Source organism: Schistocerca cancellata, chromosome 4, assembly GCF_023864275.1.
Source record: "Schistocerca cancellata isolate TAMUIC-IGC-003103 chromosome 4, iqSchCanc2.1, whole genome shotgun sequence".
Lineage (NCBI taxonomy): Eukaryota > Metazoa > Arthropoda > Insecta > Orthoptera > Acrididae > Schistocerca > Schistocerca cancellata.
In genome coordinates, this window is record NC_064629.1 from 119,031,517 (window position 1) to 119,319,874 (window position 288,358).

At 41.8% G+C, this 288,358-nt stretch overlaps 1 protein-coding gene across 2 annotated transcripts; it reads left to right on the plus strand.

Moving 5' to 3' along the window:
* The first annotated feature begins 47,388 nt into the window (after positions 1-47,388).
* Positions 47,389-238,095, plus strand: LOC126184615 (galactose-1-phosphate uridylyltransferase). 2 transcript variants are annotated; one of them, XM_049927072.1, is made up of 8 exons: positions 47,389-47,516; positions 47,596-47,757; positions 76,270-76,439; positions 129,063-129,268; positions 174,501-174,729; positions 196,552-196,768; positions 237,639-237,744; positions 237,817-238,095. In XM_049927072.1, exons 2-8 carry the CDS (start codon positions 47,739-47,741, stop codon positions 237,911-237,913), a joined length of 1,044 nt encoding a protein of 347 aa, XP_049783029.1. In that variant the 5' UTR covers positions 47,389-47,516; positions 47,596-47,738; the 3' UTR covers positions 237,914-238,095. The 2 variants fall into 2 exon arrangements, with proteins under 2 accessions (XP_049783029.1, XP_049783028.1); XM_049927071.1 differs by having other exon boundaries at positions 47,484-47,757.
* The last annotated feature ends 50,263 nt before the right edge of the window (positions 238,096-288,358 follow it).

Consider the following 288,358-nt stretch of genomic DNA (forward strand, 5'->3'; position numbering starts at 1 on the left):
TGTTAGAGCTGTTGTGTTGCCCTTTTCACCATCAATGGATGCCCTGGTGATTGGGGCAGCCATTGTCGCCCATTCATCTTCTCGATGTCCATCTGGGGTGAAGCAATAATAAGAGGAAGGTCATACCTTATTGACATAGGCTGGCTACTGGTTTAACTTGTCAGACATCTCCTCTGAAATAAACATACTTTTAAGCACTCAAATGAACCCATCTCCTTGCACCCATTCTAAAAAATTATAAAAATGTGTGATCATCTTTTTATCTTTGCATAAGGTCCATTGTTTGGAGCACTAAATGCAGGTGGATGGAGTCATCTTACATTCAAACATTAGTAGTGGTGAATAGATCTCTGATAGTGAACACTGGTTTGCCACCATGAAGTCTAGGTGCAGTCGGCCTCTGCAGACAGTCATGCAGAATAGCTATCCTATCTCATAAATACTCATCGCTGGTGGAATATGTGTGGTTTTATCAATAATAAGGTAAGTGGGCAGTCTCAAGTTTTTTCCATAGACCAAATGGGCCCCTATGTGTCCTATATCTTCTTTCGGAGCTGTCCTTAAACCCAGCCAGACCAAAGACAAGGTGTCTATCCACTTTTCATCTCTGCACATCAATGCCACTTTCAAGGTATGGCGCAGGCACTCCACCATCCCAGTACTAGCGGGATGCTAATTGGTGGTGCAGTTGTGTGAGCAAAGACATAGTCGAAGCAACTCCTTGATCAGTGGTGTTCATGCTCCTGCCCGGTGCTGAAAGTCTTAAGTTCCTCATTGGGATAAGACACTACAGATTTTTTTATCTAGTTTACTGAACATATATATCTTTCTGCTGGTTTAATTGTCCTTTGTAATTTGTAATAATTGCTGCCACAACAGTGTCATGATAACTGAAACCAGTTTCGATGTGGACATTCTCAAAGAGGTTTAGTCTATTGGTGGCCATTAGGTTCAATATATTTTCATCATGGGTGGGCTCCCCAATTATCTGTTCTAGGTAGTTTTCAGAGAAGGCATTTAGTAATGTTTCACACGATGTCTTATCAGGCCAACCACTAACAACACAGTAATTTTCCCAGTTGATTGTTGGATGATTGGAGCCTCCACCAATGATTACAGTATGGTTGGGGAACTTATGAACAAGTGAACTGAGGTTCTCACTAAAGTTTTCAGGCACATCAGAAGATAAGTATGGTGGGTGATAGAGGGATTCAATTATCATTTGATGCTGACACCTGATAATGAGTCTTGCCCAAACAGTCTCACATGCATCATCAACTTGTATCTCAGTGGATTTGAGTTTCATATCTACTGCCACAAATACACCACCTATATTTCCTGTTTGCCTATCGTTTCTATTTACACTCAATTTTTTCCCAAAAGTCTCACTGCTGTCAATTTCAGGTTTCACTGAGCTTTCCATACCCAGTATTATGTGAGCTTCACTGCTTTTTAGCAGCGCTTGAAACTTTGGCACTTTGTTCAGATGTGTGTGAAATCTTATGGGACTTAACTGCTAAAGTCATCAGTCCCTAAGCTTACACACTACTTAACCTAAATTATCCTAAGGACAAACACACATACCCATGCCCTAGGGAGGACTCAAACCTCTGCCGGGATCAGCCATACAGGCGCTTTGTTGACAATGCTTTGGCACTTAAACATTAGGATTTTAATGCTCTCGCCTGTGGGAGGTAATTTGTTCAACTTTACACCGATACTTCTGTGTATCCTACAGCTGTCGCTATCTGGACTGGATGGATAGTCGCCTAATCTAAAAACCACTTGTGTTCACCCCACACATAGTCAACTGCCTGAGTAGCACCCTCTGACATGTAGTGCACACATGACCCAATTAGAGACCTCCTACAGTTCTCAACCCTTTGACACAAGTCCAAGAAGACGCAGCCTAGATTGTCAGTGAACCTTTGAAGTCTCTGATTCATTCCTTCCACTCCACTCAGAGCCAGTGGACACTACCACAATTAATGAGCTTCGTTGAAACTCCAAGCACAAGGCTGGTCTCCTCAACCTTCTCTGCTAGTCTCTAGAATGAACCAAGTATGACCTCAGAGTCCAAATAAAAGCTATCTTTTGTTCCAACATGCCCCACAATCTGCAGTTGATTGCACCCTATCCCCTCAACAGCTGCTAGAATAGCCTCCTCAACCTGTTGAATGAGAGCTCAGGCATATACGCTGAGGGCACATAGTGTCCTTTTCTAACCCTTGCTGCCATTTCTCTAAGGGGTACCATCATTCACTCTATGTTTGAACTGTTGATGATTAATAGGCCCCTACCTGTTTGCATTTGCTTCCTCTTTACACTGGACAAAATGGGTTTCCCCAAAACAGGTGAAGTGAGTCCCACTGGCTCAGTTTCAGTCTCAATGGAAAACGATGCCTTAAACGTGTTGGTTAGGAGGATTTGTATAAGATCCTGAGTCCTTCCTGGCCCCCATCCACCCTCTAGAGGAAGCCTATATCTACCATTGACACACCACTCACAGTCAAGTGGACGACTAATGACAGATCTCATACTTTCTGCAGAGGAGACAGGATTCACAAGAGAAGATAGTACTTAGAGTACCTCTGGTACTGGTAACACAGGCATATGTCTCTCGGGAGCTCTTCCAACATGCCGATTTGCAGCAGCTGCCAATCGTTTGCCAATAATCTGGGTGATTTCCAGCTGTTTGCAACCGTCAACCAACTTAGCTCATGCTCGAGAACAGTATTCAAAGAGGGGCTGCATTTTGGCTGGTGCAACGTATTAGGGGCCAGTGAACGATTAACTTTAAATTAAACTAGCTGATATTCTTTCAATCTGTTGAGCTAAACAGTTGTTAATTCCATATTAACAGCGATCGTGTGAAACCCAACTCGCTTTATTTGTTCATGAGACCCAGAAAATATTAGATACAGGCTCCCAGGTAGATGCCATTTTCCTTGACTTCCGGAAGGCGTTCGATACAGTTCCGCACTGTCGCCTGATAAACAAAGTAAGAGCCTACGGAATATCAGACCAGCTGTGTGGCTGGATTGAAGAGTTTTTAGCAAACAGAACACAGCATGTTGTTCTCAATGGAGAGACATCTACAGACGTTAAAGTAACCTCTGGCGTGCCACAGGGGAGTGTTATGGGACCATTGCTTTTCACAATATATATAAATGACCTAGTAGATAGTGTCGGAAGTTCCATGCGGCTTTTCGCGGATGATGCTGTAGTATACAGAGAAGTTGCAGCATTAGAAAATTGTAGCGAAATGCAGGAAGATCTGCAGCGGATAGGCACTTGGTGCAGGGAGTGGCAACTGACCCTTAACATAGACAAATGTAATGTATTGCGAATACATAGAAAGAAGGATTCTTTATTGTATGATTATATGATAGCGGAACAAACACTGGTAGCAGTTACTTCTGTAAAATATCTGGGAGTATGCGTGCGGAACGATTTGAAGTGGAATGATCATATAAAATTAATTGTTGGTAAGGCGGGTACCAGGTTGAGATTCATTGGGAGAGTCCTTAGAAAATGTAGTCCATCAACAAAGGAGGTGGCTTACAAAACACTCGTTCGACCTATACTTGAGTATTGCTCATCAGTGTGGGATCCGTACCAGATCGGGTTGACGGAGGAGATAGAGAAGATCCAAAGAAGAGCGGCGCGTTTCGTCACAGGGTTATTTGGTAACCGTGATAGCGTTACGGAGATGTTTAACAAACTCAAGTGGCAGACTCTGCAAGAGAGGCGCTCTGCATCGCGGTGTAGCTTGCTCGCCAGGTTTCGAGAGGGTGCGTTTCTGGATGAGGTATCGAATATATTGCTTCCCCCTACTTATACCTCCCGAGGAGATCACGAATGTAAAATTAGAGAGATTAGAGCGCGCACAGAGGCTTTCAGACAGTCGTTCTTCCCGCGAACCATACGCGACTGGAACAGGAAAGGGAGATAATGACAGTGGCACGTAAAGTGCCCTCCGCCACACACCGTTGGGTGGCTTGCGGAGTATAAATGTAGATGTAGATGTAGATAAGAATTGAAGAAAATATACAAAACGAGTTTTCTATCAAGACAACAGAAAGATCTTTGGTAAAAATTACTTGTTTCCTGATATGTTTTGAGGTTAATTGAAGTTATTAGCAAACTCAAAAACAGAATTAGTTTACAATTAATGTAGATAATATATATGGCTACTTTTCTTTAAGGGAAAACTAGATGTAATACAATATTTTAGAATGTCTGCTACAGCAACTAAATCACAAATGCCGATTTACAACAAATTTCTCTTAGATTCTGCAATGGGCAAAAGGTACCTTCGAAAATTCTCAAAAATACACTGTTATTTGACTTGATACACAATAAATTCAGGGGTGATGTACTTCTTGGTTGCAACTGTGAACAATAAACGCTGATTTGCTACGAAATAAGCTAAATGTCCAAAACACTAGTATCAGTAACTTACAAGAATATAGCTTTGTAAGCGTCCAGTAATTCTCAAAAATATCCTATTTCAACGGAACTGTAGAATGAAATTAGAGACCGATTGTTTCGAACAAGGACAGGCTGTGCATAGGGAAATGGAGCGGGTGTCAAATAATGGTGTAGACAGTGAAACAGGTAGTGAACAGGGAAGCGTTATCGATCGATCGGTCGGCAACAGCTCGCCTCAGGAATCGGGAATGACAGAACACAATATTGCAAATACTGTAGACTCAGGTTTTGGGTTCTCACCGTTTTCTCAAATGCGTCAAGACACATTTTCCGCTTGTCAAAATGTGAATATTGCCGGTGCAAATTCACTGCTGAAAAGTACTGAGGAACATGTTTCAGACACCAGTGCATTGTTATTACAATTAATGCAACAAATAGGACAAAAGCTTCAAAAGTTAGACACAATGGAACAAAATCAGAGACAAACACAGCAACAGTTAGACACAATGGAACAAAATCTTCACACCACACTTGAACAAACACGTGAAGATTTAACTTCTGAGTTACATAACATTGAATCGAAATGTCAAAAAGTCTGTAATGACGTAAAAACACAAATTTGTGAGCATTTCCAACCTATTTTTTCGTGGCATGAAAATGCATTACAGAATCACGAAGCAGCCACAAAAGAACTGCAAACTATTGTTCATGAAACTCATGAGGCTTTGCAAGCTAAAATTGACTCAGTTGCATCTACCGATTCGGTTACGCAACTTGCAAAAACTCAAGAAAACTTAAAGGACACAGCAGATACTCTGAAAATTGGTTCAGAAAGAAACATGGAGGAAATTAGTTCATTATCAGAGAAAGTAGTTGAACTTTCGGAACAGCTAAATAATTTATCTACAAAGGTAGATGATGATGGAAGAGTATGCACAAATTAGAAAATTCAAACAAAATCAAAATCAAATCAATACACTGTACAAAAGAGAAATCCGGGAAGTACAAGATCAGTTGGCACAAGTAATACAAGAATTACGTATTTCAGAGGACACTTGCGCTCCAGTATGGGAAGAGGGACATAGAAATACGGAACAACCACAAAATAATAACACAGGACACTTCGGAAATTATGAAACAAATTGGCAAGGTACATCGAATTTTGAGATGGAACCGCCGAAACGACGTAACAATGACCGACATGCGACTCGCCGACATGATGATTTTGACTATAAGCTGTTCATTACTACACGTAAATTCAAAACATTTAAGAATTCTGGCAACGACATTCATCCACAAGCGTGGCTTCATCAATTCTCTCATTGTTTTCCTCCCAACTGGTCATTAGAACACAGATTAGAATTTATGTGTGGCTGCTTAGAGAATGAACCAGCTGTAAGAATGCGATCGGTCATTCACGATTGCCACAGTGAAGGAGAATTTTACCATGCCTTCCTCTCAGCATATTGGTATCATGCCACACAAGACGGAGTAAAACATGGCATCATACTGATGAAACATTTCGAACAATCTGAATTTTCCATCTTGTGAAATACACTCCTGGAAATTGAAATAAGAACACCGTGAATTCATTGTCCCAGGAAGGGGAAACTTTATTGACACATTCCTGGGGTCAGATACATCACATGATCACACTGACAGAACCACAGGCACATAGACACAGGCAACAGAGCATGCACAATGTCGGCACTAGTACAGTGTATATCCACCTTTCGCAGCAATGCAGGCTGCTATTCTCCCATGGAGACGATCGTAGAGATGCTGGATGTAGTCCTGTGGAACGGCTTGCCATGCCATTTCCACCTGGCGCCTCAGTTGGACCAGCGTTCGTGCTGGACGTGCAGACCGCGTGAGACGACGCTTCATCCAGTCCCAAACATGCTCAATGGGGGACAGATCCGGAGATCTTGCTGGCCAGGGTAGTTGACTTACACCTTCTAGAGCACGTTGGGTGGCACGGGATACATGCGGACGTGCATTGTCCTGTTGGAACAGCAAGTTCCCTTGCCGGTCTAGGAATGGTAGAACGATGGGTTCGATGACGGTTTGGATGTACCGTGCACTATTCAGTGTCCCCTCGACGATCACCAGTGGTGTACGGCCAGTGTAGGAGATCGCTCCCCACACCATGATGCCGGGTGTTGGCCCTGTGTGCCTCGGTCGTATGCAGTCCTGATTGTGGCGCTCACCTGCACGGCGCCAAACACGCATACGACCATCATTGGCACCAAGGCAGAAGCGAATCTCATCGCTGAAGACGACACGTCTCCATTCGTCCCTCCATTCACGCCTGTCGCGACACCACTGGAGGCGGGCTGCACGATGTTGGGGCGTGAGCGGAAGACGGCCTAACGGTGTGCGGGACGGTAGCCCAGCTTCATGGAGACGGTTGCGAATGGTCCTCGCCGATACCCCAGGAGCAACAGTGTCCCTAATTTTCTGGGAAGTGGCGGTGCGGTCCCCTACGGCACTGCGTAGGATCCTACGGTCTTGGCGTGCATCCGTGCGTCGCTGCGGTCCGGTCCCAGGTCGACGGGCACGTGCACCTTCCGCCGACCACTGGCGACAACATCGATGTACTGTGGAGACCTCACGCCCCACGTGTTGTGCAATTCGGCGGTACGTCCACCCGGCCTCCCGCATGCCCACTATACGCCCTCGCTCAAAGTCCGTCAACTGCACATACGGTTCACGTCCACGCTGTCGCGGCATGCTACCAGTGTTAAAGACTGCGATGGAGCTCCGTATGCCACGGCAAACTGGCTGACACTGACGGCGGCGGTGCACAAATGCTGCGCAGCTAGCGCCATTCGACGGCCAACACCGCGGTTCCTGGTGTGTCCGCTGTGCCGTGCGTGTGATCATTGCTTGTACAGCCCTCTCGCAGTGTCCGGAGCAAGTATGGTGGGTCTGACACACCAGTGTCAATGTGTTCTTTTTTCCATTTCCAGGAGTGTATTTTGAAGACATGTTGCACAAGAATCAGCACCTGTCAAACTCATACAGCCCCTCAGAACTCATCCGCGTTTGCTTAATCAAATTGCCTGAACATTTACGACATATTATTTTGGAAGGACGTTGAAAAGACGACATTGAAGCTTTTCAGGGACTCTTACAAGAATAGAAATTGACACTGACAATCGCGGATCGTGAAAACAGGAACACAACAATTACAGGTCACATCCGTCGCAATTCCGCGATGAAAGAAATAATAACTGGACGCGACAAGGCTATTCTCACAACACAAATCGTGACCAAAATAGACACCACCCGTATGACAACCGTTGGCAGAATAATAGTTACAGAGAAAGATCGCTTTTCCATAGTAATGAATGTGACAGAGACAACCATAGAAACAGACAATATGGGATCCAAAATAATTATTATCAAGGGAGACAGAATAACTTCAGACGCAACGTTCCACCATGCAGTTACGATTCCGGGAGAAATTCTCCACCACATGACCGACAAACAAGAAACTATGTAAACTACCGACAAAACGACAGGCCTGAATTCCATCAGAACTGGCGAGATTCTAACAAGGCTGGGCCCTCTCGGCAAGGCGAATTTGTAGAAGTTAGGTCTCCTAATCCCAGGAACGACGCGCGCCAACAAAGAAACAGACAGTGACTCGCACCGCAGGCAGCCATGTGCGCCGGCTGGCTCAGAGAAAAATAACATAGACGCTCACTTTGAGCAAATTTTAGCATTCCTTACCGATGTATACAACATGATAATTGCTTTGAAGTTGAAACTCTGCCTACTAGGAAGAGTAAATGTTTACACCACATTTCACATGTAAAACCGTTTGTTGAGAGATAATCTGCTTTTTAACTTTGTCTTTGCCATATAACTTTTCACTTTACATTGCTAGTATGCTTTGTCGGACTTAGAATCTGTTAATATGCAACAATGTTTGAAGTTAAATATCCAGTCAAGAACCAAGAGAACTTATTTAAACAGAAATTATGAATGCATTGTTATAGTGAACAGACGACACAATGTTGTTATTTGTACATTCTTGCTTGTTAGTTGCACGATTACATAACGACTATAAGGCTCACATACTTAGAACAATTACCAGTACTACTAATGAGATTTTAATGCAACATTTTGCTTTACTTGAAAATACATTCTGGATTTAAAGTACTTTCTGTGAGATACCAGATGACACAGTAGTTAGTTTATGTGACAGCTGCACGATTTTATCATGACGCTACTAATGAGTGACAATTTACAATGTTGCTTTTGCAGTGTATCTGTTTTATATCTGCACAGTTTTTCTGAATTCTTCTGTAAAGTAAAACATGTTTTAGTAGTAACTTTAGTGCTATAGCTACAAGGAGCCAGCCTTTTCCGTAGGACAACAATACGTTACAACACAGTACTTTCCTCATCACGGCAATAAGCGTAATAACTAAGATATCTATATGCAAAGCATTTCACTTTTGTTTATCATGAGGTAAGTACATTGACTTCTGTAGAACTTAGCTTTCAGAGGATGATAACTACGAGACATCCACAGAGATTATCTTACAACATGACGCACAGTTTAGCGCTACAGTACACATATTTCAGTGATTAATTTTGTGCTTAAAACATTTATTTTTAAAGATATTTGAAGTACAATGATACAAAGGTTTTCCATGATACATTTAATTCCATTGCTGTTATCTGTAACACCTGAGGGTATAATTACATTAATCCTCAGGGGGGTACACGCTTACTTTGTGTACCATGTGTTTGGCAAGCACACGGAGCCCTAGCTAATATGGTATTTGCTTATACAACTTTACACATCAGTACCATATTTCTCTAACACACAATTTACAAAGCTATCTGATTATTTAACTGAGAGAGACAAACATTTATTTTACTACATCAGTGACAAATGTTTACGCAATTACACCGTTGGATAACTTCACACTTACGAAATTGTATTTTGTCTGTACTTTGTGAACTGTTCATATTTTTTTTTGCAACCATTGTGATACTACAAGAGCTTTGAATGATGTATTTGGTATGGGATCATGATTTTTAAAGAACATTTGAGGCAGATGACACTTTTGACATGAGCAGAGAATTTTTTTTAATTATTGGAGGAAGCTACGACGATTTTGAGAGTTGACTCAGGTGTTATGATGTTATTTTTACGATGACTATGTGTATTATGCTGTTGCAGTATGTTTATGATCAATAAGCTGATGCTATATGAGTTATTTGATTATGCTACGTATCTGTTATGATGAAATATTGAAGAAGTGTCGACGAATAAGGTAAGGAATAATGAGTAGTGTTTAGGGACTCTGGTTTGCGAAAAAGGTTGTTGGAAACCAAGAATCGTACTTTAAGAGTTATGAAATGTACGTAAATACGTGAATGTATTACAATGCCGACGAAAATTTTTTGGACACTGTTATATCAATAGGATTTTGTTTCTACAGATTTGTAACGCAAATTCTTGACCTGTGAAATATTTTTATATGAGACTGTCACTGTAGTGGAAACTGCTGTCGTAAATATTTCCGTAAGAAAGATAAGTGACCACCTGCACATAATGCGTCGTGGGCACCCAGCTGTGTCAGACGCCTGGAGAAAAAGCCATTAGTGTGTGCCTTTTCAGAGGCACAGGTAAAAAAAAAGGGAGGCCATTATCCTCGCTATTGACATTCCTTTGTAGAAAGCATCGCAAATACGACACGCTCAAACTTGAAAACATATGATTACACTGTGGAGATCTTAATTTATGGTATTTACTAAAATGCCTAATGAAATGATGAGAAACATTTTACATTTATTGTCTTTCTAGTTGAGAGATCCTTTTGCCTTTGGAGACGACATTTGCCCAGTGAATGACGTTTCATGCATTGCTCTATACAGGCTATATACCGTAGATTTGCTCATTTCGCTTAATATCTAGTTTCTAGCTGCACTGCAGAATTGGTTATTATAAAATTTAATAGATGTACTAATATCACTATTTTCTGTCTACAGACCCAGGAAAGAATACATTTATGATGTACTTTCTTAGAAAAGAGAGCACAAATAGACATATCCCTTCACAGGAACTGCATAAATAATTTTTTAAACGATTTGGTAACTTGTCTACTACAGTAACTTATCGTGATGCATCACTCTAGTATTAAGATGTTACATAGGTATTAGACATGGCCATCTTTAGTGTAATATTTTTTTGCTTGAGCTTTGTCATGTTTAGATATAAGTTATTACATTTGCTGCTACTGTGTGCCAGGCATAGTGCTACTAAATTTCACTTTGTATTACTCTGTTAAGCTAGTTTTACTACTGATTTATTTTTCTTGTTGCTGCACATTGGCTCATATTAGTTGTAATGTTGCATTGCTTGGTAATTTAGATTTATTGCAGCTTGCTTTGACAATTTCCATTTTTTTCATTGCTGTTTGTATTAATTGTTTTATGCTGCTACATTGCCTTGTCCCTTAGTTTAGAATCTGAGCTCAGTAGATTTAAGTTAGCTTAAGATGGGGTAGGCTGTATAAGTGAACGAGTTGTGATGAATTGGAAGAAATGCATTGAGAAGCTACACTCCTGGAAATTGAAATAAGAACACCGTGAATTCATTGTCCCAGGAAGGGGAAACTTTATTGACACATTCCTGGTGTCAGATACATCACATGATCACACTGACAGAACCACAGGCACATAGACACAGGCAACAGAGCATGCACAATGTCGGCACTAGTACAGTGTATATCCACCTTTCGCAGCAATGCAGGCTGCTATTCTCCCATGGAGACGATCGTAGAGATGCTGGATGTAGTCCTGTGGAACGGCTTGCCATGCCATTTCCACCTGGCGCCTCAGTTGGACCAGCGTTCGTGCTGGACGTGCAGACCGCGTGAGACGACGCTTCATCCAGTCCCAAACATGCTCAATGGGGGACAGATCCGGAGATCTTGCTGGCCAGGGTAGTTGACTTACACCTTCTAGAGCACGTTGGGTGGCACGGGATACATGCGGACGTGCATTGTCCTGTTGGAACAGCAAGTTCCCTTGCCGGTCTAGGAATGGTAGAACGATGGGTTCGATGACGGTTTGGATGTACCGTGCACTATTCAGTGTCCCCTCGACGATCACCAGTGGTGTACGGCCAGTGTAGGAGATCGCTCCCCACACCATGATGCCGGGTGTTGGCCCTGTGTGCCTCGGTCGTATGCAGTCCTGATTGTGGCGCTCACCTGCACGGCGCCAAACACGCATACGACCATCATTGGCACCAAGGCAGAAGCGACTCTCATCACTGAAGACGACACGTCTCCATTCGTCCCTCCATTCACGCCTGTCGCGACACCACTGGAGGCGGGCTGCACGATGTTGGGGCGTGAGCGGAAGACGGCCTAACGGTGTGCGGGACCGTAGCCCAGCTTCATGGAGACGGTTGCGAATGGTCCTCGCCGATACCCCAGGAGCAACAGTGTCCCTAATTTGCTGGGAAGTGGTGGTGCGGTCCCCTACGGCACTGCGTAGGATCCTACGGTCTTGGCGTGCATCCGTGCGTCGCTGCGGTCCGGTCCCAGGTCGACGGGCACGTGCACCTTCCGCCGACCACTGGCGACAACATCGATGTACTGTGGAGACCTCACGCCCCACGTGTTGAGCAATTCGGCGGTACGTCCACCCGGCCTCCCGCATGCCCACTATACGCCCTCGCTCAAAGTCCGTCAACTGCACATACGGTTCACGTCCACACTGTCGCGGCATGCTACCAGTGTTAAAGACTGCGATGGAGCTCCGTATGCCACGGCAAACTGGCTGACACTGATGGCGGCGGTGCACAAATGCTGCGCAGCTAGCGCCATTCGACGGCCAACACCGCGGTTCCTGGTGTGTCCGCTGTGCCGTGCGTGTGATCATTGCTTGTACAGCCCTCTCGCAGTGTCCGGAGCAAGTATGGTGGGTCTGACACACCGGTGTCAATGTGTTCTTTTTTCCATTTCCAGGAGTGTATAAGAAAATGGTTTGGCCAAAAAAGTATTTTGAAAGAGGATATGAACAAAAAAAGTAGGGTTTAGGGACAACAGGTTTAGGTAGGATTTTCTTGGAAATAAATAATGAGGTAAGAAATATGTGAAATAAATACAGAAAGCATGCTTGGATAGAATTTTTGGTGGAAGCAAAGGTTGAAATAAGATGAAAGATCTATGGAATGAAGTTTTGGGTTGGACTGCAGTACCAAATGTTACACTGAAAACGAACCCTGTCCTTTCCTTTTGTGTTATCCCACTATGTGTTTGTGTACCCTTGTGTATTTACGTTCTTCCTGTCTTTATATGTTTATCTGATAAGACTTATGTTGTAGAATTTTTCTAATACTCAGCTACATGAACTATGATGAGGAATACTGTTATTGTCAAATATAATTTGCATTAATAATATGTTATTTACTTTGGAAAGATGTTAGACATTATTAATTCTGTTCTGTTTTAATGCTCATGTGTGAAGTTGATGTTTCAATAATTATTCTGATCTTTTATGTATTTACTTATCTCATAATTCCTGTAACACTGATGTATATGTCTATTTCTATTCTTTTGTAAAGCCTATATTACTACAAATGTTATCTGTATTGTTATGTTTTTAATGATGTATTTTGTACCTTTGTTATTGTATTCTTATGTTATAAAATTGTAATTGACACCAGTTCATCAAATTAAGTAACTTGTAAGTTACATTTCACTGCACACGTTTCTGTTGGTCATAGTATATGGACAATATGTGAGAAGTAGGGACTGTTAGTGTTTGCACGTGTGTTAATAATTCAGCAAGGGACTGGATAACAGCATTGCTGGTTCTAAGGACAATTCCAAAAACTTTGTGAGTGCACAAGTGGTGGTTATGGACTTGCTATATTATCTACGAGACTCTTCAATGGTGATTGTGCACCTGCACAGTCACAACAGATGGCTGCTGGCCATCTCTACAAGGACTGCAGTGGGTCTGCATCTTTGATGACTCACCAATACCATTATTTCTACAAGGATTGCAGTGGGTCTGCACCTCTGGTGGCCCACCAATACCATACTCTCTACCAGGACTACAGTGGATCTGCTCTGTGATGACATACCTACCAATATTCTTGGACTGACTCTGCTGTGGGTTTGCTCTGTTGTGGCCCATTACCTGTCTGCATGTCAAGAGTCAGCACTGTCTTTCCGCTGGAAGGACAACACTACTTGTTCAAGACTGCATGGAAATCCACTACTTCCGTGTGCATTTTCTTTTACTGCTCAGACTTAAAAAAAAAAAAAAAACACTGAAATTTTACTGTGATGGATGAGCAAGACTGTCTTTATGGACTGTGAGAAAATTTTAGCTTTTGACCAACATTGTATCAATAAGTGTGTGCATTTGATTTCTTTGTTATTGTAATTATGAAAAATTTTATCAGATCATTATTGGCCACTGCCCAAAACAATTTGTAAAATTTTTTGCGGGGAGCATGGGGGCTATGTAAGTAGGCTGTTTATGTTTTCTTATTGGCAACGTTACGTAGCGCTCTGTATGAAAATCACTGGATGTGCTGTGTGCAGTCTGTGGCTAGTTTGCATTGTTGTCTGCCATTGTAGCGTTGGGCAGTTGGCTGTTAACAGCACGTAGCGTTGCGCAGTAGGAGGTGAACCGCCAGCAGTGGTGGATGTGGGGAGAGAAATGGCGGAATTTTGAAATTTGTAAGACTGGATGTCATGAACTGCTGTATATATTATGAGTTTTGATGACTATTAAGGTAAATACATTGTTTGTTCTCTATTAAAATCTTTCATTTGCTAACTATGCCTATCAGTAGTTAGTGCCTTCCGTAGTTTGAATCTGTTATTTAGCTGGCAGTAGTGGCACTCGCTGTATTGCTGTAGCTTGAGTAACGAAGATTTTTGTGAGGTAAGTGATTTGTGAAAGGTATAGGTTAATGTTAGTCAGGGCCATTCTTTTGTAGGGATTTTTGAAAGTCAGATTGCGTTGCGCTAAAAAAATATTGTGTGTCACTTTAGTGAATGTTTGAGTACGTTCAGTTTTGCTCAGCTGTTTGAAAAGCAAATAATGTAAGAGGTTTATCAGCACAGTAATTCTGAAATTGTTCTAAGGGGACGTCTCAAGGTCTTCCGCCACGGGGTTCGTATGCTATCCGAAAGAAGGGAGAATGTAGTGGCCAGCGATGGGCAATACTATGAATCACAATTTTTGGTAAGTTTTTCACAATAAAGCCCCGAACTTCGAGAAAAAACGGCGGAAGGAAAGTTGTAGACCTAGTAAAAGTGGCAGGAAACATCAGCTTGCCACAAATAGAATAACACAAACAGGACATATGAAGCCCATTTGACAAGTATCTGACACTTTTTTTTCTGTGGACACTTGATGGATTTGAAACTTGGTGAGATGACATTGTACCTTTGAGCTCACGCATGAATTTGTTCCGCCTGTTGATAGCATCAGTTTCTGGCAAGCAGCAGTTGAGTGACGTAGTATGTAGTTTTCTTGTGGGTTTTTCATTACAAGGGAAATCACGGAACGACTGGTGCAGCGCTACTGCATCAGATTTTGCCAGAAACTGGGCGACAGCCAGGTGGAAGCCACTCAGAAGATTTAGATGGCTTTTGGTGACGATGCTATGCGCATCACACAGATTAAAGAGTGGTGCAACCAGTTTAAAGACGGCTACACACGGTGGAAAGCGAGCCACGCTCTGGTCGCCGATCAACATGCCGAAATGACAAGGTCATTGGCAAACTGAATGCTGTGCTGATGTGGGACCGTCGTGAGTATCAGAGAAATTGTGGAAGAGGTGGGCATCAGCAAGCACCTTTTCGGTACATTCCATTGAGACTGAAGATCTGACAATGAGGAGAGTGTCAGCGAAATTCGTGTTGAAGCTGCTGATGGCAGAGCAAAAACAACTTTGTGTTCAAGTCTCACAGGACATGCTGGACTCCACAAACAGTCACCTTGACGTAGTGAACAGCATAATCACTGGCGAAGAGTCCTGGGTGTATGGGTATGGCCCAGAAACCAAATCCCAGTCGTCACAATGGAAGCAATCCCTTTCACCAAGACCAAAGATGGCCCACCAAGTGTGCAGCAATGTCAAAGTGATGCTGCACAAGAGACAGCACTCATGGTCAACAGGAAATTATTGCCTCCATCACGACAATGATCCAGCACATTCCTTGTACTTAATTCAGACTTTTTTGGCGAAAAACCAGATTCCTGTTCATCAACAGGCTCCTTATGTTGAGTCTTCGAGCATAGGAATGAAGGAAGAGGATGTTGTTTGGTGGCCGGTATTCTCTTTCTACAACACAACTGCTTATATGTATTAACAGAGTTCTTTATTTACTTAAACAGATAGCTCCTACGTAACTTTAACAGCGTCCATGTGTTGTGGTACTGTAGCATCGCAGCTATTACGCAACTGCAGATTTTTGCAGTAAGTTTTGTTACGTTATGGCAAGCTTTTTTTGGAAGCCTGCAGTATAGTAGCATTCGTCGGCGGCCGACTTGGGGCTTGCCGTATCCGTATCCGTCGCTAAAGCGGACCGTGAGAATGCTCACCGTGGTGCGTACTAAAATCGCTTATTCACCTCACATAAGAAACTAAATAACTATGTTAAATATTATCTGTTTTATTCAAAATTTGGTACATGACCTTTTGTTATTCAGATGAACTTTGCGTCAAAATTTGATACCGCTACCTATAATAGTTTCAGAGATATAAAAAACCCATTAAAAAGTACTTAACCGGCACTTAAGAAAGTAAATTCAGATAGGAACAATAATAGTTTATATTTCTTTTGTTATTTGAAAACATTAATAGCACTCTCATTGTGCTGATTTAGTTTATAAAGATTTTCAACTGTAAACTTTCGATAATTTTTCTTTCGCAAATAAAATAACAGTTTAAAAGTTAATATTTATATTTTGTGTTAGGGTGAGAGTAAATGAGAGTGAATGTGAGTGTGTATATGCGACATACGTCAAATTTTAATTCTATATTGTATTACACCTTAGGTAACTAGCGCCACCAGGGTGTTATGAAAACTGTAAATCCCCCTAACTGACGGATGACGTATTACCAGAAAGGTAATAAGAGGATAATTAGTTCTAAATTATATTTCAAGCATAGTTTTCCCTTAGTTTTCGTTTGGTTTGGTTTGGTGGAACATTTTTTTAATATTTGCAGCATGAAATGACGTAAATGCATCTGTGAATGTTGATTGCAGTAAAGCAGTTTAAGCGCGAATATGATTTTGAAAGATTGATTGATTGGCTGTTCGTTTTGATCAACCAGTCAGAGTAAAGTCTTTCCCGCGCATTGGAATGCTCTGAAAGCAACGGCATTCAGACACTCATGGACTAGCTGCCGGACGAGAAGGTCACGTTAGACGTGTCCGAAAAAGTTATTTGTAAAATGAGGAAGTGACTGTTATTTCGCGTTCGGTTTGTATCACCGTGCAAGCAGACGCATTTACGGACAGTTCTGTGAAGTTTGGGAAATTTTTGAGTGTTTGTTGTAGAGATAACCGAGTGTGAAACTATCGGCCTTCGTGAAAAATTCTGCGTTGCGTGGCTTGTTCAGTATGCATTTACAGAAAATTTTTTTTGGCGAGCATCTTCCTTTGAAGAATCCACTGAAAAGGACCGTGTGTGAAACTCATTTCGTAGCAGAGTATTGACTGTATTAATCTCGTAATATTTCGGGTTGGACTTAGTACATTTCTGGCTGTCTTGCGTGTGATATAAGCTGCATGAACCAGTAGTAGACGTGCTATCGACATAAATGTGGGCTTGTTGACACCATAACTAAAAGACAATAAACAACATTAGTATCGGGAAGCAGACATTTTCAATGAGGGAAGCAAGCATCAACTTTTGCCTGTTATTTCTAGAGGTTTACAGGTTTATTTTGTTACCTGAGTTACGCGGATTATGCACTCGTAAGTATGAACGATGGTTTTCTTCAGCGCTACTTTTAACATCGTCTACATAGCACCTACGAATGCAGAGCTACGGATGGTGAACTAACGCTGTACTGAGGTAGGTGTACATTAATTTGCAGCTTGCTTCACTCAGTGCTAGCGAACATTTTTTCATCCGCCACGCCGCAATTGGTGCTTTATCGGTATGGTATTCATACAAGATCCATACCGTACAGCAACTTGCACCACAGAACGCACAACAATGTGTTGACTTCGCTCTCCACTTTCTCGCAAGGATTGAAGTTGATGAGTGCTGGCCCTGGACCATCCTACACACAGACAAATCTAAATGTTCTCTGATTGGTGAGATGAACACACAGAATTGCCAAGTATGGGGACCTTCACCTCCAGTAACTGTGCAACTGTGGATGAAGTTCCTCCTTATGGTGATTGTGACACTGTATGGTGTGGTTTCACGGTTATGTTCATCATTGGCTTTTTTTTGTGAACAGGCTGGCTCTCAAGGACCAAAGATGTGCAGTGGCAGTGTGACGGGAAAGCATGAGAGGTGGCAGAAGCCCCCTCTCATATTTCTGTCTTACTCTGAGAAATTCGATTTTCCTCTCTAATTGCATGCGGTGAAAAGTTGCTATTCCTTCACATGCGGACTTCCCACGCAGCGTCTCTCGTCACCCGGGTGGTCCGGTGACAGGCGGCCTCTGCTGATCTTGAAAGGGTTAAGCCGACGGGTGTGAGGGAGTCGAGTGAATGCTTTCCAGACGCCGACATTCTCATAATAGCGGCGGAGACACGCCCGCAGGGGCCTGAAGGAGCGACTGGGCTAGAGATTCCGTTACTTTGCAGAAACTTAGCGAAAACACATTCTGGCGGGCTACCAGCGAGGCGTGGGAATGACTTGTTTTCCCAGGCAGTCTGGGCGGGCGAATTCCCGCGTTCTCTGCAAAATCGTAAGTGTGATTGACTTGCTCAGGGCATAGCTCCGTGACGTAGCAAAATCGGCGCAGAAATTGGCGTCAAGAATCTCCATTGGTGGAATGGTAGTGCTTCGGCAATAGAGTGGAATTCTCCGCCGGTTTTCGAGTTGCTGATTGGAACGTTTAACCACAGCCACTGTCGTGGGTGCGGGAATGTTCTGTGTTCGGCTTGTAAGGGTGCTCTTGAGAGCGTCGGCTCTCACCTGTCGGTCGGAGTAGGTTACAAGACTGAGCTCTCGCTGCTCTGGACAGCCTGCCTTCCATTGGCTGTCTAATGTACTTTTATTTAATTGTAACAGTTTGACGAAGTTGCTGAAGTTTCGACTTCAACGTAACTTTCCGAGTATAGTTGGCAATTGATCGTTCTGCGTACAAACGGCCTATGTTGTCTGTCTTGAGCAGTTTTGGCTACAGTTGACTGTATCGGAGTTACTGTATGACTTTGCTTGTTAAAATCAATCACTGTTCCATCAGTGATTGTGTGGCAAGCCTTTTCGTCTCCCTCAGAGGCGCATTTGTGTTGATAGGAAGTCTTTAGTCTGGAACAACCAGACCAGGATAATTTGTTTCGGGCTATACTCGTGACATTATCATCACCACGACGGGATGTCGAACCAACCAGCCATCGCTTCTGGTACGTCTGATCGTGTTCTTGCAGTTAAGAAGACAGCTTGGTAATGTATGTCCGCAGCACCGGCAGCTTAGGGAATTTTGCTAGGTGATAATCAGAGCTCAGCAGAGCGCGCCTGTTCGTCTTTTCTAACTTTGTTCTATCTTTGGTGTTCATTGTCTGAGTTCTCACTACTGTAGCAGCAATTAATGTTGGGTTGACTGTGTGTTTCTCTTAAGATTTGAGTTGCAAGGAATTGGCTCCACATACCACTTCGTCATAAATATCACAATCTAGTTTATGGACAACTTCACCTTCACAGCATTTATTTGAGTATCCAATTTGATATTATTTGATGTATTGTAAATGTTTCATGGGTTTTGTTTATTATTTTGAGTTTTGTCATAATAAATCAAATTGTTATTTTGGACAGAACTTTAATTCTGTTAATCGGTAGAGCAGACCTTTCATTTCTCACTACATTAATGAAACTTTCCTTTATTTAATTAATTTCTAACAAATTACATTATTGCAGGTGCCAAACTCTTTTCTACTCCACTTGCAGGGTCGATTACAGTCAGTTCCCGTTTCTTCTTAATCCATGTGCAACAGCAAAAGTCGGAGTTAGAATAAGGTGGGGGCTTAGAGCATCATTTACATATGAGAATTCTACAAGAATTTAGTGTTAAATACACTGCTAACCCAGGCACCTCGCAAGCATTACTGCGATATGCTTCGCCAGCATGTTATACTCGCCCTAATGGACAGAGACGCACTGAACTCAACAGTTTTCATGCAAGATGGAGCCCAACCGCACATCGCTCGTGAAGTTCACCTGCTTCTCTGAAACACATTTGGAAATGATCGAGTTATCAGCTGATCAGTTCCAAATGCTTGGCCAGAATGATTACCTGATCTCACTCCCTGTGATTTCTGGATGTGGGGCTACCTGAAGGACAGGGTGTGCCTGAAAAACAAGAAACATCCAGAAATGTCCTGATCTGAAATGCAGCACATCAAGAGAAGTAGCCAGCATACCTATGGATATGCTTCGCTCTGCTGTGCAGAGTGCAATCCTGCGCTTTCAGAATCTTCTGGGGACTGATGGGCGCCATATTGAGCCCCTTTTGTAGCAGTAATGATACCGATATGTAATGGTATGATGTACCGTAGCAGCTCATTAAAAGTGTTTCAATTGAACTGATTCTGATTTATTTCTCTTCCTCATGTCCTTGGCATTAATGTTACCAAGTTTGGTACTCGTACTGTAATTGGTTTCCTTGTTATAACATGTCAAATAGGGAAAGTTTAATTGTAACCACCTGGTATATCAAGTTAATACGTTTTTGTGATTGATGCTGAATATCTCTTGTCGTAATTTTTGGTTTATCCCAAAATATAATGCACTTGGGAACCACATGGTAGCACTTTCGTTAATAGTTAATTTTACTTCCCATATACTAAAACTTCCGGCACTGGTAAATTATATCCAGTTATTTAGTGTTTTATATCTTCTATTAAAAACACGCTTCCTTGGCACTGCATAATTGAGGTGGCACAATCGATAACAAATAAATGAAATGACTGGACTGCACATGCACGCACTGATAAGCTGAGGTGATACGTCAGATCACGTTCCACAAGCAAATTTGTTCCCATGTCGGCATGGGTTACAGTGCTTTGATCGCAACAAAGTTTTGAACAGTCATGTTATAGAGTCATTCAAATAATACTGAATGGTGACCAGTCAAAATTGTTGAAGTCGGAAAATAAGGGTCACCCTAACGTACATATACAAAGCAATAATTTTATAAATCAAAGGCAGTAGACTACTAGAAAAAAAGCAAATGTTCATTCAAATGACACACAAAATGAAGGCCAGGTGAGAAGTATACATAACAGACCAAGAGCTGCTAAAAAAGAGAGCAGAATAGGCTATTTTTCTAGGTCAAAAATATGGTTTGGATTGTTCTTATCCTGATTGATTATACCATTTAAATAGCATTTACAGTCAATATTCCCACAAGATATCTGTTATTTTTATGTAATTAAAGCTTAAAAATCATTAAATATCAAGATCTGGTCACGTGATCAAAAACGCTGTTATTGACTGATCCTTTGGTGACGTCACAGACTAGGTGTAACACAAACGTATATTTGTGTTATAGGAGTGTTAGCTGAAGTTACAGGGTTTTTATGTACTTTTTCTGCAAACAGTTTGGCTATTTAGTTATGGAAAGCCAATGACAATTTTAAATAATAATAGAAACGAATTTTGTGAATGCTGATAGTGGAAGCCTTGCAAAAGTTGATGCGTTTATGGTCCACCCATTTAGAGTGGCGATATGTTGAACAACGGACATTCTTTTTCGCTGTTCCTTGCAACATCATTAAACTCGCTCAAAACTAAGGAACTGTAAAACTTTTGCAAATGGGTCAATACATTGTAACTAGATTGTCGACTGCCAGTCATGAGCTACGACCCAAACCGCAATAAAACAATAAAACTATTCTTGGCAAAACTTAGGTCTGTTTCCTTTCTAGAAGATACTCAGTAGAGCTTCTGCCTCCATATGACAACCGGTGGCGCAATGGATAGTGCCTTCGTCTGCAGATGAAAGGGTCATATGTTTGAATCGTGGAGGGTCATATATTTTTAATAATTTTACACGAAAAACGAAAATAGTGTTAGCAAGAAATGGTTGTGGCAGCTGTTTCGATTGTGGGATGTATTATATATAGCTACACATCAGTATTTGTTTGAGAAATGAACAAGAGAGCGTAAATGTATTTGCTATGCCAACAAACAATTCACTTTTTTGGAAAGCATTGCTAGTAATGGTGATTATCACCATACGCCCACAGTACAATGAGGTGCAGGACGATGAAGTTATACGGAGAGATATAAAGCGTGTACAAAATGCAAGTGACAGAAATGTTAGGACTGTGATGTTTGTGAGTGTAAAGTAACATTAGACTTACTTCATCTTTATGTAAGATGATGAAACTGCAAAAATTTAAACGATAAGGATCCTAACTGGATAGAGCGAAGATAAAAACACCGTTTCTAATAAAGTGAAAAGTGTGTGGTCACATTAACTAGAAAATATCTTTTTGAATGCGAGGCGTGTGAACACCGCTTGTAAAACGTAAACAGCAAGGAAACACAATAATATAGTGTTTCTGGTCGATGTGGTTAAGTTTTATAATTGTGATTTAGTTTTCATATGAGGGGACTGTCTAGTCGTTTTGCAAATAAGTTAAAATGTTCCTTAGAGTTAGATTCGAAAGAGTGATCTGTGGACATCATTTTCGAAATTCAGCAGTTGACCACTCTAACAACTAAGCTACCAAATAATTAAGGTGTAGTTGGGTAAAACGATAATTTTCATTAAGAGCTCAATTTTGTTGAATGACGCTTTCCTTCGTTGTTACAGTGGGAGAACATATCTCGGAGGTAAGTTGATGTTAACTTCACAGTGTAACACATTCTTAATTAAATTAGTGAACTTGTGTGTCGAAGAGGTGGCAATTTGCCAGTACACTGCTAACACATTTTACGCATCTTCTCATTTTCTGCAACATTCGAAAACAACCGTTTAGGAGCTTTTATAGATGTATTTGTATGGAACCACACACTATTTGTAACACATTTTTCGAAACTTAAATTCCAGAACAAGACGTCACTGTGAATTAGCATTATGAAAGTAGAACCAGCGACCTAGCCAGTGATGTCACAGGTATCATATGACTCGAATGAAGAGCTTTAGAGATCTTTCAAATTATTTGAATGTCATTTCCGATTTGATAAAAGAATAATGAAATTCAAAATAAAGAAAAGCATGTTAGTAGCATAAAATAACATAATAACCATGTTGACAGTTTCCAGAAAACAGTCAAATACCCTATTGAGGAGCGTTTTTTCAAAAGTCGATAAATGTTTAATTTTTTCAAAAATCCAGATTTTTGTAGTTACAAATCAAGCTTCTTGCCATGCATGACTTATTGAAATTTGATCAAAATCCGATATTTGCTGTTGTTACAGGGTGTTGGAAACTACCAGATTTTGCAAAACTCGGCATTTGCTCTCAGCCAGTTAAAGCAAAAATCTATGAACGCAAACTATACTTTGCTCCTGTGGGACCTGAATCAACAATAACAATGTAGGTCTTCTGTGACAGTGTAGGACAATAACAATGTAGGATGTGATTGTCAATGATAATGTAAGAGACTTTTCTGCAAAAAAAGGAACATAAACAGTAGGCAAGCAGTGCTACCGGAATCAGCAATAGAAATTATTGGTTTATACAACAATCTTAACTCCTGATTATTGCTCAGTTCAAGCGAGCTTTGTGAGAGAGAAAAAATTGTTCAAATGGCTCTGAGCACTATGGAACTCAACATCTTAGGTCATAAGTCCCCTAGTACTTAGAGCTACTTAAACCTAACTAACCTAAGGACACCACACACACCCATGCCCGAGGCAGGATTCGAACCTGCGACCGCAGCAGTCCCGCGGTTCCGGACTGCAGCGCCAGAACCGCTAGACCACCGCGGCCGGCTGTGAGAGAGACAAAATACATGGTAACCACATCACTAAAATGCAGTGGTGTCATGAAACAAGCAAAGAGGAAAAACAGTATTTCGACAAAGTACAATGCAAGGAAAAAAGGTGGTTCACACATCAGGTATATCGAAAGAAAGACTCCCAAATTTGATCAATAAATTTCATGTAACAGGGTAGTTACTGAGTAAAACCCGAGTGGAAAATTGCAGCACTAGTAAATATAAGAACGTTACACCAGATATAAAGAGTGATATCAGAAAATATAGGTGTAGAGCGACCCACTATTCAAGGAAAAAACCCAAAAGTGGAAGACAACCAAAACGCGGAAACATTTCTGTAAAAAAAAGAAACATCAGGCCTTCCTACTTGTTCTTTATCAAAGTAAAAGATATTTAATATCACTGATTTAATCACTGCCCTTACATACACAGCCGGCCGGAGTGCCGAGCAGTTCTACGTGCTACAGTCTGGAACCGCGCGACCGCTACGGTCGCAGGTTCGAATCCTGCCTCAGGCATGGATGTGTGTGATGTCCTTAGGTTAGTTAGATTTAAATAGTTCTAAGTTCTAGGGGACTGATGATCTCAGAAGTTAAGTCCCTTAGTGCTCAGAGCCATTTGAACCTTACATACACATGCTCAAAGTGGAATTAAAAAAGGAAATAAATCTGGAAAAAAAAGAATTAACTAGCAACAAGCAATAGGTTGCAGAAACTTGGTGCAAAAACGTTCAGTGCATTATTGAAGGAGGGAAATCCAAATGTGGTTAAAATTTGTTTTGATATACAGGAGAATCAGCTAACACCAAAAGTCTCTGCAGGTGCAGTATTCTATTCAAGACAAGTTTGACTACACAATTTGCGCTATAAGACTCATTCCCAAGCACAGACAAAGGGAAGGATTGCTTTTTATGATTGACTTCAAACAGTGGGAACAAAAGGATGCAAAAAAGTAGTCTGTGCTTTATTGGATTTTGTCAGAAATCTTTAGGCATCTCAGCCAGAAAATTCTCAAAATGAAATTCATTTATTTAATGACTTCCGTACCATTCAAAATATAAATAATGTAATGATGTGCACACTAATGTCCTTCATGGAAGAAAGTGGAAAATTTAATCTGCTGGTACATTATTTCCCTGTTCATAGTCACAGCTATAGGCCTCCTAACAGTGTTTGGTAAAGTACACTACTGGCCATTAAAATTGCTACACCACGAATATGACGAGCTACAGACGCGACAGGAAGAAGATGCTATGATATGCAAATGATTAACTTTTCAGGGCATTCACACAAGATTGGCGTCGGTGGCGTCACCTAAAACGTGCTGACATGAGGAAAGTTTCCAACCGATTTCTCATATACAAACAGCAGTTCACCGGCGTTGCCTGGTGGAACGTTGTTATGATGCCTCGTGTAAGGAGGAGAAATGCGAACCATCACGTTTCCGACTTTGATAAAGGTCGGATTGTAGCCTATCGCGATTGCGGTTTATGATATCGCGAGATCGCGAGATCAAATGACTGTTAGCAAAATATGGAATCGGTGGGTTCAGGAGGGTAATACGGAACGCTGTGCTGGATCCCAACGGCCTCGTATCACTAGCAGTCGAGATGACAGGCATCTTATCCGCACGGCTGTAACGGATCGTGCAGCCACGTCTCGATCCCTAAGTCAACAGATGGGGACGTTTGCAAGACAACAACCATCTGCACGAACAGTTGGACGACGTTTGCAGCAGCATGGACTGTCAGCTCGGAGACCGTGGCTGCGGTTACCCTTGACGCTGAATCACAGACAGGAGCGCCTGCGATGGTGTACTCAACGACGAACCTGGGTGCACGAATGGCAAAACGTCATTTTCTCGGATGAATTCAGGTTCTGTTTACAGCATCATGATGGTAGCATCCGTGTTTGACGACATCACGGTGAACGCACATTGGAAGCGTGTATTCGTCATCGCCATACTGGCGTATCACCTGGCATGATGGTATGGGGTGCCACTGGTTACACATCTCGGTCACCTCTCGTTCGCATTGATGGCACTTTGAACAGTGGACGTTACACTTCAGATGTGTTCCGACCTGTACCGAGCGAGGTGGCACAGTGGTTAGCACACTGGACTCGCATTCGGGAGGACGACGGTTCAATCCCGTCTCCGGCCATCCTGATTTAGGTTTTCCGTGATTTCCCTAAATCGCTTCAGGCAAATGCTGGGATGGTTCCTTTGAAAGGGCACGGCCGATTTCCTTCCCCATCCTTCCCTCACCCGAGCTTGCGCTCCGTCTCTAATGACCTCGTTGTCGACGGGACGTGAAACACTTATCTCCTCCTCCTGTTCCGACCTGTGGCTCTACCCTTCATTCGATCACTACAAAACCCTACATTTCAGCAGGATAAAGCACGACCGCATGTTGCAGGTCATGTATGGGCCTTTCTGGATACAGAAAATGTTCGAATGCTGCCCTGGCCAGCACGTTCTCCAGATCTCTCACCAATTGAAAACGTCTGGTCAATGATGGCCGAGCAACTGGCTTGTCACAGTACCCCAGTCACTACTCTTGATGAACTGTGGTATTCTGTTGATACTGCATGGGCAGCCGTACCTGTACACGCCACCCAAGCTTTGTTTGACTGAATGCCCAGGCGTATCAAGGCCGTTATTACGGCCATAGGTGGTTGTTCAGGGTACTGATGTCTCAGGATCTTTGCACCCAAATTGCGTGAAAATGCAATCACATGTCAGTTCTAGTATAATATATTTGTCCAATGAATATGCCTTTATCATCTGTATTTCTTCTTGTAGCAATTTTAATGGCCATTTGTGTAGAAAAAGAGCGCCGAAAAAAGGAAGATATTCTTTCACCCACTTTCACTGTTGGAACAACATGGCTTCGTCAACATACTAAATAAACATAGGAAAACAAAGGATTTCAAGTGCAGTGCACTAAAAGCCCTACAATGTAAGATGCCTTACAAAGTAACTGCTTAGCGAGCGATGGTTTACAAAAAGTCTAAGATGAAGGTATTCTTGTCAGTATCAGATACTTATAATGAAAGTGTGTGGTGGTTAAGGTAGAAAAATGCAGAAACTACACAGCCATTAGGTGAGGAATGCAGCCAAGCCGGCCTAAGAGGCCGAGCGGTTCTAGGCGCAACAGTCTGAAACCGCGCGACTGCTACGATCGCAGATTCGAATCCTGCCTCGGGCGTGGATGTGTGTGATGTCCTTAGGTTAGTTAGGTTTAAGTAGTTCTAAGTTCTAGGGGACTGATGACCTCAGAAGTCAAGTCCCATAGTGCTCAGAGCCATTTGAACCATTTCGAGGAATGCAGCCACCTTGGAAAAGAACATGGTCGATAAGGGAAAAAAAGTCTTACAACTAATGAGGCATTTTAAAGTACCAGAAGGATGAGAAGAGTTTTATAAGGGCATTGTTGAAAGTGATCAATAGATTTCCAGTTTAGTGTTGTTGTAACCAGTATTTTGTGTAGTATTTCAATGTTTGCTGCTATTTTTCACTTTGGCGTATCATAATTTATGGAAATGAATGATACTAATGGTTTATATTATTGTATAGTATTGTATTTCTATGCAAAATGAACAATAAAGTAACTTCCTTTGTAATTAAATATAAAAAAGAAACATAAAACATCACTTTGAATGTGTATATTAATAACATTTTTAACTTATACCTGTGCATTTATTGACTTTGGAAAAACTTTGTCCTTCTACTCTGATATAAAAAAAGGGAAATTTTAGAAAAATCAAACACACAATTATAATCATTTTTAAAATCATTGTAAATGCTAAATTATCTCGTTTATATAATTAGTATCTCAGTATGACGTATAAAAATGCGTTTCCTAAATTTTTTTGTGTTTATTGACTTTTAAAGACACACTCTTCAGTTTGCAAAGCATCTTCCTAGAAGTCTACAGTACAGTATAAGTGAAAAGACATTGCAAAACCTGCTAATGGATTACTTAATAGAAAAAGAATTTTGTAGGTTAGTGGAATATAGGTGTAAATAATGAGGTATGTTGTTATTACTTGTGTGTATGTACTGCAGTCAGTTCAGAATACTGTAGTGTGATATATGTTGTAGGCATAGAGTTTTATAGCACAGTATAAAAGATGCCATAAAAGAACACAAGGAAAACTACATGAAAGATATATCACATTTCTCTGTTGCAGCCACTTCTTATTTGTCGATCGCTAGCTGCCACAAATGCCCCCTTGTTCCTTTTTCCTTTTTTTTTTTTTTTTAATCAAAGAAACCTGGAGCGCCAGGAATATGTGGGTACTGGCGTCTGACCATGCTTCCAGCTAATATTGTTGGTGGCAATTCCTGTGTATCTGTCTGCCGAATCCCAGGTCCAATGTTCAAGCTGCTGTCACTCACATTGACTTTCAGTTTAGTGCAGACTACGAGAAGAACTTGTGCCTGAGGTGAGGGGGTGGGAACTGCCATGTCCCGTCTCCATGTCCAAATGAGACGGTTTAAGTAGTTCTACAGACAAGATTTCCATTCCAGCGAATCTAAAATGTGTAGGGGGCTCCATTGCACCACTTTGAATGGTTCTGTGTAAAGAGACGATAGAGGGGGGTTGAACAAAGTTGTCCTGAGGCGACATGTGTGGTGAGCTGAACAGGTCATTGTGGATGAACTTGGGTTTGTCTCCTTGAGGCTTGGGATAGGTTAGTCAAAAGAGGTCCACAGTCTTACAGAACAGCCCGTCAAACTCCAAAATAGAATGTGTCAACACGATGTCTGCCAGCTTCTCTGCCATCCTAACAAAACCATCGGTTAAGCCTCTGTCCATATAATTTCCTTACACATCAGCACCACCTTCAGGGTGCTGTGGAATCTTTCTAGCATCCCGTTGCTGGATGGGTGGTAACTCATTGGATGAATGTGGTTCTGGCCACACAAGCAAAGAAATTCCTGGAATAATGTGGCCTCCAGTTGTTGCTCCTGCCAGTAACTACTGTTTGGGACATACTGAATCTTGCAATACATCCGCTGAGTAGTGTCTTGTCATGGGTGTGGCAGTGATGGCCGGCCTGGGTGGCCGAGCAGTTCTAGGCGCTACAGTCTGGAACCACGCGACCGCTGCAGTCGCAGGTTCGAATCCTGCCTCAGGCATGGATATGTGTGATGTTCTTAGGTTAGTTAGGTTTAAGTAGTTCTAAGTTCTGGGGGACTGATGAACTCAGAAGTTAAGTCCCATAGTGCTCAGAGGCATTTGAACCTTTTTTTTTGGCAGTGATGTCAACAACTGGAATATCCTCATGGCACCCTGTGAAATGGTCTACAATGGTAAGCAAATAACAGTAGCTGTTGGAGTATGGGAGTGGCCCAACCAGATCCATGTGGATATGTCCAAACCCTGCTGTAGGTGTTATGATGGATTCTATCTGTCCAGAGAAATACCTTCCCATTTTGCATTCTAGCAGCAGTTGCACAGCTGTTCCCATTTACAGCAGTCTTTGTTGATTCTAGGCCACTACACCTGTTTAGTCAATGGCTGTATGGTAAGCCCATATCCCTGGATGTGCCAGGATGTAGAACCCCTCAGATATGCCATGGCAAAAAGCCTGGTATGAAAACTTGTGTCATTTCATGTGCAACATTGCACTAGAAGGTTAAATTATCTGACAATATCTTGACTTGCATCAGGTTCAAACCGGATTGACCCTGCTCCTTCTGCAGTCTTATCTCTTTGTTGAGTGATTGTGGTTGTGCAATTTATCCCATTATACAGTCTTCACACTTGAGCAAAATCTTTTTTTTTTAACCCAATTTCATGTACCAGTATTCAAATAACCTGAAGGGTGTGGTGGTTTCTGACTTATCTACATCGGATGGTGTCACCAGAATTGGAGAGTATGCACGTGTGCAATCGATAAAGAGAGAAGACTGTAGTACCTACCATTGAACTATTTACAACCATAACATGTGGTATAGGACACCAGTCCAGGATCATATCCAGAAATTGCTGCACAGCATCCATGTGCTCTCATATTTCTGCACCATGTGCAATGGTGAAGCCTATTGGGTTTCCAAAGGCCTAATCACTCCCTGATTGATATGCTTGTGCATGTCTTCCTTTGCTACTGCAAACTTCTCAGGGGTAAGGCAGCAGAGCTCAACCACCAGTGGTTGACCTGGCATGATGTGTATGAAATGCTGTGTGTTGTACTGAATCATCGTCTTAGGCTCTACCATAGAATAAATGCCTGGAAATTCCTTGAGAATACAGTGACATTCTTCATCATGGCTAGTTATCGCTATTGTTGCCTTTTGTTGACGCCCACAATGAAGACGGAATAGTGCAAAAAAATCTGCCCCCAGGATGGGCTCAGGGATCTTCACAACCAGAAAAGTCCATGTTAAGTATTCGTGTACGCCAAGATCTGACGCCATCTTCTTGTTGCTATATCCTTCTATTGTAGAATTATTCGTGATGGTTAAATGGAGAGGCGCTGCTGTACCATCTGGACCAAACAAGTCTCTCAGCAACAAACTAATAACAGACTGTGTGTCAACCAAAAAGTCCTCTATGACCGTCTATAAATCATAGTCGTTCTGTAATGTTTGTAAACAAAACTCTCAGATGTTGCTCTTGTGTTCGGAGTTATCCTTTGCTGGATTTCAGCCTAGAATTAGTACTCTTCAAAATTTAAATTCTCATATCCAGACTCAGCTATAATACAGTATCGCCATGTGTGCACCAACTCCATGCCCAGGATACGTTCCAACTTATGATGCTGATTGTGTGTCGAATACTGTGTGTTAAATATTCTCCTACGTCTGGTATTTTCCTCTGTTGTTGTTGTTGTCACTAACTTCAAGGACATGTGCCCATTTGAACGGTTACACGTGAAGAAAGGACGACGATTTGACATCTCTGCTATGCACACCTTCTTGTGTTGCATGTCTGGGTGTGCAAAGCAGGAAATACCGTCTCCTAATGACTCCTATGAATCTCATGTAGTAGCCAAGGTAATAGAGGATAGAACAGGGCGACTGAGAAATCTTGTTTGATGATCTGCTGTGCTCATTAGAGGTCGTCAAAGGAGTTTGGGTAGTGACACGGAGCCATGCAGTTACGTGCCTTATTTCTAAATCTCTGACGAAATTAGCACCAGTGATTTTTATCCTTTTAAAGCCTGTCATCATACTGTCTATTACCTTGCCATTGTCAACTGATAGATTTTGCATCTGACGCATGGTCCATGTTCAGCAGTGCTGGCACTTGAGCTGCTAGAGCTTGAATGCTTTCTGCTAGCTGCTTGGTATCAGACAGTGGTGCTTGCCCCTCAATGTTTGCTCTTGGGTCACTGTGCGCACCCGTTTCCGAAATGCTCGGTTCAGGGCCTCTACCTAAAGTGAGGCAGTCGACAGTGCTCCCAACTTTCAATTATAAGCCTGGCGCCATAACCTTACCCTTTTCTGAGGACACTTGATAGGGGAGATCTTCGTCTGCAGCAAAAATTGTTCTCATATTTCTGGCAGCGCCTTATGCCAAAATATGCATAAGGATGGCTCTGGCAACAAATCCAGTCCTGCTAGCGAAAGAAGATTGGGATGAAGTTGATAAAGTGAATTGTCCTGAAATTTTCGGCAGCCATTAACCTGTTTCGTTTGTTTTCCGGTGTTGGGATGGATATTAATATAGCACATATTAAGCAACATGTAGCTGCAAGAATGTAAAACCTTCCCAAATTTCGGGTCTGGATGCCCAGAACGCTGGCAATTTAATGTGCTGTGCAGTCCTACCTTGTGCTGTTGACCATTGCAGTCGTGGTTGCAGGCCTTCAGAAGTACCTTGTCTGGCAGCTTGAAGCGGGAGCTGAACGTTGACATGTCCTCCAGTTTTACCCCATCGTTGCTTTGTGAAGACGTTATTTTCTGTTGAAAGGTGGGTCGCCACTGTAGGAATGCTCCTTATGAAAGTAGATGCAGTAAGAAGACACAAGCTGTTACAAACACTCCTTTAGTGATCATAAAGACGTACAATACAGTTTCACCCTACAGTGCAAGAGACGCCATAAAATAATACAAAGAAAACTACATGAAAAATATATCATACTTCACTGTTGCAGTTACTTTTTATTTGTCGTTCACTAGTCATAGCAACGTAAAGACCAGTTTGAACTGGCCATCACAGCACCATCACACCACAGTACCACCATGTCACGGTGTACTCATACTGTCCATAATGTCACAGCACATCCAGTCAATTCAAGTAACACAATCTCAACCCACATGGTTGCCCTCAACTGTTTTCAGCAATAACTACGATCTTTGCAAGCTGATTTTCTACTGTTTTTACACACTTCCCTGAATTCTGAGGGGTTCGTACAACAGGCTTAAGTGCCTAGCGGAACGACTGACGCCGGTCAAGTTTGATCTATTGTATTCAGGGCAAAACGAACTGTGATGTTGAGTGTTACTTAAGGGGAGCCGGAGGTGCCTATGCTGCCCATGTTAAAATCACTACGTTTGAGGAACATTTATGAATAAACTACCAAATAGAAAAATTTGAATTTTTTTTACATATAGAGTGGTTTAGTATTGCAGTTATGACAGAGGGATTTTGGAGTATCTTTTCTAGTTTCCTTTCAATTATTTTTTTTATTAATGACCCAAATTTTTTTTACAAATAATTGCTTTATAATTAAACTGAAGTGAAACTACTGAACATATTGCCAAATGACTGTGTTACAATGTAAGTTTGACCACTAGGAGTGCTGTATAAAAATTTCATCTCTCTAGCTTGAGTGGATTTTGAGAAAATGTTCCTTATATTCGAAAAATTCTAATTTACAGGAAATGGCTATCAAAGTTTCTCAATACATTCCTGCACTATAGGATGGATTATCAGGGTCTTCGTCTTCATCCTCCAAAAGCTTCCTCTTCTGTCTTCTTTTCTGGCCTGTTGTTCCATCATACTTCATATGCATTTCTCTTCTTTCTGCTCCTCTTATCCTTTCTCTGTCAATATTTCTTAGTGCTCGTACAGTGTTCACCCCAGCTGTAAATCCTAATGCCTTCAGAACTTCACACTTCACACTGTTCCCTTGGTTGTAGGTTGCTATTGCATCATAAATGCCAAAGTGCGGTGTTTTTATGCTTACAAACACCCTTTTAGGAATCACTTTCCAAATCAAATTGTTTACGCTCTCATTAGGATTCTGTGTCTTTCCGTGTAGACATTTGTGTAACAATTCTGGCTGTGCTAAGTCATGAAAAATATCATCACTGTCACTAACATATTCACGAAATCTGTCACTTCCAGCAGTCAGCTTCTTGCTAGAAGATGTCACAGGGCTATGGCCAGCCATGTGTTGCTTAGCAGAAGAACGCACTGTTTCAGTAATTGTAGTAGCGCAACTTGGTATTAGTATTAATTTTCTTTTACCTACGTTCTTCCTCTTCTGATATACACGGTTACTAAAACGTGGCATCGTAACCAGAACAACGCTTTACACAAGAAGTATAATACTACCAACAACAAGCGCAACACTGAACTAATTCGAAAGGGTAAACAGCAAAGAGACGATGTTCTGCGCTCTTAGCGCTTCATTTGTCACAAAAAAACAATGTAGCCAACCCTTGCACACTCGCTGTATGCGTAACATAAGGCGCTGTATGCGTAACAGGGCGAGTAAATCCGAAGCAGTCCGCCAGGAAGTCACGAGAGGGTGTTAGATGCATTCAGCGCCCGCCCACTTCCTCTGCAGGCGTGGGGCAAAATGGTAATAACTCCACTTCCAGGGTGAGTAGAACAATAATTCAAAGTATACATTAAAGAGGAATGTTCCAATTAATTTTTGGTAGCAAAAAAAAAAAAATCGTAATTCTTTGGATTTGACCACCTCCGGGTCCCCTTAAGATAGGTATATAAATTAGGGAAATCAATGTGAAATGAAGTAGAGATTAGAAAATAAATGAAAAATTTAGTTAAGTTTAACACTGGCAAACAGTGGGCAGAGCAGCAGAGGCAATGACTGTGAAGTCAGCACATTCAGGAGAAGCCATCGCCCTCCCCACATAAGCGGAAGCTGTCGATTCAGCCGTCAGGGCATCGCCCGACCGGCTCACATGTTTCTCAGTTGTCACATGTGATCAAAGGCCCTCGCCTACATTCCAAGAGCCAATGACCGACGTTAAGAAGATTCTTCGAGAAGCTTTTCAGCGTGACAGAAGAGGCAATGACCATGAAGTCGTTCACCTCCAGTGAACTGAAGTGAATAAATACGCGAGATGCAGTGGGCTCAACAGGAGTAGTTTTCAGTCCAGTTTCGGTGCTGAAGACCATCATGCAGGAAGAGACTACTTCGTACACAGAAGCACCAACTCCGCCACTGTAATGGAATAGCAAGCAGCAGCCTCGCCGCCAGAAGACAGAAGTCAGAAGGTATTTGAAGACTGATTTTTACATACCCAGGTGACTCGTGAGGAGGGGAAGGAAACGGCCTCACATCAGCAGTCACCTGTGAGCTGGTGATGAAGATATGACAGCCGAAGACTGGCAAGATGGAGTCCATTGTTCGAGTCCGGAACGACACTGGCCTTCCCCCGCCACGCCGCTCCGCTGGCCGACGCACAACACTGTCACACGCAGCCTCATAGAGAAGAGAAACACGGGGATGCCACATCCAAGGTATCACCATCCGATTCACGACTTAGTTCTCAATAATTAAACGGGCCACATCGCGATGCGCGTCTCCAGTCAACTGGGCGAGACGGCGACATGAGATACACACTGCCAGGCGTATTCAGACGCCGTCGCTCACGCAGCAAAAGGCTTCGCAAACGACACAGCTGCCGCTCTCCCAGCCAGAACCATCCAGTAAGGAAACCATTGTACAAAACTTTCAATAAAAGTTATCTTATGAAAAAATGCTGTTTCGTTCTACCTCATACCAGAGCCAAGGAAGAACCCACCCTGCTCACATGTTGTTAAGAGAGAAAAAGTAATTTATTTAGTGTTTTTCACCCTGACATAATACTTTAGAATCAAATGCCCTTTGCAGTAACGCTCATCCTGACAATTGACTAGCATCAACTGAGGTTACCCAGTTATAGTGAGACGTCTGAGTGTCGCCGCAGTTTATGTGTTTACCGTTCCGCCGGCCGTTGTGGCCGAGCGGTTCTAGGCGCTACAGTCTGGAACCGCACGACCACTACGGTCGCAGGTTCGAATCCTGCCTCGGGCATGGATGTGTGTGATGTCCTTAGGTTAGTTAGGTTTAAGTAGTTCTAAGTTCTAGGGGACTGATGACCTGAGAAGTTAAGTCCCATAGTGCTCAGAGCCATTTGAACTTTTTTTTGTTTACCGTTCCGGCGCGTCAGGAACGAAGATTCCTGGCACCGACTGACTGCATTGTCCTCATGATTCTGAGAATACTTGTGGACTGTGCCATGCTGGGTGCGACTGTCTGGCACCGGATGGCTGGTGGTCTAGGCAGGTTGTTTTCGTAGCCGGTCAAACGGCAAGTTCAGTGCCCTCAGCTGAATAGCAGAGGCATGATTGGTCAACTTAAACTGAGGCTAGTTGACGTCATAAAGCCCTGCTCGAAATTGGAGGGAATGGTCGCTATTGGCGTGAATGATGTTCTCAGACAGTGTGGGAGAATTTTGGAATCAGAACTGAATGCTGATTCGCGGTTTTCGAGGAGAGTAGGGAGTTGAGCAATGCTGGCTTCATTTTTGCATCGCATCACAGAGAGGATTTGGTATATGATCTTCCTCGGAGTCGGACGGTCTTGAGACTTGGTTTCTCGTTTTCGGAAGAACTTAGAATTCTCGGACAGCCTTCGCGGCCAGGGGTTGACACATAGTTGCTGCACTGCCGAAGTCGGCGCCTATATCATCAGGACTATGCCTACCGCCCAAGTGCTGCAGATTTCAGTACTGGTACAGTATTTTGCAACTCCAGCATTATAGGGCCTTATCAATTTTATACGGAATCCCTCAGCAGCACGCGCGTTTGCTTTGCTACAAGTCCACCTTGCTTGTTTCTCCATGTGATCCCATTTGAGCTCTCACTACTAATTGCAATACTGCTATATAGTAGGAAGATTAATATTTGATTCATTAGGGCCTCCATCCATTATCGTCAATCGTTTGCAACACAGAGAGTAGGAGCCCCTTGTTCTCGAGCCAACTCTTATTCTCATAATATTTCAGTATACCCTGTCCTTTAACCCACTGTTTGCGTCGATAATCATGTACATTTATGTTGTGATGTATAATAAATCTCATTGGGATATTTAATCCGCATATCACTTCTTAGATATATGCAGAATCCCATTTAATGTTGTTTATTATGATAAAGTTCTCTTTTTTTCTGAGTGGATTAGGATTTTTGTTGAATTATTGTGAGTGTGCACTCCTTATTTTACCAACTAGCAGGGTCCACGATTATTTTCTTCCGTTACTGTTGCACACATAATCAATTAGGTGGTATGTAAGGAGTGTGTCGAGTGCATGTCTAGTTCTCATGCTAAATTCATCTGAATTAAAAAGGTACAAACTCACCCTGGCACCTCGCAATGTCACAAATACCTGACAACTTATAAATAAATTCCACTTACTAATCAATCTGATTCTACCCACACTTTTTCTTTCACTTGAAGTTGCAGCCATATTGCAATCCTTATCTTGTAAAATATTAAATACGATACTGGTATGTACAAAAATGCATTTTATCCATGTAGCAAAGGGCAAGTGATTTAGTACGCTAGAATCATACAATCCAGATTGCCTCACTACCTCAACTAATCTTTCGTCATTTATTATAAAATTATAACTTTTAACATAAGAAATAGCGAAACGAAACAATTTATGACAAATAACTAACAACAAACAACAGATATGAACCATGAAAAACCATGAAGAAACGAAATATGGAGATGTGCACATGACCATGTATATGGCAGAAATGGGTGAGACTTATTGCACGCTGGTAATGTCTACTTTTGTGATAGTTTGAGACACTAAATTATATCCTCAACTGGAATATTCACTACAATTTTGGAAGCTATTGATGTGTTTATTTTATTTGAAAATGTGAACCCACAAATTTTGGGGAAAAAAAGGATCAAGTGTCAATTGAGTAATGTTAACAGAACTTTGCATTTCACTGATTTCAAGATCATTTGGAAACATTGTCAGCGCATTACAGCCACTCCAGACTGGCATTTGAGAAAAAAGCTCCTTGATCACCTATTACCAGGAACAATGATGCAGCTATCATGCACACAAAAACTAAATGAGAAATTAAATTTAGCATTAGGTATGATTAATGACCTCCCTGATGTCCCACAGCAAGTAAGTAAACTGGCGCCAGTCTCTCTCCCTGGTGAGATTGAAAATCTCGAAAGTGTGTTTGGAGGTCAGAACCAATAATCCTTGCTAACAAACTTCAGACAGACTGATGCAGTTCTTCAATGACATTTGTAAATGCTTGACAATATGGAGGATATATTCTGGCATTAGTTATTCCAGTCTTTAATTTTGATAATTGAATTATTTATGAAGGTAATTCCCTACTTCCAACTAGTTTAATGTGGACTCTGTACCAGGCTGCACACTGGTACTTGGAGGCAATTTTCACATTTAAACAAAATTTTACTCCATGAACTTTCGAATATAGGACCTCCTTCATGGCATAATTTCCTTTGGGCCTATTATACAATCTACAGTTAAATTCAGGGTAAGCTAATCGAGGAATAGGCTAACCATGGGTTATCTTGGAGCTCTCGTTGTATGACACCATTTTATTCCCCAGTTAGTTATTCCTGGAATAGCGTTTCCATCCAGTTAAGTTGGCGACAACTTAAAATCACACTGGGTATTTTCGCATATGTCATTTCATATTTATTTTAGTCGTTGTCTGCAGAAATAGCGTGTCTAACGTGAGCTATAAGCGTACCACTTCGCAAAATTGTTCGCCTGAGACTATTTTGAGGCTGGTAAATACTGTACATTAGTTCAAGAGTGTAGCAGAAAACACGAAAACTTATGCTGTCTCATTCAGTGAAAACTTTTTGTGCAAAACATTTAACTAAATTTGTAGGGTACTTACATGTCTAACAATATAACGATCTATCGTAAAATTAGTTAAAAGTTCAGATATTTGTTGTTTGAGCAGTAAGAGAACTCTCTAGATTTCCGAATAAAGTACGTGAAAAAATGTGCAATAGTTTCCATTCTTGAACAGCTGCACACAGATCGATAGAGCAGCCCCCCCACCAACACCACCAGAAGGAAATATGTAAATATCATGTCTAGAAAAGGTAGCAGAGGCTGCACAGACTGGACGCGCACTATACATTAAATGTTAAGTTCCAAGTTGTGTTCAATGAAATTTACATCTTGAAAAAATTGTCATTGGAAGGACGCAACAGTTCAGGTAGGGACATAATATAAAAGCAACTGTGAAATTCAGTCTGCTTTGTGAAATAGTTGGTCTTTTCATAGTCTCTAACTGTAACAACACAGACATAATTGAGATTGATTTAACTGACAATACTGAGAGGTGTTACTGTTGTATTTATGTCTTAGAATGATTAATTGATTACAGCAGCAAGGGGTGTCTACAGAAACTACATTTGCTGAATTACTGAACAGTGTGCATTCACTTTTGCAGTTATTTGGCGTATATAAATCTTGTTTATAAGGTATGATTATTAATAATTATATTGAGCATATATGTTAAGAATAAGATGCCAACATTTGCAATAAACAGCTGTAATCTTCTTTATAATCCTAGGGTAGAAATGTACCTATACCACATATCCAAGCTGGAAGCTGTTATTGTATCTCACCCTAAATGTTTGGGGAATAGTAACTATTTAATAAATAATTTTGGCTTCTGCAATCATCTTGAGCACCTGTATGTAATCTGTGAGGGAAGTGAAAGTAATTAGAGGTGTAACGCCTTCACTGCATTCTTCCTTTTCTTGTCACATTAGTTTTAAATTATCAGTTCAATTTTTAGAATAAAAACACCTGTTCTCAAATGTGGAAGAATCATCAGAGATACAGATGGTGCTGCTTTGAAAGTAGCATGACAAGAAACAGAAAAGGGAGGAAGAACTGTATTGTTTAAAAAAAGAGCATAAAGTTCAAACTTATGACCAGAAAATACAAATTAAACAAATGATTTCAGAATAAAAGTCCATTATTCCATATACAAGTGTTTATTTTATTTTCATGTAATTACATCAGAGAACTGGAATAATCACCAAAACTGTCTCTTGTATATGTGGTCCAGTGTCATACACATCCTTTCAATAACTCTGCTGCTTGTCCTCTTGCCAATACCAATGAAGGTCTAACAAACAGAAAAAATCACCAGAGGCAAAGTATTTGAGTGTTAATAGTAGCTGCTTCATTGGTGGAACAGTCATTTCTGAATGAAAGAAAAACAATGACATTAGACAATTTGTTTGACAGTTCCAGAGAAATTTAAAAATATAACTTGCAAGTTACTCCTTCCGCTGTTATGATTATGTTAATTGAATAAGTAAGGATTCCATGTTAGCAGAATTACAAGTATATATATTCTTATAATACACAAATAACAATTACTTTATGATGAATATGGATATGGTTATGCAGATAATACTACCAACTAAGAAACACAACAGCCATATCCTATAGCTTTCTTAAAAATACTGATTTTCCTGTTAATTTTTGCCAGCCAGAATGGCCAAGCAGTTCTAGGCGGTACAGTCTGGAACTGCGCAACCACTACGGTTGCAGGTTCGAATCCTGCCTCGGGTATGGATGTGTGTGATGTCCTATGGTTAGTTAGGTTTAAGTAGTTCTAAGGTCTAGGGGACTGATGACCAAAGAAGTTAAGTCCCATAGTGCTCAGAGCCGTTTGTTAATTTTGAGTAAGCACAAATAATTTATATGTTTATAGGAATAATTCTAGGTGGTGTATAATTATTTTTGCTCTTAAGCATTCGCTAAAAGATAGAAAGTTGTTCTCCCAGTGGGGGATAAGAATGAACAATGTTTTCTGCTATAGTTGTGGCTGAGTGAACTCAGGATATTAGGTTAAATTAGATTAGATTAGATTCAGTTTTCTTTCCATAAATCCAAAAATTAGATTATTCTCATGGGTGTGCAACATATCAGAAAGAATAACATTAAAAAATAAAACACTTGAATATAATACTCATTTGTGAGGACATAGAAAAAATAGATGAATACATTACAGTAAAGTGAAACCGCTAATATTTACAGAGTTAATACATAGTGTGCACTTTTAATAAATTTATCATACACAAAATACCTAATCTTGAGGGTTGTGACCAAGTGCTGTCAAAACTGAAATCCAATAAACATTTTTAGTTAAGCTGTTCTAACAGTGCCTGTTAAGATATTCATCTGTAGAGTAGAAGGAGTTGCCTATCAAAGTGTCTTTCAAACTCTGTTTAAATTGTGCTTTATCTGAAACCAAGTTTGTATTGGTTGCTGGCAATTTATTGAAAATGTGTGTTCCTGAGTATTGGACGCCTTTTTGAACCAAGGTTTGTGATTTTAGTTCTTTATGTAGATTGTTCTTATTCCTAGTATTGATACCATGTATTGAGCTATTGGTTGGAAATGGAGATATATTACTTACAACACATTTATTCTGAGAAGCATTAGCTAGAATACAAAGGTCTTTGAACAGGTATCTACATGATGTTCTTGAATTTACACCACTAATGATTCTTATTACACACTTTTGCATGCTAAAAACATTTGCTCGGTTTGATGATTTACCCCAGCATATGATCCCAATGACATAATAGAAAGCAAAGTATGCAAGTTTTTTATATTTATATCTCCTACATCTGACACCATTCTCACTGCAAATATAGACTTGTTTAGACACTTCACCAAATCACACAAATTTAACACTGTCAACCTCTTCAATCTGTGTATCTTCACACATTATACACATGGTGGAAGGAAATCTCTTACAGGTTCTGAACTGCATATAGTCGGTCTTTTCAAAGCTTAATGATAGTGAATTAGCTTTCAATCATTTATCAATATCAGTGAAAATTTGATTAGCAGCCATTTCTAAATCTGTACTTGACTTACTACTTTTTGTCATGTTTGTATCACCTGCAAACAAAACAAACTTGGAATCTGGCAATGTAAAAAACGAAAGGTCATTAATGTACACAAGAAAAAGCAATGGGGCCAAAATGGAATCATGAGAAACACCACATGTAGTTAATTCCCAATCAGATGAAGACTGATTGCTTACTACACAGGTATTTTGCAACGACACCCTTTGTCACCTGTTAGTTAGATAAGACTCAAACCGTTTCTCCACACTGCTGATGACACCACAATATTCTAATTTATTTAAGAGAATGCTGTGATTCACACAGCCAAAGGCTTTTGGCAGGTCCCAGAAAACTCCAGTAGACTGTCTCTGTGTTCTCTATATTCCAGGCAGTTTTGTTGCCTGATGTAATAATCTTTTTCTCATATTGAAAGCTGTTTAGATTTCTGGATTACTTGTTCCAATATTTTGCAGTATTCTTCATAATGCATAACAATGCTGACATCAGAGCTGTTCCCATGTAGTTGATACACTCTCCTTTTTGTCCCAAATGATATCTGTTTTCCTTTTGTAGCCCATGGTTTATTTTCAGACTTCTGTTTCATCTGAGTTACATTTAGCGAAAAAAAATTTTCAAAGCATTACGTAACTTTATTAATGAATACTTTGTATTTTCCATTTGAGTCAGAACTATTGAAAACATTTATCCAGTTCATGTCAATGAGCAATCTCCTAAAATTCTCAATTTTTTACTGATTTATTACCCTCCTGTCCTCACATTTAATATTTATTTTATCCTGGTAAGTGTCAACATTTAACACAAGATGCTGCACGTCATGATCAGATAGATCATTTACTATTTGTTTTGTGATATGACTTTTTTCCTAGATTTGTCTACAAAGATATTATGAATACCAGTATCAGAGCATTTACATACCCTAGTTACAAAGTTCACAGTAGGCATTAAATTGAATGACAGTGTTACTGATTGCAATAATTGTTCACTGGCAGAGCTTTTCAATAAATCCACATGAAAATCACCAGCAATCACTGTTTCCTTCTTTTTTACTGTGAGATGGTTTCCAGATTTTTTATGAAGAGGTTAAAGGTCACTGAAGGTGCTCTGTATATACTTACTTTTTGTAAACCCTCGTCGCCAGTTTTGTAATGGTCTCATCGCTACTGCTGTGGAGGACGAGTTTGGAGTTCGTGAAATGGCTTCTCGTGCAGTACACTGCTATGACAATTTCTCCCTACCACAATTACACAACAATGCCGTACAGTCAGGTAACAGAGTAGGAGAACATAGGTTCCACAACACTCCAACAAATTAATAACAAAGTCACACAACTGAGTTTAAAAGGTTTACTTAGTTTTGTGACTCGTCGAAAAATGCAGTCTGCAACACCTAATTGCAAATAATCGTAGGTAGACTTCACAGTACATAGCAAATACAAATTACAACAACTGTCTCTTAATTTCTAAGAGTCCACTAAATGAGGTTCCCTGTCTGAGTCAGTCCTGGACGATGATCTGTCTTTCGAGTAGACTTCTGACCATTGTCGTTTGGTCATTGGTGGATTGTACTCAGCCGACAATTGGCCAAGTCGAAGTCGATATATTCATCCTCAGCGCCGTCTGGCGTGGGCCTGTGATTCTTTTGACCTGGCTGTGTCTTGTTCTGACGACACAGCATTACTATTATAGAGGACTTAGTATGAAATACTACTTCTGCTGCACAAGCGTCTAAGTGCTGATCTGAGCGAAATTTATTAATATCAATATCATTGGAATCAAAACAGTTTCTGACAAATGTGGCAATTCCTTCTTTCTACATATTAATTAGTTCACTATCAGACTATTTGTTACATTAAACAATCATAATAAGCCATTAATCTCAGGAAAATGGCACTTAGCAGAAGTGAAATTAAGATACTTCAGTTTAAGTTAGCTTCAGCTAGTTACAACCTGAAATAAAGGGGGACACTGAAAATAACTTGATACTCAAAGAAAGATAAAAACATAGAATTCCAGGCACTCCTTCCACATACTACAACTGTGTCGATACTTTTTCTAGATTCCTGTCTGCTCGTATTATACGGGGTGTCCCACTCATACCTTCCTGATTTCAAAGACCCAGGAAAAAAAGAAACCCACATTAGATACAACAATGAAAAATGCACCACATTGTAGAGCATCTCATAGAATTTATTTATTATCATCAATATACCTCTACATGTGAACCATTTGTAGCATGAAGAATATCGAGTCTACATTCAATTTCTTGCCAAGTTGTTTGTAACATTTCCTCCATTATTGTTGTAATCACATTAGTGATATGATGTCGCAGTGTAGCAATATCATTCACTTTGGTCGCATACAGGCCGTCCTTCACGAATCCCCACATGAAGACCTCAAACAGCGTAATGTCGAGTGAATGTGGTGATCAGGCAATGGGTCCTCTGAGTCTGATCCAATGATTGGGAAATTTCCTATCTTGGAACTTGCGAACAGTCGTTGACCAATGTGGAGGAGCTCCATCTTGTTGAAAAATGATGTTGGGTTAAAAGTCTTGTATCTGAGGGTACACAAGCTGCTCCAACATGTCCAGATGCACTGACCCATTCACCGTTTGTTCCACAAAGAAGGATGGACCAACAATCCTTTCATGCATTACTCCACACCAAATATTTAGTTTAGGGCTATCATGAACATGTTCAATGACAATATGCGGATTTTACGAACCCCAAATCTGAACATTAGGCCTATTAACCATTCCTGATAGATGAAAGGTTGCCTCATCTGAGAATAAACTTCTTTCCAGGAAGCTGGCATCCATATCAATACACTGCAGCATATCTGCAGCAAATTGCTGTCAGTTTGGTTTGTCGTTTGGCGTCAGATGTTGCAGAATTTGCACTTTGTAAGCACACATACGAAGACGATGGTGAACGACACGGTGCAATGTTAATCAAGATTCATCAAGTTGCCTAGATGCTTGACGAGTTGACTTACGTGGGCTTCTGAGAAACGTTTGTCTGATGTCCTCCACTGTCTCTTCTGAAACTCTGTAATGTGCATCGTCAGAATGTTTCAGAACACTTCCAGTTGCCAGAAACTTCCTATACCACACCTTAATTGTTTTCACATCAGGTAGATCTCATTCATACACACGAAGATAATTTCTTTGCACAGTAATCAGCGATTTTGTTTCTGCAAACCACACTACTGCTCGTGTGCACTGCTGTGGAGTCGCCATTTTGTGACCATGCTGCACTCCAGCGACGATACTTGGCACTTCTAACATGGGAATATAAATTCTTTGAGATGCTCTACAATGTAGTGCATTTTTCATATCGTACCTACTGTGGTTTTTCTCTCCTAGGTCCTTGAAATCAGGGAGGTTTGAGTGGGACACCATGTCTCTCTCTCTCTCTCTCTCTCTCTCTCTCTCTCTCTCTATATATATATATATATATATATATATATATATATATATATACAACAACTATGTTCTGTAGCTGAGCAGCCATCACCGTTTTAGTTTTAAATACTGACTTTCAAATGGTTCAAATGGCTCTGAGCACTATGGGACTTAACTTCTGAGGTCATCATTCCCCTAGAACTTAGAACTACTTGAACCTAACTAACCTAAGGACATCGCACACATCCATGCCCGAGGCAGGATTCGAAACCTGTGACCATAGCCATCGCGCAGTTCCAGACTGTAGCGCCTAGAACTGCTCGGCCACCACAGCTGGCTACTGAATTTCCTTTTACTCTTACTGTGTTAGACTTAGCTTGAGGAAGCACAGATAGTTCACAGGCTTCAGTGAATAATAGTAGTGTTTTAGGGCGCACAATTCAGTGAATAATAGTAGGAGGTAATAGTGTCGTTGCTCTGAAGCATTAATGGGCCCATAATCCTAATATTTTCACTGAAAGGCGAAAGTTGTTGTAACTCTGATGTGATGTTCACAAAAAGAGTCATTCCTAAGGGAAAACAGAGTGGAAGATAATTTTCTGCTATTGAAGTAATGTGGCTGGATGAAGCTTGAACACTACCGTTTTATCAAAACGTTTGACTGTATGAAAAATCAATGTTTTTATCTCAAACTGAAACAGCTGTTAATGCAAATAGTACCTATAACTGGTGTGGTTGTTCGATCTGGTTAAGTCTATTAAGGTACTGCTAAATAAAACGAAACAATCTTTTCCACTACCGCAAGAATTGTAACACACATCAGATAAATAAGACTGTTTTGGCATAATTCGTCATCTTCATGTGCCTGATTTGCGTAAATATCATGAAGGACTGAAATAAAACGCATACTACTACAAATAAACAATACTATTTTAGAAAACAGATAAATAGTCTCACCTGTCCGCCATATGCTCCAGTTTCTCACATACAACATTGAAAAGAAAAGTACGACTTCCTTTGATAAGTGAAATCTGGGTATAAATTCGGAATCGGCGTCGTCTCACTAGTTTCTCCTTCCTTATTCTCATGAGAAGTTCACATAAAACCTCGTCCTTGCTGTCTACAACTCCATGTGACACTATTCCTCCCATCTTGAAAACTTATTCCCCAGTTATCTCACAGAATACATACTAAATGCCAGCTCCTTCCTGTATGCCAACGACACAAATATCCTGATAACTAGTAGAGGTGACAGATTGCAAGATGCAGTCAGTTAAACTACTTGTCAATTACAATTTTGGTCTGAAGCAAATAGACTACTCATAAATACTCAAAGAACTATAAATATGAACTTCCACACTAGAGAAAATCTTACTACCTTCACTGCAGTGATAGTTATTGGAAAAGATGAAATTACAAACACGCAGGGCACCAAATTTCTTGGATTTACCATCAGCAACACTCTAAATTGGAAACCACATACTGACGCACTGTCATAAAAGCTTAATAAAACCTATTATCTATTAAGATCATCAAAAGACACAGCCAGTGTAGATACCTTGAAGCTGGTGTAGCATGCCCTGTTTGACTGTGGCCTAATCTTCTGGGGATATAGCTCTGATTCTCTCATAATTTTCAAGTTACAAAAACTAGTTGTAAGAATAATGAAATTAAAAAAAAGAACTGAACACTGTAAACTACTGGTTCAACAGTTAAAAATCCTGTCATAGCCATGCCTCTATATGATGGAACTAGTTTGTTTTACAGTACAGCACTTGGAATCCCTCCACAGAAATGCAGACCGCCATACCCATGACACCAGGAAGAAAACCCAATTACAAATTATAGCTCACAACACAAAATTATATGCGAATAGAGTTCAGTATATGGTCATTCAAATATACATCCACCTCCCAACAGATATAAAAACAAGCAAAAACCCAAAAATAATGAGACTTAAATTAAAGGAATTACCACTAAATCACTGTTTCTATTCTATATGCGAATTTATTGAAACAAAATTTTAATTACTTGTAATAAGCAGTTTATTCACTTGTAGATAGTTGTACTTAGTTAGATAATTTAATTATTGTACCTTATTTATATTCAGTCTGTATTTCATACATGTATTCTGCTATGTGAAGTATGTACCACAAAATTTTAATTATTTGTAATAAGCTGTCTATTCACTTGTCGGTATTTCTACTTAGTAAGATAATTTAATTATTGCATGTTATTCATATTCTGTCTGTATCTATTATATGTATTAATTACTTTATGTTATTCGAATTCTGTCTGTATCTTTTATATGTGGTCTGCTATGTGCAGTATGTACCACCACTGTCATCTCTCATCACACACCACCTTTTTTATATTTTGTCTATATATCCTATGTATTCTGCTATGTGAGTAATGTATCACTACTATCATCTCTCATCATACACCATCTTAACATAATTTTCAAATTGACTTGTCCTATATCATCATGGGCTTTGCTGTACAAATTGTATGACATACAGGAGCAATAATAAATAAATAAATAAAAAGGCTACAATAAACTCACACCGTGGAAATGAGCTTCGGAGTCACGTGATCAACAACGAATGTGGCCGTCTTTCTCGACGACGAACGGATGATATCAGCCGTAAAAACTTCCTTCCCGAGAAACATGGATGGTGCCTTGACGTGACGTGACATGACGTGCCGTGACGTGACGGACAGTGTGAATTGGCCTTAAATTCCACTCATTCAGCAACCTGATTCTACCGAAAGTACTTTTTTCACTTAGAAATGCAGTCATATTGCAATCCATTTCATTGTAAAATATTAAATGCGGTACTGGTGGTATAAAAGACCACTTCATAGATGTAGTAGAGGAAAAGTAATTTAGTAAGCTCATGTCCTACAATCAGACTACTGTCTCACTGCTTCAGTTAATCTTTCGTCAGTTATTATAAATTTTAACAAAAGAAATTACGAAACGTAACAATTTCTAGGAAATGATGATCAACAAGCAACTGATATCAACAACGACTAAATCTTTCTTCCCACGGAACCTTGACGGTACCTTGACGTGACGTGATGGGACGGGACGGTCAGTGTGGATGCCGTCGTTTGAAATGCAGTGCAGAATGTTTTGATGGGACGTGCCGTGCCTTCGAATGGCGACCAGTTTGAATAGGCTTTTAATCATTTGTAGAATGTTGTTTAATATTGTAATATGGAGGCAAAATATTTCATAATATTAATTATGTTGACGTGTCCTATATTACAAATTGACACTCTGCACATAACGTAATCAAAAGAGATGAAATAAAAATCAATCAGTTGATCTATAGAGTCTTAGAACCTACAAATCGTTAAGCTTGAACTATCGATATTGTAGATCGACACTTAGTTGCGCGGGAGGTGGAAGTTTGAAATGGTGAGACGGACGCTAATTTTTACTAAATGGTATAATACGCGCAAGTGTCAACAATGAAAATGTATTTTTTACATTTCAGCGTAGTATGTTGGTTGCTGCTGGACTGTTTAGGGTTATAGTTGTACGTGGTACTAACGAAGGGTTGTGGTTATCTGTGGCGTGAGAAGTAATCTTGATAGCCAAGATAATTTTTTTCAGATTTTGTTTGGCTTTATCTGGAGAATGGAGTTCAATGCAGAGGGTAAGTTTCGTATTATTTTGCGTTTCATTGAACGGTAATGCTACAGTGTAAAGCTACAGAGAAGACATTGTGTTTGATATTATTTGTGTAGAGTTAAAGCTAAAGAGTCTGCACACAGTGTCCTACAAATCGTAGTTGTTGGAGATCCTCAATTATGTGTGTCCTGTTTTTGTTTAATTACTTGCAGGACTCATTTGCAAAGTGTGTAGCGTTGCTTTCTTGTGGATAGTGACGAAGGATATGGAAACATTGAAATAATTAAACTATTTTTGATCACGTTGAGCACCGACGTTCTATTTATAAGATACTCCTCCTTGGAGAAGGAATCTGGAATTGTTTAGAGCACTCCAGAGACACCAGAAAGGTGAAAAGGAAAAGTTGTCAGCAGCCAATAGCACGTAAACATCATTGTTAGGGCCGAGAACAGTTCAGAGAAAAATTGTATCTGATTTAGCATATCATAGTGTTGTAAAAACCTACGATGGTCTCACATTCTAATTAGCATAAAAACGTGGCAATTTATAAAGTTGAATGATCTATTGTGAAAAAAATCACATACACGAAAATTTTACTTGACAATTGATACCATGACAAATGACGCATCAGTAACGTTAGTTAATAATATACTAGTAATCGTCATATTCTGTAGTTTCCTGTTGCTGCAGACATACTTTAGATGTCACCATATCCTAAAGGATCCGTTCTACCACCTTTCTTTGTCAATTTTGCATTTACAGTTGATGTATTCTCCTTGAAAAATTATGTGCAGATGTCAGCTGCCTAAATTCATACCTAAAAACATTTTCATGGGTATAGGCTGCTATATAACCAACAGTACTGTGCTTTGCCTTAGTCTGGAGAATGAGTAACTGGTACATGATAATTGTCACAACATAGGCCTGTCATGTCCATGCAAAATATCTGATGTTAATTTTTTTACTGAAATAACCCATTTAGAATGAGGTACAAATTTCTCTCAGTGTAGAAATTCAGTCAAATTGTGTATTTGTCACATTTGTGTATTAAAATAGTGTTATCGAGTGTCATACTGGATCCCTTGTAACCTTGATTGTGGTGACAGACTGTCAGTAGTGTAGCCAAAGGTCTGGGTTAGAGTGGAGTTTCATAATTTGGATGCGACTTGGTGAAGCCAACAAATGTGGATGCCAAGTAGTTTGTAGCAAAAGATGATCTGTAGCTTAGCCCAGTGTTTACATTTGCTCTATATTTACCACACTTTGCGATGTTTAATGCATCTTCCGCCATAAGAACTAAAACTGATAGTTAAATTCAAAAACCTTGGAGTAGATAATCAAAAGGTGTAAGGGTATTATTGTGTATCGATATTATATCTATATATATGTTTGAGCATGATGGTCAAACAATGAAAAACAGGGGGCCCACCACCTCACTTTTAGCATTAAATAGTAATGGAGTCTGAAGTTGAGGCAAGGGGCACAGCAGAATCTTTTAAGATTATTATTAAAATAGTCCAGGAGTCATCGGTACGTGTCTTAGTGTGTGACAGTGATAAGCGGACCTATGTTTAATGTTGCGAGTAACAAGAAACAGTCCAGAAGTCATCAAGAGTTGTCCTCAGTGACTTTGGCAATGAAGAATGAAACTGCTTTATATTGCAAGTTACACAAAACGAATTGTGTGTTTGTGAAGGAATGTTATACAATAGGGATTTACCACGAGGCAGTGCCACTTTTAAGACACTGACCTCATATTTGGAATACTGGAGTTGCTCTGTCTGACCATCCTGATTTTGATTTTCTGTGGGTTTCCTAGATTGCTAAGGCAAATGTCGGGATGAATCACAAATCAAGGCCATGTCCTATCCCAGTAAGCTCCCTGTCCTATCCTCATAAAGCATTATGTGTATGCTGTGTGTTGTATATTTTTGCCAATTGATTTGCATTGTATTACCTTGACAAATCCTGAATCATTGTGAGATGATCCTTAGATGAATGAAGATAAATAAATAAAATAATGAATGAATACATGAAGCACATTGTAGAAGTGTGGTGTGGCAGCCAACTGATGACCACTGTGAGCTATGTCTTGTGATGGAGCGTGTGAACTGTTTTCTGGTGATTAGGATTAGATTAGATCAGAACATTTATGCTGTTTGTCTCATTTATTCATACTCTGGAGAGCACCAAGGATTTAGTATGTGCAGTAAACGAGCATACACAATACATATATACGGTAAAACAGCTATGGTAATGTTCCTTTAACAGATTTTAAGTTAAATGGTCCACAAGTATGTGGAATAACTCAAAAAATCTGAAACATATTCTCATTTAAGAGTTGTTAAATTTGTCACAAAACATGCAAGTGAATAGTTCTCTGAGTGCTTGTGATTATTCTTTAGCTGTGGTTGCCATAGATCATGGAACAGAAAATCAATTTACAACACTTAATTGACATTGATCAGATTATTACACTGAAGTTGTGCAGAAGTTAGATTTTACGCAACACATTATTTGAAGGTGTGATGTTGAATATATCCAGCATTTCATTTGTGCAACTTTTAATGGAAAACTTGCTGTTTGTGCTTGTGAAAAGTAAATGATATTTCAGCGGGCAGTCTGCCATTCATTCATTATTATGATTTAGGAAACACTGCTCTCAACATAAAGCTTGGTATGAACACCACAGTATTTCCCTAGCATGCTTTAGTGTCTGATATGCCATTGCCATTCTCCCATCTTCCAACTGACTTAGTCAGTTACAGGAGGACATGAATTTCAACATGGACTGGGAACCATAGTGTAGCTGGGCATTTTTTTGTGCTAACAAATTATTGTCAGAGTCTAGAGAAGTGATAAGTGACAGAATAAATTCTTTTGAGGGACTGGGGAGTGAACCCCAGGATTTGTAGTCTGGCACTTACCCACTGAGCCAGATTGTATAAGTATATTAAACTGCTGCATGCAGATGCCTTGGCTTAGGTTTCTCTATCACTGTTTTCACATGACAGCTTTCCATTTTGTGTGTGTGTTGTAGGTTTGATCTTAATAATGCTGTTCAGTATGATTTGCAGGAAGTAAAGTCTTAATTATCTGTATTTTTTGTATCTCGGACTCTAAATTTCGTAATTTTTTCTATCAAATTCTTCAGGATTTGATCCCAAACTCCAAATTAGGAGGAGGGGGGGGGGGGGGGATGGGTCTCTGTAAAATCAATGACTAATTCACATGGCAAACAGTGGAAAATCCAGGATGGAATAATGAGAAATAATGACAATATTATGGAAGTCCAGCTGATTTTTTGTGTGTGGGATGGATGTCTACCTTAGGAAAAGGTCTTTTGGCTAGAAGGTCACATGTTTAGCAGTGTTTCTGTTGTGCCTGTCTGCAACTCAGTGTCCTCCTACTAGGTGTCTCCATCTTGGTACGGGGACACATTACCAACATCTACTCTATATCACAAACAAGCTACGCAATTTGTCATTCAGCACTGGATGACCTCTTCATTCTGTAATTTGTTAGAAGAGGTCTCGGTCTTACTCAAATTACCAATCAGTTTTTTTTTTCCTCCAAGTATTAAATATTGTTTATCAGCTACACCAAATCCATGTGTGGGGCTTGAGGGCACCTACTTATGTGATTGAGATACTTGTTTACAGAACATTTCTTCCAGTGTAGGCTGGGAGATAATTTTTTAAACCATGTTCTCCAAGATAATGATGCCACCTCAACTGGGTGTTTTAAGTGTGAGATTGTTTGTAGATGACAGGTAAAATGATACAGTCCAGCACATTGGGGACAGTGCCTCATTATACAAATGATGTAAGTTTTCAGTAGAGTATTGTCGAACCATCACTATTCTTTAAGGTAGGTAATTTCAGTTGGGAGAGTTGTTTTGGGCTGGAACTAGACACTAATCTCCCATTCCACAGTGCTAGAAAATAAAAACCAATTGAATAGCAAATTTGATAAAGTGAGTGACCTTAAGAATTTTTTTTCCCCTACAACTTTGTCTCAGTATAATATTTTATGCAGTTGTTCCATGTTACACATAAGGACATTAAATCCATGATGATGATGATGATGATGATCTGCAAACTCATGGAGAGCCAGAACAGGCTCAAGGGAAAATCACATGAGGCTCTCTGTCTACAAAAAGTACTTCAATTTTAATGTGTAAGGCTCTTAGGTGTACAGTAAAACAATCAGTTTTACAACAGAAGCTCTGATACTGTGAAAATGAAGTATGATCTCTTTGTCAAATTTCATTCAGATGCTTCAGTATGAAAAATGGTACATCAGAAAGTAAAACACAGGACAGAAACATCAACAAAGTTCAGTCTAATGAGAACTACCAGGGGGAAAATAACTTTGAGGAAATAATCCAACATGTTAAAGAAGTTATTGGCATGTCACATGGCTCTTAATTATAATTTATCGCTGTGATGTAGAGTGATTCAGTTTTACAATTATGGTGGTGCGTATGCCTGAGAGTGAAACACCGCTCTCAAGATAAAGCTTGGTATGACTGACTCTGGCTGCAGAAGCCTACACAGTTATATCCTTGCATCTTGGTTGTAATACTTGCATCATCAGCAAAGAGAACTATTTCTGCTTTTTGGGTATATGATGGAAGAACAAGAGGGGAACCAATATCAACCACTTTTGTACAGCTGTAGTGATTTTTCCACATTGTGAAGATGCAGTTTCTTTTGGTAAACTCCTTGAGTTTCTTAATGTTACACACACACAAAATTGCCGCCGCTGCTGCTTATGTAGATATGAATTCAGTTTGTGTTTGAAGCTTATTTTATTCTCTGGTCAATTTTTTACATTGCTGCAAAGGTGCTCAAACATTTAAAGATTTTTGTAGCTGAACATTTCACTCCTTTCAAAGCCACACAGCTTGAGTGATGGACAGTGCCTATCAATGCTCTTTCTAGTATTCTCTTCAGGAATTTTACTGTTATTCACAAACTGTAATTGATTGTTGGCATAAAGCTCCATGTACCGTGAGATAGTTATCAGTATGCCCAACTGCTTAAAGAGCTGTGTACAAGAGGTTCTAGAGTAGACACGCCCTCCACCCTCACACACATATTAACCTTATTACTTGCTTCAATGCAACTAATACTTTCTTCCACAAAGACAAGTTACTCCAAGATGTGATTCCATAAGATATTAGTTAATGAATGTAGTAAAAGTAAGCCAACTTCTTGACTTTTCCTTTCCCACATACTGATATTGTATCAGATGCAAAAGTTGCAGAGGTCAGACATTCGTGGCTTCCAGTTCATGTAGTTGCAGGTATAAGCATCTAAGAATTTAGAATATTCTGTTTCATTTATTGTTTTACCCTCATTCATTATTTCTAATGGTATGAACAGGATTTGTGCAACACTGGATTGCATATATTGTGTTATACCAAAGTTTGGTGACAATCCATTTGCAGAGAACCAGTCAATAATTTTCAAGAAAGTTTTCTGGGTATGGTAATGCGTCATATTGTATAAAACAACTGCTGGAGAAAACCAACATTTCGGGCACAGTTGCAGCGGACTTCTTCGGGCTCTGGCTAAAACGCTGGTGTTTCTCCAGCAGTAGTTCTATACAGTCTGACATGGTACCATACCCAGAAAACTTGTATGTCGACTGAATCTGGCTGCGGAAACCTATCCTTGCATCTTGGTTGTAATACTTGCGTCATCAGCAAAGAGAACTATTTCTGCTTTTTGGGTATATGATGGAAGAACAAGAGTGGAACCAATATCAATCACTTTCGTACAGCTGTAGTGATTTTTCCACATTGTGAAGATGCAGTTGGTAAACTCCTTGAGTTTCTTAATGTTACTCTCTGCCTCCGTTCAGTTGACATCATCATGGTGCATCAAAAACAGATGATTCAGTATCAGTGTGCTAAAGCATTAATGCTGGCGACAATTGTAAAATGTGGTCTCCATTCAACAAAAATTACAAACTGCAACAGCAACAAACCAGCAGGTACCTTTTACTCCCTGTCCCTCCAAAGTTATTGATAGTTGGGAGATCCTTGCCATCCCAGCCAACATCCTGGAAAGCGCTGGACCAGACAGTCATGTACAATGCAGGCAAAATGAGGTGGTGCTCCGTCTTGCTGAAACAGTATATCCACAACATTGCCCCATCGTGATATCAGTGGCCACACACATTCATTCAGCATTTGGCAATACTGGTCGCTGTTCATGGTGTTTTGCAATATTGATGGATCAATGAGACAGACTGTCAAATTTGTTTGACTTGGTGATTTTTCAGTTGTCATTTTAGGATTTGTTGTGCCCAATGACATTTGTTTCAACTGGTGAATCCTCCAAAGTGAAATACCCCCTCATCACTCCAAATAATGTTCTTCAACAAATCTGACCAATGGTGATGCCATGATGGCATAATTTCCTCATATTCCATCTGCCTGTTACAATCCTCCAACTGTAACTCCTGAACATAATGGGGTTTACAGGGTTTCCAGATCGGGTCTGTCTTTAACGCAACCCACAAAATGTGCTTGCTGATTCCACTCTCATGAGATGTCTGGTGTGTTGATTTACCAGGCTTGCTCATGAAGACATCTGTCACTGACACTACATTTTCTGGAGATTGTGCCACTGAAGGTTGTCCTCGTGGTTTATCCACAACTGACCCAGTTATCATTAGTGTGGTGTGACAATTGCTAATGGTTTTAGCATCAAGTGTGGCATGTGGGCCATCTCTGAATGAGGGGTGCACATAGCTACACTTCAAACCGCAAAGCGACCTGGGTGCGCTCTTGTAAACACTTTCCTACCATCTTGTCATTCACCATAACAAGATGCTGTGGATGGTGAAGGTATTCTCAGGGACCGTGTAACAAAACACAACAATGTTTATTACCAATCCCCCTCTGGCTTTCCATTGGATGGTCTTCTTGGTGCTGATTCTGCTTGGATTTATTTTTTGGTTTTTGACACTCAGGTTTCCTGAGCTTTGGGCCGAAGGATGTCACCAGTCCCTTGTAACTGGAAGCCCTGGGCTTGCTTCAGTAACCACTGTGTGGTGTAGGGTTGGAACGTGGGGTTTCACAGGCAATGGGGATCTTGGCTTAGCCATCTGAATCGCAAGAGTGGTAAAAACCTCTGTGAAAAATTTCTTAATCTCAAGATGTGCTGTCCACAGTCATTAGCAGGCTGTCTGTGGGGAATCTGTCACATGTCTGTTGTATAAGGCTTACCCAGGCAAGTGGGGCTTTGTCTGGGTGGACATTTTAGCCCTAACAGCTAGTGGGAATACCATGAAGCAACTCAGACTTTCTTTCACTAATGGCTGCAAGGCCCCAGCAGTCTCTTCAGACTAAAAAGATTATTAGGATGCAGATAAATAGGACCCTAAAACATTTCCTTCTCTGCCAGCTCTGTGGGGAGAGGGACAAGCTGGACATTTAGGCGCGAAACACTTCACCCAATACTTGGTATGTACTCAGACTGATGGGGATACTGTTACTGCAGCAAAGGCATTATTTTTTTGAAAACATTTAAGACAAATTTGGTAACATTGAGTCTCTGGGAAAGATGCGGAATGGTTTGTTATTAATTTAAACTTCCTGTGGTGCCCAATCTACAGCTCTTCAGGCATGTGATTGTCTAGATGATAATTTTTCCCACACAAAAGTTGAACATGGTCCAAGGAATTGTCTTCCATAGTGACCTTACTCTCCAAAGAGATGGGGAAGTCCGGGCTCACCTCCAGTGCTGAGGTACATGTGCCTTTGTCTTAACCTCTGAAGGGAATGTCCTCCTGGAGAGAGTTAAGGCCATGGTGTACTGGTGTGATGTGAAGCTGTATGTCTCACCATCTATGCTGCACTTCAGACGTTTAAGCTTAGGACACATCATCCTGCTGCACGGCAGACCCAGAATGTGGCAACTCCACAAGAATAGTCCTCTTGAACATCAACCTTTGTGTGCCAACTACATGGAAAATGATCCTCCGTATTCACCAGTTTGTCCAGATTTCAAGAAAGAACAGAAGATCCAGGAATATAAATCTCTTGACTGCCTGTGTACACTGAGGCATGGAAGAAACATGAATGCCTACATCCTGTGGACATGACAATCAATTACACAAAAATCATTACCATTGTCACCACATACCTCAACCTTCCCCAAACTAGATGTCCCACCACTCTCCTCTCCTGTACTTTTCATGGTACCTTCTTCAGGAATCGCTTCCCACAACTGACCAATGTCTCGACAGTTACTGGCCAATTAGCCTGACCAAGACTGTTGTCAAGCTTCATGAAAGGGTGGTTGCCTGCAGATTACGTGGGGTTTTTGAATCTTGGCACCTATTGTCCCCCTATCAGTGTGGTTTCCAGTAGGGATGATCCACAACTGATAATTTGCATAGGTTGGAATCAGCAAATAGACAGGCTTTTTCTGAATCCCAACACCCTGTTGCCATTTTTTATACCTACTTATGTATGACACCAGCTGTCATTATCCCAATTTACTTACTCTCCATGAGTGGGGCTTTCGAGGCTTGCAACTGATTTTTATTCAACAGTTTTTATCTCACCAGTTATGCTCCAGGTTAGAGTGCACATCACTCAGCTCCCCATGGATCCAAGAGAACAGCACCCCACAGGGCTCTGTGTTGGGAGTCACTCCCTTTGTCGTAGCCATCTATGAGCTAGTGACTTCTGTTGGGCCGCTGGTCACCCCTGTGTTTTATGCTGTTGATTTTTCCATTTGGTACAGCTATCCACTCGGTAGCCTCTGGGGAACAGTAGTTTCCAATCTCCCTTAAAAAAAAAAAAAAAAAAAAAAAAAAAAAAAAGTGTGTGGTGCATTTCTGTCGTAGTACCATTGTCCATCCTAATCTGGAACTCTGCTAAGGTACCTAGCACCTGGGCATTGTAGCACAGTCGTGTTTGTTGGGCCTCCTTTCCGGTAAAAAGCTGACTTGGCTGCCAAACATTTGTCAGCTGAAGACTAGGTGCATGTCAAAACTTACCGCTCTCCGCTTCCTTGCGCACACATCTTGGGGTGTGGATCATGTCCCTCTTATTCGTATTTACTAGGCCATGCTTTCATCCCGACTGAGCTTCGGTTGCCAAGTTTACGGCTCAGCGGCTCTTCCAGCTATGAAACTGTTACAACCAATCCATTATCTTGGTGTGCGTCTGGTTACTAGTGCCTTCTGGACTAGTCCCGTAGACAGTTTTCCTGGAAAAGCAGAGATGTTCCTCGTTCATATTCTATGGTACCAGCTCTTGGTTGCTTATGCAATTGCCATTCAACAATTCCCTGATAATCCCCTGTATCCAATTCTCTTTGCATGCGAGGAGTGTCGTCGTCATCCTGATATGTGGCCTACCCAGTAGCAGAGCCTTCCATTTTATAAAACAGCCTTCCCGTGACCATGTTTCAATATGTAATGACTCAATGAGCTGTCGCCAGGCTATTGACAGATGGTATTCTTGCCACCCTTTGGTCTCTACTATTCATGACCTTCTCACTGACCTTCATCATGCTTTCTACTCAGTTGTCTTTCCCAGTGCCCCAAGTCATTGGGGTATACTGGGGAATGAACCAGTTGATTGTTTGGGTAGAGGAGCCATTACTCACTCTCCATTCACTCTGACAATTCCAGGTGCGGATCTGCAGGTGCACATAAGCTCTACTTGCTGAGAAATGGAATGACATCTGGTGGGCTACTTCCCCCTCAAATAAATACTACGCAATCAAGATGATTACTACAACATGATATTCTTCTTTCCACTTTTTCTGGAAAGAATCCACAGTCTATTTCCGTCTCCATATCGGTCATACTAATTAATCCAGTTTCGTTTTATGTAATGAGCCACCCCCACATTGTGGTTGTGGAGGTATAGTTTATGTCTTGTTAGAATGTCCCGTCCTTTTGGCCTTCATTGGTATGTATGGACTTCCATACTCATTGTGTTTAGTATTGGTGGACAATTCATGGAGGTTTCCATTCTAGGTGTCACACACTGGTGAATAACGGGCACTCTTGACTGTAATGGATCAGGGCTAGGACAGCTGTGAGTGGTTCGTTGTGCTAAACACAGAAGAAGATGAAGATGAAGAAATAAAAATCAACTTTTTTGTGACTAAAACAGTTACATAATTTAACATAGACTGAGGTGATAAAGGATGTGGGGTAGTGATATGCACGTATACAGGTGGCAGTGGCATCCCATACACGAGATATAAAAGTGCAGTTTGTTGGCAGAGCTGTCATTTGTACACAAGTGATTCATGTGAAAAGGTTTGATGTGATTATGGCCACATGACAGAAATGAACAGACTTGGAACGCGGACTGACATGTGGGAGCTAGACACATGGGATGTTCCCTTTCCAAAGTTATTAAGGAATTCAATATTTCGTGATCCACAGTGTTTACATCTACTTCATTACTCTGCTGTTCACAATAAAGTGCCTGGCGGAGGTTTCAATGAACCACCTTCAATCTCTCTCTCTATGTTCCACTCTTGAATAGTGCGCGGGAAAAACAAGCACATTAATTTTTCTGTGCGAGCTTTGATTTCTCTTATTTTATCGTGATGACGGGTGCCAGCAGAATGTTTTCGCAATCAGAGGAGGAAACTGGTGATTGAAATTTCATGAGCAGATCCCATCCCAATGAAAAACACCTTTGTTTTAATGATTGCCATTCCAATTCACGTATCATGTCTGTGGCACTATCTCCCCTATTTTACAATAATACAAAACAAGCTGCCCTTTTATTTAGTTTTTCAAAGTCATCTGTCAGTCACACCTGATGCGAATCCCACACCGCACAATAATACTCCAGAATAGGGCGGACAAGTGTGGTGTAAGCAGTCTCTTTAGTAGACCTGTTGAACCTTCTAAGTGTTCTGCCAATGAATTGCAGCCTTTGGTTTGCTCTGCCCACAACATTGTCTATGTGATTGTTCCAGTTTAGGGTATTTGTAAATGTAACCCCTAAGTATTTAGTTGAATTTACAGCCTTCAGATTTGTGTGACTTATCGTGTAATTGAAATTTTTCTTGTAGTACTCGTGTGAATAACTTCACACTTTTTTCTTTTTTTTTTAGTCAGGGTCAATTGCCACTTTTTGCAACATATAGATATCTTTTCTAAATCATTTTGCAATTCATTTTGATCATCTGATGACTGTACAAGGCGCCAAATGACAGCATCATCTGCAGACAGTCTCTACGACGTCTACTGAGATTGTCTCCAATGTCGTTAATATAGATAGGGAACAATAGAGGGCGTGTAACATTTCATTGGGGAATGCCGGATGTTACTTCTGTTTTACTCAAAGACTTTCCATCTGTTACTATGAACTGTGACCTTTCTGACACGAAATCACGAATCCAGTCACACAACTGAGGGAGTATTCCATAGGCACACAGTTTGGTTAGAGGATGCTTATGAGGAATGGTGTGAAAAGCCTTCTGGAAAACTAAAAATATGGAATCAATTTGACATACCCTGTTGATACCACTCATTACTTCATGAGTATAAAGAGCTAGTTGTGTTTCACAACAACGATATTTTCTGAATCCGTGCTATGTGTCAATAAATTGTTTTCTTTGAGGTACTTCGCAATGTTAGAATACAGTATATGTTCCCAAACTCTACTGCAATTTGACATTAGTGATATGGGCCTGTAATTCAGTACTGCAATTTGACATTAGTGATATGGGCCTGTAATTCAATGGATTACTCTTACTTCCCTTTTTGGGTGTTGGTGTGACTTCAGCAATTTTTCAATCTTTAGCTATGGATCTTTCTGTGGTTGAGTGGTTGTATATAATAAATATGGAGCTATTGTATCAGCATACTCGGAGAGGAACCTGACTGGTATACAATCTTGATCAGAGGCCTTGCCTTTATTAAGTGATTTAAGCTGCTTTGCGACACTGAGAATATCTACTTCAATGTTTTTCATCTTGGCAGTTGTTCTTTATTGGAATTCAGGAATATTTACTTCGTCATCTTTGGTGAAGGAGTTTCGGAAAACAGTGTTTAATAAGTTTAGTGGCACTGTCATTAGTGACTTCACCGTTGTTCTTGCACAGTGAAAGTATTGATTGTGTCTTGCTGCTGGTGTGCTATATGATTGACCAGAATCTCTTTGGGTTTTCTGCCAGATTTCAAGATAGCGTTTCATTGTGGAACTTATTGAAAGCATCTCGCATTGAAGAACGCACTATATTTTGAACTTCCGCAAAACTTTCCCAGTTTTGGAGATTTTGCATTCTTTTAAATTTGGCATTTGTTTTTCACTGCTTCTGCAACAGTGATCTCACCCATTTTGTATACCATGGGGGATCAGTACTATCACTTATTAATTTATGTGATATATATCTCTCAATTGCTGTTGGTACTCTCTCTTTGAAATCATTCCACAACTTTTCTATGCTTGCATGATCAGATCAGAAGGGGTGAAGACTGTCTCTTAAAATGGCATTAAGAGCATTTTTATCAGCTTTTTAAATAGATATACATTACATTTCTTTTTGATGATTGTAGGTGTTACGGTATTCAGCCTAGCAGCAACTGCCTTGTGGTCACTAATCTCTGTATTCGTCACTAGACTCACTATTTGTCCAAGATTATTTGTTGCTAAGAGGTTAAGTATGCTTTCACAACCATTTACGCTTAAAGTGGGCACGTGAACTAATTGTTCAAAGTAATTTTCTGAGAAACCATTCAGTACAATTTCGGATGACATTTTGTGCCTGCCGTTGGCATTAAATGTATAATTTTTCCTGCATATTTAGGGTAGTTTGAATTGTATGGGTGGGGTACCTCTTTGAAATGAGGCTTAGCCATTGTTTCAACTGGTCAGCAACTATATCTTCTGAGTCGGGGGTCAGTAAAACGATCCAATTAATAGTTCAGTCCGATTGTCAAGTATAATGTCTACCCATACTATTTCGCAGGAACTATCTGCTCAATTTCGCTACAAGGCAAACTACTTCAGACAGCAATAAATACTCCACCAGCAACTGTATTTAAACTATCCTTTCTACATCTACATCCATACTCCGCAAGCCACCTGACGGTGTGTGGCGGAGGGTACCTTGAGTACCTCTATCGGTTCTCCCTTCTATTCCAGTCTCGTATTGTTCGTGGAAAGAAGGATTGTCGGTATGCCTCTGTGTGGGCTCTAATCTCTCTGATTTTATCCTCATGGTCTCTTCGCGAGACATACATAGGAGGGAGCAATATACTGCTTGACTCTTCGGTGAAGGTATGTTCTCGAAACTTTGACAAAAGCCCGTAGCGAGCTACTGAGCGTCTCTCCTGCAGAGTCTTCCACTGGAGTTTATGTATCATCTCAGTAACGCTTTCGTGATTACTAAATGATCCTGTAACGAAGCGCGCTGCTCTCCGTTGGATCTTCTTTATATCTTCTATCAACCCTATCTGGTACGGATCCCACACTGCTGAGCAGTATTCAAGCAGTGGGCGAACAAGTGTACTGTAACCTACTTCCTTTGTTTTCGGATTGCATTTCCTTAGGATTCTTCCAATGAATCTCAGTCTGGCATCTGCTTTACCGACGAGCAACATTATATGATCATTCCATTTTAAATCACTCCTAATGCGTACTCCCAGATAATTTATGGTATTAACTGCTTCCAGTTGCTGACCTGCTATTTTGTAGCTAAATGATAAAGGATCTATCTTTCTGTGTGTTCGCAGCACATTACACTTGTCTACATTGAGATTCAATTGCCATTCCCTGCACCATGCGTCAATTCGCTACAGATCCTCCTGCATTTCAGTACAATTTTTCATTGTTACAACCTCTCGATACACCACAGCATCATCTGCAAAAATCATCAGTGAACTTCCGATGTCATCCACAAGGTCATTTATGTATATTGTGAATAGCAACGGTCGTATGACACTTCCCTGCGGCACACCTGAAATCACTCCTACTTCGGAAGAGTTCACTCCATTGAGAATGACATGCTACGTCCTGTTACCTAGGAACTCCTCAATCCAATCACACAATTGGTCTGATAGTCCATATGCTCTTACTTTGTTTATTAAACGACTGTGGGGAACTGTATCGAACGCCTTGCGGAAGTCAAGAAACACGGCATCTACCTGTTAACCCGTGTCTATGGCCCTCTCTGAGTCTCGTGGACGAATAGCGCGAGCTGGGTTTCACATGACCGTCTTTTTCGAAACCCATGCTGATTCCTACAGAGTAGATTTCTAGTCTCCAGAAAAGTCATTATACTCGAACACATTACGTGTTCCAAAATTCTACAACTGATTGACGTTAGAGATATAGGTCTATAGTTCTGCACATCTGTTCGACGTCCCTTCTTGAAAACGGGGATGACCTGTGCCCTTTTCCAATCCTTTGGAATGTTATGCTCTTCTAGAGACCTACGGTACACCGCTGCAAGAAGGGGGGCAAGTTCCTTCGTGTACTCTGTGTAAAATTGAACTGGTATCCCATCAGGTCCAGAGGCCTTTCCTCTTTTGAGCGATTTTAATTGTTTCTCTATCCCTCTGTCGTCTATTTCGATATCTACCATTTTGTCATCTGTGCGACAATCTAGAGAAGGAACTACAGTGCAATCTTCCTCTGTGAAACAACTTTGGAAAAAGACATTTAGTATTTCGGCCTTTAGTCTGTCATCCTCTGTTTCAGTACCATTTTGGTCACAGAGTGTCTGGACATTTTGTTTTGATCCACCTACCGCTTTGACATAAGATCAAAATTTCTTAGGATTTTCTGCCAAGTCAGTACATAGAACTTTACTTTCGAATTCATTGAACGCCTCTCGCATAGCCCTCCTCACACTACATTTCGCTTCGCGTAATTTTTGTTTGTCTGCAAGGCTTTGGCTATGTTTATGTTTGCTGTGAAGTTCCCTTTGCTTCCGCAGCAGTTTTCAAACTCGGTTGTTGTACCACGGTGGCTCTTTTCCATCTCTTACGATCTTGCTTGGCACATACTCATCTAACGCATTATTTACGATGGTTTTGAACTTTGTCCACTGATCCTCAACACTATCTGTACTTGAGACAAAACTTTTGTGTTGAGCCAACAGGTACTCTGAAATCTGCTTTTTGTCACTTTTTCTAAACAGAAAAATCTTCCTACCCCTTTTTAATATTCCTATTTACGGCTGAAATCATCGATGCCGTAACCGCTTTATGATCGCTGATTCCCTGTTCTGCGTCAACTGTTTCAAATAGTTCGGGTCTGTTTGTCACCAGAAGTTCTAATATGTTATCGCCACGAGTCGGTTCTCTGTGTAACTGCTCAAGGTAGTTTTCAGATAAAGCACTTAAAAAGATTTCACTGGATTCTTTGTCCCTGTAACCCGTTATGAACGTCTGAGTCTCCCAGACTATATCCGGCAAATTAAAATCTCCACATAGAACTATAACATGGTGGGGAAATCTACTCGAAATATTTTCCAAATTATCCTTTAGGTGCTCAGCCACAACAGCTGCTGAGCCAGGGGGCCTATAGAGACATCCAATTACCATGTCTGAGCCTGCTTTAACCGTGACCTTCACCCAAATCATTTCACATTTCGGATCTTTGTCAATTTCCTTCGATACTATTGCACTTCTTATCGCTATAAACACGCCTCCCCCTTCACTGTCCAGCCTTTCTCTGTGGTATACATTCCAATCTGAGTTTAGGATTTCATTACTGTTTACGTCTGGTTTCAGCCAACTTTGTGTCCCTAGTACTATATGAGCGTTGTGACCGTTATTAATGAGAGCAGTTCTGGGACCTTTCTGTAGACGCTCCTGCAGTTTACTATTAGCACATTAATATTGTTATTCCCTGTTGCATTTTGCCTACTCCTACCTTGCCGCGTCTCAGGAGGCGTCTTGTCGGGCCTAGGGAGGGGATTCTCTAACCTAAAAACCCCCATGTGCACTCCACACGTACTCCGCTACCCTTGTAGCCGCTTCCGGCGTGTAGTGCACGCCTGACCTATTCAGGGGGAACCTACATTTCTCCACCCGATAGCGGAGGTTGAGAAATTTGCACCCCAGATCTCCGCAGAATCGTCTGAGCCTCTGGTTTAAGCCTTCCACTCGGCTCCAAACCAGAGGACCGCGATCGGTTCTGGGAACGATACTACAAATAGTTAGCTCTGATTTCACCCCGCGAGCGAGGCTTTCCGCCTTCACCAATTCCGCCAACCGCCTGTACGAACTGAGGATTACCTCTGAACCCAGACGGCAGGAGTCATTGGTGCCGACATAAACTACAATTTGCAGTCGGGTGCACCCAGTGCTCTCTATCGCCGCCGGTAGGGCCTCCTCCACATCTCGGATGAGACCCCCCGGCAAGCAGAGTGAGTGAACACTGGCCTTCTTCCCCAACCTTCCCGCTATTTCCCTAAGGGGCTCCATCACCCGCCTAACGTTGGAGCTCCCAATAACTAATAAACCCCTCCCCCCGTGTGCCTGCTCGGACCTTGCTGAAGGAGCAGCCACACGTCCACTCACAGGCAGAGCGGGCGATGCCACACGGCCAGCCTCCACATTGACCCTCCGCCTCGTGCGTCGCGAACGCCGCTGAACCCGCCACTCCCCTTGGGGAGATGGTGGCCCAACCGCGCCCAGTACACGCGAAGATGTCTCGACAGCAGGGACAGTGGGTGAAGCATGTAACACCTGGGGTGTACCTTGCGACGTACCAGACTCCCCACTGCCACTACACTCCGAGGCAGCAGCCTGAAGACGGCTGACCGCGGCCATCAACACGCTCAGCTGTTCGCGAACAGTGGCCAGCTCCTCCTGCGTCCGTACACAGCAGTCACACATCCTATCCATCCTAAGGAATCAATTTACTGAAGAGAGTTAATCAACCTTTAACTAGACTGCTAATTCAGTAAAGGCGGCTGCTAGTTGACTAAACTGTGGTTGCTAGCCACTTCTTGTAGAAAACAATGAAAATAGCGCTACCTGTCTCTGGACTGTATTGAAAACAAACACTAGCACTACTGGCACTATGGTTGACTAAAGGGACTCTCTGACTGTATTCAAAACAAACACGAAATCTATGGAACACTATTAATAGCACCCGACAATTAAAGCTTCCTAAAAGCAAATACACATGGAAGAAGAAGTGACAAGTAAGAAAAATACAGTTAATACTTAAATTAAAGGTAGCTCGCTGCACAGCAGACGTGAAGCAGACGGCAGTTACGATGACACTGACTCTACTGGCACTATGGCTGACTAAAGGGACTCTCTCTGACTGTATTCAAAACAAACACGAAATCTATGGAACTATTAATAGCACTCCTTTCTGAACACTGTTAGTTTGTCTGGAAATATTTCGGCTGAAAATATTTCCAGCTTTAGCCAGCTTTCTGTACCTATAACTATTTGAGCTTCAGTGCTTTCTATTAGGGCTTGGAGCTCTGGTCCTTTCCCAGCACAGCTACGAAAATTTACAACTACTATACTGATCGTTTCTACAACTAACTTGCTGTGTTTTACCTGCCCCTTTTAGACAGATGCCCTTTCTGTGGTTCCCTGAAACCCTCTAACTTAAAAATCCCGCCCAGTCCCTTCCACACAGCCCCCACTACCCATGTAGTCGCTTCCTGTGTGTAGTGGACATGTGACCTATTAAGTGGAACCCATAAACCCACAACCCGTTGGTGCAAGTCAAGGAATCTGCAGCCTACACGGTCACAGAACTGTCTGAGCCTCTCATTCAGACCCTCCACTCGGTTCTGCACCAAAGGACTACAGTTGGTTCTATCGACGATGCTGCATATAGTGAGCTATGCCTTAATCTTGCAAGCAAGGCTGGCAGTCTTCACCATTTCCCCTAGCCGCCAGAAACCAGAGAGAATCTCCTCCGATCCAAAGTAACACACATCATTGGTACCGACATGAGCCACCACGTGCAATTGGCTTCACTCTGTGCTCTTCATGGCATCTGGAAGCAGCCTTCCTACATCTGCAATGATGCCCCTGACACCCCAACCCCCCCCCCCCCCCACACCCCTCCCCCCCTCTCCCCCATTATGTACACGGAGTGCACACTGGCTTCCTTCCTCTCCTCGGCAGCCATGTTCCTAAGGGGCCCCATTATGCCCCTAATGTTGGAGCTCCCAACTACCAGCAAACCCACCCTCTGTGAATGCCCAGACCTTGTTCCTCTGGAATAGGGTGGATGACTGCTTAGAGAAATCATTAGCCACAGATAACACCTGAAACCTGTTCATCAAACGAACCAGGGAGGCCCTATATTTGGCTCCTCAGAAAGTTTTTCGCTGCCTGCCAGACTTTGGAATGATTCCTACTTGACCGCGGGTGAGGGGTCAACCTCAGTGAAGGTAGTACCCAGGGTGGCCACAGCAGTGGACCGATCGAGGGATACGTGGGATGTGCTTGACGTCCCTCGCATCCCCGCGTCTGATCCCCACAGTGATGCCCCTTGGCAGTGGCCTCAATCTGTGTGATAGAAGCCAACACAGCCTGGAGCTGTGAGTGAAGGGTCAGCTCGCATCTGTAGACAGCAATCACAGTTCCTATCCATTACTACAGTTGCTCCTGTTTGAAGCTAGTAAAAATATGTAACAAATGAATGGTGTACTCGACTTATTAGCAACAGTAATTCAAAGTGCTCTTTCACTAACAGCCTAAACGACACTGAGCTACACTAACCAATACAAACAAAAGCCTATACAATATGAGGGTTGATAAAAATAGTGGTCCTGTATGCTATGCTGTTATTAAAAAAAAAAAAAAAAAAAGGTTGTGCCTAGTAAGCACTCGAACACGCAAGAAATTACAAAAATAATCTAGTAACTACATAGGTACCTGTAAATAAGTCGCTCTTGTTGGAAGCTCGTAAAAATATATAGCAATATGTAACATAACAAACGAATGGTGTACTTGTCTTATTAGCAGCACGAACACGAGGTGCCAGGAGTATTACACTTCAGGCATTACCTCTCACCATGGACAGTGCAGTGGTCAATGGCTGTCACTTAATGACTAGCAGCAATGGCATTTGCATAAAGTTCTCAGTGCTAACAGACAAGCAATACTGCCTGAGATAACTGCAGAAATAAATGTGGGATGTCCAATGAACATATCCATTAGGACAGTGCAGCAAAATTTGACATTGAGTATGGCAGCAGACGATAGGTGCAATAGCCTTTGCTAAAAGTACATCAGCTGCAGCAATTCTCCCAAGTTCATGACCATATCGGTTGGGTCGTAGATGGCTGGAAAACTTTGGCCTGGTCAGATGAGTCCCTGTTTCTGTTGGTAAGAGGCGATGGTAAGTTTAGAGTGTGCTGCATGACACACAAAGCTGTGGACCCAAGTTTTCAACAAGGCACTGTGTGACCTGGTGATGGCTCTATAATGGTACGGGTTGTGTTTAAATGGAATGGACAGGATCCTCTGATCCAACCGAACCAGTAATTGATGGGAAATGGTTTTGTTCGGCTACTTGGGAGACCATTTGCAGCCATTCGTGGAAAATATATTCCCAAACAACTTGGAATTAGTATAGATAACAATGTGCCATGTCACTGGGTCACGGTTGTTAGCGACTGGTTTGAAGAACATTTTGGACCATTCATGCAAATGATTTGGCCACCCAGATTGCCTGACATGAATCCCCTTGATTATTTATGGTACATAATCAAGATGTCAGTTCGTGCACGAAGTCTTGCATCATCAGCACTTTCCCAATTATGGGTGGCTATAGAGCCAGCATGGCTCAAGATTTCTGCAGGTGACTTACAGAGAATTGTTAAATCCACACCACTTTGAATTACTGCATTTCATCAGGCGAAAGTAAGCACAATAATAGGAGGTATCAGCTCTGTGTGTTTCTTTACTTATTATGATGTTCAACTACTGTCATCATCAGCTGTGTCATTAAGATTAAAGGAACATAAAGAGCAACAAGCATTTGCTGTACATCAACTACAAAAGATGAAACTAACAAAGTTTTAAATTTTGTAAAAAATCCACTCACCTAAACTTAGAATTTGCAAAACCTGTGCCTAATCAGGGCGTCAGCTAATTACATGACTCAGAAAGTTATACAACGATATAAGTTCTAGCCAACAGATGACACTAATGTGTGTGTGTGTGTGTGTGTGTGTGTGTGTGTGTGTGTGTGTGTGTGATTATTATTATTATTATTATTATTATTATTGTTGTTTTTATTATTTTATATTTGCAATTCAAATTGTAAAACACAATTTAAATGAGTGCAGTTGCGTATTCATAAAATTGACTTTACAGATGTCGGCAGTTAGACTATTTGCAGTTATCCTAAATTTGACAACAGTTATTTATTGGATCTGGTACACAATAATACCTGTGCAAGAAACACACAAACTTTAGTATTAAGTACATTTTGCATTAACATGATGTTATTATTAAAGTAGCACTTGCTCTTATAATTACACATGTCTGATAAATAAAAAAGCTGTGGCCTGCGAACTAAAACCTAGCCAAACTCTGCACTAAAATGTGTACACTTGTGAAACAATGACAAAAATAAAACAGTTTGATTATTAAATTAAAATATTTTGGAAGGCAGCTGCATCTTGTGGAAGAACCAGTAACTTGCTTCCTGAGGCAAACTGGTTGCCATGCACCCAGCTAGAGCTTTGCCAGCCCAGCAGATACGTGACAAGGTATGGCCTAGCAAATAGGAGGAGAACACGCCACAGTCAACACTTCACACTATCAGTTCTTGAAAAAAGTAAAAAAACCAGTTAGGACTAAATTCACTCTGTTCAGAATTGTTTGTAGGGTTTTAATTTTGTGGGTAATTATTTCTATGTCCTCCAGTAAGTTTAAGGTACAGTAGAGTACCGCTATTCCAAACCCCACTACTTTGAAAATCCAACTATTCTGAACATAGTTCAGAAAAAATACTGACCTTTTTTAACTTAAAAACAGGAGAAATTAAAAAGACGTTTGTGAAAAAATGTACCTTTTGTATTACACAAAGAAGTTAAATAGAGATATGCATACAGCCTAAGCCTGACGAAAACACCTAAAACCATGTTGGAATGAAAGCTGGTTACTAACGGTGCAGTACATACAGTACATGTTGGCTTCTGTAGAATCATTTTTAATCACTGATAAACATATAAAATAACCAATTTACACACACTTAAGAACTAAAGTCAGTCATTTTTTTCTGACGAAGACAACTGAATATACTTGAGGATGCAATATTCCACCATTGTTGCATGAAGATATCATCATTTGGTGCTGTTCAACACAGCATAAGGTGAAGTCAAGAGCATTTGCTGCATCTGTGTGTGATAAGAGTTCAGTTTGAGTGTTCATCTCCTCCTCTGTTTCCTCGAGTCGATTTGAGCTGATGAGCCCTGCACCTTTGCTACGATGTCTTTGTCTCCGTACTCCTGGTGGCCACTTTCATGAACAGCTGTCCACTGCTCAACATAGCTTTCTTCCCTGTTTCCATAGCCAGGGATTTTCTTGAGTAGTGGAAGGTCACAGTCTTTTTTAACTGGTGTAAAACTTGTTTCAACAAATTCCAATGTAGGCCAGAGATTTTTCCATGATTTTTACAATGCACCTTTAGTGCGTTATCCCATGCTTCATCCAACCAGTAAGTCACATCTTTTATTACAATTTTTGTTTAGTGGCCTGCAACGTGCCCTGCTGTGATGTGTAGACAAACAAGTTTCATTTCTTCTGGGTGGGATGGGGCATTGTCTATGAACAGCAGAGCACAATTACATAGCCCCCCCCCCCCCATAGGGCCCCATGCTTTGCAGCATTTTTTTTCCCTTCCATGCTGCATGTCTCTCCTGTTGCTATTCCTTTTCACCTCCAGTGGAGAACATGTTTGGTGTGTTATTGGGAATGTTCTACATTGTCTGTCACTGACGTAAGAACAGTCTCACCTTAGTTTTTGCTCCCTTTTCCTTTCTTTGTTTCCCTTCTCTCGTTCCTCCGCTTCAGCGTTTGAGGTTCCTTTTTCCTTCTTCCTCCCTCTGCTCTCCTGAAGGCTGGCCCATGCGTCTGAATCATAACAGGTCGACAGGTAGGGTTCGTACGTAACCCCTGGTACAGGCCAGGCCCTGGGAGGGGTGATTGCCTGAGTTGCAATCTTCCCAAATTGCCAATTGGTCCTTCTGTCAGGTGTTTGGAAGGTGTGACCTGAGGTCTCATGGTCTCACGTGCTGAGGACGGTCAGTCCTTCACCACGGTAAATCCATTTATTATTCAGAAAGGTGTTGATGCAATTGCTGGCCCTGTGAAATCCTACTCTCGCTCACGGAATGGCACATTGCTTTTGGAGATTACGTCTGATTATTAAGCACAACAACTGCTTGCTGCCTCTCTTCTCCACAGCTACCCTGTTCATGTCGAGACCCACAGAACTTTGAATTCTTCCCATGGTGTAATTTACACCAGGCTGCTCGACGGTCAAACGTAGGCCAAAATCCAATCTTACCTCTGTGATCAAAGTGTCATTGCCATCCATCGTGCAATGAAAAAGGTAACTTCTTGCTTAGTGCCCACCCGCACTCTTTTTTCACCTTTGATAGAGTGGTGCTTCTGTCCAAGATCAGAGCAAGCTATGAAATTATCACAGTCCGGCTGTACATTCCAAACCCGATGCCCTGCTACCAGTGTCATCGTTTCAACCACACTAGAACATCTTGTCGACACCCAGCCAAATATGTAACATGTGGTAGGGATGTGCACGAGTCCTATTGTCCGCTTCCTTCTCCCTGTTGTATCAACTGCAATGGCAGCCATGCCACCGCCTCTCAGAATTGTTCCATGTATTTTGAAGAGTGGGCTGTCCAAGAGTTCTGGGTAAAGGAAAAAGTGACTTACCCAGGTGCTCGCAAGTTACTGGCTAGTCGTAAACCCTGTTTTCTCCCGTCTGGCACCTATAGTTCTGTTCTCATTACTCCTTGCTTGATGAAGGATGTAGCCATGCAGACATGCAACCCCCATTTCAGCTCTGAGGTTGTGAAATCGCCCAGTATCAAGGTAGCATCGCCATTCCCCCATCCAGTTGTGCAACAAGCTGTCAAACTCTCGCCTCAAGGGGCGAAGCCACCAGCTACACTTAAGAGGTTACCCCCGGTTCGGTCTACCACTCCCGTTTTGTGGAACTCCGTTCGAAGTTCATCAATATGACTTTCATTTATACAGATGGCTCTAAGACCAATGACGGGGTCGGGTGTTCTTTTATTGTCGGGGCACAAAGTTTCAAATACCGGCTCCATGGCCATTGTTCGGTCTTCACAGCTGAGCTCTTTGCCCTCTACCAGGCTGTTCTTTACATCTGCCGCCACCGACATTCTGCTTATGTCATCTGCTCCGATTCCCTGAGCGCCATCCAGAGCCTCAGTGATCCGTATCTGGTTCACCCTTTCGTGCACCGCATCCAACGCTCTCTTCGGCAGCTGGTGGACGTCGGTTCTCCGGTTAGCTTTATGTGGGTCCCTGGCCATGTCGGTATCCCTGGGAACGAAGCTGCAGATGCCGCGGCCAAGGCTGCGGTCCTCCAGCCTCGGACAGCTTCTTGTTGTGTCCCTTCGTCAGATTTTAGCAGGGTTATTTGTCGGCGCATTTTATCGCTGTGGCATGCCGATTGGGCTGCCCTTACAGCCAACAAGCTTCGGGCCTTGAAACCTCTTCCCATGGCTTGGACGTCCTCCTCACGCCCTTCTCGGCGGGAGGAGGTAGTTTTGGCCCGGTTAAGAATTGGACACTGCCGGTTCAGCCATCGCCATCTGCTGACGGCTGCGCCGGCGCCGTTCTGCCCATGTGGGCAATTGCTGACGGTCCGCCACATTTTAATGTCCTGTCCGGATTTTAACGCACTGCGTCTCGATCTTAACCTGCCATGTACTTTAGATGCCGTTTTAGCGGATGATCCACGAGCAGCTGCTCGTGTTCTTCATTTTATCAATTTGACAAACCTCACTAAGGACATTTGGTGATGCTGTTTTTTAATCCTATGCCTGTCAGTCTGTCTTTTATCGTGTTTTCCCTTTTGGTTGTTGTTTTAAACTTGTGCCTCGCGGTGCATTCTTAACGTCGTCAGGGCGCTAATGACCATTGCAGTTGTGCGCCCTAAAACCACAAAAAAAAAAAAAAAAAAAAAAAAAAAAAAAAAAAAAAAAAAAAAAAAAAAACCAAAAAAACACCAGCTACACAACTGGTAGGACGGAAAGGATAGGAGTAGTACTCCCATGAAGACTTCCTCTCTCCCTCCAGCCAAATAACACCCGAGTCTTCCTGTAACAGGAAAGGCTCAAAGAAGTCCATCAAAGGAAAATGGTCGTCTCCTTCGCCAACTCGAAAGTCATCTTTGACATTGTCGCCATGGAATACCTTAGCCCGGCTGGCATCCGTGTCGCTGGTACGCTCCACCAACTGTTTTTCAGCGGCATAGACTGACGGCACAAGCAAGCCAATGCTTCTGTGGACCCCATGGAGCAGGATCCTCCTCCTCCTCCTCCTCCTGTGCCTTGTAGTAGCGACTTCACCGGTTGTCACTCGGCAGCTGCCGAGGTGACACCCCTTAATTTTTTCCTTATCATGACTCTCCTCCAATGGAAGGTTTGCGGACTTCACTCCAACAAATACTTATGGCTGCTCATGGAATTGCAATGTCCGCTTGTACTCTGCCTGAATGTATTTCTCCCCAGGAATAATACTAAAACCACTCATTTTGAAGGTATCTGCCTTTTTTAAACTAATTTCAAACAATCCAGATGAAACAGATCATTTATGATGCTTGAAGGCATCACAGCAAATTTTCTTATGTAGAGAGAATCTGCGTAGGTACCTGTCGTTGTGTTTAACACACACACACACACACACACACACACACACACACACACACACACACAAACACTTAAATTACAATATGAATGACTGTTGCTTCACCATAATAAAAGTTCTTGCTCTTCACTGGTCAGTTCATTCACACAAGTCAGGCAATTATCACATATATCTTGCAGATACTGTCCAAGAAAGCACTGCCTACTTGTACTTTCCATGCTGCTTCAGTCATAAAATCAATATTTGTCATAAATAATTCAAAAGATGACTGGTGTAACCTAAAAAGTAATTAATGAAAAATCATTCTATCCTATTGTTTCATTACAAAAGTATTTCAAATTATTATTGTAACATTAGGGGACTTACTTTTGTTTTGGAATGAATAGTTAAAAACTGCAACAATTGAATTTTTAACCAATAACTGACTCTGGGTACAACTCAGTGCAAGAGCTCAGAACTGCATGTTAGTGAACACACGACTCAAAACAAAGGGACTGGATGATGCAATACATGTAGTGGCAATAAAACAGTGTTCTCAGATATGTTTTGTTCCTATGAAAATCCAGTGTAACCAGCTTCAGCAATTTAGTGATGACATGGTAGTCATGAATTAGCAACTTCAATATTTCTTTTACAATAACATTGTTTTTCACAGTTCCCATTATTTCTACAAACCGATTCTTTTTGGGTGACAATGGAATATTTATAATAATATTGTAAATTTTTCAAATGTATCAATGAGGGGGCAATACCGTAAAAAATTATAATGTCCCTGGATGGATTTTGTTTAAAAGAAATTATTTACAATATTTTCTGATATGTAGATGATGGATATTCATTACAGAAAGCATGACTATAAAAATATAAACCTTCCTCTTAAACTCAAAAAATTTCAAGCTTCCACTACAAAACTTGTAGGAACTATTGCATTTTTAAATTATAAAGGAGCTCGTCTATGAAAGTTTGAATTCTTGAATCTATACAACTTCTTTTTATCATAAGTGAAAAAGTAATTGACCTGCAACATTTACATTTTGGAAATGTGAATATATATAGATAAACTTTCACTACCCAAAATTTCAAGGGTGTCATTTCCTAAAATTTCTGGATGATTTGATGTGAAATGACCCACCTTCCTTCTAGTTACCGCCCCACTTCTCTCACGAGCTGTGTTTGCAAGGTGATGGAACATATGATTTACGCCCGGCTATTATGCTGGCTCGACTCTCACAATTTACTAACCACTGCACAGTGTGGATTTCAAGCATGCCATTCCGCAGTTGACAATCTCATCACTTTGTCCACTCATGTCATGAATGGTTTTCTGCAAAATCTCAGACTGTGGCCATGTTTTTCGTTTTGGAGAAAACCTACGATACCTGCTGGAGGACTAGTATTCTCAATACTCTTCACACATGGGGCTTCCTTGGCCAGATGCCCTGTTTCCTTCACTGATTTTTAAAAGACAGAGTTTTCAAGGTATGTGTGGATTCTACCTTGTCAGACACCTTTATCCAGGAAAATGGTTGCCTCAGGGTTCCGTCCTGATCATCGTCCCCTTTGCTATCAGCATTGACCTTATAATGGCCTGTCTCCCGCCGGGCTTCTCTGGCTCCCTTTTTGTTGACAATTTTGCCATCTATTGCAGTTCTCCACAGAATTGTCTCATTGAGCGGCATCTTCGGCGATGTCTCGAACATCTTTACTCATGGAGCATTGACAATGGCTTTCGTTTTTCCACTGACAAAACTGTTTGTATGAATTTCTGGTGACTCAGTTGGTTTCTTCCACTATCTTTACATCGTGGGCCTGTTGTTCTTCTGTTCACTGAAACTACAAAATTCCTAGGGCTCATGCTCAGTAAGAAACTTTCTTGGTCCTTCTGCTTGTCTTAACTGGTGGTTCACTTAATGTGTCCCTTGGTGTCCTACATGTCCTCAGTGGTACTTCTGGGAAGCAGATCTAACCACCCTTCTCTGTTTGTTCTGGTCACTTGTTCGTTTGAAACTTGACTATGAGTGTTTCGTTTATGCAGTTCCATCCCTCTTACGCTGTCTCAATACTGTCCACCATTGTGGCATCCATTTCCTTGACTTTCACCCCAGCAAATATGCATGCTGTTTGTGTGCCATGCACGGCCACCTGTCATATGCCTTCTTCTTTGAAGACTTCTTTGATCACCAACCTGTATGGGGCACGTCTCTCTTCTCTGTTACCTCGTGGAGTTCTGCTTTCGGCTCTTTCTCCGGCAACTTAACTTCACGTATCTGCCACTTTCCCAATTGGTGTGAACCCTTCACCACCTTAGCTTTGTGCTACAGCCCTTGTTCACCTTGGCCTTCATTCACTTCCTAAGGACACTACTCCAACCTCACTCTATCGCCTTCAGTTTCACGACCTTAGCATGGAACTTCGGGATAATACCTTTGTGTACATTGATGGTTCCCAGACTGAGTATGGTGTCAGGTGTGCCTTTGTCATTGGCACTGATGTTTTTCGGTTTTGGCTTCCGGGACACTTCGCAGTATTTACAGCAGAACTCTTCGCCTTGTATCAGGCCATATGACCCTAGTTGTTCTTGCACCCTAAACCAAAACAAAAACAAAAAAAAAAAAAAAAAAATCTCCATTGTCTTCAGTACTGTTGACAAAAGTTAGTAGACAACCTAAGGGGTTGAGAAACAGACAAACAAGATGGGGAGAAAATGTAAGTCAAGATTAAAAGTAATCAGGGGGTTAAAAAGACTAAGAAGAGCCTTCCGCTAGAGAATATTCATGGAGGGGGAATGCCTGACTTCATACAAAATTCTCTAGGTATTGAATACCAAGCAACTAATTAAAGTGCAGGGCTCACCTATGTCTCCTGTGATATAGGCTCTCTTGGGAAAGCTCTTCTCTAAAAAGATTATCTGGTGATTATTAGGGGAAGGGACCAGGAAGAGTTGGCAAACTTGCCTGACAACTGAGGTGGTCACTGGGCTCATAGCCGAGAATACTACTCACACTCCATGATGAAATGGCCTGCTGACCATGTAAATCCAGAGTTTCAGGAGCCACCCAACAGGATGGGTGTAATTTAGGTATCACCCTTTATACATTCACATTCTAATGTCTTGTAAGAGGTTACTTTTACAACCAATTCCCAGAAGTACGTAGTGTAATTGGAGGTGTTCTCAATTTCTGTTATTTCGAGTATTTTCAGTAGACATTTTTAGGGTAACAGTTTCCAAACAGCAACTGCCAAATAATTATGGACACAGTTGCAACTACTGACTTTCATGAAATAGATGTGAGCCATTTTTTTTTTTTTTTTTTTTCTGACTGTGCTGGTCAGATAGTGCCAATAAAGCATTTCTTTAAATCAGTTTTAGATAGTGAGGGAGAAATATAGTTTAACGGAATTATAAGTACCATCTCAACCACACTGTTCAGAGAAAATTTATTGGATGAATTAAGTGAATCATTCCTGCTTGTAATAGTTGTAGATTGTTGCAGTTTGTAATCATTATGTTGACTGTTATCATATCTTCCTTGAATATGGAACAGTGGACCAGGAATCAAGTTATTCTTAAAACATTGGACAGTCTTCATAAAAATTTAGATTTAATCAGTAATTAAGCATTACATTGTACCAAGTTCAGTTTCTGTAGTGTTATATTTTGCTTCAGATCACCAGCACATACGGTACAATCCACTGAAAGATGAATGGGTTCTTGTGTCACCTCATCGCATGAAACGTCCGTGGAGTGGTCAGATTGAGCGTCCTCAAGAAGAGGAAATTCCAGAACATGATCCAAATAACCCGCTGTGTCCAGGTGTTACAAGACCTAATGGACAGGTAATAAATGATTGCAGTACAGCACGGAAAGTAACATTTTATGTGAATGGCAACTGTGCATTAACTGGACTGTTCACAGTATTTTAATGACACTCCATCCACACTTTCTGATTTACTAAATAGTTGTTAAAATTACTTTGAATGAACTGTAATATGGAATAATGCAGTTAATAATAATTCTAAGTAAACTTTATCCATAGTTGTGTGTGTTAGAAATACGCAGTTCCTGTAGAGTAGTCTCGTAGACAGTCTCCTTGCTGAAGTGGGGATCTGCCCTCTTCAGAATCGACGGTACCAGCTCTTGGTCTCCTGTGCAGTCAGGATTCGACAGTTCCTTGGCAATCCCATGTATCGCATTCTCTTTGCTTTATACATCTTGACACATGACCCTTGTGAAAGCAGTAAACAGTAATATTGTATTGAATTGTGTCAAGTTGCTGTAGTTATCCCCTTTCAATTACTATCCACTACTGTGGGTCCTCTAAGTAACTTTAACTGTGTAATGTGCATTACTTGTGAAGAACGTTTTATCTCTGTTTCTAAACAAATGAATTTTAGCAATCTTTTTCATTTCCTCAGGTAATTTGTTATACAATTTTATTCCCGGATATAAAATGCTGTTCTGAATTTTTTTTTTTCTTGGGTAAATGTAACTGCAAACTGGCTCTTATTCCATGATTATGTATAAAACTATTAGTGTAATATTTAGTAATATTCTCTGATATGGCCCACTTGATGCAATAAGGATGCCCAGTTTTTTAAGTATCTCTTTAGAATAAGTCCAACTACTATTTCCAGTTGTTATTCTTATGGCCTTGTCCTGCACTTTATAAGCCCTGTCCATGTTTTTTTTGCCTCCAATTCCCAGAAAAGAATACCATAACTAAGAACTGAGTGTATGTAGGCACATTATGTCATCACAACACATTGACTGTTACAAAATGATGCTAACACTCTGAGAGCATAGCATGCTGATGACATTATTTTTTATATGAATGCCTGGTGTCTATTCTTTTGGACATATCTTAAAGAATGGACACCACGTAGAATCCACTGCTGTGATGCATTATATGTAAATTGAGGGTGGAGGGGGGGGGGGGGGGAGAGGGAAGGGAAGGGCTTACTGATGTCAGGTGCATTGGGATATTATGCGGAATCAGCAGCAACAAGTGAAAATGTCTACTGGACCAGGACTTGAATCTGGGATCTTGTGCTTACTAAGCAAGTGCAGCAACCACTGTGCCACCCAGGATACAGTGTTCATCACAACAGCATGGACTATTTTGGCATGCCTCATGGCCAACCCATATTTCCACCGATCACCACCTATCCACAGTCCCTGTCCCTTTCCTCCATGCTTGCTACTCTCAGGTTCCTGCAGGAGATTGGATGTACTTGTGAATCTGCACTGAAGAAGGTGGATCCAATGCCCATACACGCGAATGAATTCTGTGAACAGACATCACACATTGATTTCTTTAGTGCAAATGCACAAGTACGTCCGACCTTCTGTGAAATTCTCGGAGTACTGAGCATGGAGGAAATTGACAGGGACTGATGATAGGTAGAGCTTGGTGAGACTGCGAGTCGGCCGTGAGGCATGCCAAAATAGTCTGCACAGTTGTGATGAACACTGTGTCTTGGGTGACACAGTTGTTAACGCTCCTGTGTAGTAAGCAGGTGATCCAGGTTTGAGTCCTGGTCAATGCACATTTTCATTTGACAATTTCCTCCATGCTCGCTACTCTGAGATTTCCACAGAAGGTCGTATGTTCTTGTGCATCCACAATAAAGGAGGTGGCTCCATTGCCCATCTAGGTGAATCAATGTGTGATGTCTGTTCACTTATCCGCATAATGTCACGATGCAGCTTACATTAATAACCCCTCCCCTTCCTTTTCATTTCCTTTCTTCCCGTTCCACCTTCAATTTACACAGGACATTCTTTTTTTCCAGTATTTTTGTAGGTTCACTCAATGTTAGCTGACAATCAATGTTCATCCCCAAAAACTTGGCGTTTGCTACACACTCTTAGATTTATCATTTATGTGTAATGTGATAGAGTTGCTTCTTCTCTTTATGCTGAAATGTGCACTGTTAATTTTCTTTGTGTTTCATGTTAATTTATTACATATCGTCCAGTTGTAAACATCTTTGAGTGTTTCATTTACGTTCTGTAATAGGACTTCTAATATTTTATCAGTAATTATGATATTGCTGTCATCAGCAAAGAAAACGTTTCCTCCATGTCTTATGCTACCAGGGTACAAAGTAACACAGCAGAGGAAAGGAAATTCAGTAGTAACCTGCGGTACTAACCAGATTGTGGCAGATGTTAAAAGTGACCACCATTCATCTCTTGGCATTTTTGAGCCCTGCTCAGCAAGTTGCTAAAGAATTGGACCCAATATGCTACCCTGAGGGACACCTGTGTTTATGCGTTTCTTGTCTGACAGTTGTTTTACTAAAAATTTATCAGCAGCAGACATGTGAACAATCTGCCACCCTGTTTTCAAAGTCCATTCATCTACTGTTCCTCTTATACCTAAAGGTTATAGCTTGCTCAATAATGTATTATGATCAATGGTGTCAAAAGCCTTGGACAAGTCTAAGAAAATGCATGTAACACAATTATCCCTATCATGAGCTTCAAGTACCTCTCTTGCAAACTCTGCAATGGCTGATATTGTACTTCTGCCACTTCTGAAAGTAATTTATGCTTTGTTAACCTTTCACTGCTATCGATGTGCTCTCTGAATTCCGTACTGAGCATGGCTTTGTTGTCACTGTACTGCTTACTAAATGCTGCTAGCTGTGCTGAGAGATATGAAATATTATCAGATTTTTAAGAAAACATTTCCGTGAAAAAATTATATTTTTGTTCATCTTACATTCAGATATATTCTCGATAAAGGACTGAATTTCCTTTCATTATTCGTCATAGTTACTGTGCTGCATCAAATTAAGTAAAACACTGCATGACATTTTAAAGGGTTTGTAGAGGTGAAAATGCATTGTGTAAACTCTGCATATAGTTTATTTTAGCTCATATATCGCAGTGTATGAAATGTAGAAAAGATATCGAAATTTTATTTAAAATTGAGTGGAGAACGATGTCACATTTCTTTCTAGAGCTATTTGTGTTTGTATCTGCCAGATGGTTGGACATGTACATTGGGAATAACAATCTTCATATTTCATAAACAGTTAAAGATATCAAAATGAGATTTTTTCGCAAGTGACAGTGCCCAAATAGGCCAGTATGTTGTATGATTAACACTTGAAATTTTTTTTTTTTTTTTTTTTTCCCCAACTGAGACAGAAGTAACTCATCTGCAGCAGTGAAATGTTGGTAGGATGGGTCGTGTAAACTCGTCGATAGTGTTTAAATACGTCCTCAGCAGCTGGGGAGTGGGGAAGCATGGGAGCTAACTTATCCTCAGCAGTCAAAGTGTTACTCATGTAATTCATGAGTGTCTCTTTCATGATTGCTTCAATTATTTTTGAGAATGATGACAGCATTGAAACTGGCCTGTAGTTTTCAGTGCTTTCCGAATTACCTTTCTTTAGTAAAGGCACCACTCGTGCATCGTTTAGGTACACTGGGTAAACATATGAACCGAAGGATTCATTTATTATGCTTATTAATGGGGCTTGTACGGTATCAGTCCATTCCCTGAGAACAGAGACTGGAACCTCATCTGTGCTTGGTGATTTATTTTTTAATTATTATACTGTTTTCCTGACTTTTAGCTCTGTTGTGGAAATCATCATCATTGTGCTTGCTGTGTAAGTAATTGTGGGTGCTGCATGTGTTTTAGGAAGATTTTGCTGCAGGTTCTCTGCAATACCAGAGAAATAATCATTTACAAAATTCGCTAATGCCGGAGAACTTTCCATTATCCTACCCCATCCTTTATTTGTATGTTATTATACCTGTGTCTACGTTTCCAGTTTTCTTTTTTATGACATCCTACAGCTTGCTTAGTTCCTGTCGTTCCCTCTGGAACATAGGGCCGTGACGAAATTCCTCCACCTGGTACGATTTCTAGCAAGTCTCTTCACTTCACTCCAGATTTTCCCATCCTCTGCAGCTTCTCTCTCGATCGTCCTTTCCACGTCTGTTTGGGACAACCACATTTTCTACCTCCTTGAGGGTTCCAATCCAAAGCCATCCTTTCAGTAACTCCATCTGGTTTCCTCATTGTATTTCCAATCCAGTTCCATTTTCTTTCTTTGATTAATATATCGACTGGTTGCTGATTTGTTTCCCTCCAAAGATCTTCATTTGTCATTATATCTGGCCATCTCACATTTAAAATACACTGGAGACAATGATCTTATAAAAACTTGGAGCTGGTTTTTGACGTGGTTACTCACCTTCCAAGTTCCATAACCATATAACAGAACAGCCTTCACATTGCTATTGAAAAGCCGGAGTTTGGTCTTCTTTGAGATTTTCCTATTTCTCCAGACAGGATACAGTTGTACAAATGCACCATTTGCTTTGCGGATGCGACTACAGATGATGTCCATGTGCCTCCTGTAGTTGTGACTATACTTCCAAGATAGAGGAAAGATTGGACCTGTTCTGTGTCCTCTCCATTAACTATATGATATCACTAAGATGCTCTCAAAGAAAAGCTTCCAGAGGAACTGACCAGTAAGGAATAAGAAAGGGGAGATACTAACTACACATGAAGAACAATCACGTAGGTGGAAGGAACACTTTAAAGAAGTTCTAAATAGAGACTTCAGTGGGGAGGTAAAAGAACAAGAACAAATGGAATACAATGATCCTAGTCCCAGTATTGGAGTAAATGCACCCACGAAAGCAGAAATTCGGATAGCACTGAAGCAGATCAAGAATGGGAAGGCACCAGGACCAGATAATATAACAACTGAGATGCTGAAAACAGACTTGGACACCACTGTCGAGTTATTGCACATCCTCTTAGAGAAGATATGGAGAGAGGAAAAACTGCCAACAGATTGGAAATGAGGTATTATCGTGAAAATACCCAAAAAAGGAGATGTTACTAACTGCAACAACTGGTGGGGCATTACCCTATTGTCAGTACCGAGTAAGGTACTTTCGAGGATCAGTTTAAACCGCATTAAGGATTCTGTGGAAGCACAACTAAGGAGAGAGCAGGCGGGTTTTAGAAAACATCGAAGCTGTGCGGACCTTATCAATACTCTCAGAATTATTCTGGAACAAAGTGCAGAGTGGCAACACACCCTCTACCTTACCTTCATTGACTTTGAAAAGGCTTTCGACTCTGTCAGTCGAAGAGTCATGTGGGATACTCTTGCAAAATATGGCATTCCAACAAAGATTATTAACATCATCAAGGAAATGTATGAAGACTATGAATGCCAAGTACTACATAATGGAGAACCATCAAAGCCTTTCCAAGTTAATTCGGGAGTGTGACAAGGATGTATTCTTTCACCAACAGTATTTCTTTTGGTGTTGGACCATGTGATGAAGCGAGTGATGGGGGAACAGAAGAGAGGTGTACAATGGGGGATGTGGGATAGGCTCGAAGATCTAGATTTCACAGACGACATTTGCTTAATGGCACAACGATATCGAGACATCGAAGAGAAACTGGCCAGGTTACAGAGAGAGACAGAAGTTGCAGGCCTCAAGGTAAATGTTCGCAAAATTAAAGAAATGCGGATAAATTCGACCATCACGAATAGGCTGGCCATTAATGGAAAGGACATCCTACAGCACTTTGTATTTATTTTCTGCATTATATATTAATTTGTCATGGAGTGATTTTTTTTCACCACAAGCAATACCCTCTTGTGTATTTTTTTATACCTTTGATAGGACTCTAGGAACTGTGGATTAGTGCTGCAGTGCAAGATGTATTTCACATGTGTTCATCTTTATGAAGCTATGCTGATTGCTTGAGAGAAGCCTCATCTCCTCTGGAAACGTCATAAAGTTTGAGCTTAGAATGTGCTTGGTGATCCTGAAATAAAAAAGGCATCGGGCAATTTGTCTGCAATTTGGTGCATCCACTTACTCTTTTTGCAAACAAATGTGTTCTGCATGTTTTCCAGTCACTAACTTCTGCCTAAGAGATTCTTGACAGATACTGATTGGCACAAACTGTCTAAATGCAATGTGACGTATCAATAATTGCTGCTGGCTGGCATGTTGTAGTACGCCAGTTCAAACCCAGCCACCTGCAATTATTTCTTATTTATACTGTGATTAGAATTGCTTTGTGATTGACATTTCAGTGAGTCAAGTGGTAGGGGCTTGGTGTTAGCCAACTGCAGATGATATTCTGGCTCCATGTGTTTGTTGTGTTGCGAGTTCTGAGGGCACAAGCTGTACCAGGTGACACAGCATGAGACTTGGGAGTGGGCCATGCATAGCATGCTGCAAAAGGTGGAGGGGAGGCAAAGGAGTGCCCAATATACAGTAGTTTTTGCATTGTACCACTATAAAGATATTGGTATGCAAATAAGGCAGAATTAAATCTGCTGCTAAAGTTTGTGTTTGGTAAACAATTTAGTTTCCATACAAAAATATTGAAAGGAAAACTGTCATATTCATGATATGTATCACATGATCATAAATAAAATATTTGGTTAAAAGTGGGGATTCTTTCATATCTTATAGTCTGACATCATGGCTTGCCTTTAGAGGTAATTTTTATTATGATGTTTTGAAATTAAAAAACCTGCAGCACTTAATTTGGAGAGCTTGCAATGAAAAATTTGGTCACTTTACGTTCAGTGGATTTTAAGGGCGTATATTACTATATGCGATATGCAGCCATCATACCGAAATTGTTTTCAAGGGTGGAAGGAGAGTTGTATCTAAATGCAGTGTGAAGGAAATATAATTGATATACTGACAGTACCCCCCTGTGTGCCACAGTCAAAATTGTCTCTGTTCACTATGCCAAATTCATGTGCTGTGTTTCTATTTCTTATGAAATTAACCATATCGGTCACGTCCACAATATAAGTTGTCATTACAGCTACAGTTCACAGTAATGAAATGAAATTATCTGTGTGACACATTAGCATAAAAACAAAGCACTGATCCATTAATGGAAGTGTTGCAAGTTCAATACATTAAACCGTTTTTTTCAAGATTGCTTTTATTTTTCTTAAGAATACTTATGTTCCTGTAGTAATGCAGTCATAAAATTAATAGCGCTCATCATAGGTTGTATAATACTTTTATCAATGTAATAAACTGTTTTGTTGTTTTATTTCTTCATCCATGAATGTAAAAAACTACCTTGGGTTCAGTTTTTGGAAGATTTTTCTCTTCTAAAGGCTTACAGAATTGGAATATATGAATCATTGTGTAACTTTTGTTTATATCAAAATCCATCAAAAACATGAACAGACATTCAATAATTGTTATCATTCAACTATTATTGATAAGGCACCTACAGTTACTTCCAGAAAACACGACATTATTGACTGGCTACAACAGAACAAACATTCCTATACCAGACAACTGTAGAAAGGGTGAATTACTAGTTTTTCATGGCTCAGAACAAACCATCTTTACCTCTGTACTCTCTATGTTGTAGATGAACTAGCCAAAAAATGTGGCCGTAGTATCCTCAGATTGCCATCATATCACTGCCATTTCGATTTAGTTGTGCTCATATGGGTACAACGTAAGTGTTATGTGGAAAGGAACAACAAAAAATGTGTGCTAGTGGAAATGGAGAGCTCGACAAATGATACTACAAGCCGAACATCATCAGATGGTGTAAGACACATGAAGGAAGTAATCATGAAAGGATGGGAAAATTAATGTCATGGATAATAACATAGAACAACTTACTATTTCATTAAATTCTGGCAGCAGTTCTAGTGACTACACAAAAGATATTGAAAGTGATTAAGATATAACTGATGTGCAACCATGTGTTACCAGAACTCACTTGTGTTTGTCTCTTACAATGCTCTTAACTGATTTAGATACTCTGTTACTTTGCGACATGTGTGTGACTGAATTGTCATCTTATTGCTGTTATTTGTCTATAACTTGTGATTACAGCACCTTAATGCATCGCTCTACCTACAAAAGCAGCGGCCTCCACTACAGATTCGCACATGCACAGAGTAGTCTGGGTTGTAGTGAGGGGGTACTCTCCATGTCACCCATGTTTATGTTTCATGATTGGGCTGTTTTCTCGTCATTTGCAGCTCTCATGTCAGTTGTAAACAAAACAGATTTCTGTGGCTGGGAGCTATCAAGTGAATTAAAATACAGTCACATAATCATGGAAGACTAAAATATGTTATTAGTTTCAGTTTTCTGATTTCATTTTTCTGGTACCGCGCGCCGCGGAATTTGAATCCCCGCCAGACATCATGGACATCGAAGACCCCCAGAGGACTCTGCACCACCGTGCTGTAAGCTGTGGTGGCACACGCCTCCTGCCCCGCATTTAGTGTGAGGGCGCCACAGTGGAACACGTGGTTCCAGCGGCCAATAGCGGCACCCCCGATAAAGTACTTAAGCGCCTGCCTCTCGCTCAGCCAGCCAGTCTAATCTTGCGTACGTCTATGGACCCATCGCCTCGCGTTATACAGCTTACTTCCTTTTTTGTTCTGTGTACGAGTGAATGTGGTTGTTAGGTTTCCTTGCGACTCCGTTGTTTCGCTTATGTTGTTGTTCGTTCTGCCCTTCGTTGGTCGTGTCCGTCCTCTCCTGTTGTGTTGTTGTTCGTGGGCCGCTCCGCGGGTCCTGCCACGCTTTCCATCAATTCAACCCCATGACTGTTCTGGTCGCAGTTGCAACAATTTTATTTCCACATAAACGGCAATCAAGCGTTAATTGTCTTGCAGAACAGTCAAGTTTTTTTTGTTGGTTTGCTAAAGAAATTTGGCTTTTATTGATATTTTCTGCAGAGGCAGCCAATTTATTTGAAACAAAGTGTTTTGTTCCACACTATTGGCTAGTTTCAACTGTTCCCTGAATGTCAAGTTCACATTTTCATCCTCTGGCACCTATGACCTAATGCTATAATAAAGGACCAACTATGAAATGATACAGTACTGGTTCTCAAAGACAACTGGCATCCCGAAAACCATGCTGAGAAGCTCAGTACCACATAAGTGCCTATATCAGTGTGAATCTGGGTACATGAGTGTGCAATTTAAACCAAATTACGCAGTTCAGTATGGTTTTTGAGATTCCATTGCTCTTGGAGTGCGCTGATGTCCTGTTTCTTTTATGACATAATGTAAGATTTGTTAATAGCATATACATATGAATGTACGTAAATCTTCACTGGAAGATGACTAAGCAGCAAATTTGATCTGTAGTATTGAATAAAATGTTTCATTTCAAATATGTTGACAGCTTCAGCAGAATTTTACACATCTGCCTTCCATGAAACACAATGTTTTTCAATCACAAGACATGTTTCAACACTAGTCTGTTATGTCTTCTGGGCTTAATGTTATTTCTTAATTTGTGTTGTTTATGTTTTAATTTTACACAACACAATTCTTCAGTAAATTAGAAGCTGGCAGCACACTGTGTTTTATCATTGTAAATCCCAACAAAACTTTATATTTACTCCTGGTGTAGAATATAAACTGCCAGTTATACACTTTCTTGGATTCGCAGATTCCCTTCTTAATTTTTTATGGCATTTGCAAAAGTCATGAAAAATTTATTATACTTAGTTCTGGTATATTCAAATAACTGCTCTTTTTATTTTTCAAAGAAATTTTGATCCCTTCTTACAAGCTTGTTGCAGTACTGTGTGGATGTAAACCTGATTGGAAATGCTAAATAACATTATTGCAGAGAATGAATAAAAACAAAAATCTATGTTCAAATCACCGCATAGCGAAATATTAGGGTACTCTGAGTTGTAAAGTCTAGTTTTGAAATGAGTATTATGCAAAATAATGCTTCCTTATTTTGCATTCTTTATCTGTGTAGGATATGATAATACAATTGCCCCAAGTACAATAACTCCGCATGTCCGCTCCAAACTACATGCCGCAGTCCTGCACACGGTCATGTGATGCGCCACTATACATGAAATTCCAAACAGAAAGGCATATGAGCAGAGAAACCACTGAGGATGGGCTTCCTACATTGTTGTAGCTGTGCACACATAGTAACGCCTGTTTTCTGCCACTGTCTGGCAACTACTCAAACCAACTTGTTTCTAATAGGTTGCAGGAAAATATTGCAAATGGTTGGTTGAGAAGTGTTACTTTCAAAGTAAATTTCCTTTTATACAAGATGAATTATGTTACATGTGAGAATGTACAACGAATTTGTTAAATTGTGCAGTGTTTGACTCTCATTCAGAACTTAACACTTTGGGGACCAGCCACTTAGAAAAAGGTGGGCCTCAGCAGACCAGACATATTTAAAATTTTACTGGCACATTTATGTTTGATATATCATAAAGGGTAACACACACAAAAAGGGACCAATATTATATGTGATATCTTAGCTTTGCTTGTTGCTATACTATACACGTATTAATTCAAACTATTAACTTTTTCTGTTTGTGTGTTTGTGCTACTTAACAGTGCTGTTGCTGTTGGCTGACTACATCACGTGTTGTATGCTCTTAATGTCTGCTGTCATTGGCTGGTAAGATACGTGATGTGGGCTGTGATGGGCTGACAAAAACACATTGCAATCTTGATTATAATGCTTTGGAAACTAATGTGTTGTATTTGGTGGAATTTGTATTTATACTTTCGTAACAATAAAATACACAGTGTACATGTTGCTGCGAATCAAAGATCTTTGCAAAACATGTTGTTTCATTTTAAATTGCTGGCTACCACAGCCGAACTTCCACATTTTGAAAGAAATAATCCACATTGGCTATAGAATACTTTTTTATTAGGTCACAACCAGTTTCATATCACTAGAAGATGCATCCTTAGGTGATCTGTACAAATAATGAGGGAAAATTCTTTTGTGAAGACTCCTCAATGGTGTAAAGAACAAAGGGATAGTGCTAAGTAGTATTATGGAGCTGTGCTTGAAGAATACTCACAAAAATTATTTTTAATAGGTCATTGCCGAAAGGTAACTGCCTTCGAGCCACTCCTAATCATTCATGTCATGTTGTAAATAAATAGTGTGCTAAAACCAGGAGTTCTTATTTAAAACAAAAGGGGTAGCAGACCCTATAAAAATAAAATCTGGATAAAAACTAGTAATGCATCGAGACAATATCAAAGTGCGACCCCAGTAAATGAGAAGAGACTTGATGTGCTACAATCGAAAAGGTGGTTGAGTGACAGCAGGCAAGGCAGTACTGACTGCTGTGCAATGGGGAAGATGTTTACCGGTGGTATCAAAGGTGATGTGAACAAAACCGATGCTATTGAGGGGAGGGGTGGGGGGGGGGGGGGGGCAGCTACTTAAAAAAAAAAATGTAATAAGGGTGAGTCCCATTTATAAAAATCCTAATGGTGGAAAATTAAAATGCAAATATTAATAAAACCAGAGTAATAATATAAATTACCTCTTTCACAAATACAGTTTATAAAATACTGAAAGTGTAAAATATTAATAAAGCCTGAGTGGTAATACAAATTCCCTCTTTCACAATTACAATACCATATTGTGAACAAATGCGAAGGGCTAGTTTGTGAGACTAAAGAAACGTGACCACCCACAAGAAGAAGATAAGGTGCTGTTCAAGTCCAGGGCGTTCCTTCTGTATGTCAGCAACCTTTCATCTAACATAGCCAGAATCCTAAGGAAACATCCAGTTAAAGTAATCTTCCAGCCACTGGCGAAGATTAGTGCCCTTCTCAGTTCGGTAAAGGATGATCTGGGTCTGTAGAAGGCTGGGATTTACAAAATTCCTTGGCAGTGTGGCACAGCGTAGGTAGGTCTGATATGCACAGTACACGAAAGGTACGGCTATGGATTATTCTGCCACAAAAACCATGGCCCCAGCGAGACCCTTTTGGGATTAAGTAATTAAAGAATCTAGCACAAAATATGATAATTTGTGATGGTAGCTTTCAACTGGACATTGTTTGGGACCTGGTGATCTCTTTAATTTCTTCTGAGAAAAAAAACAGTTTATTCATAATGACACGTGTGTTGACATCTGATGTTTGTTTTTAGCAATGCAAGTGCACATTCTGACAGAGGGTGGGCATGTAGTTTCACCTTTACGCATGCACCTGCGTGCCACAGGTGGAACAGTATTTGCAGAGGGCACAAATTTCAATAGAGGACACTCCTGCGATGGCCGCCAATGCGCGTTCCTTTCCATGGCAATTTTTGGTATAAAGCCAAAACTGTGAACTAGCAGTCTCCAGCGGTGGACACTCATCTGAAGATGGCTGGATGGCTGCCAGCTGAATTATTGTGGCAAGAATGTGACATGCTCAGGCTGCAATCTTGAAACCTCATAGAATAAACTATAGACTTGTGATAGTAAAATAATGAACCTATCTGTTTAAACAGTCAAAATTTTCCAGAAGGCCCTTGTGTTACAGCTCCGTCTCTGCATTTAAAGGTAGAACCAGGGATTTTTTTTAGAGCATGGTAAATCTTTCTTAAATATTAAGGGTATTTCCTTTTCTTTCGTCATATAACCTGTATAATCTTTTGGATGTTGGTGATACCGTGGCCAGTTTCACACAGATGCATGTTTAATGCTGACTTACTCTACGGTAATATTTCCAACAGAATCGGAAAATGTGAGACTGCAAAGGATATAATTCCGCCTTTTTTACATCCCAAAGAATGATGACCGAAAACTCAGGCATAAGGAGACTGCAACATGAGATAAATTTAAGCCATCAGGGATTTATAGTATCACTTTTGATGATAGTAATGCTACATACAATATGTAGGTCAGACAGGAAGAAACTTTGGAACCTGCTTCAGAGAAAACATCAACAATTCCACTTCAAAGTGAGCACTAAGTGCACATTTGTTCAAAACTGGGAAATTTGGGAAAGATTCAGAATTTTTTTTTCCTTGTCCACGTATATATTGTGGTCTAGGTGGTCAGCTGTCTTCCAACTGTATGTTGGTGTTCCTAATAAACTTGCTTTCAGTGTTACTTGATTTACCTAATTTACAACCCTGCTTCCAGATTTGGTTTTGATTGTTGTTAATGATGTGACATTGTGTGGTGGAGATGCCAGGTACTGCAAAACATCTACATAACCATGGCTCCAATTAGGCTATGTAAAAACTGTTGTCTACATAGATAGGAACCAGAATGGAAGCAGCTGATCATTCCTAAGGTTTGTGTATTCAGAAGATCACTGAATTTCAAAACATCAAGAATTCAACTGCACTTCAGGCATTCATCAATGTTTTCTGGAGATAGTGGCTAGAACCCGATGAAATCTCTGAGAGGATTCGACCGAGTTGCAAAGTGCAACAGGTAGGATGAGAAGTTGTGTTTCACAATTGTGTACACACATGGCAGAAGCTGACAAAATCTCACACTTGGTGAAAGGAGTCAGAGACTCTTCTGGTAAATGATCTCACAGTGACATAGGAATTCATCAAGTGGTGCCAGCATATCAAGGATATGCAACATAAAAGTCAGACCGAAGAGGTATGACCGACTCCCAAACATGCTCCTTATGACAGTTGTGGGAGATCACAATGACCTTGCCTCTCTGTTATTCATCGAAAGAAGACGAGAAATATAGCAGTTTACGGCATGTTGGACTTATGCTGCAGCCATCAAACAACAGCCCAGTATCCAACAAACACAGATATGATTTCCTCCACCAAGTTTAGCAGCCTCCAGGACAGCAGACATTTGGAGGACAGAGGACAACGTTCCTTTATGATTCCACTGTGAACATATTGAACATGTATGCTGCTTCAGAGAAAGAAGCTTCACTCATCAGTATAGATGCTCAGATAAGCTCTATAACTGAGTTTCTCCTGGCAGATACAACTTTCAGATAACTTCCGGGAATTCAGCCAGGTAACACTTTCAGTGACTGCCAATATTTCGTCAGGAGAACACCCTGCCATTTTCAAGGAAAACTGCAACAGACAGGTGACGTACATGCCTGTCTGTTGCAGTTTGCCTTGAAAATGGCGGGGTGTTCTGCCAAAATATCGGCGATCACTGAAAGTGTTACTTGGCTGAATTCCTGGAAGTTATATGAAACTGTGTATCTTTTGTCAGTTGCGAAAAGCTACTCAGGCTCACAAAAGAAACCTACATACCAGCAACAAATATGAGTGTTACAAATGGTCAACAGCATCTTTGGATTGTTAATTGTCATGAGGAGCCACAACTCATCCTTAAAGGTACATGCATAAAAATAGAGACAAACCATTGCTGGATGGGAAGCTCAGTGTCATCAGCAAAAAAGTATGCTCTGCTGGAACTGCACACAATGTAGGGGAGGAAGTGGTTATCAAACTGCCGATAGGATCTGGCCTGTCTGAGGAACAAATGATAGCCATTCTGCATCAGTTTCCAAATACTTTCGAATTATGTGTGGAGAATATACAAACCAATCAGCCAATTATAAAACACCGTATCAGCACTGGGGATCATATACCTAATAGCCAATGCTTGTGTAGCTTGTCACTGGCTGAATGATGTGTAATTCAGGAGAAAGTGGAGAAGATGCTGCAGGATGACATCATTGAACCTTTGGAGAGTCCTTGGTTCTCTCCCGTGGTCATCGTGAAGGAGGAGAATGGCGTATGGTATTTCTCCATCAGCTATTGACAGCTGAACAGAATCACACAAAAAAGTGTCTGTCCATTGCTGTGCATTGATGGCGCCTTTGACTGGGTGAAAGGAGCAAAGTAGTGCCCCCCCCCCCCCCCCCCCCCCCCGCCCCGCTGCTATGGACATGCAGACAGGCTACAGGTAAATCATGGCTGACAGAACTGACAGGGAAAAGGCTGCCTTGATACCTCCTGATGTCCTCTGTGAATTATTTTGTAGAAGGCATTTGAAGAACGTCTAAGCTGCCTGGCAACTGTGTTGAAGTGTGTTCAGACTACAGGTCTCTGCCTGGATCCAAAACAGTGCCTCTTCAGTGCCCAAGAAGTAAAAATCTTCGGTCATCTAGTTGGTGACAGAATCCATCATGATCCAGAGAAATTAAGAGCAGTCACAGATTTTCCAACTTCTTAGTACGTTTGTGATGTGAGATATTTTCTTAGAATGTGCTGGTACTTTCTGTATCAAGGCACATCCCTTGCAAGTTCTACTGCAGGGAGACTCCAAATTTTCCTGGAATGATCTTTCCTTGTCCTTGAGGAGGCCGTATTATCATATCTTGTTCTAGCATTGGATGAGGAGAATGCTGGGACAGATCTACTCTCCGACAGTATATGCTATGAGATAGGTGCGGTTGTAGTACAAATTCAGTAATGTGCTGAAAAGGCTGTAGATTATGCTTCCAGAGTATTCTACACGTTCGGGATGAATCACTCTAAAACTGAGGAAGAGTACCTTACAGTTTGGGCCATCAACTCGGGGCCATATTTATTTGGCAAATTATTCACTGTTGTGATGGACAACCATTATCTGTGCTGGCTAACTAGCCTGAAAGATCTATCAGGTCAACAAATGAGATGGGTGCTGAGGTTTCAGGAATATGTCATCACAGTGGTATACAAAAATGATGCTGATTGCCGTTTAAGGAATCATTTGCTGGAACACAGTAGTGTGGAAGGAACCTCTGCATTAAATGAAATAGCTGTTGAACAGAGGGAAGATCCACCATTGCTGGAAACTGCAGAAGCCTTGAAGGATGAGGAATCGACCAAAAGGTGATTCCAATTAATAAACAGAAGATCGTACAAGAGGGACTATGATCTACTGGAGTGGAGATGGTTTTGTTATTCCAGCCCATCTATGGTCAGCTATCCTAAAGTTTTTCCACCACCCTCCAACATCTGGACACCTGGGATTCATGAAACTCTAAAGAGAATTGGACGCAGTTATCATTGCCAAGTCTTTACTGATCTGTGCAACAATATGTGAGCAACTGAAAGTATGCCAGCTACAGAAGCACGTGCTACAATTACCTCTGGGGCATCTGATAGCTATCGCACCTTGAGCAGCACTGTCTCCCTCTAAACTTGATTTGACCTCTTGAGATTCCTGAAGTCAGTAAATGAGAACTGATAAATAAAATGCTGTGCCAACTCTTGAAACTCCAGAAATTGTGAAGTTCCTTGTAGAAAACATCTTGTTGAAGCACAGAGCCGCTGTGTGATGATCTCTCATCATATGGAGAGCTGCATCAAACCAGTCTTTTGACTAAAGAGCTCAACAACAGAACCATCGTTGATTCTCCTAGATCATAGACATTTAATTATTATTTAATTTTGAAACTCGCGTAACTTGTCATATTTGACCATGTGATTACTTATAAAACATATTTTTTTTTCCAAGTAGAATACCTGTAAGACAGCTATGTTGTATGGAATTGAGATTGTCCCAATTACTTTGAAGGAGAAAAAGATCCAGGAAATATAGGGAGAACACTACAGTGAAACGAAAAAGACATGTAAGGCCCAACAGTCGCATACTTTTGCAACATTATTTGCTATAACAGTGAAATATACTCTCCAAAGAGTAAACATATCAGCTCAGAATGAGAGAAATTCAGAAAATGAAAAAAGAAAAACACACATTTATATTAAAATGCACTTGTTAAAGTGCAGAAGCCACAAAACATTTTATCTCCTCCAAAAAGCTAATGAAGTCTTTACCTGCAAATACTGCCCAGTGCCTACACCAAGAACAATGAAAGGTGAAGCTAACAGTGTTTAGTACAGTAACTATATGCTCACATACACCATTAAAAGATAACCAGGGAATAAAAAGCAGGAAATATAAGACAGTCAAAAGCATTTAGTAATAGTTTTATATGACTAATCTGATGACACTTGTACAGATGATATCAATGAGATGTCTTGTGTGTTGGAGCCATGGGACCACTCATCCAATCCACCATCTGGTTTAGGCTCCCCAATTCTGGAAAGGTAAGAGGAAAAACAAAACTCACTATTAAAATGGCTCCTGTATTGCATTGGAGTATTAATGGATTTAAGACTCACATGGAGCAACTGAGGTTTCTAGCATAGGGACGACTTGTATTTCTTGCAAACACATTTTAAACTTACTCATATCCGTGTGATGATGGGCTATAGCATCCAATGCATGGATGACATTACTGGGCAAAGATAGGGCAGCTGTGCTTGTAAAGAATACATGCTATTTCTTTGCTGTATGTATGATTATGGGACTTTGAGCCATTGCTGACAAAATTGATTTGAAATAGAGGCTTCCAGCATTCTCTCTGTATGTACCAACACAAGGGGTATTAGATTACGAGGGTCTTGAGGACCTTATAGACCAACTCAGCTGACCATTTCTCCTCCTGGAATGCATTAATGCACACAGTGGGTTCTACGAATAAAACGGAGAATGTACTTTATTCTCATAATTCTGGAGAACATTCTCAGGTACACGTGAATAATAGTCTGAGAATATACTTCACCTGACACTGTTCTCAGCTCTAGTAAAAGGGTAGACGAACTTCCTTAACACGAAGAACATTCTTTGATTTGGTATGAAGTCTGCAAGATCTGGGCAGTTGCAGAGGGTGGGCTTACTGGTAGTTGGGAGCTCCAATGTCAGGCACGTAATGGGGCCCCTTAGGGATATGGCTGCAAGGGAGGGGAAGATAACCAATGTGCACTCCGTGTGCATACTGGGGGGAGTCATTCCAGATGTGGAAAGGGTCCTTCCGGATGCCATGAAGGGTACAGGGTGCACCCATCATCTGGTGGTCGCTCATGTCGGCACCAATGATGTGTGTCGCTATGGATCGGAGGAAATCCTCTCTGGCTTCCGGCGCCTATCTGATTTGGTGAAGACTGCCAGTCTCGGGATGAAAGCAGAGCTCACCATCTGCAGCATTGTCGACAGGACTGACTGCGGACCTTTGGTACAGAGCTGAGTGGAGGGTCTGAATCAGAGGCTGAGACGGTTCTGCAACCATGTGGGCTGCAGATTCCTCGACTTGCGCCATAGGGTGGTGGGGTTTCGGGTTCCGCTGGATAGGTCAGGAGTCCACTACACCCAACAGGCGGCTACACAGGTAGCAGGGGTTATATGGTGTGGACTGGGCGGTTTTTTAGGTTAGATGGCATCGGGCAAGTACAGAAAGGGCAACAGCCTCAAAGGGTGCGGGGCAAAGTCTGGACATGCGAGGACCAAGCAGCAGTTGGTATGGTAATTGTAAACTGTCGAAGCTGCGTTGGTAAAGTACCGGAACTTCAAGCGCTGATAGAAAGCACCGAAGCTGAAGTCATTATAGGTACGGAAAGCTAGCTGAAGCCAGAGATAAATTCTACAGAAATTTTTACAAAGGCACGGACGGTATTTAGAAAGGACAGATTGCATGCAACCGGTGGAGGCGTGTTTGTCGTTGTTAGTAGTAGTTTATCCTGTAGTGAAATAGAAGTGGATAGTTCCTGTGAATTATTATGGGTGGAGGTTATACTCAACAACTGAGCTAGGTTAATAACTGGATCCTTTTACCGACTTCCCGACTCAGCAGCATTAGTGGCAGAACAACTGAGAGAAAATCTGGAATACATTTCACGTAAATTTCCTCAGCATGTTGTAGTCTTAGGTGGAGATTTCAATTTACCAGATATAGACTGGGACACTCAGATGCTTAGAAAGAGTGGTAGGGACAGAGCTTCGAGTGACGTTATACTGAGTCCACTATCCAAAAATTACCTTGAGCAATTAAATAGAGAACCGACTTGTGGAGATAACATCTTGGACATACTAATAACAAACATACCCGAACTTTTCGACTCTGTAAGCGCAGAACAGGGAATCAGTGATCATAAGGCCATTGCAGCATCCCTGAATATGGAAGTAAATAGGATTATAAAAAAAGGGAGGAAGGTTTATCTGTTTAGCAAGAGTAATAGGAGGCAGATTTTAGACTACCTAACAGATCAAAACGAAAATTTCTGTTCCGACACTGACAATGTTGAGTGTTTATGGAAAAAGTTCAAGGCAATCGTAAAATGTGTTTTGGACAGGTACATGCCGAATAAAACTGTGAGGGACGGGAAAAACCCACTGTGGCTCAACAACAAAATTAGGAAACTACTGTGAAAGCAAAGAGAGCTTCACTGCAAGTTTAAACTTAGCCAAAACCTCTCAGACAAACAGAAGCTAAACGATGTCAAAGTTAGCGTAAGGAGGGCTATGCATGAAGCGTTCAGTGAATTCAAAAGTAAAATTCTATGTACCGACTTGACAGAAAACTCTAGGAAGTTCTGGTCTTACGTTAAATCAGTAAGTGGATCGAAACAGCTTATCCAGACACTATGGGATAATGATGATGGCATTAACAGAGGATGACACGCGTAAAGCTGAAATACTAAACACCTTTTTCCAAAGCTGTTTCACAGGGGAAGACCGCACTGCAGTTCCTTCTCTAAATCACCGCACGAACGAAGAAACGGCTGACATCGAAATAAGTGTCCAAGGAATAGAAAAGCAACTGAAATCACTCAACAGAGGAAAGTCCACTGGACCTAATGGGATACCAATTCGATTCTACACAGAGTACGTGAAAGAACTTGCACCCGTTCTAACAGCCGTGTACCAAGTCTCTAGAGGAACGGAAGGTTCCAATTGATTGGAAAAGAGCACAGGTAGTCCCAGTTTTCAAGAAGGGTCGTCGAGCAGATGCGCAAAACTGTAGGCCTATATCTCTGACATCGATCTGTTGTAGAATTTTAGAACATGTTTTTTGCTCGCGTATCGTGACATTTCTGGAAACCCAGAATGTACTCTGTAGGGATCAACATGGATTCTGGAAACAGTGATTGTGTGAGACCCAACTTGCTTTATTTGTTCATGAGACCCAGAAAATATTAGATACAGGCTCCCAGGTAGGTGCTATTTTCCTTGGCTTCCGGAAGGCGTTCAATACAGTTCCACACTGTCGCCTGATAAACAAAGTAAGAGCCTACGGAATATCTGACCAGCTGTGTGGCTGGATTGAAGAGTTTTTAGCAAACAGAATACAGCATGCTGTTCTCAATGGAGAGATGTCTACAGATGTTAAAGTAACCTCTGGCGTGCCACAGAGGAGTGTTATGGTACCATTGCTTTTCACAATATATATAAATGACCTAGTAGATAGTATCGGAAGTTCCATGCGGCTTTTCGCGGATGATGCTGTAGTATACAGAGAAGTTGCAGCATTAGAAAATTGCAGGAAGATGTGCAGCAGATAGGCACTTTGTGCAGGGAGTGGCAACTGACCCTTAACATAGACAAATGTAATGTATTGCGAATACATAGAAAGAAGGATCCTTTATTGTATGATTATATGATAGGGGAACAAATACTGGTAGCAGTTCTGTAAAATATCTGGGAGTATGCATACAGAATTATTTGAAGTGGAATGATCATATAAAATTAATTGTTGGTAAGGTGGGTGCCAGGTTGAGATTCATTGGGAGAGTCCTCAGAAAATGTAGTCCATCAACAAAGGAGGTGGCTTACAAAACACTCGTTCGACCTATACTTGAGTATTGCTCATCAGTATGGGATCCATACCAGGTCGGGTTGACGGAGGAGATAGAGAAGATCCGAAGAAGAGCGGCGCGTTTCATCACAGGGTTATTTGGTGAGCGTGATAGCGTTGCAGAGATGTTTAACAGGCTCAAGTGGCAGACTCTGCAAGAGAGGCGCTCTGCATCGCGGTGTAGCTTGCTGTCCAGGTTTCGAGAGGGTGCTTTTCTGGATGGGGTATCGAATATATTGCTTCCCCCTACTTATACCTCCCGAGGAGATCACGAATGTAAAATTAGAGAGATTTGAGTGTGCACAGAGGGATTCCGGCAGTTGTTCTCCCTGCGAGCCATATGCAACTGGAACAGGAAAGGGAGGTAATGACAGTGGCACGTAAAGTGCCCTCCTCCACACACCGATGGGTGGCTTGTGGAGTATAAATGTAGATGTAGATGTAGAAAACTAGAGAAGCTTCACACAAGTAGGGGAGTATATTCTCCGTTTCTCGAAGTGAGCTCTGTTGCGTGCTTTGAGCTGAGTAAGTTCTGCTAAGGTTAAGTTTTGCTTTTTTTTAGTAAAGATAGAATTTATGTTGCTGTGAAGGCAAAAAAGATATACATAGCCCGAAGAAATACCAAAGAGAGAAACTGCTCAATTTTATGCAGGCTTAACATTAGAAATAATTGGCTGGCGGACTTCCGTCCCAAACATCATGAAAGAATAAGGTGCGACCTTTCAAACAAGGCAAAAAATGAAAACATTTTTGTGCTACTTAGCAGACCAAAGTTTTCAGACCAATGTATGAGAAGACTTAGGAATACATCAAACAGCTGTATCACTGACGTTTTCAGATGTTCATCATGTTTTCTCACAGCGTAAATCTTATATTTTGTTATGTTAGAAATAAGAAAGTGGATTAGAGAAATTAATAATTGGTTTATTAGAAAACTAGCTGTCTGTTTTTTACAACAAAACTGCTTAAGTACATGATGTGCGAGTGGACCATCATGTGTCCTATTTAACCTAAATTAACTTGTATTAGAAAACTGACAGACTTCCTGTTTGGAGTTGATAAAAGTGTACTGTAGCCTAAAGATTTAATTCACGTAATGTGTTTGCCTAACTTCAATAACAAAAAAGTATCCCACATGTCAAAAATTTGGTAGCATAGGCAGAAAATGCATATGCAGTTTCATATTCGTTCAGTGAATAATTTGCCTGTTTGATCAAGTTGAATAAAATGTAAGATTACATGCATGTTCTGTGTCATACACAGTAGACGACATACACCAAGAATCTTCTCAAGAAGTGGGGGAGGTAGTGATAAGGAACGCCATCATCAGAGCATATACTTTGAATTTATTTTTTTCATACCAAATTTTGAACTACCTCAAGGAATGTTTTTTTTGTTGTGAGAATCTTTTCCAGAGAATGTACTTTTTTTCTTTCTTCCACATGACCCCATTCGTTTTGATGCTCAGCAACTACTTGGCCCAGGTTTCGAGTTTGAGGGCAACGTGACACCTCAAGAGCTGTGTGTCCTAGACAGCAGCAACTGTACACACACATTTCTGTAATGTTACAGTGTCATCCTCAGGTGTAGACTTCTCATTCTGTTGTCCAGCTCTCACAGTTTCTGCTTAGTGGAAAGTTACTGACTTGCATGCCAGTGACCATGTGCCACTCTGGATCTGGCTACCAGGTAGTGCATTACATAGTAGGAAGCCACCGAGATGGGTATTTGACAAATCAGTCTGGCTGTTTTTGAAGACAGACAGTATCTTGGAATGGGTGGATCACATCACAAATGTAATCCACTGTACTGTTAATGCATTTGTCCCAAAGTCCTCATGTCATCTTAGAAGACAGTCTGTTCCTCAATACAGTGGGAATGAAGCTCAGTGATTTGGGTCTGGTGTGTGGCTTTGCAACAGTTTAAATACCAAACAGGGGCAGAAAACTTCACAGCCTTTCAGACAGTGAGTGCTAATGCTCATGGAGATCATAAATCTGTTCCGAGTATGTGGGTGGTGGGCTCTGAGCCATTGCAGTACTTCTTCCTTTCTGTACTGCAATCTGACTGTATATTTTCTCAGACTCGGTCTCTAGGTCAGATTCCCTGCTGACAACCTAGTTGCTCGTAGGATGTTGACCTATTACAGGTAACTCATTTTCAAACCCCACATCTGTTTTTCACCTGCTCCTTCACAATTTTATTTACAAAAGTGCAGACTGTGTGGAGAATGTTACCCAATGCTTAACACGGTAGACGGTTTTATATAGAGAGTTTTAAGGTACCAGTTAAGTGATAGACCCCGGACTACATGGGGAACATACTATTAATGCCTGAGCTGTTAACTCCCCACGCATGACAAGAAGTGGGTGCGTGTCCATTTGGGGGCACAGGGACTGCGGGCAATGGCCATCAAGACAGAATGCCATTTCTCTGCTTATGTGGCACCTGTGGTGAGAACCTTCATTCAGAGTAGGCGGGCATCATCGCTGATATCTGATCCTGTGAAAAGACCTAACTTATCAGCTGGTGGCTGCGAGGCTCCGGTAGCCTCTTCAGGCAGACTGGTATTTCCTCTTTGACCGAGCCATGCAAAGAAAGCAAAACTGAGTGACTTGTGGGAATTTAATTCCCTCAGTTTCTCCCTCAGGGGCCCATGATTCTTTCATGAGTACATGCATTTATTTATTTATTTATTTAGCGTATGGCTCATAACATCACAGTAAAAATTACAGAAACAACACGATTAAAAAAAAAATCACATATGTATAAACAGAGCAATAAATAACAGTTTGTATATAAGGACACCGCCAATTGTAAAGTTACACTCACAGAAGACCAGTCACAAGCAGACGTCCAGCTTAGATAGTAAATAGTCGATTGCCTCTTGGGTCGCCATTAGGAAATCTTGTGGGTCACCCTCGTATGCCCTTAGTGGGCATTCCTGCACGATGTGTTTGACCGTCTGTCTCTCAGCGCCACAGTCGCAAGCGGCCGAAGGAAGTTTACCCCATCTGTGTAAGGAGTCGGCACATCTCCCACAGTTGGTTCTGATGCGATTAAGAGTTGACCAAACTTTGCGAGGGCAATCAAATCCTTTTGGTTTACTAAAGATGCATGGCATACTGTGGCAGTTTACTACTGTTCTGCTCTCCCATTCCTCTTTCCATCGGTCATTTATTTTGAAGTTGGTTTGGTGCAGAGCCTGTGCGGTCTTTAGTGGAGGATTCCTAGACCGGAGTCGGTTTCCTTGGATGTCGTGAGTATCTTCATGGATTTGTAATTGAGGGTTGGTCATGATTTTTTGAAATTCTCTAACCAGAGCGTGTTCACGGCGCAGGTTAGGAGGGGCTATGTTACTGAGAACGGGCAGCCACACTGTAGGAGTTGGCCTGATTGTGCCTGATATAATACGCATTGTTGCATTAAGTTGGCTATCTACCATGTGTGTGTGTTTGCTGTTGAGCCACACTGGGACAACAAGCAATTGGAGCATCTGTTTCATTTTTTGTGCTGCCCTCTCTCATCTCAGATTATCTTCCCTTTCTCTTACTTTCTCATGACAGCAGCCTTTCATGTTGAGCCAGCTATCTCCAAGGTTCTTGTTTCCTCCTTTGACATATTCATTCATTTACTTGTCACCACCTTTTGGCTGAAGCAAATTTTGGTCCCTTTCTGGCTTTGATCTTCTTTCTCAAATTTTTTTCTGTAGTGGGAACTCACTGGGAGAGAACACCGTAAATAGTTTCTATGCATCCCATGTTCAAGATAATCTGTGCACAATACCTGAGTAATCTCATATATGCACTTAAAAGTCAGTGTGGTAACCATTGCAATGTAGTGGAGTTGTTATGTACCCTTTAAGTTGATCCTCCTGATAACACAGAGATCACACTGCTGATGTCTGACCTGGTAGCTCCCTATGTGTGAATAGGAGTAAATTCCTCTCATTCTGGGGCATCAGGAATCCTGGCAAAGGCCGTCATGCCATATAACCTTCTCTGAGGCTGTGTGCCACGCATGAGCAGAGCCTTTGATCAGATTTGGTGGCATCAGACTAGACATTTCACATGTGAGACACAAAAAATTAAATGAAAACAGTGGCCATTCTGATCCAGCCACCTCATGAGACAAATATTGGTACTTTAATGCAGATAGTTACAATTCTACTGCTTTCAGTATGCTGACTAACCCATGTTAACAGCAACAAGCCAGATGATTGGAAATGATGATGTAATTTATCAAATACCTGGTATGTACTTGAACAGATGGAGATACTTTTACTGAGATGAAACTATTATTTTTTGTGGAAAACATTGAAGGTAAATTTGAAGATGAGTCATTGGGAAAAAATGTACAATGAATTGTTACTGTTTAAAGTCTCCTGTGCTACCCAATGTGCAGATCTTTAGGCGTGTGAATGACTGGGTGATATACCATTGCACCAACATAAAACTATGAATATGGTCCAAGAGTCCCCTTCCACGGAGACAGTACACTCCGGACAGACAAGGTGTTATGGGCTCATCTCAAACTGTGACATGTACATCGTATAAAAAAGTCCTAAGGATAATCCAAGAGATACAGGTGCTTTCATTTTAGTCTTTTAAGGAAATGTCCTCCCAGAAAAAGCTAGTCATGGTGAACAGATGTGACAGAAACCGTATGTCCTACCATGCATAAGGTATTTCCAATGCTTACGCTTTGGTCATCCTGCTGAACGGCAGACCCAAAGTGCGGAAACTGTGGATGATCACTCCAGGAAGGTAGTCCTTGCAGTCAACTGCCTCTGTGTGTCAGCTGAAGAAAATACTGTCTGGCTCGTTCAGTGGTTTGCCCAGTCTTTAAGAAAGTGAAGAAGATACGAGAACATAAGTCTATTGATTTCATGTCATACACTGAGATGTAGAAACAATATGAATGCCTACATACTGTTGACATGATGACCAGTTATGCAAAAGTCAAAGGCTTCACTTACCCATACCTCAGTTGTTTCCAGACCATATCTCCCAGCACCCTGGAACCACAACCTGCGCTCAGCTGGAGAAGCAGCTTCCTTCTCCAGAGTCTCTCATTTGATAACTTGTGCCACTGGAACTGCTGTTCACCTTTTTAAGTATCCCCTCTTTTGCTGACTGGTGCGATGGTGCAGCAAAGGCTTCAAAATAGCTATTGAGGATCATCAAAGGGTGCTCCAGCATGTAGAGCAGCATCCTTCACAGGTTACCCTCCTCACTTCTAAGCGACTGCATGCTGAGGCTTGCTATCTAATTAAGTGCCATAAGAAGGAATGCTGAGAGTGTTGCATCTCCTCCTTGGGAACGTATGCCTCGTCCTCCCAGGTGTGGGCCAAGCTCCATAGTCCTTAGGGCTGCCCAAGATCAGCAGTTGTTCGTGGTCTTGTCCTTCAGGGTGGTCTTTGTACTGGTGCATTGGTTCTTGTTTCGACACCTTCTGATCAACTTCTCAACAGCATTGGTGTCCTCCTTAACCAGCTACCTTTCTAGAGCAGAAATTACAAGTTGAAGACAACACACACACTCTTTCTCCCCCCTCCCCCTTCCCCTCCCCCACCTATCACTGACAGGGAACTGCTTCAGGCTCTTACCTTGTCTAACAATATAGCCGCAGCTCCTGATTCAGTTCATAGTCAGATGTTCCAATGCCTGAATGTTACTCAAAGGCTACATCTGTTCCAGTGTCTTCAACCATATTTGGCTCAACGGTGTCTGCCCTTCACAATGCAATGATGAGATAGTATCATCATCCCATCCTTTAAGCCAGGTAAAAATCCAATATCTCTTGACAGCTGCTAATTGATCAGCCTCACATTTGTGCTCTGCAAACTGCTTGTAATGATAATTGCTGGCAGATTATGTTGGGTTTGCAAATTGCAGGGCCTTTTCTCCCTCTATCAGGGACAGTCCACAGCTATCTATCTTGTTAGGTCGGAAACAGCAATCTGATTGGCTTTTTCTAAATGCCACCACCTCACTGCAGTCTTTTTTGACTTACATAAGGCATACGACACCATTTTCCATTGTCACATTTTATTTACCCTCCATGACTATGGCTTCCAAGGCTCCTCCTGATTTTTATTAATCAATTTTTATCCCAATAGTTGTTCCGGGTTAGAGTTGATACTTAGCTCTCTATAGGTCCAAGAGAACACACTTCCTCATTGCCATCAGTGGGATAGTGATGTCCGCTGGGCTGCTGATCACCCCAGCACTGTATGTCGATGACATTTGCGTTTGGTACTGTTCCCACTCCAGCAGCCTCAGCTGAATGCCAGCTCCAAGGTGCCATTCGAATGGCCTCTACTTGGAGACCTTCTCATGGTTTCCTATTCTCTCCTACAAAAACCTGCATCATTCATTTCTGTCCTCTTACTGTGGTCCATCCTCACACAGGACTCTACTTGGGTACCCAGCACTTGGAAGTTGCTGCACAGTTTCACTTTGGGGCCTCCATTTTCATAACAGCTGCCTTGGCTGCCCCGTATTTGTCAACTAAAGACTAGTTGCATGCATGAGCTTAACGATCTCTGCTTCCTTGGCCACATATTTTGGTGTGTGGATTGTGCTACTGTTCTCAGTCTTGTCCTGACTGGCTATGGTTGCCAAGTTTATGGCTCAGCTGCACCTTCTGCTTTGAAATTCTTAGATCCCGCCCAGCATCGTTGCATGCAGCTGTCTACTAGTGACACTGGAATTAGTCCTGTAGGCAGTGTCCTCACTGAGGCAGGGATCTTCCCTATTCATTTCCAACAGTACCATTCTATGCAAATGCTGTTTGACAATTCTCTGATCATCCAATGTAACCATTCTTTTTGGGTTCGGGGGCGAGGGGGGAGGTTATCGACCCCTGCTAGCTGCCTTGGGTGGGATCACCTTTGGAATGGATCTTGCAGTCCTCTGCCAGGACCTACTACTATCCTCCTTAGAATGTACTGCCCATGCCCCCCCCCCCCCCCCCCCCCGACACCACCCTTCCTCTCTTTTTGGTTGTACCCAGACCACAAAGTCATTTCAAGAACCTAAAGTCTGTCATCCCCATGACCTCCCAGTGTCTGTGACATTCTGTTGTTCTTCAGGAGTTTACATTGATGACTAAAACTATGGTAAGATGACACATGCTTTTACATCTCCAGCCAGTCAGTAGTCAAATTTGTTGCTGGGAAAATGCAGTGTTTTTATGCTGGAGCTGTTAACTGTTAAGAGAGCCCTCCATTGTATTAAATGGATCTCCCTTGACTGAATTTTTATATGTAGTGACTCAGTGAGCAGTCTCAAGGCCTTTAACTGATGTTATGTGGGTCCCAGTCATGTTCCTTGCTTTGTCAGTTCTGCAGAGAACCTCTTCATTGCTCATCTTGGTTTACTGTTGTGATGTGAAGGCATATTTTTCACCCTCAATGTGGCACTTTAAATGCTGACTCTTTGGTCTTGTCTTCCCAGACTATATATGACCCAATTTGTGGAGTTACCACCTGCTTTTGTCAACTGTGGAAACAACTACCCTTCCTGATTCCTAAAGTGTGCTATCATAATTGAGGAATACAAAACCCAAGGACTTAGTATCCAATAGCCTCTCATATTTTTAAGCTCGGAGAAAGTACAGTCATGTATTCTCTGTCTCCAAGATATTGACTTCTGCCACTACTTCCCGCAGGGGCTCACATCTATTTTTTTGAGTACACGCTTCGGCAGCATGGGGCCCTGGCCCGTGCAGCACTCCTTCCCTTTCTGTGCTGCAAGTCTGCCCTTCTACTATTTTTTTTCCTCTGCCTTTCCACTGGGTGGTTTTCTTTGTGATGATAGTGCTTGGATTTGGTTTGTGATTTTGGACCCTAATTTTATTCCCTTCTACACTGAATTTCATTGTTATGAATACAAATGAATGTGCATTTTTGAGAATTTTTGGAAGTTTCTGTTGTCCTGTGCATAATTTAATTTGTAGTAAATCAGTGTTTATGATTTAGCAACTGTAGCAGATATTCTAATGTATCGTGTTACATCTAGTTTTCCATGAAAGAGGAGTAGATTATATCTACATTTATCATAAATTAGCTCTGTTTTTGAGTTTGCTAATATAATGAACCTCAAAAAGTTTTAGGAAACCAGTAATTTTTACCAGAGGTTTTTCTGTTGCCTTAATAGAAATCTTGTTGTGTGTATTTGCTTCAATTCTTATAGGGAATTATTAATTTTTCTAACCCAGTGGATTTAACCCTTTCACACCTGGTGGTCACAATTGTGTACATAAAGTTTGTTCGCTAATATTTCGCTGACAAGAAATGTCAGGTGCATCCAAACCCATTGTGGACATTTGTGTATGTTTCTTTTAGCCATGCTCCAGCAGCTGCTGCTCTCTTGTGAGCAGTCTGTGAACCACATAGTAAAATATACTCTCTGGTGTTGTCTCACTGTGGGAAGCCATTACTCATTGACTTTATTGCTATTATAGTCACTTTGTGGGTTTTGTCTATGAATGTTTTGTGTGGTTTCCTTCTTTTGGAAACATTAGTCGTTCTTTCAGTGGAAGTTTCAGCAATTTCATTCAATTCATATTTGTGTTATGTGTCAGGTAAGATTAATGTACACATTTGTGTACAACAGGTCCTTAATGGTGTAAAATAGGAAAAATAACCCAAAATGTGTCTCAGCTATATTTGCATGGCTATAGTAGTTATGTGTGGTAATTTTTCCATTAATTTCGGTACCAGCAGCAAGTAGGAGAATAAGTGACCTGTACATATGATTTTATTTTATATTGCTGGCTTTTGACTTACAAATATGGATAAGGAATATCTTTCTGTGGAGAAAGATTGGGACTTGATTATGGACATAATTGAAAATGGTGGCGTTTCTGAGATTAGTTTGAGTGTAGATGAGGATGACAGTGTACCACTTATTGAAAGGCAAGCTCCACAAATAGTAAAACGTGTTGGAGCAAATAAAGTGGGCATGAATGATGTGTGTAGAGACACCATATCTGAAGATGATGATGATGATGGAGAGGTGGTGGATGCTGAAATGAACTTTTTATGCAATGAAAACAACCCAGAATTGCATAACCTGTGTGACAACATAATGTTGACACCTAAACAATCCATAAAATGGAAATGAAAGCCTCTAAGTACCATTGCAGAAACATACAAATCTCCAAATTATGAAGAATCTCTCTTGTGTTCTCCAATGCAATACTAAAAAAGATATATACCAGATGGTTTGTTCACTAGCATGGCAGCACACACTCATATTTATGCATTACAACGAGGCAAATCCTCATTCAAGCAGACAACTCCTCAAGCACTAGAGATGCTATTTGGTTTGCATATATTGACTGGCACCTTGAAATTTCCCAGATTATGAATGTATTGGGATACAAGCCTGAAGGTAAATGTGTTTTGGGAAAACATGTCAAGAGACAGATTTTTAGAATTATGAACAAATTTACTCTTGATGAACAATCTGGAAAAGCCACCTGAAAATAAAGATAAATTTTACAAAGTCAGGCCAATTTACTCAGCCATTTGGAAACGCTGCAGTCAACTTCCTATAGAAGAGAATGTTAGTGTCAGTGAAGGAATTATCCCTTTCACTGGGAAGTATTCTGCAAAGCAGTATGTCAAGCAGAAACCAAGTCCATGGGGAATCAAAGTCTTCAGGTGAAAAGAGTGGAATAGTGCACGAGTTCCTTTTGTGTCAAGGTGCTACAACTGAACTAAATACCGCATACTGTAAAAAATTTGGGTTATGTACTGCTGTTGCTTTAGAATTTTCTGTTCCACTCTGAAAAAGTAAAGGTCATAAATTATACTTTGACAACTTCGTTTCACCTTATCACTTGTTTCAAGTTCTGAAATCTCAAGGCATCAGTGCAGCAGGTACTGTCCGTCAAAACAGATTTGCAAAGAACTTGCCTTTTTTTAGATGATAAAACAATAATGAAACATACCAGAGGTTACTGAGAATAATCACTAGTGCTGATGACATTACCATGTGTAAGTGTTTAGGCTATAGGACAGTTGTATTGTGTTCAAAGTTTGTTGGTATAGGCTCAGTGGATGAAGTTGAGTGTTGGGACAAAAAACACCGTAAATGGGTGAAAGTAGAAAGACCTGAAATATTGAGAAGATATAATCATGCAATGGACCGTGTGGAACTATTTGATCAATTGATAAGCTTCTACAGAGTTTTCATCAGGTCTCGAAAATGGCCTTTCCGTATGATTTTTCACGCTGTTGACTTTGCCAGCGTGCAGAGTTGGTTGGCATACAGACAAGATGCAGACAACCTGACTATCCCAAAGAAGAAGCAAATGGACCTTCTTTCCTTTCGTATCAGGGTAGCAGATGGATTCATACTGTGCCAGAAGAAAGTGACTGAAAAGAAGAGGGGGCGTTTGTCTGATGAAGGACTGGCTTCAGACATGAGAGTCATACCAAGAAAAAGAGGAGAATTATGACCAGCTACAGAGATACAGTTTGATTCCATTGACCATTTGCCTTTGCATGATGTAGGAGCTCAAAGTCACTGCAAATTTCCAAAATGTACAGGGCGTTCTAGAATTCAGTGCAGAAAATGTAAAGTACACTTATGTCTCCAAAAGGACAGAATTTTTTTTTACAGTTGCATACTAAACCTTAAAATCAGTGTTTTGATCATTGTTGTTTAAATAATAACTGTAATTTGGAATTATTTTTATTGTTTCTTCTGTTGTAAAGTGAAATAAAGAGTGGCATACTTGATCCACCGTGTTAACCACCGTAATGTACGACATGAAGCTCGAGACCTGATGAACACAATTGTGTGCATTAAATATCTAGAAAACTAGAGATCATATGAAATGTTTTCTTAGAAAAATGTTGTCAGGAGACTCACCTGAATGTAAAAATGATGTCAGATATTTTTTTAATAAGTAAATAAAAAATCAGGTCTGAAAGGGTTAATAGCCAATCAGCAGGCTTACTTTTAAAGTTATTTGCTCACTGTTCTGTAATACATTGCACCAGCCAAAATGCAGCCCCACTATGATTGCTGTAGTCGAACATGGGATGAGTTGGTTGATGTTCGTAAGTAGCTGGATATCGCCCTGACTGCTGTTAAAACAGTTGGCAGCTGCTGTGCGTGTTTGTCTTGGAAGAGCTCAAATATTATCCTCTCTTGTGGATCCTCTCTCGCCTTCAAAAAGTACAGAATGTATCATTACTCATCCACTTGACTGCGAGTAGCGTTTCCATGGTAGATCTAGGCATCCTGTAAATGTAGGTGAGGAACAGGTAGGACTCAGGGTGTTATACTGACCTCCTGTTTGACAAGTCGAGGTGCTGTCTTTCACTGAAACTGAAACTGAAACTGAGCCAGTGGGACTCACTTCACTTATTTTGGGGAAGCCTATTTTGTATGGTGTCAGGAGGCGACAAATGCAAAAGGGAGGGCCTCATTCAGCATGTTGAAGAGGCTATTCCAGCAGCCATTGAGAGAACAGGGTGCAAGCAGCTGTTGTGCACATTGGAACAAATGATGCCTGTCATCTGAGCTCCAAGGTCATACTTGGATCATCCCAGTGACTGGCAGGGAAGATTGAGAAGACCAGCCTTGTTCACAGAGTTTCAACAAAGCTCAAAATTTGCAGCATTGTCCCCAGAACTGATCATGGACTCTTGGTTGTGAGTCAGGTGAAGGGACTGAACCAGAGACTTGAAAAGTTCTATGACAAGCTAGGTTGTGACTTCCTGCACTCGTACCATAGAATTGAAAACTGTGGGTTGCCCCTGAGAGGGTCAGGTGTGCACTACACAGAACAGGCTGCTATCGAGGTAGCTGACTGTGTGGGGGCGCACACAAGGTGTTTTTTTTAAAGGGACTCTCCATCCACTCTTGTCCGTTTATTGGATAGGTATGTACCCAGTAGAACAATTCATAATGGGAGGGACCCTCCATGTATACAGTCACTGTAAATAACCTTGTAAAGAAACAGACTACTACATAGTAGATGTAAAACAAAGCATAGGACTAAAGATAGAGGGATGCTGTATGAAATACATTTGGCAAGAGGACAGTGCTTGAAGCCTTCAGTGACTACTGTAGCTGAAGATTGTCAGATGATTTTCACAAAACCCAAAGAAATTCTGGTCGCACGTGAAGGCTGTTAGTGGCACCAAAATCGGTCTTTAGTCTCTAGTCAGTGAGACAGGGACAGAAACTTAGGATAACAAAGTGAAAGCTGAAATGCTTAACTCTGTTTTCAAACCTTCCTTTACAAAGAAAAACCCAGGAAAATTGCCCAAATTTAATCCTCATACCACTGAAAATGAGTGAAATCAGTATTAGTGTCAGTGGTTTGAGAAACAGCTGAAGTCACTAAAATGGAACAATGCTCCAGGGCCCAGTGGAATTCCTATCAGATTCTATACTGAATTAGCAGCTGAGCTGCCCCCTCCTCTAAATATAATCTGTTATAGATTTCTCAAGCAGAAAACTGTGCCCAGTTCTTGGAAAAAGTACAGGTCACACCGGTCTACAAGAAGGGCAGTAGAAGTGAGCCACGTAACTACCATCCAATATCCTTGACATCAATTTGTGGTTGAATATTAGAACGTATTCTGTGCTCATACATAATGAGGTATCATGAATAGAATGACCTCCTCCATGGCAGCTACCATGGACTCTGCAAATGTCAATCACATGACATACTGAAAGCCTTGGATTAAGGCAGTCAGATAGATGCAATATTTCTTGATTTTCAAAAGACATTTGACTCGGTGCCACACCTACCACCATTGTCAAAAATACTATCATGTGAGGTATCAAGTGAAATTTGTGACTGGATTGAGGACTCGGGACACTCTTCCCGGACTCTGCTGTCCTGCCACCTGATTGCAGCCAGTGGCTGAAGAAGCTGCAGGTTGTAGGACTTTGCATTCCTCCGCTGTCCCAGAATATGTGGTAGACAAGCCCTCTCTAAACCGTCTTAAGTTAGAAGAACAAGAAGTAGTCCTCCAAAAAGAGGGAGAATCTGATGGCCCCCATGCTGCCAGACCCTGCATGTTCTGGCTCTGTATTCGAGGTAACATTTCTTATGGCCGCTATGGCCCCAGACCTCACACCCCACATACAATGATTCAAAACAAATGTGTATTGATGCAACCAGTGGTATCAGGCATCACTGTGGTGTGACCCACCTCCTTTGTCCCCTCACACCACAGGATATTGCCACTTGGCTGAGCTAAGACATCTTCTTTGTACTTGCCCTGTTTTTGCCTTGCCTTCCAGGAGACTTGTTTCCCAGCAATACGGACCCCTATCCTCGGCTGCTATCGGGGCTATTTTAAGAACGACACTACTATGAAAGAGCATTGGGTGGTGTCACTCATCATGACTTCGAAGGCTGTGGTTGTTTGTGTGAAGACATCTCTGTAATTTAACCTGTAATGTATATCATCCCTGCAGATGATGAAGTGTCCCAGGCTGTGTTGTCTGCACTGTTTTCTCAGCTCTTCCCCCCCCCCCCCCCCCCTCCTTATCCCTCCCACCTAATATTGGGTTACTTAAAGGTCAATGACCTTTTGTGGGGTACAACTGCGACCACTGGCCATGGTAAAGCCGTCAAAAACTCACTCGAAGAGCTCAATCTTTACCTCATGTATACTGGTTACTGGTGTTTGCACACACTTCAGCATGGCGTGTGTCGTATTTGGCATTGACATTTCCATTTGCAGCCACGGTCTTCTCCCATCTGTCCACTGCAGAGTCCATAATGTTCTGTGCAACAGTGATTATTTTCCGACCATTTTGACCCTCCCTCGATGTCACTGACATGGGTGTCCACCCAGATGGGATCTCACCAAAGCTGATAGGGATGCTTTAAATCACTGCTGTTGCCCTTCGCACCCTGTCACACGGAGATATCGATATGGTTGAGCAGAGCACAACTGTAGACATTTGGTAATTCCACAAGTGTCCTAGGCGTCTCCACTTGACCATCTCTGATCCTGTTAAAAATTTATGTGTGTATACATATGTATGTGTTAGGTCACTGAGCAAATTTTGGCTCAATTCTGTCAGTGGTTCCAGAGCTAGGGCCACCTTAGTGGACCCACACTAAATCATAAAGTGCATGAGGTGAATAATTTGGCCAACTTTGGTATAGCTTTGTGTGTCTGTTGTGACATCTGTCACCTTGAATTTTTGTACACTAGTACAACTTTCAGTGCTGAACGCAGGTATGGCACACAAATTGCTCAGAAATGACTATCCTTTATGCTACTTGGTCTGAAAGTGCCTTTTAAAATTTAAGATTTAAGTCAGACTTTAAGCATCTTTTGCTGTAAGGGAAAAGCAGCTATGACCTTGATTTTTGAGCTGCTGGCCAACAACCAGGTGCTTGCTATACTGCACCAGTGTTAACATTTATGAGTATATAGTTCTGATTTTATTGACCCTTGTCTCAAGTGTCAAATTGAAAATTGCAAATTACAGCATTTTTTCAGGACCAGTTTTCAATATGGCTACACCATTGGAAAGAGCTCATTTTTTGTTACAAGCAACATTAAAAAGTAAAATGTTAATTTTCCATATAATGTTTTTAAACTAGCTTCAAAGATACCGTAGCTTTTGCATGTACTGCGTGCTCGAGAGAATGGCTATGCATTGCCCAGATTTGATGCTGTCAATTGGAACACTCGAGAAGCATGCCGATTGATCAACACTTGCAATAAATGACACTGTGTCATTGGAAACTCTGCTAATTTGTAATCGTTTTTGATCGATTGGTATGAAGCAGTGGTTATCTCTGGTCCCTGCAACTGTACAACTATTTTCAAAACTCCTTTCTTGCAAAGGTCTTGCAGCATAAATTTCTTTCTTTGTGATAAAAAGGAATTTGATTCCGTGAACTTGTTCGTCACAAAATCTGAATAGATCACTTGGTGTTAGAATTTTATCTGAAGATTTACTCTTGTTGCTAATCACTTTGTTGTGACCCCAATACCATCACATGGAGACTTTTCATGGCTTGTGGTGAAGAAGTTCCATTCTGCACTAATACTAAAGTCATTGTACTGCTGACATAGATTCACGAAGTTCTTGAAACTTTTGTATTGGGCAGCTGATCCATTGCTGAAATACCTGATGTGCTTCAGCATGGAAAGTGATTTTGCAGATGATCAATCAGCTTGGAGCAGAAAACATGAACTGCAACTGTATCATGTCGCAAGGAATCACTGATGACACAGAAGCTAAGAGACTCAATCTTTCCAGTCAAAGCCTTGTAATAAATAACAAAGGAATGTAATGTGGCCTGACTATTTTCCCTATGGAAGCTGTGTACAGCGTCCTGCACAATAAATGCATAATTTTCTGCAAAATCCATCAGAACAACCACCTTTCCACATTTTAGATTTTCTTTAATTTCTTTTAGGTAATTGCTTTGTTGCTTTGATGCTTTGCTATGTAATGATGTGATGAGAGATTCACACTTTTGATCACAATGTTTTGGATAAATTCTTCACTTGCTGACTGTTTTGTCTCCAGGGTATCTCCATCAGTGTGTATCCATTCCTTGTATTCAATTGCTTCATCAGTGTCATTCCGTTCAAATGCAACTTCTACAAATCTTTAGAAGACTTCTAAGCTAGGGCATGCTCACATTGTTGGAGCATGCAATCTTTTGAATCCATATTGCAAACTGTTTTAACTAACAAACCCTTGTAGTCATCCTTAAGTGGAGTCACTGCTAGCCACAACTTGACATTTTGATGAGCTGTACAAACACAAACTGAATGTGTTCCTGCTGAAGCAACTGTGATGCCCACTTTGGCCGGCACTCTCAAAATTTGGAAAAGCCAACTTTTGGTAAATTTTGTCTGCAGTATTCTTGATAGGCTTCTGTCAAGTTACAAAGCAGCAGACGTTTCTGCATATGAACTTTTGGGCCAGTTGGTGTCCTTATGGCAACAAAGTCCTTTTTTCCAGGGCAGATTTGGCTGACTTAATCACTGTCATAGAATTTTGTTACACTTTCCTTAATAGTCTCTTGCAAAGCCTTTCCTCGCTTTGAATCTGGTTTCGCTAAAATGCCTTTTTCTTCCTTCACCTTTCTGGCAGTTTTCACCATTCTCTCAGACATGTTGAATTCTTCCATCATTTTTTTTTAATGCTCCAACTGCTAGGGGCCAAAGTTAAAATCTGAAGTTTCTCAGAAGCTGAGGACACCTTCAGCTGTGCTTTCAATTCATTGATGAGCACTTTGTACAAAGAACAATCATGGCATTTTTGACCTGGTTGCGGTTCTATGACATCATCTGCTTTAAGCCTGCCAATTTCAGCAATTTTGGTAGCCACAACCATTTGAACTTGCCTTATCTTTTGTTTTGCGTATCCACTAGAATGCCAGTTTGAAACGCAGTGAAATTTTAGTGGTGGCACACCAATTGCTGTCAAGCTAGAGTTCAAGCTGTCTGAAGCAACTGTAGCATCATCTTCATGAGACTCTGATGATGGCAATGACTTGACCTTTTCTGCATTGATGTCAACCCTGCAAGCAGACCAAAGCTTCTATTCAGGCTTAACATCAACTGTTGTAAGTTGTTTCAAAAAGTCGACTGTTGCAACGTCAGTAGGAAGCAGACCTTTGTTGAACATGATTCTTCTTTTGAAATGGATTGCACCATGTTTTCTGCATATATTGAAACCTGGTCAACAGTTCTGCTTCATGATGTCAACATATTTTGGCATCACAATCAAGCTGAAATCCAATTTGTCGAATCAACAAATTCCGATCCTCCTCAGAGAGGTCACTAATTGACTTCAGAAGGCGTTTGTCCTTGGTGAACTTAGTTAAATGACACACAAACTTTTTAATTTGTCCAATGGTGCACTGCTCTAGGTCCATATTTCCATTGTTCGAAGCCATAACAACTTCAGCAATGTTTCAACAATGTATTGAAGGAATCGACCAAGCTGCAAGGTAAACATCCACAGGCAATAACCACAAATGATGCAATGATTGACAATTTGCATACAAACGTGAATGATATCCAAATCAAATTACATCTTATATAGTGTGAATGTATAAAATGAGAATACTGGAGAACATTCCAGAAAATTCCGGAAGTTTCTAGTGCCTTGTTGTAAAAATGTTGTACCTGCATGTAAGTTTCTGGAATCCATACCTTGTTTTATAAAACAGTCATACCTGCATATCAAATGTCCAGAAATTTCCAAAACCTATGCCCTGTTATAAAATAGACATACCAGCATATCGAATTTCTAGAAGTTTCTGGAATCCATGCCCTGTGTTATAAAACACCAATATCTGCATCTCAATTTACAGAAATTTCTGGAACCCATTCCCTGTGTTATAAAACAGTCATACCTTCATATCTAATTTCCAGAAGTTTCTGGAACACATACATGAAACAGTTGTACCTGCACATCAGAGGAACAATAGTATGATGCTTCAAATAATTTGTACTAACAAATCATATCACAAGTGCCTTGACGTTCTCCAGCACAACAGCTGCCAACATGGTAATACATGCGGTAAGTGTAACAGCTTAGGTTTCTTTTAATCTATGTATTTTAAATGCCTCATACGGAAAATTACCATTCTACATTTTAATGTACCAAAAAATGGGCTCTTTTCAATGGTGTCAGTTAAAAGAAGATCAGAGATGGTAGCCATATTAAAAACTGGTCCTGAAAAATTCTGTAAATTTGCAATTTTCAATTTGACACTTGAGACAAGGGTCAATGAAATCGGAACTATATACTCACAAATGCTAATACTGGTGTAGTATAGTTAGTACCTGGTTGTTGGCTAACAGCTCAAAAATCCAGGTCATAGCTGCTTATCCCTTATAGTAAAAGATGCTTAAAGTCTGACTTAAATCTTTAAGTGATAAATTTTACAAGGCACTTTCAGACCAAGTAGCATAATTGATAGTCATTTGTAAGGGATTTGAATGCTTTAGTTGCATTCAGCAACAAAAGTTGTACTAGGGTACAAAAATGCAGACTGATAGATATCACAGAGGATGCACAAAGTTATAACAAAGTTGACCGAATTCTTCACACCATGTGCTTTGTGACTTGGTATGGGTCCACTAAGGTGCTCCTAGCTCTGTAACCACTATAATAATTGAGCCAAAATTTTGCACATTGACCTAACACATACATATGTATACAAAAACAAGTTTTGGACCGAATCTGAGATGGTCGATTGGGGACCGTTTTTTTATTCTAGGACACTTGACATGGAATGACCCCATTCTATCAGCAGCTGACACAATAATCCCTTCTTCCTTTAGATCCCTGTGTTGGAAGACAGTAGCTTAGTGGACAGATGAAATTGCCATGACCTTTAGAGATTACAGGCGAGCTCTCCAATGTCATAAGCAACATCTGTTGATGGAGCACCTCACTGCATTTAAACAGCTCCTTGCGCAGGTTTTCCACCTCATAAAACAACAGAAGCAAGAATACTGGGACTGTTACATTGCTAACATTGGATGACATACCCATGCTTCAAAGGTTTAGACAAAGATTTGACCCCTCTATGGACACCAGCACCGTGTGGATGTATGTGGTATATCTGTGAATGGTGATGTCTGCAGTGATATAGATGCTGTTGCAGAACATTTTCCTTTTCATTATGCTCGAGGCTCTGCATCTGAGAATTATCAGCATGCATTGCGTGTCATCAAACAGCTAGTGGAGTGACTTCCTTTACCATTTTCTACAAGTCACTTGGAATCTTAAAATGTTCCATTCAGTGAGGGGGAATTCATCAGTGCCATAGCCCTTTGCCCAGGCGGGGCTCCAAGGTCAGACTGCATCCACAGCCAAATACTCAAACACTTATCAGTGGATTGCCAATGCCACAGCGTTACTATTTTCACCTGTATCTGGGACAAGGTGAGATCCCGTCTCGAGGGTGAGACAGGGTTATCGTCCCACTATTGAAACCAGGTGAACACCCCCTTGAGGTGGACAGTTATCTATTTAGCCTCACCAACACACTCTGCAAGTTGCCCAAATGTATGGTGAGCCAAAAATTGTGTTGGTCCTTGAGTCTCGGGTGTTTAGGCTCCATCACTGGGAAGTTTTCACCAAGGCCATTCTACTGCTGATAATTTGTTCTACCTGGATGCTATTCAGTCAGCTTTTGCCCAGTGTCAGCATCTTATTGGTGTGTTATTTGACTTGACTAGGGCTTACGACACCACACGACATCATCACATCCTCGCTACCCTCCATGAGTGGGGTCTCTGAGACCAACTCCAGGTTTTTGTCTGGAACTTCTAGCCTCGCTGTACTTTCTGGGTTCAGGTTGGTGCTTCCCACAGTACATCCCATATACGGGGTCCCAGAGGGCTCCGCATAGAGTGTGCCTCTTTTTCTAGTGGCTGTAATTTGTCTAGCTGCAGCTGTGGGATCTACAATGTCACCCTCCCTGTATGCTGACAGTTTTTGCATCTACTATTGCTCCTACACTGTGGATGTTGCTGAACTCTGACTGCAGGGTGCCATATGAAAGGAGCAGTCCTAGGCTCTTGCCTGTTGCTAACAGTTTTCAATCACCAAGACATATGTCATGCACTTCTTTTGCTGCTGTTCTGCCCATATACAACCCATCAGCGTAGTGGAGTCTTAGTGCTTTCTGGGAGTGGTCTTCGATGCGCAATTGACGTGGCTTCCCCATTGTCACAAAAGTGCTGCTCCCACCTTAATATTCTTTGTTGCCTCAGTCACACCAGTTGGGGTGTCTACACCTGCACATTTTTAGAAGGCTCTGATCCTGCCCTGTCTTGATTATGAAAGTCTGGCATTAGGCTTGGCATCACCTTCAGAATTACAAATTCTGGGGCCAAATAAGGGGTTGTGGGGTCTGACTTGGGACAGGTGCCTTTCAGACCAGCTCGTCAAACAGTCTACTCATGGATATATTGTCTCTACTACAGATCAGCTGCCAACAACTGTAGCTCAACAATGGGATACACATTTACTGCTCTCTGAGCATTGAGACTACCATGTCCTCTTTCCTGGTAGGGTGCTCCACCTCCTACAACAGAGGCCGTGGGCCAGAATCACAATCGCAGTTCACACACACGGCCTCTTCTGTGAACTGGTACCCCCACTGTCGCCACTTACTAGGGAGCAATCCCCATGGTGTGTACCCCATCAGCAGATCTGCCTCAACCTATGCAAAAGGCTCTGTTGACTCACATGGTTTTTTGCCGCTTATTCCTGGATGCCCTTGATGCATTTTCGGGATCAGAAGTGGTATACACTGATGACTTTGCTGTTGATGGGTGAACCGGTTTTGCTTACACGCATACAAGATGCAGTGAACCATGCTCCCTGCTGAATGGATGCAGTGTATTTACTGCAGTCTTGTTCATTCTTGCACCCGGAAGATGTTCGTAATTGGCAGAGCTGCCATCAACACCCCTTGGTTGTAACTATCAGGAATCTCCTGTATGACCTCTACCACACTTGATGGTCGAATGTCTTTGTATGGACCCCCTGGTCACATTGGCATTCCAGGAAATTAGAACACACTGACCTGTTGGCCATGTTGGCTAACAGGATTCAGAGTTAGGAGATGTTGGCACCGGAACTGGACTCAGTTGACTCTGCACCAACAGTTTTCCGAGGCTTGGAATGCAGCTTGGTATGCCGTGGTTTCTCGGAATAAACTGAGAGCCATAAAGGAGACCACAACTGTGTGGTTGTCTTCCCTCCGTGCTTCTCTCAGGGAAGCTACTGTCCTCTTGTCAGATTCGTGTTAGTGCCACTTGGTTGACCCACAGCCACATCCTCTGACATGAGGATCCACCACACTGTTGGTGTGATGCCCATCTCTGTGTGCCAACACCTTTCTGGACTACCCTACTTTGGCCATCTTATGGCAAAACCTTGAACTTGCTGACATGCCACCTCCAGTGCTAGTGGACAAGACCAAAGCAACTGATTTGGTTTTACATTTTACCCGTGAAAGTGGTTTTTAGCCCTCTTTGTGATGTAGAGCACATTAACCTCATTGGTCGATTGAGGGATTGGAGGGGTGCACTGTGGCCTGCTTCTACTCGAGGGGCCCAAGGCTGCCCTTTCTCAGTGGGGTGGCCTGGCTCCTGCCTTTTCCACATTACTGGTTCTTCTTATTCTTTTACATCTGTCATTGCTCCACAGAATCACCATCATTGTTCTCTTTCCTAATATTTTTTCTTGTTCATTTAGCTAGTTTACTTATGGTAGTGGAGGGTATGGAAGCACCAGTCAGATGCAGAGGGTGTGTTTCCGGTCACAAACAGGTCCTGAGAGCCTCCAGCTGCTTTCAGGGTGGAGCAACTCTCCCATCTTCACCCTTTTAACCCATCTTTCACTTCTACTTGCTTCTATCTCTTGGTTTTCTTTATTCTCGGATAAAATCAAGTGCATTGTCTTTCATGTCCTTTCTCTCTACGAACTATTCCCAGCTTGAAAGACAAATGATTAAGGGACCAATTACGTTATAGTGTGGTTCCTTTAACCAACCAATCTATTCATCAACTACATGATGACCTTTTTGGCAGTGTCTAGTTTCCAGCGATCCTGCCATTGCCCAGCAGACAGTCTACCACATTGGATGCTTCATAGAGCCATCTGGCCTTTGTATGCCTGTGCTGTTCTATTCACTGCCTCTCCGTTGGATTGCATTGATGAGATTGTGCAAGGCATGTCAGACACAACCATCCATGCCACAAGAACTACTATCCTCCTTTCTACAGCCCCCTCTTCCATTCTCCCATCCTTCCCACTGTGAGGCGATGTCATGTTGGAGCAAAGACATTGCAATAGCTGTTTAGGATCACCGATGAGACCTGCAACAATTCACCCAACAGCCTTCACAGACGACCCTTATCACTTTTAAATGAGGCCCACTATGTCTCCTCCTTAGGGAGGTATGCCTCTTTATCCCAGGTGTGGGCCAAGCTGGGTAATCTTCTCGGCCACCAACGATCAACAGATGTTCTGGGTCTTGTACCCATTCATTGGTTCTTCCAGAACACCTTGCGACAGCATCGACATTCTCATCCTATTTGGCTACCTTCCTACTGCAGAAACAATAAGCTGAAGACATCTGATGTTTCACTTCCCACCCAGCTGAACCCTATAATGAACTCTTTTCATAGACTGTGAAATACTTCAGGCTCTTGTCTCATACCACAGCACTGCACCAGACCCTGATTCAGTTCACAATCGGAAGACTCAACACCTGAACATTTCTGAAAGGCAACATCTACTCAGTTGCTTCAACAGTATTTGTTTTCCCCTCACAATGCCAAGATAACATAGTTGTTCCAAACCTTAAGCTACGCAAGAACCCAATGTGTATCGACATTAAGAATCGGCGCTTCACTCAACTCTCCACAGGTCCAAGAGAATGGCATCTCAGGGCTCTGTGTTGAGTGTGTTACACTCTTCTTCATCGCCATCAATGGGCTAGTGACCTCTATTGGGCCACTGGTCATTCCTGGGTTGTTGTATGTTGACAATTTTTGCGTTTGGTACAGCTCCCACTACGTAGCCTCTGCTGAATGCCAGCTCCAAGGTGCCATATGGTGTGGGCCTCTGCATCTGTTCTTTCTCATGGTTTCCAGTTCCCTCCTACAAAAATGCAGGAAACACTGACCAGAATTTGCCTTCAGGAGGTGAAATTATAATGGCCTGTGTATAGAGAGACTTAAAAATAGAAGAAAGATTGTACCTTTGCTTTCGGAACTTGTAGTTTTGTCTTCAGGGAAGAAAGAGGGATAAGTTGGAAAGGAAGAGCTCTCAGGTTTTCTTGATTAATAGCATGCTTCCAGGTTTTCTGCTGAGTTGTCGTTTCCAACTCAACAGAACACCCACGAGTACCCATGTGCTTTGGGGGTGTAGTGAGGAAAAGATGAAGGGCTGGAGTGGTATGTGTGCACGTTCCCTCTCAAGATACCGCTACTATTTTCAGTTCCTCTTCTACTGTTCTGACTGCAGATGTTCTATTACATTTAATAAAAAAGTGGCTGGTCAGGTTGAGGGAAAATATCAATTTTAATATTTCACATGGAAAAATATTTTTGTTGACTTTAATCATTTATCAGCTTTTTAAAAATTTTAATTTGCATCTTTGTTACTAGTGGAGAAGGAGCACTTTTGAGTTTTAAATAAGTACCAGTAATCCTCGGCTCTCTTATTTGAGAAACACTGAATCTGCTTGCTGCCTCCTCTAGACCTCGTTTAGGGATGTACTTTTCGGATGAGAGTAAGACTTTCATGTCTAGTTGAGCTGTGAACTGTTTCTGTATCTTGATTTTGTACAGAGATCACTGAGCTGTGGTTATCACTATCTGACGAGGACTGTTCTCCGGTCTGTAATTGCTGTACCGCTTGTTGACTGTTTATGGTAGGCCATTTTGGCTTGTGTGTCTCCCCATGGGCAGCTGAATGGGCACAGGTGGGAACAGGTGGACAGGGTGTGTAAATGGGCTGATGCACAGGCTATCTTGCAGACAGACTACAGCGTATGTGGCCATATTCCACTGGCCAAGAACACATGGGCAGGGAGGGCTGAGTGTCTTGCACTCCTGCGGAATGTGTGCGGTTCAGGCCCCCATGGGGCAGTATCGGAACAGCCTGATTTACAGTAACGTGTAATTCTACTGTTACTTGAGGACCTACAGTTTTCAGTCACCTGACATTCTGGATCTGAACAGAACACAACCCCACATTATTAGTTTCAGCACAATTTGTTGTTCTTAACCGATACTACAATAGATTTTCCCTGTAAATTTATAAGAAGATTCCTAGACTACAGAGGCCTTTGTACTCTGGCACATTTAATTAAATCTTTAAAATAATCCAAGGTAATTACGTCACAATTCTCACTGGTGGCTAGATGCGGAGGAGCATTCTTTCCCACTAAATGCTTTGCTCGAATATTTTTAGGATTAGTGAACCCAGCAATGATTCACAACTGCTAAATATCTATAGGAATTGGATATACATCCTGAGCTCCTTCTCCACTACCTCCCCCCCCCCCCCCTATCTTTCTCCTCCACCACCACCTCCTCCTTTCCTTTATCTTTCTCCACCTCCACCTCCCCCCCCCCCCCGCTCTCTCTCTCTCTCTCTCTCTCTCTCTCTCTCTCTCTCTCTCTCCCCCCCCCCCCCCCCCCCCCTCCATCTATGCTAGGTTCGGTGACAGTATTTCGATAGTTCTGGTTAACAAATGCGTAGGATTACAGAGTTTTGCACAATACAGATTCCATAATAGCAAGCAGTACCAGTATTGTAATCATAGGGCAATAAGCCATACATAAAACTTCCAGGTTTTTTGTTAAAACTGTCTGTTATGAAGAAAACAAAACAGCGCATAGTTGTGTATGTAATTTTTATTTAAAATTATATGCAAGGAGGAGCAATATATATATGTGAGAAACAACGTGTCTGCAGATTTAAATGACCTGCTATCATATTTAAAACTGACTGCAAGAAAAAACAAAACTGCACATTTCCACAGCACAGCATCTTCTTTCTTGCAGTCAGGACATTGTTGTTTAAAAAATATGTAGCCTATGTTCATCATAATGCTTAGTAGAGTATCCTGTAAGAATTTGAAGTAAATCGATTAAGAAGTTATGTATGGTTGCTACTCACTGCGAAGGTGGCATGTTGATTTGCACGCAGGCACAATGAAAAGACTGTTACACGTTTAGCTTTTGGCTGAAGCCTTCTTCACAAAAGCCCCCCAGGGGCTCAGCATTCATTTGCTGAGTACGGGCTTGGCGACCCCGGGGTCCTGAGCTGGGGACTGGTCGGCGCCGCCAGTTTCCTGTCACCGTAACCCCCGGACATGCTTCAGCGACCACTGTATGGCGCGGCGGTGGAATGTTGTGTGCTGCGGGGAATGGTAATCTTGGCTTGACCGCCTGGATTGCGAGGAAGGACAACCTCTATAAAAACCCCTCAATCTTCCGGTGTGCTCCGCGCCTATGAGATGCATGGCTGTTGGGGTGGAACAGTCGCAAGCGGGCAACCTCTGGGGCACCTGCCGCACCCCAGTTGTATCAGGCTTACTCAGGCACGCGGGGCTCTGTCTGAGCGGACCTTTAGTTCCCTAGCTGCTCGTGGGACCACAATGGACCCTTCGACCTCTACGTTTCCCCCTACCAGTGGATTGGGTGGGCCACTGGTAGGAAAACACACCCAATCGAAAAAGCGACTTCGTGCTGGGAGTCCTCCAGCGCCTGGTGTTGATCGAGATTTATCAGACTGTCGTAACAGAGCATATGCTGATAATCAGAATGTGTTTTTGATTATTAAACGGAAGGAGGGTAGCTTTGAGAGGGTTTCTCCCTTTTACATCCACAAGGGTCTTGAGGGGATTGCAGGAACACTTAAATCTGTGAAGCGACTTCGCAATGGGACTCTGTTAGTTGAGACTTCTAGTTCCCGTCAAGTCGCTTCTCTTCGGAAGGCAACCTGTCTCGGAGAGTACGCTATCGAGACCGAGCTCCACTCCACTCTGAACTATAGTAAGGGTGTTGTGACATGTAGGGATTTGGTGGATATCCCCACGGATGAGTTAAAATCTGAATGGGCTGATGACGGTATTGTTGACGTGCAGCATATTATGAAACGAGTCGATGGGAACCTAGTCAAATCCGACTCGTTTATTCTCACGTTCAGTTGCCCGAGACTCCCAGAGCATGTTAAAGCGGGGTTCTTACGGTTGCCAGTAAGGCCATATTTCCCCAACCCCATGCGCTGTTTTAAATGTCAGCGCTTTGGGCATACTACGTTGGGGTGCAATGGGATAGCCACTTGTGGTAAATGTGGTCAGCCTGCCCATGAAGGAGCCGATTGTTCATCGCCTGTGAAGTGCGTGAATTGCTCTGGGAATCACCCTGTCTGGAGCCGGGTCTGCCCCATCTATCTCGAAGAACGGAAGATACAGGAGATTAAAACATCTAAGCGCATCCCCTATGGTGAGGCCAAGAAGCTCTTTAAGGCCATGCAACCTCCTGTGTTTACAACGTCTTTCGCTTCCGCTCTGAAGAAACCGGTACAAATGGCCACTGTTGCTACGCAAACGGAGGTTGCTAGTGTTAGCACTAATACCTGCGTTTGCCAGTGCACTTGTGCTGCTGCAGTTGTTTTGCAACCTGCGGCTCTCCCTGCAACATCGGACAAGGCTGTGGTTGCTGACATTGGGGTACTTCCTGCCCCTCCCCCTATGGCGCCTTCTGCCCAGGCGAGTAAAGTTCCACCTGTTGACAAGGCTGTGCATTCTAAGCCCTCCAAGACAAAGACGCCGAAGGTGAAGGTTTTGCCACCTGAGGAGACTAGTCAGGGTCGGTCCGATGACGAGGCCATCGTACTGTCTGACATCTCCCGTGGGTCGTCATCGGAGCTGATGGACATCGATGTCGACCGGGGGCGATCTTCTCGCCCCAGGAATAAATCTCCAGCGGGTACGGGCTCTCCTCCGAAGCCCAGAGGAAGGGTGAAAGTTCAGCCACCCTAATCATTGGCTCCCATATTACAGTGGAACCTGAATGGGTTCAGGACGCATGTGGCCGAATTACAACTCCTTGTACGAGAGGGCCCTTTGTGCTTATGTCTCCAAGAGACACATTTTCGGGCCACTGATGCTCCTTCTTTACGGGGCTATACCGTATATCGGAAAGATGATCTGACGGGGCAAAGGGCAAAGGGTGGTGTTGCGGTTTTTGTCCGTGACCTGCACCCCTCATCTGAGCTCCCTCTCGTTACAGACTTGCAAGCAGTTGCAGTTGACCTTCTTGTGGGTCGGAGGCTCACAGTCTGTTCAGTCTACTTACCTCCTCAGGATGTGATAGACTCTGAGGCTCTCACAGACCTTATTAGCCAACTCCCCCGCCCATTTCTTCTGCTGGGGGACTTCAATGCTCATAATGTCTTATGGGGCTCTCCGACTACTTGCCCCAGGGGTCGCATTCTGGAAAGCCTCATGATGTCTGAAGAACTGTGCATCCTCAACTCTGGTGCCCCCACTCATTTTTGTACTGCTTCCGGGTCGTCGTCGGCTATTGACCTTTCCTTTTGCTCTCCGGCACTCGCGGCTTCTGCTCTGTGGGAGGTTGTTGCTGACCTCCATTCTAGTGACCACTTCCCCCTTTGGATTCGCCTCCTGGATGAGGCTGTGGCATTTTCAGTGCCGCCTCAGTGGCACCTCTGCAGAGCTGACTGGACGCTTTTCAGCCAACTGGCTGTTTTGGAACACCGTGCCAGCGTCCACGAATGGGTAGACCATGTTACAGCCGTGATCTCCCATGCTGCTGAATTGTCCATTCCACGGTCATCCGGTAATCCCAAGAGGCGTCCTGTCCCCTGGTGGACCACTGAGTGCCGCTCCGCCATCCGAGCCCGCTGTGCAGCTCTGCGCTGCTTCAAGTGCCGTCCCTCAGCTGACAATCTTGCGGCCTTTCGGGTGGCAAGGGCCAAAGCGCGGCGAGTGATTAAAGAGAGCAAACGACGGTCATGGCAATTGTTCTTGAACTCCATCTCCCGCTCCACTAATTCTACGAAAGTATGGGAAGCCATCAGGAGGATTTCTGGGCAACGCAGCCCACTACCTGTCACGGCATTGCTGCATCAGGGATGTCTCCTCACGGCGCCGAGAGACATTGCCCAGACACTGGCCATGCATTTTGCGGAATCTACCGCCACAATTCACTGTGATCCAGATTTCTGCCGCTACCGAACTGCCATCGAGAGGGGTCACTTGGACTTCCGGTCTCCAAATTCTGAACCCTACAACTGCCCCTTCACAATGTGGGAACTGGATTCGGCGCTGTCTGTGGCTCATGATACTGCGCCTGGTCATGATCAAATCCGGTACAGCATGCTGCAGCACTTGTTGCTGCCATCCAAGGAAGTTCTCCTGAGTTGTTTAAATATGATATGGTTATCCGGCACATACCCTGACTCATGGAGGGAGGCGGTTTTGATTCCTCTCCTCAAACCGGGGAAGGACCAAACGCATCCCAGCAGTTATCGCAGTATTGCTTTGACGAGCTGTGTCGGGAAGACGTTGGAACGCATGGTCAACCGTCGCCTGGTTTGGCTGCTCGAGACCAGGCAGCTCCTTAGCCCCTCTCAGTGTGGCTTTCGGCGATGTCGTTCCACTATCGACAATTTGACCCTGCTTGAGGCGGCCATCCAGCAGGCCTTCCTACGTAACCAGCATTGTCTTGGTGTCTTCTTTGACATTCATAAGGCGTATGACACTACTTGGCGCCGCCATATCCTCAATCAACTCCATGAGTGGGGCTTTCGTGGCCGTCTCCCCATCTTCATTCGGTCCTTTCTTTCCCACCGCCTCTTTCGTTATAGGGTTGGTAATGTGCTATCTGATTTGTTTGTGCAGGAGAATGGTGTTCCTCAAGGAAGCGTTTTAAGTGTCACCCTCTTTGCTGTCGCCATTAACAGTATCACGTCCACTATCCGGAGTCCTGTCCAATGCTCCTTGTTTGTGGACGATTTTGCTGTTTTCTGTTCTTCCTCCAGTCTTGTCACTGCTAGTCGGCAGTTGCAGCTTACGATACAGCGATTAGAGGCATGGACTGCGAAGACGGGTTTTACCTTTTCTGCAGAAAAATGTGTGTGTGTTCATTTTAATCGTTCTCGACGTCTTTTTACCTCCCCTGAATTGCGTCTGAGGGACACCATTCTTCCTTTTAGCGACACTGTGCGGTTCCTGGGCCTCACTTTTGATTCCAAGTTGTCGTGGTTGCCTCACCTTAAAGACCTCAAGGTGCGGGCCCTGAAGGCACTGAATATTTTGAAGTGTCTGAGCCATCGGTCCTGGGGAGCAGATCGGGCGCGTTTGCTGCAGTTCTATAGGGCTTTCGTCCGGTCGCGTCTTGACTATGGTTGCACCGTGTATGGGTCAGCAAGGCCTTCGTATCTGAAGATTCTTGATGCCGTACACCATGAGGGTATCAGGCTGGCCACTGGTGCCTTCCGTACCAGTCCCATCCCCAGCCTGTGTGCTGAGGCAGGGGAACCGCCGCTCGCCATCAGGCGGCAACTCCTCATGGTGCGACGGGTGTGTCAATTCCTTGCCTGTCCTACCTCCCCTGCGTACCCTACCGTTGCCCGACCGCCTATGGAACGTCTCTTTTCCAGTCGTCCCAGGGCAACGAGACCATTTGGGATTCATGCCAAGCGTTTGCTTGAGTCCCTTGGTGTGGAGCGTGTGGCCCCCCAACGACAAGGTTTTACTCGCCTGCCTCCCTGGTTGCTCCAGAGGCCCAGCGTCCTTTTAGACTTGTCGGAGTACCGGAGGAGTTGCACTCCTGCGTTTGTTTTTATCTCCTTGTTTTATGATATTTTAAATCAGCATCCCGACCATGTACCAGTATTTACGGATGGCTCTAAACAGGGGGACTCTGTTGGTTGTGCTGTTGTTTTCCCTGATCGAGTCGTGCAGTTACGGCTTCCTGCGGCGTTTACCATCTTTGATGCCGAATTGTTTGCGATCTTGCGGGCATTGGAGCAGATGAGGTGTGTTCCCAGTCTTAAGTTCCTCATCTGTTCTGACTCCCTGAGTGCCCTTCAGACCATGCAACACTTGTACCCAGCGGATACGGTCGTCCAGAACATCCATGATGCCCTCCTCCACCTGCAACGGCAGGGGAAGGAGGTGTCCTTCTGCTGGGTGCCGGGGCACGTGGGTATTAGGGGAAACGAACTGGCGGATGTGGCTGCCAAAGATGCATGTTCCCTCCCTCATGTTGTTGAATGTGCCGTCCCCCTCCATGCTGTTACCTCCCTCCTGCGTTTTCGTGTTATGCGTCAGTGGGAAGAGGAGTGGCTGGCAGTCGGTGACAATAAGCTGCGTCTGGTCAAGGCTACCACGCGGCCATGGCGTACGTCCTACCAGTCATGCAGGCGGGATGAGGTTCTCCTCACTCGCCTCCGCATCGGGCACAGTCCATTAACACATGGTTTTTTACTCCGGCGGGAGGACCCCCCAATCTGCAGTTCTTGTGGCGTCCAGATTACTGTCCGCCACATTTTACTTGACTGTCTTTTATTCTCTAACCAGAGGGCGGTGGTTTCCTTGCCACCGGATTTGCCCTCTATTTTACAAGATGACGCAACGACTGTAGTTAAGGTCTTACGGTTTTGTGTCCTGTCCCATTTGTTGCCTCGGGTTTTAGGGAGAGGGTTTTAATGTGCTGCTGGGTGACTGGCTCACCCGGGTTTTAGGTAAGAGGTCAGCCAGTCACGATTACCTCCTTGTTTCCCTTCGGTTTCTGTTCTCTTTCCCTTGTGTTTCCTTTCCTTTTTAGTGTGTCCCTTCTCCTCTCGTTTTACCTCTGTGTGTGAGGATTTGTAACTGCGTCAGGTCTGTGTGTTTTAGCCGTTCTCCTTGTTCGCTGTTTGTCTTAGTCCCTTCGCTGCATGTGTTCCTGTTTTTATGCGTTTGGGCGCTGATGACCACGCTGTTTAGCGCCCGTAAACTTCAAACACACACACTTCTTCACAAAAGAAAAGAAAGGAAAACACACACACATTCACACAACCAGGTACGAAACACTTGTGAGGTGTGCCTGCCTTTTTGAATGTCTGTGTGTGTCCTCCTTTCTTTACTTTCTTGAAGAAGGCTTTGGCCGAAAACTAATTTTGTAAGATTATTTTCGTTGTGTCTGTCTGCAACTCCTTGAGTCTTCTTTACAGTGAGTAGCAATCTAGCCTTTTCGGAATTGTTCGTATTCCAACCTGGACTTTCCATTGTTTTATATTTTTATATACATATTTTATTTATATACCATGTATATTAAAAATATGTAGTTTATGTCTGTCAGAACCTTTATTAGAGTATCACATAAAAATTTAAAGTAAATCAGTCTAGTATTAGTATTTTGGTAATAATGTTAGATGATTTTTCTTTACATAGTAGTATAGAGTTGCTTTTCTAAATAAATTTACTGTATTTGGTGCTGATATGCAGTTGTGAAGTTACAAAAGTAAGTTTTGCTGCCAGAAGATCAATATTCTAAACTAAAAAAAAATCCAGATATGATTCTTCTGGGTTGTATGGCACACCCTAATCTAGGGACTAAATGAGCTAAAGTAGTTTTTAGGGACATCATTATTCTACAATACATTAACACACCACTGGAACACATTTATTAATGCAAACATATAGGAGACATTTTGCAAAATGAATTTACACTCAAATTAGACAATGGAAAATTTTCCACTTATCAGGAGACAGTAGACATTGGTGTAAAAGTTCACATAAGCATTCAACTTTGTCTTTACTGATATCACAGTTGACAGTAGATGGAGCACTAACTGTTCTCCCTTACTTATTTTCTGAGCTACAGGTCCTGACGAGAAACTGTACCCAGGGAAATTGAAAAAATTGCAGAATTGGTCCTCTTGCTGGACCCAGGTTCAGTGTGTTCTTTGTATTCAGACATTTCCATACGTCTGCTAGATAAAGAAACTTGTGGTTTCATAAGCTAAGATACGCAAATTATTGTTTGTTTGCAGCTAACTGTGTGTGTGTGTGTGTGTGTGTGTGTGTGTGAGAGAGAGAGAGAGAGAGAGAGAGAGAGAGAGAGAGAATAGAAAAAGGATCTAGTACTCTTCCACAATTATGCCTTAGTACTTCTTACTATGTCTCCTGTCTGTGATGGAAGCATTTTCACTAATAGTGCTTTTCATTGTACAGTAATCTCTCTTATTCAAATTTAGAATCTTAGGGTAGCTCTGATATGGGTTCCTGGAGCTGAGTGAGTCTTAACAATTAAATATTAGATACGAGTGACATTTTTCCCTGGTGCCTGCTGATACCAAGGTATCAGGATTGTTTAGCATACAAGTGTCAAAAGTCAGTCATTCAGTGTCAAAAGAATTAATTATATGCTAGCTTGTGTTTATCTTGTTTACTTTACATTCCTGGGTTACTGTTTTTCTGTTATGTGTGTTGCATTTTAATTTTCAGATAAATCCACACTACACTTCAACATTTGTGTTTACAAATGATTTTCCTGCTCTCCTGGAAAATGTCCCTGAACCACCAGAAAGTGGTGATCCTCTGTTCCAAATGAAGAAAGCTGAAGGTACCTGTAGGGTTATGTGCTTCCATCCAAAATCTAATGTGACCATTCCACTGATGACTGAAGAGGAGATCAGTACTGTTATTTCAGGGTTAGCTATTTCACTACTTCATTTATATCATTCGTGTGTGGTAAATGTCAGGTGTTATACATATAAATAATGAGCTTGTGGGGCCCTACTCGAAAAATAGTTGAAATGAGGAGTGTGACAAAATTTGAAGTAATTGGTGAGCACTTGTAATGAACTCAGACTCTTGTTATCGTACTTTAGTAGTGCAGATATTAATGTGTTGCAGACCAGTTCTGAAATATTGGACTCTGCGTTTACAAATGTGTTTACTAAGCTAAAGTCTTGTATAAGATTGATGGTATTGGTGTGATAATGATGGTCTCAACATACAAAATGCAAGTTACAAAAATGAAATACAATTGCTTTCCTGTAATTGCATTCACTTTCACATTCAAGGCTCCAATTTCAACATATGTTCATCAGTGTGACAGATCTTCAAGGCACTAGTTTTAAATATGGATGATTTACTTACAAGGGAATTGTCCAGTCAACATGTCGAAACCCACTCTGAAATTCTTTGTGCAGGAATAATACAGTGAAAGAAATGCACTGTCAAAATTTTAAGTGCTAAGATGCAGGTATCTTTTAAAAATAGTTGAAGTTACTGATTTTTGTTGCATGTAGAATTGCTTATGACAGCTGTTAGAATAGCCTTTCATGCGTAGTGTGCGATCAGCTCTGACAAAAGCATAGCACTGCTTTGTGCTAATATCTCTTAATATTCTGGAGTGACACAAGCAGATTTGAAGCACTTAAACCACACAAAAAATCTCACATGTTATTAATGTTTTGAATAAGAGGTAGTTCGTGTTGACAGATGTTTTGAATAAGAGGTAGTTCGTGTTGACAGCTAAGCTGTTGCATAGACAATTCTTGCATAGGAGACTACCAGAGGTAAATCAAGACAGTGTTTGATGTTACATTACAGATAACTTCCATAGATCATGACATTAATTTATTGAAATGAAATATTTCTTACATGTACATCATTTTATAACAGTTCCGGTAGAACAGTTTGTATGATAATTTTTGAATAATATATATTTAGTTACAACGGAAACAGTTCTTTGTTTATTCCCCGTAATCATCACAATAAAGTGAAGCGTCATTTGAATTATGAAAAGAAATGTTTTCCTGAGATCAGGCACATCTGATGAAATAGACGTTAATGCTTTCAGGCATGTCACAGTAACTATTAGTTTTATTTATACAGAATTGCAGTGGGGTAAGAAATGGTTCTGGCTATTGCTCTGCTTGTTGTACTGCATACCAAGCATACTTAAAGCAGAATGAGATTTTCACTCTGCAGCGGAGTGTGCGCTGATATGAAACTTCCTGGCAGATTAAAACTGTGTGCCCGACCGAGACTCGAACTCGTGCTTCGGTAGCTCAGATGGTAGAGCACTTGCCCGCGAAAGGCAAAGGTCCCGAGCTCGAGAAGTTTCATACTTAAAGCAGTTCATAAAATGTGCCTGTGCAAACTGATAATGCACAAATGACTGAAATTTAAGAATACTGATCTCTTGATAAATCTCAAATGACACAGAGCTATTGGAAATCATTTTGTGTGACAATTTCGTTAAAAATACTGTCCACAGTTGAAGAAATTATTTATTAAGAGTTGCACTGGTTGTTCCATGTGGAATCTAAATTATTTTGACAATCTTTTTGTCATTGCCCTGCAAGACAGGGGTATTATGTCCAGGCCAAGAATACATCAAAAGCAATGAATTAATTTCTGCAACTAGTTCGAAACTATTTTAAATGAAATGTTAAAAATTATTCTTTGCTATCTTTCCAGATTATGATAGGTCGATTATAAGATTTTTTGCCACTAAACAGCATTTTTTTAATTTTTGGTCCTAATATGCCTCGAGGCCCCTGAAAACTGATATATAGCTGTGGAAACCGTAATTCACTCATATTTATCTCTGTCATTGTTGTAAACGAATGTGTCATAGCATTAATCAATTGCACAACAGACTCGTGTCTTTTTTCGCTTCCAAATGGTCAAGTGCGATTTACTCTCAGTTCTTTCATGAAACCTGATTATCAGCATTATATACAGCAGAAGGAGTATAACAGAAAGCTTTGTCTTCACATCAGCTATGAATTAATTGCATCTCCCCTGTATACTTTTACTTGAAGTAAGCGCCATTGTTCTGTGACTTCTTATATGGTATGATTCCTTGAATCTTCATAACCAGGTCGAAGAAGACGTGGCATTAGCAATGTTCATCTCAGTTGCAATTTGGAGGACCCAGTCTTGTAGATCTCGATCGTTAACTGTGCATTGCTTCTCATGAGTAGCTCTACATGGTTCATATGTCATAAAAACTGTAAAGAACTGTTGTTCGTATCATTTATTCAAGCTTAGGGGTTTATGTTGGTTATTAATGGGGGGTAAGGGGACTTCATGGCCACCCTATACAGTGAATCTTTCGGATACTTTGCGTTCACAATTTTGCAAGTTTAATTTTGGTACATATTTATTACTTTGTGTAGGTCTTTCTTCTGTTTACACAGTTCATGGTCAGAATTTATGAAGCAAAACCAGGTTCTTTCTTTTGGTGTATTCTTCCTGTATCAAAAATTTCGAGGCTTGTTTTATCATGTCAGACTGGAGCATTCCCTTGTTGGAACTGTGGTGATCATCTGGTAAATGTTGCTGTCGGAAAATCATCTCCCTGTAGCTCTTAAAAATATGTTTACAACTTGAAAGAAAAGTCTTTTGAATTATAATAGTAAGTGATGAGATAATTTACAACTTCCATGTTTCTGTTCTCCATTAAATGTTAACTCACTGAGAATTCAGTGTGCATGCTATTCTGTGGCACTGGTGGATGCATTGTGAACCTTCAGTTGAAGATGGGGGCAGGATGAGAGAGAACAAATCAGGAGAAAACAAAAATGAATCCAAGTGAAGTAGAAGGGCCACACAGCTCCAAATTCAATGCCAGCAGGCAAAATTAACTGAATATTCCTATCTCTTATAAAGTTTATGGGATAATGTTTGTAGTAGTTTGGAAAATTGTGTTAAATGAGTGTGGCGTAATTGAGATGAGTGGGAAAGTAAGCCTATGGAAGAAATTGCTATTTGGGTATGTGTGTTTGGGTCTAGTATCCAAATCATAATAAAAATTAGATGAGATATGAATAAGAACCCAAAGAGGAAGAAACTGCGGAAACTGAAAAGCAGGAATGGAAAAAGATGTGAAGTCAAAATGGGAGGGGTAACTGAGTAAAAAAATCTAAGTGAAGTTGTTGGCCAATGAAAGGTAGACATTTTCTTGAAGCGGGAAATATGGTGGCTTAATGTTATTGTAGGAAAGTATTGCTGAAGTGATTGGGTAACGCTAAGTGGCAAGTACCTCACGGAGCCCAGCCAATAATGGTTGGATCCAGGTTTGACTCTGAGTGTATTTTAATCATGACCACAGTTGGGTACAATGATGGTACATGATGTGTGCTACAGCCCTGCATCCACGTGGCAAAATTGCCTAAGTAGCATTCAGTATCCATCACTTGCTATGCACGGGCACATGGAAGAATACAGCCAGCAGTCACTTCATGCGCCAACATGTGGCTCTGACTCGCCGAGTATGGGGCAAGTGGCATGTGGGTCTAACAGACGTGGCGTGGCAAGCGAGCAGTGTGACTAATATTACCACCCTTTCTTTGAGCAAATAAAGTAGACTGGTTGTTAATGGTAGAAAAATAAAATACATTGTATCAAAATAAAGTACTATTTATTTTTCTTAATTATTTTGCTAAAAATATTTATTTAACAAACAATTGTCACTGCTTAACAGCTTCACAGCATCTTGACAGTGTATATTTAAGATAAATAAATGATTAATTTTTATCAAATTCAGAAGTGCTTTGTTTCTTACATCATAGGAAAAAAAGGAAAGAAAACTCTCTGTGAAAGTTGAAGTCATGGGAGTCAACAATAGAGATTAATTTGTACACATTCGTAAACTTATCATTTTTTTATTAAATATTTCTTGCCATTTGTGTACAGTGTATAATTGTGCAAAACCTTCAAAAGTATATATTTAATGATATAATTTATTTAATAATGCAATTTCCCCATATAGATCATCCACATTTAAATTAAGATTTTACAGCTTTAAATTTTCAACTATTTTAACAAAATGCCAAATGCAACATTGCTTTTTAAGTTCATATTGCCTAGTGTAAATAACCAATTTGTATCATTAAAATCAAACTCTTTATTTAGATACTGTTAAGCTTTGTCAACAAATAACAACCACCTTGTTTGAATTCAGGTGAAGACATGAGCTTAATTTTTTTTGCCTGTTTTATATCCAAAGAAAAGACCCTGTTTTCATTTTGTTAGTGTGTTTTCAAGATTATCCACAATATTATACAAATCCAAAGTTCTTATGCAGTTGCCTTCCAGGCATTTTACAGCATTATTAAACAAATTTAAAATATGGCTACAATAATGCAAGTAAATTTCAGGCAAAGTGTTAAGCATCAATAAGTTTTGTAAAATCACTGGACAGTTTTCTCCTTAGCTTTCAAAATAACTTCTGATGGATTTCCAATTTATTTATAATGATTTATTTATAATGTATCCCTTCAGGGTAAAAGAGAGAGCCATCTTATTTCCACATGGCATTTCACTTCATGAAAGTCTCAATCCATTGATTCTATAATTTTTTTCAGTTCTTCTCTTTTCATAACAGAGTGGGCAAAACTAGTACAAATTTTCAAAATTACAGTCTGTATTTCATGTGATAACTCGTAGCGTGTCTGATACACTTACACACTATGTGTGCATGAATTAAATCTCTCATAAATAAAGAATGGTTAACTCCAAAATTAGCATTTTTGTTGTCAGCACTTAGCCCAGATACATTATGAAAAGATAATTTTTATGTTTCGAGTGGCTTTTGAATTGCTTCAAATATGCCATTTTTAGACCCATCACTATTTTCATAAAAATCTATTAACTTATTTTGAACACCATTTTTGGCTCTAAACTAATGAACCACTAATGGAAACATTTATATTGTTTTCATGTTAGAAGAATCATTCTGTAAGCAATAAAATGAATTATCTGTATTTAGATCATCTTTGCATTTTGAATATAATTTAGATCCAACACATCTATAACTAAAGCTTCTGTGTTGGTTCTACCCAGACGAATACTTGAAGCTGTTCTTGAATTAACATAAATAATTTTATTCAGTTTTACAATACAGTCCGTACAGTTGTAGGACAGACGATGTTTTACAGTCTGATATGTTGAGTCTAGTTTATCCACAGAAACAGTTTCTTTACCACTGAAGGCTCAACTCTTAGATATAGGAGAAGAAGGAGAGCCCAGAAATTTCTCAAGTTGCCCATATATATATATATTTTCTATTCTGGTATATTTTTATGGTATTTTGTTTCCAGCTACTGCTTAATCTGAAAATAAAAGAATAAACCATTCACACATCTCCCACACTGGTGCATCCAACAATCATAAGCGTAACGCATGCCCGCACGCACGCGAACGCGCCCACACACACACACACACACACACACACACACACACACACACACACACTCTCTCTCTCACTCTCTCTCTCTCTCTCTCTCTCTCTCTCTCTCTCTCTCCATATACATGCATAAATTATTTTTCCACTTACCTCTCCTGTTCCAGCCACAGAAACTGTAATTATAATGCTGCATAATTTGCATTTTCCATTGTATTTGTTTTGTGGGTCATTAGTTAACCCAGCGCCATGTTCGATTTCCCATTGGCATTTACACTTCTGCAGTTGTTTTGTCTTTTGTATTGTAGTATTAATCTTTTTGGCACTTTTTTTGGTGTAATATCTTCACTACTTGACATGTTTCACAATTAAGATTACATTTTGCATGTGTATGGAGAGCACTCAGTTTTATAAAGTTATTTTTATCCATCATTTCCTACTACATAAAGCTGTCAAACCACCTTTATCCATGATTGTGTACTACATAAGGCTATCAAACTAAATCCCCCCCGCCCTCCCAGGGGCCCCACACCTATTTTGTAAGTACATACTTGGCCACCATAGGCTCCTCCCAGGTCTTGCAGTGCTATTTCCCTTTCTATGCTGGAAGTCTGTTTTCCTACTGTTCTTTTTTTGTCTCTACCTTTCCATTGGTTGCTGTTCTTGGTGCCGATTGTGCTCAGACCTGGTTTGTGTTTTGGACACTCGTTTTCTGACCTTCCAGTTTACTACAACTTTTTGTTATTTCCCTTTGTTGGGTTTATCATGGTAATTCTTTTCTAAATTTTATAGAAGTGTGGTTTGTGCATGGAAGGTTGTCCAGCATGGTATGTGTTCCACCTTTGTGCCCCTTCTCTCTTTGCAATCTTTGTTCTTGCGAAGGTACTATGCCCAATACACTAGCCATCCATCGCATTGGGGAGAAGAGATTGGGGGGGGGGGGGTGGGGTGGGCAGTGACCAAGTACCTGCATGATTGTAGCCTCCTGACCACGCAGGGATTGTGGTATTGGTCCCTGAGCTGGAAATTCCACACACAAGCCAAGGGGTAAGTTCCAATCATGGTGGGGGCATGAGGACACCAGGCAATGCTTTACTGGCAAGGTAACTGCTGCTATGGCTGTGTGCCGCCCATGGGGAGAGCCCCCATTCAGAGTGGCTGGTACTATGGTGGAAGATTTGCACATAAGGTGATTTAAACTTTCTTCTGCTTTCTTCCAAAGCTAAGACATCATACAATTTTGAGAGACATGACCCCAAAATGTTCCTTCCCTGGCTGTTCCATGAGAGGAACATACGGCTCAGAGACAAGGCGAGAAATACTTTCCCCCCCAGCACATGGTTTCTTTTGTGATAGGCAGGGATTCCTTTCTGACTACAAAGCCTTTGTTCTTCACGGAACATCTTGCAGACTGGTTTTAGGTAGTGCAGCAATTTGAAAAGTGAAAAGTGACTCCGTTCTGCTTATAATGACCTTCCCTCCCCCCTCCCCCTCACCCCTCCCTTACTCCCCCTTCCCTCTCCCTCAACCCCCCTCCCTCACCCCCTTCTCCCTCCCTCACCCCCTTCCCCCTCCTTCACCCCTTTCCCCCTCCCTCACCCCATTCCCCCTCCCTCAACCCCTTTCCCTCAACCCCCCCCTCCCGTAAGTCTCGGGTGCTGCTCACCAGTGACAAGCTGGGTGATATTCCTGCCACTATAACTCCCCCATAAAATTCTGAATAGGGTACAGGTATCATTTTTCACTGAGATCTCCTTTTACAGACTGATGACAAGTTGCATGCTAATATGGAGAGATGAGGTGTGCATTTTGTCCATCGTGTCCAGTGGGGATCAAGAGACAACAGAATGGATACTGTGGCCTTCATCTTGGCCTTTAAAGATGACTCATTGCCTGAGAAGGACAAGGTGATGGTCTATCGCTATGATGTCAAGCTGTATATTCCTCCTCCCATGTGGCACTGCAATTACATTTGATTTGGATATGTCTTTGTGTTGTAGTGCTAACCCAATCTGTGGGGATAGTGGCCACCAGTTGCATACACTGCTCCTTGCATCCCACACCCCATCTGTGTCCGGTGTGGGGAGTGCCAATCCCTCTGTTCTCCAGACTGGACCATTTTCAAACATGAAAATAAAATCCAAGAATACAAAACCCTTGACTGTCCCACATATCAAGAGGCCAAGAAGAAATATGATTGCTTATATTCTAAGCGTATGACAATGACATATGCTACTGCTATGAAGATGTTGTCCTCTTTAGTGACTGTGCCACCGCCCTCCGAGTATTTTACATCTGGCCCTCGGGGCCACACGACCTGCATGCACTACCCTGCTGGTTGGGGGTCCCTGTCTTTCTGCTTCCACCACACCTCCTTCAGGAGCGTCGATTCCTATCTGCCGGGGGATGTCAGTCCTCAACCAGAGAAGCAACACCCTCCTACAGCACCTCTTACCAGGAAGGGTCCCTTGGGACTGTCCTTTCCCAGGACTCTGCTGACCTGCAACTAGATGCCAGCCGGTGGCTGAAAAGCCGTAGGTTGCTGGTCATATGACTTTGTGTTCCTCCTCTGACCCAGAAACAGGGGCAGACAAGTTCTTGCAGGAGTTTAAATCATCTAAGCGCAAGGAGGACAAGTAGTAATCCTCCAAAAGAAGGTGATTCTGATGCCCCCCTGCACCAGACCCCGCATGTTCTTGATCTGTGTCTGAGGCAGCATTCTTGGTGGCCACCTCGGCTGTGGAATCCCCCATTCACCTTCATTCGAAACAGATGTTTATTGATGATGTATCTTCACAACCTGTGGCAGCAGGCAGCACTGACTGATGACCTGCCCCCTTGGTCCCTTCATGCCACAGGTTGCTGATAGTGTGGTCCTCCAGTGCAACTGTAGTTGTTTCTTTCTGCCACTTTGTGGAGCTGTGACATCTTCTCTGTGCTTTCCCCTGTCTTTTTTCACTGCCCTCCAGCAATGTGGACACCTATCTGCAGGTGCTGTTGGGGCTATTTTAAAAATCCCACTGACTATGAAAGAGAATTGGGTGGTGTTTGGCTGTTTGTTCTTGACACTGTCTACAACAAACACGTACCACTCAACATGGGGGCTGACAATGTCGTCTGCACTGTTTTTTCATCTCCCCCAACCCTTCTTTATATTGGGTAACTTTGATGTGGTGGAACTAGGACCACTGGCCGTGCTGAAGCTGTTGAAATGTTACTCACAGAGCTCAATCTTTTCCTCTCGAATACTGGTGTTCTCACACAATTCGTGCGGGTCTTATTCAGCCATTGACCTTTCCATTTGCAGCCCGTGTCTTCTCCGATACATGTACTTCAGAATCCATAATGACCTGTGTGACTGATAATTTTCCAGTTGTTTTGATCCTCCATCAGTGTCGCTTGCTGGAGTGTGCACCGAGGTGAGCTCTCTCTCGGACCCAAATAAATCCAAAAAATATAATAGCAATCTTAATAAGAAATATAAAAGAGTAAAAATCACCACCTAAAAAAATTATAGCCTGTAGCATACTTATAAATACAATTCTTGCTACCATTAACACCCTCTGGTTGTGTATATCCAGGATCATGTTAGAATCCCAGGTAATGAATGTGCTGACCAGTTGGCCAAGGTAGCTACCAGAATATCGTCTTTGGAGATGATTGTACTGGACTGGACCTTCGGTTCTCTCTGCACTGACAATTATTAGAGGCTTTGAATATAGATTGGTGAGCCCTTGTTTCTCCAAATACAAATAATGTGAGAACCATGAAGAAGACTATGACCGTGTAGCAGTCTTCCCTTCACGCTTCTTGCAGGAAATCTGTCCTCTCTCGTCTTCACATTGGCGGCACTCGGCTGACTCGTGGCCACGTCCTCCAACGTGAGGATCCACCCCACTGTCAGTGACCCACACCCTACTGGGGCAGCTTTTAAGGTTTTGTGATGTGTCCAACTTATTTCCAAAACTTTTAGGGAGATACTTTTAAAGTCTTAACAGGGTGACTGGCTCACCCATTATTTTTGGAAGTGATCAGCCTGTTACATTTCCCTGTGTCTTCATTTTAGCTCTTCTATGCTTTTACATCTGTTTTAGTGCCAGGTGTAGGACCTTCCACCCTTTCTCAGTTGTCTTCAGGCGTGTGATACAGAGTGGTTGTGTGGCTCAATGTGAGTGAGTGAATGAGTGTCATCTTATGATTTTCCTCTTCACTGTGTGTAACAAGTTTGGCAATTTTATACACATTTGTTTGTTTTAATGAGTGTAAGGGTGCTGATAACTTCACAGTTGAGCGCCTATAAGCTCAAAAACACATCCTACTGGACTGGCCTAATTTGGCTGCCTTGTGGCAATACCTTAAAATTTCTGATGTGTTATCTCTGGTGCTAGTGGATGATGCCAAAACGGCAGATTTGATTTGACATCCCTTATGTTATGTAGGGCACATGAGCCTCATACGCCACTTGATGGAGGGGTGCCCCGTTGCCTTCTCCGACCCGGGGGGCACATCTGTTGTTAGTTGACAGACTTGTTGTCATTGCTCTCCTTTCTGAGATTTTATCTTGTCCGTGTAGCTAGTTTACTTATGATAATGGAGGGTGTGGAAACACTGGTCAGTTGCAGAGGGTGTGTCTTCAGTTGCATAACATGTTCTGAGGGCCTCCAGCTGCTTTCTGGGTGGGACAACTCTCCCACCTTCACCCTTTTACCCTTGTCTCCCTTCTGCTCGCTTCTATGTCTTGGCTTTCTTGATTCTCAGGTACAGCTGAGTCCATTAGGATTTGTCGTCTGTGTCCTCTCTAGGGCTGGTCCCTGCTTGACACACAAATGATTAAGCACCGATTACCTTGTAGTTTAAGTTCTTTAATGCCATCAATCCACCCGTCCATCCAAATAATCCAACTTAGTTGCACTGAATTTGTCTGCCACAAAGCAAACTGAAACACACAGCACAAGGCTTTGCCATGCTACCGTAGTACCATAACTGTTAGGTTTCTGAGGTTGGCAGGAGTTGTTTCACATGGAAACAAAATGTTGCAACTAGTGCTGGTATTTAATGAACAGTACTTTGGAGGTCGTTGACTAATTTTTGATGAAGTAAATAACCCACAGAGAGATGTTTGCATACTTCGCACAGACAAGCATACTCATATGTGGTACTTGCTATTTGTGAAGAATATGAAATTAATGGGCTCTTAGTCTTTCCCAATTGAAACTCTGACATGAAATTTTGACATTGTCAGTATTGAAATTTAAGTTTAGATTGTATTTCATGATTCAGCTACTCTGCCAGTCTGTTATATGCAAAATTATGATCAACTTTTGTGGTCTGTTAATGATTATGATTTACGTAAAATGAATCGTAGAAAAAAAATCAAACTGTGTTAAATAAACTATTTTCATGTACAGTACTGTTCTCATAAAGTATAAAGAACAACTGCCAAAATAATGTACAGTACTTTATTAAAGTGCAGGTTCCCACAGAGGGGTCACAACTCTTTCGTGAGTACATGCTTGACTAGCACAGGGCCCCAGCCTTGGCAGCACTACTTCCCATCCGTGGTGCAGGCTTATACATTCACTATCCCTTTTCCCCGCTGCCTCTCCATCGGATGGTTTTCCTGGTGGAAACCCTGCTTGGACCTGGTTTATGATTTGGGACTCAAGGTTCCACTTCCAGTATTTTCTAGAACTTTTAATTGCATAAAAACATGGCTCCCATTGTTGGGTCTGACCTGCCACCAATTTTCAAAATTCTCCAGAAGAGTGGGTCGTGCAGAGAAGGTCGCTCACAGCAGTGTATGATCCACCTTTGTGCTTTTCCATCTTTGCACCCTTCCTTTTAATAAGAACTCCCCATGTAGGCCAAGGAGTATGTGCCCGTTGTGACTGGGGCACAGGTACCCCGAACAGTGGATTACTGGTCAGGTAGCCATTACTGATGCTGGATGGCACCCATGGAGAAAGCCCTTGTTCGGAATGGGTGGCACCATGGTGGAAGAGACGCAAATGAAGTGGATGAAGTTATCTCCCGCTGGTGGCCATACGGCCCCAGAAGTCTCTATGGAAGGAAAGTCTTCATTTAATACTGAGAGGTATGATCCTAAAATATTCCCTCCCATGACCACTCCATGGGAGGAATGTAGAGCTAACTGGCAAAGAGAGAAATACTCCCCCCAATACTGAATTTGTGCGAGGACTGATGGGGATTCCTTCTTGGCCACAAAGCCTTTATTCTTTGTGGAGAACAAAGAAGACAAGTTTGGTGAAGTGGCAACCATCTCTAAAATGAAAAGTGGGTCAATTTTTATCAAAACAGCATCCCCCTGTCCAGTCATGGGCACTGCACCTTGCAACAAGTTGGGTGACATACTGGTGACTGTCACTCCCCTTAATAGTCTAAATATGGATCAGTGCATCATTTTCTACTGAGACCTGCCCTTGCAATCAGATGATGGGCTACACGCCAAGCTGGAGCGACAGGGTGTAAACTTCATCCGTCGTGTACATAGGGGGCCAAAGGGCAATAGGGTCACTACTGGTACCTGCATCTTGGCCTTTGAGGACAATTCATTCCCTGAAAAGGTCAAGGTGAGCGTATACCAATGCATTGTGAAACCATATGTCCCCCTCCCTTCAAGTGTTTGAAATTTCAATTAGGCATGTCTTCGTGTTGCAACACTAGTTCCATCTTAGAGAGTGTGGATGACTCCTGCATGTGAACTAACTGGGAAAAGCACTATTTTCTCTGCTCGCGAGATTCCACAGTTTTCCCGAAAGAGAAGAAAGTACAAGAATATAAGACACTGGACGAAATAACCTATCAAGAGTCCAAGAAGTAGTATGAGCAGTTGCACCAAGCACGTAGAACAGTGATATATGCCGCATCTACGACGACATCGTTCCCTTTGGCGATGATACCTCCACCCATTACATCTCCTACAGTGGCCCCTCAGGGCTGCTCGACCAAGCATGCCGGCCTGATGGTTGTGGGCTCTCCTCTTGTCGTTTCCCCCACACCTACTTCGGGATTGTTGGCTTCCAACCCACCAGGGACATTGGTCCACACCTCCCAGCTGGAGACAAATCACCTTCCTACGGCTTCTCTTGGCATTTAGGAGTCTCTTGGGACACTTCCTTCTAAGGCTTCTGCCTATGCCTGGATACCAGCCAGTGGCTGCAGGAGCCACAGGCTGCTGGCCACAGGGCTTTGCAATCATCATTATTACCTGAAACTGATTCAGAGAAGCCCTCACCATCATCCAAATCCTCCAAGGAGAGGAAAGATAAGAAAAAGTCCTCCATGAATAAGGAGATTCCCGTGGCACCCACACCACTAGATTCTGCCTGTTCCACTCCTGTGGCCGAGGCGGAGGTTTTGGTGGCCCCTGAGGCCACAGGTTGCCCAACTTTATGGAGCTCAGGACCTATGTGTGTTGATGCCTTAACCCCACAACCAGTGCCGGAAGGTGACCTTAGGGCCTAACCTGCCTCCTTGGCCCATCATGGCCTCACAGTACACTGACAATATTATTCTACATTGGAACTGTAGCAGTTTCTTCCTCCACCTGGCTGAGCTACGACATCTTTTAAGCACTTCCCCTGCCTTCTGTATTGTCCTTCAGGAGACTTGGTTTCCAGCAACGTGGACCCCGGCCCTTCGTGGTTACTGGGGATATTATAAGAATCGTGCTACCTATGACAGGGTTGTTTGCTTATATATTCTGGTCACACTGTATAGTGAACTTGTGCCTCTTAGTACTCCTTTGGAGGCTGTGGCTGTTCAGGTAAGGGCATTTCAGGATATTACCATCTGCAGTTTTTACCTCCCTCCTGATGGTGAAGTGTCTCAGAACATAATGTTTGCACTGGTTTCTCAACTTCCCACATCTTTCCTAATCCTGGGTAATTTCAATGCCCATAACCCTTTATGGGGTGGTACCATGATCACTGCCTGCAGCCAAGACCTTGAAAATTTACTTCGCCTTTTGAATACTGGTGCACCCACACACTTCAGTGTGGCTCATGGTACTTCCTTGGCCACTGATGTTTCCATCTGCAGCCCTTGTCTTCTCCCATCCATCCACTGTAGAGTCCATCAAGACCTTTGTGGTAGTGATCACTTCCTGATCTTCCTGTTCCTCCTTCAGCGTCACTCCCTTGGACTCCTGCCCAGATGGGCTCTCAACAGTGTTGACTGGGGTGCTTTTTTCTCTGCTGTTGCCCATGGTGACATTGGTGAGGCAGTCCAGAATACAGCTACAGCCATTGTTCTGGCAGCTGATTTAGGGATCTCATATTCGTCGGCCTGTCCTGACTGAAGATAGTACCTTGGTGGTTATCAGAAATGGCAGAGTCCGTTAGAGATCGTAGGCGGGCTCTCCAACGCCATAAGCAGCACCAATTGATGGAGCACCTCATTGCCTTTAAGCGGCTTTGTGCCTGGGTCTGCCATCTAATAAAATGACAGAAGCATTGGGCAAAGATCAGACGTCTCTGCTGATAGTGGACACCTGCAGGTGTACCTGGTATTACATGGAATGACACTGTCTGCACTGACCCAGACGCCATTGCTGAACATTTTGCTGTGCATTATTTTCGAGCTTCGTCATCTGAGAGTTATCAACCTGGCTTTTGTGTTCTGAAACAGTGGGTGGAACGAAAGCAGTTGTCTTCCACTACACGTCACCTGGAGCCATATAATGCTCCATTCAGAGAGTGGGAATTTGTCAGTGTCCTAGTCCACTGCGTGATACAGCCCTGGGGCTGGACTGTATCCATGACCGAATGATGAAGCATCTGTCAGTGGATTGTCAGCATCATATCCTTGTCATCTTTAACTGCACCTGGAGTGAGAGTGAGTTTCCCATCGCAATGTGAGGAAGCATCATCATCCCAGTACTGAAACCAGGTAAGCACCGTGTGCCGATGGCTAGTTATCTCCTAATTAGTCTCACAAAGTTATCTGTAAGTTGCTTGAATGCACGGTGAGTGAGCGGCTGTGTTGGCCCCTTAAGTCTTGGGGTCTTCTGTCTCCATCCCAGGGCAGTTTTTGCCTAGGCTGTTCGCTACTGATAACGTGGTTTACCTGGTGTCTGCCATCCTAATAAGCTTCGCCAGATGTCAAAACCTTATAGCTATCTTCTTTGACCTGCAATAGACTTATTACACCACATGCAGAAACTACACCACATGCAGACACCACATTCTCACTCCCTTACATGAATGGGGTCTCCTGGGTGCCCTTCCAATTTTTATCCAGAACTTTTTGTCGCATGTTACTTTCCACGTTTGAGTTGGTGCTTCCCACAGTACCCCCCACCCCCACTGCCCCATATCCAAGAGAATCGAGTCCTGCAGTGCTCTGTACTGAGTGCCCCTCTCTTTCTAGTAGCCATCAATGGTTTAGCAGCAGCTGTGTGGTTCTCAGTATCACCTTGCTTGTATGCTGATGGCATTTAGCTTTAGTATTGCTCCACTAGTTTGGGTATTGCTGAATGTCGTCTCAAGGCGCCATATGAAAGGCGCAACCATGGGCACTCCCCCGTGGCTTTCAGTTTTCAGCCGCCAAGACACACGGCGTGTGCCTGTCGACATCGTACCCTTCACACCCACAATCAGAACTTTTACCTCGACGACCAACTACTCAATGTGGTGTACACTTAATGCTTTTTGGGACAGGTCTTTGATTCTCAGTTGACACCGAGTTCCCCATCTTCGCCAGCTTAAGTGAAAATGCCGGCTGCATGTTAATACACTTCACTGCTTGAGTAACACCAGGTGAGGTGCAGATAGCACTATCCTTCTGCAGCTTTACAAAGCCCTGATACAGTCCTGTCTTGATTATTCGAATCTGGCATATGGTTTGACATCACCCTCAGCATTGCAGATACTGGTTGCGATACACCACTGTGTGGTTCAACTTGTGACAGGAGCCTTTTGAACTAGCCCTGTGAGCTGAGCAGCTTACTTGTGGAGGCTCGGGCCCCTCCATTGAGGATCAGGCACCAACAGCAATTTGTCAGCTATGCTACACACATTCTCCACTCCCCTAATCATCCAAACTACCTTCTCCTCTTTCCAGACATGAAACTCGTTATCTCCCGCAGTGGCGGCCCAGATTAGGGATTACGATCGCAATCCACATGTGGTCCCTCCTCTCTGAACTCCAGCTGTTTCCTCTACCATCTCTCCTCTGGGCCACTCACATATGCCTCCGTGGTGCATCCCTCAGCTACAGCTTCGTCTTGATGACCTATCACGAGGTCCTAAAGCCTCGGTTCATCCCGAGGATCTCTGCCACCAATTTTTCTTCATCTTCGTTGCATCCCGAGGTTCAGGAACAATCTATACTGATGGCTTGATGGTTGGTGGTAACATAGGCTTGGCTGGCTCTGTGTTAAGTTTTATTTGTGAAGGGGGCTTTCACCACTCTCTTTAAGAGGGTTGTCACTGAACCTTATCGGCCCATTGAGGAGTTAGCATTTGTGGAAAATAAGCTGTATACAGTGTGGTGTCAGAGTATTTTCAACATATCTAATTGAAATGTATAAACATTCATTACTGTTCTAATTATTAATTTTACTTATATTTGTTTTAAGTTGTTATTTTATGTTTTAGAGTCATGATTACAGCCTATTTTCCAAGCATTGTAGTTCAAGATCCAGCTTTGTTACGCAGGGATGTATGTGGCTTGAAAGCGTCTTTAATTTATGTTGTAAGAAAAGTTTTCAGTTTCCAAAATTAATTTATGCTGGTGGGGTATTTTGCAAAATTTCAAAATATTAGAAAAGTTGATTGTGCAGTTTCCAAGAACATTAATTACATATTTACTTTTACATGAAAAAAATTTTTGTGTATCATTATTTCCAAGATAGTCCCTCTAAACTGAAAATGCCGAATTACCTTTTGGGGTGTGTTTTATCCCTTAAAAGAGAAATCACTATTTTGCCTCAAGGTTTCATCAAGATTGTTTACTGATGTTCGGGAATGTTCCCTTGTAAGTTGGACAGGATTCCTAATTAACACATAGGACAAGAACTGTAAATGACAAAACAGAACAACAGAAAAAACTGGATAGAACATCTGGAATGAATGAAAGAAATGAGGATTCCAAAAATGGCCTTACAATACAAACCCTAAGGAAAGAGGGACATAGGATGGCCAGATAAAAACTGCAGCTGAGACCAAAACTGGTCAATAGACCTAATCTGTGAAATGCAGAGGAGGAGCAGAACACTTTTCAAGCATGAAATGGGCCTTAAGCTAAGTCATAACGAAGCGGCACTGATGGCCTCATGCATATTGGAATCCATTTATAATTAGAGTCCCATTTTAGCTGTGGAGTTACTGTGTTTTACACGGAGAAAGTGTATGTTGTGATTCTGAGAATCACCAAGTATTACCACAACGAATGAATATGGTTATGTATAATGAATGTTAAAGTGATAATCAAATACTGAATGTTATTGTAGGGCATTTATTTAGCTGTGGAACTGTAAATTCATGTGAATGAATAGGTTGTGAAATAATGCTTGCATTCAGTCTGCAGATAAAATCACACTGTCATTGAGATGATGTGGACAGAACAAATGCAAACGATATGTGTTGAGGAAAGTGGCACATGGTTATATGATGGGTATGATTAATTTATTTGTTAAATTTTTTTCCTGAAAGCAGTTTGGTTTTATTCAGGAGTTCAATACACTATGTTATTCCCCACTCTTTTAGCTACAAAACCATTTCTTTCCCCAACATAATCTCCATTCAATGTGAGGTCCTTACATCACCTTACGGTGGGGGGGAGGCTGTATGCTCAGATGGTACCGCTCTTCTGGTCAACCTCGGAGCCAATGTCTTGCTGCAGCAATAATCTGCCCATCATCCATGTGCTGCTTCCCACAGAGTACAGTCTTCTTTGAACCAAACAGATAGACGTCAGAAGGTGCGAGATCTGGGCATTAGGGTGGCTGAGGAAGAACAATGAAGTTCTGTGAGCTCCTCTCAAGTGGACATACTTGTGTGAGACTTTGCATTGTCATGGAGAAGGAGTAGTTCATTTGCATTTCTGTGATGATGAATCTTGGATGAAATTCTCCGCATGTTCCAACATTGCAGGAGCGACAGCTGTGTGCAGCCAGCAGGCACTTGGGAGATCTGACAGGTTTGCGGAACCTTGTTGCAGTGCTGACAGATGCCCCACCCAATGACTCACTGTGCTTTTGTTCACTGCCAGGTCTCTGTAGACATTCTGCAAGTGCCTGTTAATATCTGTGATGCTCTGGTGTTCTGCCAAGAGAAACTCAATGACAGCTCTCTGCTTGTAGTGCACCTCCATTACAGATGCAATTTTGAGTTCTACATATAGTGATGCCACCTATCAGAACTTTATTACACTATAGAGGTGGAAACGGGAAGATTCCATCATGTTCCACAACAAATTTCATGTTTTCTTTATTTCTGTGACCTACTTTACATTTTCTGAAGGTATTTGTGTTCCGCCATTACAACCACAAGAAAATGCATGTTTTCCTCACCAGATGTGTTTTGCTTAATTGAAGTGAACCATCATCAGTGATCTGTGATTAAATATATTTACAATTAGATTTGTTTTCTATATCAAAAAACAGTTCATTAACAAATGGTTGGTTTTTACTTATGGCGATTTTTGCTTGGTTTTTCGCCTACATCAGGAAATACCATATGCCAGCACATTTTTGGTTCCTTTCTTTGTTAGGGACTGATAATTGTGGTCTAATTTTACACTACTTTGCAGAACTGTGCACCTTTGACATTTAACACAGCAATGTTTTGTACACCACTGTTCACTGTTCTTTATTTGTATACTTCTAAGCATCTATTGTGTTTTGTAGTGTTGCCAACATTGCACCCAGTTTTTCTTTGATCTACATTTTTTCCTCTCTCTGTAGTTTATTATATATGTTATTCTATTTAATTATGTTACTGTGTATTTACAGAGTGACAGTAATTGAACTATTTGAAAAAAAGACATTAATTAGTTACAAACAGTGACATGCACACTCTTTATTCAACATGTAAACATCACTACAGATATTTGAATTTAGGTTATGACATGGTCGATATGCCTGCTATCATTGACGATGATGTGGTGCAGATGAATAGCAAAATTCTGCATTACTCGCTGAACTATCGGAATGTCGATTCTGTCAGTGACCTCCTTAATGGCTCTTTCAGCTCAGCAATGGTTTTGGGTTTATTGGTGTACACCTCGTCTTTAATATAGCCCCACAAAAAGGAGTCACATGTGTTCAGATCCATAGAATAGGGCAGCCACTTGAGGTCAACATCAGTGGCCTCTGAGTATCCCAGAGCCAGAATACGGTCCCCAAAGTGCACCTCCAGGACATCAAACACACTCCTGCTTTGATGGGACCATCTTGCATGAACCACATCTTGTCGAAATCAGGATCATTTTGGATAATGGGGATGAAATCATCTTTAAAAACCTTCATGTACCGTTTGGTAGTTACCGTGCCATCAAGGAATATTGCACTGATTATTCTATGACTAGACATTGCACACCACACAGTCACCCACTGAAGGTGAAGAGACTACGTCTGGATGAGGTATCGAATGTATTGCTTCCCCCTACTTATACCTCCCGAGGAGATCATGAATGTAAAATTAGAGAGATTCGAGCGTGCACAGAGGATTTCCAGCAGTCGTTCTACCTGTGAACCATACGCGACTGGAACAGGAAAGGGAGGTAATGACAGTTGCACATAAAGTGCCCTCCGCCATACACCGTTGGGTGGCTTGTGGAGTATAACTGTAGATGTAGATGTAGACTTCTCAGTCGTCAAATGTGGATTCTTAATCCACGAAATGTGTAAATTTTGCTTGCTGACGAACCCCTCCAAATTAAAGTGGACTTCGTTGCTAAACCAAACCATATTCGCATCGAAGTCCTGTTCGTCAATTCTGAGGACAATAGTGTTGGCAAAACACGACCATAGTTCCATGGCCCTGGTGCTTAATGGCTTATGGGTTTGAATCTTGTATGGGAAGAGATGCAGGTCTTCAACAACAAGTTGTCGCAGTGTCTCCTGGTTGATGCCCACCTGTTTTGCAGCTCATCTGATCAATTTCCTGGGGCTGATTTCAACACTGTACATGTCTTCTCACTGTTTTCAGGCAGTTTCACCCCTTTTGGACAACCGACATTGCCAATGCTGTCATCATGAACACTAGCCGTTCTCCCAAACTTGCAACTGAAATTCTTGATTGTTAGCACAAGTGGACCGGTTGTCTTCAGCTTGAACTTGGTCACAAACTTCCTTTGAGCAACAGTTGGGCTGTTATGGCTCACATAGTAGGCCTTCACAAGCAATATATGCTCACACATGCTGTACCGTGATGTTTTCACGTGCAAATGGCAGACAACAACGAGGTGCGTGCACATGCGCAGACTAATCCTCATCATGCCCCCGGCCAACCATGCAGTTTGAATGTCTTAATTTAAACTGTTCAGAAGTTATGACTATTTTATTTCATATAGTTCAATAATTGTCGCCCTGTATATACTGTGTAAGGTAAATGAAGGAGTAGTGATGGAGTTCAAATTTTGTGTGGTGAGTAGGTTAGGAGGGGAGGAGTAAAGATGAGTGGACAGTAAGTGCATAGTAGTGTGATGGAGAATGAGTTGGAGGAAAAAGGTGAGGGGCAAGAAGTAATATAAAATTGGGTGGTGGAGGTGATGAGTGAGAGAGGGTGAAGGATGGAAAAGATACTTCTTTTTATGTGGCTTCTTCAATTATTTTATACAGTGTCTGGTTTCCAATATTTATTTTGTCATTGAGCAGCTGTTTATTTTGTGTTAATGCTTCTTGTAGGTAGAAGTTTTCTCAGAATGGGAGGAGGTGTCTTTCTTTACTGATTCTTATGATGATCATTTCTTTTTCAGCAGTGCTTGGTCTGTGGTATTTCTGTTTCAGATGGTCTGCAAATGTTGAACGGTTTGTGCTGTATTTCCATGCTCTGATGTGTTCTTTATATCTTGTGTCAAATGTTCTGCCAGTCATCCTAATGTATATTTTTGCACGGTGTCTGGAAGTGTGCTGATAGATATCAGATTGTTGGTATCTATCTGGTTTGATTTCAGTTTTGGGGTGCGTTTTTGTATAGAGTTGTTTGTTGTGTAAGCAATGTTTATACCTCATTTTTGAATATGTTACCTATTTTACATGCGAATTTGTTATGGTAGATCATTGTACATCATTTTTTTTTTTTTTGTTGTTGTGCGGGTTGTATGTGTTGATGTGGTTTGCTTAATTTTTTTCATTATTTGTGCCTTTATTTTTCTGTTAGGTTTGTTTACCAGTGTTTCTTTGGGTCCATTTTTAATGCTGTTTGTTTTATAATGGCCAGCTGTTTTTGGTAATCAGAAGTGTTTAGAGGGATCCTGTTCGGTGTGTTTAACATGTATCTGATTACAGCCTGTTTCTGTTTCTGCGAGTGGTTTGAGGTTGCATTTAAAATAGTGTCACTTGTTGTGGGTTTCCTGTATATATCAGATGTGTGTTTGTGAAGGTCTTTTATTATTGTTGTTTATAGAAAGTTGAATGTGTTTTCTGGTTCTCCTTCTATTGTAAACTTAATGTTCCTGTGTGTAGTATTTATGTCTCTGTGTAGTTGTATTTTGTTTTTAGGTTCATGTACCATGCACATCATCCATGTCCCAAAATGGGAATGAAAACCAAACAGATACCAGCAATCTGGTATCTATCAGCTCAGTTCCAGAGACTGTGAAAAAATATACATTAGGATGCAGAATATTTACAGGACATAAAGAAAATGTCGGAGTGTGGAAATGCAGTACAACTATTCAACATTTGCAGACCATCTGAATCAGGAATACCGCAGACCAAGCACTATTGAAAAAGATATGAACATCATAAGAGTCAGTAAAGAAGGACACCTTTCTCCTGTCCAAGAAAACTTCCACGTACAAAAAGCATTAACACAAGATAAACAGTTGCTCAATGACCAAACAAATACTGGAAACCAGAGACTATATAAATATATAAAATAACTGAAGAAATCACTTTAAAAAAAGAAGTGCCTTTTCCATGCTTCACCCTCTCTCACACCTCTCCCCCCCCCCCCCCTCCCCAAATTTTGTATCACTACTTGCCCCTCACCTTTTTCTTCCAATTCACTCTCCATCACACTACTATGCACTTTCTGTCCATTTATCTTTATTCCTCCACCCCCCAATATAGTCACCACACAAACATTAAACTCCTCCACTACTCCATTTCTCTTACACAATAACACAATTAAATAGAATAACAGATATAATGAACTACAGAGAGAAAAAAAAAACATAAAAAAAACAACTAGGTGCAATGTTAGAACACTACAAAACGTGTTGTCCTCATCATTTCATCATCATCCAGGAAAGTGGCGAAATTGGACTGAGCAAAGATTGGGTAATTGTACGGGCGCTGATAACCACGCAGTTGAGCGCCCCACAAACCAAACATCATCATCATCATCACTACAAAACGTGATATACATAGAAGTACACAAATAAACAGTGAACAGTGATGTACAAAATTGTGCTGTATTAAATGTCAAAGATGCATAGTTCTGCAAAGCAGTATAAAATTAGACCACAATTATCAGTCCCTAATGAAAACAGGAACCTAAAACATGCTGGCATATGGCATTTCCTGTTGTAGGCGAAAAATGAAGCAGAAAATTACCATAAGTAATAACCAACCATTTGTTAACGAACTGTTTTTTGTTACAGAAAACAAATCAAATTGTAAATATCTTTAATCACAGACCGCTGATAATGCTTTACTTCAATAAATTGAAACACGGTTGGTGAGGAAAACATACATTTTCTTGCAGTTGCAATTGCAAAACAAAATATGCTTAGAAATTCCATATTTTTTCAACCGAAAAGGATAAAAAAAGAAGTGTTGCATTACATGCCGAATGCCCCCCTGTAATTGTTAAATTCATTTATAATGAACAAAAAAGTTGCATCCAGCTTCACGGTAATCTCCAGCAGTTACATTACTTCATGTCTGATTTCTCCTTTGTCGGAGATTTCCAAGTAACTGTTCAGATATAGGATGACATCAACATTTATAAGCGAAATACTTGATCTCCGTGCTGAAAATAATTGTCCACTTGTGCTGAACACACATTTAGGTGATGCATTGGTAGCTGATATTCCATGATTTTTCAGCCACGGTCACCAGTATAGGGTAACAATGTTCCTGTGAAAACAAATCACTGCCAAAGGAATATTATTTCTAAAGATAAATTTTCAGGTCCTACAAAAAGGATAATAATTTTCCTTAGATTGCCACCATTTGTACACGTCTTGGTCATCTCTGGTTCTATCCCTGAGATAGGCTTCGATTTCACCCTCTTCTTGTCACTGTCATGCGATCTGTGATGGCTGTCATCATGTGATTTCTTCAGGAATGATTGGGCAGCTGGCTCAGTCACAATATCCTCAGTCAGAATTGTGGCCTGGCACAGAGTTAAGTCACATTTTAGTTTGTTGCCCATTGATTCATATGAAACATACGATTAAGACAAAAAAAAAAAAAATGCATACATCATTTTTCTCCGCTTGTGGAATTGTCACCATAAAAACACGTCTACTTTTTGCAATATACGTGGCACAAACGTTTCACGCAACAGATTGCAATTTTTATTTGAAATTGCTCATTGCCGCACTTTCACTGGCCTTGGTGGGTGGTGTTTCACAAGCCTAGAGAGTGACAGAGGAATTTACTGAGCTGTCAGTGCTCTTTCAGCTGCCATTTTGCCTGTTTCGTCTGTGAAAATAGTCAAAAAACTAGTTAATTCAAGAATAATTTGTTGTTTCGATGACGAAAGAATTAAATGATATTTGGAATAAGGCTCCAAAATAACATTTATGGGTAAAAAAGAACAAAAAAATAATACAGGTTAAAAATATTAAATAACAGGGCTTAATCCATTTATGTGAATGATTGTTACTAAAGGTACCTGTTCAAAGTTGTGCAGAAATGAAAACAACATAAGCAACTTTGAATTCCATCTTGTTTCTGTGTGTTGTTTTAAGGTTATTTCACATTAGTTCCTCACTCCAAGATGTTTGCAAAGTATAACAATCTGTTTTCACTTATGAGTAAGCTGTAAACAATCTAAAACTGCCAGTTCATCTGTAACAGGTGCATTTATTACTTTCAAAAATGAGGATTATTGAATTTTATCTTCAATGTACAGAGATAACCAGTTCAAGTCAGTGCATTCCAGATTGTCTTCACACACTCTTGCTGTACTCTCAATTGCTTTCATGAAATTTATTTATTCTCTTAGGTCATTGACGTGCTTCTGCAGGTCTTCCACAAGTTTTTCTGGTTTCCCTGTCTTAATACTTGACATACATGTAAACTATACAGTACACTTTCATATCATCACCAAAAATGTACATAGAGGTAATTTACTGAGAAACTGTGACTTACTTGTTCTGAATTACAATTCAGGCACTGCTGTGCTGGTTCTGATGACTTGAATACTCTCTTCATTTGTTATGAAACTTTTGTCAGTGAGTCTTTTAAGCACTTGTCGGAATATCTTGCAAAAGCCGAGCTAATACTACAATCTTCTTTCCATCGTCATCATAAATATTTAGATCTGCCAGTTTTCGAGTAAATGTGGTCTTCAGACCAACATTAAAGCAATGAGCGGAGTAAGATGGTTGCTCTACTTTCGCAAGGGACAATACTTCTACAATGATGGGACCACCATGTGTCACAAATGTTACAGTTCTCAATATTTCAGATGTTAGCCCTATTTTGTCACTTTCCTGTAATATTTACTTATTAGTATTTTCTGCTGTTTCAGATTCATGAGATAATTTTCTGGTGAATAGAACCCTGTTGGTAAGATTCCAATTCTGGTCAATATAATGGACAGTTAGAGTCAAATTATGATTTTGTGTGGAATCCTCAGTCCAAAAGTCAATTGTAGCTGTGATACGTTCATTATGTAAAGCTTTCAAAATTTCTGGCCATACCTTGTCTTTAGCGGCATTTGCACATGATGCAACTGCACCCAAAATTGTTGTAGGATTGCACAATAACTCGGATGCATTGATACACTCATACTTTGCTGCCAACTGCTGGTTGTGGTGGCCGAACGGTTCTAGGCACTTCAGTCTAGAACCACGCGACCGCTACGGTCACAGGTTCGAATCCTGCCTCAGGCATGGATGTGTGTGATGTCCTTAGGTTAGTTAGGTTTAAGTAGTTCTAAGTTCTAGGGGACTGATGACCTCAGATGTTAAGTCCCATGGTGCTCAGAGCCATTTGAACCATTTCTTTTGCTGCCAACTCAATGCATACTTGCACTACATTCCTAATATGTGGACCGGTGAATGTAGTGAACAGCCGAATGTCACCAACACTCATATTAAAATAAGCATCCATAAACCTGATCTTCATTTCGGAAGTAACTTTCATTGCACATGTGTCCATATGAGTGTTTGCGCTGCACACTTACGTGTTGACAGCCAGGAGGGACTTGTACCTTTTTTGAAAATTTTTATGTTGGAATATGAAAACCATTCTACAAAACCCATGTATCTGTTTGTGCTCCTTTCGAATCTCTCTCCAAATTTTTCCCAGCCTGGCTTCATTATGTGACTACTTATTTTGTCCTGCATCGCCCAGTCACCTGCTAAATTTTTTCCTGGTCATTTTTTCTCTAGTTGTTCCATTGTCTTCTTTTGGGAGCCTTCCCCAGAGAATGATTGTCTTGCACCAGTGTTCCGCTTTTGTTCACGCATCTCGTGACCAAGTCGAGCAAATGGAGTTGACACGTTACAGTCGATAATGTTAACTGCACTGACTGGAAAGAGGAAGGAAGCATAAGGTGTAGTGGTAAGTGTAGTGCATTGCGCATGCGCACAATGCAAGTTCACAACCAGTGTGCAAGCATGTGGCATCACGTGGTAGTAGATAAGCTTGTGGCTTATGCATGGCTGTCAGGAGGTGCTCACACAGCTGCATTAGCAGATGACACAGCATCTGTCACCTTTGGCAACTTCTGCTGATGTTCATGAAGTGTATTTGCCCTCTCTCTCATACAGCCGTGTGCGGGCCATGCGGTAAAGAAACAAGGTTAGGCTTTAATGTCTCTTTGGCATTAATGTCGTTAGAGATCAAGAGGGTGGGCATCTTAGCTTCCCCACATAGGTTGCAAGAATGACAACCCCTCCCTTCCACCCACTCCCCCCTCCTCCCACCTTCCACCCTGTTCCCCTTAAAAAACATGCAAGCCTCAGAATGAGCTATGGACTGATGAGACAAATGGTGGTTTGAGGATGAACACTTTATTGCGAGTAACTTGCATAGCAGGTTCTTAGTTATTTTAGGTTAATTTCGAGAGTCACCTTTCATTTCTTGGCATTTTGTGGAGCCATAATGTATTCACAAAAGCAACAACCTGGAACAGTTACGATTTTTAGTGGGCTTTCAGGTAGCTCTCATTTACCGACCCACAGAGAAAACCCGTTGCACTCGAGTCATTTAGCGAGACCAGCAGGCAATTAGTGAGAGGCCACAAATGTGGTGAAACATGTTTATAATTATGAATGGGTAAATCTGTTTTTATACTCCTTTCCTGAGGGCTCAGGGGTGGCTGTAGGACACGTAATTCATACAATTTTGCTGTGGTACACTGCCAGAGATGTTACATCAGCTGCTCCTCTTTTTGAGCTTCAAACCTTAGGGCATAGTGTCATTTAGGGAAATTGTAGATGACAGAGAACTTCAGAAGGAGAGGTTGGAGAAAGAGTGAGTGAAGTCAGATATGTTACCAAAACAATCAGTGGTGAACTAAACAGAAAAATGACCTCAGTCTTAATGTTCAATTCATGTTTTGAGAAGAGATTTCTCCTCTCGTAGGTGTGGCACTATGTGTGTATCCTTATGTGCTGCTCCATCTGCCAATGGCTTGTGATACAGGGTAGTGGACATGCGAAAACTACCATATATTTCTCACAAACTGGGAGCAGAATGCTCCTGACCTTCTTGTATCTACTTCAACATTTACCACTTTTGAAGCCCAGGCTGTTCTCAATACCTCAAGGACGGGAAGAATGTATCAGAGCTTATATTAATACTCAGTGCTGAAGCAAAGAATGTTTGTCTGGCATTACATCCTACTATATCTAGAAAATTATATACTTCAGTTCAGCAAGATTTAAATGCTTTCAGGTACCATGAGGAGATCCTGGGTTCTCATGCACACTTTTTGTGAGGTGCTGTGGGCCCAGACTATGTATTGATGGGCGATAATGCTCGAAATCATAAAGAATGGGTGGTTGATAACTTTTAGGAAATGGAGTATGTCTGGGATGCACCAACCACTCATCAAGACTTGTGAGCTGCTCTGCAGGAAGAACGGGCATTATTGCCTCAACATGAGATTGATGACATCATTCACAGCGTGTCATATTGTTGTCAGGCTTGTATTGGTTCCAGAGGTGGTCACACCTCACACTGAGCACATTAACCAGTTGTCAGAATGTTTCTGCAAATCCGTTAAGTTGGAGAGGGGGGGGGGGGCGAAGAGCATTTCTGTCTACCAGTATGCATGTTGCACTTAATTACATTCTGTATTGTTTACATTGTTTCTATTTTACTATTAGCTGTTTATACTGTTCTGCGGCAAAGTAAATGTAGCCTTCCAAACTTTGTGTTTGTTGCTTTAATTTTGGACACCAGTGTAGTAATTAACCTACAGTGGTGACATACTCTGTCCCTTGAATCATTCTCCTGCTGTTAGTGGGTTCGACTGATGTCAAAAATACATCATTTCATTACTGTCGTTTTCAAAACATGACTCTGTGACTACTTGTGAATTAACTTGACAGAAATCAACTACTACTGCCATCTGCCTATTATGACTGTTTTCAATTTCATCTTCACTGTCTGTACTGAATCACTCTTAATTTATCTTCCAGATTTTCTTGCACGTTTTGAATTTTGCTTTCTACTCTAACTTTTATTTAATATACAGGGTGTATACGATCTGGGACAACTGGCAGATCTGGTAAAAACACGGAAATGTTTTCATCCGGGAGAAAACTGTAAAAAACCTGGAAATTTTTTGGAATTCTGAGAATTTTTCATTGTTTTAGTTTTCAGTTAAATTTTTTTAACTTTGACTGGTAAGAACCAATACTCTAACAAAGCATATTACTATATCTCTCTACTGCAGAATAATACTGCAGCAATAAAAAACGAATGAGAGAGAAAAAAAACGAAAATAAAATCAAGTTGCAAAGGAAATGCACCATATACAGCAACAAAACACAGTGCTCATACAAGCATCTGCCAACAGCAAAATGTGTCAAAGGCTTTAGGAAGACTATGCAATGTTTCATAACAACAAATTGCCTCCAATGAGTGTGACATCACAACTGTTTACATTAGATTCGTTTGAGCGGTTGCGAGCGAGCTTATGCGCATGTCCAGTTGAGTCGCGTATGAGTAGTACCTTCTCCTGCTTCTGCCTACAGAAGTGTGGCTGTTAGCTATATAAGCAATAGCAGCAAGCAGCCAGATGCTATCTGGAAAAATTTTACAGGTGCGCCTAAGCTGCCAGATTCGTGTATGCGCAACAGGTCCGGAACTAGGAGCCGGGGACAAACTGGGGTATCTGCCCCGGGCGGCCGTTTCAGGGTGGGGAGGGGGGGGGGGGAAATTCATATTATTGAGGAGGAAAAAGATCTTGCTTGTTTCACAAAGTGCCTAGCATCCAGCACTCGTTGGTCTATCAATTACTCATATGATTTTGAATGCATCCTTGTTGGTTTTTGAACATTTTAGAACAAATTCTGAGTTGATTTCTGAATGAATCATAAGTTGATTTTGAATGCGTACATAGTGTACATGATGTCTCTGCCAGGGTAATCCCTGTCACATCTAGAAATAAACTATCCTGCAGACAAAAGGGGAGGACTATATGAGCTGAGCGGAATAAAGCTGAACAGGTGAATGCCAGTCGCTGTTTGTGGTTGACTGAGCTTGCAAATCATCAGCATTGTTATAATTACTAGCGAATTCCATATATTCAGACCACCAGAATGGAAAATAAATGACTAACAGGAATAACAGGCAACAAAGATTATGTATGGTTTTCTCCATGTGTCCAAGAAAATGGAATTTTGACAGAAAATATTTGGCCAGACCGCTACACTACTAAGGGCCAGTTATACAGTCCCCAGCTAGCAGCCGCTAAAGTTGTATTCTGGGAGTAGCACAGAAAACGCGTTGTACAAACACGTAATAATGCCTAACCTGAGACTAAATGCGGGATAACTAAACTGGTGATTATGGCAGGGTTAGTGAAGTTAACCAGAGAATAAGTTTTGACACTGGCAGGAATAGTTACAGAATTAGTAATGAAAAGATTGTGTGTTAGAACGAGGAAGGAGGAGAAACGGGGACTCACACAAATTACAGAAGAGTATGACGATTACAAATTTATATAAAAATTTTGTACTATTGCTTTTCGATCCCATGCTTCAGAAGCTCGAGAAGATGAATGAAATGTGAAACTATTTCCTAACATAAAAATTTTTTCTTGTAGTTGTCCTAATAGGCATTTGATATTGGTACTTTGTGAATTATATTCCGTCATGTTATAAAAATGATCATTTGTGCCAAAACAGTCTCGTTTATTTGGTGTGTGTAACAATTGCTGCAATATTAGGCAGGCCTATTCCGCTGTATCTAGTAGACAGTGATGAAATACACATAGTAAGATCGAGAAACCACGCCAGTCTTGGGTACAATTTGTATTAACGGCTTTTGTAGTATTAGACGACGACATTTCATTTTTTCATGTAGCAAAACGTTGACGAACTGTGATGAGGTAATAGATTCTTTCCCAGAAAGGAAAGTATGCCGTATAAGGCTGTGGCAAAATTAGAGAGGAAAGAAACCTAGGACTTAAGCTGTGAAGAAATGTGTACTGTCTTGCTTGTCTCTTGTCTTTACTTGTTTTAGTTATCGTATATTTAATTTTATGGCTCACAAAACAGCAAGTTATTAGCTAATAGGCAGTAAAGGCTGCAAATTTTCTGAAGAGTTCTTGTTCTGCTGGTTACAAATAATTGCATCCAGTATTAATTGGGAGATTTCTTTAAAGAGGGGCAGGATGTCAAACCAGCCGATGTGGGAGCAGGACAGACACCACAGGACATTTTAATTTCCACTGGCCTGAATATAGTTTGATGGCACCCATAACAAAATATTACACGTTAGAATTCTACAGAGACGTGCGATGGAAGAGTGCTGTGTGAAGAGGTGCGGCACTGCACTTTGGCACACTTAAGACCAAATAACATGTCTTATGTTCCCCTGAACATATATGTTTTATGTATCAGACTTTTCAGAAAGATGTGCGCTACAAAATGAAGATATTTTTGAAAAGTTAATTTTTTAAATTTTTGGTGTCCTACCTCAAACGCTTGAGGGATGGGGAACGCCACTATCTAATATTGCCCCAGTTCAGAAATACCGTAGATACAGACCTGATGCACAGAGCAGTCTTGAGTTGTAGTGGGGAGGTAGTAGTCTCTACGTGACCTGTGTTTACGTTAAGTGATTTTGCTGTTTCCTCTTCATTTATTGCTCTCACGTCAAATAAAAACAAAATTGACTTTTGGGGTCAGGAGCTATCAAGTGAATTAAAATACATTCACATAATTACAGAAGGCTAAAATTTGTTATTAGTTACTGATTTTATTTTGTTTCCACCTTTCTGACAGTCAAGCGTTAATCGTCTTGCAGAACAATGAAGTTATTCTTGTTGGTTTGTCAAAGAAATTTGACTTTTATTAATCTTTTCTGCTGAGGCAGTCAATTTATTTGAAACAAAGTGTTTAATTCCACACTATTGGCTAGTTTCAACTGATCATTGCATTTCAAGTTCACGTTTACATCTTCTAGCACGTAAGGCATTATGCCATAATAAAGAACCAAACATGAGATAATACATTACTGGTACTCCAAGAAAATTTACATCTGTATCTGGACATATGAATGTGCACTTTAAGCCAAATTATGCATTTTTTATGGTACACAGCATTACCAGCTCTTGGCGTATCCTTTAATGTCTTGTTTCTTTTATGACATAATGTAAGACCTTTTTTTGTTTTACACGTATGAACACATGGGCGTCCTGTGTCACTGTAGCTGCGCAAGCGTGGCGATGCCTGTTATCTGGCGCTCTCTGGCAACTGCTGAAACGAATCTATTTCTAACAGGTCATGGGAAAATATTCCGAATGGTTGATGAAAAGCGTTACTTTCAAAGTAAATTTCCTTTTACGCTAGATGTACTCTGTGCGCGAATGTGCGATGAATTTCATAAATCACAGAGCATTTGACTCTCATTTAAAAATCAAATCTTTGAGGATGACCATGTAGGATATTTTCGACCTCAGAAGATCAGACATTTATGTTGTCGTTAAAAATTTTACTGGCACATTTGTGTGATGTATCTTAAAGTTTAACAACATTGTGTGTGAAAGCTTAGCTTCTCTTGCAGCTTTTTACTCTTAGAGACCAATATGATACATGAAAGCTTTTCTTTTCTCTTCTTCTAGCAGCACTATGTATATTAATTTGAACCATTACCTTTTCCTATTTGTGTGTTCACACTACTTAACAGTGATGTTGCTATTGGCTGACTACATCACGTGTCCTATGATCTGAATATCCGCTATCACTGGCTGGCAAGATCGCTTGACAGGGCTACGACTGGCAATTGAGAGGATTTGCATGAAAGCACAGTTTATTAAGTGTGTTATTAATTTATATGCTGTGTAATTGACCTACAGAAAATCTAGATACTTTGGCTCAATGAGAGAACTTCAAGGACTCTTTGAGACAATCTGTACTGCAATTGTTAATTGAGATACATCACAAATTAAGACTGATGATTGTTCACGACCTGTAAAAATCTTGATTATTCTGTAACTCCAACAGAGACAGACACATACAATATATTAAATGAAAAATAATGTGTGGTTAGAATTCCATATCAGTACAGCTGATAGTTCCAATGCTACAGCAATAATTGTGCTAAATATTTGTGCACTTGGTATAATTTTTCAAGACACCATCATAAATGAAGAGCCTGTGGAAAAAATGGTGTAAGTAACATTTTGTTCATTTTTGCAGGAGAGGAAATTTAAGCTTTCAAGATGACAAAAATATACTTAAAATATTCCACTCTAGTGTAACAAATATAATTGATGCCAAATTTGATTGTAGAGGAATTGCATTGTAAAAAATAGTAATTTGAATTATGTGATAAAAAATATGAAAAATGCATAGAACCTATCTCTTTGTCCCAAAAAGAACGTGGTAAATCGATCACTTTTTGGTAGGCTTTCGTCCCTTTTTTGTGTTGTTTAACTTCGGAAGGTTCTTTTTGTTGGCCTTGGATTGTGGTTTGCTATGTGGTAGATTGGAAGAGAAATTGTATGTGTCTTAATCACAAAACAGTTTGCATATTTTTTGTAAGATACTGCAGGAGCTCTAGAAATATAGTGCTAGAATTATTATTTGCAAAAAAGTCTTGTTTTACCATACATAAAGTATTGTATTACAAAACACTTATCATTACATGCCTGATGAAGCCATAAGAATTCGTCAGGCCCATGTGGTTGATACTCAGGCTGAAAATCTGTATGTGGACTACTAGAACGTCCAAATCTGCTGGTGTCTGGGCTGCATTGTCAGCAATCCTGTATTTGAACAGTTTATTGTCCTTCACAACCAGAGTTTCTGTGAGTAGTGGTGTCTTGAAAGAACACTTTGGTTTGCAACATGCTTTTGAAAAGGATGTCTAATCTCGTATTTGTGTTTCATACCCCCCCCCCCCCCCCCCTCCAAACTCAGAAGATATAGTTGCTGAACAGATCGAAGAAAACTTGAGTCTCATTCTCTCTTGTCATTTCAGAAACATTAACACTGTCTTTTGGTAACTCTGTAGTTTTTTTTTTATCAAACTAATGTTTTTATCACATTTCATGTAAGTGTGTCCTCTTATTGGAGGTACTGTTTTGACACTGTTTAATCTCTTAATGGAATGAATGACATAGCGAAGGTGTAAGAACAGTGCATAATTCTTATTCTGCCCTGAGCATGAGTTACAGAATATTAGAACAACCCTTACTTTTGGGTCAAGGATTTCATTCATATAATTGTGCAAAAAATTTAATAACTTCATTCACTCTTTTATTCCCTACAACTTCAATTTAAGTATAAAATATTACATCACTTTTGGACATTTGATGAATGTTGAAACTGTACAATGATAATTGACACTTTTATTAAACATAACTAGTGCTGCTATTTGGCAAGGGTAGGTTTTTTAGTCCATGCATAACAACTTGGTGTTCCATGACAGCTCACCCGGCAGATCGCCCAAGAGATAAGAAAATGAGAAACGTGTGTTTTTTACCACTTATATGTAACTCTTGTGTTTCACTTGACAACTGTATAGTGTTGTTTGAAAAGCAGAATAAGCAAGTTACTAGTTGACACTAGCATCTTTAGGCTTCACTTTCATGTGCAAATAATTGTTCCAGTTGGTCCCCAAAGTCAACAGTTGTGCATTTGTCAGAAAATGGTGAAATGGGGAAAATTTCCACAGGTACACAAAATGGGTCTGATTGCTGTTGCAGAAGCAATGAAAAAAGCATGCCAAATTTAAAAGAATGCAAAATCCCCAAGATTGACAAAGTTTTGCAGGAGTTGGAAATATAACGCGTAGTTCAATGTGAGATGCTTTTAATAATTTCCACAATGAAACTCTGTCTCGGAATCTGGCAAAAAAACCCGAAGAGATTATGGTGATACGTAAAGCACACTAGTGGTAAGATGGAATTAGTACCTTTACTGTGCAATAACAACAATGAAGTTACTGACGACAGTACCACTAAAGCAGACTTATTAAACATGGTTTTCAAAAACTTCTTCACCAAAGAAGATGCAGTAAATATTCCTGAATTCCACTCGAGGACAACTGCAAAGATGAGAAACATAGAAGTAGATATCCTCAGTGTAGCAAAGCAGCTTAAATCATTGAATAAAGGCAAGGCCTCCAGTCCAGATTGTATACCAGTCAGGTCCCTTTCAGATTATGCTGATACAATAGCTCCATATTTAGGAATTACATATGACCACTCACTCACAGAAAAATCCGTACCTGAAGACTGGAAAATTGCTCAAGTCACACCAATACCCAAAAAGGGAAATAAGAGTAATCCAGTAAATTACAGGCCCATATCACTAACATTGATTTGCAGTAGTGTTTTGGAACATATACAGTATTAGAACATTATGATTATCTCGAAGAAAACGATTTATTGACACATAGTCAGCACAGATTCAGAAAATATCGTTCTTGTGGAACACAACTAGCTCTATATACTCACGAAATAATGAGTGCTATCAACAGGGGATGTCAAATTGATTCCATATTTTTAGATTTCCAGAAGGCTTTTGACACCATTCCTCACAAGCGTCTTCTAACCAAACTGCGTGCCAAAGGAATATCGCCTCAGTTGTGTGACTGGATTCGTGATTTCCTGTCAGAAAGGTCACAGTTCATGGTAATAGATGGAAAGTCATCGAGTTAAACAGAAGTAATACCTGGCGTTCCCCAAGGAAGTGTTATAAGGCCCTCTGTTGTTCCTGATCTGTATTAACAACACAGGAGACAATCTGAGTAGCAGTCTTAGAGTTTTTGCAGATGGTGCTGTCATTTAGCATCATGTAAAGTCATCAAATGACCAAAATGAATTGCAGAATAATTAGGTAAGATATCTACATGGTACAAAAAGTGGCAATTGACCCTGAATAAAAAAAAAAACTGTGAAGTTATTCACATGAGTTATGAGTACCAAAAGAAATCCGCTAAATTTCAATTATGCTATAAGTTGTGCAAATCTGAAGGCTGTAAATTCTACTAAATACATCACGATTACAATTGCAAATAACTGAAAATTGAACGATCACATGGATAATGTTGTGGGTAGAGTAAACCAAAGAATGTGATTCACTGGCAGAACACTTAGAAGGTGCAACAGGTCTACTAAAGAGACTGCTTACACCACGCTTGTCCACCCTCTTCTTAAGTATTGCTGTGCGGTGAGGGATCCGCATCAGGTGGGATTGACGAATAACATCAAAAAAGTGTGAAGAAGGGCAGCTCATTTTGTATTATCGCGAAATAGGGGATAGTTGCAGAGACATGATATGTGAATTGGGGTGGCAATCATTAAAACAAAAGCATTTTTCATTGCGACAGGATGTTCTCATGAAATTTCGATCGCCAGTTTTCTCCTCTGATTGTGAAAACATTCTGTTGGCACCCAACTACATAGGCAGAAATGATCATCACGATAAAATAACAGAAATCGGGGCTCGCACAGAAAAGTTTAAGTGTTTGTTCGAGAGTGGAATGGTAAAGAGACAGCTTAAAGGTGGTTCATTGAACCCTCTGCCAGGCACTTTATTGTGAATAGCAGAGTAATCACGTAGATGTAGATATGGACTTGAATATTTGGTCAAGAAGTATCCAAAAAAAGAAGAAGAGGATGAGGAGGAGTACGAGTACGAGTACGAGTACGAGGAGGAGGAGGTGGTGGTAACACTGCATAATAACCACCATTCATTTTTTGGGATACATTCCACATCTTTTCCGTTTGATATTTTCCTTGACTCTTGGCCTCACATAAGTCAGCTCAAGGACAGTGCCTGTAGAGGCAGCATGCTTCGTTAATGTGCCAGCTTCCTCGTTATAGGTGGTGCCAGTGTGAGAATGCACCCACAGCAAATAGATAGTCTGCCCCCTCTGTATACTGTGAACATATACCAAAACCATGTCCAATATGCAACAATTGGTTAGGGACTCCAAGGAAGAATCCGAGGACTTAAAAAAAGTACACTATTTACCAGGTACCTCGATAGTGTAGCTTCAGTAATGGAACTCTTTTCAGGTTACCGTTCTAATCCTTCTTTTGTGAAGAAGAATATGTTTTGTACAAGTATTTCTAAGCATTTTCAAATTTAAGAGATATGTCCGCTCGATATTGTGTTGGGTAACTTGGCTACAATATAGCAATGTGTCGTCATAACTGCCTTCTGCTTCACATCTGCTGTGCAGCGAGCTATGTTAATTTAAGTATTAACTGTATTTTTCTTACTTGTCACTTCTTCTTCCGTGTCTTTTTTGCTTTTAGGAAGCTGTAATTGTCGAGTGCTAGTAATAGTGTTCCATAGATGTTGTGTTTGTTTTGAATACAGTCGGAGAGAGTCCCCTTAGTCAGCTGTAGTGCCAGTAATGCTAGCGTTTGTTTTGAATACAGTCCAGAGACAGATAGTGCTTATTTTCTTTGTTTTCAACTAGAAGTGTCCTGTAACTACAGTTTAGTCAACAATCAGCCGCCTTTAGTGAATTAGCAGTGTAGTTAAAAGTTGATTAACTCTCTACAGTAAATTGATTTCTTAGGATTGATTGGATTTGTGACTGCTGTGTACAGACGCAGGAGGAGCTGGCCACTGTTTGCGAACAGCTGAACATGTTGATGGCCGTGGTCAGCCGTCTTTAGGCTGCTGCCTCGGAGTGTACGGCAGTGGGGAGTCTGGTGCGTCGCATGGTACACCTGAGGTTTTACATGCTTCGCTCACGGTCCCTGCTGTCGAGACACCTTCGCGGGTACCGGGCGCAGTTGGGCCACCCTGTCCCCAAGGGGAGTGGCGGGTTCAGTGGCGTTCACGGCGCATGAGGCGGAGGGTCAATGTGGAGGCTGGCCGTGTGGCATCACCCGCTCAGCCTGTGAATTTGGCCGCTCCTTCAGCAAGGTCTGAGCAGGGACATAGGGGGAGGGGTTTATTAGTGATTGGGAGCTTCAACAGTAGGCAGTTGATGGAGTCCCTTAGGGAGATAGCGGAAAGGTCGGGGAAGAAGGCCAGTGTTCACTCTGTCTTCTTGCTGGAGGGTCTCATCCAAGATGTGGAGGAGGCCCTGCCGGCAGCGATAGAGAGCACTGGGTGCACCCGACTGCAAATTGTTGCTCATGTCGGCACCAATGACTCCTGGTGTCTGGGTTCAGAGGTCATCCTCAGTTCGTACAGGTGGTTGGCGGAGTTGGTGAAGTCGGAAAGCCTTGCTCGTGGGGTGGAATCTGAGCTAACTATCTGTAGTGTCATTCCCAGAACCGATCGCGGTCCTCTGGTTTGGAGCCGAGTGGAAGGCTTAAACCAGAGGGTCAGACGATTCTGCGGAGATCTGGGGTGCAAATTTCTCAACCTCCGCTATCGGGTGGAGAAATGGGAGAATAGGTCAGGCATGCACTACACGCAGTAAGCGGCTACAAGGGTAGCGGAGTACATGTGAAGTGCACATTTGGGTTTTTAGGTTAGAGAATTCCCTCTCTTGGCCCGACAAGATGCCTCCTGAGATGCGACAAGGTAGTAGTAGGCAAAACACAACAAGGAATAACAATATTAATGTGCTAATAGTAAACTGCTGGAGCATCTATAGAAAGGTCCCAGAACTGCTCTCATTAATAAACGGTCACGACGCCCACATAGTACTAGGGACAGAAAGTTGGCTGAAACCAGATGTAAACAGTAATGAAATTCTAAACTCAGATTGGAATGTATACCACGGAGACAGGCTGGACAGTGAAGGGGGAGACATGTTTATAGCGATAAAAAATACAATAGTATCGAAGGAAATTGACGGAGATCCGAAATGTGAAATAATTTGGGTGAAGGTCACGGTTAAAGCAGGCTCAAACATGGTAATTGGATGTCTCTATAGGCCCCCTGGCTCAGCAGTTGTTGTGGCAGAGCACCTGAAGGAAAATTTGGAAAATATTTCGAGTAGATTTCCCAACCATGTTATAGTTCTGGGTGGAGATTTTAATTTGCTGGATATAGACTGGGAGACTCAGACATTTATAACGGGTTACAGGGACAAAGAGTCCAGTGAAATCTTTTTAAGTGCATTATCTGAAAACTACCTTGAGCAGTTAAACAGAGAACCGACTCGTGGAGATAACATATTAGACTTTCTGGTGACAAACAGACCCAAACTATTTGAAACAGTTAACGCAGAACAGGGAATAAGCGATCATAAAGAGGTTACTGCATCAATGATTTCAGCCGTAAATAGAAATATTAAAAAAGGTAGGAAGATTTTTCTGTTTAGCAAAAGTGACAAAAAGGAGATTTCAGAGTACTTGACGGCTCAACACAAAAGTTTTGTCTCAAGTACAGATAGTGTTGAGGATCAGTGGACAAAGTTCAAAACCATTGTACAATATGCATTAGATGAGTATGTACCAAGCAAGATTGTAAGAGATGGAAAAGAGCCACTGTGGTACAACATCCGAGTTAGAAAACTGCTGTGGAAGCAAAGGGAACTTCACAGCAAACATAAACATAGCCAAAGCCTTGCAGACAAGCAAAAATTACGCGAAGCGAAATGTAATGTGAGGAGGGCTATGCGAGAGGCGTTCAATGAATTCGAAAGTAAAGTTCTATGTACTGACTTGGCAGAAAATCCTAAGAAATTGTGGTCTTATGTCAAAGTGGTAGGTGGATCAAAACAAAATGTGCAGACACTCTGTGACCAAAATGGTACTGAAACAGAGGATGACAGGCTAAAGGCCGAAATACTAAATGTCTTTTTCCAAAGCTGTTTCACAGAGGAAGACTGCACTGTAGTTCCTTCTCTAGATTGTCACATAGATGACAAAATGGTAGATATCGAAATAGATGACAGAGGAATAGAGAAACAATTAAAATCACTCAAAAGAGGAAAGGCTGCTGGACCTGATGGGATACCAGTTCGATTTTACACACAGTACATGAAGGAACTTGCCCCCTTCTTGCAGTGGTGTACCGTAGGTCTCTAGAAGAGTGTAGCATTCCAAAGGATTGGAAAAGGGCACCGGTCATCCCTGTTTTTAAGAAGGGACATCGAACAGATGTGCAGAACTATAGACCTATATCTCTAACGCCGATCAGTTGTAGAATTTTGGAGCACATATTTTGTTCGAGTATAATGACTTTTCTGGATACTAGAAATCTAATTTGTAGGGATCAGCATGGGTTTCGAAAAAGACGATCGTGTGAAACCCAGCTCGTGCTATTCGTCCATGAGACTCAGAGGGCCATAGACACGGGTTCCCAGGTAGATGCCGTGTATCTTGACTTCTGCAAGGTGTTCGATACAGTTCCACACAGTCGTTTAATGAACAAAGTAAGAGCATATGGACTATCAGACCAATTGTGTGATTGGATTGAAGAGTTCCTAGATAACAGAACGCAGCATGTCATTCTCAATGGAGAGAAGTCTTCCGAAGTAAGAGTGATTTCAGGTGTGCCGCAGGGGAGTGTCGTAGGACCGTTGCTATTCACAATAAACATAAATGACCTTGTGGATAACATCGGAAGTTCACTGAGGCTTTTTGCAGATGATGGTGTGGTATATCGAGAGGTTGTAACAATGGAAAATTGTACTGAAATGCAGAAGGATCTGCAATGAATTGACACATAGTGCAGGGAATGGCTATTGAATATCAATGTAGACAAATGTAATGTGCTGTGAAAACATAGCAAAAAAGAGCCTTTATCATTTAGCTACAATATAGCAGGTCAGAAACTGGAAGCAGTTAATTCCATAAATTGTCTGGGAATAAGCATTAGGAGTGATTTAAAATGGAATGATCATATAAAGTTGATTGTCAGTAAAGCAGATGCCAGAGTGAAATTCATTGGAAGAATCCCAAGGAAATGCATTCCGAAAACAAAGGAAGTAGGTTACAGTACACTTGTTCGCACACTGCTTGAATATTGCTCACCAGTGTGGGATCTGTACCAGATGGGGTTGATAAAAGAGATAGAGAAGATCCAACGGAGAGCAGCATGCTTCGTTACATTATCATTTAGTAATCACGAAAGCGTTACGAAGATGATAGATAAACTCCAGTGGAAGACTTTGCAGGAGAGACACTCAGTAGCTCGGTACGGGTTTTTGTTGAAGTTTCGAGAACATACATTCACCGAGGAGTCAAGCAGTATATAGCTCCCTCCTATGTATATCTTGCGAAGAGACCGTGAGAATAAAATCAGAGAGATTAGAGCCCACACAGAGGCATACCGACAATCTTTCTTTACACGAACAATACGAGACTGGAATAGAAGGGAGAACTGATAGAGGTACTCAAAGTACCCTCCGCCACACCGTCAGGTGGCTTGCAGAGTATGGATGTAGATGTAGATGCAGAATGTTACAAAGGGTTATTTCAAGTGTTTTCATTGTGCAGTCATTGATTTTTTCCATGTTTGTCTCAAATAAGGCAAAAACACATACTTACACTGCAATTTTTGTTTCAGCTAAATTATAAACTTCTCTGTAATTAATAATCACACAGAGCAGGAATTTGAATAGATTATAGGTAACAACTCAACCTATGACTTCAGTTCGAAATCGTGGAAAAATCTAGTTCTCACTAACCACAGTATCAGAAAAACTGAAAACTGTGGGCCTGTACCCCCACCTATCCTACTGATTTATTTTCCATTACCTTTTTACTTTCTTGCCTTGCATTTTACTTTCTTAAATAAAATGTAACAGCCCTTAGTTTGTGAACTTGTTTCTTCATACTAAGCACTTTACAGATAAATGTTATTTCTAACTTTTATTTTTCAGAGATATTTTGTAAAAGCTTTGCATTTGAACCTTTTAATTCTCCTTGAAATTTGTGATAGGTTGAGGAGGTATTTGTAACTGGGTACACAAATGATATGTTGAATTTACTGTTAAATATTTTCCGGTGTGTGTTTCACGCAACAGGGAGTTCAGGGTATATTTATTTATTTAAACCATGACAGTTTTTAATCGATAGTTCTTCTGGAAGGTAAATTCTGTCTCTTTTACTTGTCATATTGACTCTTTCTTCCCTTAAGTGCATCTATGTGGTTTATAATATCTGCCTCCGTTTCTTTGGATAGTTTCTGAGGACAGTTAGCAGGCATGCCTCTTGCTAATACCTGATGAAACTGCAATTGTCTGGTCGTAACTGTGGGTTCTGTGATTAATTTGGGAGATGGCTGATTGGAACTAAAACATACAAAACATTGGTTTGCCTTATTAAGAGAATGATAAAAAGACTTCCTTAACTTGATACAATCTTTTGCCGCGGCAGTGTGTCAAATGTTTACAACTGTCTTCCAACAGTAAAGCATCATTTGATGCACACAATTACAAACTCCTCTCTTAAAGTACATGTTGAACATTTTAAAAAATGCAGTTTCATCTGAAGCTTGAATAGTGCTGGTGTCCTAACTGTATGATGTTGACTGCTTCATTGGAGGTCATGAACTGTGGTGAGGAAGTCCGTGCTCAGCTCTATACTGACCTCTGTGTGATAGCGCTACAGTGGTGAGATGAAGGGTGTGTCTTCAGGAGCGTCTCCCATTCATTGTTGTGGATGGCAGCAAGATATCGCTCATGTTTGTTTATCGATGCGCATAGCCGACTTCCGTGTGACACCACGACCTTTGGACGATACCACTCCTCTTTTGTTTTTGGGAGATATTACAGTACCCTTCATAAATGCTTATACAGTCTGCAGTCTGTTATTTGTTGTTCTATGTACAGCAATGCAGGCCTTTTATAAAGCTAATAATGTTATTTCTTTTCATTCTTACAGTGTATGGGAAAGATCAATCTCTGACATTCAAATTGTCATGCTTAGACCTTCTACCAGCAATTAATGTCACAGAAATTAAGCTGGGTAAATTAGTCATCCAAGTTCTTGATAAGCTGTACTTTTTTGTGTTGTTTGAAACACTCAAAGAATGAGCATTTGCAGTCACTTCCTAACTCGTGAAACATTGCCGTAAGGTCACTACAAACATTAATAATTCTGCTACAACTTTTTCTCTTTTTATCTGATAAAGAGGTGGCTTCTCACCTTCATCTTCTGGTAATCCATACATTTTAAAGATCCTGAGAGGACCACACAACTATCACACTTCAAATTAAAAGTATAACTATAAGAAAACAAAACACAGTAAGAAATTCAACCAATCACATTTTTAGTCACAAGCCAATTTATCTAACAGGCGTAATGTAATCAGTGGAAGCAAATGCGTGACTTGTCCAATTCTTTCCTTGAGAAGATTGACTTAAAACATTGTGTCCATTACCATTAAAAGTGAAATTCTTTGTATCTCGGTGGCTTGCCAAGTTATTTGAAAGTCATCTTAACTGGCTTGTAGTACCAACAGCTGGCCATCAGAATGGACCATAAACTCATTTCTGGATTAAACGAATTTACTGTATTTTTCTGTGTGGTCTTCATATAGCAACTGAAAATGATCTAGTTACATGTTAACGAGGGGAAATTCCCCATTGCACCCCACTCAGATTTTGTGCCAAGAGGGCCCAGTGGACAGCCCATCAAAAACTGAACATAGATCAAACATGAAAATAGGGAGAAGGTGTACTGAACTGTGAAAAAAAGCAAAATAGAAACAGTGATCGGTCTGAGCACAAGAAGTGTAACATAGAGCAGCCTGGCAGAGTAATGGCATTGTGGTTAAGTGGTCTGTTGGACTACCAAGCAAGCAATCTGTGTTAGCTCCTGTATGGCAATTTTTCTTCTTCTCCTTTTTTTTTTTTCTGCTGCATTCAAATTTGTGTCTGTTTAGTGGTGTAACGTGTGTTTGCAACAGTGAGGTGTAAGGAACTGACCTATAATGAAAGTTGATTCTGCACAACTACTCTATTAGCAGCAGAAAGGAAGTGGCTTTTGAAAGGGAACTGCAAACGTTTGATGACAAGATGGCAATTCAGCCAAATCTTCAACCAGAAAATACGTCTGCTGTCATACATGCCATTAGCAACAGTGCATGTGTCATATGATATGAATCTGTTTTCTATGCACCTAATTTGTATGCCTGGTGAGTGACTGAGATATGCCTCCTTGCTCGCTTTAGGTGTTTGTATGAATGTGAATGTGATCACTCCAAAGGAAACGATGAAAACATAATATTTCGTCATATAAACTGCAACAAATAAATGCAACAGTTTCACAATCTCACAGTTTCCCTGTGCTCTGTCAAAACATATGTTGTAAAAGTTGCATTCTGGTTTGGAAGCTATGACTCTTGAATTCCTTTGTTGTAACATAGCTCACACCCATTTACTTGTTGTTTTTATTTCTGTGATACGTCTATGTCGTATTTTGCCTGCTCTCACTATTCGTCACATTTACTTGCAATTGTAATGTATTCTTACCACATGACTCATATTCTATAAACTCTGTATTGTATGACAACTGCCAAGATTACAGGAAGATAACCAGACAGACAGTTCATAATGTTGCGGAAAAATAAATAAATAAAAATAATTGGCACTACGGAGCTGTGAACACGGCTTGTCCATTTGCCAGTCCAACACCATGACTTCTTAACCACAATGTCACTGCTCATTCACTCCACCCGATAATGAAATTGTTGAGCTTGGACCGTTCACTGTTTCTATTTATTTATTTTCTTACCCATGCAGTTCAGTAGATCTTATTCCTGTTTTCATGCTTGATCTGTGTTCAGTTTTTGACAAGCTGTCCACTGGGCTATCTTTCCAATAAATCTGAGGGAGATGCGATGGGGAGTTTCCCTTGAAATTGGTGTATTTTTGTACATGTTTTCTCCATGTATAGTATTTCATGTGTAATTGTAATTCCAGTTATTTTATGTTAATGAGTGCTACAGGCAATGCACAAACATATGAGATAATAGAGTGATTGGCATGGCATTTAAAATAACAATTTTGATATGCATAACTTGTATTAACTACATGATAATTTTAAATGCTGATCTATTTCAATTTGTGCTCAGGCTTTTATACAGTCTGTCTTCCTGTTCAGGTGCCACACTGTGGACATGTATGTGTTTAACTTACACGCAAGTAGGTCTCGGAACTGTTTGTAAATTACATCACGGTGAGCATTTTCTGGAGTTGGAATATTTCATGAGAGATTTTGCTAAACTTGATGTCAACTCTAACTCTGTTTTTGAGAATGTGTGTTACTTCATGAGACCTGGATGATACCATCAGTGGCATTCTGACTTAGCAAAATACTTAAATGTATTTTTGAAGCACATAAGACTTCTGATATTGGATAGTGAAGTGATATTGTCAGACTTGTAATTATTTGAGATAAAGAGTCAAGTTTATTGAATGATTTTTAACTCTGCATGAGCTCATGGAACTGTAGTGCCTGTGCTAGTGAATGTTGTACTTTCGTAGTTAATGTTCTATTCTATTGTATTAGATCTTAAATGAACTGGAACAGTAATATTCTTTGGAAAAATATGAGTGTCCGTGAGACTGAATGTGTGAAGTACCCCATCCAATCATGTAAATTCTAATTTTGTAAGGCTGTCATTTGCTATGAGAATTATTGATTGCAAAAATAAAAATAATGGAATCAAATAGTTTTATGTGGTGTATTCCAAATAAACAACACTTTGATATTTGTATTTGCAGAGTTCATTATCTAGATCATCTTAATTTGTGCAGTCTTCTGGGTGGACACTGGAACAGTACTAATTATATCCAAATTATGATGTGGCTGAACATCTTGAGCAAACTGCAGCTGGTTTTATCACAAAACTACCACATGCCATTGCTTTTGGCAGTGATACCAAATTGTGACACACTGTGGTCAGTTTCTTTGGCTATATTTGTAGCAACACTCAGGATGCACCTGGTATGGTTGAAGCTGATGTCACTACCTGTCACATTGATTGATAATGAAGATGGTGATGAGGAGTGATCACTTGGTTTCGTGGACATCATCATTTGCATGACTGTACACGGTGGTGTGATTCTTGCACTCTAGCTACTGATACTTTGTATATCTCTGCTATTTCCAGCTAGTCTTTGGTTCCCAGCATGACATTTTCATTCTGCAGCAGAGTGTGCACTTATATGGAACTTCCAGTCAGATTTAAACTGTGTGCTGACCTGAGATTTGAATTTGAGACCTTTACCTTTCACAGGCAAGTAACACAGTAAACGCTGGAAAAAGCTGTGAGGACGAGTCTCTAGTCGTGCTTGTGTAGCTCAGTCAGTAGAGCACTTGCCCACAAAAGGGAAAGGTCCTGACTTTGAGTCTTGGTCCAGCACACAGTTTTCATCTGCCAGGACGTTTCTGTCTTTTAGTTGTTAGGATCATAATTTGAAGGCCTCTTCTTGAGCCTCTGCAACAGGATATTGGTAAATGATTACATCTCTTATGATAGTGCACTGTACATCTAAAGTACAACAATGTTTAAGACTTTTTAAATCGACAAACCATGAACAACACTATTGAAACTTAAGACAATGAGCTGTTATATGCATTTAATCAATCAAATGACTTTGCAAGAAACTGCAAATTTCATGAAACAAAAAAATACAGTGATTCACTTTTAGTTTACACACATACCTCTGTTACTTATCTGCTCCGTAATACAGTAAATGCTACCTTTCTTGTGTAGTGACATTCAGCTGGTAAGTTAACAAGCAACTAATATTGCTGCACTCTAGATGTGAGTGCTCTAACTTAAATTTCTCGTATTTTCTACAGGTGGATAGAACAAATGAATGAACTTGGAGAAAAGTATGCATGGGTCCAGGTTTTTGAAAATAAGGGTTCTATTATGGGTTGTTCAAATCCACACCCTCATTGTCAGATTTGGGCATCGTCCTTTTTGCCAAATGAGGCAAGGATAAAAGATACACACCAAAGAAAATACTACGAAAAATTTGGGAACACAATGTTACTGGATTACCTCAAAAAGGAACTTCAAAAGAAGGTTGGTGCTTGTGCATATTAAGATTGCAGGTATCAGAAATGTTGATTTCGTGAGTTGTAAGTTTATCATTAATTCTGAATTTTTTTAGACGCTAAGAATATTATCACAGAGTTTTTTTTTAATTTGAGCAAAAGTAAACGTCTGATTAATGGGCACTGATAATGTTGGCTCTCATTTTTCAACTTTCTTAATGTTCAGATACAACCTCCTTACCTTGTTCCAAACAACAAAAGACTCAGATGAGCAAAGCAGCCCCCCCATGGCAAGTTCTGAAATGTTCACAAATGTATTTATGTGCTGGATGATGTAATACATGGACCCACTTGGTTCCACTGCGTTAATGCTGGACTAGTTGCAACAGAATAAAGTTTTATTTAATAGGAACTTTTGTTGATGTATATGAAACTATCTTTCATACAACATTAGTTTATAAAGTAATTTGCTTTGTTTCCTTATTTTGTAACCAGACATGTTGTCTTCCATGAACGATTTTTTCAAAATTATTGTTTCAAACTACTCTCCAACCAGTAAGTAGTAAGCATTTTATTGTACAGTCTGAGGAATAAAACTTACAGTAAATGATATCCAACATTGGTGATTCAAAAAGCTTCCAGTTTTTGGCAAAAAACATGGATTCTTACTTCAAGAACTGACTACATCATCAGTAAGTTATTAAAGGTATATGGCAAACAGATCCATTTACAGAAACATTTAACTAGAAGTGTAGACAAGGAAAATTGAAAAAAGAGATGGTTTTGTGGAAATGATGGACAATTTATTTGTCATAGTTTATTGAAATGCTTTGTAAGAGATGGAAAAAAGCGAATAAGAATTTCCTAAAGCTTCAATGCAAAAAAAAGTACACCCAGTCTCTGTGGTTCGTATGGATAAAAAACTAAAATGTGAGGAAGAAAGATCACCAAGGTACCAAAGAAAAAAATTTAATATCATTTTCCCCACTCATCAGGTTGGTGCATCAAAAGCAGTGATGTTGGTGATGACATTAGAGCTTTTCAGTAATTGTTCAGTAAAGATCAGTAACAGCATTAACTGCAGCAGCAGTGATAGTTTGAGCAATTCGAGATACTTCATACATCTTTACTGTAATTTGCTAAAGTTGTTTTTAGGTGCAAGATCAGTTATAGAAATGGATTTTCCATTTTATTGGTTGCTGCAGAAGCTTTTGATCATGATACTCAAAACCAGATGGCAAATTGTGCTTTTAAGAGCCCCATAAAAAAAAGAAAAATAGAGAAGCAAGACTCAGAACTGATTAACATCAAGAACTGCCAAGACTTAGTGTTGCAATGGGATGGAAAACTTCTCCCAGCACGCAGAGGTTGGAAAGGTTGATAGACCAGCAACAATAGTAACTTTTCAAGGCAAGGAGCAATTGCTGGGAGACTCTGAAATCCCAGCATCTTTGGAGATGACCAAGCCATGGCTGCTTAGCAGTGGATAAGTGAGGTATAACTGACAAAATTTGGGCACTTTGTTGTGATTTGGTGAAGAGTAATGTATGTCAATGAAATATTGGTGGGGCTAATCCATAAAACTTGCTTAATTGTGACCTGTTGTACCGTCTGAGTCCTCACATTTTTAAGTTTTGAGGAGCTGTTTCAGTTCACTGGTAGTGCTACTTCTTATGTAGACATATGAATTGACAAGAAGTTTTACATGACTTCTAGCAATTAAGTACCTTATGCCATAGCACTAACTGTGTAAGACCTTACTGTTTTGATTATAATACATTCTACCGATTATTGTTACTTAGATTAAAACTGGTTAGAGAAATATAATAATAAATAATAATAATAATAATAAAAATAATAATAATTATGATGATGATGATGATGATGATGATGATGATGATGATGATGATAATGATGTTGATAAACAACTTAAGTAATTATGTTGTCATTTTTCAAATATTTAAAAGCTGTGGAGTACTGTGTGCTTCAGTGGATAATATGGATGGAATATACAATGGAAGTCCACTTTCACACTTTTCAAGGGACTTAGATTGATGTAAATTGTGGGCAAATGCAAATGATGGGAATTTACTTATGAAGCATATACTTTATAAATCATCAGTAAGCCATTTTACTAACTGTATTGGCCTGTAATATGAAATACTTGGTTTTACATAAGTTTAATATTTCACGAACACATTGGTGGTTTCAACTATTCTACTATAAAAATCAGGACTGCAGTTCATTTAATGTACTTCTGATGAGTTTTTTCTAAGCTGTTTTCTTCTTCATAAATATATTCAAAAGTTTTGATGACATCTGCAGCAGAAATATATTTCTTTATGATATTCGCTGCTGTATTTAGTAAAACCTTAGCAGAAGTCCAAAAGTAAGTATGTTGCGTACATATACATGACACCAAACTGCAGACAGGAGGTGTGTATGTATTACCTCAAATCATAATACTTGCTACACCGTATGCTAAAAAATATTTTTTTAAGAAAAATATACAATATATAGGGCAGCAGTTGGCAAGGTGTGATGTTCATTGTTTACATAAGATGGTGGAACCAACTAGACTAGGGTTCGATAAACAACATTATGATGTTACATGTATGAAGATTCCTGGTAGGACATGATATAGAGTGGAATGTGCAGTTAAATTTTAGTTGTGCTTTTGGGTCTCAAGCTGACAAACACTTAAGAAATCTGGACCAAGACCCATGAAAAGCGTGTGACAATAATGATAGTAAAAATTGATATTTTTTCTTAACTCACAGCAATTTAAGCTGTGCTGTTAGTTCCAAAACTAACCACAATCTCGGAAAACGTACACTACTTGCTAATGTATCTCTTATAAACCTGATGGGCTGCATCAGTCATCTCATTGAGTCATTGCCACTGACATGTTGATGTGTCGGCTCCTACTATAATGCCACTACAACAGTATTTAGTACATCGTTAAAATGACACTCATTGTGACAAAGAATCATAAACCTTCTACTCCGCTTCTGATACAATGCAAGTATAATACTGTCCTGGTTGAGAACTGAATCCACAACACAATATTCCCCCGGGAGTAAACACTGTCCAGTATGATTGGTCTGACACTGACATGGCTAGCACCGCTTGACGTTGGCGACTATTATACATGTAGACTGCTGAATAACTTCCAATGGGCAACTCCAAATCGAAGCTCCCACTGAAGAACTGAAATGCAGCTGACTCACTGAGCTGTGAGGAGTTAAAGAGCTGTGCGGACAGATATACTGACTCTGCACTACTAACTGGCATTTGAGTGATATTGCGCTTGCACTTCATTGGCTTGTCAAGTGGCGTGATACCACAATTCTGTCTGATTGATTGTACATGATAGACACACACAAAGTAGTAACATCTGTTGAAGACTGCCGAACTGCTGCCTTACTGGCTACACCTTGACATGTAGACCATCCAGTCACCACCCATGACTGAAAGGCAGACTAGACCAGCGGTTGTGCCTTGGGTCACAGTGGTCTCCATACAATTCATAGTTATTACATTTTTTATGACATAATTTTCCAAATCCCAAGCAGTTTATGCATTTTCTGCAAGAGGTGCTACATTTGTGATGGCCAGAAACTAGTTTGTACATTATCTGGAAGAAACACTAATGTACCGCACTAAGATATGAACATTTGTTGCTCAAATAGTGAAATGCTTCCCCAGTTTTGTCAATGACCTTAACGAAGTTTTGCATTAGGCCCAATTTTACATGAAGAGCAGGGAGAATTAAGTTCTTGTAGTCAACAAGTGCTTCGTGCATAACATTGTGAGATCCTGGTTCAGGTGATTCCCGCTTAGGCCCATCTTTCTTTTTATAATGAAGTGCTATCCCAGCAGTACAGGAAGTAACAGAATTTGGTGTAGCCATGTTGTACCTCAAGTAATATACCTACGAGTTTCATATCCCCGGAAATCTGCCATTTAAACTTGTCATAGTTCAACTACAATAACAAATGTTTTATGTTATCATATGTTTTTTTCATGTAAGGTGCATACCCAGTCAGAATCGATGGTGACACGTTGGTATTATGCAGTAGCCCACACCTGAGACGTGGTTTGGAGGAGTTGATGAACAACCTCCACTGATCACTTTTGTATTCAGTGCCCATAGCTGCCATTAGTCCCTGTACATCATTACAAAATGCAAAGTTCTTTTCATAAAATGTAAACTTTCGTTGCCAGAAATGTCACGATTAATAAAATTTTTCGGGCTATTATGCCATGGTCAAATGGACTTCACATTAAAACCCAACATTTCATCCCTATCTGCAGACGACGTTTTCAAGGGCAGTCGTAGCTTCTTTGAATGTCCGATTCACATTGTGGCTCACTACCGACTCCAGCAAAATTCTGCTTCCATGTGCTTCTGTTGCAGTGGCATGATGTCACATGTTTTGAATACCCAAGCACAATTGGCTAGTGCTGACTGCCGTCACCTGCTGTTGTTTTATCACCCCGTGATGGAAGACATCATCTTCAGCACCAGAATCCAGATCTCATTCAATTTCACACCCTCCTCCTCCTCCTGGGGTGTTCTACAATCTGTATGGTATCTGCTTGTGGCTGTCAGTACTTGAGTCCTGCCAAAATTAATGTGGTGGTCTCCTGGCTGCAAAGCATGTTCCACAACAGCTGATCTGTCAGTCTTCTGTCTTCAGCAGTTGCCCTTGTGCTCTTCTAGTTGTTTTATGACTATTCTTTTCGTAGTACTCATGTATAGACCCTACAGCTACATGAAACCATCTAAATTCCTACTTTTTCCAGCAACTGCCAAGTTCTTGACACCATCATTACAACTGTATGTGGGCCAGTTGGATTCATATATGAATAATTTGGCACATTTTTATCAGTAAATTAAAAATCATAGTGGTCAATCCGGAGGACATATTAGTTAGTTTTGATGTGGTATCGCTATCCACTATGGTTCCACACAGTGAGGTATTGCAGCAGCTGAATCAGATTTTTCCTCTCAATATTGCAGAAGGTTTTAAATATTGCCTCACAACCATGTATGAGTTCTATGAACAGATGGGTGGTATCACTATGGGGAGCCCCATAAGCCCAGTTAGAATGAATTTATTTGTGGAGAAAATTTGAGGAGCATGCATTGGAAAATGTGAACAAGAAATCGACTATTTGGTTCCATTACATGGATTATACATTTGTTTTGTGCCAGCATGGCAGAGAAAAACTAGGTTGTTTTCACAAATATCTCAGTGGGATCAATCTGAAGATTCTGTTTACTATGAAGGAAGAGGAGGCGGAAGATTAAATTTTATTGATGGGCTAATTCTCAAGAAAGAAGATGGTAGGTTGGGCCATACAGTTTACTGAAAACTCACACACATAGACCATTACTTGCACCTGGATTTGAACCATCACCCACAACAAAAGCAAGGCATCATAAAAACATTGGTGGCTGGAGAAAGGGACATCTGAGAACCATAGTTGCTTGATGCAAAATTAAAACATCTCACCAATGCATTGCTCAAAAATGGTTCTTTGTTTGCTGAGGTAAAAAGACCATTAAGACCACCACGTGGAAATTGTACTGATGCTCAAGCACCGGTGAAATCAAAAGTTTTACTGCCTCTTATTAAGGTTATAACTGAACACATAGAAAAATCTTGAAAAAGCAGTACATTGTGGTAATCTACAAACCCATCTGGAAGATACAAGACATTCTAAAATGAGCCAAGGATGCTAACCAACTGCTGGAAAAAGCAAGAATTTATAGGATTCTGTGTAGCTGTGGGGAGGTGTATGGGGGCACAATGAAAAGAACAGTACGTGGGTACTATGAAAAGAATGGTCAAAAAACTACTAGAAGAGCACAAGGACAATTGCAGAAGAGAGGAGACAGGCAGATCAGTTGTTGCCGAACATGCTTTGCAGCAAGGAGACAATAACATTCATTTTAATAGGACTCAAGTACTGACAGCCACAAGTGGATACCCTGAGAGGCTATACAGAGAGGCCATAGAGATTGTAAAACACCCGAGGAGGAGGAGGACATGAAATTGAATGAGATCTGGATTCCGGTGCTGAAGATGATGTCTTCCACCATAGGATGATAGCAACAGCAGATGATGGCTGTCAACTATGGCCAGTTGCACTCAGGTATTTAAAACAAGTGATATCATGCCACTGCTTGGAAGCACGTGGAAGCGGAATTTTGCTGCAGTCAGTAGCAAGCCAGGGTGTGAGTTGGACATTTAAAGAAGCTATGATCCCTCTTCAAAATATCCTTTGCGGATGGTGATGAAATGATTTGTTTTAATGGGAAATCCATTCCACCATGGCATAATAGCTCAAAAAATTTTGTTATGGTTTTGGAACGCAGTCACATTTGCTATCTCACCAAAACAATTTCACTGTTGCAATCTTGATGGCAACAGCTCAGCTATACCTTTCAGCAATTTCAGATCACTCACTAGGTCATTAAGTTCACACTGTCTTAATTTCTAGTTTGTTGTACACTCATCGTTACACACAAAATCAAGATCTTTTGAAGAACAGGGTTTTGGAAGGTGATGGTGCAGCACTACTTTCCTGCTGCCCTCATCACTGTCACTATCAGGTGGGACAGGAACAGGCTGTGTGCCTCTGTGAGGCATGTTTTACATGGCTGATGGTACGTGACCATATGCCAGGGAAGACTTTTTCTTCTTGGAAATACTATGTGTTACTGGAGTTGTCATACAAAAATAATCATTCACTGGTGATGGTTCTCAGCAGATCATGGGTATAGCAAAGCCCATGGAAGATCTTTTATGATTCAACCATGAATGAAGACTTGAGACACAAGATATGCAACATACATAAGGAACCCAGCACTTGACCATGTCCTTGATGTCACAGCCAAAGTACCAGTACAGTATTTATGCCTCCCTAATACACTGAAGCACCAAAGAAACTAGTATAGGCATGAGTATTCAAATACAGAGATATGTAAATGGGCAGAATACAGCGCTGCAGTCAGCAATGCCTATATAAGACAGCAAATGTGTGGCACAGTTGTTAGATCAGTTACTTCTGCAACAATGGAAGGTTATCAAGATTTAATTGATTTTGAACCTAGTGTTAAAGTCAGGCGATGAGACACAACATCTCCAAGGTAGCGATGAAGTGGGGATTTTCCCATACGGCCATTTCATGAATGTACTGTCAGTATCAGCAATATGGTAAAACATCAAATTTCTGACATCACTGTGGCCGGAAAAAGACCCTGTAAGAACAGGACCAACAACAGCTGAAGATAATTGTCCAGTGTGACAGAAGTGCAACCCTTCTGCAAATTATTGCAGATTTCAATGCTCGTCCGTCAACAAGTGTCAGCGTGCAAACCATTCAACAAAACATCATTGATATGGGCTTTCGGAGCCAAAGGTCCACTTGTGCACCTTTGATGACTGCACAACACAAAGCTGTTCGTTTGCCTCACCTGGGCCCGTCATCACTGACATTGGACTATTGATGACAGGAAACATGTTGCCTGGTCAGACAAGTCTCATTTCAGACTGTATCGAGCAGATGGATATGTACAGGTATGGAGACAACCTCATGAATGCATGGATCTTTTGTGTCAGCAGGGAACTGTTCAAGCTGGTGGAGGCTCTGTAATGGTGTGGGCCATGTGCAGTTGGAGTGATATGGGATCTCTGATATGTCTAGATAAGACTGACAGGTGACACGTATGTAAGCATCCTGTCTGGTCACCTGCATCCATTCATGTCCATTGTGCATTCCAATGGACTTGGGCAATTTCAGCAGGACAATGAGAAACACCCCACATGTCCGGAATTGCTACAGAGTCGCTCCAGGAACACTCTTCTGAGTTTAAACACTTACATTGGGCACCAGACTCCTCAGACATGAACCTTATTGAACATATCTGGGATGCCTTGCAAAGTGCTGTTCAGAAGAGATCTCTACCCCCTCGTACTCTTACGGATTTATGGACAGCCTTGCAGGATTCATGGTGTCAGTTCCCTCATGCACTAGTTGAGTCCATGCCACATTGTGTTGCTGCATTTCTGCGTGCTTGTGGGGCCCTACATGATATAAGGCAGATGTACCAGTTTCTTTGGCTCTTTAGTGTATATGGTGTTATTGATCTCCTTTGCGATTTCAGCATAGCCTGTCTGCAAATGTAGCAGAAATTGTGAGCACTGTTTACACATTTTTGTGAGCTATATTGAATCACAGAAATGACAGTGACTACACACTAACTACACTTCAGTAACTCATTCTTCCAGCACACAAACAGAACGTATCTTGTAACTACGGGTTAAATGAAACATGTTCCACTCCTCCCTTCCCCTTCCCCTTCCCCTTCCCCTTCCCCTTCCCCTTCCCCTTCCCCATCCTCTTATTACTATGAGCCTGTATAGGCTTCAAAATCCCACTGAAGGTAGACAGAGTGATGAAGTTTCAGGCAACAATAGCTGTGTGTATTTTTGGGATTTTAAAGCCTATATGGGAAGGTATATAGAGGGTCTATACAAGGGCGATGTACTTGAGGACAATATTATGGAAATGGAAGAGGATGTAGATGAAGATGAAATGGGAGATACGATACTGCGTGAAGAGTTTGACAGAGCACTGAAAGACCTGAGTCGAAACAAGGCCCCTGGAGTAGACAACATTCCATTGGAATTACTGACGGCCTTGGGAGAGCCAGTCCTGACAAAACTCTACCATCTGGTGAGCAAGATGTATGAAACAGGCGAAATACCCTCAGACTTCAAGAAGAATATAATAATTCCAATCCCAAAGAAAGCAGGTGTTGACAGATGTGAAAATTACCGAACAATCAGTTTAATAAGCCACAGCTGCAAAATACTAACACGAATTCTTTACAGACGAATGGAAAAACTAGTAGAAGCCGACCTCGGGGAAGATCAGTTTGGATTCCGTAGAAATACTGGAACACGTGAGGCAATACTGACCTTACGACTTATCTTAGAAGAAAGATTAAGGAAAGGCAAACCTACGTTTCTAGCATTTGTAGACTTAGAGAAAGCTTTTGACAATGTTGACTGGAATACTCTCTTTCAAATTCTAAAGGTGGCAGGGGTAAAATACAGGGAGCGAAAGGTTACTTACAATTTGTACAGAAACCAGATGGCAGTTATAAGAGTCGAGGGACATGAAAGGGAAGCAGTGGTTGGGAAGGGAGTAAGACAGGGTTGTAGCCTCTCCCCGATGTTATTCAATCTGTATATTGAGCAAGCAGTAAAGGAAACAAAAGAAAAATTCGGAGTAGGTATTAAAATCCAGGGAGAAGAAATAAAAACGTTGAGGTTCGCCGATGACATTGTAATTCTGTCAGAGACAGCAAAGGACTTGGAAGAGCAGTTGAACGGAATGGACAGTGTCTTGAAAGGAGGATATAAGATGAACATCAACAAAAGCAAAACGAGGATAATGGAATGTAGTCGAATTAAGTCGGGTGATGTTGAGGGTATTAGATTAGGAAATGAGACACTTAAAGTAGTAAAGGAGTTTTGCTATTTGGGGAGCAAAATAACTGATGATGGTCGAAGTAGAGAGGATATAAAATGTAGACTGGCAATGGCAAGGAAAGCGTTTCTGAAGAAGAGAAATTTGTTAACATCGAGTATAGATTTAAGTGTCAGGAAGTCATTTCTGAAAGTATTTGTATGGAGTGTAGCCATGTATGGAAGCGAAACATGGACGATAAATAGTTTGGACAAGAAGAGAATAGAAGCTTTCGAAATGTGGTGCTACAGAAGAATGCTGAAGATTAGATGGGTAGATCACGTAACTAATGAGGAAGTATTGAATAGGATTGGGGAGAAGAGAAGTTTGTGGCACAACTTGACCAGAAGAAGGGATCGGTTGGTAGGACATGTTCTGAGGCATCAAGGGATCACCAATTTAGTATTGGAGGGTAGCGTGGAGGGTAAAAATCGTAGGGGGAGACCAAGAGATGAATACACTAAGCAGATTCAGAAGGATGTAGGATGCAGTAGGTACTGGGAGATGAAGAAGCTTGCACAGGATAGAGTAGCATGGAGAGCTGCATCAAACCAGTCTCAGGACTGAAGACCACAACAACAACAACAATGGGAAGGGACTGACAATTTACACAAATGAAATATAATTACAGGGTGTTTGGAAAGAAAAGGTCAATGTTTTACACAGTGATGGTATAAGTAATTCTGAACAAAAACTGTTATATGAACATAGGTCCACAAATGCTTCATTAGGGAGGTATGGGTATTGAGAGGAACTTTAATTCTGCAAAACTGATGTGCACAGTTTGAACATATACGCAATACAACTGGACCGTAAAGTGATTTTCTTGAAAACTACGTCACAGAGAATTACAGTTATGTTACACATTTTTGCATAATGTTTATATACTTTGCATTTAGTACAAAAAAAAAGAAAAAATGGTAAAATGGCTCTGAGCACTATGGGACTTAACATCTGAGGTCATCAGTCCCCTAGGACTTAGAACTACGTAAACCTAACTGACCTAAGGACATCACGCACATCCATGCCTGAGGCAGATTCGAACCTGCAACTGTAGCGGTCGTGCGGTTCCAGACTGAAGCGCCTAGAACCGCTCGGCCACCCCGGCTGGCCCATTTAGTACATAATGCATTATAACATGCATGTTACATGAATTCAGTTGAAAAAGATGTACCACGTCTTTTACAAATGGCTTTAATGCTTATCATACAGATGTTGTACAGTTCACAGAAGAGGTTCGAATATACCACCATGAACGTCAATGCAGTTTTGCGCTCTAGTACTAAAATGTTGTGTTGCTTGGTCAGTTGCCTGTGGTTGGTTCCTAATCAATTCAGCAGCGTCCATGATATGACGAAGCAGGTTCATCTCATGTGTTTACCTTCACTTTATGAACCTCCAATTGTAGGGAAGCAGCCTACTCACGCCGTATAAAATTCACATCAGTCTTTCCATTGTGTGCCAGCCAGTCCGCTGTAACTAGCTCTGCCGTCATAAATGTTGTGCAATACTTTAAAAATCAAGTAAATAACCTGAAACGTTTCTAGCATGTCAGGAGTAATACTAAATCAATATGTGTTGAATATCAGTTCAATAACTTTAACCATTTTCGAAATTTGGATGTTTTTCTGTAAAAATCATTGGCGCAACAGAAAAGAGCTAGAAACTTAAAAATTTATATTTAGATTCCTTTTTCATAATAATTTAGTAGAAACAGTATTCTGGATCTCACAAATTAAAATTTTAGTTGAAATTCATGATTTTCTGGTTTTTGTCTTAAAAATTAAGGAAGAAAGATAGATTAAGTAGGCGAATAAATAAAGCTAGGATGTTTAAACTTAAGTAGAAGGGAGATCCGCTATAATCATAAAGATGTGAGAAGTTTCAACTGAATAACTATAAAACTATAGCGATAGCGTATCTCCAAAGGGCAAGTTCAGAGCTCGTCTACTGCGTGTAGTGTAATTAAATTAATTCTCTCGCCTAAAATATTTGACATAGCCACGTCAGACTTTTATTATGATTACTTACCTGTGTGCTGATTGCACATTTAAATTGAGAGCTTCATCGGCCATCTGCAAAGGAAGCGATGATTTATTCGATAACTTAAAGTGGTGCGTTACTAGCCCAGCGGCTAGTCGGGAGAGCCGATTTGATCAGGCGTTCCCTTAGCCATCCACACCGCGGCTTTATATATAAGAACGCTGCGTGAGAAAAAAAGGCGCCAGTTCTCTCCAGACGCTGATTAGCGCACCATCTGTGCCGGGAGTCGCGTCGCATCAGTATCATTGCTATAAACAGCCTCGGATGCCGTAATAAGTTACTCGGGATACGCGTAACCATGAAATCGTTTTCGAGTGAAGTGTTAATTCTGGGATGACTTTAATGATCTATCTTCACTTTGCGTATGTCGTATTTTCACGTGCCGCCACGGGACGGACATTCTACCATTATTTAACGTGGCGTTTGATGAACATTATCATCAAATTATGGCGAGCATTCACTCAAACCTTTAATTTGAACAGTTATAGTTGCATCAGCGCATTGGACTCTGAACTGCTCTGGTAGTTGGATTGTGTGGATTTTTTTTTGGTCTGTGACTTTCAGAATATAGTGAACATTTTTAGAGAATCGTTTTTGATTATGAATCCCAGACAATCTCCTAATTCCTCAGAGCTATAAGCTGTAGCTATAAGTGTATTTCTCAGATGAAGTGGGCACTAGAAATTCTAATTACAGGCTTCACGTTTTGCTAATCACTTTCTGGTTGCCAATATTGTAGTTAGAGAGCCAGTGTTGAGAACGGCAAACAACAGCATAAATTCAAAACATATAATAACAATTATTCCACCCGCCGCCCCACATATGTTGCTAATCGGCTGGGAAATGCATCTTTTCTACATTACATTCTACATTACATTAATAACAATTACTCCACCCGCCGCCCCACACAATTTCATCCAACCCCATAAACAGAAATTGAAAGGTGTGAGGTCAGGTGATCTTGGAGGCCAGTTAATAGTACCACCACGGCCAATCCAGTGATTAGGGTAGGTGAGGTTGAGATGATTCCTCACATGTAAGGTAACATGTGTAGGGGCACCATCATGTTGAAAGTACATTCCAGTTTACTTGGATAAAGGAATGTCTTCCAATAATTCCACTAACGAATTTTCCAAAAAATGCAGGTACCTTTTTTCCTGTCAATTGCTGATTGATAAAAAGTGGACCTATTGAAAGGTTACTGATCATGCCGCACCAAACATTTATGGCAAAACAAGCTTGAAAATTGCTACCCACTGAAGCGTGTGTATTTCCTGTGACCATAGATGGTTATTGCATGTGTTGTTTATTCCGTGTCGTGAAAACTGGGCTTCGTCCGCATGTAATGTTTCTCATACACACGCCTGTGGGACATTCATACGCAGGGACATTCTTCGTATGCATGTACCGGGACTTCACTCAACACTTGCGATAATTTCTTCCTGGTCTTTCAAAGTTTGTTGACATGCATGCTCAGATGAAAAATGTCTACTTGGAAGAGAGCCTGTTGCAAGCAAAGTGATAAACACTTTGGTAAACACCCTGCGATCAGGTAATCGTCGAGTCGGAAAGTGCCTGTGCTATTCTTCTCTTGCAGTGGTAGCACTACCGTCACAGAAACCATAAACATACACCATATCGGCATATTCCTCGTTACTCTAGACCTGTGGCATTGTTAGCAGCGCTTTTATGCAAACAGTTAACACCATACACTACGCAGCTAATCGATCCGTTGCCGGTATACTACACAATGCAGCTTACACCACACAACTGCACAAACAACGGGTGATTGTAATATGTGCGTCACATGACCATAATATGTGGTAGGCTGTATAGCGTAAACATGGCATGTACCCATACTTTGTTTGCAAGAAAATCACATCACGTTACGTCCAGTTGTATTGCGTATGTGTTCATGTGTGCACATCAATTTTACAGAATTAAAATTCCTTTCAATACCCGTACCTCCCTAATGAAGCATTTGTGGACCTATGTTCATATAACATTTTTTGTTCAGAATTACTTATACTATCACTGTTTAAAATATTGACCTTTCATCCCCAAACACCCTGTGTAATTAAATGCACCTCCCTTTAAGTTGGAAACAAGAGCTAATTTGAGTTTTACAATGTTATTTTCATTATCAGCATGGTCAATATATTTAACACACATTTATTTCATCCCTCTGATATGTTAGTTTACAAACTGACTATATCAAAATGAAAGCTACTTTACACATTCAGGCAGTTTGATGTTATCCATTATGGATACATGCTCATAACAGTTTTTTATACTTTTATTGTTACTAAGTGTATGTTATGATATCTCACACAGCATTCTGTTGCACATCCTCTTCACATTATAATTTGGACTTGTACAGTTATCTACTATTGGTCTCATTTACCTATATGGTTTATGTAGCTTCTTCATTTGTACACGAAGCAATGATGACTGTGGATTCATGACATTGATTTTCCTCTTGTCCTTATTGTCTTTGAAAAGAAAATTAGTGTACAATCTTTTGTTTAAGATTCTTATGGAAAGTCTGCAGAGGATTTTTCCTAATTTCGCAAATATCAGTATCTTTGGAAAAAAAAAAAATTCCGCTTCAGAAATGTAATCACTGTTATTAATTAAAATGACAGCATTCCCCTTATCTGTCTTTTTGACAAGAACGTGATTCATTTCTAGTTCACTATTCAAGTCTTTAAAAGTCCTGTTATCGAGAATGCATGTTTAACTTTCCTGTTAACAACTATGGAGTGCCTTGTTAGTTAAAACAGCCCTATCAGCTTGTTTACAATAAGGCAGTTTGCTTACTCCTAAGTGATTTTACTTCAGCAGTGATATTTTTGACTGACTGTTGATTTTTATTCTGGGCTATATTATGTTGTAAACCTTTCTGTAGTAATGTATCCTCCTTGTGACTGAGATCCATGTCAGTTAAATTTATTACCCTGTCTGCAGACTTATGTTTATCTGCACTTCACAGCCTGTGCATTTCATAATTTGAGTTGCTTGTAGTTTTCTTAGCTTCTGCTGATGTCTTAAAAATATAAATCTATTCTCGCTTTCACCTTTGTTGCTCAAAATATTAATAAAATGTAAATTGCAAGAGCTTTAAAATATATCATAGAATAACATGGAATTTAACTGCTTCTCTATTGATCAGATGTTTCACTTTGTGTGTATTACTTACTAATTGCATTCTTCACCCATGTTTCTTGGAATCGTGTTTGATTTGTAATGCTGACATTGACAAGTTCTGCAGTTTCAACTTCGTTTAATTACGTTAAACATATCTTATTAAATCTAATCTGCATCACACTCTTCATTTTGTTATGTCTTGACACATATCACATGTTAAGGTCTCAGATTGCCTTACCAGGCACATATTTCATTACTTTGGACGTAAAGTCTTGTATTTGGTCTTCGACCATGTTGCGCTCAATAATATACTGTTGTCTGGGTTGCTAAATTATTTTTAAATTATTTTTATTGTACTCCTTATTACACATTTTGCTTTAACAGCATCATCAGTTAGATCTGTGGTACAAAGAACTAACATTAGAATGAATGAAACACAATTTATAAGATAATAGTGTTCAGAGTAATTGTGGTAGTGCATAAGTTGAATTACATACCTTATGGATACATGGCATGTGGTCATAATATCCAAATGCCAGATTGGCTCTCACTGTGTGGTTCATTACAAAGTAAACATATTCAGTCACCAAGTGACTGAAGTGAATTGCATATATTGAATAGGAGTTCCATATTATTTTAATGTAAGACAAATATTCCCACCATAAATATTGTAAATTTAGCTTGTACATATTACATTGTAGAACATGCTATTATTTTACAGTAAACATTGTTGTCTGAAAATGCTCACGTGACACTACATTTACAGTACAGTTTTTAAAAATAACCAAAACTGCAATTAATATTTGTGCACTAGAAAACATATTACTGCTTATTAATTAAATAAAGCATGAGTTATTGTGTTCATATAGAGAGGAAAAAGGGAACTTGATTTTGAAGTCGGGAGAGGAAAGGCACCCTTTCCATGACATCCTGAATAGAGGACATGACCCATGCATAAAATCTTCAGCATTCTTCTGCAGCACTACATTTCAAAAGCTTCTATTCTCTTCTTGTCCGAACTGCTTTTCGTCCACATTGGAATTCCATATAACTCCAGTTGCCCAGACATTGAAAAAATGAACTTTTGTATGAGAGAGTTTGCTGCCTTGTAAAACTGAAAGACTCTAGGGATGTATTTCTTTGGATGAAACACAAAATGACTGCAGCCACTGTAAATGTCAGAAAAAAATATTAGAAATGATAGGGAATATGAAAACTGACTGTATTTTTGGATTATTAGATTAGATTAGTTTTTCGTTCCATAGATCCTTGCTGAGGAGATCCTCGTGGTTGTGGAACATGTCATTATTATTATTATTATTATTTTTTTTTTTTTTAAATCTGAAATAACAATACTAGTAGTATGAATATATACAATACATTGTTTGTTTCTATTAGAAAATTCATTAATGGAGTAGAAGCAGTTGGCCACTAGTAAGTCTTTCAGGCTCCTTTTTAACTGATCTTTATTTGTAACTAAATTTTTTATGTTTGCTGGCAAATTATTGAAGATGAGTGTTCCTGAGTAGTGGACCCTTTTTTGAACTAAAGTAAGTGCTTTTAAGTCCTTGTGCAGATCATTTTTGTTCCTGGTATTGTATGTATGAACTGAGCTGTTTGTTGGAAAAAGAGATATATTATTTAGGACAAATTTCATTAAGGTGTAAATATACTGAGAGGCAGTAGTTAGTATACTCAGTTCTTTGAAGAGGTTTCTACAGGACGTCCGTGAATTTACTCCACAAATAATACATATTACACGCTTTTAGACACTGAAAACTTTTGTTTGACTTGAAGAGTTACCCCAAAATATTATACCATATGACATTATGGAATGAAAGTAGGCAAAGTATGCAAGCTTTTTCATTTTTATGCCACCTGTGTGTGCTAACACTCGATTTTCAAATACAGGTTTGTTAAGGTGTTTCTGCAATTCTGTGGTGTGCTCTTCCCAACTGAATTTATTATCAAGTTGTAATCCCAGGAATTTAAGACTGTCAACCTCTTCTATCTGCTTTTCTTCATACTTTATGCATATGCTGGGTGGAAACCTCTTACAGGTTCTGAATTGCATATAGTGAGTCTTTTCAAAGTTTAATGTCAGTGAGTTGGCTTTAAACCATGTATTAATATCCATGAAAATATCATTAGCAGATCTTTCTAGAACTACACTTGATTTACTATTTATTGCAGTACTTGTGTCATCTGAAAACAAAATGAACTCTGCTTCTGGCAGTGTAACTGATGAGAGATCATTAATGTACACAAGAAAAAACAATGGCCCTAAGCTGGATCCTTGTGGCACACCACATGTAATTTCTTCGCATTCTGATGATGACTGATGACTTAATTCACTAGTCCCTTGTACTGACACCCTTTGTTTCCTGTTAGCGAGGTATAACTTGAACCATTTTGCAGCACTGCCTGTGACACAATGGAATTCTAATTTATTTAAAAGGATTTTGTGGTTCACACAATCAAATGCCTTTGACAAATCACAGAAAATACCTGCTGCTTGTAATTTGTTATTTAATGAATTAAGTACATTTTCACTGTAGGTGTAAATAGCCTTCTCGATATCAGAACCCTTCAGAAATCCAAACTGTGTTCTTGATAATATGTTATTTGTGGTCAGTTGGTTGAGAAGCTGCCTGTACATTACTTTTTTTAAATTTTTGAGAATGCTGGCAAAAGTGAAATTGGTCTGTAGTTTGATGGTATCTCTTTATCCCCTTTCTTGAATAGAGGCTTAACATCTGCATATTTTAGCCAGTCAGGAAATGTTCCAGTTATAATTGACTGGTTACACAAGTAACTTAGAATTGTACTAAACTCACAAGAACATGCCTTAATTAACTTTGTTGATATTTCATCATAACCACAAGAATGATTTGTTTTTATAGGTTTTATTATGGAAGTGAGTGACATATTTCTGTACCTGAAGCTATCTGTAAAGGCTAGTTTCAGATATTCAAGGGCATTATTTACTGATCCTGACAATCCCATTCTATAAGTAATGGATATAAAGTACTTGTTAAATAGATTTGCCACACTATGCCCATTGGTTACTAATGTGACATCTACCCTTACTGCTATTTGCTCCTGTTCCTTTCTGGTTCTACCAGTCTCCTCTCTCACTATATCCCATATTGTTTATATTTTGTTCCCTGACATTGCTATCTTCTTCTCGTAGTGCATTTGTTTAGATGTCTGAATTACTTTTTTAAATATTTTACAGTATTCCTTGTATTAGGTAAATCATCAGCATTTGAGCTATTCTTGGTCAACAGATACATTTTCCTTTTTGTCGTACAGGAAATCTTTATTCCTTGTGTAATCCATGGTTTTATTATATACTTCTGTTTAATTTGAGTAACTTTTAGAGGAAAACAGTTTTCAAACATGATACTGACATTGTTCATGAATGTGTTATATTTTTCATTCGTGTCATGAGCACTGTAAACATCTTTCCAGTTCATATCTTTGAGCAGTTTTCTAAAACACTCAATATAATAATAACAACAAGGCTTGTGTGGACTACAGTGCCCAGCTAATGGGCTACTACCCTTCAGAGAGGAAGGAAATAAAGTAGTGGAAGAGATTTCTTGCTTGGTCGTAATGATGACAATAAATTTGTGTATTATGTATAAAAATATCTGCCTAGTAGCAAATGTCTTTGAATTCAGAACTGAGTTAGCAGAAACTCTGGTGAGCAAAGAAGACCTGGTTGAATCAAGTTCCACTCAAAATAGTTCACCTGTAAACAGATTCCATGGAAGACATTTTCCTAAATTAATTCTGGCTACAGAAATATCAGAACGGCCTCAGAGGAGATGTAAGGTTTATGCTGATTGAAGCAAGGAAAGATGTGGGAAAGTAGCAAGGAAAAGCGCTGGCTATGATGGTGAAGAATGTGATGTAGGACGTTGTTTCCAAAAATACTGTGTCATTTTCCATATCAAGAAAAATGTAACTAAGTAATTGTCAGTAAAGAACCACATTTTCAAACAGTTCATTTTTAGTGCTAACAACTTGTAATCCTATCTCTATTTAGGGACTGGAATATGAGAAAGAAATTTCTTTCATTGTGAAAAGAAAGCATTTTTATTTAAATATGAAGAAAATGTCACTGATGTTAACTGTGTTTTTTTGCAGTATTTCATAGAAAAATGTTGCCTGTTTCAAATACAATAAACTGACTGAAGTTCTGTGCAGTAGAACCTGCTACACAAAATTCAGAAAAGCTGTGAGAAAGCACAATATCAGCCAGTTGAATAACACCCTAGCTGCCTAGTCATCAAAGTGTTAACTATCTGAATAATTTCTTTTATCTCATCATACATTCTTTCAATCTCTTCCTCTGCAGAGCCAGTTGGCATAAAAGCTTGTACTACTGTGGTGCAACTTGTACTACTGTGGTGCATGTCGGCTTTGTGTCTATCTTGCATAATGCATGTAGTGTGCTGTTTGCAGTAGCTTATTCACACTCCTATTTTGTTATTCAGTATTAGACCTACTCCTACACTGTTGCTGTTCCACCAGGTGCATAACATTGTCTTTTGTGGATGTGCACAGGTCTTTGTACAGGGAATTGCTGCTTTTTGGGCTCAGCCTTTCCTTACTTTTCTTTATGTTAGCATAAAGACACCATTTCTCATCACCAGTAACGATACAGGATAGAAATGGTCAGTGTTGTTTACAATCCAGTTCATGTCAAGCAAGCAGAGACGCACATATGGCCACCCACTAAATTTTATGATTTTGGCTTAGAGCATGCGGGTGGTACCCATACACTAGATTTTCGAACTTCCCCATTGCCTGCAAATGTTGCACGGTGGTGGAATGATCACAGTTCATCGCATTTACCAGTTCTCGAGTACACTGACATGGATCGTTCTGTATTAATGTGTTTTCTTCATAAAATGCTGAAGGTCTTCCTGAACAGAGTCACTAATGTCAAAATGATCCACCTTGAAACAAGAAAACCATTTTCTTGCCAAGCTCTGTCCAGCGGCATTATCCACATACATGGTTCAAATGTTTCTTCCTGCCTTTGTTTCTGTCACCCCTGTAATGAACCGAAACAGAAGAACATGTCAGAAATGTAGTGATTTTTACACTTGGCACTCCATTTTCTAGCATCTACAGCCCCACCCACTATCTGCAAATGACAATACATAAACTCAAATAGTAATTGGGAGACTACAAATAAAATGTGGTAACTGATAAACAAACCCATAGCAACCAGAACATCAACATGCAAAACAAAAATGCTACGAACGTATGCCCCAGCCTAATAGATAGCAGGCACCAGCAGCGCCCCCCCCCCTCCCGCTCCCCCTCCCCTCTGCGCACACACACGTACTCTCTCTCTCTCTCTCTCTCTCTCTCTCTCTCTCTTTCTCTCTCTCTCTCTCGAGTTGCATACACTTCTGCCCAGTGTCTCTGATTCTGGTGTGAAATGTTCTGTTTTTATAAGTAACTGTGGTGTCACTGTTACATCATCTCCATCCTCATCATTTGACGAAAACTTGGATTCACACAGGTGCTCCTTCATCAGATGAAAAATGTTGAAAATCTCCAGGAGATTGGTCATGACTGTGCAATGCATGCTCCAGCAGCTCAAAATCAAGATTTTGGCTGTAATGGAGTGTTTTCCCAGCTGTACAAAACCATATTCTAAATCAAAATCAACACCTTTTCGAAGTTTCCTTTCTCCTCTTCATTTTGATTTTGGGTCTTAGATCTTACAGTAGCAGTCACTATACACTGTTTGACTTTCAGGAATGTACTGATTTGGCAGTTCATCTTTCATCTTGTAGAAGCTTCCCTTTAGAAATTTTTTGCTCTAACCGAAGATACACATTTTTACACTGGTGCTTATGCTTTGGTTTGCGATGATTGACTCACATCTCATCACCTGTTACTGTGTGACTAAGTCCTCCTCTCCAAAGTGCATTAAATGAGATTTCAAAATCTGCAAATGTTCCTGTTGGTGTTTGTCAGTTGATGTGTAGCTAGTCAAAACTCTGTCATAGTTAAGAGATTCATGGACAACTGGAAGTGCTGTACCATGCCATGCCCAGTATGAGTTCTGGCACAACAATAATCAAGAATAATTCACTCAACTGTCTCAATGTTCATGTGTATTTTCAAAGTGGGTGGCCTACCAGAACACTCTTCATCACAGATAGATACAAGTCGACTTTTTAAAAAAAATTATCAACTCGAATTTTTTTCTCCACAGAGACAGCTATTTCCATACTGTAACCACATTCTGTGAATTAATGTCCACAGCTTTAGTCTCAGAATAGACAAAACTAATTGCTTGCCTCAAGAAAGTAAAAAAGAAAGAAGGTTACAGCATTTCATGCTGCTGTCGTGCTGTCGAATGATGGAACAGGAGGTGGGGGGGACTGTCTCATTGTCCTCATGATAAAATGCAGTGATATCTTTAACTATAATGTTTTTAGAAGTATGAATATTTTGAGAATGAATTGCCTAATTATGTTTATTGGCATAAAATGAAACTTGTGAGTAACTTAAGCTCTACATCAATAAGAGGTCTACAAAAAAGTTCTGCCAAATTGTTGATGCACATAGATCTTATTGGTTGCCACTTGATCCTTTTGTGTATAGATTTTCTCAAAATACTATGTAATACTTAATGAGAATTTGAAAATTGCAACCACTCCCCGTACCTTATAGTATTAATGATTACATTTAGCTTTTATATGAACATGGTGTAACAGGTATTAGTACAGAGTTTTGAATTCATTTCATGACTTTCCTTATAAATGTGTTTAGCATGTTTACTTTCACTAAAATCAGTTCATTGCAGTTAGAGACTCTTCAGTATTAATTGATATTGTGCAACAGCAACAATTTTGTGCTTTTCATGTACAACTGTGATTTTTTTAATTATTTTAAGTGAGAATCTTTTTCCAGGTATTGTGTGATACCACAATGAACAGCAAGTGCTAAAATTTGATCAGTTGTTACCGTAATTATAGAAATAATAGTTTCAGGAAAGTGGTTTGTAGTTGGAACATTATATAAAAGAGTATAAAACTGTGTGGTGGTTGTTTAACATTTTGTTGTATTTCTCCAGGTTCGCGTGGTTATAGAAAATATTGACTGGGTGGTATTAGTTCCATATTGGGCTGTATGGCCATTTGAGACAATGATCCTTCCTCGAACTCATATTAAACAAATGACTGATCTAACGCAAGATGAGATAGAAAGTTTAGCAAGCATAATGAAAAGACTAACTACAAGATATGATAATTTATTCCAGACATCGTTTCCATACTCAATGGGCTGGCATGGTGAGTTCAGTTTTCAAAAATCATACCTTGAAACCTCAAATTTTCCTATTTACATTTACAATATAAGTGATAACAAATTTATTTTTCTAATGATGTTTGCTTTTTGTCTCTCGTTATGTGCTCTTTAGTGACCAATCATCATGCTAATAATAGGGGATAATAGTGCTCTGCTTTATGAATAACTGTTGATCTATTTTGGTGAGAGTGTCGGAAAACTGTCAGTGTTTGGGTGAAGATGATATAACCTTTTATTTGCAATTTTGTCATATGATTACATGATGGAGACCGTGGCTGTTGTTTGAAGACAAATGTTGATGGTGTTAGGACAGCAACCAGCCACAAATTTACTTTCAGTTCTTTTAGTCAAAGGATACCGTTACCGGTTTCGAATCATTGTGATTCATCCTCAGTGGGAATGCATTTACATCTGTTGGACAAATGTTATGAAATCAAACACTCGAAACTGACATTTCACGACAATTAATCTGTAAAAAAACACACCACATGTCATAAAGAAAGCGTGTAAACTGTCTGAGGATGAATCACTACGATTCGAAACTGGTAACGGTATACTTTGAATAAAGGAATTGAAAGTAAATTTGTGGCTGGTTGCTGTCCTAACACCATCAACATTTGTTAACCTTTTATTTATTTTAAAATTTTTGTGCTTATATTTCCTTCCATAAAAAATACATGGAAATGATGCTAATCTGTGTGAAAATTGCAACAAGGAATCTACACATGACTGAAATGAACTTTGTAATGCTTCCTAGGTACATAACAACACAAAAAGTATTGTGATTACATAAATTTACACCATTACACTGCAGCTGACTGTTTGCTGTACCATCACACCTAGAATGAGGTTCATGAGAACGGAGGAAAATACTGCACTGCTTTACAAATCACTGGCAGCAGGTGAAACTAACTTTCCATTAGTTACTGTCTTCCTGGCACTCACATTATACTATAACATTAGACTGCATGCCAGACGTCATTATACTTTCTATCATAAGCAAACCGTTCTTCAAACAAAATTAATTACAGTAATGTTAATCTGAACTCCTGAGTTGGCACACCTGTTCTGTTTCACATGCAGTTGGGAAGTGAAACTGCTACACAATAATAACTTTCACTCACTGTTTACATTGTTAACAATGGCACATGGCTTCTACTGAAATTTATATTTAAAGAATGGTAATGCATAATATATAAAGTATGTACCTATTGTAGGTAATAGGCTATTCAATTCTCACATGACATCATAGAGGTCCTTATATGTTTGTGGGTAACTTCCGTGTGTGTGGTATGTAGGCAAGTTAGCAGAATGTAATCTGTAGTACCTGGAGGATATGAATGAACAAGTAGGTAGAAAACCTACAAGAGCCTTGTAGCCTTTCACGCGGCACCCAGAGAATACAATGTCCAGGTGTTTTAAATGTGTTCTGCTCTTCATTGCCTCCTCTGTGTGGTAAGTAACAATATAGGCTGATTCATATTGTTATTCCATCTGGATTTTCCATTGTGTCAGATATTGAATGTAATTGATGAAAGAAAGAAATATAAAAACACAGCAAATGTACTAGCTAAAAGCTCTAGAAGCATCCAGGACTAGGAAAAATAGATGCCATGTATAGAAAAACAAACATATGTCGGAATGACAAGAACTCAGCTGGGAAGCAAGTACTATGCAAAGAAGGGCAGGCTGAAAGGTTGAACTAATAAATGGAATGGCTATATAAAGGAAAGAAATTTGAAGATGAAATTATGGAAAAGGAAGTGGAGGTGGATGAAGATGACATGGGCTATGCAATGCTGTGAGAAGTATTTTACAGGGCACTAAAATATCTTAATCAAAACAAGGCACTTGGAGCAGACGACCTCAGCATTAATATTCTTGGGAGAACCAGTTGTGATAAAACTATTCCTCCTGGTATGCAGACCATGTGAGACAAGGGAGGTATCCACAGACTTGAAGAATCATATGTAGTAATCCCAATACCAAAATAAGCAGGTACTGAAGGGGTAATTATTACCAAACTATCACTGTAATCAATTATTATTGTAAATTATTAACAGTAATTATCTACAGAGAAATGTAACTTCTGGTGAAAGCCAACCTGGTGGAAGTTCTGATTGGGTTCTGCAGAAATATAGGAACACACAAGGCAATATTGTCCCTACAGATTATCTTAGAAGATAAGCTGAAGAAAATCAAACCCAAATTTATAACAGTTATTGATTTAGAGAAAGCAATTCACAGTGTTAACTGGAATTTTGTAGTTATCAGGGATCAGAAACAGGGAACAAAAGGTTATCTATAACTTGTCTAGAAACCATACTGCACTATAAGAGTTGAATCAAACAATGGCAATAATTAAGAAAAGAGTGATACATGGGTGTTGCTTATACCCCACCTTATTTCCCCCCTGTGGATTCGGAGGTAAGAATAGGCCCGAGGTATTCCTGCCTGTCGTAAGAGGCAACTAAAAGGAGTCTCACACTTTTCAGCCTTTATGTGATGGTCCCCTGTAGAGTTTGACCTCCTTTTTTCAAAACATTCCCAAAGAGTGAGCTGATTGGGGAAGGGCGCCTTACATGGTGCATCGTGTCCATCATGCATTGAGATCTTTAGCGCACTTTCTCGTCATCGCATTGCAGTCCCGCCCATTCTCCATCTCTTGGGCGAGGACACCTACCTGGGTGCATTTTCCACAATGCACTATGCAGTGTCATTTGCTGTGCCGACGATGACCACGGACTTCTTTGTACCTTGTATCCAACATGGTAGCCAGTCTGTTTTGGTGGGGCTGCCATGTATCCAGTTGGTTGTAGCCCCCTGACAACATAGGGAACACTCTGCCGATGCCTGCGCCGTTAACTCCCCACATATTCCAAGGAGTAGATGCCCATCACCCTGGTGCATTAGTCCGCCGCTCGTGGTCTCGCGGTAGCGTTCTCGCTTCCCGAGCACGGGGTCCCGGGTTCGATTCCCGGCGGGGTCAGGGATTTTCACCTGCCTCGAGATGACTGGGTGTTTGTGTTGTCCTCATCATTTCATCATCATCCAGGAAAGTGGCGAAATTGGACTGAGCAAAGATTGGGTAATTGTACGGGCGCTGATAACCACGCAGTTGAGCGCCCCACAAACCAAACATCATCATCACACCCTGGTGCATTGGGACTCCCAGCAGTGACCATCCTGCCAGGTGGCCTTTGCTGCGGCTGTGTGGTGCCCAATGTGAGGGCCCCTGGTCCGAGTGGGTGGCATCAGGGCAGATGACACGCCATGAAGCATAGTACGTCATCTGCTGATGGTCTGCCACCAGCAGTCTCTAAGCTGGCAAAGTCTAACTTCAATAGTAAGAAATATGACCCCAAGTCATTCCCCTCCCTAGCCTCCCCATGGGAGGAATGCCAGGCTAAGGATGGCAGTGAAGCTAATTTGCCCCGGTATCCTCGTATGTATGAGAGTTGATGGGGAATTTTTCATGTCCATGAAGCCTCAGTTTTTTGTGGAGCATTTGGAGGACAAGTATGGCAAGGTGGAGGGCTTGTCCAAAATGCACTCTGGGTCAGTTTTGATAAAAACAGCATCCTCTGCCCAGTCATGGACATTACTCGCTTGTGGCAAGTTGGGGGATATTTCTGTTACCATCACGCCTCATAAGAACTTAAATATGGGTCCAGGGTATTGTATTCCACAGGGACCTTCTTTAGCAGTCTGATGACAAAGTGCGCACCAATTTAGAGTGGCAATGTGTTTATTTCATCCGGCGCGTCCATCAGGGTCCGAGGGATAAACAGGTTGCCACCAGTGCCTTCATCTTGGCCTTTGATGGTGACACATTGCCCAAGAAGATCAAGGTGATGGTCTACCGCTGTGACGTCAAGCCGTATGTCCTTCCCCCAACGCGGTGCTTTAAGTGCTGGTTGTTTGGCCATATGTCTTCCCACTGTACGTCCAGCCCCATCTGTCGAGATTACTCCTTGCGCCCCGCCTCCAATCTGTGTCAACTGCGGAGAGCATCATTCACCTTGCTTACAGAAAGAGAGGAAAATCATGGAATGTAAGACACTGGACCAACTGACCTACACTGAGGCTAAGAGGAAATTTGAGATCCTACATCCTGTGGCTATGACCTCATACGCCACTGCTATGAGAACAGTTCTCACCCCATCAGCTTCTCGAATTCCTGTCGCCTCTCAAAACCGAGAGACTACACCTGCCACCTTGATGGTGCGGGGTGGGGGCACTTCCCTCCCTGTTGCTCCCGCACCACCTACTTTGAGAGCAACAACCCCCCAACCATTGGGGATTTCAGTCTCCACCTCTGAGCCAGAGAAGCATAAGGCTTCTGGTGCTCCTCTAGCTAGGAAGGGGCCCCTTGGGGCACTCCCTTCCCAGGTTTCTGCTAGTCGGAAAGATGACATCCACCAGGTGCTGAAGAGCCCAAAAGCAGCTGGTCCTAGGGCTTCACGCTCATCCTCAGTCCCGGAGACTGATTCAGTGATGTCCTCCCAGCCAGGGAAACCCAAGGAACAGTGCAAGAAATCGAAAAAGAAGACCCCTAAGAACAAGGAACTTGCAGTGGCACTCACACCATCGCTACCTACAAGTTCTATGTGTGACTATGGGATGGAGATTCTGGCATCCGCTCAGGACCTTTATCGTGCCGGGCCCTCAGACAAAATGGATATAGTCTGGTCAGGAAAAAAGTTGGTGTCAGCAGGTGACCCTGAGGCATAAACTGCCTCATTGAGTGTTCCATGTTGTCCCAGTCTCATGATAATGTCATCCTCCAGTGGAATTGCGGCGGTTTTTTCCACTGCCTGGCTGAGCCACAGCAACTGTTAACCTTTACACCTGCTTTCTGCATTGCCCTCCAGGAAACCTGGTTCCCGGCAGTGCAGGCCCCTGCCCTCCGCAGCTATAAGGAATATTACAGGAACCATAGCGACTATAATCAAGTGTCAAGTGGAGTTTGTGTTTATGTCCTAACTCAGTCTGTAGTAAACCTGTGCCCCTTCAAACCCCTCTTGAAGCTGTGGCTGTCAGAATACAGACGACACAGGAAATGACTGTCTGCAATGTATACCCAGATGGTGCAGTACCCCTGAATGTATTAGCTGCACTGGTTGATCAACTCCCTAAACCTTTCCTACTCTTGGGAGATTTTAACACCCTTAACCCCTTGTGGGGTGACACCATGCTTACTGGCCGAGGCAAAGATGTCGAAACTTTACTGTCTCAGTTCGACCTGTGCCTCCTAAATATGGGGGGCCGCCACCCATTTCAGTGTGGCTCAAGATAGTTACTTGGCCATTGATTTATCAATTTGCAGCCCAGGACTTCTCCCATCTGTCCACTGGAGAGCACATGATGATCTGTGTGGGAGTGACCACTTCCCCATCTTCCTGTCACTGCCCCGGCGTCAGGCCCAAGGACGCCTGCCCAGGTGGGCCTTAGACAAGGTGGATTGGGAAACTTTCACCTCTGATGTCACCATTGACTCTCCCCCACATGGTAAGATCAATGTGATGGTTGAGCAGGTGACTACTACAATCGTTGCTGCGGCAAAAAACGCGATCCCTCGCTCTTTAGGGTGGCCACGGCGAAAGACAGTCCCTTGGTGGTCACCTGTAGTCACTGAGGCGATTACAGTGCATCGGCAAGCTCTACATAAGCGACACCCTTCCCTAGAGTATCTGATAGCCTTTATGCGGCTCCGTGCCTGTGTACACCAGCTTATAAAACGACAGAAACAGGAGTGTTGGAAGAGATACATGTCGACCATTGGGTGCCATACGTCACCTTACGAAGTCTGGACGAAGATCAGACGTCTTTTTGGGTACGAGACCCCAACAGGTGTCCCTGGCATTACCATCAATGGCGTGCTATGTACCGCTGAAAACGTGATTGCCGAGCTCTTTGCTGAGCACTATGCTCGAGCCTCTGCGTTGGAGAACTATCCCCCAGCCTTTCGCACTCACAAACGGCGGATGTAAAGGAAAGTCCCCTCATTCACCACACGCCACAGTGAACCCTATAATTCCCCATTTACGGAGTGGGAGCTCCTCAGTGCACTTGCACTTCGCCCCGACACAGCTCCTGGGCTGGATTGGATCCACAGTCAGATGATTATGATTAAACATCTCTCATCGGACTACAAGTGTCATCTCCTAGTCATCTTCAACCGGATCTGGTGCGATGGCCTCCTTCAATTGTAATGGCGGGAGAACACCATTGTTCTGGTGCACAAACCCAACAAAAACCCACTTGATGTGGATAGCTATCGGTCCATCAGCCTCACCAACATTGTTTGTAATCTGCTGGAATGTATGGTGTGTCGGCGGTTGGGTTTGGTCCTGGAGTCAGGTGTCCCACTGGCTCCATGTCAGGGCGACTTCCGCCTGGGGCACTCTACCACTGATAATCTTGTGCCCCTTGAGTCTGCCATCTGAACAGCCTTTTCAAGATGCCAATACCTTGTTGCTGTCTTTTTTTATCTACGCAGAGCGTATGACACCATCTGGCGACATCGTATCCTTGGCACATTATACGAGTGGGGTCTCCGAGGCCTGCTCCTGACTTTTATCCAGAATTTCCTGCCGCTCCGTACTTTCCGTGTCCAAGTCGGTGCCTCCCATAGTTCCCCCCATATCCAGGAGAATGGGGTCCCGCAGGACTATGTATCACTATTTTTAGTGGCCATTAACAGTCTAGCAGCGGCTGTAGGGCCGTCCATCTTACCCTCTCTGTATGCAGACGACTTCTGCATTTCGTACTGCTCCACCAGCACTGGTGTTGCTGATCGGCGCCTACAGGGAGCCATCCACAAGGCGCAGTCATGGGCTCTCACCCACAACTTACAGTTTTTGGATGCTAAGTTGTGTGTCATGCACTTCCGTCAGCATTGTACCATTCATCTGGAATCAGAACTTTACTTTCATGATGATCCACTCACTGCAGTGGAGACATATTGATTCTTAGGATTGGTTTTCGATGCCCGATTGACTTGGCTACCTTACCTTCATCAGCTTAAGCGGAAGTGCTGATAGCACCTGGATGCCCTCCGCTGCCTGAGCAACACAAACTGGGGTGCAGATCGCTCTATGCTGCTGCAGCTCAATAAAGCCCTTGTTCAATCCTGCCTTGACTATGGCAGTCTGATTTATGATTTGGCAGCACTCTCTGCGTTGCATGTGCTTGACCCAGTGCACCACTGTAGCGTTCGTCTGGCGACAGGAGCCTTTAGGATGAGTCCAGTGGCCAGTGTCCTTGTGGGAGCTGAAGCCCCTCCATTTCAGATCTGACTTTGACAACTGCTAGCCAGTTATGTTGCACACTTTCGTAGTTCTCCTGAGCATCCGAATTACCGTCTCCTTTTTCCACCACGGCAGTTCATCTCCCGCAACGGCGGCATAGGTCAGGCCTAATGATTGCGGTTCGTGTGTGATCCCTTCTGCCTGAACTGGAGTCCTTTCCTTTACCACCTCCCATCCAGGTCCATTTGCATACACCTCCATGGTGTACATATAGGCCACAGATTTGTCTGGACCTTCCGCATGACCCTAAGGACTCACTTACTCCTGCCACTCTCCACTGTCACTTCCTCTCGATTCTTGACGTGTTCTGGGGCTCTGAAGTGGTTTACACCAATGGCTCGATGGCTGATGGTCATGTACGCTTTGCCTACGTCCACAGAGGCCATTTTAAACAGCAGTCCTTGCCCAATGACTTCAGAGCTGGTGGCCATCTGTCGTGCACTTTAGTATATCTGTTCATGCCCCGGGGAATTGTTTCTTCTGTGTACTGACTCCTTGAGCAGCCTATAAGCTATCGGCCAGTGCTACACTCACCATCTTTTGGTAGCGTACAGCCAGGAGTCCATCTATGCCCTGGATCGGTCCCATCATTCAATGGTGTTTGTGTGGACCCCAGGACACATTGGTATCCCAGGCAACTTGCCGACAGGCTGGCCAAACAGGCTGTGCGGAAACCTTTTCTGGAGATGGGCATCTCTGAACCTGACCTGCGTTCTAACTTACGTCGTACGGTTTTTCGGCTATGGGAGACGGAATGGCATAACAGTACACACAACAAACTGCGTGTCATTAAGGAGACTGCTAATGTGTCAAAGTCTTTCATGTGGGCCTCTCGCAGGGAATTAGTTGTTCTCTGACGGTTCCGCATTGGCCATGGTTGGGCGACCGATGGTTACCTTCTGCGCCATGAAGAACTGCCTGAGTGTCCGTGCAGCGCCTGGTTGACAGTGGCCCATATTCTGGTGCACTGTCCCACTTTGACTGCCAAGCGACGAAATCTTGGGTTACCGGACTCGTCGCTAATTTTATCTGACAACGCCTCATCGGCTGATTTAGTTTTACGTTTTGTTCATGATGGTGGGTTTATCATTTGATCTAAGTTTTAGCACATGTCCTTTGTCCCTCTGTGTCCTCCACCCTAGTGCTTCTATGGTGGAGGTTTTAATGCGTTGGGGAGTGGCTGGCTTCTTCTTTTTTATTCTCTTGGCCAGCGAGCAATGGTAATCTGCTTTGTTGTTTTAATCTCTTCATCCTGTTTCTTGCTTTTCTGTGGTTTTCTTGTCTCCTTTTTTCTATTTACATGTTTGTTGCCCTTCATCGTTCTTGTGATTTTTCCTTTCATTCCATTTTGAGTTGTCAGTCTCGTTTGTTTTATTCTCATACTTGTGGCATTGTTTTAGTCGGAACAAGGGACTGATGACCTCGTTGTTTGGTCCCTTTCCCTCTCTTTTAATCCATCCAACCAACCAGCTTATTCAATCTGTACATTGAGTGGGCAGTGAAGGAAATGAAAATAAATTTAGAAAGGGAATTAAAGTTAACATAGAACTCAAACATTACAATTTGCAGAGTCCATTGTAATTGTGTCAGGGCTGGCAAAAGGACTTAGAAAATCAGCTGAACAGGCGGATAGTGTCTTGGAGAGATTGTTATGTGAACATAAAAAAAAGGTAAAGTAGTGCAGTTGAATTTGTGATGTAAATATGAATTAATCACTTCTAGGCAATCACCAGATAATTAGCAGTACAATGAAGAAAGGATTAAACCTGATGATTGTGGTTGTGCACAGAAAACTGGCCTAGAATAGTATTCATATGTATTTGTGTGAACATATTTAGAATGAGCGAGGTGTAATAAGGTAAGAAATTGGATTCGCATTTGGGACAGCAGCAGCTGAAATTTCCAACCAGCCAACCAGATTGATTATTTAAGCAGTTTCTCCTAAATTGGTTAAGGCACATGACCTCACCATCGATGGAATATTAGACGCTAATCTTTCTTCCTTCCTTAAACATACAGAATTTGAGTAGTTAATTAAAATACAGTTGCAATTATTCAATTATAGATGATGATCTATGCATTGTTGATTAACTCTTTGGCTGTGCTAGACTGCTACAGCAGTCAGTCAGCGATGCCCTGAGTGTGGGTCACTGCTCTATCAGAGGTACCCATGATGCAGTCAGTTACAGTAGAAGTTGCGAGACATATACTTGTTTATTATTTAGCTGTGATGAAATACTAGATCTCCGACTGCAGCATACAGTTGATGGACTCTGAACACACCATATTGTTTGCTTTAAATGCAACAGATTGATTCCAGTGGACAGTATGTGATTTCACTGGGAGTCCAGTTTCAGCATTATGGGCTGAATTTCACCACATTTTACTTGCTGTAAAACATATACATGACATTTCAGTGTACACAGCTGGACATTAAAATAGCAGCAGCATGAAGGCTACATACAACAGGTGTCAAATTGACATGAAGTGTACAATTAGTGTTTGGACAATGTTGACTGGAATACACTCTTTCAAATTCTGAAGGCGGCAGGGGTAAAATACAGGGAGCGAAAGGCTATTTACAATTTGTACAGAAACCAGAAGACAGTTATAAGAGTCGAGGGGCATGTAAGGGAAGCATTGGTTGGGAAGGGAGTGAGAAAGGGTTATAGCCTCTCCCTGATGTTATTCAATCTGAATATTGAGCAAGCAGTAAAGGAAACAAAAGAAAAATTCAGAGTAGGTATTAAAATCCATGGAGAAGAAATAAAAACTTTGAGGTTTGCCGATGACATTGTAATTCTGTCAGAGACAGCAAAGGACGTGGAAGAGCAGATGAACGGAATGGACAGTGTCTTGAAAGGAGGATATCAGATGAACATCAACAAAAGCAAAACGAGGATAATGGAATGTAGGCAAATTAAATCGGGTAATGCTGAGGGAATTAGATTAGGAAATAAGACACTTAAAGTAGTAAAGGAGTTTTGCTATTTGGGGAGCAAAATAACTGATGGTGGTCGAAGTAGAGAGGATATAAAATGTAGACTGGCAGTGGCAAGGAAATCATTTCTGAAGAAGAGAAATTTGTTAACATCGAGTATAGATCTAACTAGTGTTGAAATATGGAATCGTTTTCTGAGTTGTGTCAGGATGAAGCTGTCAACTTCTCATCCTTTCTGCTTCAGCAAAGTGTTTTATCAGTGTGACCATCCGGAAATACTAAATCCACAGTTTGGCTGTGCTGTCAGTTTTCTCTAGTCCTTCCAGTTCTTTGTTAATTTTGCACTGACACTGCAGAAATATGGGTTGTCTTGTGTGGATATGATAACACATCTATCGTTATGATAAAACATGTTGTTCAAACCATCACATTCATCATGGTAATTTGAATAGCATCAGACATTAAGCTGGATAAAGCCTGATGAACTAAAACATGAGATGTCAATGCTCGAGCATAGGCATGGCCAGACATCATCTTCTCAAGGTTATTTTCCGCATAAATACATGACAGAAGTTCCTTCAGGCTGCTGCTGGCCTCAGTGTAGCCTACTGCTCCCATGAAGGACATTATTGTGTGAATCCCACTAAGACGAATGACGACAGAGTTCAAAATTGGTTCTTGACCACTAGACACTACGTCATATGCTATTACATACAAAGGTTGGCCAAACGTACCTCTTCCATGAAGCCATACCACCCAGGTAATGACACGTGGTCTGACCACTTCACATAAAGCCACATGAAATCCCAAGTTGAAAGCCCAGTTTTGCCAGGCAGTGGATGTGATTTTTCAGTATCCTCATTGTTTCCAATTGACAGTAATTTATTTTTTGAATACTTGTATTTCAACAGGACTTGAAGGAAATTAAATCCTCTACAACACAGGTCATTACGCATTCTGCACATAACTGCACAAAAAAGTAAAAAAAGAGAAAGTGAAGGTGAACAACTGACGTCTAATGTTTTTTTCCGACTTCTTGATATTTTTGCAGATTTTCACAGCCTTATATCTCAGTAGATGTTCTGAATTTTCCACCATGTTATATATGAAATTAACAGGACATTTAATGCTCTTTAACGATGCTAATGGCATATTTTTGCCTAAAGCGCACTGGAAGTGAGTTACTAAGGTAAAACTGAAAAAGGGCCCTTTCTTAGTGGTTTTTCAAGGTGGTGGATAACACACAATGGGAAGCAGGTCTAAAACGTGGATTTTTTTTATGAGGAACATACCTGGAAATAAAAATTATTCCACCTTTTGCATCCAACCCCTTTTTCAGAGCTATTTCTTCTAGGCTAATTCGACATCTCACACTTCAAGTTAACAAGAGACATGAGAACATAAGTAGCCATTCATAATGCCGGTAGCTTTGTTGTATTAGCCAAAGAGTTGGCTGAATGTTACACTGACATAAAAATGTGTAAGGTTTTATTGGGACAAAGTGTTTTTCCTCTGACAGAGGAGTGGAGAAGATATTGTGGCCTTTTTCAATCACACCTGCTCAATTTTGTGCCATAACCATCTCTAAGGGCCGAACAAATGAAGAAATGGTGTTATTCTTGAAAAGGCAGAGGTTAGAACTGTGGATGTGTTTGTCAAGGTGATAAGTCCACAAATTGGCTGACAAATAAAATTTTACTCGCCCCCATTTTTACTAGAGGCTGTGCGCCTCACATTGTTGAGGGAAGAAGGTAACCACTTTGACTTGTCGCCCTCTTGTGGATGTGATGCATGCCACATTTTCAGAACAGAGACAAATTGTATGTGTTGCAAGTGCCTTAGGTTGTGTAACAGCAAAGTGTCATGCCCCTTGCTCTGTTTACTGTAGAGATCAGCCACCTAGTAGCTGCTCAAGGTATAGGCAGAACAGAGGCTGCAGAGGATTTCACAGTAATGGAAGTTATGGACCAGGAAATGGAAGAGGTGCTGGTATGGCCACTGCTCCGAGATCCCAATAAAATCTGCTAACCTAGTTAATTGAGGTGGAAAATCTGATTGTTAGAGGCAAAATCTAAGCCAAACTGGTCAAGATTTTAACACTATGATGTCCGGCGACACCACAGTAGTGTTGTGCGTGAAACAGTTGTCAATGGCCGGCAACACTGCAGTGGTGTCATCTGCATTGTATCGCTCAGTGGCCAGCGACACCACAGTGGTGTTGTGAGCATAATATTGCGCAGTGGCTGGCGACAGCACTTTATTATCTTTTGCATTCTCTTGGTGTTTTGTTTAGGTAACAATAAGTTACACATATCAACAAGTGTTTTTTTTTATAAGTACTTGTGCCCTTTCATCATGGTGGACGAAGAGACAATAGGATTATTTACAATGAATGTGCAGATGTCCTGTCTGACATTCCGGATGACTTGGCCGATTGGGAAGAAGACATTGGATATAAAAAAAATGAAAGTGAAGCAGAATCGTAGGAAGATAGTGAAATACATCCAAGAAGAATTCGACGAACGCTACGGTTGCCAACTGATACGGCTGCATCAGATGAAGAAGACAATGCAAAGTGGTGAGACATTCATATACCGAGGACCAGTAATAAATTTGAAGGATCCCCAGGTCCAAACATATTTCCCAAAGATACACAGAGTGTCGAGGATATCATAGAATTATATATTGGGAATGATCTATTTGAATATATTAGCAATGAAACCAACAAGTACTACAGTCAAAATTGCAATAGAAGGAAACTGGATTTTAAAAATGACAAATTTGTTGACATTACAGGACCCGAACTTAGAAAATGGTTTGGGCTTGCTATCCTTATGGGAATTGTAAAAAAAGCAAGGATCGATGATTATTAGTCAACAAATCTGTTCATAGACGCACCGAAATTTCGCAAAACAATGTCCCCCAACTGATTCAGACAAATATTATAATTTTTACATTTTTCTGACAGCAACAATACACCAGATAACGCTGACTGGCTTGTCGAAGTGCAACTCGTAATTGATTATTTTTCCAAAAAGTTTAAAGAAACATCTAATCTAAGTCAAAACATCTCAGTTGATGAAGGAATGATACTGTGGCTTGAACGGTTAAATTTTAAAGTTTACAATCCGTCGAAAAATACGAAATACGACATACTAATTCGGATGCTGTGTGATTCGAGTATGGGATACATTTCCTCATTCAAGATATATTCCGGCACTGGACAGACTTTGGCAAAAACAGTGATGGAACTATTGACCCCGTCTGATGGAAAGTGGCATCACCTCTGCATGGATAATTATTATAACAGTGTAGAACTTGCAGAGAAGTTACTTGAAAAGAAAATTCCAGTTTGTGGAATGATACAGCAAAATAGAGGATTCTGGGAAAATTAAAGCGCACAAAAGTCAATGTGTTTGAAGCTTGTCATCAACGGAAAGGTGACAAGCGGCCGGCAACAAGCCAAGTAATCCGACTTAGCACTGCCGGTGCCAAGCGAATAAATTTGTACGAGACCTACGGACAGCAAAGTGTTAATAGACAAAGGTGCTCAGGTGAGCTTTTTAATTAACCTTTGTTGATAAACAGGCATTAAATTTGCTGTGCTACTACGTTAGTGTACTGGGAACATAACATTTAGTTCATTGCGAACATACTGTGATGATGTAGATGTTGGTGAAAGAGATTATAATTTTGATATGGAGGTGCTTAGGAAAACAGGATAGGATTTTGATGTTTATCTGTGGAATGTTTTGCTACGACACTGTCAGGGATTCCTGGACATATGGTTGCTAACTGCCCAATACCATGACTCAATGTACTCATTTTATGGCGACGACAATGCAAATGCATGAGTAACTCAAGGAGAAAGAACTGTTCCTTGAATCTGTATTAAATCACATACCTTACCGTCATGAGCACACCAAAATCCAAGAGTCTGCAGGAATTATTTTTCTGGTCAATACACTTGCCAGAAACTGAGTACATGTGGAGAGATACATGTGCTGAGCCGAAAGCATTAGCAGAGAGATACCTGTTACTAGTTTCTTAGATAACTTCAGAACACAAGCTATTAGAATTCCGTGTGGAACAGTACTCGTCAGTGTTCAAGAAATAATCTCACGAAATTTCGAGAACTTACAGTTGTGTTAGTAGAGACAGAAAGTGGTCTGTGAATAATCAAAAACTGTTGTCAAACCTGGAAGTGTGTACAGTCGTGCCACTTACAAAGATACAATTGAGGGAGAAGTTAATACATTTTTCAGAGGTGGACAGGAACCTTTTGTACAGGTTATTGAAGGAATACTGGTGGCTGTTTATAGAAAGACAGTATTTACCAGCCACAGAGCTAACACAACATAAAATTCCAACTGGGAGTGCATGGCCAATAGCTCAGAAACCGTACCACATTCCCTGTCATTTATCAGTCATAGAAGAAAGCATTCAACATCAGTTAGATGCCTCTGTCGGGCACTGTGATTTGCAGAGTATCCATGTAGATGTAGATGAATAATTAAGCCTACCTCTAGCCGATGGGCATTGCCCATTGGCAAAGTACCTAAAAAGAACATCAGTGGAGAAAACTCACCGCCTCTGTGTGATATGCAAACAGAAAACTGGCATTGATGAAATGCTCAATCACTTAGAAAATTTAAAAAAAATATTTCACCACTAAAAAATATTTCATCACCCTATATATGAGGCCTGGATATCACCAGGCACCATCTGTTTCTGAGGATAGACTCAAGATGGCACCTTCTGTGCTTTCTGAGCTGTATGAATTATTCATAATGCCTTTTGGTTTGAATCCACCAACTAGTTTGGAGAGGTTTGCAAATTTATTATTGTGTGAATTGAAACCCACCAAATGTTTAGTGTATGTCAATGATATCATTGTATTTTCGCAGACAGTTGAGGGACATAAAGGATGCTTGAGAAGTGCACTGTCGTGTCTACAAAGTGGTATCTTGAGCTTAAAACTAGAGAAATGTTCCTTTGCTAAATCTCAGGTGCGATACGTGGGCCACATTATAAGTTCTGTGGGCATTAAATTTGATCTGCATTTCACTGAGACCATTGGCAACTTTCCTATGCCAAGAAATGTAAAGGAACTACAATTATTTTTGGGTCCAGCCAATTATTACCACAGATTTGTGCAAGATTATGCAACCTTCACAAAGCCTTTTACTAAATTGATGAGAGAAGGGGACCTTTCAGTTGGTCTACTGAATGTGATGCAGCAATGAATTGAAGAGTTTTGACAAAATCTTTCCTCTTAGTTTATCTGGATTTTGAGAAACCATTCATTGTCATGTGATGCTAGCAATTACACTGTTTGCTGTTTTTTAAGTTAGGAACAAGGTGGTGTCAAGCACCATCTGATTATGCACCCCAACAGCTTAACAAAGCAAAAATTAATTACAATGCTACCAAGGATGAGTTGCTACATCTATTTTTGGGTGTGGATTATTCGCAGTGTTATCTCTGCAGATACGTTCCACAGTTACTATGGTTTCTAAATTAAAGAGACCCGAGTAGCTGATTGACACAAAGGGCTCTGAAACTGAGTACGATACGCTCTGTCAGAGACCTGAGAAATTGCACCAACAAGTTGACACATTCTGTGGGTTACAAGCAGATGAAGTACTTACAGCTGAATTGCAGAAAGTACAGGAACAGGATGAAAAGTGTCAAACTTGTCACACCACAGGAATTTGTGTCTAAAGATGGCATTTTATATTGTAAAACAATGCAAGGAAACAGTCTGGTAATACCAAAAATACTTCAGTGCTTTATTATTACACAGTGTCATGACAATGTTGAAGCTCACCATAGTGGAACTCCAAGGGGCTCAGCATTCATTTGCTGGGTACGGGCTTGAATACCCTGGGGTTCCTGAACTGGGGACGGTAAGCACCACCATCCTGCCACTGTCACCTCTGGGCATCTTCAGTGACCACTGTACGATGCAGTGGTGGAATGTTGTGTGTTACAGGAAACGGGGATCTTGGCTTGACCGCCCTGATCCTGAGGTTGGTAACAACCTCTAGTAAAAAAAAAACTCAATCTCAGTGTGTGCTGCGCACTGATACAATGCATGGCTGTTGAGGCGGAACACTCATTAGTGGGACACATCTGGGGAACCTCCTGCACCTTAGTTGTGTAGCACACAGGGTTTAGGTAGGCTTTGATTTCCCTAGCTGGTTGTGGGATCGAGATGGAACCCACGAAAGTTTCTCCTTCTCCTCCTCTCAGCAGAATGGGTGGACCACTGGGGGTGGGGGGTAATCAACACTCAATCCATCAAGAGCAATCATGTAGTCAGGTAGACCTCCTGACTCATGGGTTTTTCAGAGTACCTATGGTAATAGTAACAAACCTCGTGCTGCTGATCAGGATGTGTTTATAATGGTTAAGAGGAAAGAGGGCAGCTTAAGTTTCGCCTTTCTATATCCAAAAGGGATTAGAGGGAATTTGTGGCACTTTAAAATCTGCCAAGTGCAACGGGATACTGTTAGTGGGAACTCCTTCCCAGTAAGTCGCGAACATCGAATCAGCTGGATGCCTAAGGGAATATGCCATAGAAACGTAGCTCCACAACACATTGAACTATAGCAAAGGTGTTGTCATGCAGAGATCTGGCAGACATTCCGAAAGAGGAACTAAGAGCTGAGTGGCCCAAGAAGCCATCATGGATGTTTAAAATACAATGAAAAGGGTGGATGGTGATCTGTTCAAATCAGACTCATTTATCCTCACTTTCAGGGTCACAAAACTCCCAGAGCATGTTAAGGTAGGTTTACTTCATTTAAACTTGCAGCCCTCTGACCCCAACCCAATGTGCTGTTTTAAATGCCAGCACCTTGGGCACACCACCTTGTAAGGTGGCAAATGTGGCAAGGCCACCCATGGAGGAATTGGTTGTTCATCTCCAAAGTGTGTCAATTGCTCTTGGGATCACACTGTCTGGAGTAGAGACTGTGGTGTCTTCCTTGAAGAAAGGAAGGTACAGGAGATTAAGCCAACAAAGCACATCCCATATAGTGAGGCCAAAAAGATCTATAAGACCGTGCAGCCCCCTATGTTCTCTACCTCCTTTGCTTAAGTTCTTCCACAGCCAGTTCAAAAAACAGATGCTGCTATAATAATGGAGGTTGCTAGTGTCAGCATTAACACTTGCATTTGTCAGTGCACGTTTCGAACTGCTGCTATTTCAGAGCCCACAGCCCCCTCCTTTCCCCCATCCCCGAGAACGTAAGACAAAACCACAGTTGCCACCACCACGGAACTCCCAGTACCTCTAAAGGCAGTGTGTGGTAAAAAATTCAACACTGCCGCTACTGCTGCTGTATGTAATAGTTCCTACAAAACTGTCCCAGGGAAAAAAGCAAATGGGGAAGCTTCCAACACATGGGAAAACCAGGCAGTAGACCGTTAAATCATGTTGATGTCATTCCACCTGACGATTCTGCTGCTTTTGCTTGAGACTCAATGGAATGTGAATTCAGCCTGGGCCAACCATTTTGCCCCAAGGCTGAACCTTCACCCATTGTGGGCCCCCCAACCTGGAGGAAAGACAGAGTGAAAGTACAATCTCTATCATAAATGGCTCTCATACTACAGTGGAGCATGAATGGGTTCAGAACCCACATGGAGGAACTGAAACTAAAACTCCTAGCACAGGTACACCTCCTGGTGTTGTTTCTGCAAGAAACACATTTTAAACCCACTGACTGTGGGGCTATGCTCTCAACCGAAAGGGTGACATGATTGGGAAAAGAGACAAGGGAGGGGTTTGCTGTGTTTGCCAATAACACATGCCACTCCTCTGCTCTCTCCTTGGTTAGTATCCTACAAGCAGTAGCGATTGCATTTCTTGGGCCAGATCATCACTTTCTGTTCACTGTCCTTACCTCCACAGGATGCAATAGACGCCGAGGCTGTCATAGATCTTATAAAACAACACCCCTGCCCATTTCTCAGTGCACATAATGTCTTGTGGGACTCTAACTATACTTGCTGTAGGGGTCAAGTCTGGGAGAACCTCATGTCATTTCAGGAGCTGTGCATCCTCAGCCATCAACCTGTCTTTCCACTCTCCAACCCTTGCAGACTCGGCTCAGTGGGCAGCATCCAATGATCTCCATCAGTGAGCACTTCCCAGCGTGGATCCACCTACTGGATGGCGCATTATGTGAACAGAAGCCACCGAAACAGATTGTCAGCAGGGCAAACTGGATACTGTTCAACCAGCTGGCTGTATTTGCACTGTGTCCAGAAATAAGTGGACCATATCACACAAGTGATCCATCGTGCCACTGACTGGAGGTCATCTTTGGATGCAGCCTGTACCTTGTCGGACCCATGAGTGCTGCTCAGCAATCCAAGTCAGCCGTGTGGCTCTCTGACTGTGTAAATACCACCCAACAGTAGACAATCTCACAGCCTTTGAGTCACGAGAGCCACCTCTCATGCGTAATTAAGGGGAGCAAGAAAAGATCATGGCAGAGATTCTTAGACTGTTTGTCAACTGTTCCACTTATTCTACAAAAGTAAGAGAAGCCATCTGGAGGCTTTCTGGTAAACACAATCATTTAACAGTAACAGCAGTGATGAAACGGGTGTTCCCAAACAACACCTGGAGACGTTGCTCAGACCAAGATACAGCATGTTTCTGTCACTACTGCCAGTGCCAGCCAGGATTCAGCATTTTGCCACTACCATGTGGCTGTAGAGAGGGGTAAACTGGACTTAAGATCCACCAGTTCTGAGTCTCATAACTGCCCTTTCTTCATGTGGGAGCTGGAATCGGTACTGTCTGAGACTTGTGATACTACACCCGGTTGTTACAAAATCTGGCAGCTTGTGGAGAAAAGCGATTTCAATACCTCTCCTCAAAGCATGAAAGTACCACCCACATCCCTGTAGTTACTGGGAGTGTCGCCTTAACGAACTGTGTAGCAAGGGCCCTGAAACAAATGGTTAACTGTCATCTGTTCTGGCTTTTAGATACCAGGCAACTTTGTAGCGGCTCTCGTTATGGATTCCAGAGATTTCGATCCACTTAGACAATGTGACCCTACTAGAAGCTACTATTCAGCAAGCTCTCCTATGTAAGTATCACTGTGTTGGTATATTCTTTGCATCAGGAAGGCATATGACACTATTTGGAGACGCAGTATTCTAGAGCTACTCTGTCAGTGGAGATTTCGTGGCCAGCTCCTCATCTTCATATGGTCCTTCCCGTGTAAGTGCTTTTTTACGGGTCCTGTGTTTTTTAGGTCCTGAGTTAGTTGGTGACATTTACCACACCTGAAGGACCTTAGAGCAAGGGCCCAGAACACACTCAACAGTTTGAAGTGTCGTAGCCAAAGGTCTTGGGGAGCAGACAGGGCACGTCTGCTCCAGTTTTATAGGGCTTTCATGCGAACAGGACTGGACTGTGGGTACACAGTGTACGGGTCAGTGAAGCCTTCTTACCGGCAGATTATTGACACCATACACCGTAAGACTATCAGACTGGCCAAGGGCACTTACAGGATCAGCCCCATACCCAGTCTGTGCTGAGGCTAGTGAACTGCTATATACAATCAGACAGCAACTCCTCATGGTGGATCAGGCGTGTACATTCCTTGCTACTCCTAGTTCACCAGCATACCATACTGTTGCTTGTTCAGCTATGAAACACTTATTTACCAATTGTCCATGGGCTGTGAGGCTGTTAGGGGTATGCGTGAAGTGTGTGCTGGAGTCCCTATGTGTGGCGCATGTGCAGGCTCAAATCTGGGGTTTTAACTGGCTGCCACACTGGTTACTACGGAGACCCAGGGTAAGTTTAGATTTAGTGCAGAACAGGAGAGATTACACTTCTGCTTCTTTTTTAAATACGATATTTACTGACATTTTCAATGAGCACGACAACTGTGTAGCTGTATTCATGGATGGGTTTAAACTGGTGGATTCCATTGGCTGCACTGTTGTTTTTTCCAGATTGTGTCCTCAAGATTCGGTTGCCTCCAAAGTTTACTGTATTCAATGCCAAATTATCCGTGATCTTAACGGTGATGGAGCAGATGAGATCTTCCATGCCTGCTAAATTCCTCATTTATTTTGACACTCTGAGTACCCTCTCTGCAGTATATGTATCCAGCCAAAAAATATGAGGGGTGTTTGAAAAGTCCGTGCAAAAATAAAAACTACTTACCTGTTTGGAGTAAACCTTTTTTGTTTTTCGGCATAATCTCCTTTTAGACTTACACACTTCATCCAACGCTGTTCTAATTTGTTGATCCCTTCTGAATAATATGATTTGTCCAAGTCTGCAAAATAGCTATTAGTTGCTGCAATCACCTACTCATTTGAATAAAATCTTTGTACCATCATCCATTTCTTCAAATTGGGGAACAAATAGTACTCCAAGGGAGCCAAGTCTGGAGAATAGGGGGGATGTGAAACGAGTTAGAATCCTATTTCCATTAATTTTGCGACCACAACTGCTGAGGTGTGTGCTGATGCATTGTCATGATGGAAAAGGACTTTCTTGCGGTCCAATCGCCGGCGTTTTTATTGCAGCTCGTTTTTCAAACTGCCCAATAATGATGAATAATATGCACCTGTAATAGTTTTACCCTTTTCCAGATAGTCGATGAGGATTATCCCTTGTGAATCCCAAAAGACAGTAGCCATAGCCTTTCCAGCCGAAGGAATGGTCTTCACCTTTTTTGTTGAAGGTTCTCCCTTGGTAACCCATTGCTTAGATTGTTGTTTGGTCTCAGGAGTATAGTAATGTATCCATGTTTCATCCACAGTGATAAAACGACTCTTAAAGTCCTGCAGATTCTTCCTGAACAGCTGCAAACCATCCTTGCAACACTTCACACGATTCCGTTTTTGGTCAAGTACGGGCAATCGCAGAACCCATCTTGCGGATAGCTTTCTCATGTCCAAATGTTTATGCAAAATATTATGTACCCATTCATTTGAGATGCCGGCAGCACTAGCAATCTCACGCACCTTAGCTCTTCTGTCATACATCACCATATCATGGATTTTATCAATGATTTCTGGAGTTGTAACCTTCACAGGGCACCCAGAACGTTCAGCATCACTTGTGCCCATATGGTCACTCCAAAAATTCAGAAACCACTTATAAACTGTTCTTACTGAAGGTGTAGAGTCACCGTAATGTTTATCAAGCTTCTCTTTAGTCTCCTGAGGCGTTTCGCCTTTCATAAAGCAAAGTTTAATCACCACACGAAATTCTTTTGCATCCATTTTTTTGACAATCACTCAACTTCCTTGATTCACACGACTGCCAAACAGAAAGAAATAGACCAATATAGCTGAAACTTTGTGTGCATTCTTTCCAAAGATGCTACTAACTAAACATGACCTCGATATGCACCCGTGGTGCCATCTCTTGGACTTTGTAGGGCTTTTTCAGTCGTCCCTCATATCCCACAATGTCCAGGACGCCATATTCCACTTACAAAGGCTGGGGAAGGAGGTGTCTTTTTGCTGGATGCCAGACCACATGGATTTTGTGGGGAATGAAAGGGTGGAGGGAGCCGCCAAGAAGGCATGTTGTGACCCTCAGTTAGTTCAGTGTATCATCCCGCTACATACTATATTCTTTCTGTGGAGATACAGAGTCGTACATCAAAGGGAAGATAAATGGCAGGAAGTGACAGTAAAGTGTCTAGTAAAGCCCACAATGTGACGGTGGCTGGCAGTGGCGTACCTCCTTTCAGCCAGGCAGATGGGATGAGGTTCTCCTTACTTGTCTTAGACTACAGCCTTGTGATGCATGGCATCTTGCTGTGGCGAGGGGATGTTCTCGTGTGCTTGCAGTGTACATGGCACTGTGTGCCACATTTTCTTAGACAGTATTATATTTTCAGACCAGAGGGCAGCAGCAGATTTTCTGACAGATCTGCTGTCTATTTTAAGTAACATTCAAACGAACATGATGCGAGTTTACATCTTAACCCCAGGTGTAGCACTTCCCACCCTTTCTCCATTGTCCTAAGCCCTGTGAGATAGAACAGTTGTGTGGGTCAAAGCAAGTGGAAGTGGGAGTGAGTGAGTGTCATTTTATAGCTTTTCTCTTCACTATGTGACAACTATTTTAGTCATTGTATCCACATTTGTTTCTCTTAATATGTGTAAGGGCACTGATAATCTCACACTTGAGTGCCTTTAACCCCCCCCCCCCCCCCCACACACACACACACACATGCGCACACACATATGCGTGTGTGAGCAGTAAGTACTTAAGCAGCAACTGGTGGAAAGTTGGCAGCACAATATTGAAGATTATATCCATGCCTGCATCCTTTGCACACAGCAAGCAAACCAGACTAAGCCCAGAATTGCAATGCAAACACTACCTGAGGCTGCCAGACCCTTAGAAGTAGTAGCTTTTGACATGCTAGGACTGTTTCTACAAACACAGCAAGATGAAAAGTACACATCATCGATTATTGATCAGTTCTTGCACTACCAAGTGTTGGTACTGACTGCTGACATGACAGCAGAAACAATGGCAAAAACCTTTGCTCCACATTTGCTTCTACCTGTTAGAAGTCTAGAGGAAATAGTTGCAGACTGAAGGACAAATTTTATGTTGCTATTATTGATCCAAGTCTGACCCACCAGGGTAGCAGAGAGCACTAATTCACTGCTTCCTGGACTCGGGTAGGCACACCGTACCCAGATCGAATCCGCCCAGTGGATTAACGACAAGGGCCGGTATGCCGCCCAGCCTGGATGTGGTTTTTAGGCAGTTTTCCACATCCTGCTAGGTGAATACCAGGCTGGTCCCTGCATTCTGCCTCAGTTACATGGCTTGCAGACATTTGAAAACGTTTGCACTATTTCATGGCTTACACTAAACGCAGACAGCTGGGGTACACTAATTCTGTCCCAGAGGGTTTGGGATGGTGACAAGAAGGGCATCCGGCCACCATCTGCCACTAACACTGCCAAATCTATAGTAACACGGCTGACCCTGTGCTGAAGCAGGACAAAGGCCCAAATAAAATTATTATTATTATTATTATTATTATTATTATTATTATTATTGATCCTAGTCTGTAAGCTTCAAAATATTAAGAAACGAAAGAGAACACCTTTTGATCCGAAGGCAAATGGGAGGGTGAAGCGCATACACAAAACCATAACTAACATGCTTCCTTATTACATCAGTGAAACTCACAATCACTGGGGTAAGTATTTGCCATATATTATGCCTGCCTGTAATACCTGAATCCGTAAGTAGACTGGGACCACTCCTTACGAGGTTGTGTGCAGATGAAAGGTGAGCTCCACTTTTGAATTAGAATAATTACCAATGGGTATTGACCCTGGTGAAGGTTCAGGAGACTTACAACTATTTGGAAGAGAATGCAATGGAGTAATTCTTGGGCAACAGCTACACAAATGAAGAGGGGTAATAAAGATGGCATCTTGCCACCATATACACACCACTATACAAGAACCTGTACTTCTCTGCTGTTGCCACAAAATAGATTAGCTAAAACTAACAATTGTGATAAGTATATGGCAATTAAAATATATAACAAATTGTCTAATAATGCATCAATCAAGCCTGACAAATTATTTAAAGAAAATGTACATAACTTCTTATTAACTAACCCATTCTGTTCATTAGAAAAATTTTTACAAATGCCCAATATCAACTTAAATATGTAAAAATTTATTTTGTAAAATTAATAGTTTAAGTGAACTGACAAAGTCTATTGCACGTAATAGTGCTGAATGACCAATAAAGAATCTGAATCGGAATGGGACTGAGTCCTATTGAGAAATCCCATGGTTAAAAAAAGGGGGAAAAAATCAAGAAATCCTTCTTACAAGGAATCGTACCAAGTTTTGCAGCTCACATCACCCATGCATGCTGTGTTGGAATTATTCAATTCAGTGAGCCTATATTTTGACAGGGTAAAGCGATACTGTAGTTATTTGACTCTGCCACCAGCTGTGATCTCTGGTGATCCTCCACAAGCTAAACCCAGTACTTCCCATTTGGTATCCACTCATTACACTGTGTTTTCCAAGTGCACATATGGAGTATTTTACTGATTTCTCACAATCTCGCCTGCAGCGTTTGTCCTGCCTTTGTATTTGACTGCGCCTTGGCTCACTACTCACACATCTTAGTTTCATATCTTTATAAAAAAGATTTTTTATAATGTGTGATAGTTTTGCATCCATAGTAATTAATCTTTTTGGACACCATGTATGAGATATGAAAATAATTATTTTACTTATGATCTTCTATCACTGTTTGACAGTTAACTCTGCAAACTGAAGTTTCTAAAGTATTAGTACTTATTGTTATATTACAAGAGAGAGAATTTTGTACCTTGTTCTTTAGTTTTTTTGTGCACTGCAGATACACTATGTGATCAAAAATATCCAGACACCCCCATAAACATATGTTTCTCATATTAGGTGCATTGTGCTGCCAGGTACTCCATATCAGCAACCTCAGTAGTCATTAGACATTGTGAGAGAGAAGAATGGGGCACTCCGCAGAACTCATGGACTTCGAATGTGATCAGGAGATTGGGTGTCACTTATGTCATACGTCTGTACGCAATATTTCCACACTCTTAAACATTCCTAGGTCCACTCTTTCTGATGTGATAGTGAAGTGGAAATGTGAAGGGACGCGTACAGCACAAAAGCGTACAGGCCGACCCTGTCTGTTGGCTGACAGAGACCACCAACAGTTGAAGAGGGTTGTAATGTGTAATAGGCAGCTATCTATCCAGACCATCACACAGGAATTCCAAACTGCATCAGGATCCACTGCAAGTACTATGACAGTTAGGCAGAAGGGAGAAAACAGATATCATGGTTGAGCAGCTGCTCATAAGCCACACATCATGCCGGTAAAAGCCAAACGACGCCTTACTTGGTGTAAGGAGTATAAACATTGGACGATTGAACAGTGGAAAAACATTGTGTGGAGTGGCAAATCATGGTACACAATGCGGCGACCCGATGGCAGGACGTGGGTATGGCGAATGCCCGGTGAAAGTCATCTGCCAGCATGTGTAGTGCCAACAGTAAAATTTGGAGGCGATGGTGTTATGGTGTGGTCGTGTTTTTCATGGAGGGGGCTTGCACCCCTTGTTTTGCATGACACTATCACAGCACAGGACCATATTGGTGCTTTAAGCACCTTGTTGCTTCCCACTGTTGAAGAGCAAATTGGGGATGGCAATTGCATCTTTCAGCATGATCGAGCACCTGTTCATAATGCATAGCCTGTGGCGGAGTGGTTACACGACAGTAACATCCCCATAATGGACTGGCCTGCACATAGTCCTGACCTGAATCCTGTAGAACACCTTTGGGATGCTTTGGAACACCGACTTTGTGCCAGGCCTCACCGACCAACATTGATACCTCTCCTCAGTGCAGCACTCCGTGAAAAATGGGCTGCCATTCCCCAAGAAACCTTCCAGCATGTGATTAGACATATGTCTGAAAGTGTAAGCTAAGGGTGGGCCAACACCATGTTGAATTCCAGCATTACCAATTAAGGGTGCCATGAACTTGCAAGTCATTTTCAGCCAGGCGTCCGGATACTTTTGATCACATAGTGTATTAACTTCCAGCACGCACTCAGTACATTCTAATACTATTGTGACTAATACTTCATATGCTTGCCGCAGTAATGCTTCATTAAACCATGCTTTCATAAAATGGTAGCTAAATGCTCAAACCGGAGCTTTCCAAAAAAAGCTTCTAGCTTCTTTGACTAATGAACCAGAACTAAGAATTAAACTTCGATATTGTCCACAACTCCATAGAGGGGAAGTCAATTGAAAATCCATAGAGTAAAAATCCAAACTGCTGCCTTGCTAAAAATTGCAGAAGACATCATTCTTGAAATATATCATAAGAGAAATGTCTTATCTGCAGTGGAGTTGTTAAAATTAAATTGAGATGTTACATTGCCGTTGAATTGTAGGAAATTTATTCACAGAACTGAAAGCATCTTTTGTTTTCCCAAAGGAAATGGAAATACTTTGTGTCCTGCCACAGCCTGTAACTACTTAAAGACAACCTATTAATCTATCCATTCCTTGTGAACTCCTCATTTCAGCTTCCAGTATAATGTGGAAACCCTAAGGAAATGCACAATATTTTTGCTTTGGAGACACTGCCACAAACTGAACGGGTAGTCGTGTCCTTCAAAACCCATCCCAAAAAGTACCGAGTTACCTTTATTTTATTGTATGTATTTTTATCCTGGAAATGAACTCCAGACACTCTTTTTTTTCCCCCCTTACGAGTAGTCACACACCAAACACACTGATACCGCATGCATCTAGTTTCTGCAAGCTGGGCACCCACCCTGTCCCGCCCCTCTCCTTGGTGATCATCATGCTCGGTGATATACTCAAAGCACCAGCTCTCAGCTGCATTGCACACATAGCCTCTTGATACGTGTTTAAATGGTGTGATGCTATTCATACCGTGCCATGTATTGTCAACTGCTAATAAGAAGAAATGGTGCTGCTCACTACAATGGTCTGCTCTCTGTCTCTGCATTGCTAGACTAGTCTTATACAGACAAGGATGTCGTAAATGCCTTTGTGGCTCCTGACAGGAGCTTCTGTCTGAACCTCAAACCACAAGTATCTATCATGAACAGAGTTTGCCTTAATGCTGAATCTGCAACCCTGAACTTTAACCACATACAGTTTCAAGTAGGTGACACACCTCTTAATTTGGATAATTTCCTGTTAACTTTCCACATCATTATAATAGGTTATGAGTTCCTTCCTTTAGACTTTGCATCTTTGTTCTAATTAAATCATTGCATAAATTTAAATGTGTGGCTCTTAATGGTCAAGCATTCGATATGCTTGACAATAATAACTACCTTCACAGTTTTAACACATGAGCAGTCTGTCTAACTGCGCCATGAAAAACACTAACAGCTGTAGCTGTATCATAGCCAACCAATCACTATGTGTAATTTTGTATTTCAAAGGAAACCCTATGCCAAATGATAAATATTGCTTAATTTGCTCGGGATCAGCTTTACTTATTTTCATGGAATGATTTCTCCCTAGTTGATAGTTTTAATTGGTTACCACAACTTGGAGGTTATGATTCTTATGGGTATTTTTTTACACTTGCTTGCATATTGGCATCAATTATGTGATGACATTTAATATGTGTAAGGTAAAAAATATTATTGTAATTATATTTTGTCTGATTTTTGAGTAGTCACACCATAGACCAAACACAGTGATTTCTATTGATTTTAGCAACTATTATTGTGTCACATGACTGTCTCACAGGTGAATTTTACCTAACTTTAACCTGTGACTATGTAGCCCATAGGTCATAAAAATAGTATTTTATTGTATCTCATGTCCTTTCACAATAATAATCACTCATTTTTATCATAGAGGTTTATTTTTAATGCAATAAATTGCTGATGCTTGTAGAGAGTGATATACACATTCCCATTGCAAACTGGTTAATTTGAATGTAAATTGGTACCAGCAATATAGAAGGTGGTTACAATTAAACTTTCAGTATGTGAGCCAATGTAGACAGTAAACTATTCACCATGTGAGTATTGAACTTTATGGCAATGATGTTCAGACTGTACCCTGCAGGATTTGCATTGTTAGTAGTGTTAGTGTTGTGACATGCCGTTAGGCACTGGCACTGGCACTGGCACTGGCACTGGTACTGGTACAATGATGTAGGGTTGAAATACGAGTGTGAGTGTGGATTACAGTTGCAAACAGTCAGCATGGATCTAGACAAGATGAGCAGGGATTTTTCTTGTAAATTTATTTTATCAAAACAACAGCAGTATCGCTGCTACTCTTCATGAGTATCAGTGCATTAAGAGAATATGGAGAAGTCTGCATTTTGCACAGGGTCTGAAGAACATGATTCGGAAGGTTGAATTAACTGGTGATTTGGGAATTTGTCCTGTGAGAGGCTGACAGCCACTTGGGCCACAAACTGATGAAAAAGTTACTATTACCATAGGCAAGCATGCTGAATATAATGTGCAATCTTCAAGTTGTGCTTGAGGTGTGTCACAATGACTGAACATTCCATGGTCCATCGTTTGAAAAGTGCTGTGAACAACTGTGAAGTGGTATCTCTAGTGTGATTCCAGACTCTCCTGACTGCAGAAGGTCATCATATTCAGCAATGTTTGTAACCTGGTACACAATTAAAAAATGCTACCCTCTCATGTGGAAGTCAAAATATGTTTCTTTTAATGGTTTATTTTGTATTTCTCATCCACATGCCCTTACAAATGCTTCCACAAAGCTTCATTGTCCTGTGATCACTTGTTTTTCATAGGGGCCCTCTGAAGTAGCAAAAGTTTAGTTATAACCATCCTCTATAATGACACCATTACAAATAAAATAGAAAATATTATTCGTTAAACACCTGGTCTGTCTCTATAAATAACTGTAATCTCATGCTGAGTCAGACTTATCCACAAGAACTTTAACTCTGATGTTATAACCAGTAGGTCCGACAACTTGTAGCATGTAATTTATGAGCAATGCTTTTATGTTGTTATTGCAGATGTAATGTAATTTTTGCAGAATGTTGCTTTGTGAACAGATGCATATGATGATGGGCCTGACAGCCCCAGAATCAATCTGTGTTGAAGAAAATATGCACCATTTTTGCAGTAAGATGCTATTTATTTACAGTTGCAGAATCGTCATACAGTCCTGTCATCCAGTACTTTGCTGCCTCAATATATTGTAGTTTATCCTTTTGAAAGTTTGAGTTTAGTTTTGAGTTTTGATTGGTCTCCAGGCGATTCTTGGTGTCTAATCTTACTTACACCCAGACTTGTGAGGTAACTGTAATTATGACTCTATTTTTACAAACAATTAAATTGTCATTTTCCATTTACATTCCAATAGAGTCATTTCAATTAATATAATGCAATGGAATGTAGAACATTTGATAATTTCTATAACATTGACAACTGGTTGACACCATCAGTTCAGTTTTATGTTTATACCTAATGTTTTAAGTGAAATCATAAATTTTGTAAAGTCTACCCTCAGTATCCAAGGCCATGCCATTTTGTAGCACCTTCCCAAGGCTCCCTGTAATGTTAAGTGATACGAGTGTACCTGCTGCTCATGCTGTCCAACTGCTGTGGGAAGTGATGCCATCACCATTTGGCTGTGTCACTCCTGGAGCTCCATGGCCATTGTATGGGATCACCCTATGTCTATGCCATCTCTAGAGCTCTGCATTTGTTGTAAAGGCCAGTTATGTATATAATTACCTGTAAATTTTTTCTTAGCTGATGTGGCAACTTTTGCCAACTAAGCACTTGTGCTATAAGCCCTCCTGACTCCAGTAACCCCACCACTGTGCATAGGCCATGGAAGGTGAAGGAATGCGCGGTTTGTCTATCCAGTCCACTGAGTATCACAAATTTTGAATGTGGATTTCTAAATTTTTCCCCTTAAATATGTGTTTGCAATTTTTATTAAAAGTCATTGTGCGCTACGAGCCAAGTAGGATCATCATCTTGGCAGAGGATGTTTGTTCCCATGAAATGCACTGGCAACGATTCCGTATGCAGCACTTCTTGAACAACCAATAAGGAGTGTAGGAGAGAAATCGTGTTGGCTGCAGACGCAGTTAGTACGAGGCAGGATGATCTCTCTGGTTTCAGCCCCCAGTACACATAATATACACCCTCACCTCTTTCCCCCCACTGGTTTTGGACTTTGTTCCTAAAAAATGACACCTTCCATTGCCATGTAGATTGCACATAATGATAAGTCAGTCTGCCATTAATGTGCCCAGTTTCACCATCAATCTGCCCCAGCTGTGCCCAGTTGTGTTTCGTACTGTCAGAATACATAAATGAGTTTAAATCCAGCTTTTGTTTTTAAAATAACTCCCTTTAGATACCCATATCCTTGAACATCCCTGCAAAACCTACTGACACCTTTACATAGTATTCCAGAAATAACCAGTGCAGGCTTAGGCAGTCTGTCGGTTTAAGTCAGTTGTAGACAGTCATCCATAAGGTACGAAGGATACTTGCAACTGATGCCAATATGAAAAAGTTAAGATAAGATGGTATATTACAACTGTGGCAAAATGAATTAGACACTTCAGGAGAATGTACAGATTTCTACCTAACACCAGAGAGAGACTAAAAATGAGATTCCTTAACCTTGACAGACGAATAATAATTGCACCTGTGGTAGTATATGCCATCCAGAACACAAATTGTGGGATTGTGCACTCTACAAAGATGAAGTGGGTAATGCCTGTCAGGCATTAAGGGTATAGGATCCTAAAGGAGCACTGAGAAGTGAGACAACCTGGTATGTCTTGGATGATAAGCAGCAACAGTACCCAGGATGACCAGGGTAGACGTCACAAGGCATTCAACCATGTGTTGGCTTAGTGCCACCCCTGCTAGACAAAACACTATACATAGGGAGAAGAGAGAACTAAGGTTGGCAACCACCAAATGAAATGGTTTCTCTAGAATTTACATTGTTTTGGTGTAAGTGATCACAGAAGTATGGATCATGAGATGTTACAGTGAATCAGGGAATCACTTGTTATAGTGATAATGCTGTTGAATGCTGCATTATGCTAGGGTGTCCATTATTTTGCCCCAAAAAATTATCTTTTGAAAATGTTTATACTCATCCCTGAAATGTTTTCTATTGGGTTCGATTTACTCTGTAAAGAAATTTCATCTCAGTAGGATGACATTAAACTGTGTAGACTAGAATGAGAAATTTTAATCTTGGAAATTTCAGGTTTTGTGGTTTTTAGCCAGTGTAAAAGTTATTGAAGACAGCATAAAATCAAAATTAAATACCGTTTTGCTTGAGAATATTTTCTTTTAGGTGTTTCTTGCACTCTAGGTACAGTCTGTGAGGTTCTTCAATGCAATGCAATACAAATTCCTTTTGCTCCTCATCTATGGCCTGTAGTCCATGAAAATCTTGCAATAATTTAACACACTTTCAACAGAGTTATTAACAGCTTCTAACTCATTAACTATCCTTGTAGGGTCCAAGTATGAAGTTTTGCTTGTCCTTGTTGAAGAGCATTCTTGAATAAAACTAGTGTCCATAATATTCAGGCAAGAGAACAGATCTCTGCTCTTGATTGACAAGAAGTTGGGCTAATGTTTTCTCTGAAATGAAGATCAGATTGAATTAGAAGATGTAAATCAATGAATTAAAACCAATACTATATGGTAATCAGAACAATAGTAAATTTACCATATGATGGTCCATCCAATTCTCCACAAAAAGAAATATCTATGTTTCCCATTTGTAGATTCTCTCAGTGCAAATTTGCTGTCATTTTGTTTTCAATTTCTTTGTCTACTTTGTCATCAAAGAGTGATAAGAGAAAGAAATGTTCTGATAAATACCACAAATTATGACCCAGTTTCCATGTAACTGCTTTTGAAATATGGAATGTATCCTGTCATATGATTTCAGTTCTTTTAAGGAGCAGCAATCTAGATGAAAAGCTTTTACATCTCCATTGCACTGAAGCCACAGTTTGACATAAACACTTAAAAGAGAGAGACACACTAATGACCACCACCTCCGGCATCTCAAACCAGAATGCTGGAGATATAGCAGTCATGTGTGTGTGTGTGTGTGTGTGTGTGTGTGTGTGTGTGTGTGTGTGTGTGTGTGTGTGTGTGTCTTTCTCTGATAAAGGTTTTGGCCGAAACGTGATGTGTAAGTGTCTTTCCATTGTACCTTAATGTGTCATTTTTACGGTAAGTAGCAGTCTTTTTTTTCCGTATGTTGTTGTTGTTTAAGCAAAAAGCTGCTCTTGCCACCCATCCTGCTTGATGCTGTACTCCAGGAGGGTATATTTCCAGGTTTCATCCAAAGTCTCCTCCCAAAAATATATATGAGTTCATGTTAATCACCTCTTGCTTTTGTTTTATGTAATTCACTTTATAACATCATTTTAATTTGTGACTCACTGACAGAGAAATCCTCAATCTCTGCCAGTGTGAAAATTACATTCATGCTTCTCCAGTTTTCTCTCAAATGTTGAAAAACTGGTACGGCAGGACTGCTTCTTGCACCATATTAATTACATTCAGATACCCGGCATGTGAAATAAAATTCCCTGTCCAATTTGTTGTTCAAGTAAGATGCATGCTGCATTAAGACAGCCAGTGTTGGAGGCAGTTGTGTCACTGCAGAGAATTTGTACAGTATCTACAATAGTGCAGTACATTAATGCATTCCAAACAGCATTCACTTGCTCTTTGCCAGAACTATTTACTGATTTTGGACTGCCAGTGAGCTGTTCACTGTCCCCAGACATAACAGTGATTGGTAGTGTCTCTCCTTTTGGGTTACTGACCTGTAATGGTGGTAAAAGTTTACTGTCCCAATTAACAGTAAGACTGCAGTTATATCATTCTTAAAACCTGATTTTATTGTTTGAGACCATTCTCTTCTTTTTTCTGTCTGATCCTGTGAAGAGAAGATTTATTAATATAGAGCTCCTCAGTGTTGTGACCAAGTGCCTTTGCTGTCACCTGAAGAATATATACAGAATGTCTTACACTCAACTATCCAAGACAGCCACAGCATTCTCCAATGTACTAATCTCAGAAATATGCTGTAAAAACTCATCACCATAGTCAGTTTCATCTGAACTTGAAAATGCCATATTTGATTCGTCAGGTGATAATGAAGGAAGTGCAGCAGATGATGTAGACGCTCTGCACTTCTGTTTCTCTTGTGTTTTCTGTTCTTCCAGTTTACTCTGCCTTACCCTTTCTTCTTTATCCACAAGTATTCGGTCTATTCATGTGAGGTAGCCTTTATGCACTGGCTCTCTCTGTTGAACTAAAAATAGCTTGTCTTCTTGCAACTTCTTTATTTGTGGAGCATTGGCATGTGCAATATGAAATAAATTGTCCAAATTATTTATCTTGTCACTTGTCACTTTCCTGGATTCTTTTGCAGTTTTCTCCACTCTGAATTCAAATTAATAAGTTTTTGTGAACAATGCTGAATAGTTATCATCAAAATTCTTGCTTTCTCCCAAAATGTAATGCACTCTTGAACCACAAGATTACCACTTTCACTAATGCTTAATTTTACTTCCAGTACATTATAAAATAAAACCTCCACTTGTCTATTTGATGGTAATTTGTGTTCAGTTATTTTGTGTTTTATATGTTCTGTTAAAAACACATGGTTCTTGGCACTGAGCAACTGATGTGACATCTTAAATAGCAACTAGGAAATATGTGCAACACTAGCAGTAACAAATAGACAACTGATTTTACTGACATCCAGGTACTGATAAGCAGAGGTGACGTCAGCATGACATCCGCAAATAATTTGGAAACTCATAATTCCTCATGAATGTTCACGCTGAAGACGGCATTGCAAATGTTACACTGCTTCAATCACAACAGTATTTTGTACAGACATATTTTAGGGCCATTCACACAATAGTGGAGGGTTAATGCAGAAAAATATTGAACCTGAGAAGTAAGGGACACCCTAATTTATGCTCAAGGAATCCAGCTGACAATGGCTGCTGTCCAAGTTCGTATGAGAGTGGATCCAGCAGTGGAAACAATCATCTACAGTTTAAATGGACCATAATAAATGAACAAAAAGAGAATAGATTCTGTGGTACTGATTGTTGTCTCTTCTGTGCACACATTTGGGCACAGAGAACACACAAAAAATTAACATACACAGTAAATAAATGCAGCACTTCATTCAGCTCTGAAAGAACACTTGTCTTGTACAGCTCTCCAGTCTGCTGAGATTGTAGATAACAAACGTGGGGATAGGTAACTCTGGAGTTGTCACAATTACACAAAGAAGCAGCTGTGCCATATGATACTGAAAATCTGTAGTAGTTGAACTCTGAATGTAATATACACCACACTTAAGACTCGCCCATAGGACAACAGCTCAGTACTGACAGTAATATTAGTAGTTGGGTAATTCACTAAGGGCGCTATTGTATTTTGGTAGTGGTGGAAAGTAACTGTAACATGAGCGTTTATGTATTCTTAGCATTTTTTAAATTAAGTGCCAGGAATAAATAATTAATATATACAGTTGTTATTATCCATAAAAATTTGGCCTATTTTTGTTTACAGGGTAATAGTCTGTATCTATGAAGAAAAAATAAACAAATAGTCCTATACATTTGGAGCAATAACAATTGTTGAAAACATAAGACACCTGTTGATAAGCTACCAGAAAGGATAATGAAAGATGGACCTTACTCACGCTGTCACAGAACAACAACACTATAATATGTACACTTTGTGCACAGAGATCTTGGTCTGCTGTAGTCTAAGGTAGCAATATTTGAAGCTATCAAACAATTCTCATTCAGTAAAAATGAAGTGAAAAGTTGTTTTTGTGCATCACAAAAAATTGTAGGACACTTTGCATCACAAAAAAGTTATATAAATTGTGATGTTATAGGAATAGTTCACATCCTTCGTATTCAACACAGCAAACTGTACCATTTGCCTCCCAAGCAATAATCTATGACAACCTATCCACAATTTCCTACATAAAGATTAACACATTTATTCATTTCCTGAGTTACTAGAATGAAGAATACATGTGGAACAGCAAGTATTATGATTAGGGAACATGGATATGTTGACACCAGTATTAGTGAGTTGATGACTATTTGTTACTAGTTGAAATGGGTAGAACCAGTACAGAATATCACACTTCAGCCTAAATGTTGTTTACTGCATATCACCGTAATTTCTTTAGTTGATTACTTGATTTTGGTGTAGTAACATAAAATATTTGGCAGATTGCGCAGAACGCTTTCAACCTAAACTGAATCCATTTCTATTCGACAACTTCATCTATTCTGTGAATGAACTTTTGTTTAAAACTGGTAGGCAGGAAAAAAATTAAAAACCTATTTCCCCAGTAATACTGAAAATTAATATGTTCATTAATCTTAAAACTAATAATGTATACATAACCTGTGAACTTTCAATAAAAAAGATGGTTCAAATGATCTATGAAACATGTACTAACGGACTAACTCATGCTAAAGCCATTATGGCTAAACTCTCAAATGAAACACCATATGTAATGCTATTTCCTGGGGAAACATTGAAAGTTAATTTGATTTACTTCCATGCCATTTAGATATTCCTGTTCTCGTGTATAACATCTTCATTCAATATTGCTGTGAGCTGTACTGCATGCGGCATGGACGTGTAGCAGTGTGTGTCACTGGCTGTGGTGCTGTAGGTCAGCAGTTCAAATCCAGCCACAAGCAATTATTTGTTATTTAATTTTAACCATTTCTGGAAGGTTCTAGAAGTTTCTTATATTTTTAAGATTTATATGTTCTGCAATATTCGATGATTGTCTAAATAACAGCACTCCGTCCAGGAATTCAGTTCTGTTCTATTCTGGCTGTACACTAGTGTTCATGATAAAAGAGCTTTCAGTGCTAAGGACTGTACTTAAATTGAAAACACTGCTTTCAGATTTTTACTTCATTCCAGTTATGACATGACACTGTTGGAGCCACTAAGTACTTCAAAACATCTATATCACTGTGGCTCCAATTAGGTAATGTAAAAGTTATCACCCACCATAACACAAGCAGTACATCATTTACATGTTGAGTATATTCAGAAGACCAATGGGTTCCAGAACAACAGTAAGTCAGCTGCTTCATTGTTTTCTTCAGATGCTTGTGAGGATCCAGTGAAATGGCTGAAAGAAGTCGACTGAGTTGCAGATTCTAACAGGTGAGATGACATTATGTGTTCAACAAATGTGTACCTGGATGGCGCAGCCCAGCAGGGGTTTAAGAACAGCTGTAAGAATCTCAACAGCTAGGATAAATTCCAGACTGAACTGAAGAAAATATTTGTTGACAATCAGCAGCAAGGCCGCATAACAGAAGAAGAATTGAAGAACAGGACCCAACATCTTGGGGAAGAGATGCAATCCTATATATAAAATGTTTCAGCCCTCTGCCACATTGTGAATCCAAATGTGACAGAAACTGAGAAAATCTCACACTTGATGAAAGGAGTAGCAGAGACATCTGCCAAGATATTCTGGTGAAGGACGTCACAAGAACTGAGGAATTCATCAAGTGTAGTGGAAGACCACCATGACTTCGCCTCTCTTGTTCACTAGCTTGTAAGAGAAGAGTGAAAGCATTTTATTGCAGCCACAACCATTGGACCAAGTAAGCAAGATATAGCAGCCATGAATGTTGACCTGATACATCAGTAGGTAATAGAGAATGTTGAAGCATATGCTTAGCACCAATCTCCCTCAACAGTTTGCTGATAACCTTGCCGTTGAGTGCTCGTAAGCTCCAAACACACACACTCCCCAAACAGTTGAATGCTTCATGAAAATGAACATGGGCTTCTGATGCAGCTGTCAAGTGACAACCTAGCACCTATCTGTGCAGTTACAATCAATTCCCCCACTAAGTATATTGCCCCGAAAATGAACAGATGTTGGTGGACAGAGAACATCACACCATTATGTTCCTACTGTGGATGTCCTGGACACATTGTAAGTAAAGTTTCTTGTAAGTAAAGTTTCTTACGACTGTTACATCTACGACATCAACCGTCACAATCATTTTATTAATGCCAGTCACCTGGAGATGATAATAGTCGAAATGCGGGTCATAGCCCATCACCATACCCTGAACAAGTTCGCTCCCCAACATGCTATTTCCTATAGCCCTGCAGATGTTCCATCCACTTACATAGCTGCCAATATGGGAAAACTATGTGAGACGACCATCTATGGAGGTGAAGCTATCACAGATGGAAACCCTCCATGCACGACAGTCTCCAAAATCTTAAGAAATCTCGTTATCATCATCGATGGCCAATCTGTCCAGGTGCTAGTCAACTCGGAGCAATCCTTTTATTCACAGATGGAACTTCTTAAAGGCATCACAGGTAGTCATCGATTGTGGAAAATAAATGTGCCAGATTGTCGAAGCTATTTCAACAAGCACACACGAAATACTGCTCTGGACAGTTTTTTGCTTTTAAAGATGTTTGTTATCCCACCATCATCAATAAGATGAGTTCCGTAGTCGTCAATGTAGATGCTCAGCTGAACTGTAAAGTTTTGTCGATTGCAAAAAGCTACTCAGGCTTGTGAAAGAAATCTACTTGCCTGCACCAATCACAAGTACCTAGGTGATCCAGAACTTTGGATCACTAAATCTCACAAGTGGCCAAAACTCGCACGTAAAGCTATGTGCGTAGGAACAGTTGGATCAGTCAGGAAAGACAACTTCATTTCACCAATGAAGAATTGTGCTCCACTATCACTGCAAACAATGCAGAGGAGGAAGATACTATCAAACTGCTTGACCACTGTACAACTTCAGCTAGCATTAGTGGCTGTGCACCAATTTGTGGATGCTTTCATATCTGGACTTCAGAAAAGAGATACTAAGTGGCCCATCATAAAATAATGCATCCACATTGAATATCATCAACCAATTAACCGGCACATGTATAGGGTATCACTGCTGAATGACGGATAGTCTGGGAAGAATTGTGGCAGATGCTGCAAGATGACATCGTTGAACTTTCCATGCCCTTGGTGCTCTCCTGTGGCCCTCATGAAGAAAGAGGATGGCACATAGCGTGTCTTCATCAAATACTGGCAACTGAAAAAAATCATGAAAAAGTCTACCAATTGCCGTGCTTTGATAACACCGTAGGCTGCTTGAAAGGAGCAAGACATTTCTCAACTATGCACATGCAGGCAGTCAACTGGTAAGTCGATACTGATGAAACTGACTGGGAAAAGATTGCCTTCATAACTCCTGATGCTCTCTTACAAGTTCTAAGTTATGCTGTTTGCATTAGGTATGGTGCCAGCCACCTTGAAATGTTTGGTGGACAAATCTCTTGAACGAATTAAATGGACGGCGTGTCTTTGCTATCTGAATGTCATTTTTTCAAAGATGCTTGGTGAATATGTAAGTCGCCTTACAGCCTGCTGAAGTGTGTTCGGACTGCAGGACCCTGCATGAACCTGTAAAAGCTCTTTGTCACCCAATAAATAAAAATCTTGGGTCATCTAATAAATGACAATTAGTCCACCTCAATCCCGAGGAAAAAAAGTGCACAGTTTTCCAACTTGGCAGCACTCTTTCGTTGTGAGAAGCTTTTTTTTGGAATGTGCTTGTACGTCTACTCATTCATAAAGGATTTCTGTACCAAAGCACGCCCTTTACAAGAAGTACTGCAGGGATGTGCCAAATTTTCCTCTAGTGAGGCACAGAAATGAGCTTTTGTTGCTCTTAAGGATGCACTAAAATAATCTTCAGTCCCAGCATTCAGTGACAAAGACTGCAAGGCAGCACTTCTGTTGTGAAGTAGATGCTGTTCACAAAGATGCTAAAAAGTTGTAGCTTATGCTTCGAGAGTACTTTCCAAGTCCAAGATGGACTACTGTACAACTGAGGAAGAGTGCCTGGCAGTTTGTCAGGCCATTATCAAGTTCCAGCTGTATTTATCCAACAAACAGTTCACTGTTATGATGTGCTGATTAGCCGAAAGGCTCCATTGGGTAGTGGCCTCACCTCCATAGATGGTTGCCTCACTTAGTTTTCATGGATTCGGCAGCTAGGCAAGTGCGTGGTATCTTTGTATGGTGATGGGGAAAAGTATGTTGGGAGAATCCATTCTGTTAACTGGTGAGATTGGCACTGAGGCTTCTGGAGTTCGTCATCACAGTGATATTTAAAAATGAGCTCAAACACAGAGACATTGACTGCCTTTCAAGAAACCCTTTGGTGGAACTTCATTGTTTGTCAGACATCATGTGCAAAGTTAAAAATTATGACGCTTAATCCAGAAGACAAAAATGCAGAGACATTGTCCATGTCCTCCGTCTGAAGTCCTACTACAGTCGTAAGGCAAAGGTTGACAACAAAGGCATCTTATTCAAGAAAACTGAAGACTCACTTGATGACTGCAAAGATGCAATGGGAAACTCGTCATACTGAAGAGGATGTGACAACACGACAAGAACGTGGGATCCACCAGTGCTGCCATACATAGGACTAATGTCCAGTGACCATTAATGTTTCTCCAGGAGAGGAAGCAATCCCTTGAGTTGAAATCACTTTGAAGATCATCATTGAAAATTTCAGTGCATCAAACAGGTGGTTGAATCTTTTTAAAAAACATCATAATCTGTTGTTTCAAAATGTAAGTGGAGAAAGTGAGGGTCTAGTCATTGAAAGTGTAAGCTATTGGGAGAACATTACTTTATATTAACAGATAAATTTTCAGGCTTATGACGCTAGTGTCTTTTATCATTTTCTTCCTGCAAAATCGTGTTCTATTAAGGGAGAAGAATGTCACGGAGGTAAATAGTGAGAGAAGTGAAAAGCTGCCCCCACTATTAATTTCTAGGTGTTTCCAGAACACAAAAACACTACTTTGTACTTAAAACAGAAGTCCCTGAGGATGACAGAAATCTTTGACTTTTCAGCCATTTAGATGCCAAGATGGACACAGCAGGAAGGAAAAATGTACTTATGATTGACGTATCACCTTTACATCCCAGGAAAACAAAATTTCTGAGGAATGTAAATGTTGTGTTGTTCCTCCAAACTGCACAAGTAATCTGCAGCTGCTGGACCTAGGCATAATTCACTCCGTTAATGCCAAATATAGAGTAGCAGCCATGTAGAGGTCAACTTTATTCTTTGAGAAGATGAAACTGATAAGGCTCATTACTGTGCAAACTATGCATATGTTTTTTACCGTCTGGAATTTTGTACCCTAACACAACATACTGTGTTAAATAGTTTCGCAAAGGCACATCTGGTACATCAATTGCCATTGAAGATACTTCCGGAAGAAGACTGTAGTAGCAAAACTGATATTTCTGAAAATACAACATTCTAGGACATTGTTTTTTGTGTTGACTCTAGGACATTGTTTTTTGTGTTGATGACACTCTGACTTCCATAACTGAGAGTGGGGCTAGTGAAATGCCTATGAGGGAACACAGGTAGGAGGTGGCAGCGATGAAGAAGAAGAAGAAAAGAGGGCGTTGCATCAAATTTTGCTGTTGCCCAAAGAATTGGTACTGTCTGGAACTTTTTTTACTCTCTTAATGCAGATGAATCAATTATAACCAGCTGGAGCAACAACTTCTTTGACTATTGTATGCTAGGACGAAAAAACAATACTTCTTGGTATATAAAAAAAGGATATATATATATATATATATATATATATAGTATTTAAATTTTTGGCACAACATGGTGGTAATTTTGGAATTAAATAGCACTTACATCACTTAAATATGCTTGAATTACGATTCTGGGTCACTCCTTCCATGTACTTTGACAAAGACTCTAAGGAAAAAATATTTGCGTTCCCAGAGATTTGTTGAAAAGATGGTTTACTGTATTACACTGGCACATACTTTTATGTGAAGAGAAGACGTTTGAGTAGTTGTGCTATTACTTTTCTTACTTTTTCTGTTTAAGGAGCTCCTACTGGCCCATATAAAGATGATGGTGATCATTGGCTGTTCCATGGGATTTATTATCCTCCCCTCCTTCGATCAGCAACTGTAAAAAAATTTATGGTTGGGTGAGTAATTGTGTTAATGTTTTTTGCAACTGAATTAGACATTTTTATATAAATTGTTCTGTATGATTCCAGATACGAAATGCTGGCACAGTGCCAACGTGATTTAACTCCGGAGCAGGCTGCAGAAAGACTAAGAAATTTGTCAGAAATACATTACAAACAACAATGATTTCAGCAGGAATGTACTTGTAACATACAAGCTCATCAGAAATTTATTTGCCAAACTTGTTGCTTTATCCACAAAATCGTTTACTTGAGATGTTATTTGTAAAAGATTGTTTACAAAGGTGTATTATTTAGCAATAAATGTATAGTGAACGTGTTGTTAATAAAATTTAATGTATTATCTCATCCCCCATGTTTTATATGCAGCATGTGCGCGCGCGCCCACACACACACACACACACACACACACACACACACACACACACACACACACACACACAAAGACTGGCTGTTCAGGCCAGATTGAAACTAAATCTGTTGAGTGAGAGCAACAATCCATAGTGGAGTAGGGAAGGGGGAGGGCTAGCAGGGTATAGGTGGGGGAATGGGAAACAGGGCTGCCTGGCAGTGTGTGCAGAAGATAGAGGTGGCAGACAAGGCAACCCTGTGCCACGTTGGGAGGCTGTGAGGAAGGGAGGGAAGGAAAAAAGAGTGGAAAGGAGAGGAGCAGAAATGGGGCAAAAGATCAGTAGGTGCATTGGCAGAGAGCAGTGCACAGTGAGGGTGGGGATGCGAGCTGGGAGGAGGTGATAGGACAGAGACTGTTGTGTGGAGGGTGTAAAGACTGTAGGAGGTTGAGATTGGGATGATTTTGTGAGTGAGCAATGTGTTGTGTCTATAACTCCCATCTGCACAGTTTAGAAAAGCTGGTGATGGATGGGAGAATCCAGATGGCCCAGGTTTGGAAGCAACCATTGAAATGAAGCATGTTATGTTCAATGTGTGTTGTGATACACGTTGGTCCACTTTACTCTTTGTTACAGTTTGGCAGTGGCCATTCATCTTGGTGGATAGCTTATTGGTTGTCATACCAATATAAGAAACTGAGCAGCGATTGCAGCAGAAAAATGGAAATAAGCGTATGGCATCGTTGGTCAGGAGGCCCGATCTGGGGAAGTTCGGCCGCCAAATGCAAGACTTATTTCAGTCGACGCCACATTGGCTGACTTGTGTGCCAGTGATGAGGATGAAATGATGATGAGGACAACACAACACCCAGTGCCCGAGAGGAGAAAATCTCCAGCCTGGCTGGGAATTGAACCCAGGCACGCTTGTGTGGGAGGTGAGCATGTTACCACCCAAAAAAGCAGGCGGACATTGCAGCAGAGCTGGTATACGATATCGCTGCTTTCACAGGTGGCCTGGCCTCTGATGGTAGGGGATAAGCCTGTGTCAGGACTGGAATAGGAAGTGTTGTGTGGGTGTATTGACAGATGTTGCATCAATGTCTTCCATAGAGGTATGATTCCTGTGACAAGGGGTTGGGATTGTGAGTGGCATAGGGATGGAATAGGATGCGTAGATTGGGTTGGCAACAGAACACCTCTTCAGGAGGGTTAGCAAGGATCTTGGTTAGAATGTTCCTCATATCACAGGATAATGACAGATAATCAGATCCCTCACAAAGGGTGAAAAAAGTTCAGTTTCTCCAGTCTAGGATGGTACTGGATGATGAGGGAGGCACTTGTATAGTTGGTTCTTGCAGGCGGTGGGAGGATTTGTGGTATGTGGAGGTATGGAATGGGAAATCTATTTGCAGACTAGGTCTTGGGGATAGTGCTTCTGTGTGAAGGCCTTTGTGAGACCCTCAGCTTACTGGGCAAGGAAACCGCCATCATTGCAGATATGCTATCCCAGGGTGTCAAGGCTATGTGGAAGGGACATTTTTGTGTTCAAGGGATGGCAACTGTTGATACGCAGGTCATGTTGTTGGTTGGTGGTTTTGATGGGGACAGATGTGTGGATCGAGCCCACAGGAACGAGGAGGTCAATGTCTAGAAAGGTGGCACACTAGATGGAGAAGAACCAAGTGAATTGAATGAGAGACAAGGTGTTGAGATTGTAAAGGAATGAACATATGGTGTCCTAGCCCTGAGTCCAGATCATGAAGATGTCATCAGTGAACCAGAACCAGATTAGGGGTTTGGGGTTTTCGAGAGTTGAAGGAGGTTTCCTCTAGACAGCCCATAAACTTGTTGGCATAAGAGGGTGCCATGCAGATGACCACCATGACAGTGTCAAAGGAATTGTTTGTATACCTTCCCTTCAGAGAACAAATAGTTTGAGTATATAACTAGTGAGTTGTATGAGGAATGAGATAGTGAGTTTGGAGTCTGAAGAACATTGGGAGGGGTAATGTTTAATAGCCACAAGACCACAGGCATGAGGGATGTTGATGTATAGGGGAGTGGCATTAACAGTGAAGAGTAGGGATCTGGGAGGTATAGGTGAGGGGACAGTTGAGTCAGTGAAGGAAGTGGTTAGTATCTTTGATGTGGGAGACTAGTTTTGGGCAACAAGTTGGAGGTGTTGGTCAGTAAGGAAGAAAATTCTTTCATTGGGAGCACAATAACCAGCTACAATGGGACATTAGGATTGTTGGGTTTGTGGATTTTGGGGAGCATGTAGAAGGTGGGTGTGACAGGGTGAGGAGGGAAATGGATTTAAGGAAGAGGTTGTGGGAGGGGCCTAAGGCTTTAAGTGGGGATTGGAATTTCTGTGCCCATTCAGAAAAGTATCCCTTTTCTTACTGAAATCAAGTCCCACATTCTTGTCTTCAAATGCTGCCTGAACTATGTAATCCTCACCTCCCCCCCCCCACCCCACCCCCCCGTCCTGCCCCCCAACGCCCCTAGTAGACTCATGCTCATAAATTAAGGATAACTGCAGAATTTGGTGCCACACAACTTGGCACTACACAAAATTTGCACTAATACCACAGGCACATAGGGAACACACACAACACAGATCTGTATGTCCTTGGTATAGGTGATAAGTTGAGAAAACTGTCCCAAAACATGGACTACAAAATGCCACTGTTTCCTGCGCATGTACCCCCACATCAATATGGGATATGATCACCATGCACACGTACACAGGCCGTACAATGGGTTGGCATACTCTGGATCAGGTGGTCAAGCAGCTCCTGGGGTACAGCCTCCCATTCTTGCACCATTGCCTGTCGGAGCTTCTGAAATGTCGTAGGGGTTTGAAGATGTGCAGCAATGTGTTGACCGAGAGCATCCCAGACATGCTCAATGGGGTTGAGGTCTGGAGAACTGCCAGGCCACTCCATTCGCCTGATATCTTTTGTTTCAAGGTACTCCTCCACGATGGCAGCTCGGTGGGGCCATGCGTTATCATCCGTCAGGAGGAAGGTGGGACCCACTGCATCCCTGAAAAGGCGGACATACTGGTGCAAAATGATGTCCGGATACACCCGACTTGTTACAGTTCCTCTGTCAAAGACATGCAGGGGTGTATGTGCAGCAATCATAATCCCACTCCATATCATTAAACCACGCCCTCCATACAGGTCCCTTTAAAAGACATTAAGGGGTTGGTATCTGGTTCCTGATTCATGCCAGATGAAAACCAGGCAAGAATCACTGTTCAGACTATACCTGGACTCATCTGTGCTTTACGGGCTCTCCTATGACCAAAGGTCAGTGTAATGCACCTTGCAGGTCTCCGAGTAAATAAACCATGTCTGTTCAGTCATCTGTAGACTGTGTGTCTGGAGACAACTGTTCCAGTGGCTGTGGTAAGGTCCCGAGTAAGGCTACCTGCAGTACTCCGCAGCTGTCTGTGGGAAGTGATGGTGAGATATCGGTCTTCTTGTGGTGTTGTACACTGTGGACGTTCCATACTGTAGCGCCTGGACTCGTTTCCTGTCTGCTGGAGTCGTTGCCATAATCTTGAGAACACACAGGGTGTATACGGCCCGGGAATTCCGGGAAAAACCCGGGAATTTTTTCATCCGGGACAAATCCGGGAAAAACCCGGGAATTTTTTAGAATTCCGGGATTTTTCGTTGTTTTAGATTTCAGTTAAAGTTTTGTAGGTGTGACGTGTAAGATCTGATACGCTGACAAAGAACTTTAGTCCACTGCTGCTAAATAATATTGCAGCAATGAAACACAAATCAGAGAATAACACCAAAATAAAAGTTTAGTTGCATAGAAAATGGGTAAATAGTGTCAAAGGATTTAGGTTGAAGATTATGCAGTACGTCCGTAACAACTAACATGCATTCGATGTGTGTGACGTCACAATTGTTTACATTTCTAACAGATCACCAGAAAATATTACGAATAGTGGCTTGAGATGCGTTACTTTCGAAGTAAATTTCCACGCAAGATGATTTATGTTACGTGTGAGAATGTGCAGTGCAGTTCTTAGATCACAGGGCGTTATAACTCTCATTCAAAACGTAACACTTTGAGGATCAGCCATTTGAAAAATGTCGGGCCGAGAAGATAAGTCATTTATGCCACTATTTAAAATTTTACCGGCACATTTGTATTTGATATGACTTAACGTGTAACACACGCTAAAAAAAGACCGAGCTTCAAGCTAGTTTTCATATTTAATGTTGTTCTTTCATAGATAAAAAATTATGCAATCGATGGCAAAAAGTTCCATTGACCTTCAAAAAAATGTGCATAATGTGTTACTGAGCAATGTCACAAGTCCCTTCATGCCAGAACACTTCGACTTTTCTAAGCAACTGATAATCATTTTGGCACGATTTTAATTGCCAAATTAGAGCCTGTTAGTAGGCCTACGGACTTCCTATCATTGTAGGACTAATAACAGTGGATGCCAATAGAGGATGCAATTCTCGTTCGTACATACACATCTGCTTACGAGTTAACCGGTGTAGAAACGCACTTTGCTGAATTGAGCGAGCTCGGCCTACCTTCGTAACGTACGCGCCGCGGCGTCTTTCTCGTAGGCCTCGTGCTCTGAATAACTGCCGTCATTCGCTAGCGAGGTCACGTGACATGAGCTATGACTGGCTGACAAAAGTGCATCGCTCAACGCAATCTCTATTTTAGAGTTTCGGAAGCTACAGTGCTGTAATTTGTGTATATACTTTCGCAATACGAAAATAAACTCTGTGCATATTGTCTCGCATCAAACAACTTTCCAAACGCATTGTTTTTCCTGGATTTCGTTTCCTAAAGTGCTGGGACGTCCTCCGCCGGTATAAGACCTTTAAGATTCAAAGGACTGATAGGTTTTACAGCTCCGAGGGAAAGTATACTGTTACTTAACACGGATGTATTTTCACCCGCTTTATACGTAATTTCATCCGGGAGAAATTGTGTTTTTAACCGGGAAATCCGGGAAAAATCCGGGAATTTTTTTTTCTTGTCCACGTAGACACCCTGAACACACTTTGTGGCACACGGAGGGCCCGTGCTACAACCTGCTGTGTTTGACCAGCCTCCAGTCGCCCTAGTATTCTACCCCTCATAACGTCATCAATATGTGTTCTTTGAGATATTTTCAACACACAGTCACCATTATCACGTCTGAAAACCTCTGAACACTTACTTGCTGCACTGTACTCTGACATGCAGCAATACACCTCTGCATATGTGGACTGCTGACAGTGCCACCGTGGGATGACTGCAGGTCAAATGCACCACATGGTCACACCCCGAGGTGATTTAAACCTGCAAACTGCCCACCAGAGAATTGTTTCACCATGTATCAGCATTATCCTTAATTTATGAGCGTGAGTGAATAAACATTCATGTTTCTGGATCTTGCCCCCTCCTATAACTGTGACCTTCACCTTTTCAAGATTCCATCAGTCCTGTCTTGTACCCCCCCCTCCCCCCCCCCCCCCCCCCCCCATGGCACACGCATCCCAGAACCACCTTTGCTTCCTTTGCAAGATAATGCTACTGTGCACTCTCTACTACATACATCTCTGAAATTGATCCCTTGCACTCCAGCACATGGAAGATCACTCGGATCACCAGCCTGCTGACATCCTAGTGCCACCTTGGCCTTCCAGTATCCAACCCCTATCCTACCCACAGTGCACCTCCTCATGAACACATTATAGCACCTAGACATCCCTAGCTGATCTTTTCAGCTTGGCACATTCCCCAAACCTCCCTTCAAACATTCCATTAAGTCCAGAGCTGAATCAGTTCCAGAACAGTGTTGTTAACTGTTCCAGCAAGACCCTCAGCCCACAGAAGTTTCAAAGACCTTCTCTCCTTTTCCCAAGCACTGCAATGTAAACACTTCTTTGCCACCAACCTAATCCCAACACTGAACCCTGCCTCTCCCAGTTCATACCATGATATAACCATGATTGCCCCCTCTTCCACCTAACCACCCACTGGTCACCTTCCAAGAATTCTTTACCTCCAACTTGGCATCACCATCCTTCCCCACGTCCATTCCCAAGAACACCAGCCTTTCAGCAGAAGAGAAGACAGCCATACACATTCTCAAAACAGGTCCTGACCTAATGAGCCCACCTGCAGACAAAGGTTCCACTGCTGTCATCATGAATCACCATGACTACCAGGCTGAAGGTCTCCATCAATTGTCTACTCCTCCACTTATAAACTAAGCCAAAATGATTCCATCCCAGAAATTCAACATAACCTTCAATCCCTGCTTAAATACTTAGGCTCTTCCCAGAACCTCTCCCCTGAATCTATTTCCCTGCTCAGCCTGGCACTCTCTGCACACCCATGTTTTACATGCTCCCCAAAATCCACAAACCCAACAATCCTGGATGCCCATTGTTCCTAGGTATTGTGCTCTCACTGAAAGAATTTAGATTCTTATTGATCAACACCTCCAACCTGTTACCCAAAATCCAGTCTCTGACATCAAAGATAGCAACCACTTCCTTCACCAACTCTTCACCATCCCCACCCCCTTTACTTCCAATGTTTGTACTAGTCACTATTGATGCTACTTCCCTATACAATATCCCTCATGCTCATGGTCTTGCTGCTATCGAACACTACCTCGCCCAATGTCCTTCAGAGTCCAAACCCACTACATCATTCCTCATACACAACTATTTCTCCTTTGAAGAGAATGTATATAAACAAATATGCAGTACTGCCATGGCCGCCAGCATTGCCAACCTGTTTGTGTGCTGTCTAGAGGAAACCTTCCTAGCCTCCCAAAACCCCAAACCCCTGATCTTGTTCATGTTAATTGATAATGTCTTTATGATCTGGACTCAGGGTCGGAAAACCCTATGCTCATTACTCTACAACTGCAACACCTCTCCCATCCACTTTACATGGTTCTTCTTGATATAGCATGCCACGTTCCTGGACATTGACCTCTTCCTCTCTGAGGCCTCTATCTATACCTCTTCCCACATTAAACTCATCAGCCACATACAGTACCTGCATTTTGACAGCTGTGATCTTTTTCACACCAAAACATCCCTTTCATACAGCCTAACCATCTGGGAATGGCGTATCTGTAGTGGTAGCAGCTCCCTCATCCAGTATGCTGAGTGTCTCACAAAGGCCTTCATAGATAGGCACTGACCCCTAGAGCTAGTCAGCAAACAGATTTCCCATCCCATATTCCCACACACCCCAAATCCCCCCCCCCCTCCTCAAGAACGAGCTACAAAGGAGTGCCCCCTCCCCTGCCCTTGACACCAAATACCCAGACTGGAAAACTGAACCACCTTCTTTGTCAGGGATTTGGTTATCTAACATCATGCCATGATATAAGGAACATCATACATCACCCCTTGCAAAGTTGTGTTCCACCACCCACCCCTATCTCCACATCCTAGTCCATCCCTATGCCACTCCCAACCCCAACCTCTTTTTATAGGAATCATATCCCTGTGGAAGAGCTTGGTACAAGACCTGCCAAACCACCACACCCTATGTAACATGCAATTGACCAGTAGAGGTTGAGAGACACAGACCCACCAGTAAAAAGGGAAATGCGGAATATTAATGTTTGTTAACAGAACATCATATAAAATAGTTGCCTGTCTAGGGAAACAGTTTGATCAGAAAGTCTGTGTGATTGCTCCATTCCTTAGTGTAAGTTATCATTGGACCATCAGTGTAATTCTAATGGAACATAGTCACACACCTGTTCCTCGCACACCTTTTTACCTGAATATCTACTTCATGTAAACAATGCACTTTTGACGTGTTTTGGAAGAGGGAGCTGCCATACAGTTCTACAGAATTTTGAATGCAATAATGGTTTAGATCAGGAATGCACAGACCGTGGTCCATCATTGATCTGATGGTGGCCCAGCTGCAATGTTCGTTCTTGTAATTGACCCCTTCTATCTTTCATTCCCTCCAAAAAAGTAGAGGGTTGTCCCACATAGAACTTGGTTCTTTAGAGAATACATTGTTGTAACTATTTCTTAAATAAAGTGAATAAGTGTGAAACAAATGAGAACAAATTATATATTTTTTTATTCCTTGCATTCCTTTCCTAGTCACAGTGAGGGGTTTGTGGCCTGCAGTACTGCAAAGTCTGTACACCTCCTGGTTTATAAAGCTTCTGTTCACATGGAGACCCTAGGATCACAGTCAGTTCTAAAAACAATAAAGTGAACAATGAAATGACTTCACTTCACCAAGCCAGTCAACATGAGGTGTGGCTACTGGCTGTGTCCTGCCAGGTCTTTGTTGTTGATATTGTCTTTTACATACAAGATTTCCAGCCGGGGTGGCCAAGCAGTTCTAGGCGCTACAGTCTGGAACCACGCGACCGCTATGGTCGCAGGTTCGAATCCTGCCTCGGGCATGGATGTGTGTGATGTCCTTAGGTTGGTTAGGTTTAAGTAGTTCTAAGTTCTAGGGGACTGATGACCTCAGAAGTTAAGTCCCATAGTGCTCAGAGCCATTTGAACCATTTTTTTTAACATACAAGATTAAATTCTACTTAATCTACATATTTATAGAGGTATATGCCCAAAAACATATAAAAATTTTAAATAAAAGGGTGTGGCTACAAATACTGATGTGTGTCAATCGACTTTAATAAGCATGATCTTTATGCAAAAAGTCTAACATAGGATCATGCCATAGCCAATAGACATTCAGACATTCCAACAGTTATTTTTTGTGATGAAAGGATTAAAATCACATCAGTTTCTGATGTATCATGATGACATAATCGTCTTTTCAAGGAATATGCAGTAGCATAGGCAACAACTGATGGAAATGTACAAGAGGTTGCTAATTGCTCATTTCACACCAATCACGGAAAAATGTCACTTAGCGCTGGAAGAAGTCACTATTTAGGACATAACATTAAAGAGAATGGTTTGAGGGACTGTTCCTGCATTAATACAAGCAGTGCAAGATTTTCTGGCACCAGGAACAACCAAGGAGTTAGAATCTTTTATGAGTCTCACAAATTAAAAATTGTTGTGAGGGGATTTGTGAATATAGCACAACTGTTTAGACAATTTTTGGAAAAGGGTATTAAGTTCATGTGGTCAGAGCAGTGCAAATGAGTGTGTGTCACATTGAAAAAGGTGTTAACATCAAGTGTGGTGTTGGTGTTTCCAGACATTCAGAAAGAATTCATATTATCACATGATGTATCAAATCAATTTCTTGGGTGTGTTCTAACTCACGAGATTGAAGGTTAGGAAACTCCCATTTTTTCCTTGTTTTTTCCTTCATTGAGTCAATTCAACAGAGCAGCAAGGAGTTATCCTACAACAGAGAGAGAGATGCTTAGCTTGGTGTACAGAGTAACATACTTCCAGTGTTACCTGAGCGATTGAAAGTTCAAGGTAATGACAGACCATGATGCTTTGAAGTGGTTACCAGGTGTGAAAGAACCAACCAGTAGACTGATGAGGTAGCCATTAAAAATCAGTGAATTTGACTGTGAAATAATCCCCAAACCATGGAAAAAACATGGAAATGCATTTGGGTTGAGCAGGAAGATGGCGGTAACACAAAACTCAGGGTCAGGACCTTGAGGAATACCAGACTGCACAGAGTACCAAAAAGGAATGTAAACGATACCGCAAATAGCAACAGTTCAGTGTATGTGATGGATTGTTTTGTCAGACTAAGTTACTACTACAGTGGTTGAGCTGGCAGTATTGAAGGATGTAGTACTCTTGAATTTTATGACACATGTACTTTCACCCATTGCAACATCACACATCAGGGATATGCTGACAGTCCCACTTCTGATATCTCTCTGGAGAGTGCAGTTCACTCAGGGGGGTGAGTGAGTGGTGATGATAGGCTGGAAGGCGCAATGGAAACACTTTTGACCATAGAGAATTCCTGTGTTTAATTCCCATACATAATGTGTCGCAGCCCAATGAGGTGAACATGCCACATTCGGTTGTCTCTGACCATCACTGACATTGGGCGACGGCTTCTGCCATGGGTGCTATGTAGGCATCCCGTGGTGCTGAGGGAATGCACATGGCAGGCCGGCGGCCTTTGCAGACCATGACCACGAAGTCAGTAGCGATCTACTTCCCTCAATGCTGTGAAGCCCCCATTTGCCTTTGACTCCACACATGTTTACCTCGGCAGCACGTGGAGACGTCTGTGTGAGGTTTTTGACTTGCTGGCTTCTGGCAAGCGTCAGACAGTAGCTGATGCTGAGGCACTAAGTTTCATTAGGAATTCATTGCTGGTGGCAGCAGGTATGGGCGGTGGGCTGGTGCGATCGTAGCGCCAACTCCTGTAACGAACTTTGTGCTAGCGGCAGCTGTAGCTTTGTCCTGAATCTATAGCTGCTGCTGGTGATGCCCAGTCGTCTTGATGCCTGGCGTGGCCATTGGCTTCATGGTGGTGGTGCTGTACTATGGCGAGTAGACAATTTGCTCTGCCTCGAAACCGAGGCATATCTATATTGCTCCGATACGCATTTGTTTCCGCTAAAACCTGGCCTCTAGTTATAATGTCCATAATAAGTGACTTGCCATGATTTGGTGACATCGACCCGCCTGCATGGTCGTTACCGCCGTGCGGTGCAGTTTTCCACTGACTGTGGCTAGCCTCTCCTTGCTATCCCTGTATGTTTATATGTTAATCTGAACCGTATGTCGCCACACTTGTGGGTACCAAACTGCTGCTGTTAATGCATTGCGTCACGACAGCTTTTTCCCAACTTATTATTTTAGCTAAAAACTGGTAGGTGTGTCACACTGCCCCACTCCAAGGAGAAGACCCAGCCCTCAGGTTTCCTGCTAAGAATATTTCCCCCCTTAATCCATAAGTGAATACAGTTACCGCTACACCAGTTACTCCTACCTACTATACAATTACCATATTAATCCTGAACCTAACAATCTATTCTCCATACCTCATTCAGGGAATTCAGGCCATGGGAACTCGAATCGTCGCTGCATCAGGTTTCTGAATGACCCATCGTCTCAAATGCGTAAAGGATAAGCCAAGAAAAATGAGAGTCAATGACATTAGGAATTGCGACATTGAAGGACACAGTTACTTGATGTCTGCTATCCTGATATTGCCTTACATGCTGCAACAATTGTATTACTGTGATTCGCTGTTCCACCACAGCTATCATCTGACTCCATGAATGGTGCAGGCTGGGTTACCAAGCATCATTCACGATGGTAACGTTCTATTTGCACAACATCTGTAGAAGTTTGTCTGGCCAATACAGATGTAGCTGTGGTATATTCAACAGAGTACCTCACATCATTATGGCCAGTAAATGAAACGTAGCTTGCGTAACATCACACTTACAACCATTGATCAACAACCCACTACCTTGCAATTCTAAACGCCTTCCTTCTCTGAGTTTTCCTTCCTCATAGTAACTGGCTACAGCTAATATGTTGTCATATACACTACTGGCCATTAAAATAGCTACACCAAGAAGAAATGCAGATGATAAACGGGTATTCATTGGACAAATATATTATACTAGAACTCACATGTGATTACATTTTCACGCAATTTTGGTGCATAGATCCTGAGAAATCAGTACCCAGAACAAACACCTCTGGCCATAATAACGGCCTTGATACGCCTGGGCATTGAATCAAACAGAGCTTGGATCACGTGTACAGGTACAGCTGCCCATGCAGCTTCAACACGATAACACAGTTCATCAAGAGTAGTGACTGGCATATTGTGACGAGCCAGTTGCTTGGCCACCATTGACCAGACGTTTTCAGTTGGTGAGATATCTGGAGAATGTGCTGGCCAGGGCAGCAGTCGAACATTTTCTGTATCCAGAAAGGCCTGTAGAGGACCTGCAACAAGCGGTCGTGCATTATCCTGCTGAAATGTAGGGTTTTGCTAGGGATCGAATGAAGGGTAGAGCCACAGGTCGTAACAAATCTGAAATGTAAAATCCACTGTTCAAAGTGCCGTCAATGCGAACAAGATGTGAACAAGACGTGTAACGGATGGCACCCCGTACCATCACGCCGGGTGATACGCCAGTACGGCGATGACGAATACACACTTCCTATGTGCGTTCACCGCGACGTCGCCAAACTCGGATGCGACCATCATTATGCTGTAACCAGAACCTGGATTCGCCGGAAAAAATGACGTTTTGCCATTTGTGCACCCAGGTTCGTCGTTGAGTACGCCATCGCAGGCGCTCCTGCCTGTGATGCAGCGTCAAGGGTAACCGCAGCCATGGTCTCCGAGCTGATAGTCCGTGCTGCTGTAAACGTCGTCGAACTGTTCGTGGAGATGGTTGTTGTCTTGCAAACGTCCCCATCTGTTGACTCAGGGATCGAGACGCGGCTGCACGATCCATTACAACCATGCGGATAAGATGTCTGTCATCTCGACTGCTAGTGATACGAGGCCGTTGGGATCCAGCACGGCGTTCCGTATTACCCTCCTGAACCCACCGATTCTTTATTCCGCTAACAGTCACTGGATATCGACCAACGCGAGCAGCAATGTCGCGATACGATAAACCGCAATCGCGATAGGCTACAGTTCGACCTTTATCAAATTCGGAAACGTGATGGTACGCGTTTCTCCTCCTTACACGAGGCATCACAACGTTTCACCAGGCAACGCCGGTCAACTGCTGTTTGTGTATGAGAAATCGGTTGGAAACTTTCCTCAAGTCAGCACGTTGTAGGTGTCGCCACCGGCGCCAACCTTGTGTGAATGCTGTGAAAAGCTAATCATTTGCATATCACAGCATCTTCTTCCTGCCGGTTAAATTTCGCGTCTGTAGCACATCTTCGTGGTGTAGCAATTTTAATGGCCAGTAGTATACTAGCTGTATTCAATGTAAACCTGCTCTCTGGAAATACTGTTTTGGTTTGAGCACCTCTTTCTGACATGAACGTCGCTCTGCTCTGTCTCTGAACAGGTGCATGATACATTTAATTCCACCTGTTGCATCCTAAGATGTCGGCGTATGGCGCCCATTTCACTGATACTCTTTAAGCCCACCCCAGTCATTAACCATGTTTCGAGCCCAGTCTTCCGCCACTAGCAACAGTCTTTCTTCTCTTATGAGTGCTGCAGGTGCAGTGTTCTGATAACAAATGACCTAAATCTAACAACACTTCATGTCCTAACAGTTGACCTGCACAAAATAATTTGTCACCAGTACACGCAGGTGAACCAGATAGCCCTAGTGATAACAGAGGTCGCAAAGAATAACAGGTATCCAGGAAGCGGAGTTGGCAACGAAATCGTAATAACAGTGTTATTCAGCCTTCATTAATGGTAGAAATTGTCGCTTTAGCTGAGCACAGTACTGCCGCAGCGCAGGAAATTCCAAGGCATTCCCTCCAATTTGTCTTCCATTCCTGGAATGGCGCACGCTGGTTTACCAACGAAACATCACGATCCACAGGACTTTTTTGCACCATGGTGCCAGAAACCCTGTAGTACCGTTTTCCCTAGAGGTAGAAAAGTTAACCACAATACAGTGTCGTGAATGACATTCCAAGTAGGTGGAACCCATCTTGCAGTTTGAAAACATAATTAACAAGTTGCTTTAGGATTCAAGAGAGTATCCTTCTGTCTAATGCAAATACAGAACTCAAGTTACAATACTGATTGGAGAAATAACACATTTGCCACAACCGTCTGATATGGCTCGGGAGGAGATGGTTGACACATCTCTTATCTGAATACACAAAAAGAAGTAATACACTACGTCATTCCAGCAAAGTTGAAGCTCATCCCTTCTAAACTGATGACTTTGTTCTTATTTGGAACAGCTCACGGTCCGGTTTGATTTGAAGAGAACAGCAAAGTTTTGCCTTTTGTTTATGGTCCTTACAAAGTAAAAAAAGCCATAGGAGACCATTCATATTTACCGGAAGATTCGGGAAAAGGTTCTGAAAAAGGTTTTCTGGATATAAGCAATCTGAAGAAATTTTTCAGTTGAGCGAAGAGATAGTTAAAGACATCTTTTATCTACTAGATACTTCTACCCATAGTTGTAGCTTAGGAGACATATTTAAATGTCTGGTTATCTAAATATCATTTCAACAGTGCTGCTATGCATTGAGAGAGTATTGTTCACGTTATTATTTGTTTCAGTCGTTCCTGTGTGACTCTATAGCAAAAACTATTAGATCAGACGGGCTGCTGCAACATTGCTTCTTGAAATAGCCACTTTTTTTGTCCCAGGCCATAGGGAGTCCTTCAAATCTAAAACTGGTTTCATTTAATTCTAATACTATAAGGTCTAATGTTCCCATAGGGATGATTTTGTTTATGAGTGTGTGTAGGCAGAGTACCACAAGTCTGACCTTTCACGTCCTTGTTTAAAATTCCAGTCTACACCAACATAACTTGAGGTAGTTCATCTCCCTCAGAAATTACTGCCCTAGATTGGATACGACCCAAATGTTATGTGTGACAGCTGAGGCACACCGGTCTTCTCCAAGAACCTGGAGAAAGTGTGTGGTTTTGCCCGCAAAGTAACTGATAAGTTAGGAAAGTGATTAGCTACGAAGGAAGCTCTGGCATCAACGTACAGAACTTTCAATCCTATCAGAATGGAGTCCTTACTGAACTGACATATTCTAGAAATCAATAGGAAAGACAGAAAACTTTCACTGTCACAATAATAAACTTGTTGACCCTTCCCAACACAAACTAACTCCATTGCCTCATGTCGCTGAGTCTACACGCTGAGAGAGCAGCTAGTATTAAAATTTATTTGTATTCTCCGTCATAATTTTTAGTTATAGAAAGGTTTATGTCGGATTCACCAAATACTTTGTCCACAGATCGTAGTCTAGTGGTTATCGTTACTGCCTCTGGATCACAGGGCCCTGGGCTTGATTCCTGGCTGGGTTGGGGATTTTCTCCGCCCAGGGACTGGGTGATTGTGTTGACCTCATTGTCTTATCATCATTTGGGAAGTGCCGAGACTGGACATGGAAAGATATGGAAGTTGTAAGGGCGCTGATGGCCACGATGTTGAGCGCCCCACAAACCAACATCATCATCACCACCACCACCACCACCACCACCACCACCAATTACGTTTGGTGGCCTACACAGAAAACAGCTGCTGTGTTGAGGTGGAATGCTCGCACACGCAACTGTCTGGTCACTGGGCAATGCTGTACTAAAACAAAAATGATGTTGGCTGCAGAATGCTAAACAAGTTACAATTATTCATATAAATAATGTACACAGTAATATTCAACTTCAGTTTGAACAAAAGGCGTGACACAGATTTAAAAGCTCTAAACTAACACAGTGAACAATGATTAACTACTAACATAATAGCTGTCCAGCCTGGACAGACGTTAGTGACACTTTCTGTGTTCAGGCAGGTAACATTCGGCGTCGTTTGTAGCGTAATGACACAAAGAAAAGACTCACCATGAAGAATTTAGGCAAATTAGTCCAAAATCGATAGTCATACAGGTGTCGACAGAAAAAGTAAAATTTTAAACTTTTGCGGTTAATGGATGAATGTGTGACACTGACAGGCAGTATCACTGTGCAGCTGGCAAGGGGTGGTGAACAGGGGATAGGTCGATACCAGGACATAAAGTCTTTGAGAACTTCGTTCCGTGTACTCAGTTGGACAGTAACAATGCCTCGCAGGCAGGTGTGTCAACAATATACACAGATGTCTGCATTTGAGAGAGAATGTATAGCCGGGCTCAAACAGACTAGTTAGAGTAAGCAGCGAATCGCTCAACATTTCAATAGCAGAGCTGCCGCTTTTCAACAATGTTGGCAAGAATGTGTGAACCATGGCATGTGTGAACCAGGAAGCAGTCGACCTAAAGATACAACAGAAAGTGAGAATAGAACAACCGTCAGAGAGGCATTCAGAGTCCCAGATTTATCATTATCACCGATCTGATGTGCAACTGGTGCTTCAGTGACAACAAGGATCTTTAATAGGGGGATCACAGAAAGTGGACTGAGCACACTGCACCCCTTGTACCAACTACCATTGACCTCTGTACATAAACAAGCCCATCTGCAGTGATGTCGAACACATTCGGCCTGTAATCTCATCGACTGGGGTATAGTTGTGTTCAGTGATGAGTCCCACTTCGAACTGGGCCCCGAAGGCCAGCCAAGACATGTCTTGAGACGCCTCAGACAACAGTGGCATACCAAGCTGACTCTCGCCCGCGATTCAGACTGACATCTGGACTGGTGGTCTGGGTTGTGATTCCATTTCATAGCAGGACCCTTTGGTTGTCACCTGTGGCACCCTTACGGCACAGCAGTACTTCGATGATATTCTGCGCCCCGTTTTGTTGCCCTTCTTGGCGTACCACCCTGGGTTAACATCTCGGTAAAATAATTCCCACCTGCACATGACGAGAGTTTTTACAGCTTCTCTTCATACTTGCCAAACCCTACCTTGGCCAGCAAGGCCGCCAGATCTCCCCAAATTGCAAACGTTTGAAGCATTATGGGTAGGGCCCCCCAATCATTTCGGGATATTGACAATTTAACGCGATAATTGGACAGAATTTGTCACGATATCCCTCAGGAGGACGTCCAACAGCCCTGTCAATCAATGCCAAGCCGTGTAATTGCTTGAACAAGGGCCAGAGGTAGACCAATGTGTTTTTGTCTTGCTCAATTTGTGAAGCTCATTCTCTTGAATAAATCAAGTAATTTGCTGGAAATTGTAATCATTTTGTTTGTCTATGCATGTGCATCACAACGGTCCGACTCGCATATTTTCTTAGTGGTGTGTCATTTTTTTGTCTTAGAGTGCACTTGTTGATAACTGCTGGTGACTTCGATAACAGCAGTTGGAACTGTTCACCAGTTATGACAACTGTAACTGGAATTGGCTGAGGGACAGTGGTCGCCTGCTTAAATCTGTGTCGGTGGAAGAATATTCAAATGTGAACTATTTGGTGGATGAAGGAATTAGTTCCCTCCCCTAGGGGGAGGGGAAGCTAATGAAGCTTGCTTTCATTAATTTCATAGTTCCCTGCTTGTCCATATGAGTATTTGGTAGGTGCTCATATGTTGCTCACCCCTAGCATTTTCGCATGGCACCATGAAATTTTTATTAAGGAAATGCGGCCCCTTCACATTTGTACTAACATGATGACCATGTCAGAGGATCTACCGTCACTTCTGAAATTGTTAGCATTTACATTGAAGAGATCACAGGATCGCAGTCTGTGATGTTGTCTGTACGTTTGCATAAGATTACCCACTAATGCAAGCCCATCAGGAGATAGAAAGTGGAACAGCGGTTTTAAAGGCAGAGTGAAAAAAATTGCCATAGGAAAAAAAATCTCGGTGATAATCTTGATTGGTAGTGAGGTCATTGGCGCGTTTCTCGCTGTCTGTGACATATCAGATCATGCAAGGGTAGGTAGTGGTAGTTGTGTGTATCATGGAGCTTGATACCATGTCATAGCCATCTATTCATCACAATGAGGTCTGTCAGAATCCTTGTGGCAACACAATGTATTGCTTCAGGGTCTTACAGCTGTGCTGCGCCAGTGGTGACGGGGCGTTGCAGCAGGCCATGTAGTCAACCAACGTCTTCTTGCTGAATGCAGTAATGGCTGGAGACATCCCTCCCATGCACCATCAGACCAAGAGGGTAGTGATAAGGAAGATCCGGCAGCACTTGCAGCATTGCCCACCGTGACAGCATTTATCTGCTCAGCTGCTGTTTCATAACTGCATGGCGCAGCCTTCCTTCAGCAACTTGTTCAGTTCTCCAGCTCATGCTCTCAGCGCTGCAGTCTGCGCGTGAGGGACTGTCTTAGTGGCTTTTGACGTTTTTTTATTTATTTGCAGCTGTCATTTACAAATGATCTGCGACCTAGTTATTAAGATAGGTTGTATTTTCACAATATGGAATTATACATGTACAGTATAGGAAACTTACTTAATATTTCTTATTTGTAATAAGGATTAATAATATTTCAGCTTTAAACACATATAGGATTATAGTAATTAAGAAATGAAACTCGTAAAATTATCTGCTTAAGAACAGAAGACAGAAATTTAGGAAGCTTGAAGGACGTTATGGCATATTATCAATTTATGAGACATTATAAATTCAGAAAAATTTTCTAAAACAATAATAATCTAGCATTTAAGAAAGAGAAATAAAAGATAATATGAAATTACCTGAATTTGTTTTACAGATCCTATCACTTAGGTATCTCAAGTGTGATGGCTCAGCAAATCATCGATGCCTTCACATTTGAGGCAGTGTACAAAATATCTTTAATACTCAAATGATAAATTTATGTGGGCACAAATGTGTTGTATTACTTTTGTGGTGTCACCGCCAGACACCACACTTGCTAGGTGGTAGCTTAAATCGGCCGCGGTCCATTAGTACATGTTGGACCCGCGTGTCGCCACTGTCAGTACTTGCAGACCTAGCGCCACCACATGGCAGGTCTAGAAAGACGGACTAGCACTCGCCCCAGTTGTACGACGACTTTGCTAGCGACTACACTGACGAAGCCTTTCTCTCAGTTGCCGAGAGACAGTTAGAATAGCCTTCAGCTAAGTCCATGGCTACGACCTAGCAAGGCGCCATTAGCCTTACAGTGATTGTAATTAACCGTATCTGGAGATAGACTCATTTGTATCGTCAATAGCGATGTACCACAAGGATGCATTAAAGTTGAGTATTAACTTAGATACGTACTTTTCTTATTAGCATTCATTGAGCGTCCTGTTTCAGACTTCACGCCCGTCTGCATTAGTTAGCGTGCCTTTCGGCTACCTCCGAGTGGCGTGGCTGTCTTGCTACGCCACAACAACTTTTATATTAACATTTGTTCAGGTCATATGTGCCATACAGAAGGGCATAATCAGTACATTTTTTGTGCATTTTTGACTTCCTTTTTTCTACATGTTATATGATGTTTGTGCTGTCTGTAAGATAAAACTTTACTTGAGTTTAATAACCAATTGCATTATTTTCATTGCAGATATAATTTTCCCTATGCTTAATAACAATTATATCATCTAAATTACACCTATTACTCAAGAAATTTCTATATAATTTAGAATGACAGTTGATCCATTCCTGTGTTTCTTAATTTAATCTCATCTGACATCTGGGTCTGTATATTAATCTCACTGTTTGTATCAGTTTCAGCATACGAATCTACTTCTGTGTCTGTGTCATTCCAAGTATCCTATTCCCATGTTTCTGTGTTTGCTATGTGTACGACTCTGTCACGGTGTAAAGTGAGGTGTTCAGGAGGTTTTAGTTCTCCACAAGTGCACAAGAGTGTTTGGCTGAGACCAAACCAATACAGGTGTTCTGGGTATGGACCAAGGCCTGTGAGGAAGTGGACCATGCCATGTATCTATATGTTTTTGCTCATTTGTTCCTTGATGTTTGAGAAAAACTGTAGACATGACGCCCATTTTCTGTCGAATCCCATTTTCTCTGACAGCTATCATTTCACCAGTTGGTACACTTCTGTGACGTCCTCTCCTATAATTTCAAATACGTTATCACATCTGCTTTTCTTCAACCAGTATGCTGCTGCACTTTGACAGATGGTGATGTCAGTGGAGCACACTCACATCGCCATGCAGAGTGCTTCTGCCAATGTTGTGCTGAAGGCCCCTGACATCCTGATCATAACACTTCTATGACCAGTTCTTTTAATGATTTAATGTGTTGCAAGCCTCAGTCGATGCGCCCAGGCGCTTACTGCAAGGTATACTATGGATTTGATAGTGCTATATGATATGTATAGATTGTCTTTACGGGTAGTCTATATTTTGTTGTATGTAGTCTTGCTAATTTTGACATTATTTTCATAGCTTTGTCGATTGTAGGTCTGATATGTTCAGTGAACTAAAGTTTTTCGTGAATTTGTAAACCTAGATATTTTGTCACCTTTTTGCATTGCAAGGTTGTTTTATTTAACCTAATGCTGGGGTTTCTTTTAAGTTCACCTTTCAGTAGTAAGTACACCGTCTTATTAGCTATAATTGTTAGTTTATTGTTGTTACACCATTTATTGATGTCCACGAGCAGATGCATTGTCTTTTTTTCTAAGTCACCTCTTGAGTTTCCTTATACCTCTATAAGCAGATAATCAGTGTACACTACTACTCTGTCATCCCTGTCTAGGTTGTCTATCGATGGATCAACAGTGATGTGCCAGAATATGGGTTCACATATTGACCCCTGTGGGCACCCTTTGATGATCATCTTGCCAAGTTTTCGGTAGCCAGCTCGCCATTCCACAACTCTGTCTCTGCAGTAGTCGAGGAAGCTCTTCTATAAAGCTTCTGGGATTTGCATTTGTTTTAACTTTGCGAATAATGCTGACCACTGAAGGTTGTCAGAAGTGCCACATATATCAATTAATATTGCCACTACATATTTGTCCTCTGTGCTTCAAGTTATTTCTAAGGCCCTATTTCTTACAGCGTTGATAGGCTTGTGCGACCTGAACCCACACTGATTTGGACTAAGGCACAGAAGCTATCTGTGTTACTATAGTCTGTCAGACAGTAGCCTCTCCTGAACCTTTCCTACTACATTCAGTAGACATATCAGCCTATGCGATTTTCAGTCTGTTAAGTCCTTGTCCTCTGATTTTTTTATAGTCACTGAATTGGACATCTTCCAACAAGTAGGTATTCTCGACTGCTGTAAAGAGTCATTAAGTAAGTGAGTCAGGTGGGGGAAAATCTTCAGTCGCCTTGCGGGCCCAGGGGTTAGAGTAGGTCTGAGGTATTACTGCCTGTTGTAAGAGGCGACTAAAAGGAGTCTCACATGTTTCAGCCTTTATATGATGGTCCCCTGTAGGGTTTGACATCAATTTTTCAAAATTTTCCCGAAGAGCGAGCCAATTGGAGAAGGGTGCCTTAAATGATGCATAGTGCCCATCATGCGCTGAGACCTCTCGCAATCGTCGTCAACGTGGATCTGCACTTCCACTCATTTTCCAGCTGTTGGGCGAGGTCACCCTCCTGGCTGCGTTTTCCTCCATCCTCTGTGCAGTATCGCTTTCTGCGCTGTCGACAATAATGACTTCTTAGCTCATTTGCGCCTGATATCCAGCATGGTAGCCAGTCCGTTGTGGTGGGTCCGTCATTTACCCAATGGGGTAGCCCCCTGACCACACAGGGATTGCTCTGATGATGCCTGAGCTGTTAACTCCGCACGTATGCCGAGGAGTAGATGCCCGTCACTCTGGGGCATCAGGATTTCCAGCAGTGGCCATCCTGCTAGGTGGCCTTTGCTGCAACTGGGTGGCGCCAGTGCGGAGGGCCCCTGGTCAGTGTGGGTGGCACCAGGGCAGATAACATGCCATGAAGCATAGTACGTCATCTCTTGCTGGTGGTCAAACACTAGCAGCCTCTAAGCGATCAAGGTATAACTTTAATGCTAGGAAATACGACATCAATCCCCCCCCCCCTCCCCCGTCCACACCATGGGAGGAACACCAGGCTAAGGATGGCAGTGAAGCTTATTCACCCCAGTACCACGTATGTACCAGAGTTAATGAGGAATCTTTCTCGTCAATGAAACCTCAGTTTTTTGTGCAGTATTTAGAGGACAATTTTCGTGAGGTGGATGACTTGTCCAAAATGCAGTCAGGGTCGGTCTTGATCAAAACGGCATCCTCTGCTCAGTCATGGGCATTATCCGCCTATGAGAAGCTGGGTAATGTTTCTGTTTCCATCAAGCCTCATAAGAGCTTAAATATGGTTTAGGGTATCATATTTCATAGGGACCTTCTTTTGCAGTCTGACGATGAGCTGCACACCAATTTAGACCGGCAAGGTGTCCATTACATCTGGTGCATTCATTGGGGTCCGAGGGATAATCAGGTTGCCACCACTGCCTTCATCTTGGCCTTTGAGGGTGACACATTACCCGATAAGGTCAGGGTGATGGTCTACCACTGTGACATGAAGCCATATATCCCTCTCCCAATGAAGTACTTTAAGTGCTGGAAGTTTGGCCATATGTCTTCCCACTGTGTTTTCAGCCCCACCTGTCGAGATTACTCCATGTGCCCCGCCTCCCACCTGTGTCAACTGCGGAGAGCATCATTCACCTTGGTCACCAGACTGCAGGATTTTACAGAAAGAGAGGAAAACCATGGAATGTAAGACCCTGGACCGATTGACCTATACTGAGGCTAAGAGAAAATATGAGAGGCTACATCCTGTGCATATGACGTCAACCTACGCCGCCACTACGATAACGGTTCTACCATCTTCTGTTCCACCACGTACACTTGGCTCTCAGAGCCATCAGACTCCACCCTTGATAGTGGGGGACACTTCCCTCCATGTTGCTTCCGCACAACCTACTTCATGAGCATCACCCCCCTCAACATTTGGGGACCTCAGTCCCCACTTCTCAGCCAGAGCAGCGTAATTCTTCTTCAGCTCCTCTTACCAGGAAGGAATCCCTTGGGTCACTCCCTTCCCAGATTCCTACCAGTGGCAAAGCTGACACCTGCCAGTAGCTGAAGCAACCACAGGAAGCTGGTCATAGGGCTTCACGGTCCTCCTCAGTCCCTGAGATTGAACCAGTGAACCCCTCCCAGCTGGACAAACTTAAGTAGCAGCGAGAGAAACCTAAAAAGAAAAAGACTGCGAGGAACTAAGGGACTAGGGTGCCACCCACACCACCACCACTTACATGCTCTGTGTCTGAGGATGAGGTGGAGATTCTGGCGTCCACTGAGAACCTAGATATCACTGGGCACTCAGACACAATGGATGTCGATTGCACAGGTGGCCCTGCAGGTTCTCAGTAATCTGGACCCCTCCCTCGACAGCTGTAAAGGATATTACAGGAGCCATAGCGACTATAATAGAGTGTCAGGTGGAGTTTGCGTCTATGTCCTGAACTCAGTATGTGGTGAACCTGTGCCCCTGCAAACCCCTCTTGAAGCTGTGACTGTCAGAATAAGGGCGACGCAGGAAAAAAGTGTCTGCAAGGTATATCTTCCTCCAGATGATGCAGTAACTCTGAACATATTCGCTGCACTGATTGATCAACTCCCTAAACCTACCTTTCCTAATTTTGGGAGATTTTAATGTTCTTAACCCTTGTGGGGTGGCGCCATGCTTACTGGCCGAGGTAGGGAAGTCGAAAATTTACTGTCACAAAACGACCTCTGCCTCTTAAATACAGGTGCCCCCACACATTTCAGTGTGGCACATGGCACATAGTTGGCCATTGATCTCTCAGTTTGCAGCCCTGGCCTTCTCCCATCAATCTACTGGAGAGCACATGACGACCTGTGTGGCAGTGACCACTTCCTCATCTTCCTGACACTCCCCCGGCGTCATGCCCATGGACGCCTACCCAGATGGACTTTAAACAAGGCAGACTGGGAAACCTTCACCTCTGCTGTCACCGCTGAATCTCCCCCACATGATGCCATCGATGTTTATAAAACGACGGAAACAGGAGTGTTGGGAGAGGTATGTGTCGACCATTGGGTGCCATACGTCACCTTCCCAAGTCTGGATGAAGATCAGACGCCTTTCTGGGTATCAGACGAGATTGCCGAGCACTTTGCTGAGCACTAAGCTCGAGCCTCTGCGTCGAACTACCCCCCCCCCCCCCCCCCACCACCACCCTTTCACACCCTCAAACAGGGGATGGAAAGGAAAGTCCTATCGTTCACTACACGCCACAGTGAACACTATAACACCCCATTTACAGAGTTGGAGCTCCTCAGCGCCATTGCACAATGTCCTGACAGGACTTCTGGGCTGGATCAGATCCACAGTCAGATGATTAAACATCTCTTGTCTGACTACAAGTGACATCTTCTCGTCATCTTCAACCGGATCTGGTGCGATGGCATCTTTCCATCTCAATGGCGGGAAAGCGCCATCATTCGGGTGCTCAAATCCGGTCATAACCCGCATGATACCGATAGCTATTGGCCCATCAATCTCACTAACTTTCTTTCTAAGCTGCTGGAATGTTTGGTGTGTCGGCAGTTGGGTTGGTCCTGGAGTCACGTGGCGTACTGGCTCCATGTCAGGGCGGCTTCCTCAAGGGTATCTCTACCACTGATAATCTTGTCCCTCGAGTCTGCCATCCGAACAGCCTTTTCCAAACGCCAACATCTGGTTGCAGTCTTTTTTGACTTACGTAAAGCATACGACACGACCTGGCGACATAATATATATGAGTGGGGTCTCCGTGGCCCACTCCCGATTTTTGTCCAAAACTTCCTGTCGCTCCGTACTTTCCACATGCAAGTCAGTGATAGTTCGCCCCCCCCCCCCCCCGCCACCCCCACGTATTCAGGAGACTGGCGTTCCGCAGTGCTCTGTATTGAGTTTCTCTCTATTTTTAGTGGCTATTAACAGTGCAGCAGCAGCTGTACTGTCATCGGTCTCACCTTCTCTGTATGCGGATGACTTCTGCATTTTATACTGTTCCTCCAGTACTGGTGTTGCTGAGCGGCGCCTACAGGGAGACATTCACAAGGCGCAGTCATGGGCTCTAGCCCACAGCTTCCAATTTTCAGCTGCCAAGTCGTGTGTCATGCATTTCTGTCGGCATCGCACCATTCATCCAGAACCAGAACTTTACCTTAATCACGGTCCACTCACTGTAGTGGAGACATATCGATTCTTAGGACTGGTTTTCGACGTCCAATCGACTTGGCTACCACACCTTCGTCAGCTTAAGTGGAAATGCTGGCAACACCTCAATGCCCTTCACTGCCTGAGCAACACCAACTGGGGTGCAGATCGCTCTACTCTGCTGCAGCTCTACAGAGCCCTTGTTCAATATCGCTTTGACTATGGGAGTTTGGTTTACGGTTCGGCGGCTACCGTCATTCACTGACGTTTGTGTGGACCCCAGGACACGTCTGAACCCCAGGCAACGAACGTACCGACTGGCTGGCCAAACAGGCTACGCCAAAACCGCTTCTGGAGGTGGGCTTCTCTGAAACAGGCCTGCGTTCTAACTTACGCCATACGGCTTTTCGGCTTTGGGAGACGGAATGGCATAACAGTACACACAACAAACTGCGTGTCATTAAGAAGACTACGAATGTGTGGAAGTCTTCCATGCGGGCCTCTCGCAGGGAATCAGTTGTCCTCTGCCGGCTCCGCATTGGCTATACGTGGCTAACGTATAGTTACCACCTCCGTCGCGAGGACCCACCTCGGTGTTGCTGTGGCTCACAAATGACGGTCGTCCACCTCTTGCTGAATTGTCCACTTTTACCCTCTCTGTGGCGGACTTTTCCCAGCACCATACCTTCGGTGTTGGGCGACAGTGCCTCAACAGCAGCTTCAGTTTTACGTTTTATTCGTAAGGGTGGATTTTATCATTTGATCTAAGTTTTAGCGCATGTCCTTTGTCGTTCTGTGTCCTCCACCCTAGTGCTTTTAGGGTGGAGGTTTTAATGTGTTGGAGAGTGACTGGTTTGTCCTTTTTATTCTCATGGTCAGCCAGCCATGATATCTTCTACATGTTTCTTGCGTCTCTCGGTGGTTTTCTTGTCCGATTTTGTCCATTTTAATGTTTGTTGCCCTTCTGTCATTCTTGTGGTTTTCTCCTTTCTTCCACCTGTGTTTTGTATGTCTCAGTTATTTTACTCTCGCCTTTGTGGAATTGTTTTAATCGGAAGGAGGGACCTAGCAGTTTGGTCCCTCCAAAAAATGGTTCAAATGGCTCTGAGCAATATGGGACTTAACATCTATGGTCATCAGTCCCCTAGAACTTAGGACTACTTAAACCTAACTAACCTAAGGACAGCACATAACACCCAGTCATCAAGAGGCAGAGAAAATCCCTGACCCCGCCGGGAATCGAACCCGGGCGTGGGAAGCGAGAACGCTACCGCACGACCACGAGCTGCGGACTTGGCCCCTCCCCCCACTCTTTTAAAGCAATCAACAACCAAAATCTTCGGTGTAGCAGTTTTAATGGTTTTTGTGAGAACTCCATCTCGGCCCGGAGATTTTCTGTCTTTAAGTTTCTCTCGATCGAAGTGAGTAGGATTCCACAACTTGTGTAGTTAATGTCAATTTGTCTATGTAGGTCTACGTGCTGGTGTTGATAATGTGTAGGGTTCTCATTTGGTGGTAGCTTGTTTATCAGGTAATCTGCTGAGCGTATCGCCCGCATCTCGTGGTCGTGCGGTAGCGTTCTCGCTTCCCACGCCCCGGTTCCCGGGTTCGATTCCCGGCGGGGTCAGGGATTTTCTCTGCCTCGTGATGGCTGGGTGTTGTGTGCTGTCCTTAGGTTAGTTAGGTTTAAGTAGTTCTAAGTTATAGGGGACTGATGACCATAGATGTTAAGTCCCATAGTGCTCAGAGCCATTTTTTTGCTGAGCGTATCCATACCTGCATGTTTGTAACGTTGTGTTGCTTTAATGTTGATATTACTGTTGATGTTTTTAATCTCTCAGTTTGTTTTATGAAGCACTCTCCCAGTATGTTATTCTGTAAGTTGGTCCTGACAAAATTGTCCCAGCAGTCATGCCTGTTTTTTATACTTCGTGTTTGTTTGGTTCAAAATGGCTCTGAGAACTATGGGACATAACATCTGACGTCATCAGTCTCCTAGACTTAGAACTAAATAAACCTAACTAACCTGAGGACATCACACACATCTATGCCCGAGGCAGGATTCGAACCTGCGACAGTAGCAACAGCGCGGTTCCGATCTGGAGCGCTTAGAACCGCTCTGCCACAACGGCCGGCTCGTTGTTTGGCTTCAAGGTATTGCTGCAGCCTGACTTCCTTTTCTTGCGTTGTCTTTGCTCGTTAGTATTATCGTCCTTTCGTCTCGTGAGTCCTTCCTCACTTTTGTTAATAATGTCTACCACTGTATGCTTTGTTTACGTACGCCACTGATTTGTGAGATTGCAGCGATTTGAGCTCTCTGTAGTAGGTCCGTAATCAGTACGGCCTCAGGTGGTGTGCAAGGGGAATGCTTCTATAGCATCTTTTAGTGTCTGCCAGTTCGCCCTGTTCGGCAGCACTCATGGGTGTTGAGCGAATGTGTCTGTATTTATGTCGTAGTAGTGTGTATAATTATTGCATTGTGGTCGTTGTGTGTTGTTCTGTCGTGTACTTGCCAGTCAGCGATATGTGTTGCAGATGTTTCGTTTGCTAATGAAACGTCTACGTTACTGATACCTCCGGTATTTCCACGGTACGTTGGGGCTTGCCCTGCATTATTGAGCACAGAAAGGCTGCACTCATTTATTATGTCCGTTATTACGTGTCCTTTGGAATCTGTCCTATCAGCATGCCAGAGTGCTAAGCGTGTGCTAATGTCAACGAGGATGAGTAGTCTTTTGCCCCTGGAGAAACCTGCTATTTCCCTGACTGAGGTTGAATGTCATATGAGTACTGTGTGTGTAATGATGTGACTATCCATGCTTCCCTTCCCAGTGTGATTTCTGCTCTTACAAAGTGTTCAGTACATAGTTGTGTTATTTTTGTCACTGTAATTCGTGTGTTTGTTATCACGTTTGCTGTTTTGATGTCCTTTAAACATCTCATGGTCGTATATAGTGTTGGGCGACCAGGTATTTTACCATCACGCATGTAGGATTCGTGTAAAGAAGGGGCATCCGCCTATATTTCGTCTAATTTCCTTAGCTCTGTACTAACCGTTCTACTACTCATACAATTCAATTGTACGACTTTCATGGCGAGGAATATCTTGTGTGTGCATACCTCTTCGGTCCAGTCCCTTTAAATTAAAAGTAAACTGGTCCGCGTACTCTCACGAAATCCTTGCAGACTCAAGTCCAAAACTCTCTCCTCTTCGAGTGCATACTACCCCCAGAAATCCTTAGAGCTAACGTTTGTCAGTTTCAAGGTTTTCTCTTCGTAGGACCATGCAATCAGTCTTTTCCGTAGTTGGGTAGCATTTTTTTCCCTTCCAGGTGATTAAGTCGTGTTACTAACCGTTGTGCAGTTTTCAAATACATTTCTGTTTTCGAACTTGCTTTGACGTAGATTCTCGTCAACGTCCCTGTGGTCTATTGATGTTTCTTTATCAGGTCCCTGTTGACAGTTGGAGACTTGTCATGTACCGGTTTGCATATTTACGTTTGTCGTTAGTACTTCTGTAGTATTTGTGCTTGCCTTTGTTATTTGTTCACTGTTGTTTCTGTATTTTAATAGGTCGTGTTTGTAGTTTGTTTTCACTGTTCGTGTATCTGTAACTGTTTTGTTTATCTTTGTTGCTTGCCGATGGGTTCAAATGGTTCAAATGGCTCTGAGCACGGGACTTAACATCTATGGTCATCAGTCCCCTAGAACTTAGAACTACTTAAACCTAACTAACCTAAGGGCATCACACAACACTCAGTCATCACGAGGCAGAGAAAATCCCTGACCCCGCCGCGAATCGAACCCGGGAACCCGGGCGCGGGAAGCGAGAACGCTACCGCACGACCACGAGCTGCGGACTTGCCGATGGGTGTACTGTGCATTAGTTCTTGGTTTACCTGATACGTTTGTGTTTTCGATATGTTGTTTGCCTTGTGTAGTTTCTTTCTTTGCGACGTCCCATTCTTGTTTGTCTGTTTCTGTTGTTTCTGTCGCACTACCGTCTGTGCCCTCGGTGGCTCAGATGGATGGAGCGTCTGCCATGTAAGCAGGAGATCCCGGGTTCGAGTCTCTGTATGGGCACACATTTTCAACTGTCCCCGTTGATGTACATCAACGCCTGTTGGCAGCTTAGGGTCTTGATTTAATTATCGTTTCATTCTCTAGAGCTGCGCGGTCACCGATGGTATCTGTTCTTTCTGACATGTCCGAAAGAAGAGATACCATCTTCGTATACTTTTTGTTCTGGTGACTGGTGAGTTTCAGAAATATGCTGTAAATATCTGTGAATAACTCTCAGATGCCTTGACGTATCTGCGTGTTTGTCTAATTTATGTGATTTCGTTGAGAGGAGCTGAGGAACTGACATCTGCTTGGCGGCGCCCTGTTCCTGATACGCTACTCGGGCAGTTGCAGAGGCAGGCACATGGCGCATGGGCTCCTTCCCCTGCAGAGCGAGCACACTTTGGACCGTCTTCTTTGCGTTGGCTGCAGGCGCGGCTGTCATGCTCGCCTGAGGATCCGACGCATCTCGGTGCGTTGTGCCAGTACTGAGCCGTATTGCCATCTTGCTGGCACCTGAAGCAGCAGACTCAATACCCACTTCGTGTTTGCAGAAGTTGCCTATTTTATCGTAAAGCACTGTTGGTGCTGTACCTCTGCACTGGATGCACAGAAGCGGGACAGGTACACGATTTTCCTTTTCGTGTTCCTGATGGGCGTCATCAGTATATTCGGTTAGACAAACGATTATTTTTCCCTTTGCTGCGTCAGATTTCGCACGACCTGCACGATTACCTTTGCCCATGCTGCAGCACGGAAACACAACGAACCTTCCTGTCGCATTGTAATAACAGCACACAGCAGCGACATTTTATCTTCCGAAGGTGCCACAGGAAATGCACGCCTTCGTAGCTATTCCTCAGTCCAGATAGCGGAGTGCGCAACACCAGTGATACGTTCTCCTCTGCTTCTCGACCTGAACTCACACATCAGGCACAGGGAAAGCCGGGCCCCTCTGCTTTACCTAAATACCATTCCGATTGAATGCGTTGTTCAATTTTAAATAACACTGTATCCTAAGGCGCAAACTTTGCAACCAAATTAGAATATAATGGGAAATTTTCCTCCGTGTCTTGAGTGATTAAATCCAAAGAAAAACATCAGTAGAGAAATCAAAAATTTTATGATGCCCTTTGGGCACTGATGATTTCAATTCTGTGTTCATGTGCTGAGTTGGAGCCCTGAAAACTGTTTTGTGGTCGTAGTGAAAGGTGCTTGGTGATTTAATCTGACTATGGTTGGTATAAATCCTTGGAAGTATCTGGGGTCGATAATTTATAATGACTTGTGAACTAGTAACAGCTGATAGCTCCTGTCCTACCAGAACACATTAGAAACTTCTCCAACTAGATATCCCATCTTGCACTGGTTTTAATTGGTGCAGTGGCCATACCACATAGTAACTGAAGTATGAATCATCTAAGTCCAGAAATTAAGAGAGAGTTTTCTCAGTCTAACACTGCACGCGGTAATGCTAGCTTGGTTCAGCCTTATGCAGACGACTACTTGATCATTAAATTATACACTCCTGGAAATGGAAAAAAGAACACATTGACACCGGTGTGTCAGACCCACCATACTTGCTCCGGACACTGCGAGAGGGCTGTACAAGCAATGATCACACGCACGGCACAGCGGACACACCAGGAACCGCGGTGTTGGCCGTCGAATGGCGCTAGCTGCGCAGCATTTGTGCACCGCCGCCGTCAGTGTCAGCCAGTTTGCCGTGGCATACGGAGCTCCATCGCAGTCTTTAACACTGGTAGCATGCCGCCACAGCGTGGACGTGAACCGTATGTGCAGTTGACGGACTTTGAGCGAGGGCGTATAGTGGGCATGCGGGAGGCCGGGTGGACGTACCGCCGAATTGCTCAACACGTGGGGCGTGAGGTCTCCACAGTACATCGATATTGTCGCCAGTGGTCGGCGGAAGGTGCACGTGCCCGTCGACCTGGGACCGGACCGCAGCGACGCACGGATGCACGCCAAGACCGTAGGATCCTACGCAGTGCCGTAGGGGACCGCACCGCCACATCCCAGCAAATTAGGCACACTGTTGCTCCTGGGGTATCGGCGAGGACCATTCGCAACCGTCTCCATGAAGCTGGGCTACGGTCCCGCACACCGTTAGGCCGTCTTCCGCTCACGCCCCAACATCGTGCAGCCCGCCTCCAGTGGTGTCGCGACAGGCGTGAATGGAGGGACGAATGGAGACGTGTCGTCTTCAGCGATGAGAGTCGCTTCTGCCTTGGTGCCAATGGTGGTCGTATGCGTGTTTGGCGCCGTGCAGGTGAGCGCCACAATCAGGACTGCATACGACCGAGGCACACAGGGCCAACACCCGGCATCATGGTGTGGGGAGCGATCTCCTACACTGGCCGTACACCACTGGTGATCGTCGAGGGGACACTGAATAGTGCACGGTACATCCAAACCATCATCGAACCCATCGTTCTACCATTCCTAGACCGGCAAGGGAACTTGCTGTTCCAACAGGACAATGCACGTCCGCATGTATCCCGTGCCACCCAACGTGCTCTAGAAGGTGTAAGTCAACTACCCTGGCCAGCAAGATCTCCGGATCTGTCCCCCATTGAGCATGTTTGTGACTGGATGAAGCGTCGTCTCACGCGGTCTGCACGTCCAGCACGAACGCTGGTCCAACTGAGGCGCCAGGTGGAAATGGCATGGCAAGCCGTTCCACAGGACTACATCCAGCATCTCTACGATCGTCTCCATGGGAGAATAGCAGCCTGCATTGCTGCGAAAGGTGGATATACACTGTACTAGTGCCGACATTGTGCATGCTCTGTTGCCTGTGTCTATGTGCCTGTGGTTCTGTCAGTGTGATCATGTGATGTATCTGACCCCAGGAATGTGTCAATAAAGTTTCCCCTTCCTGGGACAATGAATTCACGGTGTTCTTATTTCAATTTCCAGGAGTGTATTTGCAACTGTCAGATTTATACCACTGACTATGATTGCACTGGGACTGTGGACAAGATAATTTATAAAGGTGCATACTAAACTATCACTTATATTGCCATTATCCTGGAAAATTGACTTTAAATTTGGCTGCAAAATTATGGTGAATTGCTATGCCCTATTGTCCCATACGAAATCGTAACAGAGGGAGAACAGATGAGCCCAAATGATCAGCACGACGCAGACTCTAGACAATAAGGGAATAGGTTCTAAGATTGGATGGAGTATTAGTCATGCAGACTCTAGGCCTGCTCAGTTAAATAATTTATGGAACCTGGATGATGTTACTGAGGTGTCAGGAGAGATTTTCACCGAGCAAGCACAGGTTAGGACTGGAGTGGCTAAGTTAGGGTACCGTTAATCAAAGCTTTGGTAGGCAGTAACAGGATGGACCTCTGTAGGACATCGCTTTTCTAAACGAATCAATCGCTTACTTTCGCAATTTGAAGGAATGGCTCTAAGTTGACTCATTATGTGTGTATGCACACGCATAACAAAATAGAGCAACACAGAATGTTCGCCATTTCTATGAGCACTGATGCTAACAAATTCCACTGTGGCCTGAACTCCTCACTAACCTCGCTTGCAATTAAATATTTTCTTAAGCCTAGTTTACGCGCGACATTGGGTTGCGCCACTCGTTGCGTGGAATGAGTTGCTCGCAAGTGGTTTCATATATGACTGTAGACACGGCGACATCAGTATACACTTCTGTTTCGTCATTTTGTGGGTCCCTGAGTCGTGTCTGAAACGAAAGTTTTGGCAGGTGCACGTCGCACGAGTTGTGATGCAGTTAAAGCTTGTTGCGTGGAATCGCTGCATAAGAAAAAAATAAGAAACGTGTTTCGATTCATGAGTGGATGAAGAAAAGCTCGGTTGCTCAGCATCCTTGCCTGATATAATTTATAACGGAAGATCCAAGAAGTTCTTTTAATTATCTTAGAATGTAACCAGAACTGTTCAAGTTTCTTCTAAATAGAGTTAATTATGCAATAAGGAATAAAGGTATTGTAATGCATGAAGCACTATCGCCAGAACTGACATTACATATCATATTACGTGCATTACAATCGAAAGAAAAGGCATTTCAGTTGGTGATGACGCTATTTCATTAACACCAATTGTTATTAACATTAACAGTTATAATTATTAACATTAGCAACAATAATTATTCGAAGCAGGCCGCATTAAGAAGAGAATGGTTTGCAAACTACTCTCTTGAAGATAGATCTGTACAGTGCTAATATTTCAAAATTGTAACATATTTGAATGGGGAGCACTGCAGCGACGTTTTAAATAGATGAATTTTGAATAAAGAATGCAGCTTCTTGAATTGATATAGCCTTCCCTCCTGTCAACAACATTTCTTAACAAAGAGTTGGCCATCTTGTAGACGAGAGCATTGCCACAGCTAGAATTACACTTGGTTGTATTTCTTTTTTTTTAATTCAGTTGTATATGTGATGCTAACTCAATAAATTCTGCCCTGCACCTCAGATATTGTCAAAGCATCTATGTTATGATCGCACATGACGGTCTCAGCGGCAGCAATATGTTGCTTATTTTTGTAATCGGCATCACTGAAATCCTACAAACACCTATGCAAAGCATAAATATCGAAAAAGCGAATATTATTCTCCGTTCCCCACTTCATATTTCAGTTTGGCTACACTCTAGGAGTACACATAACCTCAAAACTCATGAAACAAGTGTCGCCAAAGTTGGAACACGCCGAAAGAGTTTTTAGTATCACCAACGAGTTGCCCAAACGCGCGGCGCGCATGCGCAGTGGCTGGTAGCGCAGTTGCCTGCAACCTAGTGTCGTCGTGTAAACTAGGCTTTACCATTCCACCTTGCAGACTGAAGCAGTTTTGCATGGCAGCAGCTTCTGAAATCTTCCGTCAGTCTTCTGCTACGTACTACACCGATCTGATTTATGCAACACCCAATATCTATCTAATACTTTCAGCATCGAAATTACTGTCTATAAATTCCCTCTGCTATCTGATAGCACTCTACACCTTATCACAGCAATATATCCATACTCCAAGACATCACAGTTATTCTCCACGATCCACACACATCTGGTTTCTATGCACATACGTATAGGCAGAATTCCCAGGCTATTGTCTTTTTCATGCTCACACGTCTTCAGTGCAATCAGAGGTCTTGGAGCCCAGCAGATGCAGCCATCAGCCGCCCCCGACTTCGCCTTCAACAGCGGGGCCCGGGTTTTTCTAGTGCCTCGTGTTTCAGTTCATGTCGAGCAACCTAGGCGAGCGCATCGCTGGTGTTGCTCGCTCCGCTGTTTGGACTGTGGAATAGCTGCGAACGCGAGCTTTTGCTGTGGCGCTTGCAGAAGAGAAATTGTTGTTGCTGTGTGCCGTTCTTACAAAGTGGAAGCAAAGTTCGTTGTGTTTTTGTGCTGCTCCATGGGCAAAGAAAGTTGTGCAAGTCGTGCGAAATCTGACGCAGGTGAAATGATCGTTGGCTTACCGAAGGTACTGACCACGCTCATCAGGAACGCGAAGAGGAAAATCGTGTGCCTGTCCCACCTGTGCGCATCTAGTGCAGAAGTGTAGCATAGACTGTGCTGTACGATAAAATAGTCGGTTGTGGCAAATATGAACTGAGCATCGAGACTGCTGACTACGACACCACTATCGAACTGCAGCGAACTTGTCCGATAACAAGGCCGCCCAGCAGTGTTAGTGACGTCACACTAAGCGGCCCATAGCCGACGCAGCAGTCCACGGACACCTCCGTACAGACGCGCCTGATGCTAACGATCTTCTGTCCGTCATACAGAAAGGAGCGAACTATAATTCGAACCAAAGACCAAATTATATATATTCTTGTAAACAGCATAAAGGTTCATAACGAAATACCGATTACATATACGGGCAGGAATAAGTTTAATCGATTGAGGAACTTTGCCGCTACTTTATAATTGTCAGAACACTATTTAGCTTTAAAACTCGCATACAGCTGGTGAAAAATGCCAACTGACAGCAGGACTTAACATTTTCAAGCTATTAGACTGAAAGTAAATTATCTTAAACACTGTCATACATAGCAAAACCCTCACAACTTTCGTTTAAAATAAGGTAACAAGAGTTCGCTTTATCTCATAAAACACTTGACTATTGTGAATTTACTCATATGTTCACGGTGACAGCTCTTTTCAAGAATTTTTACAAGTGTATCCCCAGTAATAAAGAATGGAAACAAAAGATAGATATCAAATATTCTCCTTTTAACATAGACATCACTGAACACAAGATTATGTCTTGCACTGTGATACTAAGGGACTTCTCTTTCCTTTAAGAAAAGCCTGACAATTTGAAGTTCACTCTGCTATTGAAGATACACTTCTCGAAACAATATTAAAAATGTTATGAAAGGTAAGGAAATGAAAAACAACCAAGTGCATTACATGTAAGAATGTGAGCAAAAGGCTGAGGCTCTCTATACTTACCATTTTCAGCCTCTCTACAGCTTATTTCCTTTTCCACGTAGAAATCACCAACTGCAGGTCTCATTATTGCTGTCTGTTACTAACAAAGTGCTTTTCTATTTAGAAAACCTGACAATTTGATGTTCATTCTGGTACTGAAGATAAACACTTTTCAGAGGAGTTCTAGAACCTATTCCTGGCCGTATATGTAATCGGTATTTCGTTATGAACCTTTATGCTGTTTACAAGAATATATATAATTTGGTCTTTGGTTCGAATTATAGTTGGCTCCTTTCTGTATGACGGACAGAAGATCGTTAGCATCAGGCGCGTCTGTACGGAGGTGTCCGTGGACTGCCGCGTCGGCTGTGGGCCGCTTAGTGTGACGTCACTAACACTGCTGGGCGGCCTTGTTATCCCGGGGGTGTCGACTTGCCCAACCACAGGGCACTGAAGAGCGCTGTTGTCGTCCACATGACATCGTACAGCTACCGGTAAAGAAGACAACGCCACCACCAAAGCAGCATGAGAAGACGATCAAGGCTGTCCTCAAGGGAATAGTCTGGGTAATGGATGAAGATGCAGTCCGGGAAGGGTTGCTCTGTGCTGGGCTCGTTGATGTGACTGTACGGCTACAAAACCAGAGCAACCGAAGGCGACCGCTACTGTTTGTCGTCGACGAACAAACGGCGGATAGCTGCAGCCATATTTTTATAGTGCTTCCCTGTCAAGGTGGTAGCTCTCCCTCTGGACCGGACCTTAACCCTAGTGCTTTGGCTGCCGGTGAGGGGGAGGGGGGGGGGAAGGATATGGCTAAGTAATAGCACAACGCACCGAGATGCGTCAGATGCTTTGTCAAGCATGACAACCGCGCTGCAAGCCGACGCAGAGAAGACGCTCTGACATGTGCTCGCTCTGCTGGGCCGCCCGCAGCCAAACGGACGGCGATGTAGCGGCCCCGGTCGTGGCGACGCTCGGATGCAGGAGAAGAAGACGACGTCAGCCGTCAGTGACTCCCCCTGCCCGTGGGCGGCCGGAATGTCCCACCAACAGTGGGGAGGACCGGCTGCAAGCTGGTAGGCAGAAGCATCAGCCAAGGCATGGGAAGACGCAGCAGCAGACGACCGACTATATGTGCGCTCCAGAGAGCTGTGTCGTATAAGAAATGACTGGGGTCGTCATGGCGACAGAACGGACTGCTTTCGCAGGCGCCCTGGCTACAGAGGAGACGGAGGACTTGCGCCAAGTGCCTGCCCCAAATATGGCACAAAATCCGAGGAGGTTCTGGTTATAAGTAAAGTGCACCAGAGGCAAGACACAATCCACAGGTTCACAGTGCAATAGCAGTAGTAATGTTACCGATAAGAGTGCACTAAAGCGGAGCTAATAACATGGTTTTCCGAAATTCATCAAGGAAGACGACGCAGGAGCAGCTGCCAACATGAGTAACTTAGAAACAGAAATCCTCAGTTTAGCGAAGCAGAACAGAGAACAGAGAACTGAACAGAGATAAGCACTATGGTCTAGATTGTTTACCAATGAGGTCCCTTTCAGAGTATGCTGACACAACTGCGTACTTAGCAAACGCTCGTCGCAAGATCCGAATCTAAAAAGTGGGAAGTTTCATAGGTCACAGTAATACACTACTGACCATTAAAATTTCTACACAAAGAAGAAATGCAGATGATAAACGGGTATTCATTGGACAAATACACTCCTGGAAATGGAAAAAAGAACACATTGACACCGGTGTGTCAGACCCACCATACTTGCTCCGGACACTGCGAGAGGGCTGTACAAGCAATGATCACACGCACGGCACAGCGGACACACCAGGAACCGCGGTGTTGGCCGTCGAATGGCGTTAGCTGCGCAGCATTTGTGCACCGCCGCCGTCAGTGTCAGCCAGTTTGCCGTGGCATACGGAGCTCCATCGCAGTCTTTAACACTGGTAGCATGCCGCGACAGCGTGGACGTGAACCGTATGTGCAGTTGACGGACTTTGAGCGAGGGCGTATAGTGGGCATGCGGGAGGCCGGGTGGACGTACCGCCGAATTGCTCGACACGTGGGGCGTGAGGTCTCCACAGTACATCGATGTTGTCGCCAGTGGTCTGCGGAAGGTGCACGTGCCCGTCGACCTGGGACCGGACCGCAGCGACGCACGGATGCACGCCAAGACCGTAGGATCCTACGCAGTGCCGTAGGGGACCGCACCGCCACTTCCCAGCAAATTAGGGACACTGTTGCTCCTGGGGTATCGGCGAGGACCATTCGCAACCGTCTCCATGAAGCTGGGCTACGGTCCCGCACACCGTTAGGCCGTCTTCCGCTCACGCCCCAACATCGTGCAGCCCGCCTCCAGTGGTGTCGCGACAGGCGTGAATGGAGGGACGAATGGAGACGTGTCGTCTTCAGCGATGAGAGTCGCTTCTGCCTTGGTGCCAATGATGGTCGTATGCGTGTTTGGCGCCGTGCAGGTGAGCGCCACAATCAGGACTGCATACGACCGAGGCACACAGGGCCAACACCTGGCATCATGGTGTGGGGAGCGATCTCCTACACTGGCCGTACACCACTGGTGATCGTCGAGGGGACACTGAATAGTGCACGGTACATCCAAACCGTCATCGAACCCATCGTTCTACCATTCCTAGACCGGCAAGGGAACTTGCTGTTCCAACAGGACAATGCACGTCCGCATGTATCCCGTGCCACCCAACGTGCTCTAGAAGGTGTAAGTCAACTACCCTGGCCAGCAAGATCTCCGGATCTGTCCCCCATTGAGCATGTTTGGGACTGGATGAAGCGTCGTCTCACGCGGTCTGCACGTCCAGCACGAACGCTGGTCCAACTGAGGCGCCAGGTGGAAATGGCATGGCAAGCCGTTCCACAGGACTACATCCAGCATCTCTACGATCGTCTCCATGGGAGAATAGCAGCCTGCATTGCTGCGAAAGGTGGATATACACTGTACTAATGCCGACATTGTGCATGCTCTGTTGCCTGTGTCTATGTGCCTGTGGTTCTGTCAGTGTGATCATGTGATGTATCTGACCCCAGGAATGTGTCAATAAAGTTTCCCCTTCCTGGGACAATGAATTCACGGTGTTCTTATTTCAATTTCCAGGAGTGTATAAACTCCGGATGGCATGCCACGAAGGACAACCAAACAGGGCGTAGAATATCGATGAAGTACCGCTGCGCTGTAAGGGTGCCATGGGTGACATTCAAAGGGTCCTGCTACGAAACGGAATGGTGCACCAGACCGTCAATCCAGTTGTCAGTCTGAATGGCGTGCGACAGTCAGCTTGGTATCCCACGTCTGGGGCGTCTCCAGAGATGTCGTGGATGGTTATCGGTGCCCAGGTCGAAGTGGAACTCATCATTGAACGCAATATACCCCATTCGATGAGATTCCAGGCCGAATGTGTCCGATACCACTGCAAATGGACTTGTTGGTGTACGGAGGTCAATGGTAGTCGGTACAAGGGGTGCCGTGAACTCAATCCCCTTACTGTGAACCACTTATTAACGGTGCTTGTTGTCACTGAAGCACCAGTTGCAAATCAGATCGGTGATAATGATAAATCTAGGACTCTGAGTGCCTCTCTGACGATTGCTCCGTTCTCACTTCCTGTTGTATCTTTAGGTCGATTGCGTCCTTCTTGATGCTGTGTTCACCCATGGTTCACACATTATTGCCAACATCGTTGTGTAGTGGCAGCTCTGCTATTCAAATGTTGAGCGATTCGCTGCTTACTCCAACTGGTTTTTTTGAGCCTGGCTATACATTCTCTCTCAAATGCAGACATCTGCGTATATTGTTGACACACCTGTCTGTGAGGCATTGTTGCTGTCCAACTGAGTACATGGATTGAAGTTTTCAAAGACTTTGTGTCCTGGTATCGACCTGTCCCCTGTTTACCATCCCTTGCCATCTGCACAGTGAAACTGCCTCGCAGTGTAACACATTCATCCATCGGTCGCCAAAGTTTACAATTTTGCTTTTTCTGTCGATACCTGTATGACCAATTTTTGGCTAATTTGCATAAGTTCATCATGGTGCGTCTTTTTTTGTGTCATAGAGTGTATCATCACGCCGCCTCAAACGTCGCCTAGTGTTACCAGCCTGAACGTAGAAAGTGTCACTGACAGCCGTCCAGGCTGAACAACTATTATATTAGTTAGTCATCGTTCACTGAGTTCGTTTAGAGAAATGTTTAGAGCTTTTAATTCTGTGCCACGCCTTTTGTAGAAACTGAATTTGAGTATTACTGAGTACATTTCTCAAATAAATGAGTACTTGTTTAGCATTGTTCAGCCAACGTTATTTTGGTCATAGTACAACACTGCCCTATGGGCAGACAGTTGCGCGCGCCAACATTCGACCTCAAACAGCAGCTGTTTTCTGTGTTGGGTACCAAACTTACTTGGTGAATACGACGTAAACCTTCCTACAACTAAATATCATGGCGTGGGAAAAATGATTTTGAATACTAGCTCCTCTCTCAGTGTGTGGACTCAGCGACGCACAATAGTAAGACATGAGGCAATAGAGTCAGTTTGAGTTGGGGATGGTCAGCAAATTTATTATCGTGACGGTGGAAGTTTTCTGTCTTCCCAATTGATTTCTGGAATGCGTCAGTTGAGCAAGGACCCCATTCTGATCCGAGGAAATGATCTGTACGTTAGTGCCAGGGCTTTCTTCATTAGCTAATCACTTTCTTAACTTGTCACTTATTTTACAAGCAAAACCACATACTTTCTCCAGGTTCTTGGAGAAGACTTGTATGCCTCAGCTGTCACGCACAACAGTTGGGTCGTATCCAAACTGGTGCAGTCATTTCTGAGGGAGATGTACTGCCCTGAGTTATGGTGGTGTACACCGGAATTTTAAACAGAGACGTGAAGGTTCAGATTTGCAGTACTCTGCCTACTCACACTCATAAACAAAAACATCCCCTGAAGAACATTAGACCTTACACTGTTACAATTAAATAAAACCAATTTCGGATTTGGAGGAGTACCTATGATCTGGGACGAAATAGGTACGCTCATTTAAATATGACTCTTAAGCTACAACGATGGGTTCAGGTATGTAGTAGATAAAATAGGTCTCTACTGTAGTTAATTCCTTCTTCGCTCAACTGAAAAATTTCATCAGGTTTCATATGTCCGGAAAACCATTTTCAGAATAATTTTCCGAATTTTCCAGAATCTATGAATGGTCTCCAACGGTTTTTTGGTTCTGTAAGGACCATCTTCTTCTACTATCTCCAGGATTCTTCCATGTATACAACCTTCTTTTATGATTCTTGAACCAAGTGTTAGCTATGATTAAGTTATGCTCTGTGCAAAATTCTACCAGACGGCTTCCTCTTTCATTTCTTACCTCCAATCCATACTCACCTACTATGTTTTCTTCTCTCCCTTTTCCTACTATCGAATTCCAGTCTCCCATGACTATTAAATTTCCGTCTTATCTTAGAAGAAAGATTAAGGAAAGGGAAACCTACGTTTCTAGCATTTGTAGACTTAGAGAAAGCTTTTGACAATGTTGATTGGAATACTCTATTTCAAATTCTAAAGGTGGCAGGGTTAAAATACAGGGAGCGAAAGGCTATTTACTATTTGTACAGAAACCAGATGGCAGTTATAAGAGTCGAGGGACATGAAAGGGAAGCAGTGGTTGGGAAGGGAGTGAGACAGGGTTGCAGCCCCTCCCCGATGTTATTCAATCTGTATATTGAGCAACCAGTAAAGGAAACAAAAGAAAAATTCGGAGTAGGTATTAAAATCCGTGGATAAGAAATAAAAACTTTGAGGTTCGCCGATGACATTGTAGTTCTGTCAGAGACAGCAAAGGATTTGGAAGAGCAGTTGAACGGAATGGGCAGTGTCTTGAAAGGAGGATATAAGATGAACATCAACAAAAGCAAAACGAGGATAATGGAATGTAGTCGAATTAAGCCGGGTGATGCTGAGGGAATTAGATTAGGAAATGAGACACTTAAACTACACTCCTGGAAATTGAAATAAGAACACCGTGAATTCATTGTCCCAGGAAGGGGAAACTTTATTGACACATTCCTGGGGTCAGATACATCACATGATCACACTGACAGAACCACAGGCACATAGACACAGGCAACAGAGCATGCACAATGTCGGCACTAGTACAGTGTATATCCACCTTTCGCAGCAATGCAGGCTGCTATTCTCCCGTGGAGACGATCGTAGAGATGCTGGATGTAGTCCTGTGGAACGGCTTGCCATGCCATTTCCACCTGGCGCCTCAGTTGGACCAGCGTTCGTGCTGGACGTGCAGACCGCGTGAGACGACGCTTCATCCAGTCCCAAACATGCTCAATGGGGGACAGATCCGGAGATCTTGCTGGCCAGGGTAGTTGACTTACACCTTCTAGAGCACGTTGGGTGGCACGGGATACATGCGGACGTGCATTGTCCTGTTGGAACAGCAAGTTCCCTTGCTGGTCTAGGAATGGTAGAACGATGGGTTCGATGACGGTTTGGATGTACCGTGCACTATTCAGTGTCCCCTCGACGATCACCAGTGGTGTACGGCCAGTGTAGGAGATCGCTCCCCACACCATGAAGCCGGGTGTTGGCCCTGTGTGCCTCGGTCGTATGCAGTCCTGATTGTGGCGCTCACCTGCACGGCGCCAAACACGCATACGACCATCATTGGCACCAAGGCAGAAGCGACTCTCATCGCTGAAGACGACACGTCTCCATTCGTCCCTCCATTCACGCCTGTCGCGACACCACTGGAGGCGGGCTGCACGATGTTGGGGCGTGAGCGGAAGACGGCCTAACGGTGTGCGGGACCGTAGCCCAGCTTCATGGAGACGGTTGCGAATGGTCCTCGCCGATACCCCAGGAGCAACAGTGTCCCTAATTTGCTGGGAAGTGGCGGTGCGGTCCCCTACGGCACTGCGTAGGATCCTACGGTCTTGGCGTGCATCCGTGCGTCGCTGCGGTCCGGTCCCAGGTCGACGGGCACGTGCACCTTCCGCCGACCACTGGCGACAACATCGATGTACTGTGGAGACCTCACGCCCCACGTGTTGAGCAATTCGGCGGTACGTCCACCCGGCCTCCCGCATGCCCACTATGCGCCCTCGCTCAAAGTCCGTCAACTGCACATACGGTTCACGTCCACGCTGTCGCGGTATGCTACCAGTGTTAAAGACTGCGATGGAGCTCCGTATGCCACGGCAAACTGGCTGACACTGACGGCGGCGGTGCACAAATGCTGCGCAGCTAGCGCCATTCGACGGCCAACACCGCGGTTCCTGGTGTGTCCGCTGTGCCGTGCGTGTGATCATTGCTTGTACAGCCCTCTCGCAGTGTCGGGAGCAAGTATGGTGGGTCTGACACACCGGTGTCAATGTGTTCTTTTTTCCATTTCCAGGAGTGTAGTAAATGAGTTTTGCTATTTGGGGAGCAAAATAACTGATGATGGTTGGCTCTGAGCACTATGAGACTTAACATCTGAGGTCATTAGTCCCCTAGAACTTAGAACTACTTAAACCTAACTAACCTAAGGACATCACACACATCCATGCCCGAGGCAGGATTCGAACCTGCGACCGTAGCAGTCTCGCGGTTCCAGACTGAAGCGCCTAGAACCGCACGGCCACCGAACTGATGATGGTCGAAGTAGAGCGGATATAAAATGTAGACTGGCAATGGCAAGGAAAGTATTTCTGAAGAAGAGAAATTTGTTAACGTCGAGTATAGATTTAAGTGTCAGGAAGTCGTTTCTGAAAGTATTTGTATGGAGTGTAGCTATGTATGGAAGTGAAACATGGACGATAAATAGTTTGGACAAGAAGAGAATAGAAGCTTTCAAAATGTGGTGCTACAGAAGAATGCTGAAGATTGGATGGGTAGATCACATAACTAATGAGGAGGTATTGAACAGAATTGGGGAGAAGAGGAGTTTGTGGCGCAGCTTGACAAGAAGAAGGGACCGGTTGGTAGGACATGTTCTGAGGAATCAAGGGATCACAAATTTAGCATTGGAGTGCAGCGTGGAGGGTAAAAATCGTAGAGGGAGACCAAGAGATGAATACACTAAGCAGATTCAGGACGATGTAGGTTGCAGTAAGTACTGGGAGATGAAGAGGCTTGCACAGGATAGAGTAGCAGGGAAAGCTGCATCAAACCAGTCTCAGGACTGAAGACCACAACAACAACAACAAGGACCATCAAACAAAAGATAAAACATCACCTCCCTCTTCAAATCAAATCTTACCGTGAGTTGTTCGAAACATGAATAAAGTCATCATCTTAGAAGGGATGAGCTTTAACTTTGGTATCATGCCGCAGTGCATTACTTCGTTTTTGTACTCGTATATTCAGATTAAAGATGTGTCAGTCATCTCCACCCGAGCCGTATCAGATGGTTGGGGCAAACTTGTTATTTCTCCGATCAGTACTGTAACTTGAGTGATGTACATGCATTAGACGGAAGGATACTCTTCTGAATCGAAAAGCAAATTGTTAATTATCTTTTCAAACTGCAAAAAATGGTTCAAATGGCTCTGAGCACTATGGGACTCAACTGCTGAGGTCATTAGTCCCCTAGAACTTAGAACTACTTAAACCGAACTAACCTAAGGACATCACAAACATCCATGCCCGAGGCAGGATTCGAACCTGCGACCGTAGCGGTCTTGCGGTTCCAGTCTGCAGCGCCTTTAACCGCACGGCCACTTCGGCCGGCCTTTTCAAACTGCAAGATGAGTTCTACCTACTTCGAATGTCGTTCATCGCAGTGTATTCTGGTGTATTCTTCTACCTCTCGGGAAAACAGTCCTACATGGTTTCTGGCAGCATGGCACAAGAGAGTCCTGTGGACCGTGATGTTCCATTGTTACATATCACGCTTCCAGCAGTGGAAGGTAAACTGGAGGGAATGACTAGGAATTTCCTGCGCTGCGGCAGTACAGTGCTCAGCTGGAACGACAATTTCTATCATTACTGGAGGCTGACTAACATGTTATTACGATTTCGTTGCCAACTTCACTTCCTGGCTTCCTGTTATTCTTTGGGAACTGTATTATGCGCCTCCTGGTGACAAATTGTTTTGTGCAGGTCGACTGTTAGGACTTGGAATGTGGTTAGCGTTAGATCGGTTCTTACCAAAAGACTGTCACTACAGCACTCGTGAGCCAAATTTCGTCAGATGTCTTGTCTGCCTGAAACTCATCCAAGACAAAAAGAACTTTGAGAGAGTTCTCGGTAGTTGAGACAGTTACCGTCCGCAATTGTCTGCAAGCTCATTTTGACATTAAGAGATGTATTAGCGGAATTAATACTTACGGTTCTAAAAGTGGCTCGAAGCGGCTAGCCCTAAAACCGGTTGAAAGATGAACTGGGGCATTTTGTCTCTTCTGCGATTATTTGTGGCATCCGTCATGAGAATTCCCGGCTGTTGAGCTCGAGACCAATACTGACTCTGGAAATCCTCGAAGCGGTATCGGTTTTGTTGCGATTACCGCCATTTAAATAGTAAGATTGCGGCAGATGCCTAATCGATTCAGAACATCACAGAAACGATAAATAATCTAGAGCGATGCCAGTACTTCTCGACAATGGTCTGACGAGTAGATAACATCTATGAGACGTTGCTCCAGAAGATACGAAAACGGCCTTTTCAGAGCCTTGGAGACACTATCAATATAGAAGGATGCCTTTTCGGTGTTGGGAAATGCACCTGAGCAGTATTTGAGGGGATTGGAGAAGGTAAAAGGGGAGTTACCGCCAGAGTCACAGTTACACTATGTGATCAAAAGTATCTGGACACTTGGCTGAAAATGACTTACAAGTCCGTGGCGCCCTCAATTGGTAATACTGGAATTCAATATGGTGTTCGCCCACCCTCAGCCTTGATGACAGCTCCCACTCTCGCAGACATACTTTCAGTTAGGTGCAGGAAGGTTTCTTGGGGAATGCCAGCCTATTCTTCATGGAGTGCTGCGCTGAGGAGAGGTATCGATGTTAGCCGGTGAGACCTGGCACGAAATCGGCGTTCCGAAACATCCCAAAGGCGTTCTATAGGATTCAGGTCAGGACTCTGTGCAGGCCAGTCCATTACAGGGATGTTACTGTCGTGTAACCACTCCGCCACAGGCCGTGCATTATGAACAGGTGCTCGATCGTGTTGAAAGATGCAATCGCCATCACCGAATTGCTCTTCAACAGTGGGAAGCAAGAAGGTGCTTAAAACATCAATATAGCGCTGTGCTGTGATAGTGCCGCGCGAAACAACAAGGGGTACAAGCCCCCTCCATGAAAAACACGACCACACCGTAACACCACCGCCATCCGAATTTTACTGTTGGCGATAAACACATTGGCAGATGACGTTCACTGGGCATTCGCCATATCCTCACCCTGCTATCGGATCGCCACATTGTGTACCGTGGTTCGTCACTCCACGCAACGTTTTTCCACTGTTCAATCGTCCAATGTTTACGCTCCTTACACCAAGCGAGGTGTCGTTTGGCATTTACTGGCTTGATGCGTCGCTATATAAGCAGCCGCCCGACCATGAAATCCAAGTTTTCTCACCTCTCGTATAACTGCCATAGTACTTGCAGTGGATCCTGATGCAGTTTGGAATCCTGTGCGATGGTCTGGATAGATGTCTGCCTATTACACATTACGACCCTCTTCAACTGTCGGTGATCTCTGTAAGTCAACAGACGAGGTCGGCCTGTACGCTTTTGTGCTGTACCTGTCCCTTCACTTTTCCACTTCACTATCACATCGGAAACAGTGGACCTAGAGATGTTTAGGAGTGTGGAAATCTTGCGTACAGGCGTATGATACAAGTGACACCCAATCACCTAACCACGTTCGAAGTCTATGAGTTTCGCGGAGCGCCACATTCTGCTCTCCTACGATGTCTAATGACTACTGAGGTCGCTGATGTGGAGTACCTGGCAGTAGGTGGCACCACAATGCACCCAATATGAAAAAGGTATAGTTTTGGGGTGTCCGGATACTTTTGATCACATAGTGTAGCAGCAGGGCTGGGTGTCCGGATACTTCTGATCACTTAGTGTAGCAGCAGAGCTGGGTAGAAAGAACTTGCTGTTCTACTACCATTGTGCAACATTCGATTTGACGACGAATAATGCCTTATTGTACGTATCAGTGAGCTTACCAATAGTGAACGAGCATGCTTTATTCAGATGTTACATGATCCACACCTATCCGGTGAAGTTAGCAACAGATAGAAATTTTGTGCAAGTGAGAGAAGAAGGGGTGTTTCTAGTGGCGGAAGACGGTGATCGAAACGTGTTAATGATCGGGGGTGTGCTGCATAGACCACAGTGTGATGGTCGCCATATATAGACACGTAAGGCTGCAGCAGGTGGAATTAAATGTGTCATTCAGCTGTTCGCATGTAGAACCGAGAGATGTTCATATCAGAAAGGAGAGATCAAACCACGGCCGCATTAAAAAAAATGTACAAATGTGTGCGAAATCTTATGGGACGTCCGCAGCTCGTGGTCGTGCGGTAGCGTTCTCGCTTCCCGCGCCCGAATTCCCGGGTTCGATTCCCGGCGGGGTCAGGGATTTTCTCTGCCTCGTGATGACTGGGTGTTGTGTGCTGTCCTTAGGTTAGTTAGGTTTAAGTAGTTCTAAGTTCTAGGGGACTGATGACCATAGATGTTAAGTCCCATAGTGCTCAGAGCCATTTGAACCATCTTATGGGACTTAACTGCTAAGGTCATCAATCCCTAAGCTTGCACACTACTTAACCTAAATTATGCTAAGGACAAACACACACACCCATGCCCGAGGGAGGACTCGAATCTCCGCCGGGACCAGCCGCACAGTCCATGACTGTAGTGCCGTAGACCGCTCAGCTAATCCAGCGCGGCGCCGTATTTTCAGAGAGCGGGTTTGCATTGGATATACCTAGTATACAACAACATACTAGTTGTAGCTAATTGCTATGAGGCAGGAAAAATCATAGAAGCAAGGCATTTAGAGAAGCAAGGTAGTGGGTTGTTGATCAACGGGTCTAAGTGTGATCTTACGCAACCTATGTTTCATTTACCAGCCATAATGATGTGAGTTACTCTGTTAAATATACCACAGCCACATTTGTAATGGACAGACAAACCTCTAGACATGTTGTGCGAACAGAACGTTACCTCCGTTAAGGACACTGGGAAACCCAGCCTGCACCATTCATTGAGTCAGATGATGGCCGCGGCGGAGCAGCGAATCACAACAAAATAATTGTTGCAGCATGTAAGACAATATCAGGATGGCAGACGTCAAGTAACCGTGTCCTTGGGTGTCGCAATTCCTAGCGCCACAGTGACTCTCATTTTGCTTGGCTTATCCTTTACGTATCTGAGACGATGAGCCATTCAGAAACCTGATCCATGGACGATTCAAGTTCCCATGGCCCGAATTCCCTGAGCGAGGTATGGGGAATAGATTGTAAGGTTCAGGATTAATGTGGTAATTGTGTAGTAGCTAGGAGTATCTGGTGTAGAGGTAATTGTATTTATTTATGTGTTAAGGGGAAAAGTATGCTTAGAAAGAAACCTGGCTGAAGTAAGACCTGAGGAGCTAGGTCTTCTCCTAGGAGTGGGACAATGTGACGCACCTACCGAGTTTGTAGCTAAAATAATGAGAAGTTGGTAGAAGCTACCGTAAAGCAATGCATTAACAGCCGCAGGCTGGTCGGTACAAGTGAGGTGACATATGGCTCAGATTAACTTACGTGAAATGTCGGTTTGGAGTGTTTGTTTTCGGCCCGCATCTCGTGGTCGTGCGGTAGCGTTCTCGCCTCCCACGCCCGGATTCCCGGGTTCGATTCCCGGCGGGGTCAGGGATTTGCTCTGCCTCGTGATGGCTGGGTGTTGTGTGCTGTCCTTAGGTTAGTTAGGTTTAAGTAGTTCTAAGTTCTAGGGGACTGATGACCATAGATGTTAAGTCCCATAGTGCTCAGAGCCATTTGAACCATTTGAGTGTTTGTTTTCATTACATTCGTCCAACAGATGTGAATACATTCCCACTGCATACTTATCGTTGCACAGGTAAATTTTTCTCACTGAACACTTTAGATTTGTCACAGACGAGATTTCTAACGCGCATCACATGTCATAATGCATGAAAGAGAATACGTAGAGAAAACCTTGCAATTTTTCCGTAGCAACAATATTACTAAAATAAAGTCAGATCCTACAATAAAATTCCGAACTAAACTCCGTAAGATACTACAAAACTGTAACTTTTTACTGAACAAATATGAAATACGTAAATGCATAGCAATGAATCCCTCAGCACCAAAGCTGTGTGCACAGCCGAAGGTTCATAAAGAAAATAGCCCCATTCGCCCGATTGTTAACTCAAGAAACAGCCCTGCATACTTCATATGCCGCAAACTAAAAGACCTCAGTACCAAATACTATACAGCTGAAAATAACTACACCATACATAACACACATGAACTCACAAACTTAATTAAAGACATCCACATCCCACCAAAGGCTAAATTAGCACGACAAGACATAGTCAGCCTATACACTAACATCCCTGTTAAAGAGACTATTAACATGGTATGAAACAATCTGCTTAAATATAAGAAAATTAGTATTGCAGAGATCTGTGAACTCACTGAAATACTTTCACTTATTCTAGAACATAATTGTTTTAGCTTCAACAAAAAACTTTACCAACAACATGATGGTTTGGCAGTGGGAAGTAGCCTAGCTGGGATATTGGCTGATATTTACATCAACCATATAGAACAAAAATTCTTCTCAACCAACCAGCACATCTCAAACAAAATAATCTACTACAGAAGATATGTTGATGATACAATCTTGCTTTTTGACGGTACAAACAATGAAATTGATACATTAGCAGCAGATCTAAGCAAAATGCACATAAATATTAAATTCACAGTTGAACATGAAACTAATAAAAGCATTAACTTTCTTGAAATGAAGATTTGCAACAGTAACAATAAACATCAATTCAGTATGTACAGCCGGCCGCTGGTGGTCGAGCGGTTCTGGCGCTACAGTCTGCAACCGCGCGACCGCTACGGTCGCAGGTTCGAATCCTGCCTCGGGCATGGATGTGTGTGTTGTCCTTAGGTTAGTTAGGTTTAAGTAGTTCTAAGTTCTAGGGGACTGATGACCTCAGCAGTTGAGTCCCATAGTGCTCGGAGCCATTTGAACCATTTGAATCAGTATGTACAGAAAACCTACCACCACAGATGTCAGTATTGACAACTCATCTTGCCACCCCCCCAACAAAAAATGGCATATTTCAAAGCGATGGTACGCCGAATTAAAAAAGTACCAATGAGGGACTCAGACCAACAAAATGAAATCAATACTACTAAAACAGTTGCTGATAATAATGAATATAAACCCACAATAATAGAAAAACTCCACAACAAAATGCAGACAAAAACCACAGATCCACTTCACAGCAATCCACGAAACATACACTCCAAGACAAATCAATGTGCTATGGAAGGCAAATCTAAATATGTTTCTCTCCCATACATAGGCCCACTATCATACCGAATAGCAAACTTATTTAAAAAGAAAAATATCACAATCAGCTTTTCCACAAAAAATAAAGTACAACAAAAAGTAATCCATGATGTAAATACCTCCAAGAGTCCCTATGGTAAACCAAATGCGATACATGCCCAAAATTCTACATTGGACAGACAGGCAGAAGTTTTGAAGTTAGATACAAAGAACACATTGATGCTTTAAGGCTTGGCAACTTGAGCAAATCTACATCTGTAGCCCACATTGCTGAAGAAAACCATTCAGTGAGGAACATTGAGTATAACTTAAAAATTTTACATCTAGCAGAAAAAGGAGCCACTATGAATATATTAGAAGAAATAGAAATACACACACACACAAACAGCACCCCAGACTATATCCTTAATGAACAAACCGAGTTAGCTAACACCCCTTTCCTGAAAAATTTCCAAAAATTATTTTCCACCCTTCAAAGCAAATACTATTCGTACGCCTATCTGCAGATCAAGTAGCAAATTT

What these genes read in the sequence shown, in the direction of transcription:
- LOC126184615 (XM_049927072.1), top strand. An exon ending in ATACTCAATGGGCTGGCATG is followed by an intron (nt 196,769 to 237,638) that starts GTGAGTTCAGTT and finishes TTTCTGTTTAAG; the next exon opens with GAGCTCCTACTGGCCCATAT. An exon ending in GTAAAAAAATTTATGGTTGG is followed by an intron (nt 237,745 to 237,816) that starts GTGAGTAATTGT and finishes GTATGATTCCAG; the next exon opens with ATACGAAATGCTGGCACAGT.